Consider the following 288,358-nt stretch of genomic DNA (forward strand, 5'->3'; position numbering starts at 1 on the left):
GACCCATAGTGGTCGTGTATTTGGTCTCGTATTTCCAAAAGAGGTAGAGGGTGTTTTGGCCAGTTAAAAGGTGGATGTGCCTGTGATGAACCCAGATAGTGCTCCAGTATGTCAGTCTGGTGAATCTAGCAAGCTGAAGCCTAATGATGATGATGAAGTATTAAGATTAATCAAGAGGAGTGAGTTTAATATGGTGGAGCAGCTACTCCAAACTCCGTCAAAGATTTCAGTGCGGTCTCTGGTAGTGAATTCTGAAGCACATAGAGAAGTGTTGCAAAAAGTACTAAAGCAAGCCTATGTTGAACACGATGTTACTGTGGATCAGTTTGACCACATTGTGGCTAACATCACTTCTTGCAATAACTGGAGGTTTTGTGATGAAGAACTTTCTGAGGAAGGTAGAAATCACAATCTGGCACTCCATGTTTCTATGAACTGCAAGGAGGATGCGTTGTCTAACGTATTGGTCGATACTGGTTCATCTTTGAACGTGCTTCTGAAATTAACTTTGTCCAGACTTTCCTACCAAGGCGCCCCGATGAGGTATAGTGGCGTAATTGTCAAAGCGTTTGATGGTTCTCGCAAAACCGTCATTGGAGAAGTGGACCTTCCAGTCAAGATAGGTCCGAGTGATTTTCAAATTACTTTTCAAGTAATGGATATCCACCTGGCCTATAGCTGTTTATTGGGAAGGCCATGGATTCATGAAGCTGGAGCTGCAACATCTACTCTGCACCAAAAGCTTAAATTTGTGAAGAACGGCAAGCTTCTCGTTGTTGGTGGAGAGAAAGAACTTTTTGTGAGCCATATGTCATCCTTTTCTTACATTGAAGCTGAGGAGGAGGTTGGAACTCCGCTTCAAGCCTTGTCCATTGTTGAAGTGAAAAATATTAGGGCACCCATGTCTTCTTTCAAAGATGCTCAGAAAGCTATTGAGGCGGGCATCACTGATCAGTGGGGTCGAATGGTGGAAATTACTGAGAATAAGAATAGGGCCGGTTTGGGATTTCAACAAGGGCCATTCAATTTCAAAGCTTAAGAGGTACAACAGATTTTCCGCAGTGGAGGGTTCATCCATGGTAATGAACAATACTCAGTTGTTGTGGTTGAGGATGACGAAGACGAAGACTTCGCCAACTTTGTGACGCATGGCGAGACTTGCAATAATTGGGTTGCTGTTGATATTCCTGTTATCGTTCACTGCTTTAAGTAATTTGTTTTCATGTTTTAAGAAAAATCCTTATCATATGCCTAAGGGAGAAGTGAACATTGTTAGGCATTTTCAATTATCATTAATAAAATGCAATTCTATTCATCCACGTCTATGATGTTTTATTTTTACTTTTTGCCTTTCTGAAAATGGTAATCACAAAAAACATAAATAAATAAATAATAATTGTCCATCTGCATAATATTTGGTCACAATTCACTTCTCTAAAATCAAAATATCAAATCATTATGCAGGTTGGTTCCCAAACTCATTGAATACAATGATCCTACTCCCTCTCCAAACTTTGATTTTCCTGTGTTTGAGGCTGAGGAAGAGATTGATGATAAAGAAGTATCTGATGAATTGTTCTGTTTACTTGAGCACTAGGAAAAAGCCATTCAGTCGTTCGAAGAGTAGATTGAGCTAGTCAACTTGGGTTCTGAAGATGATGTGAAAGAAGTCAAGATTAGGTCTCAATTGTGTCCAGAGGCTAAGAAGGGGTTGATTGATCTTCTTCGAGAGTATTCAGATGTGTTTGCTTGGTCCTATCAAGACATGTCTGGTTTGGATTCTGAGATTGTGGATCATAGATTGTCGTTGAAGCCAGAATGCCCTCCGGTCAAGCGGAAGTTGAGAAGAACTCATCCTGAAATAGTAAAGAAAGATCAAAGAAGAAGTGCAGAAACATATTGATGCTGGTTTTCTTGTTACCTCTGAATATCCGCAGTGGGTGGCCAATATTGTGCTTGTTCCTAAGAAGGATGGTAAAGTCCGTATGTGTGTTGATTATAGAGATTTGAATAAAGCTAGTCCGAAAGATGATTTCCCTCTGCCACACATTGATATGTTGGTAGACAATACAGCTAAATTCAAAGTCTTTTCGTTTATGGACGGATTTTCTGGTTATAATCAAATCAAGATGGAACCCAAAGATATGGAGAATACCATATTCATTACGCCCTGGGGAACATTCTGTTTTAGAGTGATGCCTTTCGGTTTAAAGAATGCTGGTGCGACATACCAAAGAGCTATGACCACTCTTTTCCATGATATGATGCATAAATAAATTGAAGTCTATGTTGATGATATGATCTCCAAATCGAGTGATGAAGAAGAGCATGTTGAGAATTTGTTGAAGTTATTCCAACGTTTGAGGAAATACAAACTCTGCTTGAATCCCAATAAATGTACATTTGGGCTTTATTGTCAGCGAGAAGGGTATTGAAGTTGATCCTGCCAAGGTCAAAGGAATACAAGAAATGCCTGCGCCCAAAATTGAGAAGTAAGTCAGGGGTTTTCTCGGCCGCTTGAATTACATCTCAAGATTTATATCGCATATGACTGCCACGTGTGCACCTATATTCAAGCTTCTTCAGAAAGATCAGTCTTGTGATTGGACCAAAGATTGCCAGAAAGCTTTTGACAATATCAAAGAGTATATGCTTGAGCCTCCAATTCTGCCTCCACCTATTGAAGGAAGACCTTTGATCATGTATTTGACGGTGCTTGATGAAAGTATGGGTTGTGTTCTTGGTCAGCAAGATGAAACTAGAAAGAAAGAATATGCTATTTACTACCTCAGTAAGAAATTCACCGATTGTGAGACTCGGTATTCTATGCTTGAAAAAACTTGTTGCGCATTGGCTTGGGCTGCTAAGCATCTGCTTCAGTATATGTTGAATCATACTACTTGGTTGATATCCAAAATGGATCCAATCAAGTATATTTTTGAGAAGCCTGCTTTAACTGGGAGGATTGGTTGTTGGCAGATGTTGTTATCTCAGTATGATATTGAATACCTGTCTTAAAAAGCTATTAAAGGTAGTGTCTTGGCTTACCATTTGGCTCACCAACTGATTAAAGATTATCAGTCAGTGCAGTATGATTTTCCTGATGAAGAGATCTTGTACCTCAAAATGAAAGATTGTGATCAACCATTGCTTAAAGAAGGGCCAGAACCTGGTTCCCGTTGGGGCATGGTATTTGACGGAGCTGTTAATCAATATGGTAATGGCATTGGGGCAGTGATTATTACTCCTCAAGGCATTCATTTTCTGTTTACAGCCAGACTAACTTTCAAGTGTACAAATAACATGGCTGAGTATGAAGCTTGTAGATTGGGGCTTGAAGAGGCCATTGATCTCAGAATCAAGTATCTTGACGTCTATGGAGATTCAGCTTTGGTTGTGAATCAGATCAAAGGTGAATGGGAGACGAATCAACCCGGTTTGACACCATATAGAGATTATGCGAGGAGGATTTCAACTTTCTTTACAAATGTTGAGTTTCATCATATCCCTCGAGATGAAAACTGAATGGCAGATGCTCTTGGAACGTTGGCTTTAATGATTATGGTGAAATTCTAGAATGAAGTTCCTAATCTGACTGTGATGTACCTTGATAAGCCAGCTTATATGTTTGCTGTTGAAGAAGTCAAAGATGAAAATCCATGGTATTTTGATATCAAATATGTCCTCCAAAGTCAAATTTACTCGATTGGGGCATCTCTGAAAGATAAGAAGACTCTAATAAGATTAGCTGATAACTTCTACCTGAATGGATTAGCTGATAACTTCTACCTGAATGGTAATGTGCTTTACAAGAGAAACTTCGATATGGTTTTGCTCAGATGTGTGGATAGACATGAAGCAGACCTGTTAATGACTGAAGTCCATGAAGGTTCCTTTGGCACTCATTCCAATGGACATGCAATGGTGAAGAAGATGTTGCAAGCAGGTTACTATTGGCTGACAATAGAATCTGACTGTTACAAGTTTGTGAAGAAATGCCACAAGTGTCAAATATATGCGGATAAGATTCATGTTCCTCCGACACTATTAAAAGTCATTTCCTCCCCATGGCCCTTCTCCATGTGGGGAATTGATATGATTGGCATGATTGAGCCTAAAGCTTCGAACGGACATCGTTTCATTCTAGTGGCTATTGACTACTTCACAAAATGGGTCGAAGCGGCATCGTATGTGAATGTAACTAAACAAGTTATTGTGAGGTTTATTAAGAATCAGATTATATGTCGATATGGTGTGCCAAGTAAGATCGTTACTGATAATGGACCGAACTTGAATAACAATATGGTGGAAGCTCGTTGCAATTTCAATATTGCACACCATAATTCTTCTCCCTACAGACCTAAGATGAATGGGGAAGTTGAAGCTGCAAATAAGAACATTAAGAAGATCATTCAAAAGATGGTTGTGAAGTACAAAGATTGGCATGAGATGCTCCCATTTGCTTTGCATGGGTACCGTACATCTATTCGCACTTCAACAGGGGCAACCCCTTTCTCACTTGTTTATGGTATGGACGTTGTGCTCCCCGTAGAGGTTGAAATCCCATCATTATGAGTCTTGATGGAAGCCAAGTTGAAAGAAGTTGAATGGTGTCAGACCAGGTATGATCAGTTGAATTTGATTGAAGAGAAGAGATTGACTGCCATGTGTCATGGTCAGTTGTACCAACAGAGAATGAAGAAGGCCTTCGATAAGAAGGTCAGGCCTCGTGTGTTTAGAGAAGGTGACTTCGTGCTCAAGAAGATTTTATCTTTCAAATCAGATGCTAGGGGAAAATGGAATCCTAATTATGAAGGCCCATATGTTGTTAAGAGAGCCTTTTCAGACGGTGCTTTGATTCTTACAACTATGGATGATAAAGAATTCACGCGTCCTATGAATACTGATGCAGTCAAGAAATGCTTTGCCTAAAAAGAAAAGAACAGCTCGCTAATTTGAAAACCTGAAAGGGCGACTTAGGCAAAAATGAGCGTCTCAGTAGATTGAAAACCCGAAAGGGCGATCCAGGCAAAAATTAGAGACATAAAACAGAAAATTTATCCCGATAGATTGAGTACCCCACCTTGGGGAAATCTATGCAAAAATTAAGGATCATGGCAAGTAATTGCATTCGGTTGATCTCTAGTGTTAAGGACAATTTTGAACAAGTCAGTCAACTTTGATTCATCATCCTCAATCGAAGCCAAAAGCACAGTGGATATTGAAGTTGGTAGAAGGATTAGTGATCATTGTATTCGATGTAGCCCTTTTCCATGTAAATTATCATTTTTCAACTTTTGTAAAGATCTATGGAGTCTTGTCATTTACAAACTATCATTCTATTAAATAAAGTTGAGCTTTTTATCCAATTGTTTCTACTCTTATTTTTTTTTCCAGCTAAACAGAATTGAATTTTTATGATGATAATTTTGAATTTTTAAATAATAAAAATCATTTTTCTTAAAATAATAAAAGCAATTACTTTAAAAAGACAATCAAGTTCAATAAGGAATATCAACAGCAACCTGAGAACAGGTGAACCCTAAAGTGTGAAGCATTGTTGGTCTTCCCCAAGCAGTTGGTTTAGTCACTTTTTTCCTCCCCAACGAAAAATCAGTTTCCCCAACCAAGTTGGTTAATCGCCTCCCTAGTTGAGTTGTGGGCGCATATTCTCAATGGTTTGCATAGATCCAGCATAAAGTTTTGTTTCCCGCAAGTTCTGCAGCGGAATTCACTCCTTATCCCCGCCAGCACTGATTCTTGAGCAGTATTTTTGGTCCTCTACAAGGTTGTCTCCCATTTGGTATGGTGTTGACCTAAAATTCCCCGCAGAGTTGATGATTCAGGTCCCTAGCAGACCTCTTTCTCCTTCCTCAGTAGGGTTTGAGATATTCAGATAAGGATGATTTATATTCATCCCCAGTTTTTTCTCCAGTCGACGCTTCCATCCTGTCGAGATTAGCCGAGCGTTGTAGCGATGATTCAGATCAGTGACATTTGTATCCTTTGTGATTGTTTTGTCAGCATAATCATCAATCATATATACATATACATTCATACATTAGATATTTCATTATGCATTATTATTACATTTCATTCCTTATTTTCTGATCCTCTGCCATGGTGATATTATTTCTCCATACAAGTTCGGTGCGTCTGTCCTCCCTCAATTGTAGAATGTCAGCCCCTTAAGCAGAAAGAATTTAACCTTTCTCATTCCCCACTGAATTATTGCCTCGTGGATGATTATTGTTTTAGCTTCCTCCCCCAGTTGATTGTCTGGATGGAACCACTTCCCCTGAGTTATATCCTCATCGGGTCGAGTCTTTGTTTGGCCATTTCTTTCTAGCTCTTACCTAGATAAACGCTTTTGGTCCCTCGAAAGTATATTACCCAGTAACTGGTAATATTCATTTCGATTTGCGAGTACTTCACTTTTACCCAATACCCGATAATAGTAATCTACTTCCTATTATTTATTTCCCCAGTAGATTCATTTTACGTTTCTCCAACAGTCTATCCTTGATATGTTCATCCTAACTGATGACAGATATTCTCCCCAGAGAGTTAATCCTTGATATGTTCATCCTAACCGATGACGAATTTTCTCCTCAAACACTACACAAATCATTTTTCCTATAGTTTCTAGTCTTATCAAACACTACACAATTACATATTTCAATCTTAATTTCCGCAGCACAAAAGGGAGCCTCTTTTGGGAAACCTGTAAATCGAAAGAAAAAGGAATAAAATCACAAAGGTTTATTTGTTTCAAGAGAGAAAAGCAGAACGATAATCGAAAAATTGTTGAAAAACCGCTATCAAACGCGTTACCGCGACCGCACAAGACCATTACACCCAAACACGTTAGCACCGCTGCACAAGACCACATCGTCCTCAGATCTATGGTACACCCCTTCGATTTCCCTTTCTGGACCATAAATATGATCACCATCATCAAACTTCGCACCATCCTTGATCGAAATCATACTTGCGAGAGAAGATCCAACAACTCTAACAGAGATCGATGACTTACATGAGGCTTGTATGATACTGATGATGGTGGCAATTACATTGGGGAGTAACATAAAAAAATTGAAAGAGTGTTTGATTTAAAGAAATTGCTGTTGTTGTTTTGATTTAGAGAAAAGAATGAGATGATGACTACATGTTAAAACGAAGAGAAAATAAATTTAGGGTTATGTGGATGTTTCAGCTAAGATAACAACGCCATATAAATTGTCACGTTAGCAAAGTTTAACGACTTTTTTTATAAAATTTGACGGAAAGAATAAAATAGTGTAACCAAAGTGAAGCTAAGGGATTTAATTGTAACATTTTTTAGTAAAAAAATTAAAGTTGAACATTAAATAAAGTTAAAAGAATAAAACATATATTAAATCTAAATATTAAAAGAAGTTATTAAACAATAAATTTGTAAAAGACTTGAAGATAATTTTGTATTGACTCTATAAAAAAAATTAAAACTCTAATAACCTACTAATAAACTGCAAACTTCAATGTTTCTTTTTTCTCAAAATAAAACATCAATCTGTCAAAAAAAAGAATATCAGCGTTTGCCTTGTGCTATGAGTTGTCCCTTTTTGTTATAAGGATGTATGTTTTCTTTCGAAATGAACTCCGACAGATATTGTATTTGAAGTTTTGAAGTTAGCTATAAAAATTGAGAACATTGATGCTTAGAACGTGCCCATTAATCCAAAAGAGGTTAAATTTTTAACTTTATACGATAGAAGGGTTAATTAGTCCTTGGAAACGCAATTAAAATTTAGAATACTGAGAATAACAAGAATGGATAAATTGACAATCTTGGTTGTTTCTGTAACACTAGAAATAGGTATCATTGGTACATTAAAATTGATCATCCCAAGTGTATTCCCTTCAACTTAAAATTTAAACAATAAAAGTTATATATATATATATATATATATATATATATATATATATATATATATATATATATATATATATATATATATATATATATATATAAGATTATTAGAGAGAGAGAGTATGTTTAATAGAAAATAAAAGTGTTTAGCTATCAAACGCGCACCAAGAGAGTAAACCTCCATATTCATAAAATCTCATATCTTCATAAAAAAAACTCATAGTTTTCTAAATTGGATTTGATATTTTTGTTTATATTGTTGTTCTTGGGGATGAATATATATGTTTTGATCTACTAGGATCTATTTTACAAGTTTTAGTGATGGTGATGTTGAATTAAAATACATCAATCTATCTGATACACTTATTTATGAGATGCAAATACTTTGACGCTTAAGTTAGGATCATAACTATGAAGTTTAGAATTTTATAATAATATTTATTTAAATATGAGTCATTCATTTGACTTTTTATTTATGGTTTAGAGTCTCAAGATCCTATAATATTTTTAGGGACAATATTCTTGTAAGATAAATGTTATAATATCATATAACCTTTCCCATCCAACAGAGAATGAGAGGTCGTTCAACTAGGATCATATTTTCCTCCAAGGCGGGTCCATCTTCTAGTCTGCCTCACTTCCTAATGCTTGAATGACTTGGTTTCCTGTGAATTTGATCTTTACCCATATCAAAATTGTAACCACCTAAGTCTAAACTCGTGGATCCAAGTTATTAGGTTATCTTTAAACTTTTTCTAATCAAACCATTTGTTCTTGAATGAAGGTTAAAACTATAGCCTTCAATGGGACTAGTGGGGTGATTTCAGTAAGGCTCATAGAGCACTCTCCATGGATGTCACATGTTTTTGTTTGAACTTTCTAGGGAACTCTTATTGTCTAGTCATTGCAGACCTTGACCTTCATCAGTGCATAATGACACTCGTTATGTCATCCCTTTCTTCTTCCATGTGTACTCTAGCTTAGGTAAGGATAACATAGGTTAAAGCGTGGTCTGATTGATTCTATGGGAACCATAACTATAATGATGGTTCTAACAAGATCAAGGTTTTCCATAATGATGTGTGAATTAAGAATTTGTGTGTCTGTGGCCTCGTGGATCCTTGGATTTCAAATCTTAGATTTATAAACCTTCCATTTTCTTCGATTAGTTGAGCATGTATTAAAGAGGCATGAAACCTCTTTTTTATACTCGTTTCACTTATCATTTCTTGCCTTTCAGACTCATTTATTACTTGATCACCAAAACCGTTCATCTAAATTTGAGACACTTTTATGTTGCGTCCGTTAGCGTTATCTTAGAACGATTTCTACACTTACATCTCCATTCACAAGTAATTTGTTTCGTTCAGGAACGAAAAACGTGTGCAGTTGGTGAACTGGATTTCTTGAACCGATGGTATTGATCTACAATATGGCGGCACATAGTGGACCTGCAAGGTTAGTTCTTTAACGCCCAAGTCAGATCAAAATATAAGACGAGTATCGTGAAAAGTATAGATTTGAAAGTGTACCTTGCTTTTCGGTTGAACTGATTTTTATACCTTGTCAAGTGGAGTGGATTTGAGATGGAATGGGACTTAACTATTTGGGCCTTTGGTCGACCAAAAACATAAGTTTTAAACTAAATTTTATTATGGTGTAATTCTTTATGATTTATCTCACTTTGTGTTTGTATGTGTGGTGATACCTTCACCTTGGGTGAAGACGTCACTTTAATAGATGAATGTGCCACCTTGATATGTTTTTATGCCCTAATTATTTCCTCTTCCTTCATATCCTAATGAGGGATGACGAAAGTGGTTTTACATAAAGGTTAGGAATTATTCCTTTGATTAATCTTTCAGGTTCATAAATAGTGTGAGTAACGTATTCTTCGACCCTATCACATGAAGTGAGTGGATGGATAGACAATGACATTTCCCCAGACTCGTCTTTTCTCTTTGTATGAATAGGTGGATGAGGTTAATGATGTCTAGACCGATCAAATACTCTATTAATGGATCATTTGTGGGCCCTAAGATGGTTGCACAACAAAGTTATGTACACTTGGACAATCTTAGGACCCACTTCAACTTCACATCTTTTATTACAAACGTGATGATCCATATAGATTGAGAAATCCCCTTCTACTTGTGACTCAATTTGCAGTGTGTACCTGGGTTGCTCTTTCCCCATGTTTAATATAGTTTATAGGGAGATGAGGATTCTTTCATACCTTTTAAATAGTTTGAGCATAAGTTTTTGCATCATCTAGGGGTAGTTTTCCATTAACATCCTATTTTTGGGGTTTTCATTCAAGCCTTATAGGTCGTGTATGAATACTTTTTGCGCCATCTTAGGGTAAGGTCTTCCCTTCTGCATCCTATTTTTTGGGCTTTCATCTAGGCGTTATAGGTCGTGTATGAATACTTTTTGCGTTATCTTAGGGTAACGTCTTCCCATCTGCGTCCTATTTTTTGGGCTTTTATCTAGGCCTCCTGAGTCGTGTTTGAATACTTTTTATGTTATCTTAGGGTAGCGTCTTTCCATCTGCATCATATTTTTTTAGCTTTCATCCCAACCTTCTAGATCATGTATGAATACTTTTTGCATCAACTTAGGTTTTGTTTGCGAGTTTGGAGGGGGGAGGAGGGGATGACCGTGAAAAATAGGAAGAATTTAGTGAAAAGAATGGAAGGATTTAGGTTGAGAGGGTTTTAGAGGATTTGTTTTTATTCATAACATCAAAAGACCCTTAATTGGAGGAACTCAAAATATGTATTGGAAGAGGTTTTTAGAGGGCTTAGAAAAATTGTTCATATATAACTTTGTTTGCTATAATATTTCAAAACATATAAATATATTAACGATAATCACTATTTTATCATTCTAAACAAACAAAAATTTCAAAAAATATTAAATATTTTTCTAAATAGTTTTAAAAGATCATTTATTAAAGCTCTCATTTTCCCTTCCCTCCAAACTCTCAAACAAAACCTTAAAATAATACCTTTTGCGTTATATGAATATATTTTTTAATTAAGAGTCACATTATTTTCACTATTTTTTTTATAGAATTTATTTTTGCACTCTATCTTATGTTTTCAATATTTATATAGAACAAAACAAATAAAATTTGTTTTTATAATGTCATATTTATAAATATTTGAAAACACACTTGAGTACACATTTATACTTTTATATTTATAAGTATTATTTACATTTGTTTCAAGATTATTTTTTCTTTTTTAATAAATTTTGATGAGACATGTTTTCGAGCAACACTCAGATTTTTAAAATTCAACACCCATAAACATATTTTTATAAATAACTTAATTTTCAAATTTATTTTAAAATAATGAATTAAATCCTCAAATATATTTTTCTTACTCAAATTAAACCATAAAATTATTTTAAAAATAAAAGGGTCTCACAACAAACATGACCCTTTATCCAAAGCATTGTTAAATTGAAACGTCTTCCTCTATGTACCCCTCATGGGTTCCTATCCTATATACACACTCATTACATCAAACTGAAACCAAACCGTTCTTCTGAGACTGTGTCAGTCTTTTCACTTTCCTATGATCGTTCACGCGTGTGCATTCTGCAACCAACCCAAACCTAACCATTTTTGCTTTTGTCCATTTCTTCTTCTACTTATTTCAAACTTTAATCAACTAGTTAACGGTCTAAATTCATTACGTTTTTTTTTCTTTTTTTCTTTTTTTCTTTTTTTCTTGGACTCTTCTGCTTTTCAGATCTGATACAATCTTTTCTCTGTTTTCTTCTCCACAACTTTCTTTTTCACTGTTTTTTCAACAGTCAATTATTTACACATTTAACCCAATAAGCCACTTTCATCATACTTTCATATTACCGTAAATTAAGCTAGGTAACTTTCAAACTATCTTTACAATTACGGTGATATACACATGTGTCCATTCCGTAAAAATTTGAATAAAAAAAATATACTAATAGATCGACACTATAAAACACGGATATCTTGAACACGACATCGACACTGATATGACGATATCAATAATAATTTTAAAAAAATAATAAATTAAATATGGATAATACTAATTTATAATCCGTAAGGACATAAGATAAGAAATCTATTTATAAAAAATTTATATTAAAAAAAAACAATTGAAAAATCAATTCTATATTATTATTAAAAATAATACACAATTTTTAAGATAATACTTCTTTATTTAGTTTTAAATTTGTGTTTTAGGGACACAAGTTAATATTACTCATTAAACATGTATCCATAGAGATACACGTCAAAAAGTACATACTCTAAAATATTGATTCGCTAAAAAAAAAAAACTGGATAAAATAGACATGGTTGCGGGTTGGATACGCTTTGTGAAGCCTAAATACAATGATATAGAGTTGATAACATTACAATACAAACGACAATTAAAAACAGATTCTTGACAGATGATATATAACGTAGTACATTAATTATCGTACATAATTAACGTTAGTAACATTGACCATATCAACATTAATATTTGATGAAAGCTACGTGGCATGGTGGGGTTGGAACTTGATGAGTGACATATCACGTGCGATAATTTGGAAATTTGCGAAGAAACGGAAAGAATCTTGAGGCGATGGGATTGGGAGATGGGTCAGCAAAACAGAACACAGAAACAAGAAATGCGTGTAAGTGGGTAATGTACGTTTTTTTAACAACCAAACAAAACAATGAAGAATGGGTAACTAATGGTGTTAATGTCTCCTATATAAGATGCAATAATCTCTTGTTTTGGTCAAAGAAGTAAAACCCATCATTTCGTACTCTTTATTTTTTACCTTTGGGAAATATAAGTGTTTTTCTTTGAAATTGACGTTTTTGACTGTGTTTGTTTTGAGACTCATGCATTTAGTGTGGTTTTCCAGCTAGCTTCTTTTGTCATATAAATGTACTCACTCGTGTGCATTAATTCTTTGATGGAAAAAAAGTTGAGTACCAACTAACTTTAATAAAAAAATTGGATTTGGTAGAGGAGTGCTATTAGAAGTTCTTGGTTCAAAATTAGAAAATTTATCAACAATGTGTTGGTAACATAATATTTATTGGGTCCGAAGTTGTTGATTTGGACGATAGATAAATTTTACTCCCTCCGTTTCTTTATTAATGTCATTTTCTTGAAAAACATTTGTCATTTTTTAATTGTCATTTATAAAGTTCAATGTACTATTTTTTACATTTTTGTCAAAATTATTCATAGATAATTATTACTGAAAGAGAAAAAGTAAAATAAATATAATAAATAATTAAGGGTATTATAGCTAAAAAAAGGATTATTGTTTGAAAAATAACAATAATGACACTTAAAAAAGAACGGAGGAATATGTAAAAAATTAGAATCTTTTACATTTATTTTCTAAAGTTCGGATGGTTTATCAAAAGATTTTTTTTTACAACCACTATAATAGTGTATCCCATTGTTCCTTTTTTTAAAAGTAGTTACTACTTGAGTCATAGAAGATGTTTTTTGACGACTACATAAACACATACTACATTTTATCCCTGTTGACTGAGAATCATATATGTAGTTATTATTGTTTTACCTGTTTGTCTATCCCCAATAATCAATTCTTACTGGCACGCCCTATAGGGATCATAGAATCAATATAAATAAGTCTTGTTTGAAGAGGCTCATACACGGAACGTCTGGAAATAATACCAAGAGCGGGACATTCAATTAACCGAGATTCCGAAGTTGAAATTTCTCAATCGTGAGCTACGAGCAAATAGAACACATTTTAGAAGTATCAATATCGTCACATGAATTATAAATGTATAAATATGATGTACCAAAAAATTTGTAGTTCCTAATGGAATAGGTAACAAAGCTACTTTGCCGCGCACTGCCATTAAATCACCACCGCCCCAAGTCAAATTGGTGCTTGTTGTTACACCAAGTGCTAAAGCATGGGTATTTTGTATCCATTGAGCAAAGACAAGTTGTAATTTTATAGCGGTATCTGAAAACATATCTTGAGGGCATCCTAAAGCACTCATGGTATAATTATGAATAATATGCCATAGCTAGGACAGTTAAACCAACTATCATATGAGCTCTAGGGGGTTCATTCATTTGACCGTAGACTAGAGTTACTTTTGATTCCACAATATTGATTTGAATTAAAATTTTCAAATTTCTTAGATTCATTAATCTAATTTAAATAGAAATGCTTTATATTTTATTAAGTTTTCGTTATTTCTAATAAAATTGAGATTAGTATACGAGTATACTAATATTATTCCATCACTAATCCATTCGGATATAAATGAATTGATTCATGCTTTCTATTACGAAAAGCATTTCAAGTATATTTATACTACTAGTATTACTAGTATGGAGTATTTAGTATTCAATATAGTACTAATATAGTAAATAGTATTATTACAAATCTATTTGTAATGACAGATATGAGATAATAAATAGAAATCTGAGTAGTATCGGTAGTAATATTAAGGCTATACTTACTCAGATTGTCAGTAGTTGCCACTGGTTCCTCAGAGCTAGTGAGATCCTCAGTAGTTGCCATCAGTGCAACATTGGCTTTTTCTTTGTCAGAATCTTCTTCTTCAGATTTTGAGTCATCTCAGGTAGCCATCAACCCCTTCTTGACTTTGGAGAAGTTCTTCTTGGGCCTTCTGTCCTTCTTCAGTTTATGACTGTCCTTGCTCACGAAATCAGGTAGTGGAAATGTTGTTCGATTTGTACTATGTACTATTTGATCACGTTCCCATTTGATCTTATCTTCAGATTCATTGGCTTCTGATAAGAAATAATTGAAGCATGAAGTGAAGAAGTAGAGAGCTAGATTTAGAGACTTCAGAATCTTGGGTCAGAACCCTGACAATGTCAGTAGTCTGACTTGAGTTCTTCATAATCTTCAAAGTCTTCAGAATCCTCAATCAGAACCTTGATAACTTCAATCGTATGTCTTGAGATCTTTAGAATTTTCAGCTACAAAATACAACTTCAAAAGCTTGCCATTCTTCAGAAGTTTGATGATCAGGGTCACGTTTGTCATACCCCAATTTTGTCCGGGCATTTTAAAATTTCATAAATTTGATTTTATTTTTCAGTTTGCATCATCTGTATAGCATAACATGCATTTCATTCATGAATAATACCTAAAATATCAGTCGGAATAAATTCTCGAATATACAGACAAATTGGTTAAATCATTCCTCAAGTACGTGCAAAATCAGCGGGCAAAAAAGTTTCGAAATCAAACTTGTAGACGCCAGTATTATTAATCTACAGTTCGCGTAGTTTAACCTGGTATGCTCGTTATATTTTTCAACGGCTTTTTTAGTTGCATTTTGACCCTCCTGAGCCTTTTAACCGGTCAAAATTTATTTAAAAATTAAAAGAAACGCTGCATTTTTCCAATAAGTATATTTCGTGCTGGTCATTTTAGTGCACCCAATTTAATTTTTCGAGCAAATTTTCTCCCGACTTTTATTCATTTTTAGTCATTTTAATTTTGTTCTTTTGTCAAAATAATCAGAATATTTAAATAGGAATTTCCATGTCTTTATTTTATTTTTATCATATTCATTTGGTTTTTTTATCGAGATAACCCTGTTTTTCGAAAAAATTCCCAAAATACCCCAGTTTTCAGAAAATTTCCCAATCTACCCCACTTTTAGGAGGAGGCGCCATTTGAATTGGCGACTCCTCTTAAAAATTGCAAGGAGGCGCCAATTCAATTGGCGACTCCCTTAAAAAGGCCTCAAATGGCAAAACCTCCAACATGAAAGTTGTATATCTTTTCAAGACAATGAATTTGGACATAAATTTTTCATCTTTTGGATTTTTTATGAGAAAGTTATGGGCAGTTGAAGTTGGACTTCTGAGTTTTTCAACTGTTATCTGACCTATAATGTCTTGCATTATCGCATGTGTTTCTTTTAGAAATATGAAATTTTGTCCAACATAACATTTGAAGTAGACATCTCAAAATTTGCAATGCACTTGGTCCCACCTCAAAATAATTAAAAATGAGTGAGTTAGGTCCCTGCGAACTTGACCCAAAATTAGGGTTTCTGTCAAAATGACCTATAATGTTTTGAAATGAATGATGAGCTTCCAAGTTTCAAATGGATTTTTGATGAACATGAAAGTTGTTCATATGGCGACTGTTGTTAAAACTTGAATGGAGGCGCCAATTGGATTGGCTAGGGCAGGTGCCCTAGCCAATCCAATTGGCGCCTATGTGTAGGTTTTAAGAGGAGGCGCCAACTCAATTGGCGACTCCCTCATAAAATGCCTTTTTTGTCTTATAAATAGATGCGTTGTGTGACCAATTGTTCCATAACTCATATAATCATTTGGCTATCATGTTTGGTGTTCGTCGCCAATACGGTAAGGTGATTTATGCGAGAGACAAACCTCAATTGCTGATTGTTGAGACAGTTTTTAAGTGTCGGGTTTTTGTTATCGTATCCACAGAGATTGTAAGATATCACTGCCGTTCAATGGTTGAATTAATCTTAACTTAATGTAACACTAGGGTTTTGGTTTTAATCAAGTTATCTTGCATACAAAGTAATTAATTGCGGTAAAAGTTATGTTTTGATTTATATGAGAAATATTGTCAAAGTTAGGTTTCAATGATTACATTGCTTTGCATATATTTGCTCGGTCAACACTCTTATAAACTCCTTTAGATGATAAATAATTTCACAAGGTCCTCTCAATGCGTTTCTCTCGAACACCCATTGTGAGTTTTGCCATTTTGATCCATTGTTTCTCTCGAACACAATCTATCAAAATGACAACTTTTTGGTTCAACCTTATGGTGAACAAAATCATTCGTTACTATCTCTAGCTAACAAACAAGTTTGGATGAAAACCTAGGTCAAGAATCGATAAACATCTCTCGATCAAATACCAACACAAAGAGTTTTAAATAGAAACAAAGTTTTCATCATATATTTACCGTTAAAGAGTTTACATATGAGGATCCTTACATTTACACACAAAGCTTGGAAATCACCTACATCTAACCTTGACAAATGGAGACTTAGCTACTCATTTTCATGGTAGCTTGGTCGGCAAGTAAGGAAAGAGGGTTGATCAACATCCAAGTCGAATAATCGAAGTTGGATGGGAATCCACCTTCTTTTTGTGGAAGATGGTTGCTAGATGAAGGAAAAATGAAATTAGGGCATAAAAGCTCCCACAAAACAATGCTGTAAAATATCTAGGAGAAAGTACAAAAAATGGAAAAGTTGGTAAAAATGAGGTATGGTGCCCAAAAGTGGCACCTGCTACTTATAGACAAGTGCAGAACTGTCATGTTCGCTAGGCGAGCAGAATGGCTCGCCTAGCGAAGGTCAAATATGAGCACAAAAAGCCCCTGCGCCCAGAGAAAACAGGGCCTTGGTGAACTGTGATGTTCGCCTAGCGAACATACCTTCGCCTAGCGAAGGACCCGCCTCAACCTTCGCCCCAGCGAGGTTGAGAGGTTTTGCTACTGGAATGCTCGCTGGGGACTCGCTAGAGCCTCGCCTAGCGAGTGAGTGTTGGCTGCACTTTTCACCAAAACATAATGAATTCGCTGCAAACTTCGCCATGAGCTCGCCTAGCGAATTAATTTGCCAATTTACTGGAGCTGTTCGCCAGGAGCTCGCCTAGCGAACCCATTCTTCGCCACAGTCTCGCCTAGCGAGCAGGCAGATGAAATGCTTGCTTGCTTTGGTTCCTTTGCCAATTCTCTTGTGTCTTTATTATCAATTAATTCATGCCTTTCCTGCACAATAACACACACATCAAAGGCACCAAGCTTGTTTATCAATGTAACGCATTCCATGTAAAACAAATGTGATTTTGACAATTTTAGCAAGGCAAAAGAGTGAAAGATGCCCACATATGATAGCTCAAATAAGCACTTTTGGGCATCTAACACTGATGTTGTTTTGGAACATCACCACATTAGATCAACTGAAGAGGGAGCTGGTTCGATGGTTAGACGGGAAAATACCAGAAGGGGAAAAAATCAGAAGTATTGAGAGACTTGACAGTACCTTTGGTTGGTGTAAGACCCCAATTTTGTCCCTAAGATCCCTCATGGTATCATACCATAACATTGCATTGCCTCAAGGATCATTAGACACCTTGCTTCCTTCCCTGTGGGTGGGTCATATTTTTGAGAGTGGTTCTTGATCACCAAGCATTCCTTGCATTTGTATATCATTGCTTTTCTTTCTATCACTAACCAAAAAGTACAAAAATATGTCATCTAACCTTTGTCTTGCAGATGAAGCAATAACAGGTCAAGGCAAATTCAAAGCTTTCATTGAGCAATAGATGGTGGTCATTCTTGAGATTTGGACCCCATAATCATTCACAAGAGTTCATATGAGTTATGATGTCATTTTGAAGCAAAATCCCAAGTGGTAGAGGCTTGAATCTCATCAGAACATTCTCAGATCATCTGAAGACCTAGAAAGTCAACTGCAAAGTCAACTATGGATTTGGAGGTGGGAAGTGATTAGAAATACTTCATTCATGTTCAAACAAAGTCTCATTTGACATTTCAAACACTCACATTGAAGAATTTGAGGTCCAGTCAAGAATTTCCAAAAATAGCAAGTGACCTGTAATTTGAACTTTCCAAAAATAGAAAGATTTTGGACCAACTTCAACTCAATATTACTTCATCAAGAAGGCTTCAAATGAAATTTTGTTGAACATTAAAGTTGTAGATCTTTCTCTCCCATTTCCAAAATGTCCAAGATCATGAGCATATGATGTGTGGTTAAGGAGATATGGTCAAATCATGGCAAAAAGTGTGCATGAGACTTCAAATGAGCATAACTTTTCAACCAAAGCTCCAAAATGAGTGGTTCTTTTTGCATTTTGTTCATCATAACATGCACTTTCCAAATGTACCATTACATGACATGAATTTCATTTGCATGGTCTTTGGCTTATTCATGAAGATTTTTAAAAGAAATTCCACAAAACCATTTTGGTGAATCATATGCATACAAAACCAATTCCAAAGGGTGCATGAACTCATTTAAAGTGATTTTGGGCCTTGTTCTGGCACTGTTCACGCATGCATGAAGTGCATGGGGTGAAAAACCATTTTTGCACATACACCTCATAAGTGATTAATCTCATTTGCATTAGGCTTAAACATGATTACAACATGATTAGCATGGCATATATAAGGTTAAGCATAACTGTTTTGGTCATTAACTACCATTTTTCAGATCTAGATCCAAAATCACCAAAAAATTTCTCTCAAAATTTCTTCCAAATTCTTCACATCCAAGCCTTTTCTAGTGCTAGATTCATGATCATGAAGCTTTGTTGAACAAGTTTGAACGTGGAATTGAAGCAGTTGGTGCCATATTGAAGCATACTCGAAGCTTGAAGCATCCATGGTGATTTCAAAATCTGCTGAATTCAAGTGTGTTTGAACTTCATTCTCTCCATTAATCATCTCACTAAGCATCATAGAGGAACATTGGAGCTATCACAAGCCTTGAAACAAGCCAAATCCGAATCTGCACTTCAAGAGGTCATAATTCTTATCTCTTAATTTTGAAATCCATGACCATATTATTGTAGATCTAAGCATGCTGATGATTCTGAGCTTTGAATCGTGTGATTTCATGCAATATTGACTGAGTTAGGGTTGATTCAAGTTTTGTGTATGAACTTTCATTTGCTCGATTCTATGTGTGTGTGATGATTCATGTTTAATTGTTGCTTGATCCTTCATCTCCATGAAAAATGCTTTAGAATGATGTATTTGATTTTGAGTTCTGGAATATTTTCTGGAAATTTGTATGAACACGTGTTACTGTTCATTTGCTGCGCGAGGAAGAAGATGAAGTTCATCTTTGAGGCCACGGTTTTGATCTTTTGGAAACAGATTCACTGGTTTGCATGTGTTAGCCTAGGGCTCGTTTCTGATTCGTCCACGTATGCGCCATGCTAGCGAGATGATTGGCTCACATTGGTTTGACCAGGCGCTGACTCCACGTCGTTTAATGAAACGACTGCGTTTCATGATGAAACGCGCGCCACATTCAAATTCGCCCACGGATCGATTCCTGGCGAAGGCGTTTAGTTCAAATGTTGTTTCATTTTCATCTTTCCCTCCTTATTTCATACTATATGCTTCACATGTTTTTTTTATTTTTTCCTCAACTTAGAAAAACCATAATAAATAGAAAAATGCATCATTTGATCTCCAATTTTTTCCTACTTGCTCCTTTGCTTGTCTATTATTTTTTGATCATAATTTCCAAAATTGTGCTTGGCTGGATTTTATTTGATGCTAGGATATGTGATCATATGTCTCATGGTGACATTGCCTTGCTTATTCCTTCATGAAATGCTTGTTTCTTATCCAATGAACTTGAAATTTTGCATGATGAAACTAGGCATATTGCTTGACATTTTGGCTTTGGTTTGGTATTTTTCCTATGCACCATTTCTGTTTTATGCTTGTGCTAACTTGGTGTGACAATTTGTGTCACACCTTTGCTTGTCCAACTTGTGCCATGTGATTGCCATGCCAATTGATGTCCAATGCTTCTGATTTTTTGTATGTGGATCATGTTAGATGTCATGAATATGCATGAATTTTTCCAGAATTATTTGAATCATTTCTGTTTTGATTTGAGTTTTTCATTCATGATGATCACATATGAGCTTTGAAATTGCCTTAAACTTCACTTGATCATGAAATGCATTTGGTGAATGATTTTGATGTGAGACCTTTTGGAATGTGTCAATATATGTTTGAAGTTACTTTGTGTTAAATTTGAGCTCCTGTTTTAAATTTTTTCTCAATCTTTGACCCTAGGCTTTGACCTAGTGGTTTGTGGCTTACATTTGAGCTTTGATTTCAGGTTGAACATCCAAGTTCCATAGTTGATGATGCTTCATCATTTGAGCATTGATGTTCGCTTTTGATTACTAACACTTGTGTGTTTTGTAGGTTGATGCTAACTCATTTGAGTTTGCCTTTTGGCTTACACATTTTGTACATTGGGATTATTTGTTGCTTATTGACTGTTGTCTGTTTGTCTGAGTATTGTACTGATTTGTTTAGTTGTTTCCACAGGTACTTAAGTTGCTTTAAGTTCATTTTGAACTTTGCTTTGCTTGGGTGCTTAACCACTTAGGTATAATTCCTAATCTTCATGTAGTCTGGAAGACCTACTGTTATTGGTAGGCACCTGTCTGAAGCCCTCCTTAAGAGGCAATGCTTGTGATTGTTTAACTTTGTGCCAAGCAGGAAAAGTCCTCTTATGAGGCAATTGGCAGATAAAAGAGATGTGTAATCCATCTCCTGCTACTCAGTGTGTCATTCACCTTGCTCACACCATGTGTTGATGCATGGTGAATAATAACCCAAGATCTTATAGAGTCAATCATTTATGGAGAAGAGTTCCTACTTTCTGAACTCCCACACTTTCCATTGATCAAAGCTCTCCCTGACCAGGGATAAGAGCTATGAGGCACACCCCTCATCTCCATTTCATCTGCTTCACCCTAACTCTCAATGTTAGGGTTAAGAGCTCAAAATACCCCATTCCAGTTGGCTGTAAAGCCTAACCTTGCTTGAGCCTAATTGATTGTATATAGTGTGTGCTAACTGGTTACTTGATTGCTTAATTGTACATCTTTCATGTGTGCTTTTGCATATCTACTTGCATCATTTCATATGCTTGCTTTTACTTTTCATAGCATATTTTCTTTATGTGAGGAGTCAGATGTAATACCATTGATTGGGTATCTGTTTCCTATGATCATTTGTGGAGGTGGACATAAGTCCATTGATTGGCACTCCATATCCTATCTTTGTTTTGTTTTGTGAGGAGTCAATTGTAAGTCCATTTATTGGCAGTTGTTTCCTGTGATCATTCCTTGGAGATTAGTATAAGTCCATTGATTGGCATCTGGTATCCATTTTGTTTTAGGAGATTGGTGTAAGTCCATTGATTGGCATCTGGTATCCATTTTTGTTTTGTGAGACTAGTATAAGTCCATTGATTGGCATCTGGTATCCATGTTTCATTTTGCTTTAGGAGATTGGTGTAAGTCCATTGATTGGCATCTGGTATCCATTTTGCTTTAGGAGATTGGTGTAAGTCCATTGATTGGCATCTGGTATCCATTTTGTTTTAGGAGATTGGAATAAGTCCATTGATTGGCATCCGATATCCATTTATTTGTGTTCATCTGTTATTGCATTGTTGCCTATTCCAAAGGAATCACTTGAATCATCTACATATGATTTCAAGAGGAGAACATCTAAGAAGTTTTACTTCCTCACCCTCCCACCTTTTGTTTCTTTAAACCTCCATTTGCATGCTAACTCAAACTTGAAAAACTATTGTGCAAACATTCTCATTTCTTTTCAAATTAGAAACCTAGGCCTTAAGCCTTTGATTTTTCAAACTTCATTTTCATAATACTTCTTTTGAATTGAATTCTAATCATATCTTGACCACTTTTTGTGAATAATCCTAATTGGTTAATTTCACTCGCTTAATTGTTTTGTGGCTTTGTCCATTCTTGATAAGTTTTCATACATTAGCCATAGGTTTGATTTATCCTAGTTGGTTGAGTTAATCTCACCTTATGTCCTTAGTGATTGAATTGTAAGACTTCCTTGCTTATTATAGGGTTAACCCCTCACTAGCAAGTTGAAGCTTTTCTCACATGGTGGACTTGTTGTTTGTATAGGTTGAGTTTTCTCCCGTGGATAACGAAAGACCTTAGGGCTTTTGTTTTAAAATCAATTCACCCATACTTTTGGAAATCTTTTAGCCGAACTACGGTGTTTTGATCCTTACCTTCCATGAAAAGGTATGTAGGCAACGGGTTCATCCGTTCAAACACAAAAATAATAACTTGTATATTCTTTTCTCATCCCTTCAATCATGTTTGCACAATAAATATTTCATAAACAAATAACATCTCATACAACAAGTTGTGAAAAGGGCTCCCTAGGAGTACCTAGGACGTTTTGGGTGCCTAACACCTTCCCATTGCGTAATTAACCCCTTACCCAGATCTTTGATCTTTTCATTAGTTTTCTATGTGTAAAACTTCTTAGGCTTTTGTTCGCTTTTTAGCCATTCCTTTGGATAAATAAAAGTGCGGTGGCGACTCGATTCTTTGTATGCTTTGCTTTTGGTTTAATCAATAAATCATAAAGTGACGAATACACCGCTATAGAAAAGTGGCGACTCTGCTGGGGAGAAAATCTCCTTGGTGGTTTTGCCTACTTTTCACCCTTGTTGTATGATATTTTTTATTTGTTATATGACATATTTTTGTACAATTTGGGATTACTGTATTGATTGTAATGATTGAATTGCTTGATATACAATTGCTTGTTTGCTTGGTGATCTCTGTGAGATGAGTTCTATACCCGAACTCGAGTGCACCTTAGGATAGGAGAATGGCGTAGTCTTGTCGACTTGTGTAGAGTATTCCTTAGCAAGTTGACTTGCGAGTCCATTCACTTGGTGGAGGTCATGTTGGATTAATAATGTCACACAAGTCATTTGTGGTTAGGCATTATTCTTTCAATCATGTGCCTTAGAAGCCAAGGACCTTAGTTTACCGAGCCCATCTTGGCCTATTTTTAGGACGTAGTGCGGAGGTCATTCAGATGTAAGATCTGATGCGATTGTTACGCGATACTACACTCATAAGAGTCTCTCTTGAGAATATTTTTGGAATACGAGTATTCGTTCCTCCGATAATATTCGAAAGATGGGATGATGACTATGGGAACCTCTTGTAGAACATGTTCGACAGGTTTAAACCCTAGTACACTCCCTTTGGGTGGTTCTTTACCGAGACTCCATGCTCGTGACTCTCAACAAACCCGTGATTCGTGGTTGAGTCGTTCAGACATCCTTAATATCAATGGAACTTGGGTGTTGATAAGGTGTAAACCATGATCCACCAAAATGGATGATTGATATTAAGGATGATTGAGCCGGTTCACGTATCGTTAATATCAATGGAACTTGGGTGTCGATAAGGTGAAAACCATAATCCACCAAAATGGATGATTGATATTAAAGATACTATGAGCTTTCCCATGACCTTTGTCTGGTGTGACTTGCTTGATCCTTGAGTGTGATTGCTGCATTCATACATTCATGCATTCATTTGCATTCATGTCATCAGAAAAATGAGAAAATTTTCAAGGAACTTAAACGGTTTATTTGCAAAATTTTCAGACATGGAAAGACCAAAAAGGGATACAAAGAAGTACAGCTTTCGACAGCCCGATCTGAAAGAGTTAAGGAATCTGACATCTTATGTATTAGATCCCTTGGGTTTCAAAGCTCGTTATGGGAAGCTTCTGCCTCTGTTGACTACTCAGGTTGATGAAGGGTTGATGAGTACTTTGGCACAGTTTTACGATCCTCTGTATCATTGCTTCTCTTTTCCGGACTTTCAGCTGTTGCCTACGCTTGAGGAGTATGCTCATCTTGTGGGTATTCCTATTCTGGATCAGGTGTCGTTCAGTGGCTTAGAGAGTATTCTGACTTCTCGAGAGATAGCAGACTTGTTGCACATAGATGAATCCCTTATTGAGGCGCATATGACCACCAAAGGTGGAATTCGGGGTCTTCCTTCTGATTTCCTCATCGCTCAAGCTACCGTTTATGGGAAGGCCATGAATGAGGATGCCTTTGAGGCCATATTTGTGCTACTTATCTATGGATTGGTATTGTTCCCCAACATCGACAAATTTGTGGATGTGAACGCCATTAGGATCTTTTCTATTCTTAATCCCGTTCCTACTCTGTTGGGTGATACTTATTTCTCTTTGCATCTGAGGAATGCAAAGGGTGGAGGAGCTATTGTGTGCTGTTTGCCTTTATTGTATAAGTGGTTTATTTCTCACTTACCGCAGACGGTCGCTTTCAAGGAGAACAAGGGATGTCTACGGTGGTCTACGAGACTTATGTCTCTCACTAATGACGATATCTCTTGGTATGATCGCGTGTATGATACAGTTCAGATCATTGATTATTGTGGTGAATTCCCTAATGTGCCTCTTCTCGGCACATGTGGTGGGATCAGCTACAACCCTATCTTAGCACGTCGTCAGCTTGGGTTCCCCCTAAAGGATAAACCTCATAACATTCTGTTAGAAGGTGTATTCTTTCAGGAGGGTAAAGATCCCCAAGGTCTGAAAGCCAGGATAGTCCGCGCTTGGCGCAAGATTCACAAGAAGGGTAGAAATGAGTTGGGTCCAAAGAACTGCATTGCTTTGGAGCCGTATACTTCTTGGGTCAGACAGAGAGCATCAGAATATCTTATGCCTTATGATTATCCGAGACCTACACCGTTGGATATGGCTGGGCCTTCAACCCTCCCTAACCAAGGCGTAGAGGAGTTGAGAGAAGAAGACCTTTCACGTGCCTGGATCCGTGAAAGAGAAGAGTTGCTCCAGCAAATTAAGGAGAAGGACGCTCTGATCGAGTTTCTCGAGCATTAGGTGATAGATGATCCGAATGATACCTGGACTTCTCTACTTCCTCAGTCTTCCACATTTTGGAAGAGGAAGTATGATCGACTTGCTAAGGAGAAAGCGGATATGGAAGCAACATATGAGAGAGAGATCAAGAGGCTTTGTGCATCTCGTCTTCCAGCATCTCGAGCTTCTAGGGATCCATAAGATGTTCATTTTCCTTTTCCCTTGTAATAATCAACAATGCTGTACTTCTTTGTCTCAAATATATTTGATGAGATATTTTTCCATATGCTATTAAATGCTTAATATTTCAAAATTTGCAAATAGAACCCTAAAAGTTCCTTGAAATAAAAAAAAAACAAAGCATATGCACGAGCATTGCATGCATCATCTCGCATAAGCAGGTGTTGTTCTGGTTTTCTTGTCTGTGGCCTAACTCTGTGCTCTTCATTTATTTTGAAGACAAGCTGACTCATCGGTACTACACCCGAGCCAATTCTGCAAGAGTGATGGATCAACTTGAACAAGAGAACCGTGAGCTGAAGGAAGAGGTCGCCAGACTGAGCGCTCTGATGGAGCAGTTCTTGGCTGCTCAGAATCAACCGTCTCCACCTCCTGCAACTCCTCCCCATAGGACTGTTATATCTGAAGTAGTTGCTTCAACTGTGCCAGCTGCCAGTGCTCATTTCATGCCAGCCATGTGTAACACCCCAAAATTTGCCCTCCTCATTCATGCATTCACTTTTTAGGTCATTTAGCATTTCATACCACATTGCATCATGTCAATCGAAATTAGCTCCAAGAAGCTCGGACATCATCCAGGACACTTTGCAGGTTCTATTTAGATGGTCAGTCCACACAAGGAAAAGACTTGAGGTACTACCAACAGGTCCAAATGGGGCCTATTCACCGTGCGAATCGCCAGGCTGGAAGAAGCAAGAATCTGCTGCTGAGCTATCATGCTCGCTAGGCGAGCAGATGCTTCGCCTCGCGAAAAAGTACTGCCATGCTCGCTAGGCGAGCAGATCCTTCGCTAGGCGAAGGGCGCGTATTACAGAACATAACAGAAAAGTTTTGGGCTTGAGCTGTCCTCATTCAAAGCCCACAAGCTGCGAAATTTGGTCTATAAATACCAGAGTGGTCAATGAAATAAGGGGTGAACACTGGCTGAACCGAAAAGACCAGAGACTGGAGAAAGAGACCTAGGAACTACTCTGCAGCAACCTTCAGGCAGCTCTGAGAAGTTCACTCCGCCTCACACAAACCCTAGTATTACTTTGCAGATCCAGCCGTACCATTCAATCTTAACCAGTCTCTCTCATCAGGTATGCCTTTGTTCCTATTACTTTACACCTTGAATTTGAATATTATGAACGTATGAGGTAATATCAGGTTTTGCCCACGGGTTCGAATAGGCATGAATGTGTAACAATACCTTGAATGTTTTAATCGTTTTCGTTTATGAGATGGATACCACAGGGTTTCGGATCATAAAGATCGAACTGTTATCAAGGAGGAATCCAAAACCCGCAGGCCTTCGCTAGCCGCTTCGCTAGGCGGGCCTGTAGCGAAGCTTCGCTAAGCCTTCGCTAGGCGAAGCAGTCGCGAACGTGACAGTATTTGCTTTTTGTTCTGTTTTGTTCTAACCTGTCTTGTGCTTCCATGGCATTGTTTTCCCTAGATTTCATCTTGTTTGTCTAACCTTTTGTCGAGTTTTTGTGAGGACTCACATACTTTTGCAGGGATACCATGCGGAGGTTTATTCTGATTACTCGTATTGACTGATTTTCTTTGATGATCTAGCTGGAGAGATCTCAGGGTTGCTAATCCTGTAATTGCTGTAACTTCGGATCTTTATCCGTGTGGTAATTTTTTCCCTTTCTCGTACTTTATCGCTTTCTTAGCTGGAAGACCTCAATAGGAGGCAATGTTTGAGCCCCTTGGTGGCATTTTACTTTAAGATACATGTTTTGTGTGGTGTGATCGCTTCCCCATAGGACACGAGGCTTCAGATAATCTCCCGTTTGCATGCCAATTAAGGTAGCATTGTTCCTTCGCCTAGGACTTCCTTTTTTGCATGCGCGTTCCTACAACGCGAACAAACCCTAAAACCCAAAGCAACATGTTATCTCCTTCTACTACAGGCGAGTAAGCCTCCAAAGGTCGAGCATCCGATAGAGTGCGTAGTAACATTGTTCGTCCAAAACCCAATCCATAACCCCGTAGTTAGCCGAACTACGACTTGCTCTGATTCTCATTCCAGATGAGATACATAGGCATAAGACGCGATGTCTTAGCGAGCACACATCCCCTCAACCCATAGGTCAGCCGAGCTACGAAGACTCTGATTCTCATATTCATATGAGATACGTATGCAGTGGATGCGACATCCGCGCGAGTCATTTTCATTTAACCCCTTTTTTAGTAAACAGCACAAGATAAACTCACACCCTTTAGACAAGAACCACAAAAGTGGATCCCGTAGAGTACTATGGATGCGTAGGGGTGCTAATACCTTCCCTTCGCATAATCGACTCCCGAACCCAAGATTTGGTTGCGAGACCCCGTCTTGTCCTTTCCTTTTTCAGGTTTACTTCGAGCGTTTCCTTTCCCTCCTTTGGGATGAATAACGCACGGTGGCGACTCTTCTGTCATTTTCTTTCGCCGATTATTTTTTCGCACACTGTATTTTTCAGGTTGCGACAGCTGGCGACTCTGCTGGGGACTTAAGAAGTTGACCTCTTGCTGGTCCATCTTCCCTAAGCGAGTCCCTCCTAGCTTTTGTGATTTCTTGTTCATTGGGTGTTCATGCTTTTGTACATTTATTTACTTACTTGCTTGCATTCATCTGCTGTATCTGTTGGAGCCGTTGTTTGTTTGTTGGGATGGGATGTTCTACGAGAGATAAGCCCATTACCCAGGCTTGAGTATACACACAGGTTTTAGAGTGGATGATCATGAGGCTTGCGTGGCATGTTGCTACGTTAAGTCGTTCGTGAAGAACCACACCCAGACGAGGTTTCTTTTGGATATATTATGTCCTACGGATGTTCCGTAACGACATGATGTTCCTTTAGAAATCGTCGACTCTGGTGACCATTTCCCGAGAACTCAGTCGAGGCCTCTCCTCCGAGACGTGGTTATGTTAGCTCTGGTGGGCACATTCTCGCTGATCAATCCGAGGACCCCGAGACTGGGAACTTGCTTTAGGATGTCCTGTTGAGGGGAGTCAGTGGAGGTCTTTTATCCCGTAATAATGCCAAACCTTCAGTGGTAAACGTATTATTCGCGACTGAAGGGCTGAAGTTGACGAACTTCTATTCTTAGAACCTACCAGTGAGGGGCGGGCTAAATTCAGAAAACCTTAACCTCCAACCAACCCGGTTTTCTGGAGCAGAGCTTTGATCTTGTATTATATTCCTCAGTGGTTTTCTCTTTAGACAGTGTAACCCGACAGACGTTCAAGCAGATACAACAATCCTGATTGACATGCCACTGCATTGCATTCACATCATCACATCATTTGCATTCATATCATTTAACACATGTTTATCCATTTCAAGGGGGTTTACATCTTCTTCTTGATTCCAGTCGGAGTTTTTCTGGTTCTCTTAAGATGGATATTGGTAGAAAGAGACTTGTCGCCTACAAGTTTCCGGTGGTCTGTCTAGAGCCCATCCAACAGTTGATGCAGTTAATGGATCCTGGTTCTCTAGACGGATTCCGAGAGGATTACGGTCTGATTCTAAGTTTCGTCACGGTTCTTTCCAAAGATCAACATGACGCCCTATTCACACTGCTACAGTTCTATGACCCTCCACTGAGATGTTTCACTTGCCCGGATTATATTTTGGTCCCTACTCTGGAGGAGATTGCCAGTTTTCTCAGAGTTCCTATCAGGTCACAGTTATTGTTCTACAGTTCTGAGTTTCTGCCCGATCTTAGCATGGTTGCTTCAGCCACATATTTGGAGGAATCAGTCTGGAAGGCTAATGTGTGTCAGAAGGGAGAAGTTAGTGGTTTTCATCTGAGTTTCTTACTGGGAGAAGCAAAGAAGAAGCTGGAAGACGGTAACCAGAGGGGTTTCAATGCTGTGTTGGCTCTTTGTGTGTGTGGGATTGTCTTGTTCCCTAATGTTGCCAAATTTGTGGACATGGACGCAATACGCCTCTTCGTGTTGAGAAATCCAGTACCGACCTTGCTAGGAGATTTCTTTCATTCAGTGCACCACAGAAATAAGAATAGAAAAGGGGGATTGTTGAATTGTTGTGTGCCTTTGTTTTATAAGTGGTTCAGTTCTCACCTACCCAAATCAGGAGTGTTCGTTAATGTCAAGGACTCGTTGAGTTGGTCGAAGAGATTGATGGGGTTGAGAGCTGAAGATATTTCTTGGTGGTCCGACCGGAGCTTGCTTCGGGCAGATATTATTCATAGTTGTGGGAACTTCCCAAATGTTCCGTTGGTAGGAAGAAGAGGAGGAATCAACTATAATCCTTCTCTAGCAGTTAGACAGTTTGGATATGCTTTAAGAACTCCGCCTTTGGAAAAGGATGTGGAAGAATCTCTGTTCTTCCATTCTTCGCCCGATTTGACGGTATCCCGTAAGGCAGCTGAGGCCTGGCTCAAGGTGATCAAGAGAGGAAGAACCGTCCTTGGAAAAGGATATTGTAGAACTTACCCTCGGTATGAAGAGTGGCCTCAAGGAAGAGTCGAAGAGTTTGGTCTGCCGTTCCCTATTGAAGAACTTTTGTATCCACCTACTCTTGAGCAGTCAACAATGGTGAGCCGAGAGGAGTACGACAAGTTGAAGAGTGCCATGGAGGGACTTCAAACCAAGAACTCAGAGTTAAGTGAGAAGTTGCAAGACTGTATGCATCAGTTCCAGGAGGCAGAATATCAGAAGGGGGAAGCCGTCAGAGTGCAAAAGGAAGCAGAGAGGAAATTTGCTGTGGAGGCGGACTTCTTCAGAAAGACAGACGAAGCCTTGAGATCATGCAGTTCTGAGTTGAGGCGAGTCAAGCAGCAATTAGTAGATGCTCATGGTAAATTAGCTGGATGGCAGGAGAAATGGGATGCATTTTCAACTTCTCGGAAGGCAAAGGAGGAGGATACAGTAGCCGAACTGACTGGTCAGATAGAGAAATTGACGACCTTGCTGAAGGGGAAGAACAATGAGCTTCTGTGCGCCCGTTCTACTAATGGCTACATCACAGATCAACTCCATGAGGCTCGAGGACAGATTGAAGAACTCAAGATGTTGGCAGGTTTGAAGAAATCCAGACTTGAAGAGGTATTCGGAGAAGATGATGGGAATTACTACAGAGAGCATATCAACGAACTGGATGGGATCATTCACAAGAGGAATCTGCTTATCCGGCATTTGACAGAATCTCCAGATCATCCCGACACGGTGGCATTACTGGATGAAGTGAGGAGCAGTCCTTATGGGTTGTATACAGGAGGCTGATTCCTGGTTTATGTTCCTCCCTTTACTTTTTGTTTTGTTGCTGTGTAGTGATAATCCACAGGCTTGTTGTGGGGATCCTCTTTTGATGTACTTTTGGCTAAGGCCCCTTTCCTGGAGCTCATTTGTATGTTGGTTTCCCTTTGTTGCATCTTGATGTGAGACTGGAATCAAGGGGGTAGAATACCTTTTGGATTTGATAAACATGGCATTGCATTTACATATTCATTGTCATATCTTGCATAACAGGTACCGCTGCAGTGTTCTCATATTGTTTGGTGTCCCACTAGCAGGATAGCTGACTCAGGCATTCACCGATACGGTACCCGAAGGAATCAACTGGAATTCAGGTGTTGCTCCCGGTTGGGGGCGTCTGTTGGAATTACCAATGAAAGAAGATAAGTTCGGGATTGGGTATCAGCCAGTTTTGACTTCTACAACACTTCAGGGGCCGATCACTTTCTCCAGTGCTGGCATCATTCAGTATGGCCAGGTCTCTGCGGTCAACGAAGAAGATGAGGATAGTGATTGCGACATCGACAACTGGGTGCGCCCGCAGATCCCGGGTGAAGTCATCAACAATTGGTCTTCTGAAGAGATTATCCAAGTCACTCTTCTTGAAGAGTAATTTTCTTTGTTTATTCATGCATATCCAAGTCTTACGTTCCGCCCAGGGCGTAATGACTCATTGTAGGGCCCATCTATGTGACACTTGCATTTTTATCATAAATAAAGGACGTATTTTTGCATTCAAATATTTCACTCCCTGTCTTTCTATTTTTGCAGTTTTTCAAAATAAAATGGCAATGTTTTGTTTAGTTTCCACTTTTTTCTTTCACACTCATAAGCACATACCATCGCTCATGCAGATGCACGTCACCGGATCCTATTGATAACGGTTCTGCTACGGCTCGTTTCGACTTTGAAAATCCAATCTTTCAAGCTGAAGAAGAGGGTGATGAAGATTGTGAACTCCCTGAAGAGCTTACCAGGTTATTAAAACAAGAGGAAAGGGTTATTCAACCGCATCAAGAGTCTGTTGAAGTGATTAATCTCGGCACCGAGGACGCCAAGAGAGAAATCAAGATAGGGGCTGCTTTAGAAGACAATGTGAAGAAGGGGTTGATTGAATTGCTGCAAGAATACGTTGACATCTTCGCCTGGTCTTATCAGGACATGCCTGGGCTGGACACAGACATCGTGGTACACCGCTTGCCTCTCAAAGAAGGTTGTCCTCCGGTCAAGCAGAAGCTCAGAAGAACAAGACCAGAGATGGCTGTCAAGATAAAGGAAGAAGTGCAAAAGCAGTTGGATGCAGGGTTTCTAGCAGTCACCAATTATCCGCCATGGGTTGCAAACATCGTCCCAGTACCTAAGAAGGATGGAAAGGTACGGATGTGTGTCGACTACCGGGATCTGAACAGAGCTAGCCCTAAAGATGATTTCCCATTACCTCACATCGACGTTTTGGTGGATAATACAGCTCAGTTCTCGGTATTCTCCTTCATGGATGGTTTTTCTGGCTATAACCAAATCAAGATCTCTCCAGAAGACATGGAAAAGATAACCTTCATAACCCCATGGGGCACCTTCTGCTACAAGGTGATGCCGTTTGGTCTGAAAAATGCCGGAGCAACATATCAACGAGCTATGGTGACTCTGTTCCATGATATGATTCATCATGAAATCGAGGTTTATGTGGACGATATGATTGCCAAATCTCAGACAGAAGAAGAACATTTGGTGAATTTGTAGAAACTGTTTGAGCGTTTGAGGAAATTCAAACTGAGACTTAATCCGAACAAGTGCACTTTCGGGGTGAAATCGGGAAAATTGCTGGGTTTTATTGTTAGCGAAAAGGGATTGAGGTGGATCCCGACAAAGTAAAAGCGATACAGGAAATGCCAGAGCCAAGAACAGAGAAGCAAGTCCATAGTTTCTTAGGGAGGTTGAACTACATTGCAAGGTTCATCTCTCACCTAACAACCACGTGTGAGCCAATTTTCAAATTGCTGAGGAAAGATCAGGCTATCAGGTGGAATGAAGATTGTCAAAGGGCTTTCGAGAAGATAAAAGAGTATCTACAGAAACCTCCAATCGTTATACCTCCAGTTCCTAGGAGACCTCTGATAATGTACCTGTCAGTGATTGAGAACTCGATGGGGTGTGTATTGGGACAGCATGACAAGTCTGGTCGAAAAGAGCATGCCATATACTACCTTAGCAAAAAGTTTACCGACTGTGAAATCAAATATTCGCAGCTTGAGAAAACTTGTTGTGCTTTGGCCTGGGCTGCTCGTCGACTGAGGCAGTATATGTTGAACCATACTACCTTGTTGATTTCTAAGATGGATCCAGTCAAATACATATTCGAGAAGCCAGCTCTCACCGGAAGGGTGGCTCGTTGGAAAATGGTACTGACAGAGTACGATATCCAGTATACATCCCAGAAAGCCATCAAAGGGAGTATTCTGTCAGACTATCTTGCTCAGCAGCCGATTGATGATTATGAGCCGATGAAGTTTAATTTTCCAGATGAAGACATCATGTTCCTCAAGATGAAAGACTGTGAAGAGCCAGTTGTTGAGGAGGGACCTGATCCAAACGAAAAGTGGACTTTGTTGTTTGATGGGGCTGTCAACGCCAGAGGAAGTGGAATTGGTGTTGTCATTACAACTCCGAAAGGTGCCCACATACCTTTGACCGCTCGTTTGACTTTTGAGTGCACAAATAATGAAGCTGAGTACGAGGCCTGTATTTTGGGTATTGAGCAAGCCATTGATCTGAGAATCAAGACTCTGGACATCTTCGGAGATTCAGCTCTGGTGATCAATCAGGTGAATGGTGATTGGAATACTCTCCAGTCCACTTTGGTCCCCTACAGAGACTACACGAGAAGACTGTTGACTTTCTTCACAACAGTAAAATTGTATCATATACCTCGTGATGAGAACCAGATGGCAGACACACTTGCTACTCTATCCTCCATGATCAAGGTAATTCGTTGGAACCATGCTCCCAGGATCGAGGTGATGCGCCTTGACAGGGCCGCATATGTGTTTGCTGCTGAACTGGTAGTCGACGACAAGCCTTGGTATCACGATATCAAGTGCTTTCTGAAGAATCAAGAGTACCCTGAAGGGGTATCCAACAACGACAGAAAGACTTTGAGAAGATTGGCAGGCAGTTTCTTCTTGAACAAAGACAATGTGCTGTATAAGAGGAACTTCGACATGGTTTTGCTCAGATGCGTGGACAGACACGAGGCGGACATGTTAATGCAGGAAGTTCATGAAGGTTTCTTCGGTACTCATGCCGGCGGACATGCAATGGCTAAGAAATTGTTGAGAGCGGGTTATTATTGGATGACCATGGAATCAGATTGCTTCAAATATGCTCGGAAGTGTCATAAATGCCAGATTTATGCTGATAAGGTGCATGTGCCGCCAAATCCTCTGAATGTGATGACTTCGCCGTGGCCGTTTGCTATGTGGGGCATTGACATGATTGGAAAGATTGAGCCGACTGATTCCAATGGGCATCGCTTCATCCTTGTTGCCATCGACTATTTCACCAAGTGGGTCGAAACAACGTCGTTCGCAAATGTCACCAGACATGTGGTTGCCCGTTTCATCAAGAAAGAAATCATTTGTCGCTATGGGATTCCCGAAAGAATCATTACTGATAATGGTTCTAATCTCAACAACAAAATGATGAAGGAGTTGTGTCAGAACTTCAATATTCAGCATCACAATTCTTCCCCTTACCGCCCTAAGATGAACGGCGTTGTTGAGGCGGCAAATAAGAACATAAAGAAGATTGTGCAGAAGATGGCCGTCACGTACAGAGATTGGCATGAGATGCTACCCTTCGCCTTGCACGGGTACCGTACTTCAGTACGTACGTCGATTGGGGAAACCCCTTACTCCCTGGTGTATGGTATGGAAGCAGTCCTACCTGTTGAAGTGGAGATTCCTTCTCTAAGAGTCCTGTTGGATGTCAAGTTAGACGAAGCCGAATGGATTCCGACAAGGTTCAATGAGTTGAGTCTTATCAAAGAGAAGCGAATGGCAGCCATTTGTCATGGGCAGTTGTATCAGAGTCGGATGAAGAGAGCCTTTGATCAGAAAGTGCGTCCTCGTTGTTTCCAAGTCGGAGATTTAGTGTTGAAAAGGATCCTTCCTCCTCAGACAGATCACAGGGGCAAGTGGACTCCTAACTATGATGGACCGTATATTGTCACCAAGGTTTTTGATGGTAGCGCCTTAATGCTTGCAACTATGGATGGTGAAAACTTCACTTCCCCTGTGAACTCAGACGCAGTTAAAAAATACTTCGCATAAAATAGACCCGCTGGACAGTAAAAAGAATAGTCCAGGCAAAAATGGGCATCCCGACGAACCAAGAAAATGAAAAGGTTCGGGCAAAAATTAGGGATTAAAAATGAAAAGATCGTACACCCGGTAAGTTGAAAACCTGAAAAGGCAACTTAGGCAAAACTGGGTATCCCGGTGGATTGAAAACCCGAAAAGGGCGATCCAGGCAAAAGTTAGGGATTAAGCGAATGACTGCGTTCTGAGTTAGTTCTGAATCTCATCTCATGTCGATGACTGGAAATTTTCGAAAGGTAGGAAACAATCCAATCACCTTTTCAGAAGGCTGATCATCTGGAGGATCTTGAAGACGGGCAAGTCATAGCAGAATTGGAACCCAATAGAAATCCATTTCACATTGCCATTAGATTAATTTCTGTTTTTATCTTTTGTGCGATTACCTCTTTCCAGGGATTGCTTCTTGATGTAAATGCCTATTCAGAGGCCATTCAATCAATAAAATCATGTTATTCAGCATATCTCTGTTTTCATTTTCCTTTTACTGGTTTGTTTGTAAAAATGACGTCCGAATTTTTGATAAACATTGCATCATGACACATAAGGGCTTTACAGGTACATGCTTAATAAACATTTAAAATTGCTGTAAATTTTAAGTGCTTTGGATCGTCTATTCAGAACTGATACCCTCGGGGCATTTCCTTAAAATCCCCTGCAGATGATCGTGAATATCTTCCCCAGTGAAGTCGCCAACAGACGAATCCGGTGTCTTATCCCTGCAGAGCTGATCAGAGTGTTGGATTCTTCAATCCCCAGCAGGTTCTCACCACTGTACTTCCCCAAGCGTTTGTTTCAGGACATACACTCCCCAGTAGAGTTGACAGTGCCAGACTGTATCTTCCCAGCAGAAGTGGCTGCTCCTTAGAGTTCGAGGCCAGATCGATAATCCCAATGCCATATCCATGGTTTCTTTCCTTGAACGAGAACCTCAGTACCGTATCAGTGTTTGCTTCCCCTGCTGATTCATCTCTCGCAGATCGTGGTTTCCAAAACCACTATCGCTTTCCCCAACAGCAGGTTTTCAGCGTCGTTCTCTCCCCAGTCAGAATCTCGGCATTTCATCATTGCTAGAACACCGTGTGGCAGGTCATTTCCCCACATATTTCTTTGTGCTGTGCATCTCCAGCAGCCTTGCTAGAGCCCAAAGGATGGTGATTATTTCCCCAGCAGATCCCCTTGCCTCAGCTTGGCATTCTACCCAGCATTTCGCATCCCTGCATGTAGAATCATGTTGCATTGCATTCTCCCAAATCGCGTAGCATTTCCATTTTCATGTAGCATTACGCCATTGAAAAATTCAAACATACGCATGTAAGCATAAAACATTCTCGGTATCCCAAGTGATAAGCTAGAAGTTGTTTCCAGTACTCAGAATGAAGATTGTTCATGACTTACCTTTATCCCCAACAAGTGTCATTGGCCCATGCGCCGCCTCTATTATCGTTCCCTATTTCTGCCGATGCCGACAGGCATGAAGTTTTCCGGTATCCAGACCGAAGTGACATTCAGGCCAGTGTTTCGGTATCCAGACCGAAGTGGCGTTCAGGCCAGTGTTCCGGTATCCAGACCGAAGTGGCATTCAGGCCAGTGTTCCGGTATTCAGACCGAAGTGGCGTTCAGGCCAATTTTCCGGTATTCAGACCGAAGTGGCGTTCAGGCCAATTTTCCGATGTTCAGATCGAAGAAGTTTCCGACGTTCAGGTCGACGCAACTTGTGGCATTCAGGCCAATTTTCCGATGTTCAGATCGAAGAAGTTTCTGACGTTCAGGTCGACGTAACTTGTGGCATTCAGGCCAATTTTCCGGTATTCAGACCGAAGTGGCGTTCAGGCCAATTTTCCGATGTTCAGATCGAAGAAGTTTCCGACGTTCAGGTCGACGCAACTTGTGGCATTCAGGCCAATTTTCCGATGTTCAGATCGAAGAAGTTTCCGACGTTCAGGTCGACGCAACTTGTGGCATTCAGGCCAATTTTCCGATGTTCAGATCAAAGAAGTTTCCGACGTTCAGGTCGACGCAACTTGTGGCATTCAGGCCAGCCTCTCGGTGTTCAGACCGATATTAATAATCTCATATCTCCCGATGTTCAGATCGAAGTCCTTTCCAGTATTCAGACTGATGAGCGGCATTCAGGCCATGGTTATTTCTGTGTTACCATTTATTTTGGTATCCAAGTTAACATTCTTTTTTGGTATTCAGACTGACTCTCACCGTACCAGACGGATCCTTCTTTCAAGACCACCTCTTTGCCGATTCTGACAGGCATTGTTACTTCACTTCACTTCAGTGCAAATTTTTGGGCTTTTATTATATTCAATCCCTTGATACCTCGAAAGTACGAAAGCCGCTGCCATCTTCTTTCCGGGTCTCCAGTTGATTGAATAGGGGCAGCTGTAACACCCCAAAATTTGCCCTCCTCATTCATGCATTCACTTTTTAGGTCATTTAGCATTTCATACCACATTGCATCATGTCAATCGGAATTAGCTCCAAGAAGCTCGGACATCATCCAGGACACTTTGCAGGTTCTATTTAGATGGTCAGTCCACACAAGGAAAATACTTGAGGTACTACCAACAGGTCCAAATGGGGCCTATTCACCGTGCGAATCGCCAGGCTGGAAGAAGCAAGAATCTGCTACTGAGCTATCATGCTCGCTAGGCGAGCAGATGCTTCGCCTCACGAAAAAGTACTGCCATGCTCGCTAGGCGAGCAGATACTTCGCTAGGCGAAAGGCGCGTATTGCAGAACATAACATAAAAGTTTTGGGCTTGAGCTGTCCTCATTCAAAGCCCACAAGCTGCGAAATTTAGTCTATAAATACTAGAGTGGTCAATGAAATAAGGGGTGAACACTGGCTGAACCGAAAAGACCAGAGACTGGAGAAAGAGTCCTAGGAACTACTCTGCAGCAACCTTCAAGCAGCTCTGAGAAGTTCACTCCGCCTCACACAAACCCTAGTATTACTTTGCAGATCCAGCCGTACCATTCAATCTTAATCAGTCTCTCTCATCAGGTATGCCTTTGTTCCTATTACTTTACGCCTTGAATTTAAATATTATGAACGTATGAGGTAATATCAGGTTTTGCCCACGGGTTCGAATAGGCATGAATGTGTAACAATACCTTGAATGTTTTAATCGTTTTCGTTTATGAGATGGATACCACAGGGTTTCGGATCATAAAGATCGAACTGTTATCAAGGAGGAATCCAAAACCCGCAGGCCTTCGCTAGCCGCTTCGCTAGGAGAGCCTGTAGCGAAGCTTCGCTAAGCCTTCGCTAGGCGAAGCAGTCGCGAACGTGACAGTATTTGCTTTTTGTTCTGTTTTGTTCTAACCTGTCTTGTGCTTCCATGGCATTGTTTTCCCTAGATTTCATCTTGTTTGTCTAACCTTTTGTCGAGTTTTTGTGAGGACTCACATACTTTTGCAGGGATACCATGCGGAGGTTTATTCTGATTACTCGTATTGACTGATTTTCTTTGATGATCTAGCTGGAGAGATCTCAGGGTTGCTAATTCTTTAATTGCTGTAACTTCGGATCTTTATCCGTGTGGTAATTTTTTCCCTTTCTCGTACTTTATCGCTTTCTTAGCTGGAAGACCTCGATAGGAGGCAATGTTTGAGCCCCTTGGTGGCATTTTACTTTAAGATACATGTTTTGTGTGGTGTGATCGCTTCCCCATAGGACACGAGACTTCAGATAGTCTCCCGTTTGCATGCCAATTAAGGTAGCACTGTTCCTTCGCCTAGGACTTCCTTTTTTGCATGCGCGTTCCTACAACGCGAACAAACCCTAAAACCCAAAGCAACATGTTATCTCCTTCTACTACAGGCGAGTAAGTCTCCAAAGGTCGAGCATCCGGTAGAGTGCGTAGTAACGTTGTTTGTCCAAAACCCAATCCATAACCCCGTAGTTAGCCGAACTACGGCTTGCTCTGATTCTCATTCCAGATGAGATACGTAGGCATAAGACACGATGTCTTAACGAGCACACATCCCCTCAACCTATAGGTCAGCCGAGCTACGAAGACTCTGATTCTCATATTCATATGAGATACTATGCAGTGGATGCGACATCCGCGCGAGTCATTTTCATTTAACCCCTTTTTTAGTAAACAACACAAGATAAACTCACACCCTTTAGACAAGAACCACAAAAGTGGATCCCGTAGAGTACTATGGATGCGTAGGGGTGTTAATACCTTCCCTTCGCATAACCGACTCCCGAACCCAAGATTTGGTTGCGAGACCCCGTCTTGTCCTTTCCTTTTTCAGGTTTACTTCGAGCGTTTCCTTTCCCTCCTTTGGGATGAATAACGCACGGTGGCGACTCTTCTGTCATTTTCTTTCGCCGGTTGTTTTTTCGCACACTGTATTTTTCAGGTTGCGACACCATGCCAGCCGGGTTTCCGTGGGGTATGCCTCCTGGTTTTATGCCAGATATTCCAGCTCCTACATTTGCTTCCATGCCGGCATCTAGCCCGGTCCTTGCGATGCCTCCTCCTGTCGTGCATACCACTCCTAGGGTAGACGACACCATCTATCATTCTGAGCCGTCTGAGGGCCCAGATGTTAATGAAAAGATGGAAGCTATGAACGGCCAATTCCTTGAACTTCGCAAGGAATTGAAGACCCTTCGAGGGAAAGATTTGTTTGGCAAGTCTGCTGCTGCACTATGCTTGGTTCCCGGTGTGAAGATACCCGTCAAATTCAAAGTTCCTGACTTTGAGAAGTATAAGGGGAACACCTGCCCGCTCAGTCACCTGGTTATGTATGCCAGGAAAATGTCTACTCAAACAGATAATGATCAGCTGCTGATTCATTCTTTTCAGGATAGTTTGTCTGGTGCAGCTCTTCGGTGGTATATGAGCCTTGATAGCGCAAACATTCGTTCCTTCAACGATCTTGGCGAGGCCTTCGTCAAGCAGTACAAATATAATGTGGATATGGCTCCTGACCGTGATCAACTCAGAGCCATGTCTCAGAAGGACAAAGAGACATTTAAAGAGTACGCCCAGAGGTGGCGAGAGCTGGCAGCTCAGATTACTCCTCCGCTGGAAGAGAAGGAGATGACTAAGATTTTTCTGAAAACTCTTAGTTCATTTTATTATGAGCGGATGGTCGCTAGTGCTCCCTCTGATTTCACCGAGATGGTGAACATGGGGATGCGATTGGAGGAAGGAGTCCGGGAAGGACGGTTATCCAAGGATGAAGGCTCTTCTAAACGATATGGGGCGTTTAAGAAGAAAGATGGGGAGGCACATGCTGTGCAATCCCATGCTAAACCTAGAAGACCCTCTGCCAAGAGGAAGCCTGTGCGTCATGCTGACAACCAGCATCAGGTGGCTCACATAGCACCTGTCTTCAGAGACAGCAATCAGCATAATCAACAACAACCTCAGTATCAACAGCAACATCGCCCACAGCAACAGGCTTACCAGCCTCGTGGCGCCAGTAATCAGGCTAATTTGAATTATGAAAGGAAGAAGATCACTTTCGATCCTATTCCTATGTCATACGCTGAGCTATATCCCTCTTTAATAGAGCAGAAACTGATTACCCCGAGGGATCCTCTGGCTGTGCCTTCTAACCCGCAGTGGTGGTACAAGCCCGACCAGCATTGTGTTTATCATTCCGGTGCTCCCGGTCACAATATAGAAAACTGCTATCCATTGAAGACTAAGGTGCAAGACCTTATGAGATGCGACATCCTGAGCTTTGAGGACTCAGGCCCCAATGTTACGAAGAACCCATTGCCCGAGCATGGGAAGTCGGTTAACATGGTCCAGGGTTGCCCTGGCAAATATAAGGTCAAGTATGTAAGCCATATTCGACAGTCATTGGTCGAGTTGCATCGTCTGCTGTGTGATTACAGTCATATGGAGCACGACCATGACAAATGCCGTATCTGCTCCGTCAACAGGTTGGGTTGCCGCCAAGTGCACAGAGAGCTGCAAGAGCTGCTAGACGAGGGTACCATTGAGATTCTTCAAAACAGAAATGTTGATGAAGATGAACCAGAAGTAAACGTGATTTCTCCTGTGTTCAGAATTCCTGAGCCTGTTGTCATCCATTATGATGGTAGCAAGCCGAAGGTCTCTCCGTCCTTGGTGATCAAGCCTGCAAGCCCTGTGCCTTATTCTTCAGAGAAAGCGTTTCCCTTTCGTTACAGTGCTGTTGCTGTTGAAGATGGGAAAGAAGTACCGTTGCCTTCAACCTCTGTGGTAAATATAGCTGATGTAAGCAGGTTGACCCGTAGTGGTCGTGTGTTTTCTGCACCCCCGAAGCCTCATGTTGTTTCTGATTCTGCTGAGCGTCCGGTTGGGACTGCAGTGAATGTTCCGAATCCGGCACCTGTTGCCAAACCCTCCTCTGTACAAAAGACTCCTGCTTCTTCTGTTGGCCCTAGTGGCATTGTGAATGAAGACTGTGATGAGATGCTGAGGCTCATCAAGAAGAGTGAGTACAACGTTGTAGACCAGCTTCTACAAATGCCGTCCAAGATCTCCGTGCTATCTTTGCTTCTGAATTTAGAACCCCATAGGGAGGCTCTGCAGAAAGTGTTGGATCTGGCTTATGTTGATCACGATGTCACGATTGAACAGTTTGACAGTATAGTTGCAAACATCACTGCTTGCAACACTTTGAGTTTTTGTGACGCTGATCTCCCTGAGGAGGGAAGAGACCACAACATGGCTTTACATATTTCCATGAACTGCAAGACCGACGCCATGTCCAACGTGCTGGTGGACACTAGGTCATCTTTGAATGTATTGCCGAAGACCACTCTTTCGAGATTGTTATATCAGGGGCCTCCCATAAGGCAGAGTGATACTATTGTGAAAGCTTTCGATGGGTCGCGTAAGACCGTGATTGGGGAAGTTGATCTCCCAATCAAGATTGGACCAAGTGATTTCTAAGTTACCTTCCAAGTTATGGATATTCACCCATCTTATAGCTGTCTCCTTGGTAGACCATGGATTCACGAGGCTGGCGCCGTGACATCCACCCTACACCAGAAGCTGAAATTCGTTAAGAATAAGAAATTGGTTGTGGTAGGGGGAGAAAAGGCTCTCCTGGTCAGCCACTTGTCTTCTTTCTCATATATTGATGCTGAGGATGAAGTTGGAACGCCTTTCCAAGCTTTGTCTATTGCTGAGCCAATTGAGAAGAAGTCTCCTTCATTTGCTTCCTATCGTGATGCGAAACTAGCCATTGAATGTGGTGCAGTTGCTGGTTTGGGGAAGATGATTGAGCTTGAAGATAATAAGTCCCGGGCTGGCATTGGCTATTCTTCTGGGGCATTTAATGAGAAAGGGCTGTTCAAGAGTGGAGGTTTCATCCATGCTGACCAAGCTGAGGAAGCTGCTGCTATTCTGGAAGAGGATGCAGAGGATTTGAGCAACTTTGTCATCCGTGGCGGTATCTGCCATAATTGGGTCGCTGTGGATGTTCCTACGGTCATTCATAAGTCAGCGTAATATGTTCACTTTGTTTCAAAACCCTTCTCCCATGCCAAAAGGAGAAGTGATGACATTGTCGGCATCATATATACAATGATATTTCATTCAATTAATGCATTGTTAAACATTTGTTTTTCCATTTGTTTTCACTTTTTGCTTTTTGCACGAAATCGGTGATCACAAAAAACCCTAAAAACAAGAATAAAAGCAATCTTTTCATCTGCATAATGGTTTGCTTGTTTAAATTCTAAAGTTTTTATTAACCAAAATCATTATGCAGGTTGATTCTAAAACCCATTGAACATAATGATCCAACGCCATCTCCCAATTTTGAATTCCCTGTATTTGAAGCAGAGGAAGATGATGTTGAAGGCATTCCTGATGAGATTATCCGTCTCCTTGAGCACGAGGAGAAGATCATTCAGCCGCATCTCGAAGATCTGGAAACAGTCAACTTGGGGTCTGAAGAGTGTGTTCGTATGGTGAAGATTGGGGCACTTCTTGAAGAGTCTGTCAAGAAGGGGTTGATCAGTTTGCTACGAGAATATTCCGATATCTTTGCTTGGTCATATGAAGACATGCCAGGTCTAGATACATATATTGTGCAACATTTCCTGCCTTTGAAGCCTGAGTGCGTGCCTGTGAAGCAGAAGCTCAGAAGAACTCATCCAGATATGGCAGTGAAGATCAAAGAGGAAGTTCAGAAGCAAATTGATGCAGGGTTTCTGGTGACTTCTACATATCCTCTATGGGTGGCCAATATTGTGCCTGTGCCTAAGAAAGACGGAAAAGTCCGTATGTGTGTTGATTACAGAGATTTGAATAAAGCTAGTCCGAAAGATGATTTTCCTCTACCACACATTGATATGTTGGTAGACAATACAACCAAATTCAAAGTCTTTTCGTTTATGGACGGATTTTCCGGATATAATCAAATCAAGATGGCACCCGAGGATATGGAGAAGACAACATTCATCACACCTTGGGGAACGTTCTGTTATCGAGTGATGCCCTTCGGTTTGAAGAACGCCGGAGCCACGTATCAACGAGCTATGACTACCTTATTTCATGATATGATGCACAAGGAGATAGAGGTCTATGTCGATGATATGATTGCTAAGTCCCGAACGGAAGTTGAACATGTTGAGCATTTGTTGAAGCTTTTTCAGCATTTGAGGAAGTTTAGGCTTCGTCTGAATCCGAACAAATGTACATTTGGAGTCCGTTCCGGCAAGTTGTTGGGTTTTATTGTCAGCGAGAGAGGTATTGAGGTTGATCCTGCAAAGTTTAAAGCAATACAAGAAATGCCTGCGCCCAAAACTGAGAAGCAAGTCCGAGGTTTTCTTGGCCGCTTGAACTACATTTCCAGATTTATATCCCACATGACTGCCACATGTGTGCCGATATTCAAGCTCCTCCGTAAAGATCAGTCTCATGATTGGACCGAGGATTGCCAGAAAGCTTTCGACAGTATCAAAGAATATCTGTCTGAACCTCCGATCTTGTCTCCGCCTGTAGAAGGAAGACCTCTGATCATGTATTTGACTGTTCTTGAAGACTCCATGGGTTGTGTACTCGGTCAACAAGATGAATCAGGGAAGAAAGAATCTGCTATCTACTACCTCAGTAAGAAGTTCACTGATTGTGAGTCTCAATACTCTATGCTTGAGAAGACGTGCTGTGCTTTGGCTTGGGCTGCTAAGTGTTTACGCCAGTACATGATAAATCATACAACTTGGTTGATATCCCGAATGGATCCAATCAAGTATATTTTCGAGAAGCCTGCTTTAACTGGGAGGATTGCCCATTGGCAGATGTTGTTGTCTGAGTATGATATCGAGTATCGAGCTCAGAAAGCTATCAAAGGTAGTATCTTGGCTGACCACTTGGCACATCAGCCGATTGAAGATCATCAGTCTATTCAGTACGACTTCCCAGACGAGGAGATTCTGTATTTGAAAATGAAAGATTGTGATGAGCCTACACTTGATGAAGGTCCGGAACCTGGTTCCAGATGGACGATGGTGTTTGATGGTGCTGTGAATCAGTATGGAAATGGAATCGGGGCAATAATCATTACTCCTCATGGCACGCATATTCCTTTTACAGCAAGGCTAACTTTCAAATGCACGAATAATATGGCTGAGTATGAAGCCTGTATTATGGGATTGGAAGAATGTATTAATTTGAGAATCAAGCATCTTGATGTGTATGGTGATTCGGCCCTGGTTGTCAATCAGATCAAGGGAGAATGGGAGACGAATCAGCCTGGTCTCATTCCATACAGAGATTATGCGAGGAGGATTTCAACGTTCTTTACTGAAGTTGACTTTCATCATATTCCTCGAGAGGATAATCGGATGGCAGATGCTCTTGCTATGCTTGCTTCGATGATTGTGGTGAAGTATTGGAATGAAATTCCCAATATTACCGTGATGCGCTTGGATAGACCAGCCCACGTATTTGCAGTGGAAGAAGTGAATGATGACAAGCCTTGGCATTTTGATATCAAGAATTTCCTCCAGAACCAGGTCTACCCGCCTGGGGCATCTGTGAAAGATAGGAAAACTTTAAGAAGGTTGTCAGGCAGTTTCTACCTCAGTGGTGAAGTGCTGCACGAGAAATTTTGATATGGTTTTGCTCAGATGCGTGGATAGACACGAAGCAAACCAGTTGATGACTGAGGTCCATGAGGGTTCATTTGGTACTCATTCCAATGGACATGCCATGGCTAGAAAGATGTTGAGAGCAGGCTACTATTGGCTGACAATGGAGTCTGACTGTTGCAAATATGTGAAGAAATGCCACAAGTGTCAGATTTATGCGGATAAGATTCATATTCCTCCGACACTTCTGAATATGATTTCATCACCATGGACTTTCTCTATGTGGGGAATTGACATGATCGGCATGATTGAACCGAAAGCGTCCAACGGACACAGGTTTATTCTCGTAGCAATTGACTACTTCACCAAATAGGTTGAAGCCGCATCGTATGCAAATGTGACCAGGCAGATGGTCGTGAAGTTTATCAAGAATCAGCTTATATGCCGTTATGGTGTGCCATATAAGATCATTACTGATAATGGATCTAATCTGAACAACAAGATGATGGAAGAGTTGTGCGCTGAGTTCAAGATTGCACACCATAATTCCTCTCCTTACAGACCAAAGATGAATGGGGCTGTTGAAGCTGCTAACAAGAATATCAAGAGGATTATCCAGAAGATGGTTATTACGTACAAAGATTGGCATGAGATGCTGCCATTTGCTTTGCATGGATATCGTACATCTGTCCGCACTTCAACAGGGGCAACCCCTTTCTCTCTTGTTTACGGTATGGAGGTTGTTCTCCCAGTAGAGGTGGAGATCCCATCAATGAGAGTCTTGATGGAAGCCAAGTTGACTGATGCTGAATGGATTCAGAGTCGTTATGACCAACTGAATTTGATTGAAGAGAAGCGATTGACTGCCATGTGTCATGGTCAGTTATATCAGCAGAGAATGAAGAAAGCATTCGATAAGAAGGTCAAGCCTCGTGTGTTCCGAGAAGGTGACCTCGTGCTCAAGAAAGATTTGTCTTTCGCGCCCGATTCCATGGGCAAGTGGACTCCAAACTACGAAGGTCCATATGTTGTTAAGAGAGCCTTTTCAGGCGGTGCTTTGATGCTTACAACAATGGATGGGGAGGATTTCACTCGTCCTGTGAATTCAGATGCAGTCAAGAAATACTTTGCCTAAAAAAGAAAAGAAAAAAAAAGTATGTAAAAGAAAAACAGAATAGCTCGCTAAGTTGAAAACCCGAAAGGGCGGCTTAGGCAAAAATGAGCGTCTCGGTGGAGAACCCGAAAGGGCGATCCAGGCAAAAGTAAGAGACATAAAAAAAAAGAGAATATTTGCATCCCGCTAGATTGAGTACCTCACCCTGGGGCAATCTAGGCAAAAATTAGGGATTTGGCAAGTAACTGCATCCTGACAAGACTTTCTGTTCTGCAGCTGTCTTTTTATCAGGGTTTCTCGATTCGTCGTCAACTGAAGCTTCGAATACATCGAAATTCAAATTGGTAGAGAATGGTCATTATGTTCAATGTAGCCCTCTTCCAATATATATCACTGATTTCAAACTTGTACAGATCTATGGAGTCTTGCCATTCGCAGGCTACCATTCCATCAAATCAATTTGAGCTTTTATCCAATTATTTGCACTCTTATTTGTTTCAATTCAATAAATGTTTTGCATGTTTTAATTGATAAAATGTCATTGTTTTAAACAATACATTTTTTTCAAATTTTGTTTTAAACAAAGTGAACATTCACAATGATAAAAGGATACTTAAGAATTTCTCAGTGCTCTCCCAAGGGTGGCATGATTTCTAACAGGGTAAGACATTTGTTCATATTCCTGGCATTGGTTGTATTCTCTTTCTCCAGATTGTTGTTAGGGTTGTTCCCTAAGCAGAGCTTCTGTGGAGATTTTGTTCCCTAAGCAGAGTGTTTGTTGATGATTCCACAGTCCTCTCCAACAATATTCTCTTCCCAGCATGGGTGCTTTCATTTTGGAAGATTCGGTAGTTGGTGGATTGACATCCCGGTACTTCGTCTGTTTCCTCAGTAAAGTCGCCAGCGGAGATGTTGGCATGATATACTTTATCTATGCTATATCTCCCCATCAGAGTGCTCGTTGAGGTTTTCACCTCTTATCCCTTCAGCAGAGCAGTGATTATTTCCTCCTCGGCAGTCAGTGGTTTCCTCTTTGAAGGTTCAGCAGTTGGTGGTTGATCACCAGTTCTCCTTCTCATCCTCAGATAATTCCCCAGTATATTTGTGGTACGGTGGATTGTGTCTGTGATGTTTCCCTGCAGAAGTTTTGTGATTTCCCTGCAGTATCCCCAACGGAGTTGGTATTCTCAACAGAGTTGCTTTTGCGGCAGTTTCCGCCTGTTGTAAACTTTTGTTCCCTAGTCGGGTTGGTTGATGATCTATCATCCTTAAATTTGGTTGATTTCCTGATGTTTTGATCCCCAGTAGAGTGGCTTATGGCAGAATCTACTTGTGTGATCTATTTTCCCTCAGTGGGCTTATCCCCAATGGAGCGGCTGACAGTATCCCCAGTAGAGTTGCTTGTGCGGCTAGATTCTACTTGTGTGTTATGTTCTCTTCAGCAGTTCTTGCTTGTGCAGTGAACTCTTGTTTCCCAGTTGATACTGAGGATCCCCTGCAGAAATCTCGGGATTTCTCCACTGCCCCAACAGATTTGTCTTTGTGGTAGTTTCTACCTGTTGTGAACTTCTGTTCCCCAGTTGGGTTGATTGATGATCCATCACTCAGAGATTTTGTGATTTCTTTGATATCTCTGATCTTTTGCTTTCCAGCAGATCTTTGCTTTTTAGCATGTAGATCTCCAGCAGATTGGCTTTCCAGTTGGATTTCTTTGGATTTTTTCCTCTGGAAGTGTAGTACCGGGCGTTTGATTCCTGGACCTGTTTGTGTTAGAAATGTTTGTTTTGTCAGCATTCATCAGATATAAGTCACGCATATTCATGCATACTTTCAACATTCAGATATTCATGATTGAATTTTTTGCTATATATCTTTTGTTTGTTGTCTCCTGCTAATGGTGATATAGATCTCTCCAGTAGATCTTCCCAAGCAGATGTCGGGTGTCTAATCTCTCAATATAGAGTCAGCCCCATAAGCAGAAAGTGTCTGTCTTTCCTTCTGCAATTCCCCACTGAGATATATCCTCGTGGATGATGGTTTCTTCCGTTTCCTCCCAACACATATATTGGGATGGATCCTCCTATTGAGTTATATCCTCATTAGGACGAGTCTTGATTCAGTTTGCCTTTTTGGTTTGATCCTGAATTGGCATATTTTTCAACTGTCTCTTGTGCTTCCCTGTGGAATAAGTGAATGAATTGCCCAGTAACCGGCAATAGTTCTTTTTATCCCCAGCGGAGTTTGGGCCTCTACCCAGTAACCGGTAGTTGTAAGTCCTATGTTCCCTTTTCTTGGCGGAATTCGTGGTTATATACCTTTTATTCCTCAGGAGAGTTGTTGGGTTTCTACCTAGTACCCGGTAGTTGTAAATCCTGTATACTGATAACATGAAATAATATCACATTTTTGGACTCGATTTAATTAAATTATATTATTATTCACTTCAATTTATTTCATTTTATTTGATACTACTTGGTATTTTTCCTTCTATTTATCTCAGGTAGCTTATTTGAAGCACAAGTGAAAAAGGAAGAAAAGGAGGTGCAAAAAGAAATGAAGAGAAGCAATTTCACCAAACCAAAGCCCAACCCAAAAGTACTAGCGCTGAGCCTGTGACGAGCGCCACACATGGTGTGACGAGCGTCACGCCCTGCTGCCTTGTGTTACGAGCGTAACACATGGTGTGAGGGACGTCACACCATTCTCCTATATTTTTGGCTTCAGAAGCGCAACAGAGGCACGTTGAAGCCTATTGTTACGCTTGACCCTTGGAAACGTGAAGACCACTTTTACGGAAGGAGTTTTGGAAACCGTTACAAATGGGGATAATATAAATAGAGCCAAGGAGCAAACCCTGCAACTCTCTCTTCTTCGTGCTTTTTTTTTCTCTTCCAGCCGTGCAAGCATACTTTACAGCATTATTTTTTTTTATAGTTTTTACTTTTCTTTGCAATTTTTATTTTCTTTTCCAGTTAATCTTTCAGCACTTAATTAATTTTTCACACAATAGTTTCTACACCGGAAACTATTGTGTATCTTTTACCGGATCTAACCTTACGTTAGACCCTAGGTTTTTTATTCCTTCACTTTTATTTTCCTGTCCTATTGAAGAATTCAAGAACAAATCCAACCGGTCTGTGGTGGAGTGTTCAAGACTCTATTAATTATTCAGGTTCTTTAATTATTGTTTGAATTTATATATGCCCTGCTTTATTGTTTATTTACATTATTTGCCTGAGATGTTTCTATTTAAGCATGATGATTGTTTAGATCTGTTTAGCATGTCTGGCTAATTTATTTAGGTATCGGTATGTAAAGTAAGCGGAATGAAGGAATCAAAACTAAGTTGGCTTAAGTACGTTTAAGAATAAAATCACTCTTTTTATGGTCTCAATTTAGAGGTTTAATACCAAGGTTTTTGTACGAGAGTAAAAGACTAAAGAAGTTAAAATCAATAGAACGAAAGTTTGAGTTTTTAACTGGACAGTGTAAATTGGACATTAATTCTAGATCAGGGCGAAAGCAATTTTTAGAGTTAATTAAATTCTAATCTTTTTCAAAAAGTATTTTTAAAAAGTTAAATATGAGGACGAGAGTTAAGCATTTGAGTTTAATTATATAATCTAAGTCAACAGAGCGAGAGTTTGAGACGAGGGTGTTTAAAAGATTAGTATTTTCTTAAAAAGAGTTTCTATAGATTCTGTTGTTTTCAAAAGGTGATTTTAGACTTAACTAATAAGTGACAGCTACGTTAATACAAAGTCATAGTCTATTCAACAGAGCGAGAGTTTGAGAAAAGACTTTTAATCAATAGTGTCTACTGAAAAGATTTATTTTAAAACCAAGAAACCAACAAAGATTTGATTCCCTAATTACGACGAACTACATACCGATATCCGCTTAATTGATATTTAACCTAGATCTTATTTTAGTTTTAACTTTTCCCCCAAACAATCAAAGTATCATCCGCCTTAGCTTTACGAAGTAACCTTAGAAAACGGTATATCGATTCATAAGTCCCTGTGGGATCGATATCTTTTAAAACTACGCGATAGAACTGTGCACTTGCAGTTTGTATCCCAATTCGACTCATAAAGTCGCGATCAAGTTTTTGGCGCCGTTGCCGGGGACTTTTATTTAGTCGATATCGTAACTCTTCTGTTACGCTGTAGAGACTAAGGCAATTTTTATTTCTTCTTCTTTCGTTGATTTGTATGCCACACACTCGCTCACAAGGCGAGCCGTTTTACTTACGAATCAACGACATCGAACTATATCTCCGAGTCTTACGACGAATTCGGGAATATCGTGCTGCAAACAATCTCCCTCCTATCGAAACTCCCGACCTCAAAAATCTTCTTCCTTCACCGATACCCGAGATGGCAGAACCAGCTCGTTCTCTTCGAGATTACGCTGCTCCATCGTAAGATGAGCCGCATTCGAGTATTGCTCCACCCGCAATCGAAGCAAACAACTTCGAACTTAAGCCTTCGCCGCTACAGGCAGTGCAACAGAATCAATTCTCTGGAAATCCTACCGAGGATCCAAATCTTCATTTATTCGTATTTGTCCAATACGCTGATACTGTTAAAGCTAATGGTGTCACTTCAGAGGCAATTCGACTTCGTCTTTTTCCTTTCTCGTTAAGAGATAAAGCTAGAAGATGGCTTCAGTCTCTTCCTTCCAACTCAGTCACCACATGGAACGAGTTGAAGAAAGTCTTCCTTGCCCGATATTTTCCTCCGAGCAAAACAGCTATGTTGAGAGCCCAGATAAATGGATTTAAACAGAAAGATAACGAGTCTCTTTTCGAAGATGGGAAAGATACAAAAACATGATGAGACTTTGTCCACACCATGGTTTAGAGGACTGGTTAGTGATTCATACCTTCTATAATGGTCTCTTGTACAACATAAGGTTAACAATAGACGCCGCAGTAGGTGGTGCACTTATGGATAAACCTTATGCCGATGCTTATCAACTTATCGAAAGCATGGCCCAAAACCATTATCAGTGGGGAAGCGACCGAGCAATGGTAGAGAAACCTCAAACGAAAAGTGGCATGTACGAGATAAGTAGCCTTGATCATGTTAATGCAAAAGTGGAAGCCCTTGCCCAGAAAATTGAAAGGTTGAATGTATCACCTCCAACCACCGTGGTTGCCGTAACTCAGAATTGCGAAGTCTGTGGAATCCAAGGTCACACTCCTGCAGATTGTCAACTCCTAACAGGAATCCAAGCAGAAACAAGTGAATTATGCCCAAGGAAATCCCTACTCGCACACCTATAACTCAAACTGGAAGAATCATCCTAATTTTTCATATAAGAGTAATAATGCTTTATACGCACTAGGACAAGCTCCAAATCAAGCCCCAACTATACCTCCTGGATATCAAAAGCCGACCCCATCTACACCTAACAATAATGTTCCTAGGAAATCCAACTTGGAAATAATGATGGAGAACTTCATAGCTTCTCAACAGCAAACCAATAAAGATTTCTTAAACCAGAATATACACACTAGCGAACAAATCAAACAACTAGAAAGTAAAGTAGATGCCTTGGCTACCCATAACAAAATGCTGGAAACACAAATATCACAAGTAGCTCAACAACAAGCGCCTACTGCTGCCCCAACTGGTGCATTTCCTGGACAACCCCAACCTAACCCGAAAAGCCACGCTCATGCAATCATACTAAGAAGTGGAACGGAAGTGAAAGGACCAGTAGATTTAAGAACTGAAAACCAAAACTCTAAAAAGTCAACTGAGGAAGAAAGTAAAACTAAGGAAAAGGAAGAGAGTAATAAGGAAACCGTAGAAAAGAAAGAACCTTATGTACCTCCACCACCTTATAAACCACCTATCCCTTACCCTCAAAGGCTTATTAAAACCAAAGATGCGGGCCAATTTAAAAAAATTGTTGACCTACTGAAATAATTAAACGTCACAATTCTGTTTACAGAAGCTATTACGCAGATGCCCTCATATGCTAAGTTCTTAAAAGAAATTCTTTCTAATATAAGGAAACTTGAAGATAGTGAAACTGTTACACTCACTGCTGAATGTAGCGCTATAATCCAGAATATGCCTCCTAAACTTAAAGATCCAGGTAGTTTATCTATACCCTGTCACATAGGAAAATTTGTCATAGATAAAGCCTTATGCGATTTAGGAGCCGGTATTAGTGTTATGCCCTTATCCATATGCAAGAAACTTGAAATGGGAGAATTAAGACCAACTAAAATGTCTGTGCAACTAGCAGATCGTTCTGTTAGATATCCTGTAGGAATTCTTGAAAACGTTCCCGTGCGCATAGGTCAATTCTACATCCCAACCGATTTTATAATTATGGACATTAGAGAAGACGAAGTTACACCCATTATATTGGGAAGACCGTTCTTAGCAACTGCCGGTGCGATCATAGACGTAAAACGAGGACGACTCACTTTCGAAGTAGGAGAAGAGAAAATTGAGTTCATTCTTTCCCAATTTTTGAAAGCACCTGCAATAGAAGATACATGTTACTTCATGGATATCATCGATGAATGCATAAAAGAAACAGAGTTAGAAAATGACAAATTGTCTGACTATCTTGTAGAAGACAAACTCAACCTATGTTTAGCAATAACACCGGATCCTACGCAATGCCTTAAGAAACCAACCCTAGACCTGAAAACACTTCCCAAAAATCTGAGATATGAATTCCTAGACTTAGAACTTGAACGGCTAGTGATAGTTAATGCAGACCTAGGAAAACTCGAAACCAAAAAACTCCTACATATCTTAAGAAAATATCCAACCGCACTAGGGTACAACATCACCGATCTTAAAGGAATAAGTCCTTCTATTTGTATGCACCGCATCATGCTAGAAGAAGACTGTAAAACTTCCAGGGAACATCAGAGGAGACTAAACCCGATCCTGAGTGAGGTAGTAAAGAAGGAAGTAACCAAGTTATTAGAGGCAGGTATCATATATCCTATATCTGATAGCAAATGGGTTAGTCCTGTACACGTAGTACCAAAAAAGGGAGGTATAACAGTTATCGAAAATGAAAAAGGAGAAACTATAACCAAACGAATCGAATCGGGATGGAGAATGTGCATTGACTATAGGAAATTAAACAAAGCAACCCGAAAAGATCATTTCCCTTTACCATTCATTGACCAGATGTTAGAACGATTAGCAAAACATTCTCATTTCTGCTATCTAGACGGTTACTCAGGCTTCTTTCAAATACCAATTCATCCTGATGACCAAGAAAAGACAACATTCATGTGTCCTTTTTGGCACTTTCGCTTATAGACGAATGTCGTTTGGCTTGTGCAATGCTCCCGCAACCTTCCAAAGGTGCATGATGGCAATATTCGCCGATTTTCTCGAAAATATCATGGAAGTATTTATGGATGACTTTTCCGTATACGGACAAAGCTTTGAAGAATGTCTTGAAAACCTAGAAAGAGTTCTAGAACGATGTGTAAAAGTAAACCTAGTACTTAACTGGGAAAAATGTCACTTTATGGTACAAGAAGGAATTGTTTTAGGACATATCATATCAAATAGAGGAATTGAAGTAGACAAAGCCAAAATAGAGGTAATCGAAAACCTTCAACCTCCGAAAACTGTGAGATAAGTACAAAGCTTCCTAGGACATGCCGGTTTTTACCGACGGTTCATTAAAGACTTCTCTAAAATAACTAAACCTTTAACCGGACTATTGATGAAAGATGCTGAATTCATCTTCGACAATAAATGTTTAGAAGCATTTCAAACGCTTAAACAAGCATTGATCTCCGCGCCCATAATGTAGACACCAGATTGGAACGAACCATTCGAAATAATGTGTGATGCCAGTGATTACGCTGTGGGCGCTGTTTTAGGACAACGAAAGGATAAAAAGCTTCACGTCATATATTACGCAAGTAGAACTCTAGATGAAGCACAAATGAATTACGCCACAACCGAGAAAGAACTCTTAGCAGTAGTGTTTGCACTAGATAAGTTTCATTCTTACTTGGTCGGAGCTAAAATAATCGTTTTCACCGACCACGCTGCTATCAAGTACCTCTTAACAAAAAAGGATGCCAAACCTAGACTCCTAAGGTGGATCCTGTTGCTACAAGAGTTCGATTTGGAATCAAAGACAAGAAGGGAACTGAAAACGTAGTAGCAGATCACCTCTCTAGACTCAAAAACCTTGAACCAGAAAGAACATCGATCAACGATGATTTCTCGTACGATAAACTTATAGCTACTTTGGAAGAAAATAAAGCTGATAAACAGGTAGAAACCACCTTAGCTATATGTGTTACACCATGGTACGCTGATCTCGTCAATTATTTAGCTGCCGGAATAGTTCCACCTAATTTATCCTACCAGCAAAAGAAACGATTCTTCTATGACATAAAACACTATTACTGGGATGACCCGTTACTTTTCAAAAGAGGCCCCGATGGTATTTTTCGTCGGTGTATACCTGAAGAAGAGGTAGAAAATATAATCCAACACTGTCACTCCGCTCCTTATGGTGGACATGCAAGTACATCCAAGACCTGTTCCAAAATCCTACAAGTCGGTCTTTATTGGCCAAACATATGGAAGGATGTGCATGCGGCTATCAAGAAATATGATAGATGTCAACGCACAGGAAACATATCTAGACGTGACGAGATGCCACAAAAGGGCATCTTGGAAGTAGAAATTTTCGACGTGTGGGGGATAGATTTCATGGGACCTTTTCCACCTTCTCTCGATACCAAGTACATACTCGTAGCGGTTGACTACGTATCAAAATGGATCGAAGCTATAGCTTCTCCAACAAACGACACACGAGTAGTAACTAGACTCTTTAAGAATATAATATTTCCAAGATTTGGTGTCCCAAGAATAGTAGTCAGTGATGGTGGATCGCATTTCATATCCAAGGTACTCGAAAAAATTACTGTTTAAGTATGGCGTAAGGCATAGAGTAGCAACCCCTTACCACCCTCAAACCAGTGGGCAAGTGGAAGTGTCCAACAGAGAAATCAAACGAATATTAGAAAAAACAGTCGCCACCTCAAGGAAAGACTGGTCATTGAAACTACCAGAAGCTTTATGGGCATATCGAACCGCTTACAAAACTCCCATAGGGACAACCTCATTTAAGCTTATTTATGGAAAATCCTGCCACCTCCCGGTAGAATTAGAACATAAGGCCTACTGGGCTATTAAAAATCTAAATTTAAACTATAAGGCCGCCGGTGAAAAGCGAATCCTTGACATAAACGAATTAGAGGAACTCAAACGAGACGCTTACGAAAATGCCAGAGTCTACAAAGAAAGAACAAAACAATGGCATGACAAGCGCATATCAAGGAAAATCTTCAAACAAGGCGATACAGTCCTGTTATTCAACTCTAGGCTAAAGTTATTTCCGGGAAAACTACGATCTAGATGGTCAGGTCCTTTCCAAGTCACCAATGTTTTTCCCAGTGGAGCGGTGGAAACTAAAGGAAAATCCATTGAACCGTTTATCGTAAACGGGCAGCGTCTAAAACATTATCATCATACAGAGAACCTTGAAGATTCACAAGTCCTGCACTTAGACGTAGTGCCCCAAAATTTTATAGATTGATATTTGATAGTGTTTATGTCGAGCTTGCGACATTAAACAAAGCGCTTAGTGGGAGACAACCCACAAATTTTCTTTATCTTTATTATTTCTTTAATTATTCTTCTAAATTTTATTTAGTATTCATTCTTAATTTATTTTAACTCATAAAATTCTTATTCCCTTCTTCTTTCGGCATTTGGCCAAATCCTGACTAAAACTCTTGTTTTCCTTTTCTCTAGCTAACACTAACCTGATGGGACAAATTGATCGTATGAGTATCAAATTCAGAGGGAAAGCTCAAAAACAAAGGTTTGAGGAACTAGCAGAGAGAGAGATGCTACCTAGTTTGTATGCTGATGATTGGGCAAGGACTTCCCTTGGACTAAGAGAGAGTGTCTTGTATTTGTTGAGTCAAATAGGGTGGGAAACCACTCCTATCCGTAGACAATTTGTCACTTACCGGAGACTGACTCTAGAATTCCTTAGTTCTCTGATCTATCTACCCAGCCATGGAAAAGGAATAAGCAGAGGTTACATCCAGTTCAGAATGTTCAACATGGAGTATCAATTTAACATCCAAGACTTTACCAACCTTTTAGGTTTCCCTACCTCTTTTGATACATTCACAGTGAGCCAAGAAGAACTTTTTGAATACAGAGAACTTGAACACTTTTGGGGAAGCTTGACTGGAAATGACGATCCCAAGGAACATGAGTTTCTTTCTGGAAACATACATAACCCGACATTTCGTTATTTCCATAAGATCCTGGCCCACACCTTATTTGGGAAGAAGTCAAACAGTACCTCAGTTTCACGTGATGAACTCTTCATCGTATTTTGTGCTTCCCAGAACCGTCCAGTAAACGGTGCCACTTTTATGTTGGCAAATTTTGACCACCTTATCCAAGATGAACGAGCACCAATTCAAATAGGCGGCTTGATAACCATGATTGGTAATGCTATCGGACTACGTCAACCTATGCTTGACTTAAGCCCTTTCTGTGGCATTGTGACTATGAGTATACCCTTCCTCTTCAACACTATGTTTATAGCAAACCTAGGGTCTGAAGAGTTTGAGCTTATAATTAACAACCAAGTTCTTTGCCTATTCACCTTGCCTAGTCCAAGGACTAGTGTTCATAACCGCAATAACTGGCTCTACAACCTGAACGGAATACCCTCTCCTGCTAGACCTACTGAATCCATCCAGGACTATGAGATTTGTGACGACCAGATCCCTTATACTGAATCTGACCCTCAGACACCATCTGGTTATTATGATATTGATCCTCCTCCTCAACCTGTCCCGACCGAAGAATCGGCAATACCCGATCTTAGACATCATATGCCCGAAGCTAATTATAACACCACCATTCAGGCTTTGATGTCAAAACAGGACGCCCTGAGAGAAGAGTTAGCTAACATGGGACAAGAATTTCTGGGATACATGAACAGTATGACAAATCAGTTCCACGAGTTGCTAAACCGTGTTAACTCCTTTGCTCCTCCGGCCAGAGATTATGCAGATGGATAGAAGTTTTTTATTTAGTTACTTAGTTTTAGTTTAGGTTATTCATTAATTTTGTTTCAAATTATTTTAGTATTTGTTTTTCTTTCGCATGTTTGCTTTTGTCTTCCAATGTTACATTATGATTATTTTATGAAGCTATTGATTTACTTTACTTTATTATGACCTATGCAAATATCTATCAATAATGCTCTCTACTGTTGCCACCTACATGACTTATTAAAGATATATATATATATATATATATATATATATATATATATATATATATATATATATATATATATATATATATATATATATATGTATATATATATATTATGAAAGTAGAATAGCATGCAAGGCAATTTAAAAGTATCACAATAGCAAAATAAAATAAACATATGCATAACAAAATAACAACAATAAAATTTAATGATAAAAACAAGGTACGCTGCAAGAATAACTGTGTGACGAGCGTCACACAATCCATTACGGTCGTCACACCAAGTGCATGTGACGCCCGTGACACCCCTGTCACGAGCGTGACACCTACAGGCTATGTGAACGTTACCACCCGTTGGAGAGACGACCGTTACACCACCCACTTTTTACCTTCCCCATTTATTCACATTTACCCACATTTATTTACTTTTCAACCACTCCCTTTCCAACTTCCAAATTTTTTCCTATAAATACCCACCATACCTTTCTTCATACACCACAAACCATTCTATAAAATCAATTTCATTTCCCTTCTCTACCTATTACCTATTTCAAACCACTTATCGGTATGGCGGGAAACCAAGATTTCGGAAATATTATCTTCCGATCCGAAGATGAAAATTATTAAAGGGAGCAGTACGAGCGTTTCCAACAGCGAGGCGTCCAATCCACCAGGTATCCGGATTTACCTTATTTACAAGAATTAGGATTACTTCAAGGTATAGAATGGATGCTCCGCCTTGCTGATTTAACCTTTCTTTGAATCATTATCAACCTACCTACCCCACTCTCACCTTAGAATTTTTAAGTTCTTATTCGTACAACACTCCTACCGGTGAAGACGAGTACTTAACCGGTACCGCAACCTTCCGCATGTTCAACACCGAGTACTCCCTATCCCAAAACCAATTGAGCACCATGCTACAATTCCCTGTAGACGGTTAAGTCCACCCTAGGATACCTCCGAACTCCCAGTGGCATATAAACGCCTTCGACCTCTTTAGAAAAATTTCCGGTGTGGAAACCAACAATTGGGATGTATTACTTGCTTCGCATATACATAACCCAACCATCCGGTACTTCATCCGCATCCTGCAAAACACTATTTTTGGTCGACCGAACAACAGCAAAGTCAATGCCAAGGAATTATTTTTCCTCCACTGCGTCTTTGCAGCAGATACACAGGTAAACGCTGCCTCCTTCCTATTTCATCATATCCGCACCCTATGTGCTAGAGGCCGTCAACCTTTTGTAATTGGTGGATTAATCACCACCATAGCACTTGGCTTAAATCTTGGGGATCGACTTCAGAATTTACAATCTCTCCCACCCCTATTGATGGATATAAGCTACTGTCGGTCCAGCCGCCTAATCAAAAACAGGGTAGGCGGAGGGTATTACCTTATGGTGAACAACCAGGAAGTCCCAAGTGTCGTTTTACCTAACATTGCCCTAACAGATGTCACCAATCCCAACCGCCACATCTATGATCTGAATGCTCCCGAAGCTACGAACCTACACAAGCAAACCCGCCTTCAGACGAGTTTGCAGAAATGGAGCAAGGTGATCAGGTTCCTGCCCAACAATCAGTCCCGCTCAACCCTTCCGATAATGCAGCTGGTCCGTCCTCACGACGTCGTCGACGAAGAAGGCCAGCAACTAGCGACGACATTATGGATGCTATCGATGGTATGCAAGCGCAGAATCTCGAAGTGATGCAGATGATGCGCCAGATGCAACAACAACAGGAAGCGCGGAATGCAATAACCGATCAGCGGTTCGCTGAGTTGCTCAGCAGGTTTGACGACTTAGAAGTACGTCAACGATCACCAGGTCCAAGAACCAGAGGCGGCAGGCAGCATTGATTTTGTTTTCCTTTTCTTTTTCTATTTCTTTTGTTTTCTTTGAAACATTGGGGACAATGTTTCATTTAAGTGTGGGGGGGAAAACCTTGTTCTTTAAATCTTCCCTTTTCTAGTATGTTATCTTTCCCTTTTCATTGTTATTTCCTTTTCTTATGAATTTATATATATATAAAAAAAATTAATTATAATATATATTTATTCTAAATTAAGTCCCTAGTGTGAGAAAATTTCTATTATCTATTCCCTCAAATTTTCATGAGCCATAACAAAAATTTAACACAATCAATAAATATAAAGGTTTCTTATTTTACAAAACTTGAGTGAAATCAAGACAAATTATTACCATACCAACGCTCTAAATAAACCTCAACATGTTAGATCAGAAAAGTACCTATTATACCAATCCCTTGAACTTTTAATTTTATAGTAACCCCGAGTAGTTTATACAAGAAGTCAGCACCATCTTAATAGCAAACTACGTGGAGGGCCGATGAATATAAGTGAATGATTCCCAAAATAAAAAATATATATCAGGAAATGCACTAACTAAGTTAGGTGATCCTTACCAGATCATTTAATCTAAAGGCTGCATATCATACAAAAGCATAATACGAAAGATCCATTATGAGTTGGTTCAGCAGGTATCTGGTGCTGAACTTGGTAGGGCGGACTACGGTTCGATCCCCCGCAATTTGCAATGGACCGAGAAACGAAGTTATCCGACTAATGTACCAGAGCTTCAAGCTAAAAAGGGGATCAGAATCACTAACCGGTCACTCCACTATGTGCGCGAAACGATAAAGGGCTTAATGTGATTTCGCTAGAATGAAAACGGGTGAAATAAGAGTAAAAGAACTAGGCTGGTTATAATAGCATGACTCGAACTGGTTTGCATGAGGTAAGGTTATCAGATGTTGTAACGGTAGTTCTTGATGTCAAGATTAGACTCAGGTTATTTCTATACAAGGTTTACCTGCAACCTAGTACGAATTGATGTGTGTTTTGAAATTTCATTTGGCTAAATTTTTAAAAACGATTTCTATACTGTATCTTGCTTGAGGACAAGCAAAGATCTAAGTATGGGGGAGTTTGATAACATGAAATAATATCACATTTTTGGACTCGATTTAATTAAATTATATTATTATTCACTTCAATTTATTTCATTTTATTCGATACTACTTGGTATTTTTCCTTCTATTTATCTCAAGTAGCTTAAGCACAAGTGAAAAAGGAAGAAAAGGAGGTGCAAAAAGAAATGAAGAGAAGCAATTTCACCAAACCAAAGCCCAGCCCAAAAGTACTAGCGCTGAGCCTGTGACGAGCGCCACACATGGTGTGACGAGCGTCACGCCCTGCTGCCTTGTGTTACGAGCGTAACACATGGTGTGACGGATGTCACACCATTCTCCTATATTTTTGGCTTCAGAAGCGCAACAGAGGCACGTTGAAGCCTATTGTTACGCTTGACCCTTGGAAACGTGAAGACCACTTTTACGGAAGGAGTTTTGGAAACCGTTACAAATGGGGATAATATAAACAGAGCCAAGTGTCGCAACCTGAAAAATACAGTACGCGAAAAAACAACCGGCGAAAGAAAATGACAGAAGAGTCACCACCGTGCGTTATTTATCCCAATGGAGGGAAAGGAAACGCTCGAAGTAAACCTGAAAAAGGAAAGGACAAGACGGGGTCTCGCAACCAAATCTTGGGTTCGGGAGTCGGTTATGCGAAGGGAAGGTACTAGCACCCCTACACATCCGTTGTACTCTACGGGATCCACTTTTGTAGTTCTTGTCTAAAGGGTGTGGGTTTATCTTGTGCTGTTTGCCAAAAAAAAAAGGGTTAAATGAAAATGACTCGCGCGGATGTCGCATCCACTGCATACGTATCTCATCTGAATATGAGAATCAGAGTCTTCGTAGCTCGGCTACCTATGGGTTAGGGGGATGTGTGCTCGCTAAGACATCGCGTCTTATGCCTACGTATCTCATCTGGCCTGAGAATCAGAGCAAAACGTAGTTCGACTAACTATGGGGTTATGGATTGGGTTTTGGACGAACGACGTCACTACGCAATCTACCGGATGCTCGACCTTGGGAGACTTACTCGCCTGTAGTAGAAGGAGTTAACGTGTTGCTTTGGGTTTTAGGGTTTGGGATGCTCAAGGGCAAAAAGTCAGTCCTTGATGAAGGAACCGCGCTACCTGCAGGGATACGAACACATACAAAACAAACATGTATAAAGTAAATGTGCCAACAAGGGGCTCAGAAGTAAATAAAAAAAAGAAAACAAATGCCTCCTATCGAGGTCTTCCAGCTAAGAAAGCGATAAAATGCGGAAAAGAGGTAAAAGTACCACACGGATGAAGATCCGAAGTAACAGCAATTAAAGGAGTAAGAAACCCAGGGACCTCCCAAGCTAATGCCATCAAAGAAAAGTGAGTCAGTACAGGTAATCGGAATGAACCTCCAGGGGGTATCCCACAAATAAAGTGGGAAAACCACGCAAACCATCTCTGCAAGAGTCTCTGAGCCCTCACAAAAACTCAACAAAAGGGTTAGTGAAACACGATAAGCATTTTTTTCATGAATAACAGTATGGTTTCAGAAACCTCAAACCCTGTGGCATACACTTCAAAAATCATGTGATTAAACATTCAAGGCATAGGTTTCACCCATTCATAATACATCACACGTTTAAAACATTCAAATTGAAGGCGTAAAATAATGGGAATAAGGCAAACCTGATTGGAGAGCTTGATTGAAATTGAGTTGCACCCGTGAGGCCCTTCAGGGTTTAGAGGCTGCTCTGAGTTCTCTGTCAGGTTTCTCTTCAGGTTTTGTCTAGGGTTTTGTTCCAAGGAAACCTCAGAGTATTTTGCTTCTCTTCCTTTTTCTCAAGTGAAGCCTTGGTATTTATAGACTGAATTTCATGGTTTTGTGGGCTCAAATGAGAGAGACCCAAGTCCAAAATTTTTTATTATATTTTATTTATTTATTATTATTATTTTTATTTATTTATTTTTTTTGTAAAAAAATAGTTTTTTTTTTCCGAATCTAATTCTGATTGACATGATGAAATGCAATATGAAATGAATGCATGAATGAGGAGGGCAAATTTTGGGGTGTTACAGCTGCCCCTATTCAATCATCAGCTAAACCGAGTAGGATGAAAGCGAACAACTTATCAGACAAACGGGGTGAGCTGTGATTGAATACCAAAGATAGACCGAAAATTTGCGCTCCGAGAACACCACAAAAACGCGGAAATACACCGCGCTGTTTATTTTTCTTCCGAACCTCTGGCTTAATCTGGAGTTTCGATCCTCTGGCTGGATATTAATTTTGATCCTCGGGCTGGATACGATTTTGATCTTCTGGCTAGATCTTCTTCGATCTTCTGGCTAGATCTCCTTCGTTTCGATTCTCTGGCTGAATCTATTTCCTTTGATTCTCTGGCTGAATCTACTTCGATCTTCTGGCTAGATCTGAATTGTTTCGATTCTCTGGCTGAATCTATTTCCGGTCTTCGGGCTAGACCTGACTTCGATCTTCTGGCTAGATCTTCTTCGATCTTCTGGCTAGATCTCCTTTGTTTCTATTCTCTGGCTGAATCTATTTCCTTTGATTCTCTGGCTGAATCTACTTCGATCTTCTGGCTAGATCTGAATTGTTTCGATTCTCTGGCCGTATCTATTTCGATCTTCTGGCTAGATCTGGATTATTTTGATGATAAATTCCCATCATTAGGATCCCGCATCTGAGGCATGCGCTGGTTGACCCTCTTTTGAAATCTACACCCAACTTTCATATTAGATATGCAGCTTCGAGCATATTCCACTTTTGGGCTTCGTACATATTCTTCGGGCTAGAACATGTTGTAACGACTCCTCAATTAGACTTGCTGGGGAAATAAAGCTTGTAGGCGACTTCACTGGGGAATCTTCGAAATGACCCTCAGGCTGGATCACTGGAACACGATTCTCAGGCTGAATCTTCGAAATGACCCTCAGGCTGGATCACTCACGCTTGATCCTCTGGCTGGATCTCATGACCTTGGTTGTAAAGTAATTCTTCAGTCTGCTTGGAAGAACCTGTTTATCAGCTTATGTGTATGCTTGATATGATATGCATGCAAATGCAAATGTTATGCATGGTGTAAAAAGAAATCTGCTTGGGGAAGCAAACTCCGGTAGGGAACAGATCGCTGTATCAATCCTTGAATGCTCTGTGGGGAATGATCTGTCTGCCGGGACCAATGAGCCACCAAAAATAAATTGGCTGCTTGAAAAGTTGACCTTGCGGGGGGAGTATCAACTATGGAAACTTTGTTCGGCGAGGCTCTGTGAGGAGAGTCTGTGGGGAAAACACTTCCTGGGGAAATGTCGTAGGAAACGACCTTTGCTGGGGATATGAACTTGCTAATCGTCCTCAAGCTGGGGATTAGAACAAATCTGTTAGAAATAATCTGCTGGGGATGAGATGAACACTGGGAACACCACCCTCTTGTCCGTTGGGTATGCAACCACTCCGCTGTTGCTAGGAAGATACAGTCTGACACTGTCAACTCCACTGGGGATATATAGTCTGGATACTGTCAACTCTGCTGGGGATAAACAGTCTGGATACTGTCAACTCTGTTGGGGAACATGCTCTGCTGAGGAGAGACTTTGTCAACCGCTTGGGGATGAGGATTCATGACTTGGCATCCGGTTCCTGTGACCTGCAACCAAAAATACACGTATGCCTCGGGGGAATTACTCGGTTTGAATTCACCGTTCGGGATTAAGCACATTCAAAGCAATTTTAAATGTTTTCCTGTGCAAATCATCTGCAAAAGCCACCATTATGTTCATATGCAATATGTTTTATCAAAAATTCGGACATTTTTGCAAACAAACTGATAAATAAAAAATAAAGAGGCTCTTTAACTGAATTATTCGACTCTTAATGGGGAGAAAATTTGTGCCAGGAATAGGCGAGGGTATCAGGAAGCTGATCCCTGAAAAGAGGTGATCGCTATAAAAAGAGAACTATCCTAATGACAACGGGGATACGGGGTCCCACTGAGTTTCGACTCTTCTATGACTCGTATGTCCTCAAGACGCTCTGCTCATCTTGCTTTCTGAAGTGGATGATTAGTCGATCTTTAACCTTCGAAGATTGCCGGATTGAATGAAACGGTGATATAACATTGATGAACTCAGATCACAGTCATTCGCTTAATCCCTAACTTTTGCCTGGATCGCCCCCTTTTCGGGTTTTCAATCCATCGGGATACCCATTTTTGCCTGAGCCGCCCTTTTGGGTTTTCGACTCACCGGGTGTACTCTTTTTTTATATCCCTAATTTTTGGCCGAACCTCTTTATTCTTTTTTTTTGGTTCGTCGGGATGCCCTTTTTTTGCCTGGACTATTCTTTTTATTGTCCAGCGGGTCTATTTTGTGCAAAGTATTTTTTTTTAACTGCGTCTGAGTTAATAGGGGACGGGAATCCTTCGCCATCCATGGTTGTTAGCATCAAAACTCCGCCATAGAAAATCCTTTTAACCACGTACGGACGCTCATAGTTCGGTGTCCATTTGCCCCTGTGATCTGTGTTGGGAGGAAGAAATATTTTGAGTACCAATTCACCGACTTGATACCCCCGAGGGCGCACTTTCTGACCAAATGCTTTCTTCATTCGTCTCTGACCGAGATACGTCAATTCTGGGTACGTAGTTCCAGCATAGCACCATTTCCCGTTGGTTTGATTGATGACTAAAGTTGAATCCCCGTATACATCCAGGGTTTTAATCTGTATATTGACGGCTTCCTCAAGTCTTAGGATACAAGCTTCGTATTCGACTTCATTGTTGGTGCAGGGAAAAGTTATTCTGGCACCAAATGGCACATGAACCCCCTTCCGGTGTGATCAACACTATACCAACTCCGCGACCATTGACGTGGACCGCCCCATCAAACATCATAACCCATTTGGATTCAGGGTCAGGCCCCTCCTCCGGGAGTGGTTCCTCGCAATCTTTCGATTTGAGAAACATGATGTCTTCATCAGGAAAGTCGAACCTCATAGGTTGGTAATCATCAATCGGTTTCTCTGCAAGATAGTCTGACAAGACACTTCCCTTTTTGTGAAGTGTATTGGATGTCATACTCTGTCAGTATCATTTGTCACCTAGTAACCTTTCCGGTAAGTGATGGCTTTTCAAAAATATACTTGACTGGATCCATTTTTGATATCAATAGATTCGTGTGAGTCAACATCTACTGTCTTAGTCGGCGAGCAGCCCATGCCAAAGCGCGACAAGTTTTCTCGAGCAATGAGTATCTTTGTTCACAGTCGGTAAACTTTTGCTAAGGTAGTATATTGCATGCTCCTTTCGACCTGACTCGTCATGCTGACCGAGCACACAACCCATTGACCTTTCTAACACAGTCAAGTACATGATTAACAGTCTTTCCTCTCGGCCTGTAGACTGGCCCCGATCTTGATCTCTTTCTTGTCGTCTTCGATACCAACGTTGATGGTCTCAACCACCTCCTGATATGGTGTAATAGCTCGGTCCTCCTGTTTCAACAATCTGGCTAACCCTTCAGGCAATTCACAATCTTCCTCAGCCCCTTCTTCGGCTTGATAGATAGGATTGTCGAAGTCATACTTGGCCATAGCAGTGTCGTTAGCAGTGAGATCCGAGTGGTCGGCTCTGCATGATGGAGGATCATGCTTTACCTTAGAATGAGAGATTTTTTTTTTGAAAGAAAGGAAAAACGAAAAAAGAAACATTGCCATTTTTTTTGTAAAAAGTAAAAAAACTGAAAGAAAGAGAACACAAAATTGTTTGCAAAAGCCGTCCTTTATTGATGATAAAAATAATTGCGAAACGTAACTAAATGGATGGCCCTACAAATGAGCCGTTACACCTTGGGCAAAGTGTAAGACTTTATTATGCATGTAATAAAGGAAAACAATAAAAATCACTCTTTCAGCAGAGTAACCCGGACGGTTTTTTCAGACGACCAATTGTCGAGCTTTTCTCCCGGGACACACGGGCGAATCCAGCTATCTAAGTCACAGTCGCTGTCAGCCTTGTCTTCATCTGCAACATTGACGATGTGGGGGGAAACCAAACCCCCGCTGGAGAGAGTACCGGTTTCATTCTTCTGAGATCCCGGAGCATACCCCAATCCAAACTTGTCTTCTTTGATGACTGGCTCCACAAATTTGCCCCAGCCTTGGGCATTACCAGCTTTAACCACTTCGACAGCTTGCTTGTATGAAGAGACAGAAGTCCCGACCTTCTCAAACTCAGGTGAAAAGACAGCTTCGGGCACGACCTCATTGATGTTTGTAGTTTCGAAGCCCTGACACAGCATCTCATATCTCGCCATCCATCTCTACATACTTAAATGTAGACAGGTGGCTAACAAAAATATCCTCTTCACCACATACAGTGACGATCTGACCTTCTAGTTCATATTTGAGCTTCTGGTGGAGGGTAGAAGTAACAGCACCGACAACATGAATCCAAGGCCGACCTAGCAGACAGCTGTAGGCAGGCTGGATATCCATCACATAAAAGGTGCTCTTGAACTCCTGCGGTCCAATCTTAACTGGCAACTCAACTTCGCCAAAAACAGCTCTCTTAAAGCCATCAAAAGCCCTCACAACTAAGTTACTTGGCCTCAGGATGGTGTCATCGCAATCCAACTTCATTAAGGCTTTCTTTGGAAGAACATTCAGAGAAGAGCCTGTATCAACCAAAACATGGGAAAGCATCACCCCTTTGCACTCCATTGTGATATGCAAGGCTTTGTTGTGATTCCTGCCCTCAGACGTCAGGTCATTATCGGTGAAACCTAGCCCCCGGCTAGCGTTTACATTGGAAACTACCGACTCCAGCTGGTTAACAGTTATCTCCGGTGGAACATAGGCCATATTCAGTACTTTCAACAAGGCTACTCTGTGCGCCTCAGAGCACAGCAATAGTGAGAGAATGGAGATCTTTGAGGGTGTCTGATTTAGCTGGTCGACTACCTTGTAGTCACTTTTCTTGGTAATCCTCATAAACTCATCCACTTCCTTCTCGAATGCGGTCTTAGGAGGATCTTCCTCAGTAGTAACCTCTTCGGTGGATACCTGTTTCCCTTTAGCCTTGGCAGCTGCCTCGGCTTCAGTATTCGCGCGTAATGTTGATGGTGCAAATAGGCGTCCACTGCGAGTGAAGCCACCAACCCCTCCAACATTGTCTACAGCGGAGCTACCAATGTCAATGTCTTCTTCGTTAACTTTCTGCCCCTGGCAGTAGATATCAGCCCCATAGTGCCATGGGATAGTACTGTCTTTCTCATACGGAACAGGTCCTGGTACCGTGATGGTGACCGGACCAATCAAAGTCGGTTGAGGGTTGTCAGAGTAAATTGGTGCTGGACTTTCTGGGAAATATATTGTCATCGAAGCGGGTCTCTCGGGAACATATATTTCTTCAGGAGTGAAATAAAACATCACCGTCGATACATCATTCTTCATTGGACGGGCCTGATCGAACTGAAGACAACCTTCATCTATCAGTTGCTGAATACCCCTTCTCAAACTGTCACATCCGTTTTCGGGAGCTTGACAATTTCTGCATTCTTCCCCACAGCCCGGGAAAATCTGTCCTTTCAGAAGTCGGTCTTTAACCACCGATAGCGAAGTCTTCACCTTAGTCACATCAGAAACCAAATTCAAAGTTTCCCCACTATCAACAGCATTAATCCTCTGCCCGCCGTGAGCCGACATCGGGTTCTGGATAACATTAGGCACCGGAGCGAAATTGATAGCCTGGGCATCTCTCAAATCTTGTACCTTTAACTGGAGAGCCTTGTAATTATCTGTAGTATGGCCAGGTGCGTTGGAGTGAAAAGCGCATCTGGCGTTGACATCATAACCTCTAGGCAAATTATTGGGATCGATTGGTGGGGCCAGAGTTCTCAATGTAACCAGATTCATGTCAATCAGCTTGGGAAGTAATACTGAATAAGGCATTGTGATTGGCTCGATGACCCGGTCCGTCTGCCTTGGACGTTGTTGATAGTGTCTCTGCTGACCCGGATTACCTCCTTGTTGTTGATTGTTGTACCTGGGTTGTTGTTGCGGATGATATTGCGGTTGAGGAACAGGTGTTGGAATAGTGACTGCGGCCACTTGATCTTGATAATAATTAGGGCGTCCTCTACCCCTGCCTCTGCCGGCATACACAACGCTTGCCTCGCCTTCTTTTCTTTGCTGACCGTTACCAGCAAACGGTCTCTTGGGACCTGATGAGTTGGAAGCACTATTTTCTTGAATTCGGCCCATCTTCAACAGACTCTCGATTCTTTCTCCAGCAATTACTATCTCTGCAAAGCTGATTGACGGGCAAGCAACCAATCTCTCAATATAATTGCCTTGAAGAGTGTTCATGAACATGTCCGCCATCTCCCTTTCAGACATAGGGGGTTGGACGGACGCAACAATCTGTCTCCAACGCTGAGCATACTCTCTAAAGGTTTCCTTGGCAGTCTGAGACATACCTTGCAACAAGGTCCGATTTGGAGCCATGTCCAAGTTGTATTGATATTGCTTGACAAAAGCCTCTGCCAAGTCTTTCCAGCTCTTGATGGTAGTACGAGACAAATGAGAATACCATTCACGAGAAGCTCCAGTTAGACTGTCTTCAAAATAGTACATCCACAGCTTTTCATCTTCCGTGTGAGCTCCCAACCTTCCCAAATAAGATTGGAGATGAGTGCGTGGGCAAGAAGCCCCGTTGTATTTCTCAAAAGTAGGGGGTTTGAACTTGTGAGGAATCCTTACTCCCTGAACCAGACCAAGATTTGTGACATCAAAGCCTAAGGAATTTTGAGACTCCAAAGATTTGAGCTTCTCAGCAAGCTCATCCATACGGGGAGTGGTCTCGAGGGCCTCGTCGTTCAAAGAAAATTGATCACACTAATAATCTTCAGTAACGGGGCGCCCGTTAATCCGAATTCCTTGATTCACATCGTACCTTCCGCCAATACCATTCCCAACATTCCCTGTGTTGCCAACATTACCCGGGTTTCCATCAGCATTTGCGTTACCCGTGTTACCAGTGTTCACAGGGTTATCAGCGTTCCTAGGGTTACCAGGGTTTCCCTCAGCATCTAGTATCTCCACCTCCGGATCGGGTCTCGGTTGCTCAACCAATTCCCTCAGCTTTTCTTGACCTGCTGCCATACCAGTCATCAATGTCATGAACTGATCCATCCTTTCACGCATATCAGCCAGCTCTTTCTGTACTTGGTCCATCGCTAGTCGTGGACGGTTTTCCTTTGTCGGGTATCTGTGAAGTCGCTTAGGACCAATAACTGCCTGATACAGGGAACAAACATTAGACACTGCGGTGACACCTGCAAAACAGACAAGGGTTAATATGCATGGTATGCGATGCACTGCTTGTTCAGTTTTAAGGCACCCCCGTTTTGAAAGGGAATACCCTGCAAATGTATAAGCATGAGATGTTGGATGCAAATATGCAGATGATGTTATGCAATGCAAAGGCATGTCAATCAGAATTGATGGATCCGCTTGAACATCTGTCAGGTTGCACTGCCTGGAGAGAAATTCACTGAGGAATATAATACAAGACCAAAACTCTGCTCCAGAAAACCGGGTTGGTTGGAGGTTAAGGTTTCCTGAATTTAGCCCACCCCTCACTGGTAGGTTCTAAGAACAGAAGTTCGTCAGCTTCAGCCCTTCAGTCGTGAATAATACGTTTACCACTGAAGGTTTGGCATTATTACGGGATAAAAGACCTCCACTGACTCCCCTCAACAGGACATCCTAAAGCAAGTTCCCAGTCTCGGGGTCCTCGGATTGATCAGCGAGAATGCGCCCACCAGAGCTAACATAATCACGTCTCGGAGGAGAGGCCTCGACTGAGTTCTCGGGAAATGGTCACCAGAGTCGACGATTTCTAAAGGAACACCATGTCGTTACGGAACATCCGTATGACATAATATATCCAAAAGAAACCTCGTCTGGGTGTGGTTCTTCACGAACGACTTAACGTAGCAACATGCCACGCAAGCCTCATGATCATCCCCTCTAAAACCTGTGTGTACACTCAAGCCTGGGTAATGGGCTTATCTCTCATAGAACATCCCATCCCAACAAACAAACAAACAGATCCAATAGATACAACAGATGCATGCAAGCAGGTAAGAAAATAAATGTACAAAAGCATGAACACCCAATAAACAAGAAATCACACAAGCTAGGAGGGACTCGCTTAGGGAAGATGGACCAGCAAGAGGTCAACTTCTTAGTCCCCAGCAGAGTCGCCAGCTGTCGCAACCTGAAAAATACAGTACGCGAAAAAACAACCGGCGAAAGAAAATGACAGAAGAGTCGCCACCGTGCGTTATTTATCCCAATGGAGGGAAAGGAAACGCTCGAAGTAAACCTGAAAAAGGAAAGGACAAGACGGGGTCTCGCAACCAAATCTTGGGTTCGGGAGTCGGTTATGCGAAGGGAAGGTATTAGCACCCCTACGCATCCGTAGTACTCTACGGGATCCACTTTTGTAGTTCTTGTCTAAAGGGTGTGGGTTTATCTTGTGCTGTTTGCCAAAAAAAAAAGGGTTAAATGAAAATGACTCGCGCGGATGTCGCATCCACTGCATACGTATCTCATCTGAATATGAGAATCAGAGTCTTCGTAGCTCGGCTACCTATGGGTTGGGGGGATGTGTGCTCGCTAAGACATTGCGTCTTATGCCTACGTATCTCATCTGGCCTGAGAATCAGAGCAAAACGTAGTTCGGCTAACTATGGGGTTATGGATTGGGTTTTGGACGAACGACGTCACTACGCAATCTATCGGATGCTCGACCTTTGGAGACTTACTCGCCTGTAGTAGAAGGAGTTAACATGTTGCTTTGGGTTTTAGGGTTTGGGATGCTCAAGGGAAAAAAGGCAGTCCTTGATGAAGGAACCGCGCTACCTGCAGGGATACAAACACATACAAAACAAACATGTATAAAGTAAATGTGCCAACAAGGGGCTCAGAAGTAAATAAACAAAAGCAAACAAATGCCTCCTATCGAGGTCTTCCAGCTAAGAAAGCGATAAAATGCGGAAAAGAGGTAAAAGTACCACACGGATGAAGATCCGAAGTAACAGCAATTAAAGGAGTAAGAAACCCAGGGACCTCCCAAGCTAATGCCATCAAAGAAAAGTGAGTCAGTACAGGTAATCGGAATGAACCTCCAGGGGGTATCCCACAAATAAAGTGGGAAAACCACGCAAACCATCTCTGCAAGAGTCTGTGAGCCCTCACAAAAACTCAACAAAAGGGTTAGTGAAACACGATAAGCATTTTTTTCATGAATAACAGTATGGTTTCAGAAACCTCAAACCCCGTGGCATACACTTCAAAAATCATGTGATTAAACATTCAAGGCATAGGTTTCACCCATTCATAATACATCACACGTTTAAAACATTCAAATTGAAGGCGTAAAATAATGGGAATAGGGCAAACCTGATTAGAGAGCTTGATTGAAATTGAGTTGCACCCGTGAGGCCCTTCAGGGTTTGGAGGCTGCTCTGAGTTCTCTGTCAGGTTTCTCTTCAGGTTTTGTCCAGGGTTTTGTTCCAAGGAAACCTCAGAGTATTTTGCTTCTCTTCCTTTTTCTCAAGTGAAGCCTTGGTATTTATAGACTGAATTTCATGGTTTTGTGGGCTCAAATGAGAGAGACCCAAGTCCAATTTTTTTTTTTTTTGTAAAAAAATCGTTTTTTTTTCCGTTTTTTTTTTCTTTTTTTCGGATCTAATTCTGATTGACATGATGAAATGCAATATGAAATGAATGCATGAATGAGGAGGGCAAATTTTGGGGTGTTACACCAAGGAGCAAACCTTGCAGCTCTCTCATCTTCGTGCTTTTTTTTTCTCTTCCAGCCGTGCAAGCATACTTTACAGCATTATTTGTTTTTACAGTTTTTACTTTTCTTTGCAATTTTTATTTTCTTTTCCAGTCAATCTTTCAGCACTTAATTAATTTTTCACACAATAGTTTCTACACCGGAAACTATTGTGTATCTTTTACCGGATCTAACCTTACGTTAGACCCTAGGTTTTTTATTCCTTCACTTTTATTTTCCTGTCCGATTGAAGAATTCAAGAACAAATCCAACCGGTCTGTGGTGGAGTGTTCAAGACTCTATTAATTATTCAGGTTCTTTAATTATTGTTTGAATTTATATATGCCCTGCTTTATTGTTTATTTATATTATTTGCCTGAGATGTTTCTATTTAAGCATGATGATTGTTTAGATCTGTTTAGCATGTCTGGCTAATTTATTTAGGTATCGGTATGTAAAGTAAACGGAATGAAGGAATCAAAACTAAGTTGGCTTAAGTACGTTTAAGAATAAAATCACTCTTTTTATGGTCTCAATTTACAGGTTTAATACCAAGGTTTTTGTACGAGAGTAAAAGACTAAAGAAGTGTAAATTGGACATTAATTCTAGATCAGGGCGAAAGCAATTTTTAGAGTTAATTAAATTCTAATCTTTTTCAAAAAGTATTTTTAAAAAGTTAAATATGAGGACGAGAGTTAAGCATTTGAATTTAATTATATAATCTAAGTCAACAGAGCGAGAGTTTGAGACGAGGGTGTTTAAAAGATTAGTATTTTCTTAAAAAGAGTTTCTATAGATTCTGTTGTTTTCAAAAGGTGATTTTAGACTTAACTAATAAGTGACAGCTACGTTAATACAAAGTCATAGTCTATTCAATAGAGCGAGAGTTTGAGAAAAGACTTTTAATCAATAGTGTCTACTGAAAAGATTTATTTTAAAACCAAGAAACCAACAAAGATTTGATTCCCTAATTACGACGAACTACATACCGATATCCGCTTAATTGATATTTAACCTAGATCTTATTTTAGTTTTAACTTTTCCCCCAAACAATCAAAGTATCATCCGCCTTAGCTTTACGAAGTAACCTTAGAAAATGGTATATCGATTCATAAGTCCCTGTGGGATCGATATCTTTTAAAACTACGCGATAGAACTGTGCACTTGCAGTTTGTATACCAATTTGACTCATAAAGTCGCGATCATATACCTTTCTTCCCTTTTGTGGAATAGGTGCTTGCGAACATCTTTGTTCCTCAGCAAGAGTCGATGGTTTTTTACCCAGTATTCGGTAGTCGTAAACCCTATTATTCTTCTTGCTCCTCAGCAGTTGGTGGTTTGTTATAAACCCTATTTTGTTTTCCCGTGCGGAGTTGTGATTCTTTCATTCCCCACGCAGAGAATTGTTGGTTTGCTACCATGTATTCGGTAGTTACAAACCCTACTTTTATCCCCTAGCAGAGGTAACCTTTGTGGTTCATTCTGGTTGATGGTGGATCTTGTGGTCTTCTACCCAGTTTCCGGTAGTTGTAAATCCTATGTTGTTATTATCTCCCTAGTAGAGTCTGTGCTTTATTGTGGATAATTGCCGTATGCTAGCAATTTTATCCTCATCCAGAGTTTTGGTCTTCTACCCCGTATTCGATAGTTGTAAATCCTAATTTCTCCCCTTTGCAGAGTTAAGCTTGTTGTTCATCCTAACCGATGATGGTTACTCTTTGTGGTTATCTTCATCCAGTGTTCGATGTTGATATTCCCTCTTTTTTCTAGGTAATTGCCGTATGCTAGCAATTATACCCCCAACAGATCTTTCCTTGTGGATAATTGCCGGTTGCTAGCAATTTTATCCTCAGCGGGTCCCTTCACCGTATGCCAGTGATTTGTTCCCCGGATCATTGATGTTTATCAATGAATCCCTGGTGAGTTCTCTTTCATTTACCCTTTTGTCGGTAATGATTGTTGCTCCCTTTGATCGGTCATCTTTATATACCTAGTTTTGGTATCCCGATGCCTTTATTTTCGGTTGATTTATCCTTTATTAACCCAGTAACCGGTTGTGGATAATCTTCCATGCGAGTATACTATCCACGTTCTGACGGTAATGGATAATATATCTCATGCACTCTTCGGTCGAAGCCTGTTGTGTTTCCCTAGTCGAGTAAGATTCGTATTCCTTTGTGGAATCGAATATTTGATTCGTTTCCTGGATAATTGCCGGATGTTTGCAATTTATCCCCTGTGAGTTATCTTTCGTTTACCCTGTTGGTGTTGGTATCGATTGTCTCTCTTTTCGGTCGGTCACCTATTATATACCCAGTAACCGGTATCCCTGGTGTTCCTTCCATGCGAGTATGTTATCTACGTTCTGACGGTAATAGATAATATATCTCATGCGAGTATACTATCCACGCTCTGACGGTAATGGATATTATATCTCATGCGCTCTTTGGGTTTTTTTTTTCGCAGCTGAGTAAGATTCGTTTTCCCGTTGTGGAGTCGAATGTCCATCCTGTAAGTCGATTTGCTTTTTCAAGCCCTCCTTTCGGATGATGAGTGTTTTGGCATATATACCAATTCACGCTTTGGTCGGTCACCTATTATATACCCAGTAACCGGTATCCTTGGTGTTCCTTCCTTTCTGCTCCCTATTATGACCTTGGTCCCCTATGGAGTCAGATTTTCCTGAGTTGATGTACCTTTTTTAGGTCTTTCTCAGATGTTTGGTTGATTGATATCTCTCACCCTTATACCGGTCTTAGATATTCATTCTTCCTGAGCTTGTTGTTCTTTCACCCAGTAACCGGTGTTTAGATCACATGTTTCTTTGAGTTTGTTACCCAGTAACCGGTAACACCTCATCTTGCAGTTTTTTCTCCAGGAGAGTCTCTTTGTTAGACATTCCCTAGTGGAGTTTCCGTTGTGATTTTACCTTTTTGCTGTATTGGCGTTTTCCCCAATATATGCATTTTTCCCGGCAGGGAGATTCTGTGTGAATCTTTTTCCCCAGTCCGAGTCCGGATTTTCATCCAAAGTTTCCTTCGTGGATAGTTTGAGTCAGCTTGAGTCCTTCCAATGGATGTGTCTTCCTTTGGAATTCTTTTTCCCGGTTTGAGTCCTTTACTCACCAGTGAGGTCTCTAGTCCAGTCGTGTCTTGTTCACGCCGCGTCAGTATCCCCTAATTCAGAGTAGTGTCCTGCTCACGCATTCTTTTTCCTTTTCTTATACCCATCAGAGTCCTGTTAGAGTCTCTGTTCCTGGTGAGTGTCTTACTCCGATGGATCGTCTTCTCTTTGTGGACCGGTATTCCCCACAGAGTTTGTTTCTTTTACATGCATACATTTACATCATGAGGTCTCTTAGGGACCAAAATTTGTTTCATTACTATTATTTAAGCCCATTCTACCGCGTCGAGAGGAAGATTTTAACCTTCACTTCTCCGGCTAGAATGACCTTAAATAGGGGCATCTGTAAGACTCCAATTTTGTCCCTAAGATCCCTCATGGTATCATACCATAACATTGCCTTGCCTCAAGGATCATTGGACACCTTGCTTCCTTCCCTGTGGGTGGGTCATATTTTTGAGAGTGGTTCTTGATCACCAAGCATTCCTTGCATTTGTATATCATTGCTTTTCTTTCTATCACTAACCAAAAAGTACAAAAATATGTCATCTAACCTTTGTCTTGCAGATGAAGCAATAACAGGTCAAGGCAAATTCAAAGCATTCATTGAGCAATAGATGGTGGTAATTCTTGAGATTTGGACCCCACAATCATTCACAAGAGTTCATATGAGTTATGATGTCATTTTGAAGCAAAATCCCAAGTGGTAGAGGCTTGAATCTCATCAGAACATTCTCAGATCATCTGAAGACCTAGAAAGTCAACTGCAAAGTCAACTGTGGATTTGGAGGTGGGAAGTGATTAGAAATACTTCATTCATGTTCAAACAAAGTCTCATTTGACATTTCAAACACTCACATTGAAGAATTTGAGGTCCAGTCAAGAATTTCCAAAAATAGCAAGTGACCTGTAATTTGAACTTTCCAAAAATAGAAAGATTTTGGACCAACTTCAACTCAATATTACTTCATCAAGAAGGCTTCAAATGAAATTTTGTTGAACATGAAAGTTGTAAATCTTTCTCTCCCATTTCCAAAATGTCCATGATCATGAGCATATTATGTGTGGTTAAGGAGATATGGTCAAATCATGGCAAAGTGTGCATGAAACTTCAAATGAGCATAACTTTTCAACCAAAGCTCCAAAATGAGTGGTTCTTTTTGCATTTTGTTCATCATAACATGCACTTTCCAAATGTACCATTACATGACATGAATTTCATTTGCATGGTCTTTGGCTTATTCATGAAGATTTTCAAAAGAAATTCCACAAAACCATTTTGGTGAATCATATGCATACAAAACCAATTCCAAAGGGTGCATGAACTCATTTTAAGTGATTTTGGGCCTTGTTCTGGCACTGTTCACGCATGCATGAAGTGCATGGGGTGAAAAACCATTTTTGCACATACACCTCATAAGTGATTAATCTCATTTGCATTAGGCTTAAACATGATTACAGCATGATTAGCATGGCATATATAAGGTTAAGCATAACTGTTTTGGTCATTAACTACCATTTTTCAGATCTAGATCCAAAATCACCAAAAAATTTCTCTCAAAATTTCTTCCAAATTCTTCACATCCAAGCCTTTTCTAGTGCTAGATTCATGATCATGAAGCTTTGTTGAACAAGTTTGAACGTGGAATTGAAGCAGTTGGTGCCATATTGAAGCATACTCGAAGCTTGAAGCATCCATGGTGATTTCAAAATCTGCTGAATTGAAGTGTGTTTGAACTTCATTCTCTCCATTAATCATCTCACTAAGCATCATAGAGGAACATTGGAGCTATCACAAGCCTTGAAACAAGCCAAATCCGAATCTGCACTTCAAGAGGTCATAATTCTTATCTCTTAATTTTGAAATCCATGACCATATTATTGTAGATCTAAGCATGCTGATGATTCTGAGCTTTGAATCGTGTGATTTCATGCAATATTGACTGAGTTAGGGTTGATTCAAGTTTTGTGTATGAACTTTCATTTGCTCGATTTTATGTGTGTGTGATGATTCATGTTTAATTGTTGCTTGATCCTTCATCTCCATGAAAAATGCTTTAGAATGATGTATTTGATTTTGAGTTCTGGAATATTTTCTGGAAATTTGTATGAACACGTGTTACTGTTCATTTGCTGCGCGAGGAAGAAGATGAAGTTCATCTTTCAGGCCACGGTTTGGATCTTTTGGAAACAGATTCACTGGTTTGCATGTGTTAGCCTAGGGCTCGTTTCTGATTCGTCCACGTATGCGCCATGCTAGCGAGATGATTGGCTCACATTGGTTTGACCAGGCGCTGACTCCACGTCGTTTAATGAAACAACTGCGTTTCATGATGAAACGCGCGCCACATTCAAATTCGCCCACGGATCGATTCCTGGCGAAGGCGTTTAGTTCAAATGTTGTTTCATTTTCATCTTTCCCTCCTTATTTCATACTATATGCTTCACATGTTTTTTTTTTTATTTTTTCCTCAACTTAGAAAAACCATAATAAATAGAAAAATTCATCATTTGATCTCCAATTTTTTCCTACTTGCTCCTTTGCTTGTCTATTATTTTTTGATCATAATTTCCAAAATTGTGCTTGGCTGGATTTTATTTGATGCTAGGATATGTGATCATATGTCTCATGGTGACATTGCCTTGCTTATTCCTTCATGAAATGCTTGTTTCTTATCCAATGAACTTGAAATTTTGCATGATGAAACTAGACACATTGCTTGACATTTTGGCTTTGGTTTAGTATTTTTCCTATGCACCATTTCTGTTTTATGCTTGTGCTAACTTGGTGTGACAATTTGTGTCACACCTTTGCTTGTCCAACTTGTGCCATGTGATTGCCATGCCAATTGATGTCCAATGCTTCTGATTTTTTGTATGTGGATCATGTTAGATGTCATGAATGTGCATGAATTTTTCCAGAATTATTTGAATAATTTCTGTTTTGATTTGAGTTTTTCATTCATGATGATCACATATGAGCTTTGAAATTGCCTTAAACTTCACTTGATCATGAAATGCATTTGGTGAATGATTTTGATGTGAGACCTTTTGGAATGTGTCAATATGTGTTTGAAGTTACTTTGTGTTAAATTTGAGCTCCTGTTTTAAATTTTTTCTCAATCTTTGACCCTAGGCTTTGACCTAGTGGTTTGTGGCTTACATTTGAGCTTTGATTTCAAGTTGAACATCCAAGTTCCATAGTTGATGATGCTTCATCATTTGAGCATTGATGTTCGCTTTTGATTACTAACACTTGTGTGTTTTGTAGGTTGATGCTAACTCATTTGAGTTTGCCTTTTGGCTTACACATTTTGTACATTGGGATTATTTGTTGCTTATTGACTGTTGTCTGTTTGTCTGAGTATTGTACTGATTTGTTTAGTTGTTTCCACAGGTACTTAAGTTGCTTTAAGTTCATTTTGAACTTTGCTTTGCTTGGTTGCTTAACCACTTAGGTATAATCTCTAATCATCATGTAGTCTGGAAGACCTACTGTTATTGGTAGGCACCTGTCTGAAGCCCTCCTTAAGAGGCAATGCTTGTGATTGTTTAACTTTGTGCCAAGCAGGAAAAGTCCTCTTATGAGGCAATTGGCAGATAAAAGAGTTGTGTAATCCATCTCCTGCTACTCAGTGTGTCATTCACCTTGCTCACACCATGTGTTGATGCATGGTGAATAATAACCCAAGATCTTATAGAGTCAATCATTTGTGGAGAAGAGTTCCTACTTTCTGAACTCCCACACTTTCCATTGATCAAAGCTCTCCCTGACCAGGGATAAGAGCTATGAGGCACACCCCTCATCTCCATTTCATCTGCTTCACCCTAACTCTCAATGTTAGGGTTAAGAGCTCAAAATACCCCATTCCAGTTGGCTGTAAAGCCTAACCTTGCTTGAGCCTAATTGATTGTATATAGTGTGTGCTAACTGGTTACTTGATTGCTTAATTGTACATCTTTCATGTGTGCTTTTGCATATCTACTTGCATCATTTCATATGCTTGCTTTTACTTTTCATAGCATATTTGCTTTATGTGAGGAGTCAGATGTAATACCATTGATTGGGTATCTGTTTCCTATGATCATTTGTGGAGGTGGACATAAGTCCATTGATTGGCACTCCATATCCTATCTTTGTTTTGTTTTATTTTGTGAGGAGTCAATTGTAAGTCCATTTATTGGCAGTTGTTTCCTGTGATCATTCCTTGGATATTAGTATAAGTCCATTGATTGGCATCTGGTATCCATTTTGTTTTAGGAGATTGGTGTAAGTCCATTGATTGGCATCCGGTATCCATTTTTGTTTTGTGAGACTAGTATAAGTCCATTGATTGGCATCTGGTATCCATGTTTCATTTTGCTTTAGGAGATTGGTGTAAGTCCATTGATTGGCATCTGGTATCCATTTTGCTTTAGGAGATTGGTGTAAGTCCATTGATTGGCATCTGGTATCCATTTTGTTTTAGGAGATTGGAATAAGTCCATTGATTGGCATCCGGTATCCATTTATTTGTGTTCATCTGTTATTGCATTGTTGCCTATTCCAAAGGAATCACTTGAATCATCTAGATATGATTTCAAGAGGTGAACATCTAAGAAGTTTTACTTCCTCACCCTCCCACCTTTTGTTTCTTTAAACCTCCATTTGCATGCTAACTCAAACTTGAAAAACTATTGTGCAAACATTCTCATTTCTTTTCAAATTAGAAACCTAGGCCTTAATCCTTTGATTTTTCAAACTTCATTTTCATAATACTTCTTTTGAATTGAATTCTAATCATATCTTGACCACTTTTTGTGAATAATCCTAATTGGTTAATTTCACTCGCTCAATTGTTTTGTGGCTTTGTCCATTCTTGATAAGTTTTCATACATTAGCCATAGGTTTGATTTATCCTAGTTGGTTGATGTTAATCTCACCTTATGTACTTAGTGATTGAATTGTAAGACTTCATTGCTTATTATAGGGTTAACCCCTCACTAGCAAGTTGAAGCTTTTCTCACATGGTGGACTTGTTGTTTGTATAGGTTGAGTTTTCTCCCGTGGATAACGAAAGACCTTAGGGCTTTTGTTTTAAAATCAATTCACCCATACTTTTGGAAATCTTTTAGCCGAACTACGGCGTTTTGATCCTTACCTTCCATGGAAAGGTACGTAGGCAACGGGTTCATCCGTTCAAACACAAAAATAATAACTTGTATATTCTTTTCTCATCCCTTCAATCATGTTTGCACAATAAATATTTCATAAACAAATAACATCTCATACAACAAGTTGTGAAAAGGGCTCCCTAGGAGTACCTAGGACGTTTTGGGTGCCTAACACCTTCCCATTGCGTAATTAACCCCTTACCCAGATCTCTGATCTTTTCATTAGTTTTCTATGTGTAAAACTTCTTAGGCTTTTGTTCGCTTTTTAGCCATTCCTTTGGATAAATAAAAGTGCGGTAGCGACTCGATTCTTTGTATGCTTTGCTTTTGGTTTAATCAATAAATCATAAAGTGACGAATACACTGCTACAGTTGCGTGCGAATGAAGACTGATAAGGATGCTAGGGAAATGATGTTCGGTCGAGATGACATTAATTTGATTGTTGTAATCAGTTAGAATTATTTATGTTTTCAGATGTTTTGTACTGATGTTGGTTATGAAACTCGTTGTAACAAGAACTTAATGATATATAATGATTGATTGTTACAGAAATACAATGTTACAAAAAGCTTAAGATCTAGATACAATGTTACAAAAAGCTTAAGATCTAGATGATGCTCCTTGATTGGGACAGGTATTTTTGTTGTGTCCTGGTTGGCGACAGATACTACATAATCTTATCATTTTATCTGTGGAGTCCATCTCTGTTCTGATACGTGTGGTGTTTGGCCTTCCTTTCTTCTTTCTACGCATCTCTTCATTGTGCCAAACAATATCTCCTTCATATGGAGGCCAGTAATCCTCCATTGGTAGTACTGAAAAGCTTTGACTATATACATTCATGATGGTGTTGGCCTTGTACACATCAGATAAATGGGTGTAAGCGTCTTGACGAGTATAAGCGCATGCTGCAATGACATGGGAGCAAGGTATGCGGAAGGCCTGAAATTTTCCACAACCGCACCAACTTCTGTGTAGTCTAACAGCGTAGGCTAAATTTGGTCTCCCCTCGTTGTTGCCCATTGTTTCCTGGATGCTGAAATTTTGTCTATGACGGTCAAACACTGTTACAGCAACCTGTTGGATCACCTTCGATCGACAGACGTAAGCAAAATAACTTCATTAATTCGTCATATCATGTTGACTTTTTCTACATTCATTTAAATCCTATCTTCTTTAACATTTCAGTTCATTTGGCGTCCATACCTTAATCTGGATCATGAGCATGAGGTCAACCCTGAAGACGCAGCCGTATGGACAGCATGCACACCGATAATACGGTTCACAACAGTGGAGATGCACAACACCGATCGTGTGAAGCTGCAGTTCGGTATGGTCCAGAATATCCCAGATCCCCCAGCTAGCCTAGGAGAATGGCATATGCATAAAGTGAACGACCAATGGAACTTCAACCCTTGGCAAACCTTCGCAAGATCGGAGTGTTGCAAGTGGAAGCACCGTCATGACCATGTTTTAACTGACGCAGTCATGCCAAATGAGGTAAAACCAAGTCGTACTTATATGGCTTGGTACAGATCGGTTGGATTTCAATTCATCGCCGATGATATGTACCTCTACGACCCACGCCAGACAAGTTACACACAAGAAGGATAAATATCTAACCCCCAACAACATTCTCAGCCCGGTTACTCACAACCACCTATCCGTCAAACTTTTCGTTCCACAAACACACAAACATACAACCAAAACATGCCATTCACCCAACCCCAATACCAAGAACATCCCCCATACCACCACCAACAAATGGACCATCAACCTCAGATCGAACATCGCTTCGCACCCACACCATCACCCTACCAAAGTCGCCTTAGCCAAAACACTAACCGCCCCTCCTCCTACCGTAGCCAAGAACCCCAAACATCACAATACCAAAACATCCCACAACCATATCTCTTCCAAACACCCCAACAACCTTTCCAACCTTTCCTAGACCCATCATTCACACCCATGTCTCCCTTCAACCGTCCTGGTCGCCCATCCATGAGTCAACCACACCCCAACTTCTCTGGCATGGGTCATGAGCTCAGCTACGCCGGTACACCATCATTGAATACTGAAGACTATGCTGAGTTGGCTGAATACCTCAACGGATCTTCTCCTGTAGGAGTTAATGACGCTCCTGGACCATCAGATGAACAAACACCGGTGCAGAATCGTCAACATGGGTTAGGGTAGCTAGGGGATGTGGGACCGGAGGTCGGTTAGGTGATCCCGGTCATCACCATTAGGATTCTTTGTGTAAACTCCAAATTTTATTAATATCAATTCTTATTATATCAAATTTATCTTTGTGTAAACTCCAAACATTAGGTTTCTTTGTCTAAACTCCATTTTGGCAAAATTCACATACACATGTTTTGACTGAAACCCTAATTTTGGGTCAACTACCCAACTACCTAACTCACTCATTTTTTATGATTTTGAGGTGGGACAAAGTGCATTGGAAAGTTTGAGATGTCTACTTAAATTGTTATGTTGGACAAAATTTCATAATTCTAAAATAAACACATATGATAATACAAAACATTATAGGCCACATAACAATTGAAATGTCAAAGAGTCCAAGTTCAAGTGCCCATACCTTTCTAAAAAAAAATGCAAATGATGCAAAATGTTAGTCCAAATTCATTATCTTGAAAAGATCTACAACTTTTATGTTGAAGGTTTTGTCATTTTAGGCTTTTATCATTCAAACAGAAGGGCTTGAAGTTGGTCCCTTTTGGCAAAATTCACATACACATGTTTTGACAGAAACCCTAGTTTTGGGTCAAGTTCGCAAGGACCTAACTCACTCATTTTTTATGATTTTGAGGTGGGACCAAGTGAATTGGAAATTTTGAGATGTCTACTTAAATTGTTATGTTGGACAAAATTTCATAACTCTAACGAAAACACATGGAATAATACAAAACATTATAGGTCAGATAACAGTTGAAATGTCAAAGAGTCCAAGTTCAGGTGCCCATACCATTCTCAAGAAAGTGCAAATGATGCAAAATTTTAGTCCAAATTCATTATCTTGAAAATATCTACAACTTTTATGTTGAAGGTTTTGTCATTTGAGGCTTTTATCATTCAAACAGAAGGGCTTGAAGTTGGTCCCTTTTGGAAAAATTCACATACACATGTTTTGACAGAAACCCTAATTTTGGGTCAAGTTCGCAAGGACCTAACTCACTCATTTTTTATGATTTTGAGGTGGGACCAAGTGAATTGGAAAGTTTGAGATGTCTACTTAAATTTTTATGTTGGATAAAATTTCATAACTATAACAAAAACACATGCAATAATACAAAACATTATAGGTCAGATAACAGTTGAAATGTCAAAGAGTCCAAGTTCAGGTGCCCATACCTTTCTAAAAAAAATGCAAATGATGCAAAATTTTAGTCCAAATTCATTATCTTGAAAATATCTACAACGTTTATGTTGAAGGTTTTGTCATTTGAGGCGTTTATCATTCAAACAGAAGGGCTTGAAGTTGGTCCCTTTTGGCAAAATTCACATACACATGTTTTGACAGAAACCCTAATTTTGGGTCAAGTTCGCAAGGACCTAACTCACTCATTTTTTATGATTTTGAGGTGGGACCAAGTGAATTGGAAAGTTTGAGATGTGTACTTAAATTGTTATGTTGGACAAAATTTCATATCTCTAACAAAAACACATGCAATAATACAAAACATTATAGGTCAGATAACAGTTGAAATGTCAAAGAGTCCAAGTTCAGGTGCCCATACCTTTCTAAAAAAAATGCAAATGATGCAAAATTTTAGTCCAAATTCATTATCTTGAAAATATCTACAACTTTTATGTTGAAGGTTTTGTCATTTGAGGCTTTTATCATTCAAACAGAAGGGCTTGAAGTTGGTCCCTTTTGGCAAAATTCACATACACATGTTTTGACAGAAACCCTAATTTTGCGTCAAGTTCGCAAGGACGTAACTCACTCATTTTTAATTATTTTGAGGTGGGACCAAGTGCATTGGAAAATATAAGATGTCTACTTCAGTTATTATGTTGGACAAAATTTCATAACTCTAACAGAAACACATGCAATAATACAAAACATTATAGGTCAGATAACAGTTGAAGAAATCAGAAGTCCAACTTCAACTGCCCATAACTTTCTCATAAAAAATCCAAATGATGCAAAATGTATATCCAAATTCATTGTCTTGAAAAGATCTACAACTTTCATGTTGGAGGTTTTGCCATTTGAGGCTTGTTTAAGGGATTCACCAATTGAATTGGCGCCTCCTCTTAAAAATTACACATAGGCGCCAATTGGATTGGCTAGGGCACCTGCCCTAGCCAATCCAATTGGCTCCTCCTTGCAATTTTTAAGAGGAGTCGCCAATTCAATTGGCTCCTCCTCCTAAAAGTGGGGTAGATTGGGAAATTTTCTGAAAACTGGGGTATTTTGGGAATTTTTTCGAAAAACTGGGTTATCTCGGTAAAAAAACCTATTCATTTTAGAAGTTGTGAATTTTATTTAATTTAATTGATTTAACAGATCTGCGGACCACCACCTTGCTTTTCAACCGTCCCTCCTCCTTTACCTTACACAACTGCAAACTACTTCAATAACTCTTCGATGGATTAATGGAGGCCAAGGACCAGAGGACCAACAAGCCAATAAATTTCTCTACTAATATCATTTAACTAATTGTTTAATTTTAATTGATAGTTGAATGATTGATTTATTTGTTCATAAATTTTAGTTAAAACTTCGTTGTTAATTTTTGAACATTGTGATGACGCAAATGATTTGGGTTTGTTGTGGGTTTATGTCATGGCCTTTCTAATCGGATTTTAATTCGCGGATTCGACAATGTCATGTCGTTATGCCGCCCTAAATTTCTATATATTGATTGTACATTTTCACCGCGTTATGATCTTGCGTATGACATTAATCATATTGTCATTTCGCCCTAACCGGTTTTTGAGCACATTGTGGCCAACTCAATTCGATCTTTTAAATCGACTTCGTCACTTACTTCTTTCTCTTTTAATTATAATTAATTAATTAATCAAATTTTGTTTAATTAGTTAATTACGATTAATTAATTTTAATTAACTTAGTTATTTGATTCAATTCAATATTTTTGATAATTAATTTTAATTAGTTTAATTAATTGATTTAACCAAAATTCAATCAATTAATTTATTAATTAAACATTGATCGATTTCTTTCACTATCACAATTTCACATCATTTCTAAACCAAGACCAATTCAATTTCATCATCGGTTCAAAACTACTTTAAACCTCTAAAATCAAACAATTCTCGATTCAATCGAGCCCACTTTTCAAATACCTTCGTAAGACGATCGCTTTTAGCATCGCCATCAACGTCACATAGCTTACTCTTGGGCTTTCTTATAATGAGACCTATTCAATTTTAATTAATCGAGTAGATGATCGATTCACTATAATCCAATTCATTCGTAAACGCAAATTCACACCTCGATCGAACATCGAGTATTTTTATCCAAAATCAAATTTAAAATACCTAACCATGATTAACCACCACTTCATTTGGAAATGAAAAGGGGGATGGTTTTGAGCCTTCAACTCCTCCCCACAATTGTTTGAATACGAGTTCCCTTACTCGGTTAGTCAAATGATTGTCATTTCTCCTAAAGACTTCTAAACCCGATTAAATCAAAACATTTTCATAATAAACTACACCAAAAGGGAGATGGTCTTGAGTCTTCGATTCCTCTCCTCAAATACTTGGATATGAGTCGCATTACTCAGTTATTCAAGTACTTGTCGTTTATCTAAAATACATCAACCATACAAAAATTTATCTTCATAATCAATTAAGGATGAAAAAGGAGATGGTCTAGAGCCTTTGATTCCTCTCCTCGATTATTAGGATACGAGTTACCTTACTCGACTATCTGGGTATTCGTCATCCATTCAAAATACCTTAACTATTATCAAATCCTTTTACAATTAAGGATGAAAAGGGAGATGGTCTAGAGCCTTCGATTCCTCTCCTCGACTATTAGGAAACGAGTTACCTTACTCGACTATCCGAGTAATCGTCATCCAACAAAATGTCTCAACACATCAAATCTATTTTTCTCGCCCCTCATGCGATCAAAACCACTTCAACAAAACATCCATCGTATTAACTCAATTGGTCACCCTCGTGTGATTAAAACTCTTTTCAGAAAGAACATTATTCAATCCTTTCTAATGCGCATAACAAACTAGTGCTTAAGCCTCCGCCGAGAGTTAACAAGCCAACATTTAGCCTTCAGAACGCGATCTAAACTGTGGTTCACTAAAAGACACCAACAAACCGTATTTTCCCGAACTATGAATGCTCTGACTTCCTTATTGCACTATAAGGATACGTAGGCCGGAGATTGCTAGATCTTCGCGAGCACACTAATAAAAAACCCTCCCTTTTCCCCCTTCTGAGGTTTCCATCCATCTCTCTTTTCAATCTTTTTATCACTCTAAGAAAACAAATAACATTTAGCTAACATTCAAATCGCAAATTCAACTAAAAGGTTCCTGTTGAGTACAATGAACATGGGGGGTGCTAATTGTTGGTGTAAGCCCTAGAGGCCAATACTTTTGGTACTTGTATCGAATTATTTATTAATAATAAAAGGCTTTTTCTATATTATGTTTGTCTAATAAAGTCCCTAGAATAGATAGTCCCCCTAGAATAGATAGTCCGTTTAATGTATCAAGTGTGACTTAATCATGAGATCACATTAAACATAAGGACACTATTCTTAAAGTATCTATAGTCGAGCTTTATTGTGAAGTGGGATAACATTAAAGCATTAAGACTATTATGTATATAGACTGATGATCACATCTCATGGATCATGGATAAGGAGTTATCAAGTCTTAAACATAGGTATGAATATTAAGAGTAATATTTATACTGGATTGACCCGCTATGAGAATACTATATAGAATATTATGCAAAGTGTCATAAGTTATTCTCATGGTGATAATGGTGTATACCACCCTTCGAACTGAAACCACTATGGACCCTAGATGTAGAGCCGAGTGCCTTATTGCTGATCAAACATTGTCCGTAACTGGATGACCATAAAGACAGTTGATGGGTACTCCACGATGCATGCTAAGGGACATGAGTGACCTAGATGAAATTTGCCCATCCTGCGTTACAAGATAAATGTATATGGGTCCAATATTGAACTGGACAAGGATGACACGGTCTATGTCTTGTGTTCAATATAGACATAAGGGAAAAAGGGTAATTGTACACATAAGTATTATCACAAAAGGATTTGTCAGATCACATGACATTTTCGTGTCTTGGGTAGCAGTGATGTGTTGTTAGATACCGCTCACTATTTATTATGTTAAATACAAGATTTAATATAATTGTCAATGTCACAAAAACCTACAGGGTCACACACAAAAGGACGGACTAATGAGAGATAGAGTAACTAAGGAATACCGTAATATACGGTGAACTTAAGTGAACTATAGAACATTGTAAGGTACGGTGTACTTAAGTAGAATACGAAATATGGTAAGGTACCACGTGCTTTAAGTGATTTTGGCATATTATAAGATATGGGCCACATACATTTGAGTGGGCTTTTTAGCTTGCAGCCCACACAAGTGGTTCTATAAATAAAGCCCTTGTGTATAAGCATTTGTGCAGTTGCAATTTCGTTTCTCTCTCTCTCTCTCTCTCTCTCTCTCTCTCACTTAAAGCCTTCATTCGTAGCATCTAGCACTGAGATTGAAGGAATCCGTTCGTGTGGACTGAGTAGAGGCGTTGTCATCGTTCAGCGTTCGTGATTGCTCCGTAGATCTACATCAAAGGTTACAATCACCACAATAGGTAACGATTATATCACTGATCATGCCCATTCGTAAGGATCACTAAAGGAGAAATTTTAAATTCCGCTGCATTGTGGATCGCTCTTCTCCTTCACTAATACCTTCCCCTTGCGTAATCGACTCCCGGACCCGAATATGGTTGCGATGACCATTATTATATTTTCAAAGGTTTTATCGATATTTTCCTATTCCTTCATTGGGATAAATAAAGTTCGGTGGCGACTTTATTCGAACTATTTTTTCCGCGACTGTTGCGAGGAATCGTATTTTTCGAGATGCGACAAATGGAGACTCTGCTGGGGATTATGCTCCAAGCAAGAGAGAGTCAAGCCTAACTTAGTATTGCGATGAATGATAGCTTTGTTGACTTTATTTCTTCTATCTTTTTTTCTTTATCTCATTGTATTATTTCTATTTGTAATTGGTTGTTGCTTCTTATTTTGCTATTGGGTCTCTCTGATTATTGGTACTTTGTGAGATAGGATCTCTACCCTAGTCTAAGAAAAACCATAAGATTAATTTAGTGCTTGTGTAGTAGAAGCCCACAAGGAGCCTTCCTTGTTGGGACGATACAAAAACCCTGTTTGGAGTAGATTCTCTTGAGATATTATTGTTTGACGAGCCTTCGTCACAACGGTGGTGTTTTCAAGTTGGATCAGTGACTCTAGGGACCTTTTAAATTGTTCCATCTCTGGTGGTTATGTAGTATTAACCTACAAGACTTTAGACTTGCGGGGTTAATACGAAAGCCCCAATCAGATGAGATCCCTTAGACGTATTACTATCTTACAGTAATATTTCTAACCTCGATCTATGACTCTGAGAACCTGGTTAGAACCTTGGACTCGAGGGTTGTGAAGTAGAATCTCCAAGGAGCCTTACTTGTTGGGATGATACGAAGACCTCATCTAGACGAGACCATCTGAGGTTATTACTGTCCGACGAGCCTTCGTCACGGTAGTGACGTTCTCAAGAAGGATCCATGACTCTGGGAACATACCAACTGTAGAGCCTACCTATGGGGTTCCGTTAATTAGAGATACTAGTTACTTACCTGTTATTCTGACCAACCTGTGAACTTACTTATTCCTATGATCCTGAACATTGCATCACATTTCATGCATCCTCATTCCATTAGCATGCATATCATTTTCCAAATACAAAAAAAACTCATCTCGTCCTCTTGTCCATTACCAGCAGGCTGACTTCCCGACACTCGTACTAAACCTTTGAGAGCTACTAAAAAACAAGGGAGCTCTTAGAACATAATCAAGTTGAGCTGAGAAAGGATATGAACGACAGAAAAGGCAAAGTAGACCAAATGTTTGAAGCTAGGCTAGCCTAGTCAAAGAACAATTTTCAACACGGTGTCACAAAGAATGTTGGTTCCTCATTAGGCTTTACTGTAATTACCAACCCAATGTATGACCCTCTGCCTGACTATAATCCTCCACAAGTGAATATTCCTACTCAATCCCAGTTGATGCCATTGACCAATTCTGATGTTGAAAGGCTTCATGCTCTTGAGGAGAGAGTCCGAGCAATGGATATGAATGACAATCTTAGGCACAATATGTGCTTAGTACTAGGCCTAGTAATCCCCCCGAAATTCAAAGTACCTAACTTCGAGAAGTACAAAGGGGATAACTGTCCAAGGAACCATTTGGTGATGTTCTTCCAAAAAATGGCATCACATACTCACGATGACAAACTGATGATTCACTATTTTCATGACATTTTGATCGGAGCATCGTTGAGCTGGTATATGAAATTGAAAATAATCCATATTCAGTCATGGGAAGACTTGGCCAAAGCTTTTTTGAAGCAGTACAACTACAACTTGGACATGGCTCCAGACCGAAGGCAGCTGCAAAGCTTATCTCAAAAGAGCAATGAATCTTCCAAATGCTATGCACAACAGTGGAAAGAATTGGCAGCCCAAGTGCAAGCACCACTCCTGTATAAAGAATTGGTTGACTTGTTTGTGGATACCTTGCAGAGTCCTTACTTTGAAAGGATGGTAGGCAATGCGTTATCAGACTTCGCCCACTTAGTGACAATTGGAGAACGCATCGAGAGTGCCCTACAAAGCGGAAGAATCTAAGGCGTCTCGAGCAGCCAAGCTAGCGAGACAGAAACCTTCAACAATTCCAAAAAGGAAGAAAAGGATGAAACCAATGCAGTCATAATAAATGTTGAGTATTCGTATTGTGCACCAGCAAGACCTTATGATCCCTTATCTTTTCAGCGGTCCCCGATTACATCACCACACTATCCTTATGGGCAACCAGCAACGCCTAGAGCACCATTCAAGCAACCATGGACTGCTCCTCATACAAATCAAAGATCTCGTGGTCAAGGATATCAGAATCAACATCTGAACTAGCATAGGCCTCAAAATAATCTGGAAAGAAGGAATGCTCCTCTTGATGCAATCCCTATGTCATACAGTCAACTTCTACCATATCTGATTCAAAGCTCGCTGGTGGAGCCCAAGTCTCTCAGGCCATTGCTAGAACCATACCCACCTGGGTATGATCCCGATGTACAATATGGATACCATGCTGGATCAATAGGGAACTCGACTGAAGACTGTAACACTTTCAAAGCTAAGGTTCCATAATTAATTGATAAACATTATTAAACGCTACTTGTGTTTAAACATTGTTGTTTTTAATGGTAATATTAATGAAGTAATCATACATGTTTCAAATCAATTATCTCGCCTTCGCTCATTTTTCTTCTCTTATATAAAAAAACAAAAAACACATCCATGTTTCTCCCACTTTAATTTCTTTATTATAACTGTTGTTTTAGTAAAATTGGAGGGAGGATGACGAAAACAAAATACCCATAATTGCTGATTGTATGCTTTCGGATAAAATCCTACTGATGATGTATAAGCATTGTTTCAAATCCCAAACACTAGAGAGATAAGGAGTTAATCCCTAGTCAACCACTTTGAGCCTAGAAGTAGGTGTTTCTTTCGGATATATAAACCCTTATGTTTAACCCGGGGTAGGGTAGTGTTAAGTTAACTGACTTCACATTTGAATTACAAGGGGATACATCCCAACTGGAGATCAACTACATGATATTCTTCGCAAACATCCTGAAGTGTCGAAGGAACCGTGCAAAATCCAAAGGTTCTTCAATGACCAATGACTTGGCAGTCACAATTTTTCAAACAAAAAGAGCCCGCTAAGTCGAACACCCGATAAGGCGACTTAGGCAAAAAACTGGGGCAATCCCGATGGACTAAAGCTTCAAAAAGTGGTCCAGGCAAAAGTTAGGTATCAAGACAAAAATCAAAAGAGGTAACGAAAACCCTCAATAAAACAAAACAAGATTCAGTGACCACCGTACCAAAATCAAAGGGTCACCAACATCCATAAAACGAAATAAGGTGACTGCCATTTCAAGAGACCTTGAATCACCATCTTTGTCTTTACACCTTCAAAACTCTCTTAAAAGACGAATATGTATGTTGAATTAACTGAGCTTAGGACTGGAGATCATCACGAAGAAGGGGTGGGTTAAAATAAACTTTGAGCCTTATATCCTTTTGTTCAAAAACCATGAACCAAGCCACGTTACAACCCTTAAAAGACCTGTAGTAGTAAATTTGTGATCATCAAGCTATAGGTAAGCTAGACGTCAACAAAACTAGAGTCGCCACCGCGCTTTTATTGTTTCCAAGGGAAAAGGGAAAAGTACGAACAAAACCCAAAAAAGATAAGAAGTTTTCAAATCAAAACTAATAAAATGCCATATATTTCATGTAAGGGGGTTGGTTACACAAAGGGAAGGTGTTAGCACCCAAAGTGTCCTAGGTACTCCTAGGGAGCCCTTTCTTGTGTGCATATGTGTTTTTGTATAAATGATGTTTGCAAATAAAAAGAGTGTGGGGATGAGAAAAGAATTCATTAATTATATTTTTATGTTTGACAAGACCTTTGGACTTGTGCCTACGTACCAACATAAAAATGAGGGATCAAAACCTCGTAGTTTGTGGTATCAATTTCAAAGTGAGTACATTGCTTTTAACAAAAAATTAAGTTTAAAAGGCACAAGGGCCTAAAAATGGTTTGAATGAGTGTTAGTTCTTTTTGGCTTTTGAAATTTTAAGTCAAGTATAGTTAAGTTTATTCACAAGTTTGATTAAGAAAATGAGTTTGAAAATGCAATGACATAAGGCCAAAGTTTCTAATTTACAATATGGTCGAGGTTTAGAAATCAACAAACACAAGCAAAGAAAATTTTAAAAGGAGGGAGAGATTTGAAATTAAATAAGTGAGGATTGTAAGAACAAAAATAGTTCTACAATAGATTCCATGATTTTGATGATAACAAAGGATGAAACCAAAAGTGGCACCCTAACGAAAAGTTTCTAAGTGTGCAGGGTTCTAAAGAAAGAAGAAATAAATCTGATGATGTCATCAGATGCAAAACAAGATCAGATGCAAAATCTCAAGTATCAGAAGCATCTAAAGTGAAATCTCGTTTCAAGAAGCTCTGACTCTGGACAAAACTACAAAATATCAGAAGCATCTGAACATGAAGTAAAGTCTAGAAGCTCTGACTCTGAACAAATGCCTTCTGCAAAGTCTGAAGTTATCAAGCGTCATCTGAACTTTCAAGAGATAACATCAGAAGCCAATTTCTCCAGATACACAAAGACTCTAAATCAGAATTGTTAATCATGATGAAGTAACGTTTAAGCCAAGTTAAAGTTCTGCAAATGGATTTCCTCAATTAAAAAGAGACGTTAATCTCCACTTCCAAGAGAAAAGATACTAATTGTGGTAAGTAGTCACTTCTAAGTGAAAAAGTCTACTGCAGAAGCTATTAATGGAATGGCGTAACTACATCTCAATATCCAACAGACTCAACGCTACTTCAACTCTACTTCAACTCCTATAAATAGAGAAGAAATCTCATTCAGTAAATACGAAGAAATCACTAGCCAAAACTATACTGAAATTATATCACGCTCAAACATCTTTGTTCTTCAAAGATTTTCACTAAGCTGTTGCTTATCAAGTGAAAAATTTGTTCTTAAGTTTGTAATATTTGCTTTCTTAGAAGCACTCTAGATTACACATCTTGTATCTATTTTTATTTGATTTCCTCAAGTGACTTGTTGTAGTCTGTAGACTTGAGAGGACTAAGAGATTTTCTTTTCTCTTAGGGGTTGTTTGTAATCTTTCAAGATTAGTGGATTAAGTCCTTGTTGAAGGCGAAATCACCTTGGCCGGGTGGACTGGAGTAGCTTTGTGTTATAAGCGAACCAGTATAAAATCATTGTGTGATTTCATTTTGCAAAAGCGCTTATTTTTCAAACAATTCAAACCCCCCCTTTCTTGTTTTTCTCACCTTCAATTGGTATCAGAGCTCCGGCTCTGTTATTGATTTTCAAATCAAACACTTAACCGTGTAGAGAGATCCAGTGCGAGAAAAACAAATGGCCCACTCAAATGAGAAAGATTCTTACAATGCCAAGCCTCCTGTTTTTGATGGAGAAAAGTTTGATTACTGGAAAGATAGAATCGAAAGTTTCTTTCTTGGTTATGATGCTGACCTCTGGGACATTGTCACAGATGGATACAAACCTCCAACCTTAAATGGAGCTGAAGTTCCCAGAAGCAAAATGTCAGAAGATCAGAAACGTGAGTTCAAAAATCATCACAAGGCCAGAACAATACTTCTAAATGCCATATCATACAACGAATATGAGAAGATCACCAACAGAGAGACAGCCAAAGATATACTTGACTCTCTAAGGATGACCCATGAAGGAAACTCCCAAGTCAAGGAGACGAAGGCTCTGGCGTTGATCCAGAAATATGAAGCCTTCAAGATGGAAGATGACGAAGCTATAGAAGCTATGTTTTCCAGATTCCAAACTCTTATTGCAGGTCTTAAAGTGCTAGACAAGGGATACACAACTGCAGATCATGTTAAGAAGATTGTCAGAAGTCTGCCAAAGAAATGGAGACCTATGGTTACTGCTCTGAAGTTATCAAAGGATCTGAACAGTATCAGCCTTGAAGAACTTGTTAGTTCTCTCAGAAGCCATGAGATAGAACTAGAGGAGGATGAGCCTCAGAAAAGGAACAAGTCAGTGGCGCTGAAGTCCAGACCTGAAAGACGGAAGTCAGACAGAACCAAAGCTCTCCAGGCAGAAACTGCAGATACTGACGACTCTGAACCTGAAGACTCTGATGATGAAGAAGAACTGTCCTTACTAACCAAAAGAGTTAAGCAACTCTGGAAAAGAAGGAACAACAACAACTTCAGAAGATCAAGACCCAGAGGGGATAGATCAGAGTCAACTTCAAAAGGTAAACCTAATAAAGATATTACCTGTTTTGAATGTAAAGAAACAGGTCATTATAGAAATGAATGCCCCAAGCTGAAGAAAGATAACTCTAAGAAGGAAAGCTTCAAGAAAAATGCCTTCAGAACAAAGAAAGGATTAATGGCCACCTGGGACGATAGTGATTCAGGATCATCAGAATCTGACTCTGATGAACAAGCCAACGTAGCATTTATGGCTACCACATCCAGCAGCTCAGATGAAGAATCTGAAGAGGTATTCTCTGAACTTTCTAGATCTGACTTAGAATCATGTTTATCAGAAACTCTTACCTCTCTTCAGAAATTAAAACAAAAAGTTAAAAGCATTAAAAGTCTTCTTAAAGCAAAATCTGAAGAATGTAGTGAACTTGAGACAACAATTCTAGCACATGAAGATACAATCAAATCTTTAACGTTAGAAAGAGATGGAGCTAAAACAAAAAGCTTAAAATTAGAAGAAGTGTTGTCTCAAGCACCACAAACTTCAAATGAAATTATTTATAAGTATGAAGAAGCCTTTCAACAATTTCTGAAGAATGGGATAAATAGGAGTATTATGGCATCCATGATTTATGGAGTAGGTCAGAATAATAAAAGGGGAATTGGGTATGATTCTGATTCTGATAAAACTTCTACCAGTAACCAAATTAAATCACCTTTTTCATACCACTATACACACACACAAGAACACAAATTTAAAAATGCTAGAAGACCCAAAGTTGTAAGAAACTCTGGGAAAACTAATCTGAAAGGACCCAAGAGATTCTGGGTACCGAAAGATAAGATTATCTATGTTGCAGATATCCTATGCAGCAAAGTTCAGACACCAGTCATGGTACCTGGACTCTGGATGCTCGCGACATATGACGGGAAGAAAGTCTATGTTCCAAAGCCTGGAACTTAAAGACGCTGGCTTTGTAGGCTTCGGAGGAGATCAGAAAGGAAGGATCAGAGGCTCCGGAACTATTGGTAATGGTACTCTTCCCTCTATATCTGATGTTCTTTTTGTAGAAGGTTTAATGCATAACTTGTTATCCATAAGTCAATTAAGTGATAACGGTTATGACGTAATCTTTAATCAAAAAACGTGTAAAGCCATTAATCAGAACGATGGCTCTGTCCTTTTCACAGGCAAGAGGAAAAACAACATTTATAAAATAAATCTTTCTGATTTAAAAGATCAAAATGTTAAATGTTTAATGTCAGTTCACGAAGAGCAATGGGTATGGCATAGACGCTTAGGCCACATTAGCATGAGGAAACTTTCTCAGCTAACTAAACTTGAGTTAGTCAGAGGCTTACCTAAACTGAAGTTTTCTTCAGATGCTCTGTGTGAAGCTTGTCAGAAAGGAAAGTTTTCAAAAACATCTTTTAAAAAGAAAAATGTTGTTTCTACCTCCAAGCCTCTGGAGCTTCTTCACATTGACTTATTTGGTCCTGTGAAAACAGCATCAGTCAATGGAAAGAAGTATGGACTAGTAATCGTTGATGATTACAGCCGCTGGACATGGGTAAAATTCCTAAAGCACAAGAGTGAGTCTCACTCTGTATTCACCAGTTTCTGTTCTAAAGTGCAAAAAGAATTTGACTCTAAAATTATTAGAGTCAGAAGTGATCATGGTGGAGAATTTGAAAATAAAGATTTTGAAGAATTATTTGATTCAAATGGAATATCCCATGATTTCTCCTGCCCTAGAACTCCACAACAAAATGGAGTTGTAGAGAGGAAGAATAGGACACTCCAAGAAATGGCCAGAACCATGATCAATGAAACAAATGTAGCAAAGCACTTTTGGGCAGAAGCTGTAAATACAGCGTGTTACATTCAGAATAGAATCTCTATTAGACCTATTCTGGATAAGACTCCCTATGAACTGTGTAAGGGAAGAAAACCCAACATTTCTTACTTTCATCCTTTTGGATGCATTTGCTTTATATTAAATACTAAAGAACATCTGAACAAGTTTGATTCCAAAGCACAGAAAGGTATTATGTTAGGATACTCAGAACGCTCTAAAGGCTACAGAGTATACAACACAGAAACCAAAATTGTGGAGGAATCAATTCATGTTAGATTTGATGATAAGCTTGACCCTGAAAAGTCAAAGCTAGTTGAAAAGTTTGCAGATTTAGAGATCACTCTGGTAGAATCTGAGAAAATTCCAGAAGCACCTGTCACTCCAGACTCTGAAGAAATTAAATCTCCAGAAATTCCAAGGAAAGTCAAGAGTCGTAGCAACGTATCTGAAGATTTGATTCTGGGAAACAAAGATGAACCTGTTAGAACCAGATCTACCTTCAGAACTTCTGAAGATATTCCTCTGGGACTAGTGTCTCTGATTGAGCCTACGTCCTGTGATGAAGCTCTTCAAGATAAAGATTGGGTGGCAGCTATGCAAGAAGAGTTAGATCAATTCTCCAAGAATGATGTCTGGGATCTCGTTCCTAAACCCAGAGGCACTCATGTCATTGGAACCAGATGGGTTTTCAGAAACAAACTGAACGAGAAAGGAGAAGTTGTCAGAAACAAAGCACGACTGGTAGCTCAAGGTTATAGTCAACAAGAAGGTATTGATTATAATGAAACTTTTGCTCCAGTCGCAAGGTTAGAGTCTATTCGTCTTCTTGTATCATTTGCTATTAATCACTCTATAAAATTATACCAAATGGATGTCAAGAGTGCATTTCTAAATGGTTATATTTCAGAAGAAGTGTATGTAAATCAACCTCCTGGTTTTGAAAACTCAAATTTTCCAGAACATGTTTTCAAACTTAAGAAATCTTTATATGGACTTAAACAAGCTCCCAGAGCTTGGTATGAACGCTTAAGTAATTTTCTTCTGGAACAAAATTTTATCAGAGGGAAAGTTGATTCTACACTCTTCTGTAAAAATCATAAAAATGATCTCATGATATGCCAAATTTATGTTGATGACATTATTTTTGGTTCTGCTAATATTTCTGTTTGCCAAGAATTTTCTAAGTTAATGCAGGCAGAATTTGAAATGAGTCTAATGCAAGAACTAAAGTTCTTTCTGGGAATTCAAATCAATCAAACTCCAGAAGTCACGTACATTCATCAAAGCAAGTACATTAAAGACGTTCTAAAGAAGTTTGATATGTCTGAATGCAATTCTGCAAAGACTCCCATGCATCCAACTTGCATTCTGGAGAAGGAAGAGGTAAGCAACAAGGTTTGTCAGAAGCTCTATCGAGGTATGATAGGCTCTCTTCTCTATCTGACTGCTACTCGTCCTGATATTCTCTTTAGCGTCTGTCTTTGTGCCAGATTCCAATCAGATCCTAGAGAATCTCATTTAACAGCTGTTAAGAGAATTCTTAAGTATCTGAAAGGAACCCCTAACCTGGGCCTGATGTATGAGAAAACATCAGAGTATAGGCTTTCTGGTTATTGTGATGCAGATTATGCAGGAGATAGAATAGAACGAAAAAGTACATCTGGAAATTGCCAGCTTCTGGGAAACAACTTAATCTCCTGGGCTAGCAAAAGACAGTCAACAATTGCTCTATCAACTGCAGAAGCAGAATATATCTCAGCGTCACTATGCACAACTCAGATGCTCTGGATGAAACATCAGCTAGAAGATCTACAAATCTTTGAGAGTAACATTCCTATCCTTTGTGATAATACTGCTGCTATTTGTTTAAGTAAGAATCCCATTCTACATTCCAGAGCCAAACACATAGAAATTAAACATCATTTTATTAGAGACTATGTTCAGAAAGGAATAGTAACGCTGAAGTTCATTGATACAGAACATCAATGGGCAGATATCTTTACTAAGCCTCTGGCTGAAGATAGATTTCGCTTTATATTAGAAAATCTGAACATTAAAAATTGCCCTGAGTAAAATTTGGCTCTGAACATGTAAAATGAGAATCTGATAAAAACAAATACACTTCTGCCTCTGACTCTGATACTTCTACCAAGTTAAGAAGATATCTGAGTTAGAAATCTTCAGAACCAATCTCTTGGTATTCCTGAAGATCAGAAACATCAACACGTGGGGAACATGCGTCTAACCTTAGAACTTCTAGACAGCTGTCAAAAGAAATCAAAGGTCAGAACGCTTGAAATCTCCTCGAGCAGTGTGCTTACTGTTGGGATTAGACTTTCATTTATTAGCTATAATCATTTTTCCTCCCCTAGCGTGCAAATCTTGTGTTCTGTTCCAACGCAATTAATTGTGTCGTTTTGCATGTGTTTTTACCCTTAGGTATATAAACACTTTTCTCACATTTCACACACTTATCACTCTCACTCACTCTTAAACCCTAAACCCTCTCTCGAAGTTTTCTCTGCAACCTTCTCAGTTCTTCATCTTCTTCATCAATCTTCATCATGAATCCTCAAGAACAATCTGTTTTTGACTTCTCCCAACAAATGGAAGCTGCTTCTAACCCCCAAACCTCAAACACTCAAACACCCATGGTTGTAGATGTTACCACAACCCCAGTTTACAAAGAACCTCACATTTTGGAACGCGAACAACACATAAACCTTTCAACTCCCTTTGAAGGTTTGGATGTTCTATGTGAATCGCTGGTAGATTTTGAGAATTTGAGAAGAAATGGCGTTGATTTAACTGAAGATCTTCGCAAGCAAGGTTGGGAAAACTACTTCAACAGATTGTATGGTCCAATCTATCCTCTTCTGGTGAAGGAGTTCTGGAGATGCGCAGATGCTGATGACCAGTTCATCGTTTCCTTTGTTCTGGGTGTGAAGATTGTCATCACTGAAGCATCAATTGCTTCCTTGCTAAACATGGAGAGAACTGGAGGTAAAAGGATTTACAACATTCCTCCAAGGTCCAAGCGCATCACAGAAGTCATTAACCCTACAATCTTCAAAGCAAATGTTGAAGGAAACCCCTCTAAGAACAAGGAGCTTCATCAGAACCTCCGAGTTTGGTTGAAGATTATTCTGGGAACAATCCATCATCGTCCAGCCTCCAACTCTTCAGATTATATAAATGCTGATCAGAAGTGCATCCTCTACTGTATTCAGAAGGGTATTCCAATCAACCTCCCTGTTCTTCTCTTCAGATATCTGAGGGATTCAGTCAGAGAAACAAGGAACAATATGAAGCCCAGATCCTACATCCCTCTGGGAAGATTGCTCTCTGACATCTTCATTGAGCATGGGCTGGTAGATGCTCTGGAGAAGACCAGATGTATGGATGATCTGGCAATTGACGTTGGAAAGCCTCTGAATGCCAGAAATCTGAGGAGTATGGGAATCATCAAGGACATCAGAGTCAAGCCCACTATGAATGTGACCTGGGAAGCTCTGAAGGATCAGAGGAAGATGCCTCATGGCCTTGAAAGGTTCTTCAAAAATGAACCCAGAGATGCCATTGCCATCTACCTTCAGGATCGTCTGGATGAAGGCATTGACGTTTCTGATTTCCGCCTTGAAGACTGTCTGGATTCTGTAGAAGATCTGGTCAGATACAAAAGAGGCCTTTCTGAGAAGAAGATAGCTGAGGAAGCAAGGAAGGCAAAGAAACCCAGAACTGGAGAATCCTCTGGAACCAAAGCTCCTCTGAAAGTCTCTTCTTCCTCTGGTAAGTCCATTCCTCCTGTCTCTTCTGAATCTGTAATGGCTTCCTCTAACCCTCTCTCCTCTCAACCAATTTTTACAACCTCAGAAATACCACCTTCTACCATTAGAACCTCTCAACCTCCACCTGTTCTAAATATTGCCCGTACTTTTACAACCACCTCTGACCCTAATAAACTATATCACCACAGTTCTTCCTCATCCTCTGAGTATGAGTCACCACCTTACCTTTCCCCTTCTTCTAACCAAGAGTCCTCTGATCATGAGTCCTCTGATCAAGAACACTCTGACCCAAACTCCCCAACAATAGCTGAAATTTATGCTAAAAATTTCGCTCCACAAACTCAAACACAAACTGAAGTAACCTCTCCCCTCCGAACTTCTATTCCACAACAAACTACCACCACACCCTCTGAAACTCAACCATCTGTAATTCGCCCATCTGAACCTTATATCACTCCACCATTAATTCCCGCTGTACCTAGCCCAGACTCTGACCCATTAGATGTAAACCCACTCTATGCCTCATCCCCCAGTCTTCAACCAGACCCAGATTCTGAACTTCAACCAGAAGCAGAATCTGAACCCCAGCCAGAACCAGAAACTGAACCTCAACCTCTACATCTCAGCCCTCAAAACTCTCCACCTCATTCACCTGAACCTGAACCTAAAATTATCATACCTACCCTTGAGGAGGCCATTATGCAGGTTGCAGAATCCTCAGTCCAGAAGATCAAGTCTCTGGCTAAAAATTCTGAAGTCAGTGATGATCCTAAATCTGTTAGGACACACTGGAACAGAGTTATTAGTTGGATGACCTCTGAGTCTTATAGGCTGAAGAGTATCTCTGAACAAGTCAGAAATGGCTACATCAGAGACTCTGAGGAAAGACTCCAGGAAAGACTGGCCAGAGAAGCTGAGGCTAGAAGATTAGAGGAAGAGAGACTGGCTAGAGAAGCTGAGGCCAAGAGATTGGAAGAAGAAAGGTTGGCTAAGGAAGCTGCAGAAGAAGCTAAGAGGTTGGAAGAAGAACGCCTGGCAAAGGAAGCAGAACTTCTGAGAATTCAGGAAGCAGAAGCCAAGGCTAAGGCAGATGCAGAAGCCCAAGCTGCTGCTGAAGCTGAAACTCAGCAGGCTCTGATTCAGGGGGAGTCTTCCTCTGCGATCCCTCTGATTCTTAACACTCTGAAGGAAATCAAGCAAGATCAGAAAGAGATCAAGCAAGATCAGAGTGAGCTCCGGGCAAGGATGGACAAACAAGACGCTCTGAATGAAAACCTCCAGAATATGTTTGCCATGCTACTACAGAGACTTCCTCCTCCTCCAAACCCTTAGGCACTTAGGATTTATTTTGGTTGCCTAGTGTTTTTGCTTCTGTCTTTTCTTTTTTAGCTCTGATATTCTCTTGAATCTGTTGTTTTTGACTGCTGTTTGCCTTTGTGCTGTTTAATGAAGTGTTTTTCTCTCTTTTTTTATGTTTTATGCCTTTTTGATTATGCCAAAAAGGGGGAGAAATTATTAAATAGCTCTGATGAAAACTATGTCTAAAACCTTAAGCATTCTGCAACAATTGTAGAAATAGTTCTGATATAAATAGCTCTGATTAAATAATAGCTCTGATTAAATAACTCTAACTTTAAAGTTAAGCATTTGCAGAAAGTTTTCAGAAACCTAATTACTTTGAAAAGCTCTGGTAAGAACTTCTGAACTCCCTAGCGCTAACTCAGGGGGAGCTTTTGTCTATCTGATCTAATATTTTTCATGTTTCATCTGATAATTTTTATTTGTTTTGTCATCATCAAAAAGGGGGAGATTGTAAGAACAAAAATAGTTCTACAATAGATTCCATGATTTTGATGATAACAAAGGATGAAACCAAAAGTGGCACCCTAACGAAAAGTTTCTAAGTGTGCAGGGTTCTAAAGAAAGAAGAAATAAATCTGATGATGTCATCAGATGCAAAACAAGATCAGATGCAAAATCTCAAGTATCAGAAGCATCTAAAGTGAAATCTCGTTTCAAGAAGCTCTGACTCTGGACAAAACTACAAAATATCAGAAGCATCTGAACATGAAGTAAAGTCTAGAAGCTCTGACTCTGAACAAATGCCTTCTGCAAAGTCTGAAGTTATCAAGCGTCATCTGAACTTTCAAGAGATAACATCAGAAGCCAATTTCTCCAGATACACAAAGACTCTAAATCAGAATTGTTAATCATGATGAAGTAACGTTTAAGCCAAGTTAAAGTTCTGCAAATGGATTTCCTCAATTAAAAGAGACGTTAATCTCCACTTCCAAGAGAAAAGATACTAATTGTGGTAAGTAGTCACTTCTAAGTGAAAAAGTCTACTGCAGAAGCTATTAATGGAATGGCGTAACTACATCTCAATATCCAACAGACTCAACGCTACTTCAACTCTACTTCAACTCCTATAAATAGAGAAGAAATCTCATTCAGTAAATACGAAGAAATCACTAGCCAAAACTATACTGAAATTATATCACGCTCAAACATCTTTGTTCTTCAAAGATTTTCACTAAGCTGTTGCTTATCAAGTGAAAAATTTGTTCTTAAGTTTGTAATATTTGCTTTCTTAGAAGCACTCTAGATTACACATCTTGTATCTATTTTTATTTGATTTCCTCAAGTGACTTGTTGTAGTCTGTAGACTTGAGAGGACTAAGAGATTTTCTTTTCTCTTAGGGGTTGTTTGTAATCTTTCAAGATTAGTGGATTAAGTCCTTGTTGAAGGCGAAATCACCTTGGCCGGGTGGACTGGAGTAGCTTTGTGTTATAAGCGAACCAGTATAAAATCATTGTGTGATTTCATTTTGCAAAAGCGCTTATTTTTCAAACAATTCAAACCCCCCCTTTCTTGTTTTTCTCACCTTCAATTGGTATCAGAGCTCCGGCTCTGTTATTGATTTTCAAATCAAACACTTAACCGTGTAGAGAGATCCAGTGCGAGAAAAACAAATGGCCCACTCAAATGAGAAAGATTCTTACAATGCCAAGCCTCCTGTTTTTGATGGAGAAAAGTTTGATTACTGGAAAGATAGAATCGAAAGTTTCTTTCTTGGTTATGATGCTGACCTCTGGGACATTGTCACAGATGGATACAAACCTCCAACCTTAAATGGAGCTGAAGTTCCCAGAAGCAAAATGTCAGAAGATCAGAAACGTGAGTTCAAAAATCATCACAAGGCCAGAACAATACTTCTAAATGCCATATCATACAACGAATATGAGAAGATCACCAACAGAGAGACAGCCAAAGATATACTTGACTCTCTAAGGATGACCCATGAAGGAAACTCCCAAGTCAAGGAGACGAAGGCTCTGGCGTTGATCCAGAAATATGAAGCCTTCAAGATGGAAGATGACGAAGCTATAGAAGCTATGTTTTCCAGATTCCAAACTCTTATTGCAGGTCTTAAAGTGCTAGACAAGGGATACACAACTGCAGATCATGTTAAGAAGATTGTCAGAAGTCTGCCAAAGAAATGGAGACCTATGGTTACTGCTCTGAAGTTATCAAAGGATCTGAACAGTATCAGCCTTGAAGAACTTGTTAGTTCTCTCAGAAGCCATGAGATAGAACTAGAGGAGGATGAGCCTCAGAAAAGGAACAAGTCAGTGGCGCTGAAGTCCAGACCTGAAAGACGGAAGTCAGACAGAACCAAAGCTCTCCAGGCAGAAACTGCAGATACTGACGACTCTGAACCTGAAGACTCTGATGATGAAGAAGAACTGTCCTTACTAACCAAAAGAGTTAAGCAACTCTGGAAAAGAAGGAACAACAACAACTTCAGAAGATCAAGACCCAGAGGGGATAGATCAGAGTCAACTTCAAAAGGTAAACCTAATAAAGATATTACCTGTTTTGAATGTAAAGAAACAGGTCATTATAGAAATGAATGCCCCAAGCTGAAGAAAGATAACTCTAAGAAGGAAAGCTTCAAGAAAAATGCCTTCAGAACAAAGAAAGGATTAATGGCCACCTGGGACGATAGTGATTCAGGATCATCAGAATCTGACTCTGATGAACAAGCCAACGTAGCATTTATGGCTACCACATCCAGCAGCTCAGATGAAGAATCTGAAGAGGTATTCTCTGAACTTTCTAGATCTGACTTAGAATCATGTTTATCAGAAACTCTTACCTCTCTTCAGAAATTAAAACAAAAAGTTAAAAGCATTAAAAGTCTTCTTAAAGCAAAATCTGAAGAATGTAGTGAACTTGAGACAACAATTCTAGCACATGAAGATACAATCAAATCTTTAACGTTAGAAAGAGATGGAGCTAAAACAAAAAGCTTAAAATTAGAAGAAGTGTTGTCTCAAGCACCACAAACTTCAAATGAAATTATTTATAAGTATGAAGAAGCCTTTCAACAATTTCTGAAGAATGGGATAAATAGGAGTATTATGGCATCCATGATTTATGGAGTAGGTCAGAATAATAAAAGGGGAATTGGGTATGATTCTGATTCTGATAAAACTTCTACCAGTAACCAAATTAAATCACCTTTTTCATACCACTATACACACACACAAGAACACAAATTTAAAAATGCTAGAAGACCCAAAGTTGTAAGAAACTCTGGGAAAACTAATCTGAAAGGACCCAAGAGATTCTGGGTACCGAAAGATAAGATTATCTATGTTGCAGATATCCTATGCAGCAAAGTTCAGACACCAGTCATGGTACCTGGACTCTGGATGCTCGCGACATATGACGGGAAGAAAGTCTATGTTCCAAAGCCTGGAACTTAAAGACGCTGGCTTTGTAGGCTTCGGAGGAGATCAGAAAGGAAGGATCAGAGGCTCCGGAACTATTGGTAATGGTACTCTTCCCTCAAATAAATATAGCCACATCCAAGCTTAACAGCTTCATGATCTTCTTCAAAATTTCCCATGTGTCAGATGAATTCAAAGATGGCATAAGTCACAAGTTCAAAATAACAGCTTCACAATGATCATGTTGCAGATGAACTCAAATGGATCTTCAATTTTGTATCAGATGAATGTTCATTTCACAAGCACTTGGTTTCATAAAAGTTGGTATTGGCCAAGTCCTTTGCATAGGGAGTGTTGCCTAAATTCTAAGTCCAATAGTCTCAGATCAAACCAACAGTCCACACAAGATGTTTTTTTAGGGTTTTTGTTCTTATTACGTACATTAAGGTCTAAAGACCACACAAACAAACAAATATATACAAACACAAAATATCACAAAATATGGTTCAAATGGACAAAGTGAAAATGACATTAAAGTAAACAACTTGAATGGTATGAATAATGGAAAATGAATAAGGGTTAAATATTAAAGTGCATTAAAAGTAAATGACTTGAAATTAAATGTTAGTTGTTAGTGAATTAGGGGGTTAGTTTTGCTTTTGCTTTGCTTTTGTTTAAGTCATTCTTTGGAGAACACTCAACCCACTTATCACAATCATGAATCCTTGAACCAAGACATCTTCCAAAGGAAGGAAAAAAGGTCAAATTTCCACACAATACCATCAAAGAAGGGAGACTTACAATCTCACTAACTAGAATGCAATGCCTTTGTCTCAAAATTTAGCGCTATGTTAAGCAATCGTAATTGGACTTATGTAGAAGTCATAACTATTTGAGGCCAGACAATAGAATTTTGGTGTTAATACATGTTAGAGACATAATATAATGGACTATTCTCATGAAACATACCACACACGAAAAGATTATGCAATGTGAGGGACCTAATCTCATCCCTACTTATGTTGATTTTGCAATCAACTAGCCTTAGGATATAGAGATGTCATAGGTCCATGACATGAATGGATAAAGAAGGGGAATGAGATGAAGAGGGAGGGGGAATGGATCAAACACAAATTGGTTAAAGGAGGACTTTTACCAAATTAAGATCATTCATTCATTTTGGGAGATTGAATGTACATTTCATCAATCCCCTAAATCTAATGATCTTAACTTAGCAAAGTCAAATTAACTTTGACCAAGGCCCAACAACACAATTCAAACTCACAAAGTCAAATAAAATGGCTCTACACAATTAATTTGGCATTTAAACAATTAAAAATAATAAAAATATGCATTAAATTAAATTATGGTTGGTCAATTTTCTAAAACTTCATCAAAGCACCAAAGAAATGGCCATGAGATTTATCATAGGTCAAACAAGATCAAAGGACCTTGGAGAAAAATTTTCAGAATTTTTGGAAACTTAAAAGTATTTTCAAACAATTAAAAATATCCACAAAATCATGAAAAATATTAATATTGATCCAAAATATAATTTTAATTCAGAAAATGAAAGAGGATTTTTTAAAATTTTTTTGGTGAAACTCTCGTATTTTTTGGATCAATATTAAATTTAATATGAATTAATGAAAGTAAAAGAAATAAAATGAAAATCAATGAAATCAAAAAAACGTGGCCCACTTGATCTCCCTCATTAATTGAGGTGGCAGATCAAGTGGATGAAAACGCGTGTTCCATGCTGCACACTAGCCAGCGCGCCACACAACTGGTAATAAAAAAGAATGCTCAAGATTAAAACGCCTTGGCTTGATCATGTGGCTCAGAACTCATCCAGCACATCGCCGGAGCAAACCACCGGTCATCTTCTCCGATGACCCTGACCGAACTGGTTCTCTCATCACCATCACATAAATGAAAAAAAGGACATGATCTTAAAGAAAAAATGCCATAGATTACAAATATGACCTCGATTCAACCTAACTCCAAGTATATTGAGAGATACATGGAGTTGAAATTTGAGGTACATGAACTGAGTTGCTTCGATTTGACCTCAAAGCAACTTAATCTTCTTACCTACATTGGTAGGACTTCAGATAACCAATAATCCAAGAGAATTGATGAGAATTGAGAGAGAACCAAAGAGAAGAAAAATCTGGAAAAATACCTTCAATGTTGTGCAGAACTTGATCTCTCTTGCTTCTATTCATGTTTGATCTTGCTTATGGAGCTTGCAGAAGTAAATTAGGAATGGTACAGGGCTTTGGATCCTGGAGTTTTTGAATCTCCAAACAGTGAGATTCAAACTCAAATTTAAAGTGAAATTTCTCAGGTTTTCCTTTCAATGGTGTGGGTTTCAAATGTGGGAGGCAAAGCTGGCGCACAAGGTCCTTTCCAAACTGATGCAATGGACCTTTATTTATAGCAAATGCAAGTGATATTTGCACCTTTGAAAATTCTTCCAAATTTGGCAATATAGAGTGCACGTTTGCATGGGCATCTACAGGCCTATGAAGCAACTCAATTAGGTCCAAATGCAAGTGAGATTGATTCTGAATGTGGATTGTGATGCAAGGCAAAAGTGTATTGATGTTTGTAGAATGATTCTTGCCAACTGATACAGCCATGTTCAGGCCATGCGCAGACCCCTCAAACCTTGTCCAAAATGAATGAATTTGGACTCTTTGGAAAGGTTAGATCAAGAGGAACAACTCTTATGTTGAACACTTTTCCATTTGGAGTTTGTATGATGATGAATTTTGAGGTGGAAGTTTGGAAATTTCAACATGTCAAAATATTTTATAAGTGTTAAGCCATATGTTCAATTATTCCACCTTGGCTAACTTTTTATGTGAGCTTCAAATGAGAAAGATATCTTCATAAAAGTTATAGATATTTCAAAAACCTTCATACTGGTCACAAATGTGACCTCATTTGGATTTGTAATGAATGAGTTATGCATTTTTGAAGTTGAGGAAAATCACTTGCTCAATGGTATTGGTCCAAAATGACCTATAATGTATCCTCATATCACATGCTCATAAAAGTTGAATTAGCTCTTCCTCCAGACATAAAAGTTGAATTATACACCTTGAATTTGGTTGTGCAACTTGGAAATCATTCATCTCATAAAAATTGAGCAAGTTATGGCCTTGGGAATTTGACTTTCAAATTAGGGTTTAGACAAAATGACCTATAATGTTTCAACATAAAAAGTGGCTTTACAAGAAAAACTAGATCTAGACCTCAACATGAAAGTTGTTTGGAATGTCATTTAGAGTAACGTTTCTCTTGGAATTATTTTCATATGATGAAAAGTGTTGGAGATAGGGTCTAGGGGAACCCGGTTTTGATCAGATGAATTCCTCTGGTCAACCACCCTCAACCACTTTGATAACTTGCAATATTCTTGACTTTTTTGACTCATGGGAGATCATATATGCATAATATGATGAATTTTGAAGTGTCCCTTGGAGTATTTGATCAATTGATGAAATAAACTTCAACTAGAGAAGAAATAAACTTCAACATAGGATGAGCAGAAATATATTATCCACTACCTGTTACTGGGTAAGGAGATAATAAAATCTGACAGAGAGGACATCCATTACCGGTTAGGGTAAACATATTAAGGATGAATCACTGAGGGCCTTCAGGAGATGTATTCATTACCGGTTACTAGGTAAGAATAGACTTGCTGGGGAAAACTGAAAATAGGATTTACAACTACCGGCTACTGGGCAGAAGACCAAAAGGAGAGAATATCCGTCACTGGTTAAAGTGATCATATCAAGGATAGACTCAAAGGAAAGAAAATCTGTCACTGGTTAAGGTGAACATATCAAGGATAGACTTGCCTGGGGATGTTAAGGAGGATACCCGTCATCAATTAAGATGAACATATCAAGGATAAACCACCTGAATAAAAAGTAGGAATTACATCTATCGAATGCTGGATAAAATACCATCAAAGAGAAATATCTGTCACCGGTCAAGATGAACATATCAAGGATAGACTCCGAGGGAAAGAATAGGAATTACATCTATCAGTTACTGGATAGAATACCACAAAGAGGATATCTGTCACCGGTTAAAGTGAATATATCAAGGATAAACTCTACAAAGGGGAGAAAAACACAGGATTTATAACTACCGGTTACTGGGCAGAAGGCCGCAAAGAGAAGAAAACCCGTCATCGGTTAGGATGAACATATCAAGGGTTAACCCTCTGGGAATCAAAATAGGGATTACAGCTACCTTTTTACTGGGTAGAATACCAAAGATGGGAATATCTGTCACCGGTTAGGATGAACATATCAAGGATAGACTCAAAGCAGGGGAAGAAAAAATCCGTCACCGGTTAGGATGAACATATCAAGGATATACTTCCTGGGGAAACATGAAAACGAATCTGTTGGGGAGAAAAGGAGTTACTTTTGTCGGGTATTGGGCAAGAAGTAACAAACTGCCAACTAAGAAGAATATCACCAGTTACTGGGTGATAAAATTTTAGGGGACCAAAAGCATCTATCTAGGTAAGATCTAGAAAGAAATGGTCAATTAAGACTCAACCCGATGAGGATATAACTCAAGGGGATGGTTCCATATAGATAATCAATTGGGGAGGAAACTGAAATAATAATCATCCATGAGGAAATAACTCAGTGGGAAAAGGAGAAAGGTTAAAGTCTTTCTGCTTATGGGGATGACACTCTACAATTGAAAAGAGGACAAACTCACCAAACCTGTATGGGGATAAGGTACCACCATTACAGAGAATAAGAATCACAAGAATGAGTCAACAAGTGCAATGACGCGATAATGAAATTATATGAGTGTATATGTATATGTATATGTGTTTATGATCATTATGCTCACAATTCGATCTCAAAGGATACACGGATGTCGCAGATTTGAATCGTCGATACAATTCTCGGCCAATCCCCAAAAGAGGGGAACGAGTGCTGGAGAACGGAGAGATCAACATCACAAAGGCTCATCCCTAGCTGGGGAAGGAGGAGATTTGCTGAGGAAAGTGTTACCAATTCTGCGGGGAATTTTGGGTCAATACCACATCAAATGGGAGACAACCCTGCAGGGGATAAACACAAATAGCTGCTCGGAAACCAGGAGGAAACTCTGACTGGGAGCGAATCTGATTGCGACTAGCGGGGAAACCAAAATCCTACTGGAACCATACGAACTGCTGTATTCCGTTGCCGAACAAGTATAAACTCGGCTAGGGAATAAACACCAACTCAGCTGGGGACAACGAAGAATTAACCGCTTGGAGAAATCAACAAACACCGGGTGCTGAACATGCTACCGGGGATAAGGGAGAAATCACGCCTACTGCTTGGGGATGAGGGAGAAATCGCGCCTGCTGTCAGGGATGAGGGAGAAATCGTTCCACACTTAGGGATTACTATTTTCGAACCACTGTTGATATTCCCTTTTGAAATCGATTGCTTAAAATTAATGCTTTTATATGTTTAGGAAAATATGATTTTGATTAAAATTTTAATTTTCAAAATGATCATAATAAAATTTAAAACTATTTGGCTGAATTAAACAAGAGTAGAAATAATTGGATAAAAACTCAACTTTATTTAATAGAATGGTAGTCTGTAAATGACAAGACTCGATATTTACAAAGTTGAAAATGGTAATTTAAATGGAAAAAGGTTACATTTAATACAATGATCAATAATCCTTATACCACCTCTTGATATCCGTTGCGCTCTTGACTGTTGCTGGCGACAATGAACCAAAACCGACCATTATGCTCAAAAATGTCTTCAAATCTGAAGATCAGCAGGATGCAGTTACTTGCCATAATCCCTAATTTTTGCATAAATTGCCCCAAGGTGGGGTACTCAATTTATCGGGATAATCCTTTCTGTTTTATGTCTCTAATTTTTGCCTGGATCGCCCTTTCGGGTTTCAATCCACCGAGACGTTCATTTTTACCTAAGCCTCCCTTTCGGGTTTTCAACTTAGCGAGTTGTTCTTTTCTTTTTAGGTGAAGTATTTCTTGACTGCATCCGCGTTCACAAGACGTGTGAACTCTTCACTATCCATAGTTGTAAGCATCAAAACACCGCCTGAAAAGGCTCTCTTAACAACATATGGGCCTTCATAATTAGGAGTCCATTTGCCCCTAGAATCTAGTTTGAAAGATAAAACCTTCTTAAGCACAAGGTCACCTTCTCTGAATACATGAGGCCTGATCTTCTTATCAAAAGTTTTCTTCATCCTCTGCTGATATAACTGACCATGACACATGGCAATCAATCTCTTCTCTTCAATCAAATTCAGCTGGTCATATCTGGTTTGACACCATTCAACTCTAGTCAACTTGGCTTCCATTAGTACACGCAATGATGGGATCTCGACATCTACGGAGAGCACAACTTCTATACCATATACAAGAGAGAAAGGGGTTGCCCCTGTTGAAGTGCGGATGGATGTACGATACCCGTGCAAAGAAAATGGGAGCATCTCATGCCAATCCTAATACGTTAAAACCATCTTCTGAATAATTTTCTTAATGTTCTTATTTGCAGCTTCAACATCCCTATTCATCTTAGGTCTGTATGGAGAAGAATTATGATGTGCAATCTTAAAGTCCTTGGAAAGAGCTTCCATCATATTGTTATTCAAGTTTAATCCATTATCAGTAATGATCTTACTTGGCACACCATAACGACATATAATTTGGTTCTTGATAAACCTCACAAAAACTTGTTTGGTTACATTTGCATATGATGTCGCTTCAACCCACTTTATGAAGTAGTCAATAGCCACCAAAATGAAACGATGTCCGTTCGAAGCTTTGGGCTCAATCATACCAATCATATCAATTCCCCACATGGAGAAGGGCCATGGACTTCAACTATCAACAGGTCTGCTTCATGTCTATCCACGCATCTGAGCAAAACCATATCAAAGTTTCTCTTATATAACACATAACCATGTCTAATCTTCTCAAAGTCTTCTCATCTCTCAAAGATGCCCCAAACGGGTAAATTTGACTTTGGAGGAAACACTTGATGTCGTAATACCACGACTTCTCATCTTTGACTTCTTCAACAATGAACACATGAGTTGGCCTATCAAGACGCATTACAGTCAAGTTGGGAACTTCATTCCAATATTTCACCACAATCATTAAGGCTAATGTTGCAAGAGCATCTGCCATCCGGTTTTCATCTCGAGGGATATGATGAAACTCAACCTTTGTAAAGAAAGTTGAAATCCTCCTCGCGTAATCTCTATATGGTATCAAACCGGGTTGATTCGTATCTCATTCACCTTTGATTTGATTCACCACCAAAGTTGAATCTCCATAGACGTCCAAATACTTGATTCTGAGATCAATGGCCTCTTCAAGCCCCATAATGCAAGCCTCATATTCTACCATATTATTTGTACACTTGAAAGTCAATCTGGTTGTAAACGAAAACTGAGTGCCTTGAGGAGTAATAATCACTGCCCCAATGCCATTACCATATTGATTAACAGCTCCATCAAATACCATGCCCCAATGGGAACCAGGTTCTGGCCCTTCTTCAAGCAATGGTTCATCACAATCTTTCATTTTCAAGTACAAGATCTTTTCGTCAGGAAAATCATACTGCACTGACTGGTAATCTTCAATTGGCCAGTGAGCCAAATGGTCAGCCAAAGCACTACCTTTGATTGCTTTTTGAGATCGGTATTCAATATCATACTCTGATAACAACATCTGCCAACAGACAATCCTCCCACTTAAAGCAGGCTTCTCAAATATATACTTGATTGGATCCATTTTGGATATCAAACAAGTGGTATGATTCAACATATACTGACGCAGACGCTTAGCAGTCCAAGCCAATGCACAACAAGTCTTCTCAAGCATAGAATATCGAGTCTCACAGTGGGTGAATTTCTTACTGAGGTAGTAAATATCATATTCTTTCTTTCCAGTCTCATCTTACTGACCTAGAATACAACCCATACTCTCTTCAAGCACAACCAAATACATTATCAAAGGTCTTCCTTCAACAAGCGAAGACAGAATCGGAGGCTCAAGTAGATACTTTTTGATACTATCAAAAGCTTTCTGGCAGTCTTCAGTCCAATCACAAGACTGATCTTTCCGAAGAATCTTGAATATAGGCGCACATGTGGCAGTCATGTGTGAAATAAATATTGAGATATAATTCAAGCGGCCGAGAAAACCTCTGACTTGCTTCTCAGTCTTGGGCGCCGGCATCTCTTGTATGCTTTGACCTTGGCAGGATCAACTTTAATACCCTTCTCGCTGACAATAAAGCTGAACAACTTACCAAAATGAACACCAAAAGTACACTTATTGGGATTCAAGCGGAGTTTATACTTCCTCAAACGTTGGAATAACTTCAACAAATGCTCAACATGTTCCTCTTCATCAATAGATTTAACAATCATATCATCAACATAGACTTCAATCTCTTTCTGCATCATATCATGAAAAAGAGTAGTCATTGCTCTCTCGTAGGTTGCACCAACATTCTTTAAACCAAAAGGCATCACTCTATAACAGAATATTCCCCAGGGTGTAATGAATATGGTCTTCTCCATATCTTCGGGTGCCATCTTAATCTGATTATATCTGGAAAATCCGTCCATAAATGAAAAGACTTTGAGTTTAGCTGTATTGTCTACCAGCATATCAATGTGTGGCAGTGGGAAATCATCTTTCGAACTAGCTTTGTTCAAATCTCTATAATCAACACACATACGAACTTTTACATCCTTCTTCGGAACATGTACAATATTGGCCACCCATTGCGGATATTCAGCGGTAACAAGGAAGCCGACGACAATCTGCTTTTGCACTTCTTCTTTAATCTTCACTGCCATATCAGGATGAGTTCGCCTCAACTTCTGCTTGACTGGCGAGCATTCTGGCCTCAACGGCAATCTATGCTCCACAATCGCAGAATCCAACCCAGGCATGTATTGATAGGACCAAGAAAACACATCTGAATACTCTAGAAGAAGATCAATAAACCCCTTCTTAACATCAGGACACAGTCGAGACCCAATCTTGACCTCCTTCACGTCATCCTCGGAACCCAAGTTGACTAGCTCAATCTGCTCTTCGAACGACTATATGGCTTTTCCTTCATGCTCAAGAAGACGAAACAATTCATCACTTACTTCTTCATCACTTTCCTCCTCAGCCACAAACACAAGGAATTCGAAATTTGGAGTAGGAGAAGGGTCATTGTATTCAATGGGGTTAGAAACCAACCTGCATAATGATTTGATATTTTGATTTTAGAGAAGTGAATTTGTGACCAAATATTATGCAGATGGACAATTATATTATTTACGTATGTTTTTTGTGATTACCATTTTTAGAATAAAGCAAAAAGTAAAAACAAAACATCATAGATGTGGATGAATAAAATTATATTTTATTGATGATCGAATTGAAAATGCCCAACAATGTTCACTTCTCCCTTAGGCATAGGAGAAGGATTTTCAAAAACAAATAAAAGAAATTACTTAGATCGATGCATAATAACAGGAATATCAACAGTGGTCCAATTGTTGCAAGCCTTTCCATGCGTCACAAAATTGGTGTAGTTTTCCTCTTCATCATCCTCTAGCACAACAGTTAAGTGTTGTTCATTACCATGAGTGAACCATCCATTACGGAAACTGAGTTGTACATCTTCAGATCTAACCACTGGTGAACCTCGTTGGAAACCCAATCCGGCTCTACTCTTGTTGTCGGAGACCTCTACCATCTGCCCCCACCGATCTGACTGACCCTCTTCAACAATCTTCAATGCATATTTGAATGAGGACATGGGTGCCCCAACTCTCTTTTCTTCAGCAATAGATAAGGCTTGGAACGGAGTTCCAACCTCATCCTTAGCTTCAACATAAGAGAAATATGACAGGTGGCTAAACAATAACGCCTTCTCCCCGCCAACAATAACAAGCTTCTCATTCTTGACAAACTTTAGCTTCTGGTGCAACGTTGAAGTAACGGCTCCTGCTTCATGAATCCATGTCCTTCCCAATAAGCATCTATAGGCCGGGTGGATATCCATTACTTGAAAAGTAATTTGGAAGTCACCCGGACCTATCTTCACTGGAAGGTCCACTTCTCCAATCACAGTCTTGTGTGAACCGTCAAAATCTTTGACAATCACACAACTATATCTCATAGGCTCTCCTTGATATGATAACTTGGACAAAGTCGACTTTGGAAGTACATTCAATGAAGACCCTGTGTCTACTAACACATTTGATAGAGCGTCATCTTTGCAATTCATCGAGATATGCAAAGCCAAATTATGATTCCTTCCCTCCTCGAGAAGTTCTTCTTCACAGAAACTGAGATTATTGCAAGAAGTGATGTTAGCCACAATATGATCAAATTAATCCACCCTAACTTCATGTTCCACATACGCTTACTCAAGAACCTTCTGTAGTCCTTCTCTGTGCGCTTGAGTTCATTAACAGAGACAATACTGAGATCTTCGAGGAGGTTTGGAGAAACTTCTCCACTACATTGAATTCATTTTTCTTGATCAGTCTAAGTACCTCATCATCATCACTAGGCTTCAAACTGCTGGACTCACCAGATTGCCACTTTGGAGAACTAGTAGAATCTACCTTATGCACTTCCACCTTCTTATTAACAGATATATCCTCCATGTTCTTTGGGAACACCGACCCAAACACACGACCACTGCGGATCACCTTGGTAACATCAGCTATGCTTGCAACATAACTGGTCTTAGGCAAAGGAACCTCTTGACCATTCTCTAATATAGTAGCATTATACTGATACCGAACAACCTTATCGGATGCATACAGGACTGGACCCGCTAACCATATAACCAACGGTGATACCGATATGTTGCTGACGTTGTTACTGCTGCTGCTGTCGTACTGAATAACCACTCTCTCAGGAGTTTTGAAAATAGGTACTATAACATTGACATCGTCATCTACATGAAGGGATTGAACAATATGAATCAAGCCTTCATCCATCAACCTTTGGATGTCTCTCTTCACAACCATACAACCTCTAGGATTAACACTGCAACTAGCACAACCATCATGATCATGCTCACAATCGCTAACCAAGCAAATATCTTTGTGCATCATCACCAAGGACCTTCTAATGAAGCGTACATCGAATACCTTGAACTCCCCTAGACAACCGTCCACCATATTAACAAATGAATTTCCATGGGCAGGCAATGGATTAGCTTTGAAATTCGGCGCACGGTCCTCAAAGGACACCATTCCACTCTTAACCAGTTTCTGAACTTCATACTTGAGGGGGTATCAATTCTCTATATCATGTCCGGGGGCTCCTTGACGAAAAGCACAACAGAGTTCTGGTTTGTACCACCATGGAAGTGGTTCAGGGATTTGCGGAGGATTTCTTGGTTGCAACAGGTTCTTGAGAACCAAATATGGGTATAGATATGCATATGTCATCGGAATTGGGTCAAAAGAGACCTTCTTCCTCTCAAAATTAGGTTGCTGATGATTGTTGGTATTGCTGTTGTTGTAGGTGTTTGTTTGTTGTGGTGCTTGTTGTTGTTGACGTTGTTGTTGTTGAATTGGTGTTGACTAATTAGCTAAAAATACTGGGATGACTGATGATGATGTTGACGGGATGGTTGATTTCTTCTTACGTGAGGCCTCCTTTGCCTCCCAACTGAAACTGCATTAACTTCACTCTTTTTCTTCTTGCTGAAATTGTTGCCATACCTCTTGCTGAATGATACTTCCTCTCTAGATAATCGTCCCTCTCAGACACCTTCTTCGAGCCTCATCCCCATGTTTACCATCTCGGTAAAGTCACTGGGGGAACTGAAGATCATCCTCTCATAATAGAATGAGCTCAGGGTCTTGAGAAAATTTTTAGTCATCTCCTTTTCTTCCAAAGGAGGGGTAATCTAAGCGGTAAGCTCTCTCCATCTTTGCGCATACTCCTTGAATGTCTCCTTATGCTTCTTAGACAATGATCTAAATTGGTCTCTATCTAGAGCCATATCAACATTATACTTGTACTGCTTCACGAATGCTTCTCCCAAATCATTGAACGTGCGGATGCTCGCACTACCCAATCCCATGTACCACCTCAGAGCGGCACCGGTCAAGCTGTCTTGAAAATAATAGATCAAAAGCTGATCATAATTGGTTTGAGTATACATCTTTATGGCGTACATCACCAAATGACTGAGTGGACAGGTATTTCCCTTGTATTTTTCAAAGTCACGCACTTTGAACTTCACCGGAATCTTGACATTTGGAACCAAACAAAGTTCCGCAGCACTCTTCCCAAACATATCCTTACCCCTTAAAGTTTTCAATTCCTTACGCAACTCAAGGAATTGGTCCTTCATCTCGTCCATCTTCTCATACACATCAGGTCCCCCAGACGGCTCAGAATGATAGATGGTGTCTTCTAGGTGGGGTAGAGTATGCACAACTGGTGGCGGCACAGACATGACCGAGCTAGATGCTGGCATGGAAGCAAAGGTAGGCGCAAAGCCTTCAGGCACAAAATTCGGAGGCATTCCCCACAGGAACCTGGTAGGCATGTTGGGTGCAAAGTGAGCAGTAGTTGCAGGAATGGTAGAGGTAGCCACCTCAGAAATAACAGTCCTTTGAGGAGGAGGAGTTGCGGGCACTGGAGAAGACTAGCTCTGAGAAGCTAGGACTAACTCCATCATGGCAGTCAGACGGGAAATCTCTTCCTTCAGGTTTTTGTTCTCTTGTTCAAGATGCTCCATAATCCTTGAGTGATTGACGCGAGTATTGTATCGATGAGTCAACTCGGCTGAAGCACAGAAGAAACACCAATGAGACATCTACGAAAGAGAAACCTGCTTATGCGAATGATGCATGAAATGTAATGCTTGTTTATTTTTATTTTTAAGGAACTTACTATATTATTTGCAAATATATATATTGCAACAATTTAATATGACCATAAAAAATCTCTTTTATTTATATAATTGGAAGGATTACACTGAGTACAATTTCAGAAACCAAATGAAAAATACAAGAGAAAAGGAGACTAGTCATCCTAAGGATCCCTAACAACAACGTCATGAAATCTGGTTGTAGGTGCGTACTTCCTTCGAATGTGTCGAATATCGGTCTCAAAAGAAGCCTTCATCTGAGTCTTCTCAAGGACAAGCTGATCAACAATCTTCTTCCAAGCAATGGAAGGCTGAGGCATACTAGAGGAAGATGAAACCTCCGGCTCTCTCTGTATCTTTGTCACTTGATATTCAAGTAGCTCAATAAGTGCATCTTTGTCCTTAGACTGAAGCTACAACTCCTCATGCTTTCTGCTCAAAGCACGGAAATGCTCTTCCCACATATCTTTCTCTTGTTTCATCTTGGCGAGTGTGTCTTCCAACTCCTCTATATCTTGGTTAGGGAGAGTTAATGGCTCAGCCACAACCACAGACATAGGTCTTTCACAAGCATAAGGCATCTTCAACTCCAAAACTCTCTTATTCACCCAAAGATTGTAAGCTTCTAAAGCTACACAATTGCATGGACCAAGCTCATATCTTCCTTTCCTATGCACATTATGCCAAACATGCACAATCTTCTGCTTCAAATGCTGGGGATCTTTACCCTCTTGATAGTAAATACCTTCTAACAAAGTGTTATTAGGGTTGTCTCTCAAGGGGAACCCAAGTCGATGACGAGCCAAAGCAGGGTTGCAGTTGATTCCTCCTTGTGTACCAATGAAAGGCACATTAGAAAATTTACCACAACTATCAATAATCTCCAAACTGCTCAAAGAAGGATCATACCAAACTATATCATCATTAGTGAGAGACATGAGTCTCTGAGACCACCTTAGATATTGTTTGTTCTCCACAAAAGCAGGTGTCTGAGGCAAGTTCAAAATAAACCACTTGAACATAAGAGGAATGCAACAGACAATAGTTCCACCACCCTTAGAATTCCTTAGATGCAAAGAGAAATACATATCACCTAAAATAGTAGGCACAAGATTCCCAATTAAGAAGATTCTAATGGCATTAACATCAACAAAACCGTCAATGTTAGGGAACGAAGTTAATCCATAGATAAGCAACACAAAGATAACTTCAAAAGCATCCACACTACTGGCTTGAGCAAAGGCAATAGCTTCCTTAATGAGGAACTCAGAAGTTAACCCAAATAATCCTCATTTCTTCACCAAATGAGCCTCTATCTCAGACTTCTTCAAGTGAAGAGCTTCAGCTATAAGATAAGATCTAGGAATCTCTTCCAATCCACTAAAGGGCACTTTGTTAGAAACAGGTATTCCCAAAAGATGGGCATACTCCTCCAACGTAGGCACAAACTGATAATCCGGAAAAGTGAAGCAACTGTAGAGAGGGTCATAAAACTGAACCAACACACTCAGAAGACCTTCAACTACATCAGTAGACAAAATAGATAGAAGCTTCCCATGACGTTGTTTGAATTCCAAGGGATCTAATTCAAAATATGCTAGCTTCCTTAACTCTTTCAAGTCGGGACACCTGAAATTGTACTTCTTAGTATTCCTTCGTCCACAATCCATGGTTTGAAAATATTTACAAATAACACCTCAGTTCCTTGAAATTTTCGTGTGATGAATGTCATGATGTGCATGAATGCAACAATCACAAATAAGGGATCACACACAAGGCAAACAGGCAAAGTTCAAGGGATGAATCAAGCCATTGTCAAGATCAATCATCCATTTTGGTGGATTATGGTTTACACCTTATCAACACCTAAGTTCCATTGATATTGACAAGACTTGATTGGATCAACCAAGAATCAAGGGTTTGTTGTGAGTCACGAGCATGTAGTCTGGGTAAGAACCATCCCAAAGGAGTGAACTTAGGATTAAAACCTGTAGATCATGTTCTAAAAAGTTCCCAGAGTCTTAATTCCATTTATCGGATATTACAGGTTAGGATGACTGACTCATCAACCCATAATAGGCCATCCCTCGTCTGAGTGTAGTATCGCGTAACAACTATTATCAAGTCTACACTTGAACAGTATCCGCACTACGTCCTATATAGGCCAAGAGGGGTTAAATGTTCTACGGTTCTTAGCTTCTCGGACCCCAAATCAGAGATAGTAATGCATAACCACAAATAACTTGTGTGACATTCCCAACTCTAAAAGGGTCTCCACTGAGTAGATGGGTCTCAAGCCAACTTGTTAAGGACTACTCCACACAAGTCGAACCTGACTATACCATCCTCCTACCTTAATTGCACTCAAGTTTAGGTTATAACGTATCTCACCACTCAGAGATCATCAAGCATAACAAGAAGATTATATCACACAAACAAATATATATATATATATATATATATATATATATATATATATATATATATATATATATACATCAAATATATAGTTATATACACACATAAAAGTAGGTTAAACCCACTAGAGACTACTCCCCAGCAAAGTCGCCATTTAATTTCTGTAGCGGTAAATTCATGATCATCAAGCTAGGGTAAGATAGGCGTCAACAAAACTAGAGTCGCCACCGCGCTTTTATTGTTTCCAAGGGAAAAGGGAAAAGTACGAACAAAACCCTAAAAAGATAAGAAGTTTTCAAATCAAAACTAATAAAATGCCAAAGATTTTAGGTAAGGGGGTTGGTTACACATAGGGAAGGTGTTAGCATCCAAAGTGTCCTAGGTACTCCTAGGGAGCCCTTTCTTGTGTGCACATGTGTTTTTGTATAAATGATGTTTGCAAATAAAAAGAGTATGAGGATGAGAAAAGAATTCATTAATTATATTTTTGTGTTTGACAAGACCTTCGGACTTGTGCCTACGTACCAACATAAAAATGAGGGATCAAAACCTCGTAGTTCGTGGTATCAATTTCAAAGTGAGTACATTGCTTTTAACAAAAATTTAAGTTTAAAAGGCACAAGAGCCTAAACATGGTTTGAATGAGTGTTAGTTCTTTTTGGCTTTTGAAATTTTAAGTCAAGTATAGTTAAGTTTATTCACAAGTTTGATTAAGAAAAGGAGTTTGAAAATGCAATGGCATAAGGCCAAAGTTTCTAATTTACAATATGGTCAAGGTTTAGAAATCAAAAAATACAAGCAAAGAAAAATTTAAAAGGAGGGAGAGATTTTGAAATTAAATAAGTGGGGATGATGAAGAGACTAATCCTAAGCATAAAATTAAAAGTTGAGAGTTGAAAAGATTTGACCGATGGGCTGCAATCCAATAGACAAAAATGTCATATAGAAACCCAAATTTCCCTTGGACTTTTGAATCAAGCAACAAACAATACACAAATATCAAGTTGAAGAGCAAGACATCAAATAAAGATAACCATATCCAAGCTTAATAACTTCATGATCTTCTTCAAAATTTCCCATGTGTTAGATGAATTCAAAGATGGTATAAGTCACAGGTTCAAAATAATAGTTTCACAATGATCATGTTGAAGATGAACTCAAATGGATCTTCAATTTTGTATCAGATGAATGTTCATTTCACAAGAACTTGGTTTCATAAGAGTTGGCATTGTCCAAGTCATTTGCATAGGGAGTGTTACCTAAATTCTAAGTCCAATAGTCTCAGATCAAACCAACAGTCCACACAAGATGTTTTTTAGGGTTTTTGTTCTTATTATATACGTTAAGGTCAAAAGACCACACAAACAAACAAATATATACAAACACAAAATATCACAAAATATGGTCCAAATGGACAAAGTGAAAATGACATTAAAGTAAACAACTTGAATGGTATGAATAATGACAAATGAATAAGGCTTAAAAATTAAAGTGCATTAAAAGTAAATGACTTCAAATTAAATGTTAGTTGTTAGTGAATTAGGGGGTTAGTGTTGCTTTTGCTTTGATTTTGTTTAAGTCATTCTTTGGAGAATACTCAATCCACTTATCACAAGCATGGATCCTTGAACCAAGACATCTTCCAAAGGAAGGGGAAAAGGCCATGTTTCCATACAATACCATGAAAGAGGGGAGACTTACAATCTCACTAAGTAGAATGCTATGCCTTTGTGTAAAAATTTAGCGCTATGTTAAGCAATCGTAATTGGACTTATGTAGAAGTCACAACTATTTGAGGTCGGACAATAGAATTTTAGTGTTAATACATGTTAGAGACATAGTATAATGGACTATGCTCATGAAACATACCACACACAAAAAGAATATGCAAAGTGAGGGATCTAATCTCATCCTTACTTATGTTGATTTTCCAATCAACTAGCCTTAGGATATAGAGATATCATGGGTCCATGATTGTAGCGGTAAATTGATGATCATCAAGCTATGGGTAAGGTAGAGATCAAATAACAAGAGTCGTCACCGCGTTTTTATTGTTTCCAAGGGAAAAGGGAAAAAGTACGAACAAAACCCAAAAGTAAGAAGTTTTCAAATTAAAACTAATAAAAGGTCAGAGATTACAGGTAAGAGGATTGGTTACACAGAGGAAAGGTCTTAGCACCCAAAGTGTCCTAGGTACTCCTAGGGAGACCTTTTTGTGTGCATATGTGATCCGCTGTCGCGCGCGGGTCAAAACGAGTGTCTTTCAAAAATGTAGTATGGCGACAATTTTAATTCGGATATCGTTCTCACAAGGATTCTTGATTGTTATTATCCAAAGGTAAATTGAATTAAGGGGGGGGGGGGGGTATTTTGGTTTGGTGTTCGATTAAGAAAAAGTGATTATTAAAAGCAATTCTTAAAATAAGTTGTTATGAAATAAGTGATTATGAAATAATTCAATCTTACGATCCAGTTCCTACTATCATCGATTAATATAATTTTAATACCCTAAGCGGATTGTCTATTCCTATTTGGATACAAACTCAATGACAAGCGCGGTGAAGTTTGTGAGATGTATGATCCTATTGTCCGAATTAAGCAAACGGGATAAGTTTTCATGGATTAAGCAAACATGATTAATCAAACACAAAAACGAATTAAGAAAACGTGACGTGCCTATGTTAGGATCATACAATTAACCAAATTGAATCAATATATTTCATGCAATCGAATTAAGCATACAAGAACACAAAATATCATTGAAAGGAATTAAACTAAAATTAACATTATAATAATCTCAAGTTTTGGAATCTGAATTACGGCAGATCGAATCAGAGGGATTAGTTCTCCATGGAATTCGTACAAACTTTCAAAGTTTCGTGAATAGTGATACCGTGTACTATTTTCGGCTGCTTAGGTTATAGGAAAAGTAGAATAAACCTAATTTGGTCAAAACATAACCCAAGCTCAAACTAAATAACCCAAGCTCAAACTATTTTCGGCTGCTTAGGTTATAGGAAACTGAATAGTGATACCGTGTACTATCATGATGTTCTTCAATGATTGGTGAGCCATCTCCTTGTGGAATGGATTGAACATTTGAAAGTTCCTTTTGTGATACATCTATTATATCATCATCGTCATCAACAACAAGGTTATCCTCTTTCGAGGGGTTAGTTTCATCAAAACATACATGCGTTGATTCTTCAATAGTAAGAGTTCTTTTATTGAAAATTCTAAAAGCCTTACTAGAAAGGGAGTAGCCAAGGAAGATACCTTCGTCGGATTTCTCATCAAACTTACCAAGATTGTCCTTTCCATTGTTGAGGACAAAACATTTGCACCCAAAAATGTGAAAGAAGGATATATTGGGCTTCCTTCCTTTGAAAAGCTCATACGGAGTCTTTTTGAGAATCGGCCGAATGTTGACACGGTTGCTAACAAAGCATGCTGTGCTAACTGCGTCCGCCCAAAAATATTTAGGAAGGTTGGAGTCGCTGAGCATCGTTCTTGCGAGTTCCACCAAGGATCTGTTCTTTCTCTCTACGACACCGTTTTGTTGTGGTGTTCGTGGTGCGGAGAAGTTGTGGGAAATTCCGTGCTTTTCGCAGAATTCTTCAAAAAAAGTATTTTGAAATTCTCCCCCGTGGTCACTTCTAATGGAGATTATTGAAAGAGACTTCTCATTCTGAATTTGTTTTGCATACTTTTTGAAAGCCTTGAAAGCATCGCTTTTCTGCACAAGAAACAAAGTCCACGTATATCTAGAGAAATCATCAACAATTACCAAACCGTAAACATTACCTCCGAAACTTTTTGTTCTTGATGGACCGAAGAGATCCATGTGCAAGAGTTGAAGTGGCCTCGACGAAGACACAACATTCTTGGATTTGAAAGTCGTCTTGGTTTGCTTTCCCTTTTGGCATGCGTCACACATCTTATCCTTGATGAACTTAATCTTTGGAAGACCAATGACAAGATCATGCTTTATTAATTTGTTCATGTGCTCCATGTGTATATGAGCGAATCTTTTATGCCATAGCCAAGCCTCGTTGTTGTTCGTCATTAGGCATTTTACCTTCAAGGAAGAATCATCAAAAGAAGTCATAAAAATATTATTAACCCTTTTACCTTTTAGCAAGATGTCATGGGTGACTTCATGCTCTATCACACATTCATCTTTTGTGAAATTGATTCGGAACCCTTTGTCACACAATTGACTTATACTTAGTAAATTGTGCTTTAGGCCTTCAACATAAAGGACATCTTCGATGATGGTAGCAGGAGGTGCTCCAATGGTTCCTACTCCAAGGATTTTCCCTTTGGTGTCATCACCGTATGTAACATATCCTTTGGCCTTTAAAGATAGATGTGAAAATTTGTCGATGTCGCCCGTCATATGCTTTGAACAACCGCTATCAAGATACCATTGATTAGAGGTTGTCTTCAAGCATACCTACAAAACAAAATCAAGTTTTGTTAGGTACCCAAATTGCTTTGGGTCCTTGGTAGTTAGTACCCTTTTTAACCCACACATAATGCCCTGTTGGAACGCTAAAGTTTCGCACATAACAAGCATTAGGTGTGTGCCCTTTGATTCCACAGTAAAAGCAAGTTGGTTGAAAATTACTTCTATATCTAGGAACATAATTCTTCTTCTTAGCAATCATTTTCTTTTTATGACTTTGATGCATAATTTTAGAATTGTTTACTTTCTCTTTTGCAACTTGTTCACTTGCTTTAACAAAAATGGTCTTATTTGTGCTTGGTTTAGAAAACTTAGAATATCCTAATCCACTTTTGTCATTAGAATACCTTTGGTGTTTAAGAATTTCTTCCAACCCAATTTGACCTTTTTCATATCTTTCTAAAACTCTTTTAAGTTGAACAATTTGAAAAGATAAAGATTCACAATTCTTACATGCAAGACTTTGTTTTTCATCCATCAACTTTTGTTTTCCACTTTCAATATATTTTTCCAAAGCAGTATTTTTTTCTTCTAAGGATGAAATTTGTTTCTTTTGGGATGAAATACTTTTATACAATGTCTTGCATTCTTTTAAGAGTTCATTTATAACATCTTGTGCATCATTGTCATAAACTGAAAAATTGCTACTCACCTCATCGATTTCTTCACCGGAGTGATGTGAAGCCATAAGAGCCATGTTTGCGCATTCATCGCTTTCCGATTCTGAAGATGAACTGATCTCATTATCGTCCCAAGCGACGTAAGCCTTTTTGTTTTTGAATTCCTTCTTGCCTTTGAATCCTCCTTTCTTTGCAAGTTTTGGGCAGTCCGGCTTTATGTGACCTTGCTGTCCACATTCATAACACGTAACGTCTTGCATTGATGTGGATGCTTCCTTTTTCCTGAAATGGTTATTCTTTTTAGGATAAGAGGAATTTTTATTTTTATTAAAAAACTTACCAAGCTTCTTTACAAGAAGCATAAAGTTCTCATCTTCGGACGTCTCATCATCTTTGTCCCTTTTTGAATCAACCTTCAAGGCAATTCCCTTGGACTTCTTTTCTTGACTTTCGTGCTTCTCGAGCCTTCCAAGTTCCAATTCGTGTTCTTGAAGTTTTCCAAATAGAGACGCGGATGTCATCGTTGAGAGACTCTTCTTTTCCGAAATAGCGGTCACTTTCGGTTGCCATTCTCTTGTCAAAGATCTTAGGACTTTCAGGTTGAGATCATCATTAGTGAAAGTTTTACCCAAAGCGATCAAGTGATTTGTTAGATGGACGAATCTCTTTTGTAAGGCAACTATAGATTCACCGGGCTGCATGCGGAACATCTCATATTCTTGGCTTAGGGTGTTTAGCCTCGATCTCTTCACTTCGGTGGTTCCTTCATGTGTTTCAACCAAGGTGTCCCAAATCTCCTTTGCCGATTTACATTGAGATATACGGAAGAACTCGTCCATACTGAGAGCGCTTTGGAGTATGTTGATTGCCTTCTTCTCATTCAGAATCCTTTTCTTATCATCTTCGTCATAAGTGTTTTTCAACTTTGGGGTACCAACTCCATTCACCACATTCACCGGTTTGTGTGGACCTTCTTCAACTGCTTCCCATATACCTTCTCCTTGGGCCTCAAGATGTGCCTTCATTCTTATTTTCCAGAAATCGAAATATTCTCCGGAGAAGAGTGGGGGCTTGTTGCTACTTCCACCATCTTTGAAAACCGGATTTATGCTTGCGGAAGCCATGCTGGATCTCTAGGAACAAGTTACCTATAACTTGCTCTGATGCCAAATGTAAGTTGTAAATGCGCCTAAGAGGGGGGGGGGTGAATTAGGTGGTAAAAAATTCTTCGATCTAGTTTCCGGTTTTTGGTTATTTTTGATTAAGTGCGGAAAATAAAAATGCGGAAAGTAAACGACACCGGAAATTATAGTGGTTCCCTTCACAATCCGAAGGTACATCCACTCCCCTTTCACACGAAAGAGAATTCACTATAGTTAGGAATGGTACAGCCTATTCACACAACCGGTGATGCCTACTATCTAACCTATAGACAAACAAGTGTATGAAGAACAATCCTCTTCAACACCAACCCTTGTGTCCAACAATCCTGGATCACAAGTCAAACAGAAATAATTCTATGAATGATTTTAACAAAGATGTAGTGATATCAATCTTCTCTTGATTGATCTTCTCCTTAGATAAATAAGTCACTCAAATGATAATATGCAAGTGTTCAACAAAAGAATGAGATGAAAATTTTTATTATGAACACTTTTAAAATTTATTAAAGGAAAAAAATATGAGAGAGTGATTTATTTGAAGTTTGTATGAAAATTCTTGGAGGTGAAAATTCATTTTGAAAAATCAATAATTTATATTGCCAAAATACCTTTTCAAAGAGGTATCATTTCCCTCATGAACATTGATGAAAAGATATAATTTTTCAAAGCCATTTTTGCTGTAACGAACAGTGTTAACCGGTTAACCATATGGGTTAACCGGTTAACGCATGCAAACGTTAACAAAGAATTTGAAAATTTGGGCTGTTAACCGGTTAACCCATATGGTTAACCGGTTAACACTGTTGAAATGCAGAAAAATACTTAAAAATAAATGTGTCTTGCATTTCAAGGTGTTAACAAATGGTTATGTTAAAAGATGCAAATGCAGATCATAATTGTTGAACACTTGTATACTAATCTAAGAGTGAGTTAGATATACCTAAGAAGTGAATCAACAATCTTGCCAAATGGTGTCTTGAAAATGAAGCTTGATCAAAAATGCATATGCGGCTTTGGATACTTGATGCTTGAGATAACTTTGTAGCTCTTCTCTTTTTGCATTGATGCAAGTTGTCTTCATCAAAATACTTCTTGGATTGAAGCTTGCTTCTACAAAATCAAGGTTAGAAGAAATAATAACAGGGAGTTTTTCATTAGTTTCCAAATAAGCGTATTTCAAGTGTTCAGGGAGCTATTTCAGCTCTAATGACGGGGGTTGCTCGATGGATGGAATGCTTGGGGAAGCCGAGATGTCAAGAGCATCAACTGCAAAAACAGCTTCATCGACAACAACTTCACATGTAGGAAATGTATCAGGCTGCAAGGCAGCATCAATCTTAGCACACGCAACACAAAGGTTAGTTTCAGTAGAATCAACTTATGAGTAAATATCATCGAAACCAGATAAAGATGGAAAATCAAGTGAAAATAAATCAGAACAAGTGTCCTCAACCAGCTCAGATATCAATTCCATATGAAAAACGGAATGCTCTTACAAGGGGTGTTTCATGTCATCGAAAATGTTAAATTTTGCGACAATGTCCCCAAATTCCATGGACATGGTTCCATTGTCAACATCAATTTTTGTCTTCGCCATTTTCATGAACGATCTGCCTAAAATGATGGGAGCTCTGCTTGTCTTAGTCTCTCCTTCCATGTCCAGAATGTAAAAATCTGCAGGAAAAATTAAATCGTTAACTTGGACAAGGACATCTTCCACTACGCCAGTCGGGCGTGCATTGCTCTTGTTCGCCAGTTGGAAGATCAAACATGTATACTGCAAAGGACCAAGATTAAGGTTATTATAAATAGAAGTAGGCATAACATTAATGCCCGCTCCCAAATCAAGCATGCAATTGTCGAATTTACTATCCCCGATGGTACAAGGGACAGTAAACGTTCCCGGATCCTTCTGCTTTTGTGGCAAGAGCTGAGTGATGGCTGAAACTTTTTTCTCGCCTGTAACTTTTTCAGATGAAGGCTTGGGCTGAATAAAACCAGAAATATTTCTTCCCAAGTTAACTCTCTCACTTCCTTTAATCCTCCTCTTATTTGTACACAAGTCCTTTAGAAACTTTGCATACTTAGGAACCTGTTTAATTACATCAAGAAGCGGAATATTTACCGCAACTTTTCTAAAAACATCCAATATCTCTCTTTCCTTGTCTCCCTCCTTAATTCTTTTATCTTTCAGAATTCTATGTGGGAAGGGGACTGGTGGTACATACTCCTTTTCTTTAATTTTTTCAGATGAAACAGGTTCAGATGGAGAGGTTCAGGTTCATATGTTACCTCAATAATTTATTTTTATTTTTTCAGGGGCTATTTCTATATCCTTTCCAGATCTCAACGAAATCGCACTCACATTAGCATTAGAATCCCTTGGATTGACAACTATTTGGGCTGGAAGCTGGTTCGACCCTTGGGCCTGCATGTTATTTATTTGAGTAGCAAGTTGTCCCATTTGCGTGTTCAAGGTCTGACTGCTAGAATTGGTCCTTTGTTGGAATTGGAGATTGTTGGCGGCCATTTATTTAACAAGATCTTCTAAGGATGGTCTGGAAGGTGCAGGGGCAGCCACTTAAGGTGGGTTCTGTTGTGGGTTTCCATATCGAAGGTTGGGATGGTTCCTCCAATTGGGATGGTATTTGTTGGTGGACAGGTCAAGAGTATTATTGTACCTGTTTTAATTGTAAAGGTTGGCTGCATAAGCTTAAGGCAACTCAGTAATGGACTCGTCTCTCAGAATAGGACAAGTATCGTTCGGGTTCTCATGAGAAGTACAAATACCACACACTGTTGCTGTTTGAGGTTTTGCTACTACCAGCTGTTTGACTAAGGCAGTGAGCTCGTCAATTCTGGTATCTAAAGCTTTGTTGGAAGAAACCTGAATTTAATTTACGCCTTTGCTTTGCACAAAATTGTCTCTAGTAGTGAACTGTTGGGAATTAAAGGACATATTTTCGATAAGGGCTTTGGCAGCAGCTGGAGTCTTATCAACAAGTGCACCACCACTAGCAGCATCAAAAATGTTCCTATCCATCGGTATCAAACCCTCATAAAAGTATTGGATGAGTAGTTGCTCGGTGATCTGGTGCAGAGGGCAGCTGGATACCAAGTGTTTGAATCTCTCCCAATACTCGGTCAATGACTCATTACTCTGTCTAATACCACAAATCTCCTTTCTTATCGAGGCAGCTCTGGAGGCAGGAAAGTATCTCTCTAAGAGCATTTTTTCAGGGCATTCCAACTTGCAATTGAATTTGGCTCGAGATAATATATCCAATCCTTTGCTGCACCCTGCAATGAAAAAGGAAAAGCTCGAAGTTTAATGTGATCTTCAGTGATCCCTTCAGGCTTCAATGGTGTAGAACACACCACCTGGAATTCTTTCAAATGTTTGTGCGGATCCTCACCTGCAAGACCACTAAACTTGGGCAACAAGTGTATTAAACCCGATTTTAATTCAAAAGGAACATCAACAACATCATATTTAATACACAAGTCAATATAATTCACATCAGGTGCACCCAATTTCCTTAAGGTTCTATTGTCATCCATTTCAAAAACAAGTGCAGAATCAGAAGCAAACAAGTTATGCAAATAATCGGACTCAGAACCAGACTCAATTGTGGGTGATGAACTAGCCTGGACTTCTCTACGTTGTGTGTGCAAAGTTCTCTCTACTTCAGGATCAAAAACAACAAGTTCAGAACAACGAGACCTAAAAGCCAGGACTAACGCAGAGCAATGCAACAACAATATTCAAAATGCCGACAATATCCCTAAAAGTCAAAAACAAACACAAAGAAGGGAATTGATCAAAATAAATTCAGAAAAATAAAGTGACACCGAATTTAATCTAATGACTTAAAAATATAATTTTGAGAATTTTTTCGATTTTTTTCGACTCTATGAAAATAGTAAAAAAATCATAAAAAATAGAAAAAAAGAGGAATTTGGGAACAAACACAGAGAAGGGAAATGATCATAGAATTTTTTTACACAAGACTATCGGAACAGATTTTCAATCGGACGCAATTTTCTCAAATACCGTTTTTTTCCCACTTTTTGGACTCATAAAACGCGAGTTGGGCAGAACCGTGAGGAAACTAGGACCTAGACGCATAGACATTAAACCTATGACTCTAAAAATGATTAATATAATCAAGAGTCCCCGACAACGGCGCCAATTCGATCCGCTGTCGCGCGCGGGTCAAAACGAGTGTTTTTCAAAAACGTAGTACGACGATAATTTTAACTCGGATATCGTTCTCACAAGGATTCTTGATTATTATTATCCAAAGGTAAATCGAATAAAGGGGGGGGGTTGTTTGGTTTGGTGTTCGATTAAGAAAAAGTGATTATTAAAAGCAATTCTTGAAATAAGTTGTTATGAAATAAGTGATTATGAAATAATTCAATCTACCGATTCAGTTCCTACTATCATCGATTAATATAATTTTAATACCCTAAGTGGATTGTCTATTACTATTTGGATACAAACTCAATGACAAGCGCGGTGAAGTTTGTGAGATGTATGATCCTATTGTCCGAATTAAGCAAACAGGGTAAGTTTTCATGGATTAAGCAAACATGATTGTTCAGACACAAAACTGAATTAAGCAAACGTGACGTGCCTATGTTAGGATCATACAATCAACCAAATTGAATCAATATATTTTATGCAATCGAATTAAGCATACAAGAACACAAAATATCATTGAAAGGAATTAAACTAAAATTAACATTATAATAATCTCAAGTTTTGGAACCTGAATTACGGCAGATCGAATCAGAGGGATTAGTTCTCCATGGAATTCGTACAAACTTTCAAATTTTCGTGAATAGTGATACCGTGTACTGTTTTCGGTTGCTTAGGTTATAGGAAAAGTAGAATAAACCTAATTTGGTCAGAACATAACCCAGACCCAAACTAAATAACCCAACACAAAATATAAATCTAGTGCTGAAGGCTTCAACGGATTTTTCAACCATGCTACAGTCCAAATTCGCTTCTTACTTCTTCATGAAAGTCGTAGCTCTTTTTCTTAGCTTTCCAACAACTGGTAGCATACCTCGATCCGATACACCTAGCTCTAGTTATGAATTTATTCGTGCAAACTGCTAATGCTGAAAATAAACTGCGAAAAACAAATAAGTGTAAAAATAGGATAAATTATAAAAACACATTAAAAGGGAAAAATAACCAAACTAAAATATGGAAATGCATAAGTATAAATATAGAAGAATGTGCATCAAAATGCACTGATCAATATGTATTTTGTACAAAGTGATGTTTACAAACAAATAGAATGGGGGGGGGGGGTGAAAAAAGAATTCATTAATTATATTTTTGTGTTTGGCAAGACCTTCGGTCTTGTGCCTATATACCAACATAAAAATGAGGGATCAAAACCTCGTAGTTCATAATACAAATTTCGAAGTGGATGCATTGTTTTTAACAAAAATTAAGTTTGAAAGGCACAAAGGCCTAATAATGGTTTGCATGAGTTATTTCTTTTTGGCTTTTTGAAAGTTTAAATCAAGTATAGTCAAGTCTATTTACAAGTTTGATTTAGAAAAGAAGTTTGAAAATGCAATGGCATAAGGCCAAAGTTTCTATCTTTTTGCAAAGTGATCAAAGTTTAGAACAAAATAAGTTCAATCAAAGAAGGTTTTGAAAAAGAGGGAGATATTTTGAAATTAAAAAAATGGGGAGAAGATGAAGAGACTAATCCTATGTACAAAATTAAAAGTTTAGAGTTGAAAAGATTTGGCCAAGTGGGTAGCAATTCAATAGACAAGAATGTCAATAGAAACCCAAAACTCTCTTGGCTTTTTAGAATCAAACAACACACAAATGCACAATTATAATATCTTGAAGAGCAACGCATCAAATAAAGATGGTCACATCCAAGCTTATCCATTCCATGATCTTCTTCAAAGTTATCCCATGTAACAGATGAATTTCACAAGTCACAGGTTCAAAATAACAGCTTCACAATGATCATGTTGCAAATGAACTTAGAGAGATCTTGAATGATGTATCAGATGAAGTTTCAAATTGCAAGCACTTGGTTTCTCAATAAGTTGGCATTGGCCAAGTCCTCTAGCATAGGGATGTTGCCTAAATTCTAAGTCCATTTGTCCAAGATCAAGCCAACAGTCCATACAAAAGTTTTTTAGGGTTTTTTGTTGTTATTATGTACATTAATGCTCAAAGACCACACAAACAAACAAGGTATACACAAAATATATCACACAATATGGTCCAAATGGACAAAGTGAAATTTGCATTAACATAAACAATTAGAATGATATGAACAATGACAAATGTATAAAAGCTAGAATTAAATGACATTTGGGCTTGAAATTAAAAGTTAGTAGTTAATAGGTAAGAAGTTAGTATTGTTTTATTTTTTCTTTTCATTCTTAGACATTCTTTGGAGAACACTCAACCCACTTATCACAAGCATGGATCATTGAACCAAGACATCTTCCAAAGGAAGGAAAAAAGCCCAAGTTTCCACACAATACCATGAAAGAGGGGAGACTTACAATCTCACTAACTAGAATGCTATGCTTTTTATGTCACAAATTTAGCGCTATGTTAAGCAAACGTAATTGGACTTATGTAGAAGTCATAACTATTTGAGTTCGGGCAATAGAATTTTGGTGTTAATGCATGTTAGAGACATAGTATAATGAACTATGCTCATGAAACATATCACACACAAAAAGAATATGCAAAAGGTGTGGCCTAATCTCATCCATACTCATGTTAATTTTTCAATCAACTAGCTTTAAGACTTTGAGATATCATAGGCCAAATGAGATGAATGCATAAAGAAGGGAAATGAGATGAAGAGGGAGGGGAATCGATGAAATCTCAAATTGATCAAAGGAGGACGTTTACCAAATTAATATCATCCATTCATTTTGGGAGATGGAATGTACATTCGATCAATCCCCTAAATCCAATGATATTAATTTGACAAAGTCAAATCAACCTTGACCAAGACCCAACAACAAGAGTCAAACACCAACAACTCATCACAATTGGTCAACAAAATTATTTGGCATTTATTCTAATTAAAAATACTAAAATAATGCATTTAAATTAAATATGGTTTGTCAAATTCCTAAAACCTCATAAAACACCAAATAAATGGCCATGAGATTTATCATAGTTCAAACAAGGTCAAAGGACATTGGAGATTTTTTTATAGAATTTTTAAGGACTTAAAAGTATTTTTAAACAATTAAAAAAATGCAAAATCAATTAAATCATGAAAAATATTAATAATGATCCAAAAAATAATTTTAATTCAGAATATGAAAGAGGAAAATATTTGAAAATATTTGGTGAAACTCTCATATTTTTTGGATCAATATTAAAATTAATATGAATTAATGAAAGTCAGAGGAATAAAAATTAAAATAAAAAAGTCAAAAAAACGTGGACCATTTGATCTGCCTCATTAATTGAGGTGGCAAATCAAGTGGTGAGAAATGCGCGTTCCATGGTACACGCTAGTCAGCGCGCCATACACTTGGTCATTACAAGCAACGTCCCTGATTAAAACAATTTGAATCAATCCAATGGCTCTGGACCTTACCACCTCATTGCCGGAGCAAAGCGCCAATCATCTTCTCAGGCGACCTTGGCCGGACTAGTCCGTTCATCTTCTCAATATTTTTTTTTTTATTTTTTCAGGGGCTATTTCTATATCCTTTCCAGATCTCAACGAAATCGCACTCACATTAGCATTAGAGTCCCTTGGATTGACAACTATTTGGGCTGGAAGCTGGTTCGACCCTTGGGCTTGCATGTTATTTATTTGAGTAGCAAGTTGTCCCATTTGCGTGTTCAAGGTCTGAATGCTAGAATTGGTCCTTTGTTGGAATTGGAGATTGTTGGCGGCCATTTATTTGACAAGATCTTCTAAGGATGGTCCGGAAGGTGCAGGGGAAGCCACTTAAGGTGGGTTTTGTTGTGGGTTTCCATATCGAAGGTTGGGACGGTTCCTCCAATTGGGATGGTATTTGTTGGTGGACAGGTCAAGAGTATTATTCTACCTGTTTTAATTGTAAAGGTTGGCTGCATAAGCTTGAGGCAACTCAGTAATGGACTCGTCTCTCAGAATAGGACAAGTATCGGTCGGGTTCTCATGAGAAGTACAAATACCACACACTGTTGTTGTTTGAGGTTTTGCTACTACCAGCTGTTTGACTAAGGCAGTGAGCTCGTCAATTCTGGTATCTAAAGCTTTGTTGGAAGAAACCTGAATTTAATTTACGCCTTTGCTTTGCACAAAATTGTCTCTAGTAGTGAACTGTTGGGAATTAAAGGACATATTTTCGATAAGGGCTTTGGCAGCAGCTGGAGTCTTATCAACAAGTGCACCACCACTAGCAGCATCAAGAATGTTCCTATCCATCGGTATCAAACCCTCATAAAAGTATTGGATGAGTAGTTGTTCGGTGATCTGGTGCGGAGGGCAGCTGGATACCAAGTGTTTGAATCTCTCCCAATACTCGGTCAATGACTCATTACTCTGTCTAATACCTCAAATCTCCTTTCTTATCGAGGCAGCTCTGGAGGCAGGAAAGTATCTCTCTAAGAGCACTTTTTCAGGGCATTCCAACTTGCAATTGAATTTGGCTCGAGATAATATATCCAATCCTTTGCTGCACCCTGCAATGAAAAAGGAAAAACTCGAAGTTTGATGTGATCTTCAGTGATCCCTTCAGGCTTCAATGGTGTAGAACACACCACCTGGAATTCTTTCAAATGTTTGTGCGGATCCTCACCTGCAAGACCACTAAACTTGGGCAACAAGTGTATTAAACCCGATTTTAATTCAAAAGGAACATCAACAACATCATATTTAATACACAAGTCATTATAATTCACATCAGGTGCACCCAATTGCCTTAAGGTTCTATTGTCATCCATTTCAAAAACAAGTTCAGAATCAGAAGAAAACAAGTTATGCAAATAGTCGAACTCAGAATCAGACTCAATTGTGGGTGATGAACTAGCCTGGACTTCTCTACGTTGTGTGTGCAAAGTTCTCTCTACTTCAGGATCAAAAACAACAAGTTCAGAACAACGAGACCTAGAAGCCAGGACTAACACAGAGCAATGCAACAACAATATTCAAAATGCCGACAATATCCCTAAAAGTCAAAAACAAACACAAAGAAGGGAATTGATCAAAATAAATTCAGAAAAATAAAGTGACACCGAATTTAATCTAATGACTTAAAAATATAATTTTGAGAATTTTTTCGACTCTATGAAAATAGTAAAAAAATCATAAAAAATAGAAAAAAGAGGAATTTGGGAACAAACACAGAGAAGGGAAATGATCATAGAATTTTTTTACACAAGACTATCAGAACAGATTTTCAATCGGACGCAATTTTCTCAAATACCGTTTTTTTTCCACTTTTTGGACTCTAAAACGCGAGTTGGGCAGAACTGTGAGGAAACTAGGACCTAGACGCGTAGACACTAAACCTATGACTCTAAAAACGATTAATATAATCAAGAGTCCCCGACAACGGCGCCAATTTGATCCGCTGTCGCGCGCGGGTCAAAACGAGTGTTTTTCAAAAACGTAGTACGACGGTAATTTTAACTCGGATATCGTTCTCACAAGGATTCTTGATTATTATTATCCAAAGGTAAATCGAATAAAGGGGGGGTTGTTTGGTTTGGTGTTCGATTAAAAAAATGTGATTATTAAAAGCAATTCTTGAAATAAGTTGTTATGAAATAAGTGATTATGAAATAATTCAATCTACCGATTCAGTTCCTACTATCATCGATTAATATAATTTTAATACCCTAAGTGGATTGTCTATTCCTATTTGGATACAAACTCAATGACAAGCATGGTGAAGTTTGTGAGATGTATGATCCTATTGTCCGAATTAAGCAAACAGGGTAAGTTTTCATGGATTAAGCAAACATGATTGATCAGACACAAAACCGAATTAAGCAAACGTGACGTGCCTATGTTAGGATCATACAATCAACCAAATTGAATCAATATATTTTATGCAATCGAATTAAGCATACAAGAACACAAAATATCATTGAAAGGAATTAAACTAAAATTAACATTATAATAATCTCAAGTTTTGGAACCTGAATTATGGCAGATCGAATCAGAGGGATTAGTTCTCCATGGAATTCGTACAAACTTTCAAATTTTCGTGAATAGTGATACCGTGTACTGTTTTCGGCTGCTTAGGTTATAGGAAAAGTAGAATAACCTAATTTGGTCAGAACATAACCCAGACCCAAACTAAATAACCCAACACAAAATATAAATCTAGTATTGAAGGCTTCAACGGATTTTTAAACCATGCTACAGTCCAAATTTGTTTCTTACTTCTTCATGAAAGTCGTAGCTCTTTCTCTTAGCTTTCCAACAACTGGTAGCACGCCTCGATCCGATACTCCTAGCTCTAGTTATGAATTTATTCGTGCAGACTGCTAATGCTGAAAATAAACTGCGAAAAACAAATAAGTGTAAAACTAGGATAAATTATAAAAACACATTAAAAGGGAAAAATAAACAAACTAAAACATGGAAATGCATAAGTATAAATATAGAAGAATGTGCATCAAAATGCACTGATCAATATGTATTTTGTACAAAGTGATGTTTACAAACAAATAGAATGGGGGGGGGGGGGGGGGGGGGGGGGTGAGAAAAGAATTCATTAATTATATTTTTGTGTTTGGCAAGACCTTCGGTCTTGTGCCTATATACCAAGATAAAAATGAGGGATCAAAACCTCGTAGTTCATAATACAAATTTCGAAGTGGATGCATTGTTTTTAACAAAAATTAAGTTTGAAAGGCACAAAGGCCTAATAATGGTTTGCATGAGTTATTTCTTTTTGGCTTTTTGAAAGTTTAAATCGAGTATAGTTAAGTCTATTTACAAGTTTGATTTAGAAAAGAAGTTTGAAAATGCAATGGCATAAGGCCAAAGTTTCTATCTTTTTGCAAAGTGATCAAAGTTTAGAACAAAATAAGTTCAATCAAAGAAGGTTTTGAAAAAGAGGGAGATATTTTGAAATTAAAAAAATGGGGAGAAGATGAAGAGACTAATCCTATGTACAAAATTAAAAGTTTAGAGTTGAAAAGATTTGGCCAAGTGGGTAGCAATCCAATAGACAAGAATGTCAATAGAAACCCAGAACTCTCTTGGCTTTTTAGAATCAAACAACACACAAATGCACAATTATAATATCTTGAAGAGCAAGGCATCAAATAAAGATGGCCACATCCAAGCTTATCCATTCCATGATCTTCTTCAAAGTTATCCCATGTAACAGATGAATTTCATAAGTCACAAGTTCAAAATAACAGCTTCACAATGATCATGTTGCAAATGAACTTAGAGAGATCTTGAATGATGTATCAGATGAAGTTTCAAACTGCAAGCACTTGGTTTCTCAATAAGTTGGCATTTGCCAAGTCCTCTAGCATAGGGATGTTGCCTAAATTCTAAGTCCATTTGTCCAAGATCAAGCCAACAGTCCATACAAAAGTTTTTTAGGGTTTTTTGTTGTTATTATGTACATTAATGCTCAAAGACCACACAAACAAACAAGGTATACACAAAATATATCACACAATATGGTCCAAATGGACAAAGTGAAATTTGCATTAACATAAACAATTAGAATGATATAAACAAGGTCAAAGGACCTTGGAGATTTTTTTATAGAATTTTTAAGGACTTAAAAGTATTTTTAAACAATTAAAAAAAATGCAAAATCAATTAAATCATGAAAAATATTAATAATGATCCAAAAAATAATTTTAATTCAGAATATGAAAGAGGAAAATATTTAAAAATATTTGGTGAAACTCTCATATTTTTTGGATCAATATTAAAATTAATATGAATTAATGAAAGTCAGAGGAATAAAAATTAAAATAAAAAAGTCAAAAAAACGTGGACCATTTGATCTGCCTCATTAATTGAGGTGGCAAATCAAGTGGTGAGAAATGCGCGTTCCATGGTACACGCTAGTCAGCGCGCCATACACTTGGTCATTACAAGCAACGTCCCTGATTAAAACAATTTGAATCAATCCAATGGCTCTGGACCTTACCACCTCATTGTCGGAGCAAAGCGCCAATCATCTTCTCAGGCGACCTTGGCCGGACTAGTCCGTTCATCACCACATCAAAAATGAAAAAGGAGGACATGATCTGAAAGGAAAAATAGTGTAGGTCACGAATATCACCTCAATTTTAACTAACTCCTCACATATAGAAAGATATGAGGAGTTGAATTTTGAGGTATGTCAACTGAGTTGCGTTGATTTGACCTCTAAGCAACTCAATCTTCTTGCCTACATTGGTAGGACTTCAGATAACCAAAGAATCAAGAGAATTGAGCAAGATTGAGAGAGAATCGAAGAGATGAAATTTTCTGGAAAATACCTTCAATGTAGGTCTGGATTCAACTGTTCTTGCCTTGGCTCGTGCTTGATCTCACTCAGAATGCTTGCAGGAGTAGAATGAAATGAACAAAAGGTCTTGGATCCCTGGAGTTTTGAATCTCAAAACAGTGAGATTCAAACTCAACTTAAAGATGAAATTCTCAGGATTATCCTCTCAAATGGAAGGGGTAGGGGTTTAGGGTCAAAGTTGGAACGAATCTGTCTTGAATTTTGATACTAGAGGTCTATATTTATAGCTGCAGCTCATGATATTTGCACCTTCCAAATCACTTTCCAAAATTGGCAATTGATGATACATGGGTTCATGGGCGTGTACAGGCCCATGAGATCATTTCTTTAGGTCCACAAATGAGTGTAAGAGAGTCTGCAATCAACTTGGATTGCAAGGAAAGTGTGTGTGAAGATTTGAAGTTTGATCTTTGCCAAATGATGATACCATGTTCATGCCATACACAACCCTATCAATTCTTGTCCAAAATGGATAAACTTGGACTTTTTGGAAAGGTTAGATCAAGACGAACAACTTTCATGTTTAACACTTTTCCAATTGAATCTTTTATCATGATGAATTTTGAGGTTGAAGTTTGGAAATTTCAACATATTGAAATTTTTTCTAAGTGTCAAGTCATATATCTCAATATTCCACCTTGCTGAACTTTTTATGTGAGCTTCAAATCAGAAAAGTGTCTTTATAAAAGTTGTATCTCTTTCAAATACCTTCAAAATAGTCACAAATTTCATGTCATTTGGATTTTAAATGATAGAGTTATGCATTTTTGAAGTTTGGAAAAATCACTTGTTCAATGGCATAGGTCAAAAGTGACCCATAATGTAACCTCATATCACATGCTCAAAAAAGTTGAATTAGCTCTCACTCCAAACATCAAAGTTGAAGTAGACATCTTGAACTTGATTGTGAAACTTGGAAATCTTTCATATCATAAAAATTGAGCAAGTTATGGCCTTGGGAAGTTGACTTTCAAATTAGGGTTTAGACAAAATGACCTATAATGTTTCAACATAGAAGATGATTAGGGTTTACCAGCAAAACTACCTCAAGGTATCAACATGAAAGTTGTTTGGAATGTCATTTAGAGTAAGTTTTCTCTTGGAATCATTTTCATATGGTGAACATTGTAGAAGATATGGTATAAGGAGACCAACTTTTGATCAGATGAATTCATCTGGCCAACCACCATCAACCAACTTGCTAACCTTCAATTCTCTTGAATTTATAAGCTCATGGTGGATCATATATGCATAAGATGATTAATGTTGAAGTTTCCCTTGAGAAATTTGATCAATTGGTGAGATAGCTTGTTGGAGAAGTTACTCAAGATACCCAGTCAAACTAGGGTTTCCAAGGAAAATTACCCTCAAACTCTTGAAGAAAACTTGATCAATGTAACATGTAGAAATCAATGAAACTCATATATGATGCTCATAACAATTCTTGGATCAATTCATGGTTGTGCTCTTTGTCATGAGGGTCTCAAACCCTAGATATGAACTTGATAGATCAATGGAGATCATGCCCTACATACAAAAGATTTAGGAAAATGTAAAGGCATATTTTTGGTATTTTGGTTAGTAAAATGATAAAATACAAGTATGATACAATCACAAAGTGCTTGGTGATCTCTCCCCAAAACAAACCCAATGAAAGAGGGGTAAGGAGGATGCCAAGGTATAATCCCAATGCTAAAGCTTATGATGAAATTGCATGAGGGATCTTAGGGCCAAAATTGGGGTCTCACAATGACATGAATGGATAAAGAAAGGGAATGATATGAAGAGGGAGGGGGAATGGATCAAGCACAAATTGGTCAAAGGAGGAATTTTACCAAATTAAGATCATTCATTCATTTTGGGAGATGGAATGTACATTCCATCAATCCCCTAAATCCAATGATCTTAACCTACCAAAGTCAAATCAACCTTGACCAAGGCCCAACAACAAAAGTAAAACTCAAAAAGTCAAATAAAATGGCTCTACACAATTAATTTGGCATTTAAACAATTAAAAATAATAAAAATATGCATTAAATTAAATTATGGTTGGTCAATTTCCTAAAACCTCATCAAAACATCAAAAAAATGGCCATGAGAATTATCATAGATCAAACAAGGTCAAAGGACCTTGGAGGAAAATTTTCAGATTTTTTGGAAACTTAAAAGTGTTTTTAAACAATTAAAAATATCCACAAAATCAATTAAATCATGAAAAATATTAATAATAATCCAAAAAATAGTTTTAATTCAGAAAATGAAAAAGGATTTTATTTAATTTTTTTTGGTGAAACTTTCATATTTTTTGGATCAATATTAAATTTAATATGAATTAATGAAAGTAAAAGAAATAAAATGAAAATCAATTAAATCAGAAAAACGTGGACCACTTGATCTCCCTCATTAATTGAGGTGACAGATCAAGTGAATGAAAACCCGCGTTCAATGGTGTACACTAGTCAGCGCGTCACACAACTGGTAATAAAAAAGAACGCTCAAGATTAAAACGCATTGGCTTGATCATGTGGCTCAGAACTCATCCATCATATTGCCGGAGCAAACCACCGGTCATCTTCTCTGATGACCCTGGCTGGACTGGTTCTCTCATCACCATCACATAAATGAAAAAAGAGGACATGATCTTAAAGAAAAATCGGCGTAGATCACGAATATGACCTCAATTCAACCTAACTCCAAGTATATTGAGATATACATGGAGTTGAAATTTGAGGTACATGAATTGAGTTGCTTCGATTTGACCTCAAAGCAACTCAATCTTCTTGCTTACATTGGTAGGACTTCAGATAACCAAGGATTCAAGAGAATTGATGAGAATTGAGAGAGAATCGAAGAGAAGAAAAATCTGGAAAAATACCTTCAATGCTGTGCAGAACTTGATCTCTCTTGCTTCAATTCGTGTTTGATCTTGCTTATGGAGCTTACAGAAGTAAATTAGGAATGGTACGAGGCTTTGGATCCTGGAGTTTTTGAATTTCTAAACAGTGATATTCAAACTCAAATTTCAAGTGAAATTTCTTAGGTTTTCCTTTCAATGGTGAGGGTTTCGAATATGGGAGGCAAAGCTTTGATTTTGCCAATTGATGCATGCTTGTTAACACCATATGCAGCCCTAGCAAACCTCATCCAAAATGAATGAATTAGGACTCTTTAGAAATCCTGGATCAAGAGGAACAACTCTTATGTTGAACATTTTTCCTTTTGGAACTTGGATCATGATGAATTTTGAGGTGGAAGTTTGGAAATTTCAACATGTTGAAATTTTTTCTAAGTGTCAAGTCATATACTTCAATATTCCACCTTGCTTAATTTTTTATGTGAGCTCCAAATGAGAAAAGTTTCTTCGTAAAAGTTGTAGCTCTTTCAAAGAAATTCAAAATGATCACCAATTTGACATAATTTGGATTTAGAATGAGAGACTTATGCAATTTTGAAGTTGAGGAAAATCACTTATTCAATGGCATTGGTCCAAAATTACCTATAATGTTTCCTCATATCACATGCTCATAAAACTTGATTTAGCTTTCACTACAAACATAAAATTTGAATTACACACCTTGAATTTTATTGTGCAACTTATAAATATTTAATCTCATAAAAAATGAGCAAGTTATGGCCTTGGTAAGTTGACTTTCAAGTTAGGGTTTAGACAAAATGACCTATAATGTTTCAACATAGAAAATGACTTTCCAAGAAAAATTAGCTCTAGAATTCAACATGAAAGTTATTTGGAATGTCATTTAAAGTAAAGTTTCTCTTGGAATCATTTTCATATGATAAAAATTGTAAGAGATAGGGTCTAGGGGGACCCAGTTTTGATCAGATGAATTCATCTGGCCAACCACCATCAACCAACTTGCTAACTTGAAATTTTCTTGACTTTTTAGGCTCATGGTAGATCATATATGCATAATATGATGAATTTTGAAGTTCCCCTTGAGGAATTTGATTAATTGATGAGGAATCTTATTGAAGAAGTTACTCAAGATACCCAGACAAACTAGGGTTTCCAAGGCAAACCAACTCCAAACTCTTAAGGAAATCTTGATCAAAATAACATGCAAAGATCATTGGGACTCATATATGATTCTTAGAGACATTTTGGATCATTCCTTGGTTGTGCTCTTAGCCATGAGGGTCTTAAACCCTAGAAATGAACTTGATAGATCAATGGGGATCATGCCCTACCTACAAAAGAGTTAGACAAATGCAAAGACATATTTTTGGTATTTTGGTTAGAAAAATGATAATATACAAGTATGATACAATCACATGGTTCTTGGTGATCTCTTCCAAAACAAACCCAATGAAAGAGGGCTAAGGAGGATGCCAATGTGTGATCCCAATGCTAGTGCATATGATGAAATTGCATGAGGGATCTAAGGATCGAAATTGGGGTCTTACAATGATGTCTAAAGCTATTGTGGTTCATTCCTTGGTTGAGCTCTTAGCAATGGGGGTCTTAAACCCTAGATGTGAACTTGATGGATCAAAGGTGATCATGTGCCCTCCCTACAAAAGAGTTAGACAATTACAAAGACACATTTTTGGTATTTTGGTTAGTAAATGATAAAATACAAAGTATGATACAATCACATGGTGCTTGATGATCTCTCCCAAAACAAACCTAATGAATAAAATGGGTAAGGAGGATGCCAAGGTGTGATCCCAATGCCAATGCATATGATGAGGATAGCTTGATCGATCTTAGGGTCAAAATTGGGGTCTTACAAGACCTAATTTAAGCAGGGTTATTTCTGAAAGGATTTCTACAGCGAGGTTGTGTAAACTGACTCCTAAAGATTTGCTAATCTTTTACTTTGGTATAATCTTCTTCCTGTATCCTTTGCATTGTTAAATCAACATTACATTTGGATTAATGGTCCATTCTTCACGCAATATCATATCATTCCAATAAATGATTTTTTTCCAAAGCCCGCATGAGTATCGCATTAAAATTACCATTTCTGAATGAACAATTTTAATTTCAATTCAACATTTGACATCATGGAAATTTCAACAAAGAGCAAACAGAGAAACTTGATCATTTACCAGAATCAAGACTACCTCATAACCCATGAATTAGGGGCATGTCACCTAAAAACATCAGTTGATGATAGGAAGATTACTCTAAGAATTGGTCAGTCTTAAACAATCTCCAACATCTGTTAATAAGGGTGCAAATCATTCCAAAAATCATTTGATCCAGAGAAAATCATCTCAGGACTCTACTAACTGGGATAAATCACCTAGAGGTTCTATTAGCCAGGGGCAAACCCCTTCCATGTTCATTCAATGTGAGTTAAGTCGCTTCAATGCTCATACTAGAGCAAGCTACCTCAAGAGTACATGAAACTCAACCACTCCGGGAGTCGGTTAATCAAGGAAAAACCTTTTCATGGCTCAAAATTCTGGGGCAAGCCATCTCCAAATTATGGTACAATTGCTTTCAAAATCCTTTCGAGGTAAACATTCTGCAAAGACCTATCACACTAGGGCATGATGAGCCATACATGCGCAAGTTTTCTCCATGTTTTCAAGTTCTTCATGCAAAAGCTTTGCTGCACGTTATCAACTGCAGAGTTCAAGATGAGTATCGGGGAATCATGCTACCACCCTATAAAACAACCATTTGACAGACAGAAGCCTTACTGCAAAGAACTATTCCTTCCATTATCCACCACATGGGCATTTTTGGGAACCTTCAAACCATTACATAAATCATCATCATGCATTAGTCATGTCGCTTTGCTCTAGCATAAAGCCATGCATATCATGCCATTTATCGGGCCTAACCCCCATAACATTGAACCTGACATCAAAAAGCCTTGTAAACACAAAATCTAAGACCAAAGCCCAACATCGCATGGCAATTCAAAGTCCAATTCTCGTTTGGCAGTTTATTTCAAAGCCCAGTTCCCGTCTAGCAAACCTTTTCAAATACTAGTTCTCGTCTGGCAATTTATTTCAAAGCCCAGTTCTCATATGGAAATTTATTTCAAAGTCCAATTCCCGTCTGGCAATTTATTTCAAAGTCCAATTCTCATTTGACAATTTATTTCAAAGTCCAGTTATCGTCTGGAAATTTATTTCAAAGTCCAGTTCTCGTCTGGAAATTTACTTTAAAGCCCAGTTCCCGTCTGGCAAACCTTTTCAAAGTTCAGTTCTCCTCTGGAATTTTATTTCAAAGTACAGTTCTCGTCGGGCAATTTATTTCAAAGTCCAATTCTCTTTTGACATTTTATCTCAAAGCTCAGTTCCCGCCTGGAAAACCTTTTCAAAGTCCAGTTCTCGTCTGGAAGTTTATTTCAAAGTCCAATTCTCATTTGGCATTTTATCTCAAAGCCCAGTTCCCTTTTGGAAAACCTTTTCAAGTCCAGTTCTCGTCTGGTAATTTATTTCAAAGCTCAGTTCCTGTCTGATAATTTTTTTCAAAGTACAGTTCTCGTATGGCAATTTATTTCCAAAGTCCAGTTCCCGTCTGGAAAACTATTTTAAAAATCAGTACGATAAATTATTTACCAAATGCCAGTTCTTGTTTGGTAAATTATCTCTTAGTACCAGTTATCGTCTGTTAAGTCACCTATTTAGATACCAGTTCCCGTCTGGTAGTCTATTTTTCGTAACCAGTTCTCGTCTGGTAGCCTATATTAAAAGTCAGTTCTCGTATGATAAACAAAAAAAAAGTCAGTCATGTCTGACATTTCAATTATTTCCACCAGTTATTGTCTGGTAGCATATCCTTCAAGTTATGTTCTCATCTGGCAGTTCAATCTTTTTCACCAGTTCTCATCTGGCAGTTCACCTTCAAAGTCCAATTCCATTGGCAATCAAAAATAAAGCACTACGAAAATCCAAATACCCAGTTGCATTCCCACATACATCACAGGCATCAGTTCATGCATTATTTTTCATGGCAAAATAGGAAAAATCATCAAAAATAATCATATCAATCATCATCATATCTATGCATAGCTTTATACAAAATCAAAAATCAGTCGCATTCCTACACGCACATCCTAAATATCCCCAACAATTGCATCCCTTCATGCATCTCATGCATGGTATGGCCACCAAAAGTGGATCATCATACAAAAATCACACCGAAATATCAGGATCCAGGGTCATTCATATGTATCCCGGACTTTCCTCATTTAGTTCAATGGAGTTATTACCCTGCATGTGCTCGTGGAATTATTTCCCAGCAAGTCATTCTTCAATTTTGTGGTTAATAATGGTATTCCCCAACATCTTTGCTATCATTTCTCCCCAAGCAGAGGTTACCCTAAAAAGTCTCTTAAGAGCTTTTCCCCTACAAGAGCATTTCTAGTAAATCTCCTCCAAAAGGAGTATTTTTTCCAAACTATTTCCCCCCAACAGATGAACGTTTGAGATATTGCTTCACTAATTTTAAGAGTCTAATTTATTTTAGAGATACTGCTATAGTATCCTTGAAGAGTCTTGGATTTAATTAAGGTATCATTCCCGCCGTTGGAATATCTTGACTAGATCATATAAGATGTTGCTTCGTTGATTCAGAGAATCTCATTTATCTGTTTGAGATACTGCTTCATTTATCTGAAGAATCTCATTTGTCTGTTTGAGATACTGCTTCGTTTATCTGAAGAATCTCATTTATCCGTTTGAGATACTACTTCATTTATCTGAAGAATCTCATTTATATGTTTGAGATACTGCTTCATTTATCTTAAGAATCTCATTTATCTATTTGAGATACTACTTCATTTATCTGAAGAATCTCATTTATCTATTTGAGATACTACTTCGTTTATCTGAAGAATCTCATTTATCTGTTTGAGATACTGCTTCATTTATCTGAAGAATCCCAGTTGTTGTTTGAGATACCGCTTCATTTATCTGTTTGAGATATTGCTTCATTTATATGAAGAATCTCATTTATCTGTTTGAGATACTGCTTCATTTATATGAAGAATCTCATTTTGCAGTTTGAGATACTGCTTCATTTATCTAAAGAATCTCAGTTGTTGTTTGAGATACTACTTCATTTATCTGAAGAATCTCAGTTTCTGTTTGAGATACTGCTTCATTTATCTGAAGAATCTCATTTATCTGTGTGAGATACTGCTCTAAGTGTCCTCGGAGAATCTTATATATGATTGAGGTATCATTCCCTTGTTGGAATATCTCGATTATATCATATATGATACTGCTTCGTTGATCCTCAGAGAATCTCGTGTGTTCAATTTAAGACAATGTTCTGATAATTTTCAGAAAGTCTTAGATACAATTGAGGTATCATTCCATTGTTGGGATATCTCGATTGTGACATCCAAGATACTAATCTGACGATTCCCAGAGAGTCTTGATCGTTTCATTTACCTTATGATAACTTTTCTTACTATATTTCTCACTACATTTTATTTCTGCATTTCTTCCTTGCATTTGAAATGACAAAATTCGGGTCTTTTCGTATTTAATTATCTTCCACCATAAATGTACGAAGACTGCTGTCATTCTTACCTTCTGGTTCAAGGTAATTAAATAGGGGCAACTGTCATACCCTAATTTTGTTCGGGCATTCTAAAATTTCATAAATTTGATTTTATCTTTCAGTTTGCATCATATGTATAGCATAACATGCATTTCATTCATGAATAATACCTAAAATATCATTCGGAATAAATTCTCGAATATACAGACAAATTGGTTAAATCATTCCTCAAGTACGTGCAAAATCAGCGGGCAAAAAGTTTCGAAATCAAACTTGCAGACGCCAGTATTATTAATCTACGGTTCGTGTAGTTTAACCTGGTGTGCTCGTTATATTTTTCAACGACTTTTTCAGTTGCATTTTAACCCGCCTGAGCCTTTTAACCAGTCAAAATTTATTTCAAGATTAAAAAAATGCTGCATTTTTCCAATAAGTATATTTCGTGCTGGTCATTTTAGTGCATCTGATTTCATTTTTCGAGCAAATTTTAGCCTGACTTTTATTCATTTTTAGTCATTTTAATTTTGTTCTTTTGTCAAAATAATCAGGATATTTAAATAGGAATTTCCATGTTTTCATTTTATTTTTATCATATTCATTTTAGAAGTTGTGAATTTTATTTTATTTAATTGATTTAAATTGTTTTAAATCAATTAAATCACCTAGAAGAGACATTTTTTACATTTAAATTATTTTGTGCTTCTTTGAGTCAATCCATATCATCAATTCAAAATAATCAATGGTCATTATTTGTTATCCATGTATTTATCTACTCATCCAATCAAAAATTAGATGATAAATAATATTAATAATCAAAAATCAAAAAATAAAAGAATATTTTCTCATATCCAAGGAGAACCCGACACGCGTCCCATTCTCACTCCACACACAGTATTTTCCTTTCCACTCCCAACGGAAAAAGAGGCATACACTATCTCTCTGATTAGCTGGAAAAAAGGACAAAAAAATCCCAACGGATCTTTGGCATAAGAAGGAACCATCTTTTTATTATTTCCCCTTGTTTCTCGCACAAAGGATTGGAAGGAGGACTCTTTTTGACAGAGGATAACAAGTGGGAGGTGGAAAAAAATCAAAAATAATTTTTCTTGGATTTGATTTCCCTTCTCTTAACATTACTATTATTCTTCTCCTGAAGCCACCACTCACAACATCGCCACCATCTCCTTCAACGTTTTTTTTAACCCACATATCATCTCTTTCTTCCGATGAAAAATCCCCCGTCTTCCACTACATCACTACCTCCCCAACCCAACGAACACCTCACTGATACTCCCTCCACCTTTCCACTCAAATAACTACACAACACACCTTGCCGCGCCTCTGTTTCCAATCTTCGACTTGACATCGTCCGTCGTCATAACCACAAACCACACACTGTCGTGACCTAACCCCTAACAACCAGAGATCTCTTTCCTCCTCCTCCATTCATCATTGCCTCCACCCACCATCGATACTCCCTCCGTCCGGCAACAACCATCTTCTTCGTCGACGAAACTCTACAACCTCATCTTCTCACTGTCCGCGATGCCGACACTTTAAAGCAATCATAAACCACCATCACACCGGCAACGACCACCCTTCAGTCACAATAACAACCTTCATCCACTGTCACCTAAATCGTATCCTCCTCTGTCTCACCTTGAACGTCAGTGACCACCACCATAAGGCATAACCTCACCGCCAATGCATTTTTCCACCATTTTCACTTTCGTGTTGCACCTTACATGCCTAAGATCAAACATGAGATTAAACATATCTGCGGACCACCACCTTTCTTTTCAACTGTCCCTCATCCTTTACCTTACACAACCGCAAACTACTTCAACAACACTTCGATGGATTAATGGAAGCCAAGGACCAGAGGACCAACAAACCAAGAAATACCGTTGCATAAATCATGGTTTCCTCTGTTGCTTTTCATTTTTGGCATTTATTTTGTTTTATTATTTTAGTGACAATGCCATACGTTGGGTGTAGATATGATGCTGTTAGAATTTCAAAATCTATGCAACATTTTTTTAATTTTTTTTCTTTCTTTCATTTGATAATGATATTAAAATTGGGTTGGGTTTAGGTAACTGGGCTTCATTTTCTTGAATCTATGATTGCACCTTCCAGTTTTGCTCTATTAATATCATTGAACTAATTGTTTAATTTTAATTGATAGTTGAATGATTGATTTATTTGTTTATAAATTTTAGTTAAAACTTCGTTGTTAATTTTTGAACATTGTGATGACGCAAATGATTTGGGGTTTTTTTGTGGGTTTATGTCATGGAATTTCTAATCGGGTTTTAATTCGCGGATTCGACAATGTCATGTCGTTATGCTGCCCCAAATTTTTATATATTGATTGTACATTTTCACCATATTATGATCTTGCGCATGATATTAAGCATATTGTCATTTTGCCCTAACCGGTTTTTGAGCACATTGTGGCCAACTCAATTCGATCTTTTAAATCGACTTCGTCACTTACTTATCTCTCTTTTAATTATAATTAATTATTTAATCAATTTTTTTTAATTAGTTGATTACGATTAATTAATTTTAATTAACTTAGTTATTTGATTCAATTCAATAATTTTGATAATTAATTTTAATTAGTTTAATTAATCGATTTAACTAAAATTCAATCAATTAATTTATTAATTAAACATTGATCGATTTCTTTCACTATCACAATTTCACATCATTTCTAAACCAAGACCAATTCAATTTTATCATCGATTCCTTTAAACCGCTAAAATCAAACAATTCTCGGTTCGATCGAGCCCACTTTTCAAATACCTTAGTAAGACGATCGCTTTTAGCATCGCCATCAACCTCACATAACTTACTCTTGGGCTTTCTTACAATGAGATCTTTTCAATTTTAATTAATCGAGTAGATGATCGATTCACTATAATCCAATTCATTCGTAAACGCAAATTTAAACCTCGATCCAACATCGAGTATTTTTATCCAAAATCAAATTTAAAATACCTAACCATGATTAACCACCACTTCATTTGGAAATGAAAAGGGGGATGGTTTTGAGCCTTCAACTCCTCTCCTCAATTGTTTGAATACGAGTTCTCTTACTCGGTTAGTCAAATAATTGTCATTTCTCCTAAAGACTTCTAAACCCGATTAAATCAAAATATTTTCATAATAAACTACACGAAAAGGGAGATGGTCTTGAGCCTTCGATTCCCCTCCTCAAATACTTGGATATGAGTCGCCTTACTGAGTCATTCATGTACTTGTCATTTATCTAAAATACATCAAACATACGCAAATATATCTTCATAATCAATTAAGGATGAAAAAGGAGATGGTCTAGAGCCTTCGATTCCTCTCATCGACTATAAGGATACGAGTTGCCTTACTTGACTATCCGGATATTCATCATCCATTCAAAATACCTTAACTATTATCAAATCCTTTTACAATTAAGGACGAAAAGGGAGATGGTCTAGAGCCTTCGATTCCTCTCCTTGACTATTAGGATACGAGTTGCCTTACTCGACTATCCGAGTAATCGTCATCCAACAAAATGTCTCAACACATCAAATCTATTTTTCTCGCCCCTCGTGCGATCGAAATCAATCCAACAAAACATCCAACATATTAACTTAACTGGTCACCCCGTGTGATTAAAACTCTTTTCAGAAAGAACATTGTTTAATCCTTTCTAGTGCACATAACAAACTAGTGCTTAAGCCTCCTCCGAGAGTAAACAAGCCAACGTTTAGCCTTTAGAACACGATCTAAACCGTTGTTCACTAAAAGACACCAACAAACCGTAGTTCCCCGAACTACGAATGCTCTGACTTCCTTATTTCACTATAAGGATACCTAGACAGGAGATTGCTAGATCTTCGCGAGTACACTAATAAAAAAACCTCCCTTTTCCCCCATTCTGATATTTCCATCCATCTCTCTTTTCAGTCTTTTTATCACTCGAAGAAAACAAATAACATTTAGCTAACATTCAAATTGCAAATTCAACTAAAAGGTTCCCGTTGATTACAACGAACATGGGGGGTGCTAATACCTTCCCCTTGCGTAATCGACTCCCGAACCTGAATATGGTTGCGACGACCATTATTATATTTTCAAAGGTTTTATCGATATTTTCCTATCCCTTCATTGGGATAAATAAAGTTCAGTGGCGACTCTGTTCGAACTATTTTTTCCACGACTGTCGCGAGGAATCATATTTTTCGAGATGCGACAACGTCCAAAAGCAAAAATTGAGAGAACATTGCAGCAGGAATAGAGAGTCTCCTCATAAGCACCTAATGGGTGAAATAACACAGTAACAGAAAGAACATTGCAGCAACAATATTGACGTATTTCAGAACTTCTAATTGCAGCGCAGAAGAGGATTTGGAACACAAAGTTCAGAAACTGATGATGTTGCACATCATATGATCAGAATCATAACTGGTTGTTAAAGCTACACAATAACAAACCATTAGGGTACCAAAATTGTTCTCACACAAATACAACATTTTTATCATCAAAACTCAAAGTATAGATGCATAACCAAATCTTGTTCTAACATAAAATACCCATTTCAGTATCCAATGTGGGTTGATAACCCACGTCGGAAGGCATTAGGCCAATAAGAAGGATACTTCGGATCTAGTTTGGACAAAATGGAAGATATCCTCGATAAATAGAAGGATGTACTACTCATTGACATCTCAGAAATATAACTTCTCAAATTGTTTCTTTTTAAGAACCAAAAAGTCGAAGTAGGTGTATATATAATATAACCGTTAAAAGACAGCTCGGAGATTTCAAAGAATGAATCTCGAATATGATTGAATCGAAGATACAATGAATTGGTTTACGGTATGGAAAAAACACATGTATATGTCACAGTAGATATTCATTAGTTATATATGACTATCTATCGAAATTTGTCCTACTACTACTCTAAATTTAGCTAGGGATTAAAAAAAAAGATCCCTTACATCTTTTGTAATTGTGAATTGAATATAAAATGACCAAAAAAATGAAATCAAAGAAAAATAAAGGTTTAAAATAAATGTAACATAAGACCAAACATTGTAGCATTCACAAAAAAATACAAGGGTAGAAACGATAAAAGTAAATATCAAAATAATTGAGATAATTCAGTAAAAATTATTCAGTTTAAAATTTTGAATTACACTCCGACTAGAGAAAGATAACTAGGAGGAATGAAATAATTAAGTGATATATTTTTTGTTGATTATATTATTAACTATTTCTTTATTTTATTTGGAATAGGGGAAACTTATCTTGAATCCATCGATTTTTGTTGCTTTTGTTATCGCTCTTGGGTTGGCCGTCGGGCTTGCTTCTATTGGACCTGAAGTTTGTCAAGGCACAACTTTAGGGCAAGATGTAGAAGGGATTGCGAGACAACCGAAAGCAAAAGATAAAATACAGGGTACTTTATTACTTAGTCTGGATTTTATGGAAATTTTAACTATTTATGGGATGGTTGTAGCATTAACGCTTACGAATAAAGGAACAATTATTGGATTACGATTCAAAACACGGTTGCATTCAAATCAAAGACAATAACACTAGCGCAATAAGTCTTACTAAGAATCCTGTGCAACATTCACACACCAAACATATAGAACTCCAACATCATTTTTTGAGAGATCATGATGAAAAGGGTGATGTCACATATCTGTCTGTGAATATTAAAAATAAATTGGCTGATATTTTTACAAATCTTTATCCATGTAACCTTTTCACAGGATACATAGGGAATTATGAATCATGGATGTCTTGGATTCTTCGTGTTATAAATAAATTTAGTACCTATTTCATTTCTTCTTGCTATTTGTATTTTGTTGTAACTTAACATTTTCTTGTATAAAGTTATATCTAAACTAACACCATTGGTATAATCCTTACAACTTTTATCTTTAATTTTTTTTTATCTTTGTATTTTCTTCTATATGTCTATTTGTTTTAGTTCTTATATGCTACTTTTTGTTCGTTAATTTCTAAGATGCTTTATGACTATTTGTTGTGTGTTTAAAACATTTTTAAGCGCATCGAGTTAATAATGTGCATTTTGAGCATGTTTTGATTTGTTCATGCATTATTTAATCTTCCATTCATGTGTATCTTGATCACGTAGTTTTGTTGCTGATTAATTTCATGTTGTACTGCACATATTTGTTGTATTTGGCATATCTTTCTTTGTATATCTAAAATATATCCTTATTTGATGAATATCTTTCTTAGATATATTTAGCTCTGATTTTGTTTCTCTCGATTATTTTCTATATTGATGGTTACTTTGCATTTAGGCTAATTAACACCTATCTCATTTTTATCTTGTCAAAGGGGAAGAAGTTATCACTTGAGTCTATATTAGATTTATGTGTTTTTTGTTGTTTATGCTATTGTGAAATACTTAAGGGGGAGAACAAGCAAATGGGGGAAAGCATTAAGCACGTCTTGTATCTCCTTAAATTCAACTCAATTCCAAATGCAAAACTTACAAGCTTGCCAATAATAAAAAAGAGAGAGACTGAAGTTTCCTCTGCCTTTTAAGGGTTTTGTTTTCTTGCTTGTCATTTAGATTTTGGTTTTGGTTCTATCATTATTTAAACTCGTCACATGATTGTGCGTCCTAAGATTGAGTTCTTAATTTGTTTTAAGCAATGCATAAATCAAAGTTTTTATTATAGTCTAAACAATATGCTTCTAGTCAATTTATCAATGTTTTTTAATCAAGAACCACATTTGAGAATGACTCTAGTTATGTGAAGCTTGGATTGTTAAATACACTTCATGGTTTGCATGATTCGAATTCGAATTACAAAATTTCCAAGAATTTATTCTATGTTGTCATGATTTGAATCACAACATCCATGATTCAAATCAAAGAGGTTTGATTCGAATGTAAGAGTGACTGACTCGAATCAAACACAATTTATAACTTTTGGATTTTGGTTGTGTGAATGTGATTTAAATCATAGGTTTTAATGACGTGAATCACATAAAGTTTGAATATAATCCTAAAGTCATTTTTTCATGGTTGGTGGATCTTGATTCAAATCACTTTAATCTCTTGACTTGACTCATACTCTTTGCTTAAGACTCAAACCAAATAGATTTTTCTCTCACTTTTGTGCTAGATTTTCAGCACATCTAAAAACCATTTTTCTCAAATTCCTTTTACGATGTTGAAAAATAGGTACGTCCATTTTTGATTTAGAATTCACATTACACTTGTTCTCGCAACTTTCAAAAAAGTTTTGAATTTTTCAAACGAAATCTTTTCTTCTTCGGCCTCTTGCACCATCCATTGTAGTTTGGATCCAACTCTCATCTTAGGGTTTGAGATATGAGAATATAATTGTTATTGTGATAAATGTTTCCTTTGAAGACTTCTTGAGGACTTCAGGTGTTTGTAATTGTGTGTATGATTGTGGTTGGGATTGGAAATTCCAGCGGAAAAGTAAGAGGTTTTTCTCTCCAAGATTACTATGGTAGCTGTGTGGAAGCCTACATACAAAGTTGGAATTTTTATCATCTTCAGACAGAACAAAGCTCAAGATACCGGTAGGATCGAGTAAAGTTTGTTGCATAACGGAGACTTGGAGAAACATTCTTAGAGTTAGAAGATTGAGTAAAGATTTCACAAAAGCTCAATGTTAGATATTGTGTACAATTCAATGAGGATTCAGATAAATTATTTTTATTTTCAACATTATTTGAATTGTGATTGCACTAAACACTACTGTAATAGTTATCAAAATCATAGTGGAAAAACAAAAAAATTAATGGAAACCCATTAAAGACTGGATTAGGCACACACGTAGATGAAGTTGAACTAGTATAAATCTAGGTGCGTTCTTCAATGTCCCTATCTTTTTAATTTTCGATATGATTTACTTGTTAGATTTATTGTTTTCTTAGGATCGCATGTGGTTAGATTTATTTCATTAATCATGGTTCCATTCATAAGTGTAGGTTTTGTCAACTCGTGGCTTCTTGTTGTTAATTAAACTTGTGGCTTCATCTTATGGTGGTATTTGTAGAGATTTTGATTTGAATTGAGAATGATTTATTTGTGGTGTTTAATTGTGGAATTTCACGGGAATTCGATGTAAATTCCTACAAACAACGTCATTGTTTCTTTACGGAACCATAATTGGTGTTGATTGATGATGACTCTAGAATCAATGATGTTGATCTCTTGTACGGTGGCGCAAGGTGAATCTACAAGGTTAGAATTCAAATATCCAAGTCAAGTACAGAGTCTAAGATGATAGTGAAAAGTGGAGATCAGAAAAGAGCACCTTAAATCTCACGTGCGTTAAATATATACGTTGGACAATCTAGATTGAACTTTGTGTATTTGGACCCTCATACAAGTCCTTTACCTAGTCTAGAATAGACTTTATATACTCGGAGAGTTATACCAAAGAATTATACGAAGAGTCATATGTCATCAATATACATAAAGACGAAGATTAACATCAAAAAGTAATTTGACGTAATTTTTAATTTTTTTATATGTATGATCAATATGATAATGTCCAATATATAATTAATTTATTAGCTTAATTTGCATGATTAAGAGCATGTATCAGCCATGTCTGGTTGTAATGCTTTGATTACCTACCCCAGCCCTTCGTGCGCGTGCACCTAGATTGAGTTTCGTATATCAAGAATATATGTTTTTTTAGTGGCACATCAATAATATATGTTTTTTTAATGGCACATCAAGAATTTATGTAACGCACATTTTTTTTATTGGAATTACACAATGATTTATAGTTTTATAAGTTTTATATTAAGTGGCTCGATATGTATCAAAAGTTATTGTAGTTTGAATACAGTTTTGTTTGGTACATATTATAAACATTTTAAAATTTTAGTCTCAATTGACGGCATTAAAGTACAAGTTTAAGGAATTAGATCAATATTATATTTGGTGAGAAATTCCATCTGTTTTAATTTGGATGAAAAGAACTCTTAAATTTCTACTTACTAGTTTAAAGTTTAAAACCAAGGAAGCTTTTAAATGTTTTCATTTTAAAATAGTTGTGTAGCTTCTACATATAATTTAGGAGTAGTTTTTCTTTCTTTCTTCTAACCCATCTTTGACCTTCTATATTAAAATATTTTCACATCTTATATTTTTTGGGCTTGCTATAAGACTAAACCACAAGTCATTATATATATATATGGTACTGTATCTCAAATGAGCAATTTCCATAATCGAGCCGAATTTAAAAATTAAAAAAAAAAATTGTTGTCTAATTTCTCTATCACCATTTTAAATTGCATATTAGGTTTTTTCTGAGGATGTTTTGTGGTACTTTAAAATTGTGTAATCAGACTTTAAATTATGGATTTTTAAATATAAAATTACTTAGTAACATTGTATCAATATCTTTATATACAATAAATAACACATTCTAAAATTACACTTTTAAATATGATAGGATATGACTCTTAAATATGTTGTTTAGACAAGAATTTTTTCCGAAAGCGTTCTCTAGAGAATTTTACAAAGTTGACAAGAATTCTAGAAAAATTCGATAAACAGGGGTTTGAAAAACTCGACGAGTAGAAAATATAAAGAAAAGAGAAAAAGCTCAAAAACTTATGTAAATAAAGAGATGAGAGAAGCTCTATAAGTATGAATTTTTTTTTAAGACATCTTCATGAATGAACGACTCAAACCATTTGATCACTAGAAAAAGAACAATCATATAAACAACGAACAACTAACAGGAGAAAATGATGGAATATGGTGGTCGAAGAGAACATGTCAAAAATCACCAAAATCTTATTATTTTTCTTTAGAAAGTAAATCTTCGAGAAAAAAAATACAAAAAACAACCGTGGTTGCGTGTGGTGTTAATTTTTTTTTATCGTTCACTTTGTTTGTAAGATCTCTTTAACCTTTAGTTCAACTCCAATAATACTACCTTCATCTTATAAACACTTACAAATCATGTAAGTTCTACTATGCGGGATGTAATGGTGTTTTTTTTTTTTCATTTCACAACCACACACTTGCTCTTATTTGTTATGTAGTAACACTTTCGTAAATAAATACAAAAACGAATGTATCTCTGAATTGAAGCTTTGCATAGTATGAAGTATTCATATTAAACTAGATTGAACTTTATCCTTGATATTAAACACACACAAAACTTTTCATAGGATGTATTATTAAAAAGCAAAATGTACATGCATGTCTATCCAATTTTAGTGAACGCTTTTCAAATTTTAAGTAAAATTTGATATGAAGCTGTCATACTTCCACATTTACAAGGATAAGGTTATGAGGAGTACTCATGTAGCTAAATAATCCACTCCACTTGAGCTATATGTATCATTATGAGTTTTTATCACCCCATCATTTCAATGATTCAAGAATAATGCTTCTTTTATTTGTAATTGCTCATCTCATATCACTTCATAATTTGTTATTATCCATAGAATCTAGTTCTACATATCTCTAGTATTTTAGTTAAGTTACAATCATTAGTGACTTATTGTTGGAAAGACAATAGTGTGTTTTTTTTATGTGTTTAAGACTTTCTTTCCAGCTAATCATTTTGTCAAATGGTAAGCTAAATTTCATCGGTACCAAAATGATCCATTCCAAAAACTCATTTAGACAAAAAACTCTCTAACATTGTTGTGTTTATGATATATATATATATATATATATATATATATATATATATATATATATATATATATATATATATATATATATATATATATATATATATATATATATATATATATATATATATATATATATATATATATATATATATATATATATATATATATTATATATATATATATATATATATATATATATATATATATTATATATATATATATATATATATATATATATATATATATCATCTCTCATTGTTATTGTAGCAATTCTAATTGTTTACCTTTTTTTTATAGATTTTCAAGAGACTCAAACTCTAGTTATGCTTAACATATAACTTCTAGTTCCTTAAGAGTCATTTAACAAGATTTTTCAATCAACATTAGTGTGTTCTTATGAAGGGAAATAACGATTAAAATATGCAGCAGAAAAAAAAAATCCTGAGAATGGTCATGAGCGTTGAACAAACAACAACACCTCTATTAAGTCAACATGAATATAGTGCTTTCAATCTCAGTTCTAGATGTTCTTAATGAATATTTTGAGAGAGAGAGAGAGAAACGATAGTTTCACAAATTGAATTTGGTCAAGTGTGAATACTTTATCATAATTAATATATTTATATTTTTTTTGGGATACATGATGAACAAGTATACTTATGCACATCAAACCTTACGATGTACCGCATTTCACTTAACAACATTGTACTTACGGTGTTATGTATTCTACTTAAGCACGTTGAACCTTTTGGTGTACCATATTCCACTTAATTGCATTGTACCTTACATTGTATTATATTCCACTTAAGTGGATCATACCTTACGATATTTTATACTTCACTTAAGTACATTGTACCTTACAATGTATTGTGTTTCTCTAATTAACGCTAGTATATTGCAAGACCGCATAATCTAATATGCTTCACTCTTTCATCTTATCTCTCATAAATCTATTCTTATTTATGTGACTCTATATGTTCTCCCGATGTTGGAAATTATATTAAATCACACATTTAATATAATAAACAGTGAACGATATCTAGCAACACAACACTGCTAACCATGTCCCGAAAATGTCATGTGATCTGACAAATCCTTTATGTGATATTGTTTATGTGTACAATTACCATTTTCCTTCATGTATATATTGAACACGAAGAATAGATTGTGTCACCATTCTCCAATTCAATATTTAGGCCTTGAAAATTTATCCTATTATGAAAGATGGAAAAATTCCATCTACCCCACTCATGTCCCATAACATGATTTATAGAGTACCCATCAACCATATTTATAGTCATCATACTATAAACAATGTTTGAATAAAAATAAAGTACTCGACTCCACATCTAGGTTTCATAGTGGTTTGAGCTCAAAGGATGGTATACAATGTTAACACCTTGAGAATAACTTATGACAATTGCATAATGTTCTTTGTAGTATTCTCATGTTGGGTCAATCCAATATAAATATTACTCATAATATTTATACATATACGAAAATTTGATAACTCTTTATCTAAGATATGTGAAATGTGATCATAAGTCTATCCATATAATAATCTCTATGCTTTAATTTTCTCCTACTTCATAATAAAACTTGACTACATATACTGTAAGTAGAATGTCCTTATGTTTAATGGGGTCTCACGATTAAGCCACAATTAACGTTTCATCAAACAAACTAGTTGTATGGACTTTATTAATTTGGAAAAAATGACTATTATCCCATTTCATGATAAATAATGTCTTATTATAATTAATATATAATTCGAAACAAGTACTAAGTTCTAATAAAATATTGATCTCTAGGGATTACACAAATAATCTCCCACTAGCACTAAATCCAATCAGGCATACACCTAATACCCACAAATCTTGGTTGGCCATCACGTTTCTTTCGCACAAGAGGATTATTTAGTGGGTCAACGACATTATCAAGTGTTGGTACTCTATGTATCTTCTTATCTCTTATACCTATCATCTCTCGAATCATATAATAATGCCTAAGTATGTGTTTGGGTAATTGGTATAATATCTCATACATTTGTTAAATTAGTGTTTTAAAAACCAAATGGATTTCAAGTGGGATAAAGACTCTAAGGACAACTTGGGAATACAGATATAATAGAAGGGTGTTTGGGTCTGTTGCTTAGGATTATAAAAAGGGAAAGATAATAAAAATCATTCTTATTCTCTCTCTCTCTCTCTTTCTCTCTCTCTCTCTCTCTCTCTCTCTCTCTCTCTCTCTCTCTCTCTCTCTCTCTCTCTCTCTCTCTCTTAAATGAAACAAATATTATGTGTTCTCTCTTCTCTCACCCTCAAGTGAGAGAACCTAGAGTAATATGAAAACCTTGTTTTAAAGAGAAATATAAAGAATAAACTTTGGGGGAAGAAATTAAGCCTTAATATTGAGTATAATAGAAATGGTATGCAAATTTTGAAGTTATGAGCCTGAAGTTAACGAATCAAAGCTCAATTTCATCATCAACTCAACCATTAACTTCTTAAATTCAGAAACAAGAAGAAAAAGTGGGATTCATAGTCTAGGCTTAAATCCTGATTAAAGTATATTAGGAATTCTTGTATCTGATGGTATCATGAGTGATTACATGTGGGTTAAAATAACATGAATGTTATGGGTTACTATTTTACTAAGTTTTTATGTTAAGGATAATGCTTAAGATGCTTGATAGTAATAAGATTGAGAGAGATTGATGATTGTTTGGACTACTTGAGTATACAGGTGAAGAAACATGAATCTGGGAGTTTTTAAAGTCCAAATTGTAAGATCCCAATTTTGACCCTAAGATCCCTCATGTTATCTCATCATATGCATTGGCTTTGGATATCACACATTGGCATACTCCTTATTCATCATCCATTGGATTTGCATTGAGAGAGATCATCAAGCACATTTGACTGTATCATACTTTTTTTTTTCATTATTTACTAACCAAAATACCAAAAATATGTCTATGTATAACTTTGTTTCTTTTGTAGGTAATGTGTACATCCACCAATGCCTCATCAAGCTCATATCTAGGGTTTGATACCCTCAATGCAAGGAGATCAATCAAGATATGGTTCGAATTGGCTTTAAACATCATATATGGGTCCCCATGTTCTTCATTTAGCATTTTGCTCAATAATTCACCAAGAGTTTGAAACTTGTTTGCCTTGGAAGCCCTAATTCATCTGGGTATCTTGTGTGACTTCCTCGACAAGTTTATTAAACATTTATCAAATATATCAAAGGATAATTCATTATATATCATATTATACATATATGATCCTCCATGAGTCCAAGAGATCAAGAGAACTTCAAGTTTGCAAGTTGGTTCATGGTGGTTGACTAGAGAAAGTCAACTAGTCAAAATTGGGATTCACTAGATCCTATCCCCTACACTTTTTATCATATGAAAATGATTCCAAGAGAAAAGTTACTCCTTATGAAATTCCAAACAACTTTCATGTTAAGGTCAAAATCTAGTTTTGCTTGGAAAGTCATTTGTTATGGTGAAAGTTAATAGGTCATTTTGTTTGTGCCCTAATTATGAGGCCAACTTTCAAGAACCACAACTTACTCAATTTTATGATATGAAGTCCATACAAGTTTCATGATCAAATTAAGATGTCTTCTCCAACTCTTATTCTTTGAAAAACTTTAAATTCAACTTGCAAAGGCATGTGCAAAGAGGAAACATTATAGGTCATTTTCGGTCATTACCATTGAACAAGCAATTTACCTCAACTTTTAAAATGCATAACTCCTTCATGACAAATCCAAATAAGGTAAAATTTGTGAACAAATTGAAGATATTTGAAATATATACAACTTTGATGAAGGAACATTTTCCATTTGAAGCCCATAGAAAACATTATTCAAGGTGGAAGAAGTGAACATTTGACTTGGTACTTAGAAAATTTTCAATTATGTTTGATTTCCCAAACTTCCACCTCATAATTCATCATGATCCAAGCTTCAAATGGAAAAGTGTACATTAAAGTTGTTCCCCTTGATCTCACCTTTCCAAAAAGTCTACAATCACTTCATTTGTCCAAGGATTCAAGGAATTGTGCATGGCTTTTCTTCAAGGTTCCATTTGGATGAATCTCATTACCATTTCCCAATTCCAAATGCACGGCTTCATGACACACTTTCAGCATCACTCATGATCAACTTTAGAACTTTTGACATCACTTAATGGGCCTATCACATGCCCATGCATCCATGCAAGTGAGAATTTCTATTTTTGGCATTTTGGGTGGAAGAGTGTGGAAATCAATTTTTCAACCTATAAATACATTGCCTCATGCTCAGAATTTAGGACACCTTGCCCAAGCTTTGATCCTGCAACCCTAACCTACACCATTAGAGGATAAACTTCAAGGTTTTCAATTGAAAATCGAGTTTCAATTTCCCTTCTGTTTTGAAGTTGAAACTCCAAGAATCCAAACCATTCTTTGATCCAATTCACTTCCTGCAAGCTTCTGAAGTCAAGCCAAGGCCAATTGGAAGCAAGATCAAGCAAGATTCAAGATCCTCGAAGGTGATTCTTTAGAAACTTTCTCTCTTCGATTCTCTCTCGATCCTTCATTATTCTCTTTGATTTTTGGTTGGCTGAAGTCCTACCAATGCAGGCAACAACATTGAGTTGCTTTGAGGTTAAATTGAAGCAACTCAGTTCATGATCCTCAAAATTCAAATCCCTGTATCTTTCAATATACTTGGAATTGGAGAAAATTGAGGCCAAATTCGAGCTCCTGAGTATTTTTCCTTTAAATCCATGTCCTTGTTTTTCATTTTAGTGAAGGTTGATGGTGGACCAGTCCAGTGAGGTCCACCGGAGAAGAAGATCGGAACCCTAGCGCTGATGATGTCTTGGCATGCCTTCTGACCATCTGATCATGTTAATTTGTTTTAATTTGAGCCATTCCTTTTAAATACCATGCGTGCGTGCATTGACTAGAGTCCACCATAGAAAGCACGCACGTGACCATCAGATCTGACACCTCAATTAATGAGGGAAATCTGAGGCCCTTGATTTTTTTTCTTTTTATTTTAATTTCTGAGTTTCTTTTAATTGCCCCTATTTTATTTAATCCATAGAAATTCCATTTTTAATCCAAAAAATATGCGACTTTCACCAAAAATCTAAAAATATTTTTCTCTTCTATATTCTAAATTTAAATTATTTTTTGGATAAATTTTGATATTTTTCATGAATTAAATGTTTTTGTGCGTATTTTTAGTTGTTAAAAAATACTTCTGACTTTTCAAAAGTAGTGAATTTTTTTGTCTAAGGTCCTTTGACCTTGTTTTACTTAAGATAAATCTCTTGGCCATTTATTTGGTGTTTTGAGGGGATTTTAGGTTTTGAACAAATAAAAATGTATTTTAATTCATTTTTAATTTGATTTTTAATTGATTAAATGTTTAAAAATATTGTGGAGCCATTTTTATGGTCTTGTGATGTTTGACTTTCTGTTTGGGCGTTGGTCAAGGTTGATTTGACTTTAGTTGGATCAAAACCATTGGATTTATGGGATTGATGAAATGTACATTTGATCTCCCAAAATGAATGGTTGGTTTTGATTTGATGAAATTCCTCCCATGATCAATTTGTGTTTTTATATTCCCCTCCCTCTTCATCTTCATCCTTATTCTTTCCCATTCTCTCACTTGACCAATGAAATCTCTAATGTCTAAAGGCTAATTGATTCATCAATGACCTTTGTGTCAAATGAATCAATACAAGTTTGACTGAGATAGGTCCTACCCTCTTGATCTTTTCTATTAGTGTGTGGTATGTTTTAGGAGTTTGGTTATTTATACCAAATCTCTAACATGCATTAACACCTAAATTTTTATTGTCCGACCTCAGATAGTTGTGACTTCTACATAAGTCCAATTATGATTGCTTAACATAGAGCTAAATTTGACCCTTAAGGCATAACATTCTAGTAAGTGAGATTGTAAGTCTCCCATTCTTCATGGAATTGTATGAACACTTGACCTTTTTTCCTTTCATGGGAGCTAGTGGCATACTTGTTGAATTATCTATGTTGGATCCCTTCTCATGGAAGATGTCTTGGTTTAAGGATTCATACTTGTGAATGAATGGTTGAGTCTTCTCCAAAGAATGACTTAATCAATTAAAAATCACCACTAACACTTGAGTAACTTTTGACTAACATTTGACTAACTCTTGTTAATATTTCTTTACTTTCAAGTCATTTACTTTATGCAATTTAAATTTCAGTCATTTGTCATTCATTGCCATTTACATTTCATATAACTTGTTTATGTTTATGTCATTTTCACTTTGCTCATTTGATCCATATCTTGTGATTGTATATATATTTTTGTGTGTTTTGATTTTGTTTGTGGTCTTAGGACCTTAAAATACTTAATAACAACAAAAACACTAAAAACCATCTGTTGGACTATTGAACTTGATCTGAACTTTTGGACTTAGGATTAGGCAACATTCCCTGTGCAAAAGGACTTAGCCAATGCCAACATTTTGAGATTGAGCCTTCATCTGATGCAAGCCTTGGGATTTGTTTGAGTTCATCTGCTACTCTGTCTTTATGCTTAATTGTTATTTTGATCCTGTGTCTAATGATTTGTCCTGAGTTGATCAAGGAATGTTTCATCTGATACATTGGAAGACAAAGAAGACTGCTAGCTATGGGAATTACTTGCTTGGATGTGGCTATCTTTATTTGATACCTTGATCTTCATGATGTTTGGATAGTGTTTATTGCTTATTGATTATTGCTTGATTAAAGTCCAAGGGAAAATGGGTTTCTATATGACATTCTTGTCTGTTGGATTGCATCCCATTGGTCATATCTTTTCAACCCTTAACTTTTAAATTTGTGCTTAGGATAGTCTTTTCATTTCCTCCCACTTATTAAATTTCAAAATCTCTCCCTCTTTTCAAAAACTTCTCTGCTTGTGATCTTAAACTTAGACTTTATTTTAATGATTAGAAACTTTGGCCTTATGCCATTAAATTTTCAAACTCTTTCTTAAATCAAATTTGTAAATAAACTTAATCATATTGACTTAAAATTTAAAAAAAGACAAAAAGAATTAACAACCTCATTCAATTTTTTGGCCTTTGGTGCCTCTTTATATGAACTTTTGTTAAAATAAATTCACCAACTTTGAAATTTCTACCACGAACTACGAGGTTTTGGTCCCTCATTTTTATGTTGGTACGTAGGTACAAGACCGAAGGTCTTGTCAAACACAAAAATATAATCAATGAATTCGTTTCTCATCCTTAAACTCTATTTTATCAAACATCTTTTATACCAAAAACACATGCATACATAAAAATGGGCTCCCTAGGAGTACCTAGGGCACTTTGGGTGCTAACACCTTCCCTCTGTGTAACTAACCCCTTACCTGTAATCTATGGAATTTTATTAGTTTTGCTTTGAAAACTTCTTATCTCTGGGTTTTATTCGTACTTTTCCCTTTTCCTTTCGAAACAATAAAAGAGCGGTGGCGACTCTGGTTTTATTGACATTAAGCTTATCAATAGCTTGATGGTCATGAATTTACCGCTACAGAAATTAAGTGGTGACTCTACTGGGGAGTAGTCCTCAGTGGGTTTAGCCTACTTTTTTATGTGTATATTTGTATATTTGATGTTTGTATATTTTTTTGTGTGATATAATCTTCCTGTTGTGCTTGGTGATCTCTGAGTGGTGAGATGAGTTCTAACCCAAACTTGAGTGCAATTAAGATAGGAGGATGGTATAGTCATGTTCAACTTGTGTGGAGTAGTCCTTAACAAGTTGGCTTGAGACCCATCTACTCAGTGGAGACCCTTTTGGAGTTACTAATGTCACACAAGTTATTTGTGGATAAGCATTACTTTCTCTGATTTGGGGTCCGAGAAGTTGAGGACCGTAGAAAATTTAACCCAACTTGGCCTATTTAGGACGTAGTGCAGAGATTGTTCAGGTGTAGCCCTGATAACAGTTGTTATGCAATACTACACTCAGACGAGTTTCTCTTGAGAATATTATGGATTGAAGAGTCAGTCATCCTAACCTATAATATCCGATAGATGGGATCAAGACTCTGGGAACTTTTTAGAACATGATCTATAATTTTTTATCCTTAGTACACTCATTCGGGATGGTTCTTAACTTGACTCCATGCTCGTGACTCACAACAAACCCTTTGATTCTCAGTTGATCCGATCAAGTGTTGTCAATATCAATGGAACTTGGGTGTTGATGAGGTGAAAACCATAATCCACCAAAATGAATGATTGATCTTGATGATGACTTGATCCATCCCTTGACCTTTGTTTGTGTTCGCCTTGTGTGTGATTGTTGCATTCATGCATACACGCATATCATAACATTCATCACAAAAAATAAATTTCAAGGAAACTGAGGTCTTGTTTGCAAATATTTTCAGACCATGGATTGTGAACGAAGGAACACTAAGAATTATGGTTTCATATGTCCTGACTTGAAAGAGCTAAGGAAGTTGTCATCCTTTGTATTAGACCCCTTGGACTTCAAGCAACATCATGGGAAGTTCTTGTCTGTATTATCTGCTGATGTGGTTAAAGGACTTCTGAGTATTCTGGTTCAGTTCTATGATCCTGTCTACCGTTGCTTCACTTTTCCAGATTATCAGCTTGTGTCCATGTTAGAGGAGTATGCTCATCTCCTGGGAATACCCGTATCTGACATAACACCTTTTAGTGGATTTGAGGAGATTCCCAGATCTCATGTTATAGCTGAAGCTCTCCATCTGAAGAAATCTGAGATTGATGCTCATTTGGTGAAGAAAAGAGGAATTCTTGGTCTGACTTCTGAGTTTCTCATGGGAAAAGATATTGTCTTTGCTCAAGCCGGTAGTATGGATGATTTTGAAGCCATCTTTGTATTTCTCATCTATGGTTTAACTTTGTTCCCTAACATTGATGGTTTTGTTACTGTCAACGCCATTAGAATCTTCTTGATTGGGAATCCTGTTCCTATTCTGTCGGGTGACATGTATTTCTCTTTGCATTTGAGGAATTTTAAAGGTGGTGAGACTATTGTATGTTGTGTTCCTCTTCTGTACAAGTGGTTTATTTCACACTTGCCTCAGACGCATGCGTTTTTGGAGAACAAGCAATGTCTACAGTGGTCTCAGAGACTTATGTCTCTCACATATGATGATATTGTTTGGTATGATTCTGTATTGAGTAGTGTGGATATTATTGACAGTTGTGGTAAGTTCTCTAATGTGCCTCTTATTGGTACACAAGGAGGAATCAACTACAACCCTGCTTTGACTCGTCGTCAACTTGGGTTCCCCCTTGAGAGATAAGCCTAATAACACTCAGTTAGAAGGTATTTTTTTATCAAGAGGGTCACGATCCCTAACATTTTAAGCAAAGGATGGTGCATGCTTGATATAATATGCATAGGAAAGGAAAATCCGAGGTTGGTCCAGACGACTGTGTAGCTTTGGAGGATTACGCTATTTGGGTGAAGAAGAGATCTTTGGAGCTGAAGATGTCGTGCACTTGTGAAAAACCTATATCTAAGCTTATGGATGAGCTATCAACTCTCCCTAACCAAGATGTAGAGGAGTTGGAAGATGCACTCACCAAGATGAAGCAAGAGAAATATATATGGGAAGAGCGGTTCCATGCTTTGAGTCGAAAGCATGAAGAGTTACAGCTTGAGTCGAAAGACAAGGATGCGCTTATTAAGATTCTTGAAGACCGAGCAATGAAGAGACAGAGAGAGCTAGAGGGTCTATCTTCCTCTAGTATGACTCACCCATTCGGTGCTTGGAAGAAGATTGTTGATCAGCTAGTTCTTAAGAAGACTCAGAGTAAGATATCCATTGAGTCCGAGATTTGACGCATACGAAGGAAGTATGCACCCATAGCCAGATCATCTGATGTAGTTGCTAGGGATCCTTATGATGATAGTTTCCTTTGCTATTGTATTTGTATTTTGGTTTCTGAAATTATACTCAGTGTAATCCTTCAAAATTTTATAAATAAAAAGAGATTTTATCAAATTGTTATTATTGGAATATATATTTGCAAAGTGGAATTTACATGTTCCTTGAAAAACAAATAAAAAAAACATTGCATTTCATGCATCATTTTCATAACAGGTTTTCTTTCGCCAGATGTCTTATCAGTTCTTCTTTTGTGCATCAGCTAAGCTGACTCACCATTACAATACTCGCGCTAATCAACCGAAGATCATGGAGCATCTAGAGAAAGAGAACCGAGAGATGAAGGATGAGATTACAATATTAACGACTCTGATGGAATCTGTGATTGCTACCAGAATCAGTCATCACCAACTCCTGCAACTCCTCCCCATAGGACTATTACTTTTGAGGTTGCTACCTCAACTGTTCCTGTTGCTGCTGCCAGTCAATCCATTCCTTCTATGCCTGTTGGGTTCCCTTGGGGAATGCCATCAAATTTTATGCTAGAAGGGTATGCGCCCACCTTTGTTTCTATGCCGGCATCTAGCCCGATCATGTCAGTTACACCTCCAGTCGTTCACACTCTTCCTTATGTTGAAGACAATATCTACCATTCTGAGCCATATGAGGGCCCAGATATATATGAAAAGATGGATGAGGTGAAGGATCAATTCCTTGAGTTGCGCAAAGAGTTGAAGACTCTGAGAGGGAAAGACTTGTTTGGGAAGAGTGCTACTGAACTCTGCTTGGTCCCCAATGTTAAGATCCTGGTGAAATTCAAGGTCCCTGACTTTGAAAAGTACAAAGGGAATACTTGCCCGCTAAGCCATCTTATGATGTACGCAAGAAAAATGTCTACTCAGACTGATAATGATTAATTGTTGATTCCCTATTTCCAAGATAGTTTGACTGGAGCTTCCTCAAGGTGGTATATGGGTTTGGACAATGCAAACATTCGTACTTTCAATGACTTAGGCGAGACCTTTGTCAATAAGTATAAGTACAACGTGGATATGGTGCCTGATAGAGACTAGTTGAGGTTTATGTCTTAGAAAGATAAGGAGACATTCAAAGAGTATGCCCAGAGATGGAGGGAGTTAGCTACCCAGATAAGTCCAGCTTTGGAAGAGAAAGAGATGACAAAGATCTTCTTGAAGACGCTGGCTTCGTTTTATTATGAACGTATGATTGCGAGTGCTCCCAATGACTTTACCGAAATGGTAAACATGGGGATGAGGCTAGAAGAAGGAGTCTGTGAAGGACGATTGTCTAAAGCAGAAGCATCAAGCAGTAAGAAATATGGTTGGAGTTTCTCCGAGAGGAAAGAGGGAGAAACTAATTTAGTGTCGGTGGGGAGGCAGAGGAGGCCTCATGTCAGAAAGAGTTCTCAACCCCGTAAATATTAACATCAAGTTTCCTCAGTAATTCTGGTTTTTTCAAACAATTCCAGTAACCAATCAGTTCCAATTCAACAACAACAACATCAACAACCGCAACAAAGAACCAACTACAACAACAATAATCACCAACAAAACTTTGAGAGGAAGAAGGTCTCCTTTGACCCTATTCTAATGACTTATGCATAATTGTACCTATCATTAGTCCTCAAAAAAATCATCCAGCCAATAAATCCTCCGCAAATTCTTGAGCCACTACCATGGTGGTTCAAGCTTGACCTTCATTGTGCTTTTCACTAGGGAGCCCCTGGCCATGATATAGAGAGCTGCTATCCACTAAAGTATGAAGTTCAAAAGCTTGTATAGAGTGGTATGGTGTCCTTTGAGGACAAAGCACCGAACGTAAAAGCCAATCCATTGCCTGCTCATGGTAACGCTTCAGTCAAATGAATCAATACAAGTCTGACTGAGATAGGTCCTTCCCTCTTGATCTTTTCTTTTAGTGTGTTGTATGTTTTAGGAGTTTGGTTCTTTATACCAAATCTCTAACATGCATTAACACCTAAATTTTTATTGCCCGACCTCAGATAGTTGTGACTTCTACATAAGTCCATATATGATTGCTTAACATAGAGCTAAATTTGACCCTTAAGGCATAACATTCTAGTAAGTGAGATTGTAAGTCTCCCATTCTTCATGGGTATGGAGACTTGACCTTTTTTCCTTTCATGGGAGCTAGTGGCATACTTGTTGAGTTATCTATGTTGGATCCCTTCTCATGGAAGATGTCTTGGTTTAAGGATTCACATTTGTGAATGAATGGTTGAGTCTTCTCCAAAGAATGACTTAATCAATTAAAAATGACCACTAACACATGAGTAACTTTTGACTAACATTTGACTAACTCTTGTTAATATTTCTTTACTTTCAAGTCATTTACTTTATGCAATTTAAATTTCAATCATTTGTCATTCATTGCCATTTACATTTCATATAACTTGTTTATGTTTATGTCATTTTCACTTTGCTCATTTGATCCATATCTTGTGATTGTATATATTTTTTTGTGTGTTTTGATTTTGTTTGTGGTCTTAGGACCTTAAAATACTTAATAACAACAAAAACACTAAAAAACATCTGTTGGACTATTGAACTTGATCTGAACTTTTGGACTTAGGATTAGGCAACATTCCCTGTGCAAAAGGACTTAGTCAATGCCAACATTTTGAGACTGAGCCTTCATCTGATGCAAGCCTTGGGATTTGTTTGAGTTCATCTGCTACTCTGCCTTTATGCTTAATTGTTATTTTGATCCTGTGTCTGATGATTTGTCCTGAGTTGATCAAGGAATGTTTCATCTGATACATTGGAAGACAAAGAAGACTGCTAGCTATGGGAATTACTTGCTTGGATGTGGTTGTCTTTATTTGATACCTTGATCCTCATGATGTCTGGATAGTGTTTATTGCTTATTAATTATTTCTTGATTAAAGTCCAAGGGAAAATGGGTTTCTATATGACATTCTTGTCTGTTGGATTGCATCCCATTGGTCAGATCTTTTAAACCCTTAACTTTTAAATTTGTGCTTAGGATAGTCTCTTCATCTACTCCCACTTCTTAAATTTCAAAATCTCTCCCTCTTTTCAAAAACTTCTCTGCTTGTGATTTTAAACTTAGACTTTATTTTAATGATTAGAAACTTTGGCCTTATGCTATTAAATTTTCAAACTCTTTCTTAAATCAAATTTGTAAATAAACTTAATCATATTGACTTAAAATTTCAAAAAGACAAAAAGAATTAACAACCTCATTCAATTTTTTGGCCTTTGGTGCCTCTTCATTTGAACTTTTCTTAAAATAAATTCACCAACTTTGAAATTTTTACCACGAACTACGAGGTTTTGATCCCTCATTTTTACGTTGGTACGTAGGTACAAGATCGAAGGTCTTGTCAAACACAAAAATATAATCAATGAATTCTTTTCTCATCCTCACACTCTATTTTATCAAACATCTTTTATACCAAAAACACATGCACACATAAAAAAGGGATCCCTAGGAGTACCTAGGACACTTTGGATGCTAACACCTTCCCTCTGTGTAACCAACCCCCTTACCTGTAATCTATGGAATTTTATTAGTTTTGATTTGAAAACTTCTTATCTCTGGATTTTGTTCATACTTTTCCCTTTTCCTTTTGAAACAATAAAAGAGCGGTGACGACTCTGGTTTTATTGACATTAAGCTTATCCATAACTTGTTGGTCATGAATTTACCACTACAGAAATTAAGTGGTGACTCTACTGGGGAGTAGTCCTCAGTGGGTTTAGCCTACTTTTTTATGTGTATATTTGTATATTTGATGTTTGTATATTTTTTGTGTGATATAATCTGTCTGTTGTGCTTGGTGATATCTGAGTGGTGAGATGAGTTCTAACCCAAACTTGAGTGAAATTAAGATAAGAGGATGGTATAGTCATGTTCGACTTGTGTGGAGTAGTCCTTAACAAGTTGGCTTGTGACCCATCTACTCAGTGGAGACCCTTTTGGAGTTACTTATGTCACACAAGTTATTTGTGGATAGGCATTACTTTCTCTGATTTGGGGTCCGAGAAGTTGAGGACCGCAGAAAATTTAACCCAACTTGGCCTATTTAGGACGTAGTGCAGAGATTGTTCAGGTGTAGCCCTGATAACAGTTGTTACGCAATACTACACTCAGACGAGTTTCTCTTGAGAATATTATGGATTGATGAGTCAGTCATCCTAACCTATAATATCCGATAGATGGGATCAAGACTCTGGGAACTTTTTAGAACATGATCAACAATTTTTTATCCTTAGTACACTCCTTCGGGATGGTTCTTAACTTGACTCCATTCTCGTGACTCACAACAAACCCTTTGATTTTCGGTTGATCCGATCAAGTGTTGTCAATATCAATGGAACTTGGGTGTTGATGAGGTGAAAACCATAATCCACCAAAATGGATGATTGATCTTGATGATGACTTGATCCATCCCTTGACCTTTGTTTGTGTTCGCCTTGTGTGTGATTGTTGCATTCATGCATACACGCATATCATAACATTCATCACAAAAAATAAATTTCAAGGAAACTGAGGTCTTGTTTGCAAATATTTTCAGACCATGGATTGTGAACGAAGGAACACTAAGAAGTATGGTTTCATATGTCCTGACTTGAAAGAGCTAAGGAAGTTGTCATCCTTTGTATTAGACCCCTTGGACTTCAAGCAACATCATGGGAAGTTCTTGTCTGTATTATCTGCTGATGTGGTTAAAGGACTTTTGAGTATTCTGGTTCAGTTCTATGATCCTGTCTACCATTGCTTCACTTTTCCAGATTATCAGCTTGTGTCCATGTTAGAGGAGTATGCTCATCTCCTGGGAATACCCGTATCTGACATAACACCTTTTAGTGGATTTGAGGAGATTCCCAGATCTCATGTTATAGCTGAAGCTCTCCATCTGAAGAAATCTGAGATTGATGCTCATTTGGTGAAGAAAAGAGGAATTCTTGGTCTGACTTCTGAGTTTCTCATGGGAAAAGATATTGTCTTTGCTCAAGCCGGTAGTATGGATGATTTTGAAGCCATCTTTGTATTTCTCATCTATGGTTTAACTTTGTTCCCTAACATTGACGGTTTTGTTAATGTCAACGCCATTAGAATCTTCTTGATTGGGAATCCTGTTCCTATTCTGTCGGGTGACATGTATTTCTCTTTGCATTTGAGGAATTTTAAAGGTGGTGAGACTATTGTATGTTGTGTTCCTCTTCTGTACAAGTGGTTTATTTCACACTTGCCTCAGACGCATGCGTTTTTGGAGAACAAGCAATGTCTACGGTGGTCTCAGAGACTTATGTCTCTCACATATGATGATATTGTTTGGTATGATTCTGTATTGAGTAGTGTGGATATTATTGACAGTTGTGGTAAGTTCTCTAATGTGCCTCTTATTGGTACATAAGGAGGAATCAACTACAACCCTGCGTTTGCTCGTCGTCAACTTGGGTTCCCCTTGAGAGATAAGCCTAATAACACTCAGTTAGAAGGTATTTTTTATCAAGAGGGTCAAGATCCCTAACATTTGAAGCAAAGGATGGTGCATGCTGTAGCGGGGTATTCGTTACCTTTAGATTTATTGACTAAATCAAAAGTAAATCATACAATTCGAGTCGCCACCGCACTTCTATTTATCCAAAGGAAAGGTTAGAAAGCGAACAAAAACTGAGAAGTTTTATCAAATCAAAACATAATAAAAATGTCAGAGATCTGGGTAAGGGGGTTGGTTATGCAATGGGAAGGTTTTAAGCACCCAAAACATCCTTCGTACTCTAAGGGAGCCCTTTTTGCAAAGATGTATTGTAGGTTGGTATTTGTGAAAATATTTGTGCAAACAAGATTGGGGAGATGAGAAGAGAATATACATATTATTTACAATTTTGTTGTTTGAATGGATAAACCCATTGCCTACGTACCATCACAAAGGTAGGATCAAAACCTCGTAGTTCGGGGTAAAAATCTCAAAATAAGTTGGTGAATTGTTTTGACAAAAGCCTTAAGGTCTTTTGTTATCAAAGGGAGAAAACTCAACCTAAACCACAATCCACCATGGAAGACTTATAGTCCAATCACTAAGGATAAGGTGAGATTTACATCAACCACTATGATAACTCAAACCTAATAGCTAATGTTTATGAAAAGCTTTGGCAAAGGTGGCCATTGGAACAACAAAACCAAATTGAGTGAGTTGTATTTACAAGTTAAAATTATTCACAAAATGAAGTCAAAGTTGACTTAAGATTCAATTCAAAATAAGTATTATGAAAAGAGTTTGAAAAATCAAAGGCATAGTGCATATGTTTCTAATTTTGAAAACAATGTCAATGTTTGCACAAAATAAGTTTGGCTTGGGTTAGAGTGGAGAGAAGAAGAGAAGGGCTAGTCCTAAACATGCAAAAATGATGGAAGAGAATTAAAACCCTTGGAGTTCCTTTCTTGAGATCATAAAAATGATCCAAGAGCTCCTTTCCTTTGGACTTACCAAGCAATAAGCAATTAACTCAAGCAATCAAGCAAATATTTGATCAAGCTCCTAGGATCTTCCAAATGGACTTGTCTTTCTCTTAACTTGGATGCTCATGACAATGGTCCTTCTAACTAGCTCAAGTTTGGAATCCCTATCACACAAGAACAAACAAATCAAAAAGTTCCACAATGCAATAACAGAAATGGACAAATAGAGAGTTTAGATTAGGGGTCCTTTCAATTCAACTTTCAAGATTAAGCATTCTAAAGGCATGAGGCCTAGATGCTCTTCAACATATTTAACATTCTAAAGGCATGGGGCCTAGTTGCTTTTGGAACTCCATTAAGCATAGGTAAGGTCCTAATTCTAAGTCCTTTCTCCTTTTGCATTGGGTTCACAAACAAAGACAAAACAAACACAAGGCAATAGTATATTCATAATAATGTTCTCAAGTGAGCAAAAGGCAAATGGCATAAACATGAACATGAGCTCAAGTGAGCAAAGGGGAAAGACAATATGAATAAATGAGCAAGAAATTAAATTGCATTAAAGTAAATTGCAAGAATTAAATGCTTGAATTAAAAGTTAGTAATTAGTAGTTAGTGTTAGTGTGCCACAAGGAAATTTAGCGCTATGTTAAGCAATCGTAAGTGGACTAATGTAGTAGTCACACCTATCTGAGGTCGGTCAATAAAACTATAGGCAAACAAACACAAGTTAGAGATCATGACTAGTAAGCCAAGCTCCTACAACTTGCCATGCCAAAAGAAAAGAAGAATGACCTTGTATGGATTTCAAGTTCTTTGCTTGACCAAGAAGCAACCTATCTTGGACACAAAGCAATTCACTTATTCTTTGATCAAGATGAATTTGATTTGGATCAAAGAAGGTTAAGCCTCTCATATGTCAAGGCTAACCACAAATCATTAACTCATTGGTCAAAAGAAAAAAAAAGATGAAGATGGAGATGAAGATAGAATGTACAAAATGAAAGTTCAAATGACATAACAAAAACACATTGATCCAACATGAATGGAATCAACATCAATCAATGGTAATCAGAGGTGAAATGAAGATTAGAAGTAAAGAAAAGCCAAACATATTTTTGGAATTAAAATAATGCATAAAATAAAATGAACAAATAAAGGTCAAACTTCAAATCCAATTCAAAACAACTTGGATAAGTCCAATTAGATCATCATAAGTCTAACATGGTCAAACAAGGTTTGACAAATTTTCTCAACATTTTTTGAAAACAGAAACTATTTTTAAACAATTAAAAAATGGAGAAAAATAACATATATGAACTAAAATCTCAAATAAATCTCAAATCAATTAAGAAATTGGTGAGAATATTTTTCATAGATTCATCATCATCCAAAGATGTTAAGAAAATACTTTTGGCATTTTTGAATATCAAATGGTATTTTAAATGAATTAAAAACTATCAGAAATGAAATAATTCACAAAAAAATTAAATGGAATCACAAAAATAATTAAAAATCATTTTATGAAACTAGAATTTAAGAGAATTTTTTTTGCAATTGGTCCCATATTTTGTGAGTCCAAATAAAGAAGTTATGAATTTTTGAAAATAAATGGAATAAAAGAAATTAAATCAGAAATTAAGAAATTAGAAAAATCCAGAGGCATCAGATCCAACCTCATTAATTGACGTGGACCATCAGAAGGCCAGGAAGCGCACGCTCATCATACACCTTGGTCAAACACGTGGTACGCAACATTAAATGAAGTCATAACATTCCAAGGCTAGGATTAGATTTGTTAACCATCCTCCAATTGCCATGGCTTGGACGCGTGGGGACGGTGGTGGAAACCACCGTCTTCTCCGGTGAGAAGGCTCAGTCCGGCCACCAGTTGCAGGTTTTACAACCTCAACTATAACATGCGATATATACACCAAATGAAAGCTGGGGTGATGTACATCACCCCTGTGACCTTAGTTTTTGCTCAAGATTCTTATGGAAGAAGAAATCTGAGGTTGAAAAACTAGGTGTTCAATCTGAAGTTCACCAATTCATAAAATTAAAGCCACCACTGGCTTGCCTCTTAAATGAGGACTTCAGAAATGCAAACCAACACAAGCAATGCATAATATTCATTGAGATTCGAAGCAAAACAGTTATGGTGAAAACCTTTGAAGTGCAACTTTTGTGAGCTTGATCCAATCCAATCCTTGATTGCAGCTTGATCTTGAAGTGACAATGAAGCAAGGCTAAGGAATTAGAAGCTGAAGATCAACCAGGGAAGTTGAAATTCAAGCTTGAAAAGAGAAGTGAAATTTCAGAATTCCTTTGGTGAGAGGGTGGGAAATGATTTCTGCAGAGATTCAGGTGAGGTAATGCCTTCTATTTATAGATGGAGCTGATGCAAGGAGGTGGAAAACTCGTGTCTGCATGAAGTTGGGTCCTCCATGCATGGGCCTGTACAGGCGCATGTGAGGCCCAAAATCAATTGGTTTTGCATGCTGAACTCAAATGAAACAAATTTGGACGTGCAGATGGCAAGGCAATGGATTGTGCATGAAGATTTAACATGAAATGCCTAATTGATCATAAAGCTTCATCTCTTCGAAAATCCCAATTAGAAAATCTAAACATAAGCATGTGGGTAATGGTTGGAAAGGGATTGACACAAGGAACAAAAGATATGTTGAACAAAAATCCATTTGGAGTTTGGAAAATTGTGAAAACTGGCCATGAAGTTCAATGTACAAAACATGTATTTGAGAAATTTGCCAAAATGGACCAACTTCAAGCCCTTAGTTTTCAATGATTTAAGCCTCAAATGACAAAACCTTAAACATAAAAGTTGTATGTCGTTTCAAGGCAATTAATTTGGACTTAAATTTTTCATCATTTGGATTTTTGATTAGAAAGTTATGGGCAGTTGAAGTTGGACTTTTCACATTTTAATGGCTTTGGTCCAAAGTGACCTATAATGTTTTGTATTATAACATGTGTTTTTTTTAGGATTATGAAAATTTGTCCAACATAACAATTGAAGTAGACATCTTAAAAATTCCAATGCACTTGGTCTCACCTAAAAATCATAAAAAATGAAGGAGTTAGGTCCTTGGGAAGTTGACCCAAAATTAGGGTTTCAGTCAAAACGACCTATAATGTTTTGAAATGAATGATGACCTTCCAAGTTTCAAATGAAATTTTGATGAACGTGAAAGTTGTTCATATTGTTCTCAATAACATTATTTCTCTTGGGGTCATCATCATTTGACAAACACATCAAAATTTAGGTCTCAGTGGATTTCAAAATAGTCAGATGAATTGACTGGTCAACTTCTCAAGTCCAAACTTCCAATCTTGATGAATAAATGATTGAGTACACTCACATAGGCTCATATATGCATAAAATAATGAATGAAAGAACTTACCTTGATTGAATTTGATCACAGGTTGAGGTTGCTTCATGAGCAAGGCACAATCAATGCACATTTGAATTAGGTTTTCCTTGAAAAACAATCCTCAAGCTCTTTGGTTTATCTTGATAAAATTGACAAATTGAGATACTTGGAAGGCATATATGATGATTTAGAGCTTTGTGGACCATTGTCATGCTTGCTTTCATCTTCATCTGGCCATATAAATGAGCATAGGGACCTCCTAGGAGCCTTGGATCACATGACTGCTTAAGCTTCAAAGCAAAACAAGTTAGTATACAATTCAAGCATGCTTGGTGATCTCAAACCAAGTCACACAAGTCCCAACCCTAGGGCAAAAAGCCAAGATACTGTGATCCTTGAGGCAAATGGAAATGAGCAATGATATGATGCCATGAGGGATCTTAGGATCAAAATTAGGGTCTTACAGATGCCCCTATTTAAGGTCATTCTAGCCGGAGATATGAAGATTAAAATCTTCATCTTGACAAGGTAGAATAAGCTTAAATAATAACAAAGAGACGAATTTTGGTCCCTAAGAGACCTCATGATGCAGATGTATGTATGCAAAAGTTAATACTCTATGGGGATATATGTCCACAAAGGAAAAAAGAAATCAGGAGAAACTGAAAATCCATAAGAGTAATATACTCATAAATGGGACAGAGACTCTCGGGAAGAAATAAGGGTAAAAATGTGTTAGCAGGTCACGACTTAAAACTTGCTGAGAGACACGAAGGGATTCCATGAAACTAAATCAATGGAAAGACTCGAGCTGATGCAAAGATGCATGTATTAGGTAATGTGTCAATACAACAAAAGTATCCACAAAGGATACTTCGGATAAAAATCTGGACTCAGGGGGGATGGTCACAAAGGACCCATCTGAGGAAGCGACAAACGAGGTATTGTCGGTTACTGGGTAATAAGCTCAAAGAGACATGTGATCCAAAACACCTGTATAAGGGTGAAGGAACAACACGTTCAGGGAGAAATGATATCTAAGACCGGTATAAGGGTGAGAGATATCAATCATCCAAGACATCTGAGGAAGAGCTAAAAAGATATATTTCAACTCAGGGAAATCTGACTCCACAGGGGACAAAAAGTCATAATAGGGAGAAGAAGGAAGGAACACCAAGGATACCAGTTATTGGGCATATAATAGGTGACCAACTAGGTGTGAATTGGGGAATATTTCCAAAACACTCATCATCCGAAAGGAGGGCTGAAAAGCAAACTCGACTACATGATGGACATTCGATTCCATAAGGAGATACGAATCTTACTCAACTGGGGAAGAAAAAGACTTCGACCAAAGAGCGCATGAGATATATTATCTATTATCGTCAGAACGTAGATAACATACTCGCATGGAAGACTATCCACAACCGACTACTAGGTTAATAAAGGATAAATCGACCGAAAAGAAAGGACATCGGGATACCGGCTACTGGGTATAAAATGATGACCGATCAAGGGGAGAAACAATCATTACCAAACGAGGGTAAATGAGAGATGACTCGTTGGGGATAAATGGCTTGATCAGAGCAATTATCAAGAGATATAACACCGGTTACTGGGTGAAATACTCAAAAAATGAAGGAATACCAATACCGAATATTGGATAAAGATAACCAGCAAAGAGGGGATTACATCTAACAGTTACTGGGTAGAAAACCAAAGGTGAGAGTACCCGTCATCGATTAGGATGAACAATATCAGGGATTAACTCTGCAAGGGGGTAAAATAGGGTTTACAACTACCGGTTACTGGGTAGAAAACTACATAAATAAGACTTATAACTACCGGTTACTGGGTAGAAGGCCACAGAAATAGGACTTACAACTACCGGTTACTGGGTAGAAGGCCAGAGAAATAGGACTTACAACTACCGGTTACTGGGTAGAAGGCCAGAGAAATAGGACTTATAACTACCGGTTACTGGGTAGAAGGCCAGAGAAATAGGACTTACAACTACCAGTTACTGGGTAGAAGGCCAGAGAAATATGACTTACAACTACCGGTTACTGGGTAGAAGGCCAGAGAAATAGGACTTACAACTACCAGTTACTGGGTAGAAGGCCACGAACTCCACCTGGGAAAAGATGAACAATTACTGTTTACTGATTAATTGATCACCTGAACCACAGGGAACTGTAGAGGAAAATAACAAGAAAGGAGTGAATCTAAGAACAAACTAGAGAGACACAATGAAACAAGACTCAACCCGATGAGGATATAACTCAGGGGAGTAATTCCATCCCAATACATATTTAGGGGGGAAATTGAAATAATAATCATCCATGAGGACATAACTCAGTGGGGAATTTAAAAGGAAAGATAGACACTTTCTGCCTACAGGGCTGACTCTATATGGAGAGATCAGACACAAACATCTGCTTGGGAAAAACATTTCACCACTAGCAGGAGATAACAAGCAAAGATATATGGCAAAGAATGCAACATGAATATCTGAATGTTATGATTATGCATGTATATGCGTGGTTTATGTATGATTAATGCTGACAAACAGACAATATCTAGCACAAACAGGTCCGAGAATCAATGGACAGACATCCGGTACAACATCTCAAAAGAGAGATCCAGGCCCACGGGAGAAAATCCAATCTGGTGGGGAGACGCAAATACGAGGAAACACCAATCACCACTGAGCAGAGTCGCCGCCGGGGACAAAGACTACTGCCAGGGGAACAATCTGGGTCGCTGGGGATCAGAGACCGCTATTAGGGATAGCAAAGGGTCACAAATACCACATGCTGGGGATCTTCCAACAGTACGCAGAGATGTGGATAAGATTGGTCATAGAAGAACTCTACTGGGGATCTTATCAGGCGATAATATGAAATTATGTGGGGAAAAACCACCAAACAGAAGCACATCAATCAAACATTCACTTCCAAACACTAAAGGAACATCTCTGCTGCGGAGAAAAAACCAAAAACTCCGTTGGGGAAGGAAACAACACAATCCTCCTCGAAGTTCCAACACCAAACTAGGATCAGGTGAAGTCTTAGCTGGGGAAGCTACATGGCCATCGCCAGGGATTTGCAGCTAAACAGACAAAAGATATGATGCAGAGAAAAATCTATCGGGAAGCTCAACACGGATAAGATCCATCATAGAAGAAAATCTACTGGGGAACTTATCAAGGAAAGATATGAAACTCTGCGGGGAGCAACCACCAAACAGAAGTTTCAAATAAACAACAAATTTCCTCATATCTGCTGGAGAAACATCTCTACTAGGAGGGGAGAGAACCACCGCTCCACTGAGTAAGGAAATAAACATCTTCAACACCAGCTCTGCTAGGAGGAAAGCATCCAATAAGGAGGAAAAACAAATATATCAGGCTCTGATTAGGCAACTCCATTGGGGAAAGACTGTTGGCGATTAAATTGGGGATAACCTGTAGGCGACCCAACTGAGGGGAAATCTAGCGTGAGCAAACCTACTGAGGATGAGTGGTAAGCGAACTTGCTTCGCGAAAAATTGTATGCGAATCCGCTCGGGATAGGCTACAAACCAACCTGCTGAAAATCTCCACTCATGCTGGGAAGTTCTGCTTAATCTGCGGGAGATTTCCGATCACAAAGAGGGAAGGTCAACTTCCTCGAGAAGATAGCATATCAATTTTATCAATCAATAAGGGATTTTAGGTCAGTCCACACAAGGGGTGAAAACCATATATTTGATAAAACACAGATGCTAGACTCAGACTCTCTGAGGAGTTGAGGACGTTAGAAGACTGAGACCAAAACTCCAGACTCTCTGGGGAATTTGGCGGTGTACCACCCTCCTCTGCTCTCACTAAGGAGACAAACCTGAAAGATGATGAAAAGGAAACAAATATGCTAGGAATATGAACAAATGTCTTACCCTTTTGGAGATCGTACTATCCTTGGGAGAGCACTGAAGACATTCCATTTATCCTTTCAGTCATTGTGAATGTTCACCTTGTTTAAAAATAGTTTATAAAAACTTTACTTGTTTAAAACAATGATATTTATCAATTAAAACATGCAAACCTTTGTTGAACAGAAACAAATAAGAGTGCAAAGAATTGGATAAAGGCTCAAATTTATTTGATGGAATGGTAGTCTGCAAATGGTGATACTCCATGGATCTTTACAAATTTGAAATTGGTGATATATATTGGAAAAAGGGCTACATTGAACATAATGACCATTTCTCCACCAACTCTGAATCCAATGTATTTGAAACTTCAGTTGACGATGACTGAGCGAGAAGCTTTGACAGATGACAGATGTAGAACAAAGTCTTGTCAGGATGCAGTTACTTGCCAAATCCCTAATTTTTGCCTAGATTGCCCCAAGGTGAGGTACTCAATCTAGCTGGATGTATATATTCATTTTTTCATGTCTCTAACTTTTTCCTGGATCGCCCTTTCAGGTTTTCAATCCACCGAGACGCTCATTTTTGCCTAAGTCGCCCTTTCGAGTTTTCAACTTAGCGAGCTATTCTGTTTTTATTTTAGGCGAAGTATTTCTTGACTGCATCTGAATTCACATGACGAGTGAAATCCTCCCCATCCATGGTTGTAAGTATCAAAGCACCGCCTGAAAAGGCTCTCTTAACAACATATGGACCTTCATAGTTTAGAGTCCACTTGCCCCTGGAATCGGGCGCGAAAGATAAAACTTTATTGAGCACAAGGTCACCTTCTTGGAACACACGAGGTTTGACCTACTCATCAAAGGCTTTCTTCATCCTTTGCTAATATAACTGACCATGGAACATGGCAGTTAATCTCTTCTCTTCAATCAAAGTCAGTTGGTCATAACGACTCTGAACCCATTCAGTCTCAGTCAACTTGGCCTCCATCAAGACTCTCATTGATGGGATCTCAACCTCCACAGGGAGCACAACCTCCATGCCATATACAAGAGAGAAAGGGGTTGCCCCTATTGAAGTGCGGACAGATGTACGATAGCCATGCAAGGAAAATGGCAGCATCTCATGCCAATCTTTGTACGTAACAACCATCTTCTGGATAATCCTCTTGATGTTCTTGTTCGCAACTTCAACAACCCCATTCATCTTAGGTTTATAGGGAGAAGAATTATGATGCACAATCTTGAACTCGCCACACAACTCTTTAATCATCTTGTTGTTCAAGTTAGATCCATTATCAGTAATGATCTTGTCTGGCACACCATAACGACATATGAGTTGATTCTTGATGAACCTCACAACCACCTGCCTGGTCACATTCGCATATGATGCTGCTTCAACCCACTTGGTGAAGTAGTCAATTGCTATGAGAATAAAACGGTGACCGTTGGACGCCTTTGGCTCTATCATGCCAATCATGTGAATTCCCCACATAGAGAAAGGCCATGGTGATGAAATCACATTCAGAAGTGTCGGAGGAATATGAATCTTATCCGCATAAATCTGAAACTTGTGGCATTTTTTCACATATTTGCAACAGTCAAACTCCATTGTCAGCCAACAGTAGCCTGCTCTCAACATCTTCTTTGCCATGGCATGTCCATTGGAATGAGTACCAAATGAACCCTCATAGACTTCAGTCATCAACAAGTCTGCTTTGTGTCTATCCACGCATCTGAGCAAAACCATATCAAAATTCCTCTTATAGAGCACATCGCCATTGAGGTAGAAACTGCCAGATAATCACCTCAAAGTCTTCTTATCTTTAACAGATGCCCTTGGCGGGTAAATCTGACTCTGAAGAAAACGTTTGATGTCATAATACCATGGCTTATCATCTTTCACCTCTTCAACTGCAAACACATGAGTTGGTCTATCCAAGCGCGTCACAGTAATATTGGGGACTTCATTCCAGAATTTCACCACAATCATTGAAGCAAGCGTAGCAAGAGCGTCTGCCATCCGATTCTCATCTCGAGGAATATGATGGAAGTCAACCTCAGTAAAGAACGTTGAAATCCTCCTCGCATAATCTCTGTATGGGATGAGGCCAAGCTGATTCGTCTCCCATTCACCCTTTATCTGATTACCAACAAGGGCCGAATCACCATAAGCATCAAGATGTTTGATCCTAAGATCAATACACTCTTCTAAACCCATAATACAATCCTCATACTCCGCCATATTATTCTTGCATTTGAAAGTTAGCCTTGTTGTAAAAGGAAAATGTGTGCCCTGAGGAGTAATAATCACTGCCCCAATACCATTTCCATATTGATTTACAGCACCATCAAACACCATGCCCCATCGGGAACCAGGCTCTGGCCCTTCATCGAGCGTAGGCTCATCACAATCTTTCATTTTCAAATACAGAATCTCCTCATCAGGGAAGTCATACTGAATTAATTGATAATACTTAATTGGTTGATGTGCCAAGTGGTCAGCCAAGATACTACCTTTAATAGCTTTCTGAGCTTGGTACTCAATATCATACTTAGACAACAACATCTGCCAACGGGAAATTCTCCTAGTTAAAGCAGGTTTCTCAAAGATATACTTGATTGTATCCATTTTGGATATCAACCAAGTCGTATGATTCAACATATACTGGCGTAAATGCTTAGCAACCTAAGCCAAAACACAACATGTCTTCTCAAGCATTGAGTATTAAGACTCACAATCAGTGAACTTCTTACTCAGATAGTATATACCATACTCTTTCTTCCCTGATTCATCTTGCTAACCCAATACACAACCCATAGAGTCTTCAAGAACAATCAAGTACATAATCAAGGCTCTCCCTTCCACAGGCGGAGACAGAATCAGAGGCTCGGACAGATACTCTTTGATACTGTCAAAGGCTTTTTGGCAATCCTCGGTCCAATCATGACATTGATCTTTCCGGAGGAGCTTGAATATTGGCGCACATGTGGTAGTCATGTGGGATATAAATCTGGAAATATAATTCAAACGACCAAGAAAACCTCGGACTTGCTTCTCAATTTTGGGCGCAGGCATCTCTTGTATTGCTTTGACCTTGGCAGGATCAACTTTAATACCTCTTTCACTGACAATAAAACCCAATAACTTTCCGGAACAGACTCCAAATGTACACTTGTTAGGATTCAGGCAGAGTTTGTACTTCCTCAAACGCTGAAAAAGCTTCAATAAGTGCTCTACATGTTTAACTTCCGTTTTTGACTTCGCAATCAAATCATCAACATATACCTCGATCTCTTTGTGCATCATATCATGAAACAAGGTAGTCATAGCTCGTTGATACGTGGCTCCGACGTTCTTCAAACCGAAGGGCATCACTCGATAACAGAATATTCCCCAAGGTGTGATGAATGTTGTCTTCTCCATATCCTCGGGTGCCATTTTAATCTGGTTATAACCGGAAAATCCGTCCATAAATGAGAAGACATTGAATTTAGCTGTATTATCTACCAACATATCAATGTGTGGTAGGGGAAAATCATCTTTCGGACTAGCTTTTATTCAAGTCTCTATAGTCCACACACATTCAGACTTTTCCATCTTTCTTAGGCACAGGCACAATATTGGCCACCCATTGAGGATATGTAGAAGTCACCAGAAATCCCGCATCAATTTGCTTCTGAACTTCTTCTTTAATCTTCACTGCCATATTAGGATGAGTTCTTCTGAGCTTCTGCTTCACAGGCATGCACTCAGGCTTCAAAGGCAGGAAATGTTGCACGATATCAGTATCCAGACCAGGCATGTCTTCATACGACCAGGCAAAGACGTCGACATATTCTCGTAGCAACTCAATCAACCCCTTCTTCACAGATTCTTCCAGGAGTGCCCCAATCTTCACCTCACGAACACAATCTTCAGACCCTAAGTTGACTCTTTCCAGATTCTCAAGATGCGGCTGAATGATCTTCTCTTCGTGCTCAAGCAGACAGGTAATCTCATCAGGAATCTCTTCAACATCATCTTCTTCTGCCTCAAATACAGGGAACTCAAAGTTGGGAGATGGTGTTGGATCATTATGTTCAATGGGTTTGATCAACCTGCATAATGATTTTGAGTATAAAAGAGATTTCAGAATTCAAACAAAGAAAATCATTATGAAGATGAAAAGATTGATTTTATTCTATTGTTAGGGTTTTATGGTGATCACCAATTTCATGCAAAAAGGAAAAAGGGAAAATAATTTGGAAAACCAAACATTTAACATGCAATTATTGAATGAATATCATTGTATTAATGTGCCAACAATGTCATCACTTCTCCTTTTGGCATGGGAGAAGAGTTTTTAAACAAAAGTGAACACATTACGTGGACTTATGGACAACTGTTGGAACATCAACAACGACCCAATTATTGCAGATTCCTCCAGGGATGACAAGGTTGCCAGAATTTTCCTCTGCATCATCTTCCACTATAGCAACAGCCTCTTGGTCTTCGACCGTGTGGATGAAACCTCCACTCTGGAACAAGCCACGCTCATTGAAAGTGCCTGACGAGTACCCTATGCCAGCCCGGGATTTATTGTCTTCCAGCTTAATCATTTGTTCTAAACCAGTAGTTGCGTCATGCTCAATGGCCAACCTCGCATCATTGTAGGACGCAAATGAAGAAGATCCTTTCTTAAAAGGCTTAGCAATAGACAAGGCTTGGAACGACGTCCCAACCTCATCCTCAACATCTATGTAAGAAAAGGAATACAAATGGCATACCAAGAGAGCCTTCTCTCCCCCTACCACCACCAACTTCTTGTTCTTGACGAAGTTTAACTTTTGGTGTAGGGTGGATGTCACCGCGCCTGCCTCGTGAATCCATGGTCTGCCAAGCAGGCAACTATATGATGGGTGGATATCCATGACCTGGAAAGTGATATGGAAATCACTAGGTCCTATCTTGATTGGGAGCTCAACCTCGCCAATCACAGTTTTCCTGGATCCATCAAAAGCCTTGACTACCACTCCACTCTACCTCATGGGAGGCCCCTGATATGAAAGTTTCTCCATAGTGGATTTTAGTAACACATTTAGCGACGATCATGTGTCTACCAACACATTAGACAAGGCATCATCCTTGCAATTCATTGAAATGTGTAGTGCCAAATTATGGTCTTTTCCCTCTTCGGGAAGATCAGCATCGCAGAAGCTCAGGTTGTTACAAGCAGTAATGTTTGCAACAATGCTATCAAACTGTTCTATTGTGACATCGTGATCCACGTATGCCACGTCTAACACCCTTTGCAAAGCTTTACGGTGTGGCTCGGAGTTCATCAACAAAGACAGCACATAGATCTTTGATAGAGTTTGAAGTAGCTGATCTACAACATTATATTCGCTCCTCTTGATGAGCCTTAGTATCTCATCACATGCCTCTTTCAATATGCCATTCTGGCCAACAGGGACAGGAGCTCCAGCAACAACGACAGGTCTATCAACAACAAGTGCCGGATTCAGAGAAGAAGAGGAAGTCCCCACAGGGGTGGCAGAATTATCCACAACATATGTTCTTCTCGGGACGTCTACATGGGGTTTCAGCGGTGCCGAGAAAACACGACCACTATGAGTCACACCACTAACGTCAAAAATACTCACCATAGAAGTGGAGGGCAACGACCCCTCCTTCCCATCCTCCAACGCGACTGCGTTATATCTATAGGGAACAACTCTATCTGAAGAGTATGGAAGTGGGCCTGCTGGCTTGATTACGAGAGTAGGGGAAACCTTCTTCTTGCTGCCATCATATCTGACAATAACAGGTTCAGGTATTCTAATACAGGTGATATAACATTCACTTCGTCCTCATCACGATTCTGAAGTATCTCAATCACACCCTGATCCAACATCTCTTGGATATCTTTCTTCACTTGGCGACATCCTCTCTCGTTGACAGTGCATACACGACAGCTGTCATAGTCATGCTCGTAGTGACTGTATCCGCATAACAGTCTATGCATCTCGACTAACGATTGTTTGATATGGATGACATACCAGACTTTGTACTTGCCAGGGCAACCCTGAACCATATTAACTGCAGCCTTCCCATGCTCGGGCAATGGGTTCTTCTTAACATTAGGACCTACGTCCTTGAAAAACAATACACCTCTTATAACAAGGCCTTGCACCTTGGTCTTGAGAGGATAACAGTTCTCCACATCATGTCCGGTAGCACCGGAATGATAAACACAGTGAAGCTCAGGCTTGTATCACCACTGAGGGTTGGTTGGTACAGCAGGTGGGTCACGTGGAGTGATCTGCTTCCTTTTAATCAATGAAGGATATAGCTCAGTGTAGGTCATTGGAATTGGATCAAAAGTGACCCTCTTCCTATCATAGCTAGTGTTGGTATTCTTGTTGTTTCGAGGATGGTAGGCTTGCTGTTGCGGACGATGTTGTTGTTGTTGATACTGTTGATGTTGCGGTTGTTGTTGATGCTGATAATGTTGATTTTCCCTGAAGGCAGGTGCTATATGAGCCACCTGGGGGTGGTTACTGGCAGGGCGCATAGTCTTCCTCTTCACAGAGGGTCTTCTTTGTTTAATATGGGAGGACACGACATGTGCCTCTCCCTCTTTCTTCTTGGAAAACGCCCCATAACGTTTGGCAGAAGAGCCTTCTTCTCTGGTCAGGCGTCCTTCCCTGACTCCTTCCTCTAGTCGCATTCCCATGTTCACCATTTCGGTGAAGTCTGAGGGAGCGCTAGCAATCATCCTCTCGTAGTAAAATGAACTCAAGGTCTTCAGAAAGATCTTGGTCATTTCCTTCTCTTCGAGCGGGGGCACAATCTGGGCAGTCAATTCACGCCACCTTTGGGCGTACTCCTTGAACGTTTCCTTCTCCTTCTGGGACATAATCCTCAATTGGTCCCTATCGGGAGCCATATCAACGTTGTACTTGTACTGCTTGACGAAAGCTTCGCCAAGGTCGTTGAAGGAGAGGATGTTCGCACTATCCAGACCCATATACCATCTGAGTACGGCACTGGACAGGCTGTTCTGGAAATAGTGGATGAGGAGTTGATCGTTGTCAGTCTGATTTGACATCTTGCGTGCGTACATCACAAGATGGATGAGAGGACGAGTGTTCCCCTTGTACTTTTCAAAGTCGGGTACTTTGAACTTGATGGGAATCTTGACATTTGGTACGAGGCACAGCTCAGCAGCAGATTTACCGAAGAGGTATTTCCCTCTTAGAGTCTTTAGTTCCTTGCGCAGCTCAAGGAATTGGTCATTCATAGCATCCATTTTCTCGTACACATTTGGGCCCTCAGATGGCTCAGAGTGATAAATGGTGTCATCAACTCTCGGTAACGTGTGCACAACTGGAGGTGGCACAACAAGGACCGGGCTAGATGCCGGCAGAGAAGCAAAGGCAGGGGCGAGACCCTCTGGTACAAAATTCGTGGGCATCCCGCAGGGAAACCTGGCTGGCATAGCAGATGGAGCGAAATGAGCACTGGCAGCAGGCACGGTAGAGGAAGCTACCTCTGAAATGACCGTCCTCTAGGGAGGAGTTGAAGGCGTTGGAGAAGACTGGCTTTGGGCGGCCAAGAATGACTCCATCAGGGCAGTCAACCTAGCCACTTCCTTCTTAAGTTCCTTGTTTTCTTGTTCAAGGTGATCCATTAGCTTTGAAGAATTGGCTCTGGTGTTGTACCGGTGCGTCAGCTTGTCTTCAAAATAAATGAAGAACATAGAGTTCGACCACTGATCAAGAAGCCATGAACAAAACCTGCTTATGCACATGGTGCATGCAATGCTTGTGCATATGATTTATTTTTAATCAGAGGAATTTTTAGAGATCTATTTGCAAATATTTGGAAATATTACTCTTTTTAGACTTATAATGGAAATATACATATCAATAATATTTTGAAAATTTTTACACCAAAGAAGTATAGTCTTGGTAACCAAATACAATACAAGAGAGAAGGAAAATGAAGATCCTATGGAACCCTAGAAACAATCGTCCAAAGCTCTCATGACCGGAAGATAAGCTACACGAAGCCTCTTCACCTCTCTCTTATAGGCTGCCTCCATATGTTCCTTCTCTTTGGCGAGTCGATCATACTTCCTTTTCCAAAACTTGGAAGACTGAGGAAGAAGAGAAGTAACCACATCCTCTAGCTCGTCAATAATATGATGCTCCAAAAACTCTATCACAATATCTTTATCTCTGAGTTACTGAAGTAGCTCCTCTCGCTTACGAACCCAAGCACGCGAACGGTCTTCATCTCTCAACTCCTCTACTCCTTGGTTAGGGAGGGTTGAAGGCCCAACCTTAACCATAGGTGTAGGTATCAGGTAGTCATAGGGCATGCGGTACTTAGAAGCTCTCTTCCTCACCCACGAGGTGTAGGGTTCCAAAGCAATACAATTCTTCGGACCAAGCTCTTTCCTTCCCTTCCTATGAATCTTGCGCCAAGCGCGGACCATTCTGCTCTTCAAGTTCTGGGGATATTTACCCTCTTGAAAGAACAAACCTTCTAACAAAATGTTATTAGGTTTATCCTTTAAGGGGAACCCAAGCTGACGGCGTGCCAAAATAGGGTTGTAGTTAATCCCACCACATGTACCAAGAAGAGGCATATTGGAGAATTCACCACAAGAGTCAATAATCTGGACACCATCATACACGCGGTTGTACCAAAAGATATCATCATTAGTTAGAGACATAAGTCTGGTAGACCACCGTAGACATCCTTTGTTCTCCTTGAAGGCAAGCGTCTGTGGCAAGTGCGAAATAAACCACTTGTACAACAGAGGCAAACATCACACAATGGTACCTCCACCCTTTGCATTCCTCATATGCAAAGAGAAATAAGTGTCACCCAATAGAGTAGGAAAGAGATTAAGAGTAGAGAAAATCCTAATGGCGTTCACATCTACAAAATTATCGATGTTGGGGAATAACACTAGCCCATAGATGAGAAGTACCAATATGGCTTCAAAGGCGTCCTCACTCATGGCCTTCCCAAACAAAGTAGCTTGAGCAATGAGGAAATCAGATGAGAGACCTTGAATTCCACCTTTGGTAGTCATATGAGCACCAATATCAGATACATCTATGTGCAACAGATCAACAGTCTCTTGGGAAGAAGGAACCCTCTCCAAGCCACTGAACTGCAACTGATCTAAGATAGGTATACCCACAAGATAGGCATACTCCTCAAGCGTAGGCAAAAGCTGGAAATTCGGAAAAGTGAAGCAACAATACAGAGGATCGTAGAACTGCACCAACACACTCATCAGACCTTCATCCACCTGAGTAGCAATAATAGACAGAATCTTCCCATGACGAGCCTTGAACTCTAAGGGATCTAATACATAGGGTGTCAAACTCCTTAACTCTTTCAAGTCGGGTTGTCTGAAAATATACTTCTTCGTATTCCTTCTTTGCTTATTCATGTCTGAAAATTTGCAAATATACCTCTTAAATTCCTTGAAAATTTCCTCATTGTTGATGATATGGATGTGTATGAATGCATAAATGCATGGATGCAACAATCATACTCAAGGATTAAGCAAATCACACCACACAAAGGTCACGGGATGGATCAAGTCATCCTTAATATCAATCATCCATTTTGGTGGATTATGGTTTACACCTTATCAACATCCAGGTTCCATTGATATTATGGATATACGAAAACGGATCAACCGCGAATCAAGGGTTTGTTGCAAGTCACGAGCATGGAGTCTCGGTTAAGAACCACCCAAAGGGAGTGTACTAGGGTTAAACCTGACAATCATGTTCTAAAAGAGGTTCCCATAGTCATCATCTCATCTTTCGGATATTATCGGATAAACGACTACTCGTATTCCAAAAATATTCTCAAGAGAGACTCTTATGAGTGTAGTATCGCGTAACAATCGTATCAAATCTTACACTTGAATGACCTTCGCACTACGTCCTAAAATAGGCCAAGATAGGCTAGATAATCTAAGGTCCTTGGCTTCTAAGGCATATATTGGAAAGAGTAATGCCTAACCACGACTACTCGTGTGACATTATTGATCCCAACAAAACCTCCACCAAGTGAATGGGTTTGCAAGTCAAATTGCTAAGGAATAACTCCACACAAATCAACAAGACTATGTCATTCTCCTACCATAAGTGCACTCGAGTTCGGGTATAGAACTCATCTCACAAGAGACCACCAAGCACACAAGCAATTGATATATCAAGCAATTCATACATTACAAACAATACAGTCATCCCAAATTTGCACAAAAATATGTCACAAATAAATAAAATATAAACCCACTAGGAAGATGTTGAAGTCCTTAACAGAGTCGCCACTTTTCTGTAGCGGGGTATTCGTTACCTTTAGATTTATCGACTAAATCAAAAGTAAATCATACAATTCGAGTCGCCACCACAGTTCTATTTATCCAAAGGAAAGGTTAGAAAGCGAACAAAAACCGAGAAGTTTTATCAAATCAAAAACTACTAAAAATGTCAGAGATCTGTGTAAGGGGGTTGGTTATGCAATGGGAAGGTTTTAAGCACCCAAAACATCCTTAGTACTCTAAGGGAGCCCTTTTTGCAAAGATGTATTGTAGGTTGGTATTTATGAAAATATTTGTGCAAACAAGATTGGGGAGATGAGAAAAGAATATACATACTATTTACAATTTTGTTGTTTGAATGGATAAACCCATTGCCTACGTACCATCACAAAGGTAGGATCAAAACCTCGTAGTTCGGGGTAAAAATCTCAAAATAAGTTGGTGAATTGTTTTGACAAAATCCTTAAGGTCTTTTGTTATCAAAGGGAGAAAACTCAACCTAAACCATAATCCACCATGTGAGGAGAGCTTCAAAATACTAGTGAGGGATCCACCCTATAATAAGTATGGAAGACTTATAGTCCAATCACTAAGGATAAGGTGAGATTTACATCAACCACTATGATAACTCAAACCTAATAGCTAATGTTTATGAAAAGCTTTGGCAAAGGTGGTCATTGGAACAACAAAACCAAATTGAGTGAGCTGTGTTTACAAGTTAAAATTATTCACAAAATGAAGTCAAATTTGACTTAAGATTCGATTTAAAATAAGTATTATGAAAAGAGTTTGAAAAATCAAAGGCATAGTGCCTATGTTTCTAATTTTGAAAACAATGTCAATGTTTGCACAAAATAAGTTTGGCTTGGGTTAGAGTGGAGAGAAGAAGAGAAGGGCTAGTCCTAAACATGCAAAGATGATGGAAGATAAATAAAACCCTTGGAGTTCCTTTCTTGAGATCATAAAAATGATCCAAGAGCTCCTTTCCTTTGGACTTAGAAAGCAATAAGCAATTAACTCAAGCAATCAAGCAAATATTTAATCAAGTTCCTAGGATCTTCCAAATGGACTTGTCTTTCTCTTAACTTGGATGCTCATGACAATGGTCCTTCTAACTAGCTCAAGTTTGGAATCCCTATCACACAAGAACAAACAAATCAAAAAGTTCCACAATGCAATGACAGAAATGGACAAAGAGAGAGTTTAGATTAGGGGTCCTTTCAATTCAACTTTCAAGATTAAGCATTCTAAAGGCATGAGGCCTAGTTGCTTTTCAACATATAGCATTCTAAAGGCATGAGGCCTAGTTGCTCTTGGAACTCCATTAAGCATAGGTAAGGTCCTAATTCTAAGTCCTTTCTCTTTTTGCATTGGGTTCACAAACAAAGACAAAACAAACACAAGGCAATAGTATATTCACAATAATGTGCTCATGTGAGCAAAAGGCAAATGGCATAAACATAAACATGAGCTCAACTGAGCAAAGGGGAAAGATAATATGAATAAATGAGCAAGAAATTAAATTGCATTAAATTAAATTGCAAGAATTAAATGCTTGAATTAAAAGTTAGTAATTAGTAGTTAGTGTTAGTGTGCCATAAGGAAATTTAGCGCTATGTTAAGCAATCGTAAGTGGACTAATGTAGTAGTCACACCTATCTGAGGCCGGTCATAAAACTATAGGCAAATAAACACAATTTAGAGATCATGACTAGTAAGCCAAGCTGCTACAACTTGCCATGCTAAAAGAAAGGAGAATGACCTTGTATGGATTTCAGGTTCTTTGCTTGACCAAGAAGCAACCTATCTTGGACACAAAACAATTCACTTGATCTTTGATCAAGATGAATTTGATTTGGATCAAAGAAGGTTAAGCCTCTCATATGTCAAGGCTAACCACAAATCATTAACTCATTGGTCAAAAGAAAAAAAGAAGAAGATGAAGATGGAGATGAAGATAGAATGTACAAAATGATAGTTCAAATGACATAACCAAAACACATTGATCAAACATGAATGGAATCAACATCAATCAATGGTAAACAGAGGTGAAATGAAGATTAGAAGTCAAGAAAAGCCGAACATATTTTTAGTATTTTTGGAATTAAAATAGTGCATAAAATAAAATGAACAAATAAAGGTCAAACTTCAAATCCAATTCAAATCAACTTGGATAAGTCCAATTGGATCATCATAAGTCTAACATGGTCAAACAAGGTTTGACAAATTTTCTCAACATTTTTTGAAAACAGAAACTATTTTTAAACAATTAAAAAATTGAGAAAAATAACATATATGAACTAAAATCTCAAATAAATCTCAAATCAATTAAGAAATTTATGAGAATATTTTTCATAGATTCATCATCATCTAAATATGTTAAGAAAATATTTTTGGCATTTTTGAATATCAAATGGTATTTTAAATGAATTAAAAACTATTAGAAATGAAATAATTCACAAAAAATATTAAATATCACAAAAATAATTAAAAATCATTTTATAAAACTAGAATTTAAGAGAAATTTTTTGCAATTGGTCCCATATTTTTGTGATTCCAAATAAAGAAGTTATGAATTTTTTAAAATAAATGGAATAAAAGAAATTAAATCAGAAATTAAGAAATTAGAAAAATCCAGAGGCGTCAGACCCAACCTCATTAATGTGCATAGGAAAGGAAGATCCGAGCTTGGTATTTTTTATCAAGAGGGTCAAGATCCCTAACATTTGAAGCAAAGGATGGTGCATGCTTGGCATAATGTGCATAGGAAAGGAAGATCCGAGCTTGGTCCATACAACTGTGTAGCTTTGGAAGATTACACTATTTGGGTGAAGAAGAGATCTTTGGAGCTGAAGATGTCGTACGCTTTTGAAAGACCTATATGTATGCTTATGGCTGAGCCATCAACTCTCCCTAACCAAGAAGTAGAGGAGTTGGAAGATGCACACACTAAGATGAAGCAAGAGAAATATATGTGGGAAGAGCAGTTCCATGCTTTGAGTCAAAAGCATGACGAGTTGCAGCTTGAGTCGAAAGACAAGGATGCGCTTATTAAGATTCTTGAAGACCGAGCAATGAAGAGACATAAAGAGCCAAAGGTTCTATCTTCCTCTAGTATGCCTCAACCTTCTGGTGCTTTAAAGAAGATTGTTGATCAGCTAGTTCTTGAGAGGACTCAGAGTAAGATATCCTTTGAGTCCGAGATTCGACGCATACGAAGGAAGTATGCACCCATAGCCAGATCATCTGATGCAGTTTCTAGGGATCCTTATGATGATAGTTTCCTTTGCTCTTGTATTTGTATTTTGGTTTCTGAAATTATACCGAGTGTAATCCTTCAATATTTTATGAATAAAAATAGATTTTATCAAATTTTTATTATTGGAGTATATATTTGCAAAGTGGAATTTACATGTTCCTTGAAATTAAACAAATAAAAAAAAAACATTGCATTTCATGCATCATTTTCATAACAGGTTTTCTTTCGCCAGATGTCTTATCAGTTCTTCTTCTGTGCATCAGCCAAGCTGACTCACCATTACAATACTCACGCTAATCAACCAAAGATCATGAAGCATCTAGAGAAATAGAATCGAGAGCTGAAGGCTGAGATTGCAAGATTAACTACTCTGATGGAATTTGTGATTGCTACCAGAATCAGTCATCACCAACTCCTGCAACTCCTCCCCATAGGACTATTATTTTTGAGGTTGCTACCTCAACTTTTCTTGTTGTTGCTGCTAGTCAATCCATTCCTTCTATGCCTGCTGGGTTCCCTTGGGGAATGCCATCAAATTTTATGCCAGAAGGGTATGCGCCCGCCTTTGTTTCTATGCCGGCATCTAGCCCGATCATGTCAGTCACACCTCCAGTCGTTCACACTCTTCCTTATGTTGAAGACAATATCTACAATTATGAGCCATCTGAGGGCCCAAATATATATATGAGAAGATGGATGAGATGAAAGATCAATTCCTCGAGCTGCGCAAAGAGTTGAAGACTCTGAGAGGGAAAGACTTGTTTGGGAAGAGTGCTACTGAACTCTGTTTGGTCCCCAATGTTAAGATCCCGGTGAAATTCAAGGTCCCCGACTTTGAAAAGTACAAAGGGAATACTTTCCCTCTAAGCCATCTTGTGATGTACGCAAGAAAAATGTCTACTCAGACTGATAATGATCAATTCCTGATTCACTATTTCCAAGATAGTTTGACTGGAGCTTCCTCAAGGTGGTATATGGGTTTGGACAATGCAAGCATCCTTACTTTCAATGACTTAGGCGAGGCCTTTGTCAAGAAGTATAATTACAACGTGGATATGGTGCCTGATAGAGACTAGTTGAGGTTTATGTCATAGAAAGACAAGGAGACATTCAAAGAGTATGCCCAGAGATAGAGGGAGTTAGCTGCCCAGATAAGTCAACCTTTGGAAGAGAAAGAGATGACAAAGATCTTCTTGAAGATGCTGGCTTTATTTTATTATGAACGTATGACTGCGAGTGCTCCCAATCACTTTACCGAAATGGTAAACATGGAGATGAGGCTAGAAGAAGGAGTTCGTGAAGGACGATTGTCTAAAGCAGAAGCATCAAGCAGTAAAAAATATGGTGGGAGTTTCTCCAAGAGGAAGGAGGGAGAAACTAATTCAGTGTCGATGGGGAGGCAGAGGAGGCCTCATGTCAAAAAGAGTTCTCAACCCCACAAATATCAACATCAAGTTTCCTCAGTAATTCCGATTTTTTCCAACAATTCCAACAACCAATCAGTTCCAATTCAACAAGAACAACATCAACAACCGCAACAAAGAACCAACTACAACAACAATAATCACCCACAAAACTTTGAGAGGAAGAAGGTATCCTTTGACTCTATTGTTATGACTTATGCATAATCGTACCCGTCATTAGTCCTCAAAAATATCATCCATCCAAGAAATCCTCCGAAAATTCTTGAGCCACTACCATGGTGGTTCAAGCTTGACCTTCATTGTGCTTTTCACTAGGGAGCCCCTGGCCATGATATAGAGAGCTGCCATCCACTAAAGTATGAAGTTCAAAAGCTTGTATAGAGTGGTATGGTGTCCTTTGAGGACAAAGCGCCAAACATAAAAGCCAATCCATTGCCTGTTCATGGTAACGCTTCTGCCAACATGGTGGACGATTGTTCAGGGAATTTTTGAGTTTTTGATGTGAGACGTATTCGATGATCTCTGGTGGAGATGCATAAGAATTTGTGTTTAATCAGTGATTGTGATCATAACCATGATGGTTGTTCAATTTGTAGTGTGAACCCCCATGGGTGTATGGTCGTCAAGAGGGATATCTAAAAGTTGATGGATGAGAATGTAATCCAGATTCAACATTCGTGGGATATGAGGAATGATGTAAATGTGATTGTGCCAGTGTTCAAAACCCCTGAGTGGTAATCATTCAGTTTGATAGTAGCAACAACAATAATGTCAATAGATCGGTATCACCGTTGGTCATACGGTTAGCAGACCCTATCCCCTACTCATCCGATAAAGTTGAGCCATATCAATATAATGCCACTATGATAGAAAATGGTCAAGAGGTTCCTCTACCAGTCGCAAATTCAGTGGTGAATATTGCAGATATAGCAAAGGTGACCCGTAGTGGTCGTGTGTTCAGTCTAGTATTTCCAAAAGAAGTAGAAGATGTTGCAGCAAGTAAAAAGGCAGAGATTCCAGTCATGAATCCGGTTAGTGCTCCAACATGTCAGTCTGGTGAGTCCAGCAAGTTGAAGACTAGCGATGATGATGAGGTGCTAAAGTTGATCAAAAGAAGTGAATTCAATGTTGTAGAGCAGTTGCTCCAGACTCCGTCAAATATCTATGTGCTGTCACTACTGATGAATTCTGAAGCACATAGGGAGGCATTGCATAAAGTTCTAGAACATGCTTATGTTGAGCATGATGTGACCGTGGATCAGTTTAACCACATAGTTGCCAACATTACTTCTTGTAATAATCTGAGTTTTTGTGATGAAGAGCTTCCTGAGGAAGGCAGAAATCACACTTTGGCGCTGCATATTTCTATGAATTGTAAGAAGGACGCTCTGTCCAACGTGTTGGTTGAAACTGGGCCATCTTTGAATGTGTTTCCAAAATCAACTTTGTTAAGACTCTCTTATCAAGGCGCCCCAATGAGGTATAGTGGCGTAATTGTCAAAACGTTCGACGGTTCTTGTAAAATTGTCATTGGTGAAGTGAACCTTCCAATGAAGATAGGTCCGAGTGATTTCCAAATTACCTGGTTGAAATCCTAAACCAGATCTATTCTTGTTCTCGGGGACCTCTACAACACAACCCCATTTGTCAATACTTCCAGTTTGAATAGCCTCTTGTGCATCTTTCGAAGAAGACATGGGTGCCCCAGTTTTCTTCATTTCTTCAGTAATAGATAAGGCTTGGAGCGGCGTTCCAACCTCCTCCTCAGCATCAACGTATGTGAAAGATGACATATGGCTTACGAACAATGCCTTTTCTCCTCTAACAACGACAAGCTTATCGTTCTTCACAAATCGGCCTATAACTGCTTGTTAGGGAGGCCATGTATTCATGAAACTGGAGCAGTGGCGTCTACTCTACACCAGAAGCTAAAATTTGTGAAGAACGACAAGCTTGTCATTGTTAGTGGAGAAAAGGAATTGTTGGTAAGCCATCTGTATCTTTCACATACGTTGATGCTGAGGAGGAGGTTGGAATGTTGTTCCAAGCCTTATCTATTGCTGAAGAAATGAAGAAAACTGGGGCACCCATGTCTTCTTTGAAAGATGCACAAGAGGCTATTCAAACTGGTAGTATTGACAAATGGGGTCGTGTTGTAGAGGTCCCCGAGAACAAGAATAGAGCTGGATTAGGATTTCAACCAGGGTCGTTCAACGCTAAAGTCAAAGTTACGCAACCAATTTTTCACAGTGGAGGGTTCATTCATGGGAATGATCAACACTCAGCTGCCATTATTGAAAACAGTGGTGATGAAGACGAAGCTTGCGCCAACTTTGTGACGCATGGCCACACTTGCAACAATTGGGTCGTTGTTGATGTTCTTGTTGTCATTCACCGTTCTAAGTAATTTATTTTTTTATTGTTTTAAGAAAAACCCTTCTCCTATGTCTAAGGGATAAGTGAACGTTGTTAGGCATTTTGATTATTATCATCAATAAAATACAAGTTTATTCATCCACATCTAGGATGTTTTATTTTACGTTTTTCTTTTTTTGAAAATGCTAATCACAAAAGACATAAATAAATAATCTTTCCATCTGCATAATATTTGTCTGCACTCCACTTATCTAAAATCAAAATATCAAATCATTATGCAGGTTGATTCTCAAACCCATTGAATACAATGATTCTACTCCCTCTCCAAACTTTGGTTTCCCTGTGTCTGAAGCTGAGAAAGAGAATGATGATGAAGAAATATCTGATGAATTATCTCGTTTGCTCGAGCACAAGGAAAAATCCATTCAGCCGATTGAAGAGCAAATTAAACTGGTCAACTTGGGTTCCGAGGATGATGTGAAGGAAGTCAAGATTGGGTCTCAAATGTATCCAGATGCTAAGAAGGGGTTGATTGATCTTCTTCGAGAGTATTCTAATGTGTTTTCTTGGTCCTATCAAGACATTCCTGGGTTGGATTCTGAGATTGTAAAACATAGATTTCTGTGTAAGCCAAAATGCCCGCCGGTCAAGCAGAAGTTGAGGAGAACTCATCCAGATATGAGAGTATAGATCAAAGAGGAAGTGAAAAAGAAGATTGATGCTGGTTTTCTTGTAACCTCTGAATATCTGTAGTGGGTGGTGTTAATACCTCAGGATTGACATTAATTTTAGAAAACAAATAATGTAATCACCTCTGTTGTTTTAATATGTTGGGTTGAAGAAATTCAACATCTGGACCAACATGTCATGTACGATGTCACGACGTCAGGTCTGTGACATCGCACATGTGTAGGAAACTGAATTAATTAATTCAGTATATGTTCTGGGATCAGCAAGGATATCTGGTGAATATCCTAACTCCCAGGTGGAGGTCTTGAAGACTAAATCAGAAGATATATAGGCTCAAAATATGGAGATATATATGGAGAGAGTTTAGGAACTTGAAGACCTTGTTTGTAGCAGAATTTTTCTGCTGAAGTTGCAACAGCAAAGAACAAGTCTGCTGCAACTTTCTGAAGGCCCAAATCCAGTTGGGTGATTAGGTTATAAATAGCTGATTGTAATCTAGTTTTTGTAAGCCTCTTAGAATGATTTTTTAGGGGTGTGTGTAAGGTAAACCTCCCAATCTGTGGGAAGGTTACCATGTGTCTCTCAGTGGTAAACCTGAGAGTGTTTGTTACTCAAAGCCTGTAGGCAAGAGTAATTATGTTCTTGAATGAAGCTGTGAAGCAAGTTCAAGGTGTTTGCACATTACATTGTATTTGTAGTGATAGGAATGGAAACTGGAGGTTTCTATCTAGGAGTTCCTAGGTATAGATTGCATTGGGTAGGGATTAAGTGAGGAGTTGTAAACGGGGGAGTTTAACTCTGAATTGATACTACTAATAGTGGATCTTCTTCCTGGCTTGGTAGCCCCCAGATGTAGGTCATGTTGGACTGAACTGGGTTAACAATTTCCTGTGTTTGTTTACCTACTGCATGTTATAATCATGTCTGCCATAATTCAGGTTGTGTTACAGTCTGCCAATCAAGTTAATAACAAACCTGATACATAGCCTTCTGTTGGAATGTCAATCAGAATGTTTTGACATTCATCAACAACAGCACATACTGTTTAATAAGCTGATGAATTCAGTTCAGTATGTAGTGAAGTCTGGTTCTAAAAAGCATATCAGACCTGGCCAAAAGAGCAGTGTGAAATTGTCAAACTGGATGTCTTGACAGTTCTTCCAGTAAGCTGATACTGAAGTAGAGACTGGTTGGTCTTTTACAGTACAACAAATTTAGCAGTCTGTGTTCAGGAACTAAACAGACTGAGCATATGGTTCTGGGCTTGGATGTCAGACGGAATGTTGTGACATTCATTCCCGGCAGCATATGCTATATTGTTGGATGGTTAGTTTTTCTGTTTCAGGATTTTTCTCAGGCTATTCTTCAGGAATCCACCAGCTGATCTAAAATCTAGGAAACTAACAACTAAGCTACAATTAATGAACCTAACAAGTAATCTATTTGTTAGCTCCTTAAGAAGTGGAGATTAGTTTAACTTGTTACAACCTTTAATCTAGGAAATACAAGTACATGACCAACAAACTGGAACAATGTAACAGATGATGTCCAAAACAGGATCGAGACATCGTGCTGATAACTGTGTAGGAAAACAACAGTAGTGAATGTTATGGTGCACATAACTAAGTGTTCCTCCATTCTAGGATGACATAGAAGGAGAGGATGTGACACTGTGAAAGGGTGCACATTAGTACTGAGTGTAATAACTGTCTTGCTGTATCAGGTACAATGTTAGATCAGATGCCATGACTTGGAGTAGAACATCTGAATACTGACTACACCAGAATTTCAATTGGTATCAGAGCAGGCATCCTGTTCTGTCTCTGGATGAGATCCATGGGTGATACTTTCTGGTAGCTGGCAAGGAGTTGTGTTAGTACTGAAGCTGGAACCTGGGTAAGGTTCTGTAATTTCCTGAATGGTCCCTTGAAGTAGGTGGATGGACTGTTCATAACAGGAATGGTGCGTACCTGTCTCTGGAGGTTGGCAATTGGCCTGTGTGTGAGACAGCTGTGCCAGTACTACATCACATTCAAACCTGGTATGGTCTTGGAGGCCAATCTGGTGAAGTGTGTGTTCATAGGTTGAGTTGTATTATGATTTCCGCTGCATAATACATGGCAAAACTCAAACTCTGATGTAGCTTCCCTTCATGTGGATGAAAGGCTGCTGTGTTCAAGATCTCATCATAATCTACTGAAGATGTCAAAGATACTTGAGTCTCCTCAAGTCCACTCATCATGACGTTCTCACTTCAGGATGGTAAGAGTCCCTCAATCACTGATTCTCTTACTCTCTTGAGTAGTGTATATGAAGACCTTGAAGACCTTCAAGGAAGGGTTGTTCCAAGGAGGTGGAACTAATGTTCTATGTGATGTTAGAACATGTTGTTCAACAAGTATGCAACTACTGGTTGAAGAGCAGATGTTTTTAGGGTTCAAACTAAGAGATAATTCTGTTTGGAACCTACTCCTGACCTGGAAGAGGAGACATCTGTGTGTGCCAAGTTGACAAGAGCAGGGTCAACTGGTTGTGTGCTCAAGAAGGTCATCCCTAGAAGTTGAGCTGGTTGAGATGTGACATTGTACAATCTCCTGCTGTTAGGCATCTTCCTGCAGTTTGATCAGGATTGGATAGTTGTTCCCTGAAGTACTAGGGTGTGTTGGAAGACAAGTCTCTCGGATGTTAGCAGTCAATAATGGGGTAACCTGATTGTGATATCATTAAAGGGGGTTGGAACCATGAATCTTGCTATTCAAACACCACGTTCAGAAGTGGCAGTTCTTACTAGGAGTGAGAATATGAAGATTCAGAGGTTGGTTGAGGTAATATGCTCTGGCAATGCATATCTACTATTGACTGGTGTTGTTTGTCTCACTAGTACTTATGGTCAGCTGAAGTCTGATTGGTGTGATTGGAGGAGTTAGTTGCCACTGGTAAGGGATAGTGTATGTCATGTTTAGACATATGTGTACAATGCATGGATATTGGTGTGGAGTATCCATGATGGTTAAGTTGAGGGGGAGTTGTGGTTAACCTCCTCAAGTCTGGTCAGCCTAGGGTCTGGTTGGCTGTTGACCTGTGTCACATGGGTTCTGGTGGTTGTGTGACACATTTGCAAGGAAGAATTCATCTCTCTCATTCCTAAGGGTGAATTTAATCTGGGAAGACTTTCAAAATTGTCTAGGTGCTTGCAAGCAGAAGATGGTGACACAAGAAGAGTATTTTCAAAGTATTCTTATGGTGGAAGTATCTGAAGGGATGTTTGGGAAAGGATTTAAGATCAATGTCTACTTGTGCCAAGTGCATGTGTTTAATTGATTATCCTTGGAGCTCAAGATAACTGATGTTCTTAAAGATGTTGGAACATCACTTCTTCGAGACCCTGTGCAGAATCACAGGAAGGACAGTACATTGGCTTATGATCTATCTCTTTGGTGGCAGCAAAAGCATATGATCTCTGAAAAGGTTTCCTGGCAAGAAACATGATCAGCCTTGGTATGTACAAGAAGAAGAAGACATCATAGTCTTGATGGTGGTTACTTGGATCAGTTTATTTCTGATCTAGGTAAGGAAGTGCATTAGCTTATGCACACTGTGAAGTCAAGAACAAGTGGCAGCAGTCTTGACATCATGGAAACAGCCTTGCCTTAGGATGTGGAGTCCTTGGTAGAGCTGAAGGGTTAGTTTCTAACTGGTCCTTCTGAAGACTCATACATCAGAGTGTCTGATGTCTTTGGAGAAGAAGCAGTGATTCATCAAGGTGTGAGCTTGGATGACTTAACTGCAAACCTGCAGGATGGAGGTTGTTTACTCAAACTTGGTTCCACAATCAAGTCTATGAGAACATTGAACTCTTGTTCTGTGAAGGGAGGAAGTTCTTTCAAGTGGTAGAAGAAGGAGCTGAATTCAACAGCTAGATGTCAAAACACAATGTTGTGACATTTGGTTCAACATCAGACGCTTAGTTGGTGAAGTGGCACATCAACTTGAGATAGAAAGGTCTACAGGGTTGTAGATTGGATACTTCAAAAGCTTGAAGTTCTAGTCTCACTTGAAAGGTCAGAATATCTTTGGGAGAAGTCTGATAAATTTGGGGAGGTCAAAAAGCAGCATTTGACCTTTTCATATGAGGATTCATGAAGGAGGTAATCAACCAGTGGCATTTGGTCTATCTCAGAAGTGAGTTCGAAGAATCAAGGTAATCAACATAAGGCAGCTGATTATTCTTGAGGAAAGTCTGAGACAAATTACTTTTGAACAGAAAAGTATTAAGTTGAAGACAAAAGGAGGAGTTCTCTATTCATCTCTTGGAGCTTGTGGTAGAAGTTCTGAGCTATCTATGGAAGACTGTCTCTGGTAGTGGGATGAGAGTGTATATATCCCAATGTATGTCTGGGTTCCTCTGGCCCAAGCTGAGGACTCAGTAATATCTGAAGTCTATCAGATAGTGCTCCTTGTGATGCTGTGAAGGAAGTCCCAGCTGATGTTAAAACATCTTGTGAAGTGATCTTCTGTTCTGGTTAGAAGAGAAATTGACACAGAGTGTGGATGTGTTCAGCCAAGAGGGTTGGACAGAGGGTGCGCTCTTGAAGACATGAAGATGCGTCTTATGTTTTCCTTTCATCAAGTGGTCTGGAATCTCTTTGAATCAGGAAGTATGTGAAGGTCCAACCTTGGGGTGTTGGATATGATCATGTGTGACCTCCAAGAGAGTAGGTTGTCCTTGACAGGGGGAGTTGTGCCTTTGTGCTGCAAGCAATCACCAAGCTTGTGGCCTGTGTGTTCTCCGATGACAAGGCAGTTATCAGGATGCTGTGATGTATGTCAAGGCTGAGTGAGCAGAAGAAGGTCTGACCGGATGTCATGACATTGCCCTGGACATTGCTGTTAATTCCTTCTGAATTTTAAAGTCATTAGGAATTATGAGGGTGATGTGGCTAAGTCTGATAAACCAGAATAAGACTGATGGCTACAGCTGTGTGGTACAAGGGGAGTAACCATCAACTGAAGTGTGGAAAGTTGGCTGTAGCAGTGCTAGGTGTCTGGAGGTATGACAGAGGTCTAAGTTGAATACTGGCTGAATGCAGGAATGTTAAGACATCGCGTGCAACGTGTCTGACTGCATATATGGAATGGTCTCCATGCACTGGAACGGCTGTTTTGGAAAAGAAACAGTCAAGAGCTATAAAAGGTATTCAAAGATAGTCTGAGATTTTGTTGGTGATTCTCTGACTGTTTCTCAGCAAAAATAAATGCATCTTGACCAAGCATTTATTTCTACCGGAAATTCCTAGGCACAGGCAGGGCTATTTAAAGGATGCAAGAGCCCCCCCTTCTCCCCACAACAGATTCACTCTAATCTCAGAATCATGGGGTATGTTAAGGTCTGGGCAAGCTGCGCCTGGATCTGGTTTTGTGAAGGATGCCTTTACAAATGTTTAGCTAAAAAGGGGGAGAGAAAGAAACGTCCTGGGGTCGAGAAGCAAACAGATCACTGTGGTAACAAACAGAAAGTTGGGGTTGGGGTTAGAAACAAAATTCACCAACTGAATTACCACTTGTGTCTTGTGATCTGAGTTAAGAGAACAGTTGTGCCCTGTGATCTGAGTTACATTGTCTATGTACTCAGCATTACATACTCTTCAGGAAGCTCCCCTGTTGAAGGGAAGGGTTCTGGAACAACTGAGCCTTGTTTCTCTACTTCCTCATGTACACCAACATTGGTGTTCATGGTGGGGGAGATAATAACAGAGGATTATTTGTTTTAGCTAAAATTTGCCAAAGGGGGAGATTGTTAATACCTCAGGATTGGCATTAATTTTAGAAAACAAATAATGTAATCACCTCTGTTGTTTTAATATGTTGGGTTGAAGAAATTCAACATCTGGACCAACATGTCATGTACGATGTCACGACGTCAGGTCTGTGACATCGCACATGTGTAGGAAACTGAATTAATTAATTCAGTATATGTTCTGGGATCAGCAAGGATATCTGGTGAATATCCTAACTCCCAGGTGGAGGTCTTGAAGACTAAATCAGAAGATATATAGGCTCAAAATATGGAGATATATATGGAGAGAGTTTAGGAACTTGAAGACCTTGTTTGTAGCAGAATTTTTCTGCTGAAGTTGCAACAGCAAAGAACAAGTCTGCTGCAACTTTCTGAAGGCCCAAATCCAGTTGGGTGATTAGGTTATAAATAGCTGATTGTAATCTAGTTTTTGTAAGCCTCTTAGAATGATTTTTTAGGGGTGTGTGTAAGGTAAACCTCCCAATCTGTGGGAAGGTTACCATGTGTCTCTCAGTGGTAAACCTGAGAGTGTTTGTTACTCAAAGCCTGTAGGCAAGAGTAATTATGTTCTTGAATGAAGCTGTGAAGCAAGTTCAAGGTGTTTGCACATTACATTGTATTTGTAGTGATAGGAATGGAAACTGGAGGTTTCTATCTAGGAGTTCCTAGGTATAGATTGCATTGGGTAGGGATTAAGTGAGGAGTTGTAAACGGGGGAGTTTAACTCTGAATTGATACTACTAATAGTGGATCTTCTTCCTGGCTTGGTAGCCCCCAGATGTAGGTCATGTTGGACTGAACTGGGTTAACAATTTCCTGTGTTTGTTTACCTACTGCATGTTATAATCATGTCTGCCATAATTCAGGTTGTGTTACAGTCTGCCAATCAAGTTAATAACAAACCTGATACATAGCCTTCTGTTGGAATGTCAATCAGAATGTTTTGACATTCATCAACAACAACACATACTGTTTAATAAGCTGATGAACTCAGTTCAGTATGTAGTGAAGTCTGGTTCTAAAAAGCATATCAGACCTGGCCAAAAGAGCAGTGTGAAATTGTCAAACTGGATGTCTTGACAGTTCTTCCAGTAAGCTGATACTGAAGTAGAGACTGGTTGGTCTTTTACAGTACAGCAAATTTAGCAGTCTGTGTTCAGGAACTAAACAGACTGAGCATATGGTTCTGGGCTTGGATGTCAGACGGAATGTTGTGACATTCATTCCCGACAGCATATGCTATATTGTTGGATGGTTAGTTTTTCTGTTTCAGGATTTTTCTCAGGCTATTCTTCAGGAATCCACCAGCTGATCTAAAATCTAGGAAACTAACAACTAAGCTACAATTAATGAACCTAACAAGTAATCTATTTGTTAGCTCCTTAAGAAGTGGAGATTAGTTTAACTTGTTACAACCTTTAATCTAGGAAATACAAGTACATGACCAACAAACTGGAACAATGTAACAGATGATGTCCAAAACAGGATCGAGACGTCGTGCTGATAACTGTGTAGGAAAACAACAGTAGTGAATGTTATGGTGCACATAACTAAGTGTTCCTCCATTCTAGGATGACATAGAAGGAGAGGATGTGACACTGTGAAAGGGTGCACATTAGTACTGAGTGTAATAACTGTCTTGCTGTATCAGGTACAATGTTAGATCAGATGCCATGACTTGGAGTAGAACATCTGAATACTGACTACACCAGAATTTCAGGTGGCCAATATTATGCTTGTTCCTAAGTAGGATGGAAAAGTCTGCATGTGTGTTGATTACAGAGATTTGAACAAGGCTAGTTCGAAAGATGATTTTCCTCTGCCACACATTGATATGTTGGTAGATAATATAGCTAAATTCAAAGTCTTTTCATTTATGGACATATTTTTCGATTATAATCAAATAAAAATGGAACCTGAAGATACAGAGAAGACCACATTCATTACACCCTAGGGGACATTCTGTTATAGAGTGATGCCTTTTGGTTTAAAGAATGCTGGTGGAACATACCAGAGAGCTATGACCACTATTTTTCATGATATGATGCATACAAAGATTGAGGTTTACGTTGATGATATGATTGCCAAATCAAGTGATGAAGAATAACATGTTGAGCATTTGTTGAAGTTATTCCAACGTTTGAGGAAGTACAAACTCCCCTTGAATCCCAATAAGTGTACTTTTGGTGTTCGTTCTAGTAAGTTGTTGGGCTTTAATGTCAGTGAAAAGGGTATTGAAGTTAATCCCGCCAAGGTCAAAGCAATACAAGAAATGCCTGTGCCCAAAACTGAGAAGCAAGTCAAAGGATTTCTCGGCCGCTTAAATTATATCTCAAGGTTTATATTGCATATGACTGGCACATGTGCGCCTATTTCCAAGCTTCTTCGGAAAGATCAGTCTTGTGATTGGATCGAAGATTTCCAGAAAGCTTTTGATAGTATCAAAGAATATCTGCTTGAGCCTCCGATTCCGTCTCTGCGTGTTGAGGGAAGACCATTGATCATGTATTTGACTGTGCTTGATGACAGTATGGGTTGTGTTCTTGGTTAGCAAGATGAATTTGGAAAAAAGGAATATGTAATTTACTACCTCAGTAAGAAGTTCATCGACTGTGAGACTTGGTATTCTATGCTTGAGAAGACATGTTGTGCATTGGCTTGGGCTGCTAAGTGTCTGGGCCAGTATATGTTGAATCATACTACTTGGTTGATATCCAAAATGGATCCAATCAAGTACATTTTTGAGAAGCCTGCTTTGACTGGGATGATTTCCCGTTGGCAGATGTCGTTATATGAGTATGATATTGAATACCGATCTCATAAATCTATCAAGGGTAGTGTCCTGGATGACCATCTAGCTCACCAGCCGATTGAAGATTATCAGTCAATGCAATATGATTTTCCTAACGAAGAGATTTTGTACTTGAAGATGAAAGATTGTGATGAACCATTGCATGAAGAAGGGCCACAACCTGGTTCCCGTTGGGGCATGGTATTTGATGGAGCTGTTAATTCATATGGTAATGGCATATGGGCAGTGATTATTACTCTTTAAGGCACTCATTTTACGTTTACAACTGTAGCAGTAAATTCATGACCATCAAGCTATGGATAAGCTAAACGCCAGTAAAACCAGAGTCACCACCGCGCTTTTATTGTTTCTAAGGGAAAAGGGAAAATTATGAACAAAACCCAAAAATAAGAAGTTTTCAAATCAAAACTAATAAAATGCCAGAGATCACGGGTAAGGGGGTTGGTTACACAGAGGGATGGTGTTAGCACTTAAAGTGTCCTAGGTACTCCTAGGAAGCCCTTTCTTGTGTGCATATGTATTTTGTACAAAGTGATGTTTACAAAGAAATAGAATGGGGGGATGAGAAAAGAATTCATTAATTATATTTTTGTGTTTGACAAGACCTTCGAACTTGTGCCTACGTACCAACATAAAAATGAGGGATCAAAACCTCGTAGTTCGTGATATAAATTTCAAAATGGATGCATTGCTTTTAATCAGAAATTAAGTTTGAAAGGCACAAGGGCCTAGAAAATGGTTTGAATGAGTTAGTTCTTTTTGTATTTTGAAAACTTTAAGTCAAGTATAGTTAAGCTTATTTACAAGTTTTATTTAAGAAAAGAAGTTTGAAAATGCAATGACATAAGGCCAAAGTTTCTAATTTGCAAAAGTGGTCAAAGTTTGAAAACACAAGCACAAGGCTTGTAAGTTTTTAAAAGGAGGGGGAGATTTTGAAATTAAAGAGATGGGGAGGAGATGAAGAGACTAATCCTAAGCACAAATTTAATAATTAAGAGTTGAAAAGATTTGACCAATGGGCTGCAATCCAATAAACAAGAATGTCATATAGAAACCCCAAATTCCCTTGGATATTAGAATCAAGCAACAAACAATGCATACAATATTAAGTTGAAGAGCAAGGCATCAAATAAAGATAGCCACATCCAAGCTTTAGCCACTCCATAATCTTCTTCAAATTGGCCTATGTAGCAGATGAGTTCCACAAGTCACAGGTTCAAAATAATAACTTTACAATGATCGTGTTGCAGATGAACTCAAATGGCTCTTTAATGATGTATCAAATGAAGTTTCAAATTGCAAGTACTTGGTTACATAAAGTTGGCATTGGCCAAGTCCTTTTGCATAGGGATTTTGCCTAAATTCTAAGTCCAATTGTCCAAGATCAAACCAACAGTCCACACAATAGTTTTTTAAGGTTTTTCTTCTTCCTATGTACATTAATGGTCAAAGACCATACAAGCAAACAAAATATGCACAAACAAGATATATCACACAATATGGTCCAAGTGGACAAAGTGAAAATGGAATTAATATAAACAATTAGAATGGTATGAATAATGGCAAATGAATAAAGCTTAAAAATTAAAGTGCATTAAAAGTAAATGACTTGAAATTAAATGTTAGTTGTTAATGAATTAGAAGTTAGTATCGCTTTTGCTTTTTATTTTTTTTAAGTCATTATTTGGAGAACACTCAACCCACTTATCACAAGCATGAATCCTTGAACCAAGACATCTTCCAAAGGAAGGAAAAAAGGCCAAGTTTTCACACAATACCATGAAAGAGGGGAGACTTACAATCTCACTAACTAGAATGCTATGCCTTTTTTGTGTCAAAAATTTAGCGCTATGTTAAGCAATCGTAATTGGACTTATATAGAAGTCATAACTATTTGAGGCTGGGCAATAGAATTTTGGTGTTAATGCATGTTAGAGACATAGTATAATGGACTATGCTCATGAAACATACCACACAAAAAAAATGCAAAAGAGGTGGTCTAATCTCATCCATACTTATGTTGATTTTTCAATCAACTAGCCTTAGGACCTTGAGATATCATAGGCCAAATGAAATGGATGCAGAAAGAAAGGGAATCAGATGAAGAGGGAGGGGAATGGATCAAAATTCCAATTGGACAAAGGAGGACTTTTACCAAATTAAGATCATTCATTCATTTTGGGAGATGGAATGTACATTCCATCAATCCCCTAAATCCAATGAACTTAACCTAACAAAGTCAAATCAACCTTGACCAAGGCCCAACAACACAAGTCAAACTTATACAAACAATCAAAATGGCTCAACACAATTATTTGGCATTTATTCAATATAAAAATACTAAAAATAATGCATTAAATTAAATATAGTTTGTCAAATTCCTAAAATCTCATCAAAACACTAAAGAAATGGCCATGAGATCTATCATAGGTCAAATAAGGTCAAAGGACCTTGGAGAAAAATTTTCAGAATTTTTGGAAACTTAAAAGTATTTTTAAACAATTAAAAATATTCACAAAATCAATTAAATCATGAAAAATATTAATAATGATCCAAAAAATAATTTTAATTCAAAAAATGAAAGAGAATTTTATTTATATTTTTTTGCTGAAACTCTCATATTTTTTGGATCAATATTAAAATTTATATGATTTAATGAAAATAAAAAAAATTAAATGAAATTCAAATAATAAGAAAAAACGTGGACCACTTGATCTCCCTCATTAATTGAGGTGGCAGATCAAGTGGATGAAAACGCGCGCTCCATGGTACACTTGAGTCAGCGTGCCACACCAATGCTAATCAGAACCAACGTGTGAGATTAAAGCATTTCAAATGAGATCAATTGCTCAGAACCTGTTCAGCACACAACCGGCGCTGGAACTCTGGTCACCTTCTCAGGCGAGGCTCACCGGACTGGTTCAGTCATCACCATCAGAAAAATGAAAAAAAAGGACACGATCTGAAAGAAAAAATGACGTAGAGCACGAATCTGACCTCAATTTCGACTAACTCCAAATATATAGAAAGATATGAGGAGTTGAATTTTAAGGTGTGTCAACTTCGTTGCTTGGATTTGACCTCAAAGCAACTCAATCTTCTTGCCTACATTGGTAGGACTTCAGACAACCAAAGATCCAAGAGAATTGATGAGAATTAAGTGAGAATCGAAGAGAATAAGATTTCTGAAAAATCACCTTCAATGTTGTGCAGAACTGGATCTTGCTTGCTTCAAACTTGACTTGATCACACTCGAGGAGCTTGCAGAAGTGGTTTGGCAATGGAACAAAGCTTTGGATCCTGGAGTTTTTGAATCTCCAAACAGTGAGATTCAAACTCAATTTTCAAGTTGAAAATTCTCAGGTTTTACTTTGAATTATGAGGGTTTCAATTGGGGGGCAAAGCTCGCGCGCAAGGTGTGTTTGAAATGAGCTCAGAGGCCTTGTATTTATAGCATTTGGGATTGATAAATTGCACACTTGAAAATTTGCTAAATTTGGGAATGTGATGCACAAGCTTGCATGGGTGTGTACAGGCCCATGAAGCAATCCATTTTGATACACTTGCAACTGTACTGAAGTTCAAATGATGCTTGAATGGCAAGGCAATGTGAAATGGAGTTTTGGACATTTGATTTTTTCAGTTAATACAAACCTGTAAAGACCATGCGCAGCCCTAGCAAATCTCATCCAAAATGGATGAAATAGGACTCTTTGGAAAGCTTAGATCAAGGGGAACAACTTCGATGTTGGACACTTTTCCATTTGGGACTTGGATCATGGTGTATTTTGAGGTGAAAGTTTGGAAATTTAAACATGTTGAAATTTTTTCTAAGTGTTAAGTCATATATCTCAATATTCCACCTTGCTTAGATTTTTATGTGAGCTCCAAATGAGAAAAGCGTCTTCATCAAAGTTATAGATCTTTCAAAACAATTCAAAATGGTAACCAATTTCATGTCATTTGGATTTATAATGATAGAGTTATTCATTTTTGAAGTTGAGGAAAATCACTTGTTCAATGGTATAGGGAAAAAATGACCTATAATGTATCCTCATATCACATGCTCATAAAAGTTGATTTAGCTCTCACTCCAAACATCAAAGTTGAATTAGACATCTTGAATTTTATTGTGATGCTTGGAAACCTTTCATATTGTAAGACCCCAATTTTGGCCCTAAGATCCCTCATGGCATCATAACATTGCATTTTATAAAGCCTCAAGGATCATAAGCATTTTGTTTCCCTTTATCTTTGGGTAGTACCTCTTGTGAGTGGTTTGAGATCACCAAGCATACTTGAATTGTATATTATTGCTTTTCTCATTTTTTATTCACTAACCAAAAGCACAAAAATATGTCACTAACATTTCTTGTTTGTAGCTTGAGCAATCACAAGGTCCAAAGCTTCTAGGAGATCATTGGTGCAATGATATGGCCAAGAGAAGATGAAAGCAAGCATGGAAATGGTTCCAAAAGCTCTCATACACAAAATATGCCCCCCTAGTATCTCAATTCGTCATTTTGATCAAAGCAAGTCAAAGGGTTTGAGGTTTGTGTCCCAAGGAAACCCTAATTCATCTGTGTATCAAGTGTGCCTTGCTCATGAAGCAACCTTAGCCCATGGTCAAATAAAATCAAGGGAAGTTCTTTAATTCATCATTTCATGCATATTTGAACTTATTTGAGTGTCCTCAATCATCAATTCATCAAGATATGAGTTGTGGACTTGGAAAGTTGATCAGTCAATTCATCTGACTATTTTGAAATGCACTGAGACCTAACTTTTTATGTGTTGGTCAAATGGAGATGATCCCAAAAGAAAACATGTCCTTAAGGACAATATGAAAAAATTTCATGTTCATCAAAAATTGATTTGAATCTTGGAAGGTCATCTCCCATTCCAAGACATTATAGGTCATTTTGACTGAAACCCTAATTTTGAGTCAACTTCCCAAGAACATAACTCATTCATTTTTCATGATTTTGAGGTGGGATTAAATGCATTGGAAAGCTTAAGATATCTGCTTCAAATGTTATGTTGAACAAAATTTCATAATCTCAAAATAAATACATGTGATAATGCAAAACATTATAGGTCACTTTGGACCAAATGCATTGAAAGGCAAAAAAGTCCAACTTCAAGTGTCCATAACTTCTTCATCAAAACTCCAAATGATGCAAAATATAAGTCCATATTTATTGTCTTGAAAAGATCTACAACTTTTATGTTGGAGGTTTTTTCATCTGAAGCTTGTATCATCAAAACAGAAGGGCTTGAAGTTGGTTCATTTTGACAAAATTTTCAAAGGCATGTTTTGTACTATGAACTTCATGGCCTGTTTTCATAAATTTCCACACTTCAAATGAGTTTTTGTCCAACATAACATTTGTTCCTTATGTCAAGACCTTTCCAACCATTACCCACAGGCTTATGTTTGGATTTTCTAATTGGCATTTTCGAAGAGATGAAGTTTTAGGCACAATTATGCAATTCATGATGAAACTTCATGCACAAGCCATTGCCTTGCAAATCACACGTCCAAACCTCCTCCACACAAGCTCAGCATCCATTTGCACCAGGTTTTGGGCCTCACATGCGCCTGTACAGGCCCATGCATGGAGGACCCAATTCTCATGCACACGAATTCTTCATGACTTTGCATCAGCTGTGGCTATAAATAGAAGGCACTGCTCACTTCAAAACTCAACCTAAGGGCGCCTGAAATGCTGCAAGAGTGAATTCCCAACCTTACCAAAGGAACTAAGTTCATATTTTCTTCAAAATTTCAGATCTGAAATTCAATTGAATTTGGTTGAATCTTTAGATCTAAAGTTCCTAAACCTTCATCATTTGATACATTGAGGTTCTGTTTTGCAAAAGGAGCTAAGGAAAGGGACTCAAAGCTTCACAATTCAAAGGTGTGCATCAACTGGTTTTTGCTTCGAATCTCTTTGTTCTTTGATCTATTGAACTTGCCATTGTGTTGTCTGAAGTCCTCTCTATAGAGGCATCATTATTGAGTGCTTAATTGTTGAAATCCATGAAGTTCAGCATGAACACCATATTTTTCTCCTTCTGATTTCTCTTACTATGGGGATCTAGAAGAGAAACTAATGGTACAGGGGTGATGTACATCAAAGGATTCCACTTCCTAAAGCAAAGCTGTTTCCATGATGTTAAGAATTTTGCCACTTGTTCTTAACTCCACAGTGTGCATTAGCCAATGCACTTCCTTACCTAGATCAGAAATAAACTGATCCAAGTTACCACCATCAAGACTATGATGTCTTCTTCTTCTTATACACACCAAGGCTGAACATGTTTCTTTCCAGGAAACCTTTTCAGAGATCATATGCTCTTGCTGCCACCAACGAGATATATCATAAACCAATGTACTATCCTTCCTGTGATTCTGCACAGGGTCTTGAAGAAGTGATGTTCCAACATATTTAAGAACATCAGTCATCTTGAGCTCCAAGGATAATCAATTAAACACTTGTACTTGGCACAAGTAGACATTGATCTTAAATCCTTTCCCAATTATCCTTTCAGATACTTCCACCCTAAGAATACTTTGAAAGTACTCTTCTTGTGTCAACATCTTCTGCTTGCAAGCACCTCAATAATTTTGAAAGTCTTCCCTGATTAAATTCACCCTTAGGAATGAGAGAGATGAATTCTTCCTTGCAAATGTGTCACACAACCACCAGAACCCATGTGACACAGGTCAACAGCCAGACCCTAGGCTGACCAAACGTGAGGAGGTTAATCAAAGCTCCCCCTCAAATTAACAAGCATTGAAACTCCACACCAATATCCATGCATTGTACACAAATGTCTCAACATGACATACATCATTCCTACCAGTGGCACTAACTCTATGAGTTATACCTATACATACTTCAATCACACCAATCAGACTCCAGCTGACCATAAGTACTAGTGAAAAAAAACATCACCAGTCAATAGTAGATATGCATTGCTTGAGCATACTACCTCAACCGACCTCTAAATCTTCATATTCTCACTCCTTGAAAGAGCTCCCACTTCTGAGCGTGGTGTTTGAATAACAAGATTCATGGTCCCAATCCCCTTAGATGAAATAGCAATCAGGTTACCCCATTATTGACTTCTAACATTCAGGAGACTTGACTTCCAATCACAACATAGTACTTCGGAGAACACTTATCCAACCCTGATCAATCTACAGGACTAAGACACCCAGCGGGAAAATGCACAATGTCACATCTCAACCAGTTCCACTTCTAGAGACCAGACTTCTAAAAGTGTCCTTCTTGAGCACACACACAGTTGACCCTACCCTTGTCAACTTCACACACAGATGTCTCCTCTTCCAGGTCAGGAGTAGGTTCCAAACAAAAGTATCCCTTTGTTTGACACCTAAAACCATCTGCTCATCAACCAGTAGCTGCATACTTGTTGAACAACATGTTCTAACATCACATAGAACATCAGTTCCACCTCCTTGGAACAGAACCTCTTTGAAGGTCTTCAGGGTCTTCATATGCACTACCCAAGGGAGTAAAAGAATCAGTGATCATGTGATTCTTACCATGATGGGTGACCTTGAGGAGACTCAAGTATCTTTGACGTCTTCAGTAGATTATGATGAAATCTTGAATACAGCAGCCTTTCATCCACATGAGAGACAACTACATCAGAGTTTGAGCTTTGCCAGGTATTATGCAGCGGAAATCATAATACAACTCAACCAATGAACACATACTTCACCAGATCAGCCTTCAGGACCCTACTAAGTTTGAATATGATTCAATACAAGCAAGGTTGTCCCACACAAAGGCCAATTGCCAACCTCCAGAGGCAGATACACATAGTTCCTGTCATGAATAGTCTATCAATCTACTTCAAGGGACCATTCAGGAAAGTCACATAACCTTCCACAGGTTCCAACATCAGTACTGACCTAACTCCTTGCAAGATACCAGAAAGTATCACCCATGGATATCATCCAGAAACAGAACAGGATGCCTGCTCTGATACCAATTGAAATTCTGGCTTAGTCAGAATTCAGATGTTCTACTCCAAGTCATGACATCTGATCCAACATAGTTGCTAATACAGCAAGGCAGTTATACAAATTAAATCCCAGCACTGATATGCACACATTCGCAAATGTCACACCATCTACTGCTGGTTCAAAGACTCAACAAGGATCAAACATATAACTAAATTCTGTTGAGTCTGCACAGTTACCCGCATGATGTCTCAATAGTGATTTGAACATCACCTATTACAGTATTGCGTTTTATTGACCTTGTACTTGTATTTCCTAAAACAAAGGTTAAACAAGTTAACCTAATTTTCACCTATTAGAGTGCTAACAAATAGGCTGTTTGTTAGGTTCATTAATTGTAGCTCAGTTGTCAGTTTCCTGGACTTTAGGTCAGCTGTTGGCTTCCTAAATAATAGCTTGAGAAAAATGCTGAAACAGAAAAACTAACCAACCTACAATTTAGCATAAGCTATCTGGAATGAATGTCACAACATTCAGTTTGACATCCAAATCAAGGACCATATGCTAAGTCTGTTATTTTCCTGAAAATAGAATGTACTAAATATTGTATTGTAGCAGACCAATCTGTCTATACTTCAATATCAGCATACAATTTTATACATCAAAACATTCAGTTTGACATATACACATTGAACCCTATGACAGGTCTGTTCTCCTCTTGATGACCAGACTAAGATAAATATTGTACTGAAGCAGAAAGCCCAACCTGACTATTGTTCAGTATATGCTGTCAATCATGAATGTCAAAACATTCTGTTTGACATTCAAGCAGTCTGCTAGGTACCAGGTCTGTTATTCTAATGATCAACAGACTGAAATACATGTTGAGTTATAACAGGCAAGATTATAACATGCAGAAGGAAAAACAAACACAGGAAATTGTTAACCCAGTTCGGTGCAACATCACCTACTCTGGGGGCATACCAAGCCAGGAAGAAGATCCACTATCAGTAGTATTAATTCAGAGTTAAACTCCCCCGTTTACAACTCTTCACTTAATCCCTACCCAATGCAATCTATACCTAGGAACTCCTAGATAGAAACCTCCAGTTTCCATTCATATCACTACAAATACAATGTAATGTTAAACAACTTGAACTTGCTTCACAGCTTCATTCAAGAACAAAGCAACTCTTACCTACAAGCTTTGAGTTACAAATACTCTCAGCTTTGAACACTGAGAAACACATGGTAACCTTCCAACAGGTTGGGAGGTTTACCTCACACACACCCCTAATTTTTTATTCTAAGAGGCTTACAAAAACTAGGTTATAATTTGCTATTTATAACCTAATCACCCAACTGGATTTGGGCCTTCAGAAATCGCAACACACTTCTTCTTTACTGTTACAAAGCCAGCAGAAAATTTCTGCTACAAATAAGGTCTTCAATCCTAAAATCTCTCCATATATATCTCCATATTTGGAGCCTATATATATTCTGATTGAGTCTTTAAGACCTCCACATGGGAGTTAGGATATTCACCAAATATCCTCACTAATCCCAGAATATATACTGAATTAATTAATTCAGTTTTCTACACATGTACGATGTCACAGGCATGATGTCGTGACATCGTACATGACATGTTGGTCCAGATGTTGAACTTCTTCAACCCAACATATTAAAACAACAGAGATGATTACATTATTTGTTTTACAAAATTAATGTCAATCCTAAGGTATTAACACCAAGGCCTATGGTGCGCGCGCGTCTCTCCACCTTTGGATGTGCCAGCTCAATTAATGAGCTTAGATCTGACGCCTCTCCTTTTTTTATTTTCTTAATTTCTATTTTATTTTCTTTAATTCCTTTTTATTTCAAAAATTCATAACTCTTTCATTTTAATTCCAAAAAATATGGGACCAATTGCATTATTTCTCTTTTTAATTCTAGTTTCTAAAAATGATTTTTAATATTTTTTATTTCATCATTTGATATTTTTTGTGAATTTTCTCTTTTCTGGTTATTTTTAATTCATTTTAAATAGTTTTGATATTCAAAAAATACAAAAATATGTTCCCAACCTATTTGAATGATGATGGATCTGTGAAAAATATTCTCATCAATTTTTTAATTGATTTGAGATTTATTTGAGATTTTAGTTCAATTAGTTTATTTTTATTCATTTTTAATTGATTAAAAATAGTTTCTGACTTTTAAAAATGCTGAAATTTTTTGTCAAACTTTGTTTGACCTTGCTGAACTTGGGATAAATCACTTGGACTTTTCAAAGTTGATTTGAAGTGATTTTGAAGTTTGACCCTTCTTTAATATTTTAGTTCAAGTTTATTTTCAAATATTAAAAATGCCAAAAATATTTTGTTCATTTCTTGACTTCCAATCTTCATCTCACTTTTGTTTTTGATTGTTTGACCATGATCCTCAATGTCATTGGTCAACACTTGTTGATTGGTACATTCCATTTCATTTAATGCACTTATTTCTTTTCATTTTCATTATCCATTATTCATCTCCTTCTTCTTCTTCTTTTCTTTTTGATCAATGAGTTAAAGGTTGATAAGTTAGCATTGATTAGAGATGCTTAATCTTCCTTGATTCAAATCTAATTCATCTTGATCAAATGATCAAGTGAATGGCTTTGCATTAAGGATAGATTGCTTCCTAAATCATGCAAAGGACTTAAACCAATACAAGATCATTTCCCATTTTCTTTTAGGCATGGCAAGTTGTTGGAACTTGGTTCACTAATCAAGACTTCTAACTTGTGTTGTTGCCTACATTATTATTGACCGGCCTCAGATAGTTGTGACTTCATCAAAAACCCAAACGATGCAAAATATAAGTCCATATTTATTGTCTTGAAAAGATCTACAACTTTGATGTTGGAGGTTTTTTCATTTGAAGCTTGTATCATCAAAACAGAAGGGCTTGAAGTTGGTTCATTTTGACAAAATTTTCAAAGGCATGTTTTGTACTATGAACTTCATGGCCTATTTTCATAAATTTCCACACTTCAAATGAGTTTTTGTCCAACATAACATTTGTTCCTTATGTCAAGACCTTTCCAACCATTACCAACAGGCTTATGTTTGGATTTTCTAATTGGCATTTTCGAAGAGATGAAGTTTTAGGCACAATTATGCAATTCATGATGAAACTTCATGCACAAGCCATTGCCTTGCAAATCACACGTCCAAACCTCCTCCACATAAGCTCAGCATCCATTTGCACCAGGTTTTGGGCCTCACATGCGCCTGTACAGGCCCATGCATGGAGGACCCAATTCTCATGCACACGAATTCTTCATGACTTTGCATCAGCTGTGGCTATAAATAGAAGGCACTGCTCACTTCAAAACTCAACCTAAGGGCACCTGAAATGCTGCAAGAGTGAATTCCCAACCTTACCAAAGGAACTAAGTTCATATATTCTTCAAAATTTCAGATCTGAAATTCAATTGAATTTGGTTGAATCTTTAGATCTAAAGTTCCTAAACCTTCATCATTTGATACATTGAGGTTCTGTTTTGCAAAAGGAGCTAAGGAAAGGGACTCAAAGCTTCACAATTCAAAGGTGTGCATCAACTGGTTTTTGCTTCGAATCTCTTTGTTCTTTGATCTATTGAACTTGCCATTGTGTTGTCTGAAGTCCTCTCTATAGAGGCATCATTATTGAGTGCTTAATTGTTGAAATCCATGAAGTTCAGCATGAACACCATATTTTTCTCCTTCTGATTTCTCTTACTATGGGGATCTAGAAGAGAAACTAATGGTACAGGGGTGATGTACATCACCCCAGCTTTCCAATGATATGAGGATCGCCCATTTTGGTTAAGATTTTTGAACCTGCAACTTTGGCCGGAATCTTCATGCTCGACGGAGAAGACGGTGGTGTACACCACCGTCCACCATGCCAGATCGAATCTGGGTTGTTGCTTGTGATTTCTAGATTGAATCCATGCCTTCCATTGTTATGACTTTTGATAATGCTGTGTGTCTCATTTGACCAATGCCTATGGTGCGCGCGCGTCTCTCCACCTTTGGATGTGCCAGCTCAATTAATGAGCTTAGATCTGACGCCTCTCCTTTTTTCTATTTTCTTAATTTCTATTTTATTTTCTTTAATTCCTTTTTATTTCAAAAATTCATAACTCTTTCATTTTAATTCCAAAAAATATGAGACCAATTGCATTATTTCTCTTTTTAATTCTAGTTTCTAAAATTGATTTTTAATATTTTTTATTTCATCGTTTGATATTTTTTGTAAAGTTTCTCTTTTCTGGTTGTTTTTAATTCATTTTAAATAGTTTTGATATTCAAAAAATACAAAAATATTTTCCTAACCTATTTGAATGATGATGGATCTATGAAAAATATTCTCGTCAATTTTTTAATTGATTTGAGATTTATTTGAGATTTTAGTTCAATTAGGTTATTTTTATTCATTTTTAATTGATTAAAAATAGTTTCTGACTTTTAAAAATGCTGAAATTTTTTGTCAAACTTTGTTTGACGTTGCTGAACTTGGGATAAATCACTTGGACTTTTCAAAGTTGATTTGAAGTGATTTTGAAGTTTGACCCTTCTTTAATATTTTAATTCAAGTTTATTTTCAAATATTAAAAATGCCAAAAATATTTTGTTCATTTCTTGACTTCCAATCTTCATCTCACTTTTGTTTTTGATTGTTTGACCATGATCCTCAATGTCATTGGTCAACACTTGTTGATTGGTACATTCCATTTCATTTAATGCACTTATTTCTTTTCATTTTCATTATCCATTATTCATCTTCTTCTTCTTCTTCTTTTCTTTTTGATCAATGAGTTAAAGGTTGATAAGTTAGCATTGACTAGGGAGGCTTAATCTTCCTTGATTCAAATCTAATTCATCTTGATCAAATGATCAAGTGAATGGCTTTGCATTAAGGATAGATTGCTTCCTAAATCATGCAAAGGACTTAAACCAATACAAGATCATTTCCCATTTTCTTTTTGGCATGGCAAGTTGTTGGAACTTGGTTCACTAATCAAGACTTCTAACTTGTGTTGTTGCCTACATTATTATTGACCGGCCTCAGATAGTTGTGACTTCTACATAAGTCCAATTACGATTGCTTAACATAGCGCTAAATTTGCCTTATGGCACACTAACTACTAACCATTAACCATTAACCTTTACCTTTTGCACTTTACATTTATGCAATTTATTATTCTGGTACATATGATTCATTTGCTTTTTCCTTTGCTCATTGGAGCACATGTTTACGTTAATGCAATTTTCCTTTTGCTCATTTGAGCATATGATTTTGTATATACTTTTGTGCTTGTGTTTTGTTTGATTGTTGTTGACCAAATGCAAAGAATTGGACAAAATGGACTTAGACTTTAGGACTTTCCCTATGCAAATTTGGAGTCAAAAAGCAACTAGGCATTGGGCCTTTAGAGTGCTATAAAAGTCAAAGAGCAACTAGGCATTGGGCCTTTAGAATGCTATAAATGTTGAAGAGGACTTTGAAAGGACCAACTTCTAAACTCTTCTTGTCCATTCCTTGTTTGTTTGTTAGAACCTTTTAATGTGTGTGTTCTTGTGCTAGGGATTCCAACTTGATCCAAATTGAGGAACCATTACCATGAGCCTCTAAGAGAAAGGGATCCAAGATACATTGAGGAGCTTTCCAAGAGTTCATTTGATTGTTGATTGCTTGAGTTTATGCTTATGTGATTGCTTATTCCAAAGGATGGGAGCTACTTGGATCATCAATATGATCTCAAGAGAGGAACTCCATTTGTGGTTTTACTTCTTATCCCTCACCTCTTGTATGATTAGGACTTTAGCCATTCTTCTTCTTCTCTCCACTCTAACCCAAGCCAAAACTTTTGTGAAAACATCTAACACTTGTTTTCAACATTAGAAACCTAAGCCTTATGCTTTTGATTTTCAAACTTTCTTTTCATAACACTTATTTTGAATTGAATCTTTAATCCACTTTGACCATATTTTGTAAATACTTTTCATTGGCAAATATAACTCATCCAAATATCTTTTTTTTTTGTGGTTTCAATGGCTATTAGGTTTGAGTTATCCTTGAGGTAGATGTAATACTCACCTATATCCTTAGTGATGGACAATGAGTTTTCCATGCTTATTATAGGGTTAACCCCTCACTAGCATGTTGAAGCTATCCTCACATGGTGGATTTGTGGTTCTAGGTTGAGTTTTCTCCCTTTGATAACAAAAGACCTTAAGGCTTTTGGACCAATCAATTCACCGATTTCTTTTGAGATTTTTACCCCGAACTACGAGGTTTTGATCCTAATCTTCTCTAAGATGGTACGTAGGCAATGGGTTTATCCATCCAAACACAAAAATGTAAATAACTTGTATATTCTTTTCTCATCTCTTCAATCATGTTTGCACAAATAAATTTTCACAAAATATCAACCTTACAACAAATGTGAAAAGGGCTCCCTAGGAGTACCTAGGATGTTTTGGGTGCTTAAAACCTTCCCATTGCATAACCAACCCCCTTACCCAGATCTCTGACATTTTTACTAGTTTTTGATTCGATAAAACTTTTAGGTTTTTGTTTGCTTTCTAACCATTCCTTTGGATAAATAGAAGTGCGGTGGCGACTCGATTTGTATGATTTACCTTAGATTTAGTCAATATCTCTAATGGTAACGAATACCCCGCTACACATATCACAAAATTTGAGCATGTTATGGCCTTGGGAAGTTGAGTTTCAAATTAGGGTTTAGACAAAATGACCTATAATGTCTCCACATAGAAAATGATTTCCCAAGAAAAACTAGCTCTAGGTCTCAACATGAAAGTTGTTTGGAATGTCATTTAGAGTAACGTTTCTCTTGGAATCATTTTTATATGGTGAAAATTGTAGGAGATAGGGTCTAGGGAGACCTAGTTTTGACTAGATGAATTCATCTGGCCAACCACCATCAACCAACTTGCTAACTTCCAATTCTATTGACTTTCTAGGCTCATGGTAGATCATATATGCATAAGATGATGAATTTTGAAGTGTCCCTCCAAACATTTGAAGAATGCTTGATCAATATAACATGTAGAGATCATTGCGACTCATATATGATGCTTTGGGACATTGTGGCTCCTTTCTTGGTTGTGCTCTTAGCTATGAGGGTCTTAAAACCTAGATATGAACTTGATAGATCAATGATGATAATTCCCTACCTACAAAAGAGTTAGGCAAATGCAAAGATATATTTTTGGTTTTTTGGTTAGTAAAATGATAGTATACAAGTATGATACAATCGCATAGTACTTGATGATCTCTCCCAAAACAAACCCAATGAAAGAGGGGTAAGGAGGATGCCAAGGTATGATCCCAATGCTAATGCATATTATGAAGTTGCATGAGGGATCTTATGGTCAAAATTAGGGTCTTACAATTGCCCCTATTTAAGGACATTCTAACTGAGGAGGTGAAGGTTAAAATCTTCATATCGACTCAGTAGAATGGGCTTAAATATCAACGTAGGAATAAATTTTGGTCCCTAAGAGACCTCACGATGCATATGATATGAATGTAAAAGCGAATTCTCTGTGGGGAAATATTTCCACAAAGGAAAATAAATCAGAGAGATCGAAGATCCGTAGGAGCATTCCATAAGGAAAACTCATTGGGGGAGACAGAGACTCTGAGGGGATAAAAAGGGTTATGCGTAGGCCAGACTACGACTTAAAAACTGTCGGGGGCTTAGAGGAAACCCCTAAAAACGGAAGGACTCAACCGGGGAAATAAAACATCTACAAGGGAAACAAGTAAATCAGGATAAAACTGTCATACTTGAATCATGCAGGAAAAGCAATTTCATTGAGGAAAAGCACACTCTACTTCAACTGGGGAAGAAATAGACTTCAACACAGGAGAAGCAGAAATCTACTATCCACTACCGATTACTGGGTAAGGAGATAACAAAGATCTGACAGAGAATACATTCGTCACCAGTTACGATGAACATATCAAGGATGACTCGCTGGGAACCGCCAGGAAGGAGTATTCATTAGCGGTTACTGGGCAAGAATAGCCTTGTTGGGGAAATTGCAGGAATAGGATTTGCAACTACCAGATACTGGGCAGAAGACAAAAAAAAATGAGAATATCCGTCACTGGTTGAAGTAAACATATGAAGGATATACTCAAAGGAAAGTAAATCCGTCATCGGTTAGGATGAACATATCAAGGATAGACTTGCCTGAGGGTGTTAAGGAGGATATCCGTCATCGGTTAAGATGAACATAACAAGGATAAACCAATTGAACAAAAGGTGGGAATTATATCCATTGAATGCTGGATAGAAAACCATCAAAGAGAAAATCCGTCACCGGTTAGGATGAACCTATCAAGGATATACTTTGCGAGGAGAGAAAGTAGGATTTACAACTGCTGACTATTGAGCAGAAGACCATAAAGAGACGGAAACCCGTCATCGGTTAGGATGAACATATCAAGGATTAACTCTTTGGGGAACAAAATAGGGATTACAACTACCTTTTTACTGGGTAGAATACCAAAGATGAGAGTATCCGTCATCGGTTAGGATGAACATATCAAGGATAAACTCAGACAGGGGAAGAAAAAATATCCGTCATCGGTTAGGATGAACATATCAAGGATATACTTCCGGGGAAACATAGAAATGAATCCACTGGGGACTCTACTGAGGAGAAAAACAAGTATAGTTTTGTCGGGTATTGGGCAAGAAGTAACAAACTGCAAACTAAGAAGAATATTACCAGTTACTGGGTAATAAACTCTTAGGGGTCCCAAAACATCTATCTAGGTAAGGTATAGAAAGAAACTGTCAATCAAGACTCAAACAATGAGGATATAACTCAAGGGGAGTGATTCCATCCAGATAATCAATTGGGGTGGAAACTAAAATAATATTCATCCATGAGGAGATAACTCAGTGGGGAATTGAGAAAGGTTAAAGTCTTTCTGCTTAAGGGGATGACACTCTACAATTGAGGGAGGACAGACACCAAACTTGTATGAGGATAAAGTACTGCCATAACAGAGAGTGAGAATCTCAAACAATGAATCAATAATGATGCGATTATGCAATTATGATATTATATGAGTGTATATGTATATGTATATGTATATGTATATGTATATGTATATGTATATATGATGATTATGCTGACAAAACAATCGCAAAGGATACAAAGGTGTCGCCAAAATGAATCATCGATACAATCCTCAGTCAATCTACAAAAGAAGGAGACAAATGCTGGAGAAAAGAGAGATCAACATCCCACAGGCTCAACCCTAGCTGGGGAAGGAGGAGATCTGCTGAGGAAAGAAAACGTTATCGAATCTGCGGGGAATTTTAAGTCAACACCATATTGAATGGGAGACAACCGTACCGAGGATAAACGCAAATAGATGCTCAGAAACTAGGAGGAAACTCTGACTGGGAGTGAGCCGGATGGCAACTGGTGGGGAAACTAAAGTTCTACTGCCATTACATAAACCACTGAGGAAACCCTCCTTACTCTGCCGGAGATCAAAACTGACTGGGTAATCACTGATTCTATTGGGAACTTATGCACAAACTCCGCTGGGGACAAACACTCCGCAGGGGAACTGAATCGACCAACTCGGCTGGGGATAACCGAGGGTTAACTGCTCGAGGGAACCATTAATGCTCCATACTTAGGGCTTTCCGTTTTGAATTGCTATTGACATTTCTTTTTACTTGATCTTAAAATTCATGGTTTTATATGTTAAAGAAGAAAAAATGATTTTGATTTAAAAATTTTAATTTCAAAGATGATCATAATAAAATTTAAAGTATTTGGCTGAAGTAAATAAGAGTGGAAACAATTGGATAAAAGTTCGACTTTATTTAATAGAATGGTAGTCTATAAATGACAAGACTCCATAGATATTTACAAAGTTGAAAATGGTAATTTTCATGGAAAAAAGTTACCTTGAATACAAATGATCACTAATCCTTCCGCTAACTCTTGATATCCGTTGTAAATATGCAGTTACTTGCCAAAATCCCTAATTTTTGCATAAGTTGCCCCAGGGTGGGGTACTCAACTTATCGGGAAAATTATTTTGTATTTTATGTCTCTAATTTTTGCCTAGATCGCCCTTTCGGGTTTTCAATCCACCGAGACGCTCATTTTTGCCTAAGCCGCCCTTTCGGGTTTTCAACTTAGCGAGTTGTTCTTTTAATTTTTGGCGAAGTATTTCTTGACTACATCTGCGTTCACAGGACGAGTGAACTCTTTGTAGCGGGAAATTCATGATCATCAAGCTATGGATAAGCTAGAGATCAAATAACAAGAGTCTCCACCACGCTTTTATTGTTTTCATGGGAAAAGGGAAAAAGTACGAACAAAACCCAAAAAGTAAGATGTTTTCAAATCAAAACTAATAAAAAGTCAGAGATCACAGGTAAGGGGGTTGGTTACACAGAGGGAAGGTGTTAGCACCCAAAGTGTCCTAGGAACTCCTAGGGAGCCCTTTTATTGTGCATATGTACTTGGTATAAAGTGATGTTTACAAACAAATAGAATGGGGGGATGAGAAAAGAATTCATTAATTATTTTTTTGTCTTTGACAAGACCTACGGTCTTGTGCCTACGTACCAACATAAAAATGAGGGATCAAAACCTCGTAGTTCGTGATACAAATTTCAAAGTGGATGCATTATTTTTAACAAAAATTATGTTTGAAAGGCACAAAGGCCTAACAATGGTTTGAATGAGTTAGTTCTTTTTGGCTTTTTGAAAGTTTAAGTCAAGTATAGTTAAGTCTATTTACAAGTTTGATTTAAGAAAAGAAGTTTGAAAATGCAATGACATAAGGCCAAAGTTTCTATCTTTTTGCAAAAGTGGTCAAAGTTTAGAACAAAAGTGGTTCACACAAAGAAGATTTAGAAAATGGAGGGAGAGATTTTGAAATTAAAGAAATGGGGAGAAGATGAAGAGACTATCCTATATACAAATTTAAAAGTTTAGAGTTGAAAAGATTTGACCAAATGGGTAGCAATCCAATAGACAAGAATCTCAATAGAAACCCAGAATTCCCTTGGACTTTTTAGAATCAAGCAACACACAAATGCACAATTATATTATATTGAAGAGAAAGGCATAAAATAAAGATGGCCACATCCAAGCTTATCCATCCCATGATCTTCTCCAAAATAGCCCATGCAACAGATAGATTCCAGAAGTCACAGGTTCAAAATAACAACTTCACAATGATCATGTTGCAGATGAACTTAGAGAGGTCTCCAAAGATGTATCAGATGAATTTCAAATTGTAAGCACTTGATCCTTCAACGAGTTGGCATTGGCCAAGTCCTTTAGCATAGGAAGGTTGCCTAGATTCTAAGTCCATTTGTCAAAGATCAAGCCAACAGTCCACTCAAAAGTTTTTTAGGGTTTTTGTTATTATCATGTACATTAATGGTCAAAGACCATACAAACAAGCAAAGTATACACAAACAAAATATATCACACAATATGGTCCAAATGGACAAAGTGAAAATTGCATTAACATAAACAAACAGAATGATATGAACAATGGCAAATGAATAGGGGCAAAAATTAAATGGCATTAAAGTAAAGGACTCGAAATTAAAAGTTAGTAGTTAATTGGTTAGAAGTTAGTATTATTTTGCTTTTGATTTTCATTTTCAAGAAATTCTTTGGAGAACACTCAACCCACTTATAACAAGCATGAATCCTAGAGCCAAAACATCTTCCAAAGGAAGGAAAGAAGTCCAAGTTTCCACGCAATACCATGAAAGAGGGGAGACTTACAATCTGACTAACTAGAATGCTTATGCCTTTTATCTTACAAATTTAGCGCTATGTTAAGCAATCGTAATTAGACTTATGTAGAAGTCACAACTATTTGAGGTCGGGCAATAGAATTTTGGTGTTGATGCATGTTAGAGACATAGTATAATGGACTATGCTCATGAAACATACCACAGACAAAAAGAATATGCAAAAGGTGTGGCCTAATCTCATCCATACTCATGTCAATTTTCAATCAACTAGCCTTAGGATTATGAGATATCATAGGCCAAATGGAATAAATGAATGAAGAAAGGGAATAAGATGAAGTAGGAGGGGAATTGATCAAATCACAAATTGGTCAAAGGAGGACTTTTACCAAATTAATATCATCCATTCATTTTGGGAGATGGAATGTACATTCCATCAATTCCCTAAAACCAATGATATTAATTTGACAAAGTCAAATCAACCTTGACCAAGGCCCAACAACAAGAGTCAAACATAAACAAGTCATCACAATTGGTCAACAAATTTATTTCGCATTTATTCAAATTAAAAATACTAAAATAGTGCATTTAAATTTAATATGGTTTGTCCAATTCCTAAAATCTCATAAAAACATCAAAGAAATGGCCATGAGATTTATCATAGGTCAAACAAGGTCAAAGGACCTTGGAGAAAAAAATTCATAATTTTTGGACATTTAAAAATATTTTTAAACAATTAAAAACAAATGCAAAATCAATTAATTCATGAAAAATACTAATAATGATCCAAAAAATAATTTTAATTCAGAATATGAAAGAGAAAAATATTTGAATTTTTTTTGGTGAAAGTCCCATATTTTTTGGACCAATATTGAATTTAATATGAATTATTGAAAATAATGCAATTAAAATGAAAATTAAAATATCAGAAAAAACGTGGACCACTTGATCTCCCTCATTAATTGAGGTGGCAGATCAAGTGGCCAGAAACGTGGTATCCACGATTGACATGAGTCAGCGCGCCATAACATTGGTATTCAAAAACAACGATCGTGATTAAAACAAATTAGATGGATCCTATGGTTGTGAGAGATGCCAACACATCGCCGGAGTTATAGCTCTGGTCTTCTTCTCCGGTGGACCTCATCGGACTGGTCCACCTTCAACTATCACCAAAATTAAAAACAAGGACATGATTTCAAAGTAAAAATGGCACTGAGTTTGAATCTGGCCTCAATTCGCTCTAACTCCAAGTATATTGAGAGATACATGGAGTTGAAATTTGAGGTACATGAATTGAGTTGCTTCGGTTTGGCCTCAAAGCAACTCAATCTTCTTGCCTACATTGGTAGGACTTCAGACAACCAAAGAATCAATAGAATTGAGGAAGAATTTGAGAGAATCGAAGAGATCAAAATTTCTGGAAAATACCTTTAATGGAGGTTTAGATTGAACTGATCCTGCTCTTGCTCGTGTTTGATCTCACTCCAAATGCTTGCAGGAGAAGGATTGAATGCTCAAAAGGCTATGGATTCCAAGAGATTTAAATTTCAAAACAGTGGAAATTCAAACTCAAATTCAAGTGAATTTCTCAGGTTTATCCTTTGCAATGTGAGGGTTAGAGATGGGGGGTAAAAGTTGGCGCGAATGTCTGTTGATTGTTTAGCATATGAGGCTCTATTAATAGATGAATCCATTTCTTTTTACACACTTGAATTTGCTTTCCAAATTTGGTCATTGATGATGCATGGGTGCAGGGGAACGCATAGGCCCATAAAATAATTGCCATAAGTCCATAAATGAGTGTGAGATGATCTAAATTCAGCTTGGATTGCAAGGCAAGTGTACATTTTGATTTGAAGTTTGATCCTTGCCAAGTGATGACACCATGCTCATGCCATGCGCAACCTATGCATTCCTTGTCCAAAATGAATGAATTTGATCTCTTTGGAAAGGTGAGATCAAGAGGAACAACTTTTATGTTCAACACTTTTCCATTTGGAGTTTGTAACTTGAAGAAATTTGAGGTGGAAGTTTGGAAATTTTTGACATATCAAATTTTTTCTAAGTGTCAAGCCATATGTCTCAATGTTCCACCTTGCTTAACTTTTTATATGAGCTTCAAATTAGAAAAGTGTCTTCATCAAAGTTGTATCACTCTCAAATACCTTCAAAATGGTCACCAATTTCATGTCATTTAGATTTTAAATGATAGAGTTATGCATTTTTGAAGTTTGGAAAAATCACTTGATCAATGGTATAGGTCAAAATTGACCAATAATGTAACCTCATATCACATGCTCAAAAAAGTTGAATTATCTCCCACTCCAAACATAAAAGTTGAAGTAGACACATTTAATTTGATTATGAAACTTGGAAATATTTCATATCATAAAAATTGAACAAGTTATGGCTTTGGGAAGTTGACTTTCAAATATGGGTTTAGACAAAATGACCTATAATGTTTCAACATAGAAAAAAAAATTCCAAGAAAAACTAGCTCTAGGTCTCAACATGAAAGTTTTTTGGAATGTCATTTAGAGTAAGTTTCATCTTGTAATAATTTTCATATGGTGAAAAGTGTAGGAGATAGGGTCTAGGGAGACCCAGTTTTGATTAGATGAATCCATCTGGCCAACCACCAGCAACCAACTTGCTAACATCCAATTATCTTGACCTTATCGGCTCATGGTAGATCATATATGCATAAGATGATGAATTTTGAAGTGTCCCTTAAGAAATTTGATCAATTGGTGAGATAGCTTGTTGGAGAAGTTACTCAAGATACCTAGTCAAACTCGGGTTTCCAAGGCAAATCACCCTCAAACTCTTGAAGAAAACTTGATCAATATAACATGTAGAGAACATTGGGACTCATATATGATGCTCATAACCATTCTTGGATCAATTATTGGTTGTGCTCTTTGTTCATGAGGGTCTCAAACCCTAAATGTGAACTTGATAGGTCAATGGTGTAACACCCCGATAAAAATATGATAATTATTTAATTTAAGTTAATAGTATATTTATTAATTTAATTAAATAATTGGAATATTATTGGATTATTATTATTGGAATAATAAAGTTGGAATATATATAAAGAGTTCCATTTGGTAAAAAGGGTTTTTCACGTGAAAACCAGAGAAGCGACAGAAAGTGAGAAAAGGGCAAAGAGGAAGAGCAAGAGAACAAGGGTTGAAGAAGGGAAAAGCTTGAAGTTAAAGGATTGCCGGATTAACTCAGGTAAGGGGGGTTTATCGTCGTTTAATGGGTATTATGGGTTAACATGTAATGGGTAGTAATAAGCCATTGAATTGGCCCTAATTTAGATGATGAATGTTGCAAAATTGTGATGACCAAATTACGTTAAAAACTGTGATTGAATCTATAGTTGAGTGAGTCGTAGTTTTCTGGACGTGTAGCTTTTTACGGAATCGAAATCGGAGGTCCGGAAGTCCTCCGACGGCGAAAAATGCGGGGGATTCTCCATTCTGTTCGTGTTAGCGCAGAAACAGCTTTCTGTCTTGCGTTAACCGGTTAACCCAGGGTGTTAACCGGTTAACACTGTTATGAATTATGAGAAATTGCTGTCTGTCTTGCGTTAACCGGTTAACCCAGGGCGTTAACCGGTTAACACTGTTAAAATGTGCCAGGAAGCGTGTTCTGTTTTGCGTTAACCGGTTAACCCAGGGCGTTAACCGGTTAACACTGTTGGAAAAGTGAAAATTTGATATTCAAATATTGTGTACATAGTTGATGATTGGCCTATATTGGTGTATGATATAGTAGGGATCATTTCCCGTTGTTTTGAGCAGTAGGGGTATTAGTAGAGTGTGCTAATACTGTAATTTATTATTTGGCATGACATGGTATGATTCTGTGATAAATATGCTGATAATGTATGATGGTATGCATAATGCTGTGAATATATCTATTATGTATGCAATTGTGGATGGACTGTTTATGGCTTAGAGTGTGAGCATATGTCCATTGTGGATTGTTGTTGATGGTTGCATGCTAGGTGATTTAGCGTGCATAGTATGGCCTTTATGGTGGTAGCTAATTCCCATGGTGAGGAATTAGTGAGTGAGTTATTGTGGATTGTTGTTGATGTTTGCATGCTAGGTGATTTAGCGTGCATAGCATAGCCCTTGGGGTGGTAGCTAATTCCCATGGTGAGGAATTAGTGAGTGAGTCACTAGGTCTCAAATGAGTGGGACTAGTGAGCTTGGTAGCCGTATCTGGATTTGATCGGTGAGGTTGAACTATGTGTTCACGAATAGTCGGTACCGCATGCATGGAGTCTCATTGCATAATGTATGTGTGGCGTATAATATGAATGGATGTATTCCAATATTATACGTGTGTTTTGTGTTGTGTTGAGTATGATTTGAGTTGATGTTGCCGTTGCTGAATGTGTGATCTGATTAGGGTGATGAATGTGTTAATTTACTTAGCATTACATGATATTTTATAATGCTTATTATATCGATTGAGGAACTCACCCTTACAACTATGTTTCAGGTAACGAGCAGTGATTGAGTAGAAGCTAGTGCTTGGAGTCTAGTGTAGTTCCTTAGTGGGTCATGCTCTGGTATATGTAACATCGGGACGGGATGTTTTACTTTGTTTTCATTGTTGGTTGTTGAACAGTTTTACATGTAATGTGATTACATGGTTTGCATGATTGATTAGATCTCTATCCGCTGCGGATTGTGCAATGTTTTATTTTGATTAATAAATGAGTATGACAAGTTATTATGGTAAATGGTGTGAAGTGTCAAGTGTGACACCCTTAAATTGCATATCTACTCTGATTTATATTGCCTTGTTTTAATTAATTATTGGGGTTTTTTAGAAGGGTGTTACATTAGTGGTATCAGAGCATAGTCGGTCGAGTCGAGTCGTAATTATTTTGTTTCCCTGTATGTGATAGGTGTTGTGTAACCCTATCAGTACTTATTATTTTAGCTTGTTGGGTTCTCAGAATCGAGATGGCTGGGAGAGGTAGAGACGATGCTGCGATTGCTGAGGCTCTGGGTATGCTAGCTGGAGTACTTGGAGGAAATCTGAATGTTGTGGGACTGGGAGTTGCTCGTCAACTGAGTGAGTTCCAGAAGAACAATCCTCCAATGTTCAAGGGAGCATACGATCCAGATGGTGCTCAGAAGTGGTTGAAGGATATCGAGAGGATCTTCCGAGTGACTGAGTGTGCCGATAACCAGAAGGTCAGGTTCGGTACGCATATGCTGTCAGAGGAAGCAGATGATTGGTGGGTTGCTGCCCGCACTGAGTTGGAAGCTGCTGGGAGTGCTGAGATCACTTGGGCGGTGTTCAGAGAGAGATTCCTGAGGAAGTACTTTCCAGAGGATGTCAGAGGAAAGAAAGAGATAGAGTTCTTAGAATTGAAGCAGGGCAACCGGTCTGTTACTGAGTATGCTGCTAAGTTCACAGAGCTGTCGAAGTATTACACTCCCTATGATGAGGCTACTGGGGAATTTTCAAAATGTGTGAAGTTTGAGAACGGGTTACGTCCCGAGATCAAGCAGGCTATTGGGTATCAGCGAATTAGAGTGTTTTCTGACTTGGTCGACTGTTGCAGGATTTTTGAACAGGATACCAAGGCCAGAGCAGAGAACTATCAGCAGAGGGTTGATAGGAAAGGCCAGAATCAGAATGATCGTGGGAAACCGTATGCAGCTGGCAAAGGTTTCCAGAGACAGAGTGGGATGAGGAGACCTAGTGGGGGAGACTCCAGTGCCCCTGCTAAGTGTTACAGATGTGGTCAGGCTGGACATCGTATCCACGAGTGTACCAGTACTGAGAAGAAGTGTTTCAAGTGTGGAAAAGGTGGTCACTTGGCTGCAGAGTGCCGGTTGAAGACTATGACTTGTTTCAACTGTGGAGAGGTGGGTCATATCAGTCCATAGTGTCCTAAGCCGAAGAAAGAGAACCAGTTGGGAGGCAAGGTCTTTGCTCTATCGGGTTTTGAGACTTCTGCAGATGATCGTTTGATCCGAGGTACGTGTTATATTAATGGCTTTCCTCTTGTAGCTATTATTGACACAGGCGCGACTCATTCCTTTATATCTTTGGATTGTGCTGTGAAACTTAAATTAGAGATATCTGAGATGCATGGGAGTATGGTGATTGATACTCCTGCGAAGGGTTCAGTGACTACTACTTCAGTTTGTTTAAATTGCCCTTTGAGTATTTTTGGTAGAGACTTTGGAATGGACCTCGTGTGTCTTCCACTAGTGCAGATTGATGTTATCCTGGGTATGAACTGGTTGGTGTTTAACCGAGTTTATATCAACTGTTTTGATAAGACTGTGATCTTTCCTGAGATTGAGGAAGGAAAGAGTTTGTTTCTATCAGCAAGGCAGGTGAATGAGGCAGTAGCAGATGGGGCAGAGTTGTTTATGCTGTTAGCGACTTTGGAGGCTAAAGATAAACTGGTAATTGCGATCTAACCGTGGTGTGTGATTTTCCTGATGTGTTTCCTGAAGAAGTGAATGAATTACCGCCAGAGCGTGAAGTTGAGTTCTCGATTGATTTGGTACCTGGTACTAGGCCGATATCGATGGCTCCGTACCGTATGTCTGCTGTTGAGTTAACTGAATTGAAGAGTCAGCTGGAAGATCTGTTGGATAAGAAATTTATTCGTCCGAGTGTGTCACCGTGGGGCGCACCAGTGTTATTGGTTAAGAAGAAAGAAGGTACTATGAGGTTGTGTGTGGACTACAGGCAACTGAATAAAGTGACGATCAAGAATCGGTATCCTTTGCCGAGGATTGATGATTTGATGGATCAGTTGGTTGGTGCGAGTGTGTTCAGCAAAATAGATTTGAGATCGGGGTATCATCAGATACGTGTGAAAACTGAGGATATTCAGAAGACTGCTTTCAGAACAAGGTATGGACATTTTGAGTATTCTGTAATGCCTTTTGGTGTGACTAATGCGCCTGGGGTATTTATGGAGTATATGAATAGGATTTTCCATTCGTACCTAGACAAGTTTGTTGTGGTGTTTATTGACGATATTTTGGTGTATTCGAAATCTGAAGAAGAGCATGCTGAACATTTGAGAGTGGTTTTAGGAGTTCTACGAGAAAAGAAGTTATTTGCTAAACTGTCCAAGTGTGAATTTTGGTTAGAAGAGGTTAGTTTTCTTGGTCATGTGATTTCAAGAGGTGGTATTGCTGTTGATCCTTCTAAGATAGAAGCGGTATTTAAGTGGGAAGCTCCGAAGTCAGTTTCTGAGATAAGGAGTTTTCTTGGACTTGCAGGTTATTATAGGAAATTCATTGAGGGATTTTCTAAGTTGGCGTTACCGTTGACGATGTTGACTAGAAAGGGGCAAGCGTTTGTTTGGGACTCAAAATGTGAAGAAGGTTTCCAAGAGTTAAAGAGAAGGTTAACTACTGCTCCTATTCTGATATTACCAAGTCCATCGGAACCATTTGAGGTTTACTGTGATGCTTCATTGTTGGGTTTGGGTGGTGTTTTGATGCAGAATAAGCAGGTTGTAGCTTATGCTTCGAGACAACTGAAGGTTCATGAGAGGAACTATCCGACACACGATTTAGAGTTGGCAGCTGTGGTATTTGTTCTGAAGTTATGGAGGCATTACTTGTACGGGTCAAGATTTGAGGTTTTCAGTGACCATAAAAGTTTAAAGTATTTGTTTGATCAGAAAGAGCTGAATATGAGACAGAGGAGATGGTTAGAGTTTCTGAAGGATTATGACTTTGGTTTGAATTACCATCCGGGTAAAGCAAACGTAGTGGCTGATGCATTGAGTCGGAAATCATTGCATATGTCTATGTTAATGGTTAAGGAATTGGATTTAATTGAGCAGTTTAGAGACTTGAGTTTGGTGTGTGAGAGTACTCGCAATAGTGTTAAATTGGGAATGTTGAAGTTAACGAGTGGTATTCTGGATGAGATTAGAGAGGGTCAGAAATCCGATATGCTTTTGGTTGATAAGCTGACTCTAGTGAATCAAGGTCAAGGTGGTGAATTTAGAGTTGATGAGAATGGTGTTTTGAAATTTGGTAATCGGGTGTGTATTCCGGATGTTACCGAACTTAAGAAGAGTATTCTTGAGGAAGGACATCGTAGTGGCCTGAGTATTCATCCTGGGGCTACGAAGATGTATCATGATTTGAAAAAGTTATTTTGGTGGCCGGGAATGAAAAGAGAAATTGCGAGTTTTGTTTATTCTTGTTTGACTTGTCAGAAGTCAAAGATTGAGCATCAGAAGCCGTCTGGGCTAATGCAACCGTTGGCTATTCCAGAGTGGAAGTGGGATAGTATCAGTATGGATTTTGTTTCTGGTTTACCTACAACAATAGTTTTCATTCGAGCATTGGTATGGCACCATTTGAAGCTTTGTATGGTAGGAGATGTCGGACACCTTTATGTTGGTATGAGTCCGGTGAGAGTGCTGTGGTTGGACCGGAGATTGTTCAACAAACTACGGAAAAGATTAAGATGATTCAGGAGAAGATGAGGATTGCTCAGAGTCGTCAGAAGAGTTATCACGACACGAGGAGGAAGTCACTTGAGTTTCAAGAGGGAGATCATGTGTTTCTTCGTGTTACTCCGATAACTGGGGTTGGTCGAGCTTTGAAGTCGAAGAAGCTGACACCTCGATTTATTGGTCCTTATCAGATTTTGGAGAGGATAGGGGAGGTAGCCTATCGTATCGCTTTACCGTCGTCACTTGCGAATTTGCATGAGGTTTTTCATGTGTCTCAGTTGAGGAGGTACATTCCTGATCCGTCGCATGTGGTCCAAGTAGATGATGTACAGGTGAGAGATAACCTGACTGTTGAAACATCACCTATGAGGATCGAGGATCGAGAGTTGAAGCAGTTGCGGGGTAAAGAGATTGCTTTGGTAAAGGTAGCTTGGGGAGGACCAGCAGGTGGCAATGTGACTTGGGAACTTGAGAGTCAGATGAAGGAGTCTTATCCAGAGTTATTCGCTTGAGGTATGTTTTCGAGGACGAAAACTCTTTTAGTGGGGGAGAGTTGTAACACCCCGATAAAAATATGATAATTATTTAATTTAAGTTAATAGTATATTTATTAATTTAATTAAATAATTGGAATATTATTGGATTATTATTATTGGAATAATAAAGTTGGAATATATATAAAGAGTTCCATTTGGTAAAAAGGGTTTTTCACGTGAAAACCAGAGAAGCGACAGAAAGTGAGAAAAGGGCAAAGAGGAAGAGCAAGAGAACAAGGGTTGAAGAAGGGAAAAGCTTGAAGTTAAAGGATTGCCGGATTAACTCAGGTAAGGGGGGTTTATCGTCGTTTAATGGGTATTATGGGTTAACATGTAATGAGTAGTAATAAGCCATTGAATTGACCCTAATTTAGATGATGAATGTTGCAAAATTGTGATGACCAAATTACGTTAAAAACTGTGATTGAATCTATAGTTGAGTGAGTCGTAGTTTTCTGGACGTGTAGCTTTTTACGGAATCGAAATCGGAGGTCCGGAAGTCCTCCGACGGCGAAAAATGCGGGGGATTCTGCATTCTGTTCGTGTTAGCGCAGGAACAGCTTTCTGTCTTGCGTTAACCGGTTAACCCAGGGTGTTAACCGGTTAACACTGTTATGAATTATGAGAAATTGTTGTCTGTCTTGCGTTAACCGGTTAACCCAGGGCGTTAACCGGTTAACACTGTTAAAATGTGCCAGGAAGCGTGTTCTGTTTTGCGTTAACCGGTTAACCCAGGGCGTTAACCGGTTAACACTGTTGGAAAAGTGAAAATTTGATATTCAAATATTGTGTACATAGTTGATGATTGGCCTATATTGGTGTATGATATAGTAGGGATCATTTCCCGTTGTTTTGAGCAGTAGGGGTATTAGTAGAGTGTGCTAATACTGTAATTTATTATTTGGCATGACATGATATGATTCTGTGATAAATATGTTGATAATGTATGATGGTATGCATAATGCTGTGAATATATCTATTATGTATGCAATTGTGGATGGACTGTTTATGGCTTAGAGTGTGAGCATAGGTCCATTGTGGATTGTTGTTGATGATTGCATGCTAGGAGATTTAGCGTGCATAGTATGGCCTTTATGGTGGTAGCTAATTCCCATGGTGAGGAATTAGTGAGTGAGTTATTGTGGATTGTTGTTGATGTTTGCATGCTAGGTGATTTAGCGTGCATAGCATAGCCCTTGGGGTGGTAGCTAATTCCCATGGTGAGGAATTAGTGAGTGAGTCACTAGGTCTCAAATGAGTGGGACTAGTGAGCTTGGTAGCCGTATCTGGATTTGATCGGTGAGGTTGAACTATGTGTTCACGAATAGTCGGTACCGCATGTATGGAGTCTCATTGCATAATGTATGTGTGGCGTATAATATGAATGGATGTATTCCAATATTATACGTGTGTTTTGTGTTGTGTTGAGTATGATTTGAGTTGATGTTGCCGTTGCTGAATGTGTGATCTGATTAGGGTGATGAATGTGTTAATTTTCTTAGCATTACATGATATTTTATAATGCTTATTATATCGATTGAGGAACTCACCCTTACAACTATGTTTCAGGTAACGAGCAGTGATTGAGTAGAAGCTAGTGCTTGGAGTCTAGTGTAGTTCCTTAGTGGGTCATGCTCTGGTATATGTAACATCGGGACGGGATGTTTTACTTTGTTTTCATTGTTGGTTGTTGAACAGTTTTACATGTAATGTGATTACATGGTTTGCATGATTGATTAGATCTCTATCCGCTGCAGATTGTGCAATGTTTTATTTTGATTAATAAATGAGTATGACAAGTTATTATGGTAAATGGTGTGAAGTGTCAAGTGTGACACCCTTAAATTGCATATCTACTCTGATTTATATTGCCTTGTTTTAATTAATTATTGGGGTTTTTTAGAAGGGTGTTACAAATGGGATCATGCCCTTCCTATAAAAGAGTTAGGCGAACGCAAAGACATATTTTTGGTATTTTGGTTAGTGAAATGATAAAAACAAGTATGATATAATCAGAAAGTGCTTGGTGATCTCTCCCAGAACAAACCCAATGAAATATTGTTAAGGAGGATGCCAAGGTATGATGCCAATGCTAGTGCATATGATGGAATTGCATGAGGGATCTTAGGGTCAAAATTGGGGTCTTACAACTACCCCTATTTATGGACATTCCAACTAAGGAGGCGAAGGTTAAAATCTTCATGTCTGTAAGACCCCAATTTTGACCCTAAGATCCCTCATGGCATTATAACATTGCATTTGCATTTGCCTCAAGGATCATAGCATTTTGGCTCCTTACCTTTGGGTGGGAATACTTGTGAGTTGGTTTGAGATCACCAAGCATGCTTGAATTATATATTATTGCTTTTCTTACTTCGATTACTAACCAAAAGCACAAAAGTATGTCACTAACATCTTTTGTTTTGTAGCTTGAGCAATCACAAGATCCAAGGCTCATAGAGGCCCCTATGCTCATTGATATGGCCAGATGAAAATGAAAGCAAGCATGAAAATGGTTCCCTGAGATCTCATCCATAAAATATGTCTCCCAAGTATCCCAAATCCTCATTTTGATCAAAGCAAACCAAAGGGTTCGAGGCTTGTTTCCTAAGGAAACCCTAATTCATCTGTGCATCAATTGTACCTTGCTCATGAAGCAACCTCAACCCATGATCAAATACAATCAAGGGAAGTTATTTCATTCATCATTTCATGCATGTTTGAGCTTATTTGAGTGTCCTCAATCATTAATTCATCAAGATTTGAGGCAAGGACTTGAAAAGTTGATCAGTCAATTCATCTGACTATTTTGAAATACACTGAGACCTAAATTTTAATGTGTTTCTCAAATGGAGATGATACCAAGAGAAAAAATGTTCTTAAGAACCATATGAAAAACTTTCATTTTCATCAAAAATTTATTTTAAGCTTGGAAGGTCATCATCCATTTCAAAACATTATAGGTCATTTTGACTGAAACCCTAATTTTGGGTCAACTTTCATTAATTTTTCATGATTTTGAGGTGGGATCAAATTCATTGGAAGGTTTAAGATGTCTACTTCATTTTTTATGTTTAGCAAGTTTTCATAATCCTGAAATAAATACATGTGATAATGCAAAACATTATAGGTCACTTTGGACCAAAGGCATTGAAATGTGAAAAAGTCCAACTTCAAGTGCCCAAAACTTTCTCATAAAAAATCCAAATGATGCAAAATTTAAGTCAAAATTGATTATATTGAAAAGATATACAACTTTGATGTTGAATGTTTTGTCATTTGGAGCTTGCATCATTGAAACAGAAGGGCTTGAAGTTTGGCCATCTTGGAAATTTTCACATGCACATGTTTTGCACCTTGCACTTTATGATCAATTTTCACCAATTTCCCAATTCCAAATGAAGTTTTGGTCAACATAACAATTTATCCTCATACCAAGAGCTTTCTAACCATTACCTATAAGGCTATCTTTCTGAAATTCTGGTATCAGATATGAGATGTCGAAGGTAATGTCACGACACTAATATCTGAGTAATGCAAACAAAATAAAGTTAGAGAATAGTAATGCAAAATACACAAGCAATTGTTAACCCAGTTCAGTCCAACTCACCTACATCTGGGGGCTACCAAGCCAGGAAGGAAATTCACTAAAATATAATCAGTTCAAAGACTCTCCGTACACTTCAACAAGTTACAGTCTTTCTCACCTAATCTCTACCCGTGAAATTTCTACCTAAGCACTCTTAGATATAAGAACCCACTCACTTCCCTACAATCACACCTGTGATCTTAAACAACAATCCCTTGAGAAAAGAAAACACTTTTCAATAAAACACTCTTGATTTTACTTCACAGTTTCAATCAAGAAGACACACTCTTGATCTTGCTTAACAGCTTTGATCAAGAAGACACACACTTGATCTTGCTTCACAACTTTGATCAAGTAGACACACACTTGATCTTGCTTAACAGATTTGATCAAGTAGACACAGACTCTTGCTTAACATCTTTAGATTGACAAATTACAACCACAAATCAGACCAATTCAATCATCAATGGATGACTTGAATGGCTTACAAGTCTCACGACTAAACAGACACAAACCCTAGCTCTCTCTCTGTATTTCGCTCAGTATTGGTTGTGTGTACAAACAGGTTTTCTAAGTCCCTTTTTATAGAAGCTTTCAGCTGGGCTTGGACATCTTGAAAACCTTAAATCTATTTTCCAATTAAATCTTTTCATGACAGCTGGTTAGCTCTCTTTGGAAAATAAGTAAACCAGGTTGTAATCCATGATTGAATGCGCCTGCCAATCAGATCTTCAATCATACACAGATTGCCATTAATTGTGCAATCACAAAACACCAGACATTCCTACTGAATGTTCTGTGTACATGATGTCATGACATCGGGTCTGACATCCTGGAACAATTCCTGCATAACTTCCTAATTCCTTTTATAACTTCCAGCAGGTACAACCATATCAGATGCTATGTCATTATGTATGACATTCTGAAATAATCTTGCATGCTCATGTCTTCCATTTGAACTCCAGCAGGTACACATCATCAAATGCCATGTCATTATGACATTCTGATACAATCCTGCATGATCATGTTCTTGAATTCCAGCAGGTACATAGGATATCTTATGTTAAGACATCACACATAACATCTTGTGAACACTCCTTGTTTTACCAAAATTGCTGCCAACACTTAGAACCAACAGTTTCATTTTTGGAAATGTCATTTTCGAAGAGGAAAAAGTTTTGGTGCATTTTTGGAAACTCATTGAAAACACATTGCATGAACTGATTACATCCATTTTGCACGACCATTCCATCATATTATGATCTCAGCTTGCCAAACCAAGTGGAATTGGGCCCTCCATGCGCCTGTACAGGCCCATGCATGGAGGCCCTTTCCATTCATGTTAATGTTTTGCTCATGTATGCGGCTACCATTTGCTATAAATAAGGGTCCAAGGCTTCATAATTTCGCAACCTGAAGGCGCCTGTTATGCTGCAAGAATCCCTCCATAGCCTCACTTAAAGGAACTCTCTCTTTCTCTTCAAAATTTTCAGATCTGAATTTCAATTGCATTGATTGATCTTTAGATCTATAGTTTCTAAACCTTGCTCATCTTCATCACTAGACTACACTACAAGAAAAAGCTTTGAAGGATCGTGCTCTCAAGCTCCACATTTCTGAGGTGGATATCTGAACTTATTTTCTTCGAAACTCATTGTATATAGCTTATTTCTTGCATTTGCTGGGTTGTCTGAAGTCCTCTCATCGGAGGCAATTGTTTTGTGCTTTTAATTTTGAAATTCCATCAAGTTTCATTTGAACACCACGAATTTTAACCTCTGATTTCTTTCTCCATAGAAGTCTAGAGTGGAAATAGTTGGCACAGGGGTGATGTACATCACCCCAACTTTCCTTTGCTGTATAGATCGCCTCATATGGTGGAGATTTGATCTCTACAACTCTCATCGGCGTTGAAGGTCTTGCCGGAGAAGACGGTGATGTACACCACCGTCTGGTTGCCAGATTAAGTCGTGGCCGTTAGATCTTGTTTCCAGATCTAATCTGGACCACTCTCTTTTATGACCTTTTTTAATGCCAGGTGTTTTGCATTGACTCAAGTGTTTGGTGGACGCACGCACATGATCCGTTTGATGCGCCAGCTCAATTAATGAGCTCAATCCAACGCCTCACACTTTTTCACATTTTTAATTTCTGATTTTAATTTCCATTTTATTTCTTTTATTCTATTTCATTTCAAAAAATCATATCTCACTCATTAATGGTCCAAAAAATGTGAGACGAATTGCATTTTTCTTCTTTTAATTTCTAGTTTCTAAAAATGATTTTTAATATTTTTTATTTTATCATTTGATATTTTTTGTGAATTTTCTCTTTTCTGGTTGTTTTTAATTCATTAAAAATAACTTTTGATATTCAAAAAATACAAAAATATTTTCTTAACCTCTTTGAATGATGATGGATCTATGAAAAATATTCTCATCAATTTATTAATTGATTTGAGATTTATTTGAGATTTTAATTCAATTAGGTTATTTTTATGCATTTTTAATTGATTAAAAATAGTTTCTGGTTTCAAAAAATGCTGAAATTTTTTGTCAAACTTTGTTTGACCTTGTTGAACTTAGGATGATTCACTTGGACTTTTCAAAGTTGATTTGAAGTGAATTTGAAGTTTGACCTTTAATTGTTTATTTTAATTCAAGCATTATTTTAATTTAGAAAAATACCAAAAATATTTTATTTGTTTTTTGACTTCTAATCTTCATTTTGCTTCTGTTTACTAATGTTTGAACTTTATTTCATCTATCTTTGGTCAATGTATGTTGGTTACCTCATTTGATTTCCATTAATGTACTTTCTTATTCATTTTCTTCTTCTTCTTCTTCTTTTTCTTTTTTGATCAATGAGTTAAAGATTGGTGGTTAGCCTTGATGAATGGGAGGTTTAACCTTCCTTGATTCAAATCTAATTCATTTTGATCATAGATCAAGTGAATGACTTTGCATTAAGGATAGGTTGCTTCCTAATCAAGTAAAGAACCTAAATCAATACAAGATCATTTCTCATCTTCTTTTGGCATGGCAAGTTGTAGGAGCTTGATTCACTAATCAAGATCTCTAACTTGTGTTATTGCCTATATTTTTATTGACCGGTCTCAAATAGGTGTGACTACTACATTAGTCCACTTACGATTGCTTAACATAGCGCTAAATTGCCTTATGGCACACTAATACTAACCATTAACCATTAACATTTAATTCTTGCACTTTACATTTATGCAATTCACTATTCTTGTACATATTATTCATTTGCTTTTGCCCTTTGCTCATTTGAGCACATGTTTATGTTAATGCAATTTTCCTTTTGCTCACTTGAGCACATAATTGTGTATATACTATTGTGCTTGTGTTTTGTTTTGATTGTTGTGAACCAATTGCAAATGGACAAAACGACTTAGACTTTAAGATATTCCCTATGCAAAAATGGAGTCAAAGAGCAACTAGGCCTTATGCCTTTAGAGTTCTATAAAAGTCAAAGAGCAACTAGGCCTCCTGCCTTTAGAATGCTTAATATTGAAGAGGAAATGAAAGGATCTATTATTTAAACTCCTTCTTGTCCATTCTTTGTTTTCATTGTAGAACTTTTTGATGTGTGTGTTCTTGTGCTAGGGATTCCAACTTGAGCCTAAGTGAAGAACCATTGTCATGAGCTTCTAAAGAGAGAGATCTAAGAGAAATTGGAAGATGCCTGAGAGCTTGCTTGATTGATTGATTTCTTGAGTATACACGTATTCGTTTGCTTATTCCAAAGGATGGGAGCTACTTGGATCATCAATATGATCTCAAGAAGAGAACTCCATTTGTGGTCTTATTTCTTTCCCTTCATCTCTTGTATGATTAAGACTTAGCCATTCTTCTTCTTCCCTCCACTCTAACCCAAGCCAAAACTTTTGTGCAAACATTAACATTTGTTTTCAAACATTAGAAACCTAAGCATTATGCTTTTGATTTTCAAACTTTCTTTTCATAACACTTATTTGGAATTGAATCTTTAAGTCAACTTTGACCATATTTTGTAAATACTTTTCATTGGTAAATATAACCATTCAAATGTTTTGTGGTTTCAATGGCCACTTTCTTATTAAAACTTTTCATAACCTTTAGCTATTAGGTTTGAGTTATGCTTGAGTTAGACATAATACTCACCTATATCCTTAGTGATGGACAATGAGTCTTCCATGCTTATTATAGGGTTAACCCCTCACTAGCATGTTGAAGCTATCCTCACATGGTGGATTTATGGTTTTAGGTTGAGTTTTCTCCCTTGGATAAAAAAAGACCTTAAGGCTTTTGGACCAATCAATTCACCAACTTGTTTCGAGATTTTTACCCCGAACTACGAGGTTTTGATCCTAATCTTTTTTAAGATGCTACGTAGGAAATGGGTTAATCCATTCAAACACAAAAATTGTAAATAACTTGTATATTCTTCTCTCATCTCCCCAATCATGTTTGCACAAATACATTTTTCACAAAATACCAACCTACCTTACAACAATTAGGAGTACCTAGGATATTTTGGGTGCTTAAAACCTTCCAATTGCATAACCAACCCCCTTACCCCGATCTCTGACATTTTTATTAGTTTTTGATTTGATAAAACTTCTCGGTTTTTTTTCGCTTTCTAACCTTTCCTTTGGATAAATAGAAATGCGGTGGCGACTCGACTTGTATGGTTTACTTTTGATTTAGTCAATAAATCTAAAGGTAACGAATACCCCGCTACAATGTCGACTCAGTAGAATGGGCGTAAATAACAACATAGAGAAATAAATTTTGGTCCCTAAGAGACCTCATGATGCATATGACATGAATGCAAAAGTTAATGCTCTGTGGGGAAATATTGCCACAAAGGAAAAAGAAATCAGAGAGACTGAAAATCCGCAAGAGCACAATGCATTCCGTAAGGAAAACTCGAGGAATTCCATTCAAACATGGAAAGCACTCAGCCGGAGAAACAACAACATCTGCAGGGGATAAGAGTAAGTCAGGATGAAACTGAAGTACTCGACTCATGCAGGAAAATCGATTTCACTAAGGAAATGCGCACTCAACTTAACTGGGGAAGATAAACATTAACACAGGAGGAGCAGAAATCTATTATCTACTACCTGTTACTGGGTAAGGAGATAATAAAGATCTAACAGAGAGAACATCCGTCATCGGTTAGGATGAACATATTAAGGATGACTCACTGGGAACCACCAGGAGGGAGTATTCATTACCGGTTACTGGGTAAGAATAGCCTTGCTGGGAAAAATATAGAAAAGATAGGATTTACAACTACCAGTTACTGGGCCGAAGACCAAGGGTGAGAGTATCCGTCATCAGTTAGGATGAACATATTAAGGATAAAATCAAAAGGGAAGAAAATACGTCACCGGTTAAGATGAATATATCAAGGATAGACTTGCCTGGAAATGCCAAGGAGGATACCCGTCATCGGTTAGGATGAACATATCAAGGATATACCAACTGAACAAAAAGGGTAGGAATTACATCTATCGAAAGCTGGATAGAAAACCGTCAGAGAGAAAATCTGTCACCGGTTAGGATGAACATATCAAGGATGACTCTGCGAGGGGACAAAGTAGGACTTACAACTACTGATTATTAGGTAGAAAACCACAAGGAGAAGAAAATATGTCATCGGTTAAGATGAACACATCAAGGATTAACTCTCCCGGAAACAAAATAGGGATTACAACTACCTTTTTACTGGGTAGAATACCAAAAATGAGAATATTCATCACTGGTTAAAGTGAACATATCAAGGATACACTCAGGCAAGGGAAAGGAGGATATCCGTCACCGGTTAGGATGAACATATCAAGGATATACTTCCTGGGAAATAGATCCACTGGGGACTCTACTGAGGAGAAAAAAAGGGTACTTTTGCCGGGTATTGGGCAAGAAGTAACAAACTGCAAACTAAGAAGAATATTACTAGTTCCTGGGTAATAGACTCTTAGGGGACCAAAGTATCTATCTAGGTAAGAGCTAGAAAGAAAACGGTCAATCAAGACTCAACCCAATGAGGACATAACTCAAGGGGAGTAATTTCATCCATAAAATCCACTAGAGAAGAAACTAAAATAATAACCATCAACGAGGAAACAAACTCAGTGGGGAAACGGAGAAAGGTTAAAGTCTTTCTGCTTAAGGGGATGACACTCTACAATTGAAGGAGGACAAACACCAGATTTGGTATGGGGATAAAATACCGCCATAGTAGAGAATAAGAATATCAAACAAATCAAATATAAAGATGCAGGATATGCAAATTATGAAATTATATGAGTGTATATGTATATGTATATATGATGATTATGCTGACAAAACGATCACAAAGGATACAAAGGTGTCGCAAAGAATTTGAACCATTGGTACAATTCTCGGTCAATCCACAAAATATGGAGACAATTACTGGAGAACAGAGAGATTAACATCCCAAAGGCTCAACCCTAGCTGGGGAAGGAGGAGATCTACTGAGGATAGAACATCCAATTTGTGGGGAATTTTAGGTCAATACCATAAAAATAGGACACAACCCTACAGAGAAATAATCACAAAAAGTTGACTGGGAGCAAGTTGAACGGAGATTGGTGGGGAAACCAATGCGATCTACTAGGGAAGATCAACCATCTCTGAAGATCAACCCTGCTGAGGAAATACGAACTTCGTTGGGGAAGGCAGAAACTCTGTCAGAAAGAACAACACGCCGCAGGGTATCTGAATCAACCAAATCAACTGGGGACGAGGAAAGGAATTCCACCGCGGATCAAACATTTCACCGAGGAACTGAATCAACACAAACGTCTAGGGATACCTAAAGGGTTAACTGCTTGGGGAACTGTAGGACCCCAATTTTGACCCTAAGATCCCTCATGCAATTCATCATAAGCACTAGCATTGGGATCATATCTTGGCATCCTCCTTACCCCTCTTTCATTGGGTTTGTTTTGGGAGAGATCACCAAGCACTTTGTGATTATATCATACTTGTATTTTATTATTTCACTAACCAAAATACCAAAAATATGTCTTTGCATTTGTCTAACTCTTTTTGTAGGTAGGGCATGATCTCATTGATTCATCAAGATCACATCTAGGGTTTGAGACCCTCATGAACAAAAAGCAACCAAGAATTGAATCAAGAATGGTCATGAACATCATATATGAGTCCCATTGTTCTCTACATGTTATATTGATCAAGTTTTCTTCAAGAGTTTGAGGGTGATTTGCCTTGGAAACCATAGTTTGACTGGGTATCTTGAGTAACTTCTCCAACAAGCTATCTCACCAATTGATCAAATTTCTCAAGGTACACTTCAAAATTCATCATATTATGTATATATGATCTACCATGATCCAATAAAGTCAAGAGGATTGGAAATTATCAAGTTGGTTGATGGTGGTTGGCCAGATGGATTCATCTAATCAAAACTAGGTCTCCCTAGACCATATATCCTGCAATTTTCACCATATGAAAATTATTCCAAAAGAAAACTTACTCTAAATGACATTATAAACAACTTTCATGTTGATACCTAGAGCTAGTTTTGCTTGTAAAAGCATTTTCAATGTTGAAACATTATAGGTCATTTTGTCTAAACCCTAATTTGAAAGTCAACTTCCCAAGGTCATAACTTGCTCAATTTTTATGAGATGAAAGATTTCCAAGATGTAAAATCTAATTAAATGTGTTTACTTCAACTTTGATTTTTGGAGTGGGAGCTAATTCAACTTTTTTGAGCATGTGATATGAGGCTACATTATAGGTCACTTTTGACCTATACCATTGATCAAGTGATTTTTCCAAACTTCAAAAATGCATAACTCTATCATTTCAAATCCAAATGAAATTAAATTTGTGACCATTTTGAATGTATTTAAGAGAGATACAATTTTGATGAACACACTTTTCTCATTTGAAGCTCATATAAAAAGTTAAGCAAGGTGGAATATTGAGACATATAGCTTGACATTTTGAAACATTTTGATATGTCAAATATTTCCAAACTTCCACCTCTAATTTCTACAAATTCCAAGCTCCAAATGAAAAAGTGTTGACTACCAAAGTTGTTCCTCTTGATCTCACCTTTCCAAAGAGCTTAAATTCATTCATTTTGGATGAGAAATGCATAGGTTGCGCATGGCTTAAACAGGATGATATCATTTGGCATGGATCAAACTTAAAACATCAATGTACATGTGCCTTGCAATCCAAGCCTACTTCAGTGCGTCTGATCTTCAATTATGGACTTTAAGCTATCATTTTATGGGCCTATGCGCGCCCATGCAACATTACATCACATTTTCCAAATTTGGAAAGTGAAAGTGAGTGTGCAAATATCACATGATTCATCTATAAATAGAGCTCCAATCACTCAGAAATTGACACACAATTGCGCCAGCTTTGATCCCCCATTGAAAACCCTCCATTCTCAAAGGATAAACCTGATAAATTCTTTTTGAATTTGAGCTTGAATCTCTACTGTTTTGGAATTCAATTCTCCAGGAATCCATTGCTTCTAAACCATTCAATCCCTTCCTGCAAGCAAGTGGAGTGAGTCTAAGCACAAGCAAGCTCAAGATCCATCGAATTCAGACCTACATTGAAGGTAATTTTCAGAAATTTTGAACTCTTCGATTCTCTCAAATTCTTGCTCAATTCAATTGATTCTTTGGTTGTCTGAAGTCCTACCAATGTAGGCAAGAAGATTGAGTTACTTTGAGGTCAAATCAAAGCAACTCAGTTCATGTACCTCAAACTTCAATTCCACATATCTCTCAATACACTTGGAATTGGAATGAATGGAGGTCAGATTCGAGCTCAGTGCCATTTTTTATTTAAGATCATGTCCTTGTTTCTCTTTTTGGTGAAAGTGCATGTTGACCAGTCCGGTGAGGTTCACCGGAGAAGATGACCGGAGCTCTGGCTCTGGCGATGACTTGGCCAACCTCTGAACCACATGATCCTCCTCTCACGTTTTAATCCTAAGCGTTGGTATTGATAACCATATTTGCCACGCAGTTGACTAACGTCTATGTGGAACGCGCACTTTGGATCATTAGATCTGCCACCTCAATTAATGAGGGGGATCTAATGGTCCACGTAATTTCTAATTTCTAATTTTTTGTTTTAATTGCATTTTCTTCAATAATTCATATTAAATTCAATATTGATCCAAAAAATATGGGACTTTCACCAAAAAATTTCAAATATTTTTCTCTTTCATATTCTGAATTAAATTTTTTTTTGGATCATTATTAATATTTTTCATGAATTAATTGATTTTGCATTTGTTTTTAATTGTTTAAATTTTTTTTTAAATGTCCAAAAATTATGAATTTTTTTCTCCAAGGTCCTTTGACCTTGTTTTACCTATGATAAATCTCATGGCCATTTCTTTGGTGTTTTGATGAGATTTTATGATTTGGACAAAACATATTTGATTAAATGCACTATTTTATTATTTTTAATTGAATAAATGCCATTTAAATTTTGTGGACCATTTGTATAGACTTAATTGAGCTTGCTTGTTTGTTGTTGGGCCTTGGTCAAACTTGATTTGACTTTGTCAAGTTAATATCATTGAATTTAGGGGATTGATGGAATGTACATTCCATCCCCCAAAATGAATGAATGATATTAATTTGGTAAAAGTCCTCCTTTGACAAATTTGTGATTTCATCCATCCCCCTCCCACTTCATCTCATTCCTCTTCTTAATTCATTCATTCCATTTGGCCTATGATATCTCAAAGTCCTAATGCTAGTTGATTGAAAAATTGACATGAGTATGGATGAGATTTGGCCACACCTTTTGCATATTCTTTTTTTGTGTGTGGTATGTTTTATGAGCATATCCATTATACTATGTCTCTAACATGCATTAACACCAAAATTCTATTGCCCGACCTCAAATAGTTATGACTTCTACATAAGTCCAATTACAATTGCTTAACATAGCGCTAAATTTGTGACATAAAAGGCATAAGCATTCTAGTTAGTGAGATTGTAAGTCTCCCCTCTTTAATGGTATTGTGTGGAAACTTGGCCTTCTTTCATTCCTTTGGAAGATGTTTTGGTTCAAGGATCCATGCTTGTGATAAGTGGGTTGAGTGTTCTCCAAAGAATGTCTTGAAAAGCAAAAGCAAAGCAAAACTAACCTCTAACTTACGAACTATTGACTTTTAATTTCAAGCTTTTACTTTAATGCAATTTACTTTTTGCACTTTATTTCATTTGCCATTGTTCATATCATTCTAATTGTTTGTGTTAATGCAATTTTCACTTTGTCCATTTGGACCATATTGTGTGATATTATTTTGTTTGTATATACTTTGCTTGTTTGTGTGGTCTTTGACCATTAATGTACATAATAATCATAAAAACCCTAAAAAACTTTTGAGTGGACTGTTGGCTTGATCTTGGATAAATGGACTTAGAATCTAGGCAACCTCCCTAAGCTAAAAGGACTTGGCCAATCCCAAGTTGAGAAGAACCAAGTGCTTGCAATTTGAAATTCATCTGATACATCATTCAAGATCTCTCTAAGTTCATCTGCAACCTGATTATTATGAAATTGTTATTTTGAACCTGTGACTTGTGGAATTCATCTGTTACATGGGTTATTTCGGAAGAAGATCATGGGACTGATAAGCTTGGATGAGGCCATGTTTATTTGATGCCTTTTCTCTTCAAGATAATATAATTGTGCACTTGTGTGTTGCTTGATTCTAAAAGTCCAAGGGAATTCTGGGTTTCTATTGACATTTTTGTCTATTGGATTGTTACCCATTTGGTCAGATCTTTTCAACTCTGAACTTTTAAATTTTGTACATAGGGTAGTCTCTTCATCTTCTCCCCATTTCTTTAATTTGAAAATCTCTCCTCCATTTTTAAAAATCTTCTTTGTGTGAACTATTTTTGTTCTAAATTTTGACCACTTTTGTAAAAAAAGGTAGAAACTTTGGCCTTATGCCATTGCATTTTCAAATTTATTCTCTTAAATCAAACTTGTAAATAAACTTAACTATACTTGACTTAAACTTTCAAAAAAATCCAAAAAGAACTAACTCATTCAAACCATTTTAGGCTTTTGTGCCTTTCAAACTTAAATTTTGTTAAAAACAATGCACTCATTTTGAAATTTGTAGCACGAACTACGAGGTTTTGATCCCTCATTTTTTATGTTGGTACGTAGGCACAAGACCGAAGGTCTTGTCAAACACAAAAATATAATTAATGAATTCTTTTCTCATCCCTCCATTTTATTTGTTTCTAAACATCACTTTGTACAAAAAGACATATGCACACAAAAAGGGCTCCCTATGAGCACCTAAGACACTTTGGGTGCTAACATCTTCCCTCTGTGTAACCAACCCCCTTACCTGTGATCTCTGACTTTTATTAGTTTTTATTTGAAAACTTCTTACTATTTGGGTTTTATTCGTACTTTTTCCCTTTTCCCTTGGAAACAATAAAAGCGCGGTGGCGACTCTTGTTAATTGATCTCTAGCTTGTCAATAGCTTGATGATCATGAATTTACCGCTAGAGAAATTAAGTGGCGACTCTGCTGGTGAAGGTCGTCTCCAGTGGGTTTAGCCTACTTTTTGTGTGAATATATTTGTATATATGTGATGTTTGTATATATATATATATATGTGATATAATCTGCTTGTTGTGCTTGGTGATCTCTGAGTGGTGAGATAAGTTCTAACCCGAACATGACTGCAATTAAGTTAGGAGGATGGTATAGTCATGTTCGACTTGTGTGGAGTAGTCCTTAACAAGTTGGCTTGAGATCCACCTGCTCAATGGAGACTCTTTTGGATTTGGAAATGTCATACAAGTATTTATGGTTAAGCATTGCTATTTCTAATTGAGTCCGAGAAGCTGAGGACCTTAGAACATTTAACCCATCTTGGCCTATTTAGGACGTAGTGCGGAAACTGTTCAAGTGTAGACTTGATAACAGTTGTTACGCGATACTACACTCAGACGAGTTTCTCTTGAGAATATTATGGGTCGATGAGTCAATCATCTTAACCTGTAATATCTGATAGATGGAATTAAGACTCTAGGAACTTTTTAGAACATGATCTATAGGTTATATCCTTAGCTCACTCCTTTGGGATGGTTCTTACCCAGACTCCATGCTCGTGACTTGCAATAAATCCTTGATTCTTGGTTGATCCAATCAAGTCTTGTCAATATCAATGGAACTTGGGTGTTGATAAGCTGCAAACCGTAATCCACCAAAATGGTGATTGATCTTGACAATGACTTGATTCATCCCTTGACCTTTGTTTGCCTTGTGTGTAATCCCTTATTTGTGATTGTTGCATTCATGCATTCATGCGCATCATAACATTCATCACACGAAAATTTCAAGGAACTAAGGTATCATTTACAAATGTTTTCAGACCATGGATTGTGGATGAAGGAACACTAAGAAATACAGTTTCAGATGTCCCGACTTTAAAGAGTTAAGGAAGCTATCATCTTTTGTATTAGATCCCTTGTACTTCAAACAACGTCATGGGAAGCTTATGTCCATTTTGTCTGCTGATGTAGTTGAAGGACTCTTTAGTGTATTGGTGTAGTTCTATGGTCCTCTCTACCATTGTTTCACTTTCCCAGATTTTCAGCTTGTGCCTACCTTGGAGGAGTATTCTCATCTTTTGGGGATACCTGTTTCTGGTAGAGTATCTTTTAGTGGATTGGAGGAGATTCCCCGATCTAGTATTATTGCTGAAGCTCTTCACTTGAAGAAGTCTGAGATAGAGGCTCATTGGGTGAAGAAAGGAGGGTTATTTGGGTTGCCATCTGTTTTCCTCATCAAGGAAGCTACTACTTTTGCTCAAGCTGGTAGTATGGACGCTTTTGAAGCTATCTTTGTGTTGCTCATATATGGATTAACCTTGTTCCCTAACATTGACGGTTTTGTTGATGTTAACGCCATTAGACTTCTCTTGATTGGGAATCTTATGCCTACTTTGTTGGGTGACATGTATTTCTCTTTGCATCTAAGGAATTCTAAAAGTGGTGGGACAATTGTCTGTTGCATTCCTCTTCTGTACAAGTGGTTTATTTCGCACTTGCCTCAGACGCCTGCTTTTGTAGAGAACAAACAATGTCTAAGGTGGTCTCAGAGACTTATGTCTCTCACTAATTATGATATAGTTTGGTATGATCCATCCTTAAGCAGTTTGGAGATTATTGATAGTTGTGGTGAATTCTCTAATGTGCCTCTCATTGGTACACAGGGAGGAATTAACTACAACCCTGCCTTGAGCGACAAACCTAATAACATGTTGTTAGAAGGTCTTTTCTATCAAGAGGGTAAAGATCGCCAACATTTGAAGCAGAAGATTATGCATGCTTGGAATAATGTGCATAGGAAAGGAAGATCCGAGCTTGGTCCGTGCAATTGTGTATCTTTGGAAGCTTACACTCTTTGGGTGAAGAAGAGAGCTATGGAGTTGAAGTTTCCTTATCCTTGTGAAAGACCTATGTCTATGGTTGTGGTTGAGCCATTAACTCTCTCTAACCAAGATGTAGAGGAGTTGGAAGACGCACTCGCCAAGATGAAGCAAGAGAAGGATATGTCGGAAGAGCATTTCCATGCTTTGAGAAAGAAGCATGAAGAGTTGCAGTTGGAGTCTAAGGACAAAGATGCACTTATTGAGCTACTTGAAGACCGAGTGACGAAGAGACAGAGAGAGCCAGAGGTTTCATCTTCTAGTATGCCATCGCCTTCCGTTGCTTGGAAGAAGATTGTTGACGAGCTTGTCCTCAGGAAGACTCAAATGAAGGCTTCTTTTGAGACCGAGATCCATCGAATTCGGAGGAAGTACGCGCCTTAAGCCAGATCGTCTGACATTGTTGTTAAGGATCCTTAGGATGACTAGTCTCCTTTCCTCTTGTATCTTTTTATTTTGGTTTCTGAAATTGTACTCAGTGTAATCCTTCCAATTTATATAAATAAAAAGAGATTTTTCAGTCATATCAAAATTGTTGCAATTGCCATTTAAATACATATATTTGCAAATGATATAGTAAGTTCCTTGGAAATGAGAATAAAACAAGCATTGCATTTCATGCATCATTTGCATAAGCAGGTTTTTGCCAGGTGTTTGATTGGTGTTTCTTCTGTGCTTTAGCCAAGCCGACTCACCGGTACAATACTAGAGCCAATCATTTGAGAATTATGGAGCACTTAGAGTAAGAGAACAAAGAGCTGAAAGACGAGATCGCCCGGTTAACTGCCATGATGGAGTCAGTTCTTGTTGCTCAAAGCCAAGCTTCTCCAACGCATGTAACTCCTCGCGCGAGGACAGTTATTTCTGAAGTGGTTACCTCTACTGTCTCTGCTGCCACCACCCACTTTGCGCCAAACCTGCCTGCCGGATTCACGTGGGGAATGCCGCCCAATTTTATGCCAGAAGGCTTTGCGCCTACCTTTGCTTCTATGCCGGCATCTAGCCCGGTCATGTCCGTGCCACCTCCAGTTGTGCACACTTTGCCTCGCGTAGAGGATACCATCTATCATTCCGAGCCGTCTGAGGGTCCGCATGTTTATTAGAAAATGGACGAAATGAAATACCAATTTCTTGAGCCGCGCAAGAAATTGAAGACCCTGAGAGGTAAAAATCTGTTTAGGAAGAGTGCAACTGAATTGTGCTTGGTACCCAATGTGAAAATCCCAGTGAAATTCAGTGAAATACAAGGGAAATTCTTGTCCGCTCAGTCATCTTGTGATGTATGCCCACAAGATGTCAACCCAGACAGATAATGACCAATTGTTGATTCACTACTTCCAGGATAGCCTGACTGGTGCTGCACTCCGTTGGTATATAGGGTTGGATAGTGCAAGCATCCGCACTTTCAATGACCTAGGTGAGGCTTTTGTGAAGGAATATAAGTACAACATGGACATGGTGCTGGATAGAGACCAGTTGAGGTCTATGTCTCAAAAAGACAAAGAGACATTCAAAGAGTGTGTGTAGAGGTGGAGGGAGTTGGCTGCCCAGATCACTCCTCCTTTGGAGGAGAAAGAGATGACAAAGATCTTCTTGAAAACCTTGAGTTCATTTTATTATGAAAACATGATCGCTAGTGCCCCCAGTGATTTTACCGGAATGGTAAATATGGGGATGAGACTTGAAGAAGGGGTCCGTGAAGGACGTTTGTCAAGAGATGGGGCGTCGACTAGCAAGAAGTATGGCAGTAGTTTCAGCAAGAGGAAAGACAGTGAAACTAATGCAATTTCCAGTTGGAGGCAGAGGAGGCCTCAAGCAATAAGAAATCCACCACCCCGTCAACATCATAAACATCACGTGTCTTCCGTTATTCCTGTATTTTCTAATCAGTAAGCAACACCAATTCAACAACAACAATAACATCAACTTCAACAACAACAACCGCAACGAAGAACGAACACCTACAACAACAACAATATCAATAATCAGCATCAGTAGAATTTTGAGAGGAAGAAGGTCTCTTTTGACTCGATTCCTATGTCGTATGCAGAGCTGTATGCATCCTTGGTCCTCAAGAACTTGATTCAACCGAGGAACTCACCGCATATCCCAGAACCACTTCCCTGGTGGTATAAACCTGAGCTTCGTTGTGCCTTTCACCCAGGTGCACCTGGGCATGATATTGAAAATTGCTATCCTTTGAAATATAAGGTTCAAAAGCTCATGAAGAGTGGTATGGTGTCCTTTGTGGACCGCGCGCCTAATGTGAAAGCAAACCCTCTTCCCGCTCATGGGAACTCTTTAGTGAATATGGTGGATGGTTGTCCTAGTGAGTATAAAGTTTTTGATGTGCGTTTTATCCGTGGAGCCTTGGTGCAGATACACAAGGACATTTGCACGGTGAGTGACTGTAAACATGACCATGATGGTTGTCTTGTTTGTAGTGTGAAGCCAAGAGGGTGTGTTGTGGTGAAAAAGGACATCCAACGTCTGATGGATGAAGGCATGATCCAAATTTGTCAATCTCATCATGTAGATGACGATGTTAATGTCATAGTGCCCGTTTTCAAGCAACAAGAGCGGTTGGTAATCAGTATGATAGCAGCAATAGCAAGAATGGTAGTCAAAGATCAGTATCGCCGTTGGTAATACGGTTAGCGGGCCTAGACCCGCATTCCTCTGATAAGGTTGTATTGTGCCAGTATAATGCTACAATGTTGAAGAATGGTCAAGAGGTCCCGTTACCTACGACTAGTTCAGTGGTGAGCATTGCTGATGTTACGAAGGTGACCCGCAGTGGTCGATTGTTTGGGCCAGTTGTCCTAGAAAGTAAAGAGGAAATGAAATTCTGGTATCAAATATGAGATGTCGAAGGTAATGTTACGACACTAATATTTGAAAAATACACACAGGATTAAAGAGAAAGAACACTAATGCAAGAAACACAAACAATTGTTAACCATTTCGGTGCAAACTCACCTACATCTGGGGGCTACCAAGCCAGGAAGGAAATCCATTAAATAGAATCAGTTCAAAGACTCTCAATAAATAACTTCAAGTTACAGTCTTTTCACCTAATCTCTACCCATGTGACTTCTACCTAATAACTCTTAGATATGAGATCCCACTCACTCCCCCTCAATCACAACAGTGATATAAACAAGAATTACAATGAAAAGAAGACAATCTTCAAAGACACATACTTGATCTTGCTTAAAAGCTTCAATCAAGTAAACACACACTAATGCTTAAAAGCTTAGAGTGACAAATTACTACTCAAAAATTAGACCAATTCAATCATCTATGGATGAATTGAATGGCTTACAATTCACGCGACCACACAAGACTAAAACCCTTATTCTCTCTCAATATTTCGTTCGTTATTTCTTGTGTATGAAATCAGGTTTTCCATGTCCTTTTTATAGAAGCATTTGGCTGGGCTTGGACCTCATAAAACCCTAAAACTAATTTCCATTCATATCTTCTCATGACAGCTGGTTAGATCTCTTTGGAAAAAAAGTCAATCTAGTTGTAATTACTGATTGAATGCGCGTTTAATCATATCTTCAATCATACATAGATTTGAATTAAAAACACAATCACGTAATACATAACATTCAGACTGAATGTTCTGTTAAAAGATGTCATGACATCGGGTCTGACATCTCAGTAAAATCCTGCATAATCACATTTTAAACATCCTGCAGGTACATGTTATCTTATGTCAAGACAACACTTGTGACATCTTGTGAACATTCTAGGTTTTACCGAAATTGCTGCCAACACATAGAACCAAAAAACTCCCCCTTTGGAAATTTTTGGCTAAAACATATATCAATCCATTTGTTCACAAGAGTAAAAACATATCAGTAGTTAAGCAGCAACAAAAGTAATAAACCACACATTTACTAGCTAAATAGTAACTAGTATTAAACACACAATAAACACATAAGTGCTTCTTCTCCCCCTAAGTCTGTTCAACACATACATCTACTTCAACAACACCTGTAACATCCATCACCCCATCTGACATCTCCTTCAACATCACCCATCTGACATCTCCTTCAACATCACCTGTACTGCACAGAACCTCATTCTGTTCAACATCAACACAGACATCTATTTAGCCTAGCTACTTCAGCACACATTAACTGCAACTCTCCACATATTAACTACAACTCTCCATATAGTAACTTCTCCCCCTTTTTAGTCAAAATAGACCAAAGTGACCAATTAGACAAAATAAATGTCAATTAGTCCAACAGAGAATGTCACATAGAATGTCATAACATATAAAATGTTAGAACATAATGTCAGGTGTTACAAAACCATAATTATACACAACTATAAAACCTGAGATAAAAGAAATCCAGAGAAAACACAAAGAACCCAGGAACTTACATCAAGGCATCAATACAAGACTGCCCAAAAAAAACATCCAGAACAGCACAACATCATAACAGGGGGAAAAATCTTCACCACAGCTCAGTCAGAGGAGCTAGCATCTTCATCCGCTTTAGATCCAGAACTGCCACATGATGTATCTTGAGATTCAGACCTCACACTTGAGGTGTGGGCATCTGTGTCCTTGGCTTGACCAATATTATCCAAGTCTCCTTGCTCTAAGCTATTAATCAGAACCTCCAGAGCTTCCTTCCTAGCTTTAGCCACCCTAATCCCAGTCTCCAATTCCTTACAGGTCTCTTTCTGTTCAGCAATCAGGCCACCATGAGAGGCTGGCTTCTTCATAGCAAATGTCATGAAAATGTCATTGACATGACTGCCTTCAAATAACTTGTAATGAACTGACAATGGAGGTTTTCTTCTACTAGGGATATCACTTGTGCTCAAAATACCAGGTTGCTGGCTTAGGATTATCCCACAAATTATTGAGGGAAAAGCAATTGGCAGCTCCACTGCATTTGTGGAAGCATGTTTGACAATTTGTTCAAACATAAACCTTCCATAATCAAATTTAAGCTTGGTTCCAATAGCAAATATGATCCTTCCAAGAGCATTAGAGATTGTAGATATGTGGTTTGTTGGTACCCAGTTTGCTGACCCTATCTTATGCAAGATAGCATATTTCATAGTTAATTTTTTAGCAGAGAGATGTTTTTTGCTTGGCCACTCCTTGACCTGACCAACAGTGATTTTCCTACATACCTCATTGTCTATGGCCTCTAACTCAATAACTCCTTTTGTTCCTCTACCTAGGAACTTATTGATCATAGTTGGAGAGAACCTTACACATCGTCCTCTAACAAACACCTTACAGAACTCTTTGTTGTTCTTGTCAACAATGTCCTCAGGGATGTTCACCACAAACTCCTTAATAAGACCTTCCAAACATTGGGGTAACCCACTAACTGTTTTCATTAAACCAGCACACTTGATCAAATCCATAACCTCCTTAACTTCCACATCATCCATTCCCATTTCCCTTTCCACAGGTACTCTCCTCTGTATTATAAATTTCCACTTGGCTGCACCATCTTCCAAATGGAAGGAAATGTTATCCAAATGCACAACAGCAACCTTAGCAGGAGATTTTCTAACAGTATACCTTTTGATAGGTGAGATGTCTGGGACATCATCTTCAACATCATCCTCTGAATCAGAAATTTCTCTTACCTTTCTCTTCTTTACCTCCACTTTTCTCCATGACTTTGAAGGACCTACAACAGTAGCCTTCTTACTAGTTTTGGCTGTCATCATCTCAGCCACAGACCTACCCTTCTTGGTCTTCATTCTTTTCGCAACACTTAGCTTCAAGTGATGAAGCAAGATGTCATCTTCATCATCTGAGCTTTCTTCTTCCAAGTCAATCACCTTCTCAATAGAGTCATGCTTCTTAGACTGAGAAGCATCTACAGGTTTCTTACTAGGTAAGGTTTGCCCTAATGAGCATAGTCCTTTAGCAGCAATATCTTTCTAAGATCTAGATGAATCATCATCTCTCACATTTTGAGGTCTAACCTCAGGAGAGGGGCCCCTTCTAGATAGAGGAGTGGAAACTCCATTGACAGAGTGTCCTTCATTAAGGATCCTCGTGACAAGATTCCTAATGACACGATCAGTATAATGCATGTCATCCTTAGAGGGAGGGTTATCAGAACTGTTACCTTGAGTATTTCCTGCAGTGGAAGATGGACCAGGGGCGTTTCCTGGGATTAATGATAGGGGAATCACTTCCAAAATGTCTTCATTCAGAAAATCCATGGATGGTGTTCTTGCTTTGTGCGCGGGTTTGGTGTTTTTAGAACTAGAAGATGAAGGATGTTGTGACATCTTGTTGAGCTTGTGAAAGAATTTTTGTTTCCCTAGCAGAGATGGTCGATACAGTTTGATGAAGATGGAAGTGGTTGAGCTGAGGTTGCGTGTGAAAATGCTATAGATGGTAGTTCCAATACTAGGTAATGATTTTCCATAAATGGGGCACTTTCTTTTAAGTGGGCAGACAATATTTTTATTACCTTTTCCACTCCAAATTAATTGGTATAAATTCTCATTGATACAAATCCCTAATTTCCCTCTTAAACATTCAAATTTATTAGCATCCAAAGCCTTTGTAAATATATCAGCTAATTGCATTTTCAGTAGGAACATGCTCCAGGGCTATGATTTTCTCTTCCACCAGTTCTCTAATAAAGTGATGACGAATATCAATGTGCTTTGTCCTGCTGTGCTGAATAGGATTCTTAGAAATATTTATAGCACTCAGGTTGTTACAGTACAATATCGTGACATCTTGTGTGACATTGTATTCAGTCAACATTTGTTTCATCCAAACCTGTTGAGAATAACTACTTCCAGCTGCTATGTATTCAGCTTCAGCAGTGGATAGGGACACATAATTTTGTTTCTTGCTAAACCATGATATTAGGTTGTTTCCCAAGAAGAAACATCCTCCTGATGTGCTTTTCCAATCATCAGCCCTTCCAGCCCAGTCAACATCACAATATCCAGTCAGCATAGATCCAGAACCATGAGTATACAACATCCCATAGTCACTCGTGCCATTGACATATTTTAGTATCCTCTTCACTTGGTTTATGTGACTGACTTTTGGTTCAACTTGATATCTAGCACAAACACCCACAACCAAGACAATGTCAGGTCTGCTTGCTGTGAGATATAGCAGACTTCCTATCATGCTTCTGTATAGACTTTGATCTACACCATTTTCATCTTTGGAGACTTTCAGATGTGTAGGAGCAGGTGTTCTTTTATGACTTGCATTCTCCATGCCAAACTTCTTAACACTATTTTTGGCATATTTGCTTTGAGATAGAAAGATAGAATCTTCCATCTGCTTGACTTGTAGCCCAAGAAAATAGGTCAGCTCTCCAACAAGGCTCATCTCAAATTCAGATTGCATTTGTTTAACAAAATGTTAAACCATCTGATTTGACATCCCACCAAACACAATATCATCCACATATATTTGAGCCACTATGAGTTTTCCTCCTTCATTCTTAACAAACAGGGTCTTGTCAATACCTCCCTTCCTGTATCCATTGTTAGTGAGGAACACTGTGAGTCTATCATACCAAGCCCTAGGAGCTTGTTTCAAACCATAGATGGCTTTCCTCAACTTGTACACATGCTTTGGAAGATTTGGATATGTGAATCCTTTAGGTTGTTCAACATATACTTCCTCATTTAAGTAGCCATTCAAGAAGGCACTTTTTACATCCATTTGGAACAGTTTGAACTTCAGAATACATGCCACTCCAAGCAATAGTCTAATGGATTCAAGGCGAGCTACAGGGGTAAATGTTTCATCAAAGTCAACTCCTTCAACTTGAGTATATCCTTGTGCTACTAATCTTGCTTTACTTTTAGTAACCACCCCTTGTTCATCAGATTTATTCTTATACACCCACTTTGTTCCTATGACATTTATTCCTTCAGGTCTTGGAACCAGTTCCCATACTTCATTTCTCTTGAATTGGCCTAACTCCTCCTGCATGGCATTGATCGAGAACTCATCAGTAAAGGATTCCTTGACATTCCTAGGCTCAATCTTGGACACAAAACAACCATGTAAGATCACTTTCCTTGATCTAGTTGTGACCCCTTTATTTGGGTCTCCTATAATGAGATCTTTGGTATGATCCTTATGAACTCTGATGGAGGGTCCCTTGTTGATTTTGTCAGCTTCAGGTTCAATTTGAGGAGGTTCACTGTCATTACTTTTGTCTGGTAAATCAGTCGGGGCATCATTTAGAGATGTCTCAACACCGTCTGTGACATCATTCTGTTGATCATAAACCACAACATTGATAGATTCCATCATTAATTTTGTTCTAGAATTAAAGACTCTATATGCTCTACTATTTGTTGAGTAGCCCAGAAATATTCCTTCATCACTTTTCAAGTTGGGAATTCCTCTAACAGCTTCAACAGAAATATGCCTCTTCATTCCTTTAAGATGCAGATGGCCTAATCTTTGATTCCATATCTTCACTTCTTCTTCTTTGGCTAGAGTACACATTGATGAATACCCAGTTTCTTGAGAACTTCACATGTAGCAGTTGTCCTTAGACCTGACTCCTTTCATGATCATTTCATTTTCTTTATTAGTAATCAGACATTCAGTTCTTGTGAAGTTTACAGTTAGACCTTGGTCACATAGTTGACTGATGCTTATTAGGTTTGCAGTTAGTCCCTTAACAAGTAGGACATTGTCAAGGTTAGGGACTCCAGGGCAGTTACCAATCCCCTTTATTTCACCCTTCGCCCCATCACCAAAGGTTACATAGCTGGTGGCATGAGGATGAAGTCTAGTTAGCAGGCTTTTGTTTCCAGTCATGTGTCTGGAGCACCCACTGTCAAAATACCAGTCTTCTTCGGCTGAAACTCTGAAAGAAGTGTGAGCTATCAGGCTTGTAACACCAGTCCTACGAACCCATTGTTTTCTGTTGACAGGTATGTGATGTTTGGGTCTAGGTTGATGATGAGAAGGACTAGGATAGCCATACAACTTATAGCAGAATGGTTTTATGTGGCCAAATTTTCCACAGTAATGACATCTCCATCTTTGATGTTTCCCTTTCTACTGTCTTCCTTTGTGATGTTGCGACATGTGATGTGACATCTTTGGTTTGCTCTTAGTGTGACTACACTCAGGTTTGGATTTTGATTTGCTACCAGTGTGACTGCACTCAGGTTTGGATTCATTAAACCCAATGCCAGATTTGTCTCCTGTCATGTGTCCAGTCTGGAGAATTTTGTCTATGGTGTCAAATCCATTGTTTAGCATCCTGAGATACTTTGTCATCTCATCTAGTTTGGAATTCAGAAACACTGCTTCAGTTTTTAATTTAGAGATGGTTTCGAAGTGTTCTACCTTCTCATTCTCCAGTTGTGTTATCACTTTCTTCTGGCTTTCAACTTGTTGACACACTTCTGCACTTATGTGACACAACTCTCAATAGGTAGTGGCCATCTCTTGAAAGGTTACTTCATCATCACTTGAGTCTTCATCAGAACCCCATCTTCCAGTCAAGGCAGTCACAAGATTTGCAGACTCTTCTGTTTCACTTTCATCAGACCAAGTGGCACCAAGACTCCTCTTCTGTTTCTTGAGGTAGGTTCCACATTCAGCTCTAATGTGTCCATACCCATCACATTCATGACACTGAACTCCTTTTCCTTCTTTGTACTTTTCATCAAATCTTGTTCTTATTCCAGCATTATTGGATTTACTGATGTCAGATGAGATGTTCTTGATATTTTACTTAGACCTTACATCCACCTTTTTCAAAAGTTTGTTGAACTATCTTCCCAGTAATGCTACATCATTTGCCAGATCTTAATCAGTATCTTGACCACTTTCTTTCTCTTTCTCTTCAGTGTTTGACATGAAGCCTATGCTTTTGACTTTCTTTTCAGATCCATCACACATTCCCATCTCAAATGTTTGGAGAGATCCAATTAGCTCATCAACTCTCATAATGGAAATGTCTTGAGACTCTTCTATGGTTGTCACTTTCATGGCAAATCTCTTAGGAAGTGACCTGAGTATTTTCCTCAAAAGTTTTTCATCTGACATTTTCTCACCCAGGGCTCCTGAGGCATTATCAATTTCAAGGATATTCATATGAAATTCATGAATATTTTCATCTTCTTTCATCCTTAGATTTTAAAACTTGGTAGTGAGCAGTTGTAGTCTAGACATTTTTACTCTAGAGGTGCCTTCATGAGTGGTTTTGAGAATGTTCCAAGCATCTTTAGCCACCTCACAATTGTTTACCAATCTGAATATGTTCTTATCTACTCCATTGAATATAACATTCAATTCTTTAGAGTTCCCAAGAGCTAGATCATCCTCCTCCTTGGTCCATTCTTCCTCAGCCTTCTTGTCAATTGTAGTTTCTCCTTCTTTAGTAACAACTGGATGTTCCCAGCCTGTTAAAACAGACTTCCAAGCCTTGTTATCCAAAGATTTTAGGAAGGCTACAATTCGAGGTTTCCAGTAATCATAGTTGCATCCATCCAAAATAGGTGGTCTGTGAACAGATCCTCCATCTCTATCCATAGTACCAGAAAGTAACGTCCCTAGATCTCACCCAGAACCAGAGCAGGATGCCTGCTATGATACCAATTGAAATTCTGGTATCAGATATGAGATGTCGAAGGTATTGTCACGATACTAATATTTGAACAATACCAACAGGATTAAAGATAAAGAACAGTAATGCAAGAAACACAAGCAATTGTTAGCCCAGTTCTATGCAAACTCACCTACATTTGGGGGATACCAAGCCAGGAAGAAAATCCACTAAATAGATTCAGTTCAAAGACTCTCAGTAAACAACTTCAAGTTACAGTCTTTTCACCTAATCTCTACCCATGTGACTTCTACCTAAGAACTCTTAGATATGAGATCCCACTCACTCCCCCTCAATCACAGCAGTGATATAAACAAGAATTACAATGAAAAGAAGACAATCTTGAAAGACACATACTTGATCTTGCTTAAAAGCTTCAATCAAGTAAACACACACTCATGCTTAAAAGCTTAGAGTGACATATTACAACTCAAAAATCAGACCAATTCAATCATCTATGGATGAATTGAATGGCTTACAATTCACACGACCACACTAGACTAAAACCCTTATTCTCTCTCAATATTTCGTTCGTTATTTCTTATGTATGAAATCAGGTTTTCCATGTCCTTTTTATAGAAGCATTTGGCTGGGCTTGGACATCATAAAACCCTAAAACTATTTTCCATTCATATCTTCTCATGACAGTTGATTAGATCTCTTTGGAAAATAAGTCAATCTAGTTGTAATTACTGATTGAATGCGCGTTTAATCATATCTTCAATCATACATAGATTTGAAATTAAAAACGCAATCACATAATACATAACATTTAGACTGAATGTTCTGTATACAGATGTCATGACATCGGGTCTGACATCTCAGTAAAATCCTGCATAATCACATTTTAAACATCCTGCAGGTACATGTTATCTTATGTCAAGACAACACTTGTGACATCTTGTGAACATTTTAGGTTTTACCAAAATTGCTGCCAACATTTAGAGCCAACAAACTCCCCCTTTGGAAAATTTTGGCTAAAACATATATCAGTCCATTTGTTCACAAGAGTAAAAACATATCAGCAGTTAAGCTGCAGCAGAAGTAATAAACCACACATTTACTAGCTATAATAGCAACTAGTATTAAACACACAATAAACACATAAGTGATTCTTCTCCCCCTAAGTCTCTTCAACACAGACATCTCCTTCAACAACACCTGTAGCATCCATCACCCCATCTGACATCTCCTTCAAGATCACCCATCTGACATCTCCTTCAACATCACCTGTACAACACATAACCTCATTCTGTTCAACATCAACACAAACATCTATTTAGCCTAGCTACTTCAGCACATATTAACTACAGCTCTACATATATTAACTTCTCCCCCTTTTTAGTCAAAATAGACCAAAGTGACCAATTAGACAAAATAAATGTCAATTAGTCCAACAGAGAATGTCACATAGAATTTCATAACATATAAAATGTTAGAACATAATGTCAGGTGTTACAGAACCGTAATTATACACAACTATAAAAGGTGAGATAAAAGAAATCCATAGAAAACACAAAGAACCCAGTAAATTACATCAAGGCATCAAATCAAGAATGCCAAAAAAAACAACAAACATCCAGAACAGCACAACATAATAGCAGGGGGAACAATCTTCACCACAGCTCAGTCAGAGGAGCTAGCATCTTCATCAGCTTCAGATCTAGAAATGCCACTTGATGTATCTTGAGATTCAGACCTTTCACTTGAGGTGTGGGCATATGTGTCCTTGGCTTGACCAACATTATCCATGTCTCCTTGCTCCAAGCTATTAATCAGAACCTCCAGATCTTCCTTCCTAGCTTTAGCCACCCTAACTCCAGTCTCCAATTCCTTACAGGTCTCTTTCAGTTCAGCAATCAGGCCACCTTGAGAGGCTAGCTTCTTTATAGCAGATGTCATGACAATGTCATTGACATGACTTACTTCAAATAACTTGTAATGAACTGACAATGGAGGTTTTCTTCTACTAGGGATATCACTTGTGCTCAAAATACCAGGTCGTTGGCTTTGGATTATCCCACAAATTATTGAGGGAAAAGCAATTGGCAGCTTCACTGTATTTGTGGAAGCATGTTTGACAATTTGTTCAAACATAAACCTTCTATAATCAAAGTTAAGCTTGGTTCCTATAGCAAATATGATCCTTCCAATAACATTAGAGATTGTAGATATGTGATTTGTTGGTACCCAGTTTGCTGACCCTATCTTATGCAAGATAGCATATTTCACAGTTAATTTTCCACCAGAGAGATGCTATTTGCTTGGCCACTCCTTGACCTGTCCAGCAGTGATTTTCCTACAGACCTCATTGTCTGTGGCCTCTAATTCAACAACTCCTTCTGTTCCTGTTCCTAGGAACTTATTAATCACAGTTGGAGAGAACGTTACACATCTTCCTCTAACAAACACCTAACAGAACTCTTTGTTGTTCTTGTCAGCAATGTCCTCAGGGATGTTCACCACAAACTCCTTAATAAGACCTCAAAACATTGGGGTAACCCACTAACTTTTTTCATTAAACCAGCACACTTGATCAAATCCATAACCTCCTTGACTTCCACAACATCCTTTCCCAGTTCCCTTTCCACAGCTACTCTCCTCTGTATTACAAATTTCCACTTGGCTGCACCATCTTCCAGATTGAAGGAAATGTTATCCAAATGCACAACAGTAACCTTAGCAGGAGATTTTCTAACAGTAAACCTTTTGATAGGAGAGATGTCTGAGACATCGTCTTCAACATCATCCTCTGAATCAGAACTTTCTCTTACCTTTCTCTTCTTTACCTCCACTTTGCTCCATGGCTTTGAAGGACCTACAGCAGTAGCCTTCTTACTAGTTTTGGCTGTCATCATCTCAGCCACAGACCTACCCTTCCTGGTCTTCATTCTTTTCGCAACACTTGGCTTCAAGTGATGAAGCAAGTTGTCATCTTCATCATTTGAGCTTTCTTCTTCCAAGTCAATCACCTTCTCAACAGAGTCATGCTTCTTAGACTGAGAAGCATCTACAGGTTTCTTACTAGGCAAGGTTTGCCCTAATGAGCACAGTCCTTCAGCAGTAATATCTTTCTCAGATCTAGATGAATCATCATCTCGCTCATTTTAAGGTCCAACCTCAGGAGAGGGGTCCCTTCTAGATAGAGGAGTGGAAACTCCCTTGACAGAGTGTCCTTCATTAAGGATCCTCGTGACAAGATTCCTAATGAAATGATCAATATAATGCATGTCATCCTTATAGGGAGGGTTATCAGAACTATTACCTTGAGTATTTCCTGCAGTGGAAGATGGACCAGGGGCGTCGCCAGGGATTACTGATAGGGGAATCACTTCCAAAATGTCTTCATTCAGAAAATCCATGGATGGTGTTCTTGCTTTGTGTGCAGGTTTGGTGTTAGTAGAAATAGAAGATGAAGGATGTTGTGACATCTTGTTGGGCTTGTGAAAGAATTTTTGTTTCCCTAGAAGAGATGGTTGATACAGTTTGATGAAGATGGAAGTGGTTGAGCTGAGGTTGCATGTGAAAATGCTATAGATGGTAGTTCCAATACTAGGTAATGATTTTCCATAAATGGGGCACTTTCTTTTAAGTGGGCAGACAATATTTTTATTACCTTTTCCCCTCCAAATTAATTTCTATAAATTCCCATGGATACAAATCCCTAATTTCCCTCTTAAACATTCAAATTGATTAGCATCCAAAGCCTTTGTAAACATATCAGCTAATTGCATCTCAGTAGGAACTGCTCCAGGGTTATGATTTTCTCTTCCACTAGTTCTCTAATAAAGTGATGACGAATATCAATGTGCTTTGTCCTGCTGTGCTGAATAGGATTCTTAGAAATATTTATAGCACTCAGGTTGTCAAAGTACAATGTCATGACATCTTGTGTGACATTGTATTCAGTCAACATTTGTTTCATCCAAACTAGTTGAGAACAACTACTCCCAGCTGCTATGTCTCCACCTGACCTACAATTGCTTATTGGGAAGGCCATGGATTCATCAGGCAGGGGCTGTTACCTCCACTCTGCACCAGAAGCTCAAATTTGTTAAGAATGGCAAGCTAGTGATTGTGGGAGGAGAGAAGGCGTTGTTGGTTAGCCATCTGTCATCTTTCTCGTATGTAGAAGATGAGGATGAGGTTGGAACTCCGTTCCAAGCCTTATCTATTACTGATGAGAAGAGAATTGGGGCACCTATGTCCTCTCTGAAAGATGCTCAGAAGATTGTTGAAGAAGGTCCTGTTGATCATTGGGGGCGCATGGTAAAGGTCTCCGACAACAAAGGCAGAACTGATTTGGGGTTCCAGAGAGGCTCGTTAGCTGTTAGATCTGAGGATATGCAACTGAGCTTCCGTAGCGGAGGGTTCATTCTTGGCAACGAACAACACTTAGTTGCTGTGCTAGAGGATAGTGAAGAGGAAGATTGCACCAACTTTGTGATGCATGGAAGGACATGTAACAATTGGACTGCCGTTGATATTCCTGTTATTTTGCATCGATCTAAGTAATTGCTTTCATATTTTAAAATCCTTCTCCTATCCCTAAGGGAGAAGTGAACATTGTTTGGGCATTTTAAATTAATCATTAATAAAATTAATTCTATTCTTCCACATCTTTGATGTTTTGTTTTACTTTTTGCTTTATTCTGGAAATGGTAATTACAAAAAACATAACTAAATTATATAATTGTCCATCTGCATAATATTTGGTCACAAATTCACTTCTCTAAAACCAAAATATCAAATCGTTATGCAGGTTGGTTCCTAACCCCATTGAATACAATGATCCTTCTCCTTATCCAAATTTTGAACTCCCTGTGTTTGAGGCCGAGGAGGAAAGCGATGTAGAAGTGAGTGAGGAATTGTCTCGTCTTCTTGAGCAAGATGAAAAGATTATTCAACCATTTGAAGAGCAGATTGAGCTAGTCAACTTGGGTTCTGAAGATGATGCGAAGGAAGTCAAGATTGGGTCTCGATTGTGTCCAGATGCTAAGAAGGGGTTGATTGATCTTCTTCGAGAATATTCAGATGTGTTTGCTTGGAACTATCAAGACATGCCTGGGTTGGATTCTGAGGTTGTGGAGCATAGATTGTCGTTGAAGCCAGAATGCCTGCCAGTCAAGCAGAAGTTGAGAAGAACGTATCCTGATATGGCTGTGAAGATCAAAGAGGAAGTTCAGAAGCAGATTGACGTTGGTTTCCTTGTGACAGCTGAGTATCCGCAATGGGTGGCCAATATTATGCCTGTGCCGAAGAAAGATGGAAAAGTCTGCATGTGTGTCGATTATAGAGATTTGAATAAAGTCAGTCCGAAAGATGATTTCCCTCTGCCACACATTGATATGTTGATAGACAATACTTCTAAATTCAAAGTCTTTTCGTTTATGGATGGACTTTACAGATATAATCAGATCAAGATGGCACCCAAAGATATGGAGAAAACCACATTCATTACACCTTAGGGAAGATTCTGTTATAAAGTGATGCCTTTCGATCTAAAGAATGATGGTGCAACTTACCAGAGAGCAATGACTACTCTTTTTCATGATATGATGCATAAAGAGATTGAAGTTTTTGTCGATGACATGATTGCTAAATCAATTGATGAAGAGGAACATGTTGAGAATATTTTGAAGCTATTCAAGCATTTGAGGAAGTATAAACTCCGCTTGAATCCCAATAAGTGTACTTTTGGTGTTCATTTTGGTAAGTTGTTGGGATTTATTGTCAGCAAGAAGGGTATTGAAGTTGATCCTGCCAAGGTCAAAGCAATACAAGAGATGCATGCACCCAAAACTGAGAAGCAAGTTAGAGGTTTTCTCGGTCGATTGAATTATATTTCCAGATTCATTTCCCACATGACTGCCACATGTGCGCCTATATTCAAGCTTCTTTGGAAAGATCAGTCTTGTGATTGGACCGAAGATTGCCAGAAAGCATTTGATATACTAAGCGTCTGCGTCAGTATATGTTGAATCATACCACTTGGTTGATATCCAAAATGGATCCAATCAAGTATATATTTGAGAAGCCTGCTTTAACTGGGAGGATTTCCTGTTGGCAGATGTTGTTATCAAAGTATGATATCAAATACCGACCTTAGAAAGCAATCAAAGGTAGTATCTTGGCTGATCATTTGGCTCACCAACCAATTGAAGATTATCAGTCAGTGCAGTATGACTTCCCTGATGAAGAGATTTTGTACTTGAAAATGAAAGATTGGGATGAACCATTGCTTGAAGAAGGGCCCGAACCTGGTTCCCGTTGGGGCATGGTATTTGATGGAGCTTTTAATCAATATGGAAATGGAGTTGGGGCAGTGATTATTACTCCTCAAGGCACGCATCTACCATTTACAGGTAGATTGACTTTCAAGTGTACAAACAACATGGCCGAATATGAAGCTTGCATTATGCGGCTTGAAGAGGCCATGAATCTCAGAATCAAGTATTTGGATGTCTTCGGTGATTCGGCTTTGGTTGTGAATCAAATCAAAGGTGAATGGGAGACAAATCAACCCGGTTTAATACCATATAGAGATTATGCAAGGAGGATTTCAACTTTCTTTACAAAGGTTGAGTTTCATCATATCCCTCGAGATGAGAATCAGATGGTAGATGCTCTTGCAACATTGGCATCAATGATCGTAGTGAAATATTGGAATGAAGTTCCCAATTTTTCTATGATGCGTCTTGATAGGCCAGCTCATGTGTTTGCCATTGAAGAGATCAAAGACGAGAAGCCGTGGTATTACGACATTAAATGTTTCCTCCAAAGTCAGACTTACCCGCCTAGGGCATCTTTGAAAGATAAGAAGACTTTGAGAAGATTAGCTGGTAATTTCTATGTGAATGGTGATATATTGTACAAGAGAAACTTCGACATGGTTTTGCTCAAATACATGGATAGACACGAAGCGGGCTTGTTGATGACCGAAGTGCATGAAGGTTCCTTTGGTACTCATTCCAATGGACATGCAATGGAAAAGAAGATGTTGAGAGCAGGTTACTATTAGCTGACAATGGAATCTGACTGTTGCAAATTTGTGAAGAAGTGCCACAAGTGTCAAATTTATGCTGAAAAGATTCATGTTCCTCCGACGCTATTGAATGTCATCTCTTCCCCACGACCCTTCTCCATGTGGGGAATTGATATGATTGGGATGATTGAGCCCAAAGCTTCGAATGGACATCATTTCATTTTAGTGGCAATTGACTACTTCATAAAATGGGTTGAAGTGGCATCATATGCAAATGTAACCAAGCAAGTTATTGTAAGGTTTATCAAGAATCAGATCATATGCCGGTATGGTGTGCCAATTAAGATCATTACTGATAATGGATCGAACTTGAATAGCAATATGGTGGAAGCTCTTTGTAAAGACTTCAAGATTGCACATCATAATTCTTCTCCCTACAGACCCAAGATGAATGGGGCTGTTGAAGCTGCGAATAAGAACATCAAGAAGATTATCCAGAAGATCGTTGTCACATATAAGGATTGGCATGAGATGCGCCCATTTGCTTTGCATGGGTACCGTACATCCATCCGCACTTCAACAAGGGCAACCCCTTTCTCTCTCGTATATGGTATGGAAGCAGTGCTCCCCGTAGAGGTTGAGATTCCTTTGTTGCGTGTGCTCATGGAAGCCAAGTTGATTGAAGCTGAATGGAGTCAGACCAGGTTTGACCAACTAAATTTAATTGAAGGGAATGAAGAAAGCTTTTGATAAGAAGGTCAAACCTCGTGTATTCAGAGAAGGTGACCTTGTGCTCAAGAAGATTTTGACTTTCAAGCCAGATTCTAAAGGAAAATGGACTCCCAATTATGAAGGCCCATATGTTGTTAAGAGAGCCTTTTTAGGCGGTGCATTGATTCTTACAACTATGGATGGTGAAGAGTTCACTCGTCCTGTGAACTCAAATGCAGTCAAGAAATACTTCGCCTAAAAAGAAAAGAACAACCCGCTAAATTGAACACCCGAAAGGGCGGCTTAGGCAAAAATGAGCATCTCGGTGGATTGAAAACCCGAAAGGCGGTCCAGGAAAAAGTTAGAGACATAAAAACAGAAAGAATTTCTCGATAAGTTGAGTACCCCACCTTGGGGAAACTTATGCAAAAATTAGGGATTATGGCAAGTAACTGCATTCTGCTGATCTTCATTGATTTTTGAAGATTGTTTGAGCACAAGGGTTGACATCAGTTCATCATCCCATTAGCGGTCAAGAGTACATTGGATATCAAGAGTTGGTAGAAGGATTAAGGATCATTTGTATTCAATGTATCCTTTTTCCATGTAAATTACCATTTTCAACTTTGTAAAATCTATGGAGTCTTGTCACTTATAGACTACCATTCTATTAAATAAAGTTGAGCCTTTATCCAAATTATTTCTACTCTTATTTACTTCAGCCAATAGTTTTAAATTTTATTATGATCATTTTGAAATAAGATTCTTAAATCAAAATCAAGTTTTCTTTAAAAAAAATATAAAAGCGAGAACTTTTCCAAAGCTAGTAACAGTAATATCAACAACATTTCAATGGATAGCAAATCCTTAAGTGCGAAGCATCTGTGGTTCCCTAAGCAGTAACTCTTCGGGTATCCCTAGACGTCAGTGTTGATTCATTTCCTCAATTGGAATGCAATTATCCTCAGCTAATAGATTCAGTTCCCCGGTGGAATGTTTGATCCCCAGTGGAACTTCTTTATCCCCAACCGAGTTGGTTGATTCAGATACCCTGTGGCGTGTTGTTTTCCCCGGTGAAGTCGCCAGAATTTTTGTACACCCCCAGTGGAGCTTGTACATCCCCATTGGAGTTTATTTCTCCATTCCTAACAAAGTTTCTACCTTCCCAACAAAGTTTGTATATCTCCTAGCGAGGTTCGTATCTCCTCAGCAGGGTTGATCTTCAGAGATTGGTTGATCTTCCCCAGTAGATTGCATTTGCTCCCAGTCAGAGTTTCCTCCTGGTTTTTGAGCAACTTTTGTTGATTTGTTTATTCTGTAGGGTTGTCTCCCATTTTTAAGGTGTTGACCTAAAATTCCCCACAGATTTGGATGTTTTATCCTCAGCAAATCTCCTCTTTCCCCAGCTAGGGTTAAGCCTTTTGGGATGTTGATTTCTCTGTTCTCTGGCAGTAGTCTCCATATTTTATAGATTGACCGAAGATTGTACCGGTGGTTCAATTTCTTTGAGACACCTCTGTATCCTTTGTGATCATTTTGTCAGCATAATCATCATATATACATATACATATACATTCATATAATTTCATGATTTGCATATCTTGCATCTTCATATTTGATTTGTTTGAGATTATCATTCTCTGTTATGGCGGTACTTTATCCCCATACCAAATTTGGCATTTGTCCTCCTTCAATTGTAGAGTGTTAGCCCCTTAAGCGGAAAGACTTTAACCTTTCTCTGTTTCCCCACTGAGTTTGTTTCCTTGTGGATGGTTGTTATTTCAGTTTCCTCCCCAGTAATTTTTCTGGATGGAATTACTCCCCTTGAGTTATGTCCTCATTGGGTTGAGACTTGATTGACCGTCTCCTTTCTAGCTCTTACCTAGATAGATATTTTGGTCCCCAAAGAGTCTATTACCCAGTAACTGGTAATATTCTTCTTAGTTTGCAGTTTGTTACTTTTTACCCAATACCCGACAAAAGTACCCTTTTGTTCTCCTCAGTGGAGTCCCCTGGAAGTATATCCTTGATATGTTCATCCTAACCGGCGACAGATATCTTTCTTTTCCCCCCGAAGGAGTCTATCCTTGATATGTTCACTTTAACCAGTGACGTATATTCTCTTCTTTGGTAATCTACCCAGTAAAAAGGTAGTTGTAATCCCTATTTTTGTTCATCAGAGAGTTAATCCTTGTTATGTTCATCTTAACCGATGACGAGTTTTCTTCTCCTTTTTGGTCTTCTACCCAGTAACTGATAATTGTAAATCCTACTCTTTTCCCCTGAGCAGAGTCTATCCTTGATATGTTAACTTTAACCGGTTACAGATATTCTCATCTTTGGTATTCTATCCAGTAACTGTGATCGCGACTTTATGAGTCTATCGGGGTACTAACTGCAAGTGCACAGTCTAATCGCGTAGTTTTAAAAGATATCGATCCCACAGGGACTTAATGAATCGATCTACCGTTTTTCTAGGGTTACTGCGTAAAGCTAAGGCGGATGATACTTTAATGATTAGGGGGAAAAATAAAACTAAATTTGGATCTAGATAAAATATCAAATTATATGGATATCAATATGTAGTTCGTCGTAATTAGGGAATCAAATCTTCGTTGGTCTTTTTCTTAATTTTAAAATAAGTCTTTTCAGTAGACACTATTAATTAAAAGTCTTTTCCTCAAACTCTCGCTCTGTTGAATTAGACTATGATTTTATATTTTAACGTACGCTCTCACTATTTCGTCAAATCTAAAATCACTTTTGAAAATAATAGAATCTATAGAAACTCCTTTTGAGAAAATACTAACCGTCTAAACACCCTCGTCCCAAACTCTCGCTCTGTTGACTTAGATTATATGATTAAACTTAAATGCTCAACTCTCGTCCTCACATTTAACTTTTAAAAATAATTTTTGAAAATGATTAGGATTTAATTAACCTTAAAAATTGCTTTCGCCCTGATTTAAAGTTAATGTTCAATTTACACTGTCCAATTAAAAACTCAAACCGTCGTTCTATTGATTTTAACTTCTTTATGTCTTTTACTCTCGTACAAAAACCTTGGTATTAACTTTGTAAATTGAGACCAGAAAAAGAGTGACTATATTCTGAAATAAATTTAAACCAACTCAATTTTGATTCCTTTATTCCGCTTACTTTACATACCGATATCTAAATTAATTAGCCAGACATGATAAACATGCATAAACAATAATCATGCATAAATACGGCCATATCAAACAAACAATATATATAAACAGCAGAACAAAGCATATGTAAATTAAAACAATAAATCAATTAATTAATGAACCTGGAAAAATACTAGAAATCTGGATTTTATCTCCTACGCTTCGGTGCTCGAACACTCCACCACAAGTCGGTTGGATTTGTTCTTCACAATTCTCGATCAGATAGGAAAGTAAAAACAAGGAAATAAAATACTATGATCTAACGTAAGGTTAGATCCAGTAAAAATTACACAATAATTTCCGGTGTAGAAACTATCGTGAGAAAATAAATTGTATGCTTCGGAAATTAAACTAGAAAAGAAAAGAAAATAAATTGCTTGAAAATTTAGAGTGCTGGAAAAATATTGCTGGAAAAATAGTACGGAGCAGAGAGAGCTTCCATTGACTTTTGTGAGGTCTATTTATATTCACCTCTCAAAATAACCGTTTCCTAGAATGGGTCTTCAGTGTCATTCAAAACGTCTACGAGTGCAGGCGAGGATTTAGGGGAAACCGTCCACTCCGTTACGCACGTAAAGCCTAAAATATAGGATGGAATGTGTGACGTCCGTCACATTATGTGTTATGGTCGTAACACTAGGTTTTAGGACGTGGCGCTCGGCATGTGCTCGTGGCGGTCGTGACAGCCATTTCCTTTGTTCCAAACGTGGGCTGGGCTTTGGTGCTTCAGCTTGCTGCTTTTCCTAGAAAATCCTGTTTTTGCACCCTTCTTCTTTCTTTTTCACACGTGCTTTAAATAATGATACCTGAAATAAATAATAAGAAAATACCGAGTAATATCGAATAATATAAAATAAATTGACTCAAATAACGATATAATTTAATTAAATCAAGTCTAAAAATGTGTAATAGTTTCATGTTATCAAATTCCCCCACACTTAGACTTTTGCTTGTCCTCAAGCAAGATGAAATTTCCAAACACACATCAATTCGTAATAGGTTGCGAGTAAATCTCGTTTAGAAATAACCTGAGTTTAATCTTAACATCAGAAACTATCGTAACAACACTAGATAACCCCACCTTATGCAAACCAGTTCGACTCATGCTATTATAGCTCAGCCTAGTTCTTTTACTCTTATTTCACCCGTTTTCATTCGAGCGAAATCACATTAAGCCCTTTATCTTTTCGCGCACATAGTGGAGTAACCGGTTAGCGATTCTGATCCCCTTTTAGTTAGAAGTTCTGGTACATAAGTTGGATAACTTCTTTATTTAGTCTATTGCAAATTGCGGGGGATCAGACCGTAGTCCGCCCTACCAAGTTCAGCACCAGAAACCGCCGAACCAACTCACAATGGATCGTTCATACTATGTTTTTGTAGGGTCCGAAACCTTTTGATTAAATGATCGGGTAAGGATCACCTAACTTAATTAGTGCATTTCCTGATTTTTAATATGTTATTTTGGGAATCATTCACTTGTATTCATCGGCTCTCCACGTAGTTTGCTATTAAGATGGTGCCGACTTCTCATATAAACTACTCGGGGTTACTATAAAACTAAAAGTTCAAGGAATTGGTATAATAGGTACTTAAACTGATCTAACATGCTGAGGTTTTTAGAGTGTTGGGGCGGTAATAATTTTGTCTTAATTTCACTCAAGTTTTATAAAATAAGCAACCTTTATACTTATTGAGTGTGTTGAATTTTGTTATGGCTCAAGAAAATTGAGGAGAATAGATAATAAAAAATTTCACACTAGGGACTTGACTTAAGAAAAAAAAAATTATTATTGAAAGGGAAATATTGAAAGGGAAATAACATACTTGAAAGGGAAATAAACATACTTGAAAGGGAAATAAACATAACTGAAACAAAGTTTTCCCCCCTACACTTAAATGAAACATTGTCCCCAATGTTTCAAAAAAGCAAAAAAAAAGGAAAAAAAAAATGGAACCCAAACTCAATTCTACCTGCGTCCTCTTGTTCGTGGACCCGGTGATCGTTCATGTACTGCCAAGTCATCAAACCTGTTAAGCAAGTCAGTGAACCTCTGGTCGGTTATTGCATTCCTCTCTTGCTGTTGTTGTTGTATATGGCGCATCAGCTGCATTACTTCGTTATTCTGCGCATGCATGGCATCAAGCCGTTGGGCTTGATGTTCAATAGCATCCATGATGTCATCATTTGTTGCAGGCCTTCTTCTTCGACGACGTCGGGAAGATGGACCAGCTACATTATCGGAAGGATTATGTGGGACCGAATGTTGTTCAGGACCTTGGTCACCTTGCTCCATTTCATCAAACTCGTCTGGGGGCGGGTTTGCTTGTGTAGGCATGGTAGGTTCGGGAGCATTCAAATCGTAGATGAGTCTGTTGGGGTTAGTAACATCAGTGAGTGCAATGTTGGGTATAACGACGCTTGGGATTTCTTGGTTATTCACCATAAGATGATAATTCCCGCCTACCCTATTTTTGATTAAGCGGCAGGAGTGAGAATAGCTGATATCCATAAATAGGGGTGGCAAAGATTGCAAATTCTGAAGTCGGTCCCCTAAATTTAAACCGAGTGCGATGGTGGTTATTAATCCTCCAATCACAAAAGGTTGACTGCCCCGAGCACAAAGGGTACAGATATGGTGAAGTAAGAAAGAGGCGGCATTTACCTTTGTATCTGCTGAAAAGATGCAGTGTAGGAAGAATAATTCTTTCGCGTTAACTTTGCTGTTGTTGGCTCTTCCAAAGATGGTGTTTTGCAAAATACGGATAAAATACCGGATAGTGGGGTTGTGGATGTGCGAAGCAAGTAATGCATCCCAATTGGTGGTTACCACACCGAATATTTTTCCAAAAAGTTCGAATGCGACCGTATTCCACTCTGAGTTTGGAGGGATTCTTGGGTGGACGTGGTCTCCTTCAGGAAAATGTAGCATGGCACTCAACTGTTCTTGAGATAGTGCATACTCAGTGTTGAACATACGGAATTTTGCGACACCGGTTAAGTACTCGTCCTCACCGGTTGGAATGGTGTATGAATAAGAGCTTAAAAACTCCAAGGTGAGTGATGGGTATGTTGGGTGATTTTGTGTGCACAAAAAAGTTAAATCGGATAGCCTAAGCAGCCATTGCACACCTTGATATAATCCTAATTCTTGTAAGCAATTGAAATCTGGGTACCTGGTAGATGTGACACCGCGTTGCTGAAAACGAACAAACTGCTCCCATTGATAGTTACTATCTTCAGATCGGAAAATAATATTTCCAAATTGCACTTGATGTTGGTTCTCCGCCATTTTGATTGGTAGGTAGAAAAAAAGGGAGAAAGGAAAAGAGGATGAAATTTTTTTTGTATAGAATGGAATGATGTGGTGTAGGAAGAAATGTAGTGAAGGTATTTATAGGAAGAGTTTTGAAATTGGGAAGAGAAGTGGGTGAGAAAAAATTAATGGGGATAGAGAGGTGAGTTGAATGGGGATAAAGAGGTGACATGAATAGAATAAAGGTGAATTGAAAAGGGGAGTAACGGTCTTGTCATAACGGTCAACAACATTTACGAGAAAGCAAGTTGTCACGCTCGTGACAGCATGCGTGACGGGCGTCATGAGGGTGTGGCGACCGTGACAGCATGCGTTACGCTCGTCACACCTCTGATAATGCAACGGTCAAAACGTTCGTGACAGCATGCGTGGGTGCTTTATTAAATTTTTTTTATTTTTTTTATTTTTTTGGTTTTATTTATTATATATGTTATTTTTATTATTTTGTTTTTTGTGTGTCATGGATGCTACTTTACTACACCATAGAATATATATATATATATATATATATATATATATATATATATATATATATATATATATATATATATATATATATATATATATATATATATATTTTTTTTTTTTTCTTTTTCTAATAAGCCATGTAAGTAGTAGCATATAATATATATCATCATTGGTAATTTTAGACAGTGCATAAATCAAAATGAAATTTAATTTAACCAATAATGCCGGTAGCTTCATAAAAATAAACATAATGTAATATTTGATTGAAGATAAAATAAAACATGCGAAAAATAAATCGTAAGATTAAAAATATTGTCAAACGAAAGTATAAATTTCCTAAAACTAAAACTAGTTAACTGCAATTCTTCTAGCCATTTGTAGAATCTCTCGTCGGAGGAGAAAAGGAATTGACACGGTGTAGCAACTCGTGAAATTGATTTGTCATTCTACTCATGTATTCCATAAATTCATGTCCCATCATAGTTAACTCTTCTCTAATGGCATCTTGTTCTGACATCAAAGCTTGAATAGCGGTATTATAATCAGTTTCAGGCATATGATGTCTAAGATCAGGTACTGCCGATTCTGCGGACGGGATAGGATGAGGTGGAGAGGCAGCATCATGGTAACCAGTTGATGTTTGCGGATTAGACTCAACATTAAGAATCTGGTTGTCAAGAATCTCATAATCTTGGATGGTTTCAACAGATTTAACAGGAGAAGGCATTCCATCCAGGTTGTAGAGCCAATTATTTCGGTTATGGACACTAGTCATCGGGCTAGGCATGATGAATAGGCAAAAAGCTTGGTTGTTAATTAATAGTTCAAACTCTTCAGGTCCAAGGTTTCCTATAAACATAGTGTTGAAAAGGAAAAGTATATTCATAGGCTGAATACCACAAAAAGGGTTCAAATCAAACATGGGTTGGCGCAATCCAATAGCATTAGCAATCATAGTTATCAATCCTCCTATTTGAATCGGTGCACGGTCATCTTGAATGAGGAGGTCAAAACTCGCCAACATATAAGTGGCACCATTCACTGGACGATTCTCGGAAGCACAAAATATTATGAAAAGTGCATCACGTGATACTGTGGTAGTGTTTGATCTTTTCCCAAAAAGAGTGTGTGCTAGGATCTTGTGGAAATAACGAAAAGCTGGGTTATGTGTATTTCCAGAAAGAAACTCATGTTCCTCAGGTTCGTCATTTCCCGTCAAACTTCCCCAAAAATGCTCAAGCTCTCGATATTCAAAGAGGTCTTCTTGGTTCATGGTGAATGTGTCAAAAGAAGTAGGGAACCCTAAGAGGTTAGTAAATTCTCTAATGTTATACTGATACTCCATATTGAACATCCTGAATTGAATGAAACCTTGGTTTATTCCTTTTCCATGGTTCGGTAAATAAATCAGGGAGGTAAGGAATTCTAGAGTTAGCCTCCGGTAAGTAACAAATTATCTCCGAATAGGAGTGGTTTCCCACCCTATTTGATTCAGCAGATATAGGACACTATCTCTTAACCCAAGAACGGTCATTGCACAATCATCAGCATAAAAATTTGGGTGCATCTCTCTCTCAGCAAGTTCTTCAAATTTTTGTCTCTGAGCTCTCCCTCGGAAATTAATACCCATGTGATCAATATGTGCCATCAGGTTAGTGTTAAATAAAGAAAAGAAAAACAAGAATTTTAGTCAGGATTTGGCCAGATGCCGAAAGAAGAAAAGAAGAAAAATTTAATAAAATAAAGAAAATGAAGAATGAAAACTGAATAAAATCAAAAGAATAATCAAAGAAAAATAAAAATTTGTGGGTTGTCTCCCACGAAGCGCTTTGTTTAATGTCGCAAGCTCGATATAAAACTATTAAATGTTAATCCATTAATTTTGGAGACAATACGTCTAAGTGTAGGACTTGCGAGTCTTCATTGTTTTCAGCATAATGATAATGTTTTAGACGTTGTCCGTTTACGATAAATGATTCAATAGATTTTCCTTTAATTTCTACAGCCCCACTAGTAAAGACATTAGTGACTTGGAAAGGGCCAGACCACCTAGAGCGTAGTTTTCCTGGGAATAACTTAAGTCTAGAGTTAAACAATAGGACTACATCGCCTTGTTTGAAAGTTTTCCTTGATATACGTTTATCATGCCATTTTTTCGTTCTTTCCTTGTAGATTTTGGCATTTTCATATGCGTCTTGTCTAAGTTCCTCTAATTCGTTTATATCTAGAATTCGCTTTTGCCCGGCGGCCTTATAGTTTAAATTTAAATTTTTAATAGCCCAATAGGCCTTATGTTCTAGCTCCACTGGGAGGTGACACGATTTACCATAAATAAGCTTAAATGGGGTTGTTCCTATGGGAGTTTTGTAAGCGGTTCGATATGCCCATAAAGCTTCAGGTAATTTTGATGACCAGTCTTTCCTCGATGTAGCGACAGTTTTTTCCAATATCTGTGTAATTTCTCTATTAGACACTTCCACTTGTCCACTAGTTTGAGGATGGTAAGGTGTTGCTACTCGATGTTTTACACCATACTTAAACAATAATTTTTCGAGTATCTTAGATATGAAATGAGATCCACCGTCACTGACGACTATTCTTGGGACACCAAATCTTGGAAAGATTATATTCTTAAAGAGTTTAATTACTACTCGTGTGTCGTTTGTTGGAGAAGCTATAGCCTCAATCCATTTTGATACGTAGTCAACCGCTACGAGTATGTACTTGTTACCAAAAGAAGTTGGAAAAGGTCCCATGAAATCTATTCCCCACACATCAAAAATTTCTACTTCCAAAATTCCTTTTTGTGGCATTTCGTCACGTCTAGATATGTTTCCTGTGCGTTGACACCTATCGCATTTCTTGACAGCGGTATGCACATCCTTCCATATGTTTGGCCAATAAAGACCGACTTGTAGGATTTTAGAGCAGGTTTTGGATGTACTTGCATGTCCACCATAAGGAGCGGAATGACAATGTTGGATTATACTTTCTACCTCTTCTTCAGGTATACAGCGACGGAAAATACCATCGGAGCCTCTTTTGAAAAGTAAAGGGTCGTCCCAATAGTAATGTTTTATGTCATGGAAGAATCGTTTCTTTTGTTGGTAGGATAAATCAAGTGGAACCACTCCGACGGCTAAATAATTGACAAAATCAGCGTACCATGGTGTAACGCATACAGCCAAGGTGGTCTCTACCTGTTTGTCAGCTCTATTTTCTTCCAAATTAGCTATAAGTTTATCGTACGAGAAATCATCGTTGATCGATGTTCTTTCCGGTTCCAGGTTTTCAAGTCTAGAGAGGTGATCTGCTACTACGTTTTCAGTTTCTTTTTTATCTTTGATTTCCAAATCAAATTCTTGTAGCAACAAGATCCACCTTAGGAGTCTAGGTTTAGCGTCCTTTTTTGTTAAGAGGTACTTAATGGCAGCGTGATCAGTGTAAATGATTATTTTAGCTCCGACCAAGTAGGAACGAAATTTATCTAGTGCAAATACTACTGCTAAAAGTTCTTTCTCGGTCGTGGCGTAATTCATTTGCGCTTCATCTAGAGTTCTACTCGCATAATATATGACGTGAAGTTTTTTATCCTTTCGTTGTCCTAAAACAGCACCTGCGGCGTAGTCACTTGCGTCACACATTATTTCGAAAGGTTCATTCCAATCTGGGGTCTGCATTATGGGCACGGAGATCAATGCTTGTTTAAGTGTTTGAAATGCTTCTAAACATTTATTGTCGAAGATGAATTCAGCGTCTTTCATTAATAATTCGGTTAAAGGTTTAGTTATTTTAGAGAAATCTTTAATGAATCGTCGGTAAAAACCGGCATGTCCTAAGAAGCTTCGTATTTCCCTCACAGTTTTCGGAGGTTGAAGGTTTTCGATTACTTCTATTTTGGCTTTGTCTACTTCAATTCCTCTATTTGATATGATGTGTCCTAAAATAATTCCTTCTTGTACCATAAAGTGACATTTTTCCCAATTAAGTACTAGGTTTACTTTTACACATCGTTCTAGAACTCTTTCTAGGTTTTCAAGACATTCTTCAAAACTTTGCCCGCATACGGAAAAGTCATCCATAAATACTTCCATGATGCTTTCGAGAAAATCGGCGAATATTGCCATCATGCACCTTTGGAAAGTTGCAGGAGCATTGCATAAGCCAAACGGCATTCGTCAATAAGCGAAGGTACCAAAAGGACATGTGAACGTTGTCTTTTCTTGGTCATCAGGATGAATTGGTATTTGAAAGAAACCTGAGTAACCGTCCAGATAGCAGAAATGAGAATGCTTGGCTAGTCGTTCTAACATCTGGTCTATGAATGGTAAAGGAAAATGATCTTTTCGGGTTGCTTTGTTTAGCTTTCTATAATCGATGCATATTCTCCATCCCGATTCAATTCGTTTGGTTATAGTTTCTCCTTTTTCATTTTCGATCACTGTTATACCTCCTTTCTTTGGTACTACGTGTACAGGACTAACCCATTTGCTATCGGATATAGGATATATGATACCTGCCTCTAATAACTTCGTTACTTCCTTCTTTACTACCTCACTCATGATCGGGTTTAGTCTCCTCTGATGTTCCCTAGAAGTTTTATAGTTTTCTTCTAGCATGATGCGGTGCATACAAATAGAAAGACTTATCCCTTTACGATCGGTGATGTTGTATCCTAATGCGGTTGGATATTTTCTTAAGATATGTAGGAGTTTTTCGGTTTCGAGTTTTCCTAGGTCTGCATTGACTATTACTGGTCGTTCAAGTTCTAGGTCTAGGAATTCATATCTCAGATTTTTGGGAAGTGTTTTCAGGTCGAGGGTTGGTTTCTTAAGGCATTGCGTAGGATCTGATGTTATTGCTAAACATTGGTTCAGTCTGTCTTCTACATGATAGTCGGACAAATCGTCATTTTCTAATTCTGTTTCTTTTATGCATTCATCGATGATATCCATGAAGTAACATGTGTCTTCTATTGCAGGTGCTTTCAAAAATTGGGAAAGAATAAACTCAATTTTCTCTTCTCCTACTTCGAAAGTGAGTCGTCCTCGTTTTACGTCTATGATAGCACCGGCAATTGCTAAGAAGGGTCTTCCCAATATAATGGGGGTAACTTCATCTTCTCTTATGTCCATAATTATAAAATCGGTGGGAATGTAGAATTGACCTATGCGCACGGGAACGTTTTCAAGAATTCCTACGGGATATCTAACGGAACGATCCGCTAATTGCACCGACATTTTAGTTGGTCTTAATTCTCCCATTTCAAGTTTCTTGCATATGGACAAGGGCATAACACTCATACCGGCTCCTAAATCGCATAAAGCTTTGTCTATGACAAATTTTCCTATATGACAGGGTATAGAAAAACTACCAGGATCTTTAAGTTTAGGAGGCATATTTTGGATTATTGCGCTACACTCAGCAGTGAGTGTAACGGTTTCGTCATCTTCAAGTTTCCTTTTATTAGATAAAATTTCTTTTAAGAACTTAGCATATGAGGGCATTTGTGTAATAGCTTCTGTAAAAGGGATTGTGACGTTTAATTGTTTCAGTAGGTCAACAAATTTTTTAAATTGGCCCACGTTTTTGGTTTTAATTAGCCTTTGAGGATAAGGGATAGGTGGTTTGTAAGGCGGTGGAGGTACATAAGGTTCTTTTTTTTCTACGGTTTCCTTATTACACTCTTCCTTTTCCTTAGGTTTACTTTCTTCCTCAGTTGACTTTTTAGAGTTTTGGTTCTCAATCCTTGGGTCAGATGGTCCTTCTACCTTTGTACCACTTCGTAATATAATTGCATGAGCATGGCCTTTCGGATTAGGTTGTGGCTGTCCAGGAAATGTACCAGTTGGGGCAGCAGTAGGCGCTTGTTGTTGAGCTACTTGCGAGATTTGTGTTTCAAGCATTTTGTTATGGGTAGCCAGGGCATCTACTTTACTTGCTAGTTGTTTAATCTGTTCGCTAGTGTGTACATTCTGGTTTAAGAACTCTTTATTGGTTTGCTGTTGAGAAGCTATGAAGTTCTCCATCAAGATTTCCAGGTTGGATTTCCTAGGAACGTTATTGTTAGGTGTAGATGGGGTCGGCTTTTGATATCCAGGAGGTATAGCTGGAGCTTGACTGGGAGCTTGACCTGGTGCGTATAAAGCGTTGTTACTTTTATACGAGAAGTTAGGATGGTTCTTCCAGTTTGAGTTATAGGTATGCGAGTAAGGATTTCCTTGAACATAGTTCACCTGATCTGTTTGAATTCCTGTTAGGAGTTGACAATCTGTAGGAGTGTGACCTTGAATTCCACAGACTTCGCAATTTTGAGTTACGGCAACCATGGTGGCTGAAGGTGATACATTTAAACTTTCAATTTTCTGGGCAAGAGCATCCACTTTTGCATTAACATGATCAAGGCTACTTATCTCGTACATGCCACCTTTCGTTTGAGGTTTTCCTACCATTGTTCGGTCGCTTCCCCACTGATAATGATTTTGGGCCATGCTCTCGATAAGTTGATAAGCGTCGGTGTAAGGTTTATCCATAAGCGCACCACCGGCGGCGGTGTCTATTGTTAACCTTGTGTTGTACAAGAGACCATTGTAGAAGGTGTGAATTACTAACCAGTCCTCTAAACCATGGTGTGGGCAAAGTCTCATCATGTCCTTGTATCTTTCCCATGCTTCGAAAAAAGATTCGTTATCTTTTTGCTTAAATCCATTTATCTGGGCTCTCAACATAGCTGTTTTGCTTGGAGGAAAATATCGGGCAAGAAAGACTTTCTTCAACTCATTCCATGTGGTGACTGAGTTGGAAGGAAGAGACTGAAGCCATCTTCTAGCTTTATCTCTTAACGAGAAAGGAAAGAGACGAAGTCGAATTGCCTCTGAAGTGACACCATTAGCTTTAACAGTGTCAGCGTATTGGACAAATACGGATAAATGAAGGTTTGGATCCTCGGTAGGATTTCCAGAAAATTGATTCTGTTGCACTGCCTGCAACAGCGAAGGTTTAAGTTCGAAGTTGTTCTCTTCGATTGTGGGTGGAGAAATACTCGAATGCAGCTCATCTTGCGATGGAGCAACGTCATCTCGAAGAGCACGAGCTGGTTCGGCCATCGCTGGTATCGTCGAAGGAAGGAGATTTTTGAGATCAGGAATTTCGATTGGAGGAAGATTGTTCGTAGCACGATACTCCCGAATTCGTCGTAATAATCGGAGATATCGTTCAACGTCGTTGATTCGTAAGTAGTACGGCTCGCCTTGTGAGTGAGTGTGTGGCATACAAATCAACGAAAAAGGGAAAAAAATAAAAATTGCCTTAGTCTCTACAGCGTAACAGAAGAGTTGCGATATCGACTAAATAAAAATCCCCGGCAACGGCGCCAAAAACTTGATCGCGACTTTATGAGTCTATCGGGGTACTAACTGCAAGTGCATAATCTAATCGCGTAGTTTTAAAAGATATCGATCCCACAGGGACTTAACGAATCGATATACCGTTTTTCTAGGGTTACTGCGTAAAGCTAAGGCGGATGATACTTTAATGATTAGGGGGAAAAGTAAAACTAAATTTGGATCTAGATAAAATATCAAATTATATGGATATCAGTATGTAGTTCGTCGTAATTAGGGAATCAAATCTTCGTTGGTCTTTTTCTTAATTTTAAAATAAGTATTTTCAGTAGACACTATTAATTAAAAGTCTTTTCCTCAAACTCTCGCTCTGTTGAATTAGACTATGATTTTATATTTTAACGTACGCTCTCACTATTTCGTCAAATCTAAAATCACTTTTGAAAATAATAGAATCTATAGAAACTCCTTTTGAGAAAATACTAACCGTCTAAACACCCTCGTCTCAAACTCTCGCTCTGTTGACTTAGATTATATGATTAAACTTAAATGCTCAACTCTCGTCCTCACATTTAACTTTTAAAAATAATTTTTGAAAATGATTAGGATTTAATTAAC

The 288,358-nt window shown here is 38.1% G+C and overlaps 1 protein-coding gene and 1 non-coding gene across 2 annotated transcripts; both read left to right on the forward strand.

Moving 5' to 3' along the window:
- Positions 1–90,167: 90,167 nt before the first annotated feature.
- Positions 90,168–90,851, forward strand: LOC127130632 (uncharacterized). Its single transcript, XM_051059603.1, has one exon. It carries the CDS (start codon positions 90,168–90,170, stop codon positions 90,849–90,851), a length of 684 nt encoding a protein of 227 aa, XP_050915560.1.
- A 196,167-nt stretch (positions 90,852–287,018) lies between these two features.
- LOC127132962 (small nucleolar RNA R71) lies at positions 287,019–287,125 on the forward strand. Its single transcript, XR_007806964.1, has one exon. It is a non-coding gene; the product is annotated as a small nucleolar RNA R71 (small nucleolar RNA).
- Positions 287,126–288,358: the final 1,233 nt, after the last annotated feature.

This window comes from Lathyrus oleraceus, chromosome 3 (genome assembly GCF_024323335.1).
Source record: "Lathyrus oleraceus cultivar Zhongwan6 chromosome 3, CAAS_Psat_ZW6_1.0, whole genome shotgun sequence".
Lineage (NCBI taxonomy): Eukaryota > Viridiplantae > Streptophyta > Magnoliopsida > Fabales > Fabaceae > Lathyrus > Lathyrus oleraceus.

What these genes read in the sequence shown, in the direction of transcription:
- LOC127130632 (XM_051059603.1), top strand. Translation starts at nt 90,168, where the DNA reads ATGTATGACCCTCTGCCTGACTATAATCCTCCACAAGTGAATATTCCT.